This window comes from Schistocerca gregaria, chromosome 4 (assembly GCF_023897955.1).
Source record: "Schistocerca gregaria isolate iqSchGreg1 chromosome 4, iqSchGreg1.2, whole genome shotgun sequence".
NCBI lineage: Eukaryota > Metazoa > Arthropoda > Insecta > Orthoptera > Acrididae > Schistocerca > Schistocerca gregaria.
In genome coordinates this window covers 275,209,748-275,453,540 of record NC_064923.1, presented here as the reverse complement: position 1 = coordinate 275,453,540, position 243,793 = coordinate 275,209,748, and the positions used below count along the sequence as shown (strand labels likewise).

At 39.8% G+C, this 243,793-nt stretch overlaps 2 protein-coding genes across 8 annotated transcripts; one reads left to right on the top strand and one right to left on the bottom strand.

Annotated features, from left to right (window-relative positions):
• Positions 1 to 361: 361 nt before the first annotated feature.
• Positions 362 to 54,895, bottom strand: LOC126266943 (uncharacterized). Of its 3 annotated transcripts, none has more exons than XM_049971645.1 (4): positions 54,809 to 54,895; positions 26,510 to 26,815; positions 25,380 to 25,736; positions 362 to 429 (listed from the first exon to the last, which is right to left on the bottom strand). In XM_049971645.1, exons 2-4 carry the CDS (start codon positions 26,813 to 26,815, stop codon positions 397 to 399), a joined length of 696 nt encoding a protein of 231 aa, XP_049827602.1. In that variant the 5' UTR covers positions 54,809 to 54,895; the 3' UTR covers positions 362 to 396. The 3 variants fall into 3 exon arrangements, with proteins under 3 accessions (XP_049827602.1, XP_049827599.1, XP_049827600.1); XM_049971642.1 differs by lacking the exon at positions 54,809 to 54,895 and adding an exon at positions 54,493 to 54,798; XM_049971643.1 differs by lacking the exon at positions 54,809 to 54,895 and adding an exon at positions 54,333 to 54,499.
• Positions 54,896 to 54,964: 69 nt separating this feature from the next.
• Positions 54,965 to 191,432, top strand: LOC126266942 (uro-adherence factor A). Of its 5 annotated transcripts, none has more exons than XM_049971637.1 (7): positions 54,965 to 55,077; positions 76,841 to 77,992; positions 104,134 to 105,413; positions 158,827 to 159,047; positions 181,155 to 181,309; positions 190,327 to 190,407; positions 191,153 to 191,432. In XM_049971637.1, the coding sequence occupies exons 2-7, from the start codon at positions 76,916 to 76,918 to the stop codon at positions 191,243 to 191,245; spliced, it is 2,907 nt and encodes a 968-aa protein (XP_049827594.1). In that variant the 5' UTR covers positions 54,965 to 55,077; positions 76,841 to 76,915; the 3' UTR covers positions 191,246 to 191,432. The 5 variants fall into 5 exon arrangements, with proteins under 5 accessions (XP_049827594.1, XP_049827595.1, XP_049827598.1 ...); XM_049971638.1 differs by having other exon boundaries at positions 54,983 to 55,351; XM_049971639.1 differs by lacking the exon at positions 54,965 to 55,077 and adding an exon at positions 55,709 to 56,108.
• The last annotated feature ends 52,361 nt before the right edge of the window (positions 191,433 to 243,793 follow it).

The window sequence follows — 243,793 nt, the reverse complement described above, 5'->3', positions numbered from 1 at the left end:
GTTACTTCAGTACAAGAATGGGAGGAGCAAACTTATTACTCTCAACACCAACAGAGTAGCACAAACAACATGGTAATCATCGTAATGTTAAAAACATTACTACTTTCAGGTAGCTGTTGGAATATTGCTTTCACAACATACTTTTATGTAGCTGATTTATTAAGTATCTATTGTTTAATATTATTTATGCTACACTAATCTTTGTAACGAACAAATGGTGCAGTGCTCTCAAACTTTTTCTTCTACGGGGTGGGGGAATTAAAACTTAAGTTTCAATTTGTCTATGAAAACAGTCACTGCTCTATTGTGCAAGGTCACGTAGACTGCAGATCTATCTTATTTTTTTAATCATTCTTTACAACTGTTACACCTTCTTTGTCATCATCTTCTAGAAGCTCAACGAATGCTGCCTGGAGCAAACACTTTCACCTGCAAAAGAAAGAGAATACAGTTTAACACTATGTTTAAAAAAGAAGTGTTAGGTAATGGTAAGCTCTTTGTTAGTCTTTCCTTGTCTCAGTGCTTTTGCCACATGTAAGTGGACAACAAAAAGGAAAGGAAATATTCTTTACTTTAGACAGATATTCGTAAATTTACAGAAAATAAAAAGTTATATAAAAACTTTAATGATCAGAAGAGAATGTATATACACCATGGACTTATACCCAACATCAATGTGCCAAGGAGATAACTTGGTGATATTAGTATGTGTAAGCAGTCACTTTCCACATAGTTACCATGAGAGAACTAGTTTCACCCCAACTTGGGAATATTCAATGACACTGGAGTTGGAAAATGAGGAGAAACAACTGCATAAGTCCTTCAGAGATATTTAAAGGTATCCTTTCATTAAGAAAGAACTAATAGGTCTGAAGGCCAGGATAGTGTCTTGCAACAGCACTAAGAATGTTGTCCCCTGAAAGTAAGTTAAGCTTTTGTTACCATTTTCACTGCCCTTCTCTGTATGCACGTATCTCCTTTTCTAATCTTAACTGATATGTCCCCTATATTTAAGCAGTATTCAAGATTGGCTTGTATAAGTATTTTGTTCACAGTGATTTTCATTGAGACTCATTAACCTTGCAGTCAAAGGTTACCACACTCTAAGACGGTTTCACAAAGCCAGGCTGGAATAATGGCAATATTGTGAAAGGGGTGGATTGCTACTGACTATGTAGAGGAGATGTTTAGTCACCGACAGATACAACAGAAGAACTGTTATACATTTGAACTTTCAGACAAACGGCTATTTTTAAAGCAGATAACACACACACACACACACACACACACACACACACACACACACACACTGTGTTTTCTACTTTATAAGACCTTTTTCCTGAGAACTCATGAATAGAGTTTCATGACTGATACTTTTGGAATCCTCACTTATTTTCATGGATAAGACTATTTTGCTCCAGGCAGGTCACAATGTTTGAACTCGGGATATGTTGACGGTTTCTGCTAAAAATGTGAATGATATAGAACATTAGTTCTGCGGATCAATTCGGTTTCTCTCTCTTTTTTTGATGAGTGTGACATTTGTTCTTTTCAAAAGTGGGAAGCATAGTAAATTATGATGATATAATCAAGAGTGAAGCTAACTTACTTGCAAATTCTATATACAGGGTGTTTCAAAAATGACCGGTATATTTGAAACGGCAATACAAACTAAACGAGCAGCGATAGAAATACACCGTTTGTTGCAATATGCTTGGGACAACAGTACATTTTCAGGCAGACAAACTTTCGAAATTACAGTAGTTACAATTGTCAACAACAGATGGCGCTGCAGTCTTGGAAACTCTATAGTATGATATTTTCCACATATCCACCATGCGTAGCAATAATATGGCGTAGTCTCTGAATGAAATTACCCGAACCCTTTGACAATGTGTCTGGCGGAATGGCTTCACATGCAGATGAGATGTACTGCTTCAGCTGTTCAATTGTTTCTGGATTCTGGCGGTACACCTGGTCTTTCAAGTGTCCCCACAGAAAGAAGTCACAGGGGTTCATGTCTGGCGAATAGGGAGGCCAATCCACGCCGCCTCCTGTATGTTTCGGATAGCCCAAAGCAATCACACGATCATCGAAATATTCATTCAGGAAATTAAAGACGTCGGCCATGCAATGTGGCCAGGCACCATCTTGCATAAACCACGAGGTGTTCGCAGTGTCGTCTAAGGCAGTTTGTACCACCACAAATTCACGAAGAATGTCCAGATAGCGTGATGCAGTAATCGTTTCGGATCTGAAAAATGGGCCAATGATTCCTTTGGAAGAAATGGCGGCCCAGACCAGTACTTTTTGAGGATGCAGGGACGATGGGACTGCAACATGGGGCTTTTCGGTTCCCCATATGCGCCAGTTCTGTTTATTGACGAAGCCATCCAGGTAAAAATAAGCTTCGTCAGTAAACCAAATGCTGCCCACATGCATATCGCCGTCATCAATCCTGTGCACTATATCATTAGCGAATGTCTCTCGTGCAGCAATGGTAGCGGCGCTGAGGGGTTGCCGCATTTGAATTTTGTATGCATAGAGGTGTAAACTCTGGCGCAAGAGACGATACGTGGACGTTGGCGTCATTTGGACCGCAGCTGCAACACGGCGAACGGAAACCCGAGGCCACTGTTGGATCACCTGCTGCACTAGCTGCGCGTTGCCCTCTGTGGTTGCCGTACGCGGTCGCCCTACCTTTCCCAGCACGTTCATCCGCCACGTTCCCAGTCCGTTGAAATTTTTCAAACAGATCCTTTATTGTATCGCTTTTCGGTCCTTTGGTTACATTAAACCTCCGTTGAAAACTTCGTCTTGTTGCAACAACACTGTGTTCTAGGCGGTGGAATTCCAACACCAGAAAAATCCTCTGTTCTAAGGAATAAACCATGTTGTCCACAGCACACTTGCACGTTGTGAACAGCACACGCTTACAGCAGAAAGACGACGTACAGAATGGCGCACCCACAGACTGCGTTGTCTTCTATATCTTTCACATCACTTGCAGCACCATCTGTTGTTGAAAATTGTAACTACTGTAATTTCAAAAGTTTGTCTGTCGGAAAATGTACTGTTGTCCCAAGCATATTGCAACAAACGGTGTATTTCTATCGCTGCTCGTTTAGTTTTTATTGCCGTTTCAAATATACTGGTCATTTCTGAGACACCCTGTAGATTCTGAGAGTGATTCGATAAGACCAGGGAATCTTATTAAATTTTAACTATTTAATCATCTTTACTATGCCACTCATCCACACTAAAAGCACAGCTATTTAATGATGGCAATATTGCTTAGCTTAATTTTTCTTAATGAAGAAACATCTACAGACAGAATCCAACATTTCTGCTTTTGTTTTACTACTTTTTATTTTGGTTCCTGTCTCATTCACAAGTGTTTAGACACTGACGTTTGTGCCACCTACAGCCTTAACTTATGTCTAAAATTTCTTACAGTTTTGAGATAGGTACTATGATACAGTGCAAAGGTACAGAAGGTTATAATCTAACATGGGTCACACATAATGAAAAATGTGGCAGCACATACTACTTTCATCTTGTCACCTAAATTCATGGCAGATCAGCTGGCATGAATGAAATACACTTTGTTATAATGTTGCTTAGTACTCTCACTCCAGATAATACATAATCTAGCGGTGACTGCATGTCACATACATTCATCTGTGGTGTCACTTCCCTAAATTGTCAGGTATCCTAGTACTCAGCAAAACGAAATAACCTTCCTACACTTCTGTAGGTTAATACAGGAGTGCTGTGTCGCCTAAACTTGTGTATCTACTAAGTTCATACCGTCGATAATCAGTAAGTGCATTTCAAATCCAGTTACTGAGTCTGAGCACATTAATTTTATAGTACAATTGTTGAGAATCTGCTAACCCATCCCCCCTTTCCCTGCCAATACTGCATGTAATTTAGCATTAATTTTCCATTATAATGTAGAAGATAATTGTCCAAGGCTTTTGTCTCCCACTTTCTCCTGTATAACTCGAAGAATCCAAGTCAGAAGGGGCTCCAGGATTCACTTATGTATATCTCAACATTTGTAACAGACAGTGTAATCTGTTGTGCTTTTGTTTTCCACATAGTTTGTCTTTGCTTCCCTGCAGATTTCTTTCTCCTATTTAATGGAATCAACTTTGTGACTGTACTTTTCCTTGTGATTGTTGAAACTTTCCAAGTGTAAAGAGTATAATATGGAATTTCGGAATTGCAGTCAACATGTCATGTTGTCAACTTCTTGCCATCATATTTCGGCTGACAAACATTCAGTCATCTTCCAGTGAGAGATTGCTAGTTCACAATGCTAATTTATACCCAAAAATGGTGCAGAGGTGCAAGTACAAAGGTGTTTTTCTTTGTTTCTAACGGTCTTCTTCCTTCAGATGCTTAAACTTCACTGGTCATTGCAACTACAATGACTAAAGAAGATAGTTTCACAAATTGATATCTACAGGTGCATCTATTCGTTTTTTAATTATGGTTTGAATCAGTTTGGATGAATCTTTTTTTCCAGTAGTGTTCCTGTGCACTCCTGCAAAAGATGCTGCAAATGCATGGGTCTGAGGAGACTTGTACACAGTTTAGGCCTCGGCATGTGGTGTGTATTTAGTTTCTGATTTTTTTTCTCTTTCATGAAAATTGAACCTTTCCTGCTCGACACATGGTGTTTACCTGCAGTCATAGCACGTAAGATGAAGTACATGTTGTTCCTTCAGCATGAGTACTCATATTACTTGGCATTTACTTCTCATACTAGTATGGCCATACTTTTGAGCCAAAAAATTTAGCTTTAATATAATATGGCAAAATGAGTGAGTCTAATTTCAATGAAGGTCCAGTAATTTTTTTCTAAAGCATCATTTACCCCTTCATCTGTCCACTACTCCTGGTGCTTTGCAATCTCAATATGAGTAATATCACAGAACATCACCATATCTTTATAACAGTTATAAGGGTGTGATATAGTTCCATTTCAATGTAGTACTCCCCAACTTATTTGATTTTAGGAGGTTGATAACATATTGTTAAGATTTCCTCCAATTCACTACTTTTGAAACTTTTATGGTTTTAACTTTTGACAAAAACTGGTCAGGGGAGCTAACCTTCTGAGCTCTCTACTAACTATATGTATCTAACACACAGTTCCTCACCTAAGGTGCTAAGGTCTATTTTCCTCGTTATGGATGCCACCTAGTTCCTACGAGCAGCTAGGGAAAGCTTGGGAAATGAATATTGATTCATGACAAGATTTTCATTCCTGTGAAAGTGCAGTGAAACTAAGGGTTGGTAGATGGCTCAGACATTGTCCGTTAATTACTATTTCACAACAGCCATATATGCCATTGGGTAGGTTTCTTTTATTGAGATATTTACCTTTCTCATAGTCTGGCAAATACAACATGCCCCTGACTCACAATATTCAATCATTACACTCGGGCATGCCCAGGGCTTATAGTTAGAGAGAAATGGTGGCACTCAGCAGGTTTTGGTTCAGGAAGCCAGCTTTCCCCAAACTCATGCCCAGCCCAGAGCAACATAAGTCCTTGCAGTGTTTACCATGGGGAACAACATACAGAGCATGTGTGACTTACGTTATATGCTTGGTTATTCATTGCAATAGTTTTGTCAATGATATCGTAATCTTAGAAGCTTCTGGAAAGGACATATATCCAGAGCAAACTTTAGTTAAAGATACATAAAAAAGTAAAACCCCAGTCTTACTTAAAATTAAGAGAGAAATTACAACCAATATAAAAAATGGAAACATTACTCTAAATTGCGCAAATGAATTTTCCTGTTAAGGAAATCCAATGACTAAGAAAAAATCAGTGAAATAGATATTATTTTCAGTCCAGTGTGCATAAAAGATAGAAATCTCTCAAAAGTGTTTTACATTGTAAATGTGGGACTCATCTTCTGGGTGTGCATCCAGGACAGCAAGGTTATCAGCCAAAATAGTGGATGAAGAAATGGGATGAACACTTGACGGATGATGGAACAGTGTACCCACTATGAAAACTTTAAGAAATAAGCCAGAAAGCAATTAGAAACAATAAAGATGTAGCTCTTCAGATGCATAACATAAAAATTCAGAGCAGAAAAAAATCTAATGAGCAAATCCTTTAAGAAATTTATCATATTCGGGGTGCTGCACATAATATCAGAGAATGAAGGTAAACCCTCACTGTACATTTAACTTTATATAATCATTTCTTAAGAAACGCATTTATGAGGTAGAGATCACAAGCAAAAATTAAAGGTTTAAATACAGAACCTCAAAACACAATAGTATAATTGTTATAATCAATTCACTGGTGGCAATGAAATGAAGGAAATAGTCAGACACAGAGAAGTGTCAGCAACAACAATGCATTGAAGCTGGCATATGATAAAGATGCATGAAAAAGAAGCAGATTTGCCTAGATTCAGATCTGAGAATGGATAATGAAATCTTTTTTGTTAATTGTTTTCGTACTGTAACTATGTAGTTCTTAATTAAACAAGATTAATTTCTCACTCTATTTTTATTTGCCCCATTTCATATACTATTTCCTAGATCTTGGGAGCTTGCATAAAGACAGAAATAGTTTCACTGCATTACATCAAGCAATATTTTAGATTATACTTCTTTGACAAAAACTGGACTGTTTGCAAAAGTGCAATTTTTTTAAAAGCTTCACATTTTGTAACTGTAATGTTTGTATCAAACAAACATGGACACTATTTCCATTTACTTTTAATACTACTGTGTGATGCAAGTAAATTGGAACTTTTGAAAATTTGGTTGCAAGAGGGGAGATGACTGTATCACTCCAGTAATTCCTACAGCAAGTCAGCTTCCCCTACCACACAATTAACAGTTCAGCTGGCATACTGTTGCCACCTTATGTGCCGGCAAGACTATGGCTATCCACTCAGTTCACATTATGTTTTATTCACACAACAGATCATTGCAGATTATGAGAAACATTATGTTTTATCTAGAAATAATTTCTTTGCAACTGACTCAAAGCAAACAATTAACCACATTCTCAACAATTTTCACACGCACCTGCCTATCAGAACTTGTAAAAATATGAAAAAAGGGCCATATTGAAAGGAAGTACTACAAGTAATATAAGCCACATATGTATTTGAAAGAAAACTGTGGAAAATCCAGGAAAGATGGTTACTACTCACCATACAGCGGAGATGCTGAAAATGAGCTTTCAGCCAACAAGGTCTTTAGTTGAAAGCTCATTTTCTGACAGTTTTTTGTTGTTGTTCCTATCTGTGACTCAGTGTCTCCATTATATGGTGAGTGAAAATGATCCGTTTCATAATATTGTTAAAAGGAAGTTACGTGGTTCACCTACAAGGTCAGCAATTTCCAGGTATCACATTACAGAAAGTTACTTACTTACGACAAAATTCAGAGTTTGAAGCACTCGTGAAAAGCAGTGAAGTTCACATAATACTATGAACAGAAAGCTGGTTGAAACCTGCAATTGACAACAGTGAGATTTCTGGGGAAAATTTAAGTGTATATCCAAAGGATGGGCAAATGGGGAATGGGTGTGGTGTATTTGCCACAGTAGACAAGAGACTCAGATCCACAGAGATAGGAATTGAAGCTGCATGTGATATTGTTTGGGCAAGACTAAGTATCAGGAGCAGGCATAAAATGATACTTGGAGCCTTCTATCACCCACCAGACTCATCTCTTGACATAACCGAAAACTTCAGAGGAAACCAAAGTTCACTTATGTGTAAGTTCCCCAATCATACTGTAAGCATCCAACAATTAGCCCTTTCATGGGCAAAATTATTAAGCAATTTTTTTTAATGAATGGAAAGCAGATAGTAGTTAACAGATAGGTATATTTATCATACAGAATATCAAATTTGCTCCAACTGCGAAAGTGAGGTCACACAACTAGGTGGAAAGTAATCTTCCCACTGCCCTTCCTTGGAGTTAAATGACAAAACCAACTTTTTCAATATATGTCATATTTATGTGATTAATTTACTTCTTTTGTTACAATGATTGTTCACAATTACTTGCCATGAAATTTTCTGAAACATGGGTCTATGCAAAGTGGTATTTGACAATATGTATACACACAATGAGTGCGCTTTTCTGCAGCTTTGGTACTACAATGATGGCACCTCCTGTAGGTTTCTCCTAAAATGGGTTGATGCTCCCCTACAGCCACATGATGAACATCTTCAGGTACTTTACCCCTTTTTTCCAGAAAGACAGGTTTTTGTCCACGCCTTTTTTGGGATGAGAAGCCAGCAATCAATTGTCTGGCTAGATGGATCCTGTATGTGAGCTGATCATACTGTACACTTTCTCTTTTACTTATTTTCCACAGGATAAAACTATTCACTATAATAACGTCCACCAGGAAATAAAATATTCTGTGCCACCATTTTACAGCACATCTGCCAATAGCAAAACTTTCTCATAATTGATCAAACTTATCGACACCACCCATCATTTTGTTATATTATGCCACAACTTCAGGACAAGAAATCTCTGTGCTAGTACCATGCTTGTTCTTCTTCTTCACTGCGGCTGTTTCCCTTGTGTCATGAACTGAGGACAGGAAAGTGACTGGATGGTTATCCATCTATTTTACTACAGAAATGTCTCCTTTTGTTTCAAACTGGAATTCTCCTTGTTCCAATTTTACATTTTCTTCATAAATTTGGGTAAATCTTTCCTGTTGGTCTTCACTGTTCCACATCCATACACACCCTTCTTCAAAAGTGTTGACATCAATTTCACGGTGGTGAAGAATCTGTCAAAGGCAGCTACATTATTTTTATTATTTATTTCCTTTGTTAGATCAATGTCAAGTCACTATCTGCCTTACACTTGCCTGCGTAAACATCAAAGTTCATTGTACAACCAGTGAGTGAATCTGACAAACACCACACTTTGTAGCCTCGTTTCACTGGCTTCATTGGCATATACTATTTCATAGATGATTGTCCTTTGAAAGAAATCATCAATTCATCCACTGACATAAATGATGAGGGCTCATAATTATCTTACACCTCTGCAAAAGCTTTTCAATCAATGGTCATAATTTATGCATTTTATCATATTCTGGATGATTTCTTGGCTTTGCAGTTTTGTTGTTATTACAGTGAACATTCTCAAGAATCTTTTTAAATATTTCATTTGTCATTACATTAGCAATTAGCTCAACTTGCGCGGCCTCCACATTCATCCGACCTAAAGCCGTGCGATTTTTTCCTTTGGGGCTTCATCAAGGATCGTGTGTACTTGCCTCTGCTGTCAGCAGACCTCCCTGAATTGTGAAACCGGATTGAAGCAGCTGTTGCTACAATCACTGAAGACACACTTATCAACATTTGGGATGAACTCGGCTATAGACTTGATGTGTGACGTGTGACAAATGGTGCTCACATTGAACATTTATAAGGTTCTTGGTAAAACTGTTTGAGTTGCTCTTTAATTTTACCTATCATTTATTTTAAGTTTAGTAAGTTTAATGTAATAAAATTATAAAGTGTTAAAACCCTAATATTCATTTATAAACACTCAGTACATATGTTCAGTAACAATGAGGAACACTTTCAGCACAGGGCAGGAGCATACAGAGGAACTATGGTTCAAGTTTAAAAGAATATTGACCATGCACTGGATAGATATGTAATCAGTAGATCAGTTCATAATGGAAGGGAACCTGCATGTGCACTAAAAGGAAACTTCTAAAGAACCTGAGATTACTGCATAATAGATGTAAAATGGAGCATAGAGCTATAGATATAGAGAAGCTGAATGAAACACATTTGGCTGTCAAGAGAGCAATACTTGATGCCTTCAGTGACTACTGTAGCAGACTACTGTCAAGCAATCTTTCAGAAAACCCAAAGAAATGTATGTAAAGGCACCAAAGTTAGTATCCAGTCCCTAGCGAATGAAACAGGAACTGAATTTGTGGGTAGCAAAGCAAAAGCTGGAACTCCATTTTCAAATGCTCTTTAGAAAGGAAAACCCAGGAGAACTGCCCAAATTCAATCTCCGAACAAATGACTGAGATAAGTATTAGTGTCAGTGGTGCTGAGAAATAGCAGAAATTATCAAAACAGAAGAAAGCTCCAGAGCCTGATGGAGTCCTTGTCAGATTCTATACCAAATTTGAAGCTGAGTTAGCTCCTCTTCTAACTATAAACTATCATAGACCCCTCAAACAAAAAACTATGCCCAGTTCTTGGGGAAAAAAAACACAAGAAAGGTAGTAGAAGTGATCCACAAAACTACTATCCAATATCCTTAACACTGATTTGTTGTAGAATCTTAGAACACATTCTAAGCTCAAACATAATGACCAAAATGCCAACCAGCATAGATTCAAAAAAAAAAAAAAACGATCGCATTAAACCCAACTCTCACTTTTCTCACATGACACACTGTAGCTGTGGACCAAGGCAGACAGGTACAAGCAGTATTTCTCGAGTTCTGAAAAGCATTTGACCCAGAACCACACCTATGATTACTGTCAAAAGTATGATCGTATGTGGTATCAACTGAAATTTGTGACTGGATTGAGGACTTTTTGGTAGGGAAGATGCTGCATGTTATCTCGGATGGAGGGACCTTGGCAGATGTAGAAGTAACTTCAGATGTGCTCTGAGGAATTGTGTTGGGACACTTGTTGTTCATGTTGTATATTAATGATCTTGCAGACAATATTAATAGTAACCCCAGACTTTTTGCAGCAGTCGTAGATAAAGCAGGTCGCAGAATTCAGTATATTGGTAGAATACTGGAGAAGTACAATCAGGCTACAAAGGAGATTGCTTACAAATCACTCGTTCGTTTAGTTTTAAATATCGCTCAAGTGTGTGGGACCAGTGCCAGATAGGACTAACAGGGCGTATCGAATGTGTACATGAATGGTCACAAGCTTGTTTAATCCATGGAAGAGTAGAGATACTGAAGGACTCTCGAAGATAGACATTAACCCTACCACAAGAAAGTATTAAGAACTGGCTTTAAATGACGACTCTAGGAATATGCTACAATCCTATGCATATCACTCATATAGGGATTGTGAGGATAAGATTATAATAATTATTGCATGCACAGAGGTACTCAATCATTCTTCCCCCACTCCATACATGAATTGATGAGGAAGAAACCCTAAGAACTGGTATAGTGGGATGTACCCTCTGCCATGCACTCCACAGTGGTTTGCAGAGTATAAATGTAGAAGGAACATATTCATGATAATTGTTATATGCAACGTGTCAGCAAGCATAGAAAACACACACACACACACACACACACACACACACACACACAGACACACACACACACACACACACACACACACACACACTGAACAGGAAGAAACCATGAGAACTGGTACTGTGGCTTGATTTGATTTGATTTTTTATTGGCACTAATTTTATCATACAGCACAAATTGTACAATTGATATTGGACAGGTCAAAGATAAGTTACAATAATACATAGTATTAGCAAAATAGTAGGCAAATTAAAAATAGGTACCTATTACAATTAATTTTGTTACGTGTTCAGAAATTCTCTGACAGAATAGAAACAGTGCTTTATTAGAAATGTCTTTAGTTTAGCTTAAATATTGGATGAGTAGCATTTTTTATTTCCTCTGGTATCTTATTGTGTAGTATTACACCAATGTTAATTATGCTACTCTGACAGGTGGTTGTTCTGTGATATTTTTGATGTATATTTTATTTCCCTCTGGTACTCTATTTGTGTACATTTTTGTTCTGTAGCAGTTTGTGTTTTCAGGAGTTAGTCCCTAATGAACAAGATAGTTTTATAAATGAATAAACTTGGAACATTTTAGAACATCAAGCCCAGTAAAATGTGATTTACAGGACTGAATCTTTTCAAGGCAACAAATTATTCTTAGAGCTCTTTTTTGAATTCTAAAAACCTTTACAATGTGAGTTGAGTATCCTCAGAAAATGATCCCATATCGGACTAGTGAGTGGAATTGTGCATAGTATGCCTGCAGTACTGTTGTTCTGCTTGTTGTACCCTTTAAACTTCTTAGGCCATAGCACACAGATGATAGTTTTCTAGACAGGTTATTTATATGTGTGTCCCACTTTAAGTCTTGCTGAACCCATAGACCCAAAAATTTTGTGACACACATTTTCTAGGGGATCATTTTTTAATTGTGCTCGAAGAGACATTTGATTAGTTGGAGAAATTAAATGAAAATCAGCACACTCAGTTTTTGCAGTATTTATAAGGAGTTTGTTTTTTGTGAACCAATCAGAAAGTCTTTTCATAGAACTTTCTGCTGTGGACTGGAAAGTTTCTGGACTGGATACAGTGAGCAATATGCTGGTGTAATAGGAAAACAGGATAGTTTTTGTGGGACTCATATATTCAACTAAGTTGTCCACATAAATAAAGAAGAGTAGTGGACCTAAGATTGAGCCCTGTGGTACACCATATTTTACTGGTAATTTGCTAGAAAGAAAGGAGATATTTCTTGTTTTATTCATTTTGTTGAATTCAACTGAAGTGATACTTTCTGCCTGCAGTTTTTTAGGTAAGAACACAACCACCTATGTGCTACACCTCTTACTCCACGTCTTTCTAATTTTTCGAGCAGAATGTTATGGCCAAGGATGTCAAAGGCTTCTGATAGATCTAGAAAAACACCTGCAGCTAATTTCTGTTGATCAAGAGATTTTAAAATGCAGTCTAAGAATTCGAAAATTGCTGCCTGCGTAGATTTAGACTTTCTAAAACCATGTTGTTGTACTGAAGAGGCGCATATTTATTTACGAAACTTAAAAGCTTGTCATAAAAGAGTTTTTCTAGAATTTTTGAGAAGGAACTTAACTGTGACACGGATTGGTAGTTTCATATTTTTTCAGAACAACCTTTTTTAGCAGTAGTGAAGCTTTTGCTATTTTAAAAATATCTGGAAATACTCCATTTTTTAAAGAGAGGTTGAAAATTTTTTCCAAGGGGTGTGCTATGTGGTGAGCACATGCTTTTAATATGAAATTAGGTACTTCTTCAAGACCAATTGGCATTTTATTGCCTAATGATTTAATTTCACTTATAATTTCATTGAGGTTTGTTTCATAAACATAAATAGAAGCAGACGAGATCACTGACTTGCAGGAAAAAATTGGGACTGGTCGTTGACACTGTATTCGAATGAGGTCTTCAGCTAGTGAAGTGAAGTATTCATTGAATTTTCCCACAACTCAATTTGGGTCTGTGACTTTTGAGCCTTCTAGTGTTAAACGATACATTCTTTTTCTTTGGCACTAAACCACAAGTTTCTTTCTTCATAACTCTCCATGTGGATCTCATTTTGTTAGATGAGTTTCTTATCAAATTGTCATTCCACATAATTTTTGCCTCTTTGACTACTCTACTACAGATTCTTTTGTACGCTTTTGAATAATCTGCGAATTCTTTATATTTCTTACAACAGTACTGCAGAAATCTTTCTCTCACTGGAAATTTGGGATGTACCCTCTGCCATGCACTCCACAGTGGTTTGCAGCATATAGATGTAGAAGGACCATATTCATGATAAATGTTATATGCAACATGTCAGCAAGCATAGAACACAAACACACACACACACACACCTATACTATGTTGGCAGAGTGAGCAGTGCCAGTGCTGCATTTTGCAGATGGTTGGTGTTAAGTCAGGTGGAGTGAGTAGAGCGAGAGGGATTCAGGATGGGCAGCTAGCAACTCTGAGGGTGAAAGGCAGTTTGTTGGCTAGGAATGTGGGAGGGATGGGTGGCAGGTACGTGGGCCAAGCAGGTGATGCATGGTTTCCGGGGCCAGTGCGATATAACACATGCTGGAGTTGATGTGCGGATGTGAACTGGGAGGGGTGAGAGGATGGAGGAAGGGGAACCTGTTGGTTGGAGGGTGTGGGTACAGTAGGTTACCAGAGGCTGAGGTCAGAATGATTACGGGAGCAAACGATGTGTTGCAAGGATAGCTCCCATTTGTGTAGTTCTGAGAAACTGGCGGTGGAAGGAAGATCCAGATCACCGGGGTTGTGAAGTCACTACTGAAACTGAGTATATTATGCCCAGCTGCATACCGTGCCACCAGGTAGTCAACTTTGTCCTTGACAACAATTTGGCAATGCACATTTGTCCGGTGGACATCTGATTGAGTAGCCATGCCAATACAAAAAACTGTGCAGTGTTTGTGGCAGTGTTGGTAAATGACATAGCTGGCTGCTTTCAGAGATGTCCCAGCCTCTGGTGAAGTAGGACTGGAGCAGCAAGTGCAGGCTGCCTGGATTGGACAAGTCTTGTACATTGTTCTCTCACAAGGATATGATCCCTGTGGCAAAGACCTGGGAGTGGGAGTAGTATAGAGATGGTGTAGGTTGGGTAGGTGACTGCCTTTGTGGGAGAGGGGAAAGGATCTTGGGTAGAATGTCCACCATTTCAGGGCATGATGAGAAATAATCAATGCTAGGATGAAGAATATAGTTTAGTTATTCTAGTCCAGGGTAATACTGGCTGACAAGGGATGCACACCTTTGTACCTTATTATTGAGGTAGTGGGTCAATTGGGGGTGTGTAGGATATGGCATGGGAAATCTTTTTGTGGACTAGATTTGGGGGGATAATGTCTGTCTGTGAAGGCCTTTGTGGGCAAGGAAGTTCTCGTTACCATACATGCATCATCTATGGGTGGCTAGGCTGTATGTGAATGATTTTTTGGCGAAAAAGGAATGGTAGTTGTCGAAATGCAGGTGCTGTTGGCAGTTAGATGGGTTTAATGTGGACAGAGGTGTGCACAGAGCCATGAGAGAGGTTGAGGTCAAGGTAGATGTCAATGCATAGGAAGATTAACACATTTGATTGAGGATGACCAGTTGAAGCAAATGGGATGGAAGGTACTGATGATGTGAAGTAATGAGGATAGGGTGTCTTGACCATGACCCCAGGTCATGATGACATCATCGATGTATCTGAACTAAACTAGCAGTTGGGAGCTTCGGGAAGCTAGGAAGGTTTCCTCTAGATGGCCCATGGCTTTGCTGTGGATCTGTTTGTATAACTTCCCGTCAAAGGAGTTGTGAGTCAGGATATAGTTAGTAAGGTGCATATGGAACAAGGTGGTGGGTTTGGAGTGCGAAGGACATTGCCCAGCCACCCATGGATGATGTATCTGCAGACAGACACTAACCCCCAAAACTAGTCCACAAAGTGATTTCCTGTGCCACATCCTCACACACCCCCAATCCTCCCACCATCTCCACGAATCAGCTGCAAAGGAGTGCTCTCCTTGTCACCCAGTATCACCCTGGACTGGAACAACTGAACCACATCCTTCTTCTGGGCTTTGATTATCTCCCATCATGCCCCGAAATAATGGACATCCTACCCAAGATACATCACTCACAACACAACCTTCACAATATGCCAGTCTGTCCATAAACCACTCTCAATCCCAACCCCTTGCCACAGGGACCAATCACTGAGGTAGACCAAGATGCAAGACCTGCCCAATCCAGTTACCCAGCACTTACTATTCCAGTCCTATCTTACTCCATCAGTGGCTGGGCCACCTGTGAAGACAGACATGTCATATACCAATTCTGCAGCAAACACTGCACAGCTTTTTATAGTGGTATCACTACCAACCAGCATGAATAGCCACCACCAAACTGTTGCCACGAACAAAGTTGACCACCCTGTGACACAAAACACAGCTCTGCAGAACATAATTACAATTGCTGATTCACAACCTGGGCCACTTGGATCAATCCCTCCATCACCAACTTCTCTGAACTATGCAGAGTTGCAACACATCCTCTGCTCCCGTAATCATCCTGGCCTCAATCTCCAGTATCTGCCTGCCCCCACTCCCTCCAACCAATAGTTTCTCCTCCCTCCATCCTGCCACCCCCTCAAATTTATGTCACCATGTCACCTTCAGCATGCACCACTCCCTGCTGGCTCCAACAACCACGCAACACATGCTTAGCCCATGTACCTGCCACACCTCTGCCTGCTTTTCCAGCTAGCAAACTAGCTTCCTCCCTTTGAAGTGCTAGCCACCTACCCTCAATCCCTCTCCCTGCCTCCAACCTCTCTCCCCCTCTACCCACTCTACATGGCACAACCCCAACAACAACAACATAGTCCACCTGCCAAAATGCAGCACTGGAACTGTTCATCCAGACCAACACCAAGTGGCATAGGTGTGTGTGTGTGTGTTGTTTCCCCCCCCCCCCCCCCCAGTGAGTAGTCTCCCTTAATGCCAGTTACATACTGGCCATTTAAAAGCTTTTCTGCAAAAATTACTAATTATTTGTGCTCAAGAATTCCTCTATGGCAGACGAGTTGTTAATGAGAAAAATCTAATTTACATCTGAAAGTGCTTCTGATATCTTAACAGATACCTGTGATACATTTTATTTTTATGAGCAGATTATCAACGAGTTTTGTAGCTGCTTATTTTCCTCTTTTCAAGCCAAAGTTAGATTCATTACTGGATAATTCCGATCATTCTTCATTCTAAATTTGTACTTGTGAACATCTCTGTTACTTTCAAACTCTAATGAAGTCTTCATAACAAATTTCATAAGTGAATCTAATAGATCACACATCTGATCTTACATATAGTCTTTCATTATGGATGAAGGCACACATGACACTGATGTAATATTCTACAATATTTATTATTTGCTTTTACACACTGGTTTTTGGGTGTTATATATAATCACATCTGTTATACTTACCTGCTTAATCTCAATTGTATATCTTACCTATTTGTGATAATGGACCTGTTAAAAAACATCATTATTTTGTCCAGTTTGTTTACAGTCAGTTTGAGTGTCACCTATTTTAATTGCAGTGCAGATAAATGAGTAGCCACATACTGCACTTACTTAAATCTTGCAATACTGTTCAAGTGCAGCAACCTAACAATGACTTAATTATTCACAAAAGTACACATGTGGCAAACATATATAATTAACACTGTCACTGAGTAAAACTCTTAAGGCACTGTCCTACAAATCTAACAGTAATATCAGTAAAAACATGATAAACACGTCCTGGCAGATTAAAACTGTGTGCCCGACTGAGACTCGAACTCGGGACCTTTGCCTTTCGCGGGAAAGTGCTCTACCATCTGAGCTACCGAAGCACGACTCACACCCGGTCCTCACAGCTTTACTTCTGCCAGTATCTCGTCTCCTACCTTCCAAACTTTACAGAAGCTCTCCTGCGTACCTTGCAGGACTAGCACTCCTGAAAGAAAGGATACTGCGGAGACATGGCTTAGCCACAGCCTGGGGGATGTTTCCAGAATGAGATTTTCTTCTTCTGTAAAGTTTGGAAGGTAGGAGACGAGATACTGGCAGAAGTAAAGCTGTGAGCACCGGGTGTGAATCGTGCTTCGGTAGCTCAGATGGTAGAGTACTTGCCCGCGAAAGCAAAGGTCCCAAGTTCGAGTCTTGGTCGGGCAAACGGTTTTAATCTGCCAGGAAGTTTCATATCATCGCACACTCCGCTGCAGATCGAAAATCACATTATGATAAACACAGTAATTATCGTTCAGAAACAATACAGTTCATAGTTTGACCCTATTGTAACAGTTCACACTAGCCATTACTGAATTTTAACACTATCAATGAAAATAATTATGAGTTCATATTTTATCATTAAAAACAGTAATCTCCTGGAAAGCGAAATTTAGACAAGACTCAGTACATTTATCGACTTGTAATCCATATTAAATCGTCTGCAATACATTACATTGTATTTCTGAGCATAGATCTTCTTCATTTCAAAACTCACCGCAGGCTGAACTAAAATGGGTTTCCAAAATTCCTCTTTTATAAGTTTACAATAATTAAAACTGAAGCTGTCTATTGTTGCTTGCTTGATTTTCACAAATTACAATTAAGATATACATTTCTGAGTAACTGAATAGATGATGGAGATCCATTTCAACAAGAACTTCCAGATACAGTAATAATTCCTGTATAATTGTGCCGGCTACTTTGCCCAAATGTGCTATTCTATTTCTGTAATAATGTTTTGACTAAAGGTCTTAGTTACTTCGAAATTAAATGAATGCAGGCAATTCTGTTGTAAATTTGTCACTAAGTACTTCATTTACTTCTACAGTATTTTCAGCTATTTTATCAGGAAGCCAAGAATCTTGAATATGTTTCAAATGAACAATGATAATGAGATCTGAAACCACTGATATTTCATAATAAGCATGGTTTTCACACATGTTCAACTTCTTTTCTATGCAGAACAATTGTTGTATTTTGTTACATATTTCATTATTTAATATGTAATCTATTTTATCTATGTTCAACAGTTTTTCATACAATTTTCAATGTAATAATTCCTCTTGCCTTAGTCCTAAATCAAACATTAACAACTGACAACTTTGGAAACATACTGTGATACCCTGTACATGTACTAGTTCAAAATCTTTGATCCTACAAAAATTTCGCAAACACAGATATTTATCTTTGTATATGATGATGGTGTAACAGTAAAAGACTGTTTCAAAGAAAATAATAACTGTTGTAAAATATTACAAAAGCTTGGTGTGTTGTCATTCATAATGTTTAAAACATTCAGGACAGTCAATCAATTCAATTGTTTTTTCACATTTTTATGTAAATTTTGCCATTGTTTTCATTGGGGTATAGGGTTATAGCAACACTGAAAGGGGGGGGGGGGGGCGAGGAGGAGGCAGGGAGTGGTATTTCAGGAGGCATGATCACGATATACACAAGTTTTAAATCAGAGTACCAGTCAGTGTACTTACACAAATAATCAGCCACACCCATCCTGTTGGTGAGCACTCTATGCAACAGAACATTAATAGCTATGATATTTGTTTCATGTGGATCGCTCCAATTAGGGTCAGAGTGTATTAAGTCCAAGGCCAGGCCTCTAAGTATTTGATCACCACATTGATGGATGTAGTCCCTGAGCCAGACAAGGCTCCTACTTTACCCTGGATGGTTGTTTTTGTTAACGTAAGATTTCATAAGCTGTTTATCACCAAGCCTCCTGCTGTTGCCCCAGCATCTGGGGATGCCAGCTGCACCAATATGTGGTGTGCAGATCATGGTAGTCACAGCTGCAGTCATAGGCATGTGCATCCACACAGTCATGTGTACATGTGACACTGGCTCCTGTATTCCTCCCCTTGACAGCCGGTTCCACTCCAAACCAACTGTCAACTGCCGTGAATCTACACTTCGGGTAACAACGCCTGCCGCTGCTTCTGCACGACAGACAGCACAGCCACACATCTTTGTAGGATCATCAGCTGCTCCCGCACTTGGACTTGTGTCTTGATGGCCCACAAGCTCAAAGTCTCATGGTGCAGTGTCACTGATCATCCATGGTACCTCCTGGCTCATTACCACTTACAATGATCATGATCCTTGCCATAGTGGGCACTCATTACACAGCATCAAGTTTTTTATGCAGTTGTAGTAAAGTGTGGAATGCTGTCCTCTGAAGCTGTACTGAGTTTAGTTCAAGGCTAATAAACAAACAGTTGTTATTGCAATGTGTGAATTTAGAGTCTAGCAGTCACACCCCTCAGCTAAGATTACTTCATTGTCACTTTGCAACACCCTTAATGTTACAATTAAACATCCTGCAGGTTAAAATTATGTGCCAATCAGACCTGCACATTTATGTCCTGGGACACAATTATATTTTGTCATGAAGTTTCAAGCCACCTGCCTGATCTTTATGCACATTTATCTATCTTTCTCTTTTCCTCGGTGTTCTTTGTTATCTATCAGTCAATAAAAGGGATACATTAGGCCTATTCCAAATTTCCTTTTTGTTATTATATGCAATATTTTTACCTATTTCCTCTCTCTTCACCTCTTTCCTTGCCATTAGTATTGTATGAGCACATATCAAAATTAAAGGTAAAAAAAGATGATTGTGTTCAGTGATCAACTTGCATCTCAGGTACAGTGTGCATACATGTACACAGATCCTCTGTAAATCACACTTAAGTACCTGGCAGAGGGTTCATCGAACCACCTTCACAATAATTCTCTATTATTCCACTCTCGAACAAAGTGTGGAACAAACAAACACCTTTATCTTTCCATACGAGGTCTCATTTCCTTTATTTTATTATGTTGATCATTTTTCCCTATATCAGCTAGCATCATGAAAATATTTCTGCATTTGGAGTAAAAAGTTGGTGATTTAAATTTAGTGAGAAGATCACGCTGTAATCAGAATTGCCTACGAGTAAATAATGTCACATCAAATCCTGTATCACGTCCATGACACACTCTCCCCCTTTTCTCAATAATACAAAATGTGCTGCCCTTCTCAAAGTACTCCTTTAACTCTATCAGCTAAGGATCCCATACCGCACAGCAGTACTCCAAAAGAGGACGGCCAAGCATAGTGTAGGCAGTCCCCTTAGTAGTAGATATGTTGCATCTTCCAAGCATTCTGCCAATAAAATGCAGTCTCTCGTTCACCTTATAATGGGACATTTTCCTTTAGCATTACTTTTCCTCAACAGTAGTTGTCAATAACAGTATTATTTTTTGAATTTTGGGCAAGTCATTATTATTCAGTTTCTTTTCTGAAAACTTTCATATAATTTTATACACAGTATGTTATATTTCAAGCTAAAATTTACGAAAAGGAATTACTTTATAAAATATTTTAGTCTCAATGATATAATCGATATGTACTAGTTCTAAATGTGCAGTTAAAATTATTTATTTAGAATTATGAATTACTGGCACACTTAAAATTTCTGTTATTAATTAAACAATCCTGTACTGTTTACTATATTTATTTCTGGATTCATTTGTTGTTATTGTTGTTGTCTTCAGTCCTGAGACTGGTTTGATGCAACTCTCCATGCTACTCTATCCTGTGCAAGCTTCATCATCTCCCAGTACTTACTGCAACCTACATCCTTCTGAGTCTGCTTAGCGTAGTCATCTCTTGGTCTCCCTCTACGATTTTTACCCTGCAAGCTGCCCTCCAATGCTAAATTTGTGATCCCTTGATGCCTCAGAACATGTCCTACCAACCAGTCCCTTCTTCTTGTCAAGTTGTGCCACAAACTCCTCTTCTCCCCAATTCAATTCGATACCTCCTACCCACCTAATTTTCAGCATTCTTCTGTAGCACCACATTTCGAAAGCTTCTGTTCCCTTCTTGTCCAAACTATTTATCGTCCATGTTTCACATCCATATATGGCTACACTCCATACAAATACTTCCTGACACTTAAACCTATACTTGATGTTAACAAATTTCTCTTCTTCAGAAACGCTTTCCTTGCCATTGCCAGTCTACATTTTATATCCTCACTACTTCGACCACCATCAGTTATTTTTCTTCCTAAATAGCAAAACTCGTTTACTACTTTAAGCATCTCATTTCCAAATCTAACTCCCTCAGCATCACCCGATTTAATTCGACTACATTCCATTATCCCCTTTTGGCTTTTGTCGATGTTCATCTTATATTCTCCTTTCAAGACACTGTCCATCCCATTCAACTGCTCTTCAAGTCCTTTGCTGTCTCTGACAGAATTACAATGTCATTGGTGAACCTCGAAGTTTTTACTTATTCTCCATGGACTTAAATACCTATTCCAAATTTTTCTTTTGTTTCCTTTACTGCTTGCTCAATATACAGATTGAATAACATCGGGGAGAGGCTACAACCCTGTCCCATCCCCTTCCCAACCGCTGCTTCCCTTTCACGCCCCTCAACTTGTATAACTGCCATCTGGTTTCTGCACAAATTGTAAATAGCCTTTCGCTCCCTGTACTTTACCCCTGCCACTTTTAGAATTTGAAAGAGAGTACTGCAGTCAACATTGCCAAAAGCTTTCTCTAAGTCTACAAATGCTAGAAACGTAGGTTTGCCATTCCTTAATCTATTTTCTAAGATATGTCGTAGGGTCAGTATTGCCTCATGTGATCCAACATTTCTGCAGAATCCAAACTGATCTTCGCCGAGGTCAGCTTCTACCAGTTTTTCCATTCGTCTGTAAAGAATTCGCGTTAGTATTTTGCAGCTGTGACTTATTAAACTGATAGTTCGATAATTTTCACATCTGTCAACATCTGCTTTCTTTGGGATTGGAATTATTATATTCTTCTTGAAGTCTGAGGGTATCTCGCCTGTCTCATACATCTTGCTCACCAGATGGTATAGTTTTGTCAGGACTGGCTCTCCCAGGCTGTCAGTAGTTCCAATGGAATGTTGTCTGCTCCTGGAGCCTTGTTTCGACTCAGGTCTTTCAGTGATCTGTCAAACTCTTCACGCAGTATCGTATCTCCCATTTAATCTTCATCTACATCCACTTCCATTTCCATATTATTGTCCTCAAGTACATCGCCCTTGTATAGACCCTCTATATACTCCTTCCACCTTTCAGCTTCCCCTTCTTTGCTGAGAACTGGGTTTCCATCTGAGCTCTTGATATTCATACAAGTGGCTCTCTTTTCTCCAAAGGTCTCTAATTTTCCTGTAGGCAGTGTCTATCTTATCCCTAGTGAGATAAGCCTCTACAATCTTACATTTGTCCTCTATCCATCCCTGCTTAGCCATTTTGCACTTCCTGTCGATCTCATTTTTGAGACGTTTGTGTTCCCTTTTTCCTGCTTCATTTACTTCTACTGTATTTCTTTCCCTCATTCCTGTCAATTGTTCCCTTATGCTCTCCCTGAAACTCTGTACAACCTCTGGTTTAGTCAGTTTATCCAGGTCCCAACTCCTTGAATTCCCACCTTTTTGCAGTTTCTTCAGTTTTAATCTACAGTTAATAATCAATAGATTGTGGTCAGAGTCCACATCTGCCCTTGGAAATGTCTTACAATTTAAAACCTGGTTCCTAAATCTCTGTCTTACCATTATATAATCTATCTGATACCTTCTAGTATCTCCAGGATTTTCCATGTGTACAACCTTCTTTTATGATTCTTGAACCAAGTGTTAGCTTTGATTAAGTTATGCTCTGTGCAAAATTCTACCAGACGGCTCCCTCTTTCATTTCTCTCCCCCAATCCATATTCACCCACTATGTTTCCTTCTCTCCCTTTCCTACTCTCCAATTCCAGTCACCCATGACTATTAAATTTTCGTCTACCTTCACTACCCGAATAATTTCTTTTATCTCATCATATATTTCATCAATTTCTTCATCATCGGCAGACCTAGTTGGCATATAAACTTGTACTACTGTAGTAGGCATGGGCTTTGTGTCTATCTTCGCCACAATAATGCGTTCACTATGCTGTTTGTAGTAGCTTACCCACACTCCTACTTTTTTATTCATTATTAAACCTACTCCTGCATTACCCCTATTTGATTTTGTGTTTATAAGCCTGTACTCACCTGATCAGAAGTCTTGTTCCTCCTGCCACCGAACTTCACTAATTCCCACTATATCTAACTTTAACCTATCCATTTCCCTTTTTAAATTTTCTAACCTACCTGCCCGATTAAGGGATCTGACATTCAACGCTCCGATCCGTAGAATGCCTGTTTTCTTTCTACTGATAACGACGTCCTCTTGAGTAGTCCCCGCCCGAGGATCCGAATGGGGGACTATTTTACCTCCGGAATATCTTACCCAAGAGGACGCCATCATCATTTAACCATACAGTAAAGCTGCATGCCCACATGAAAAATTACGGCTGTAGTTTCCCCTTGCTTTCAGCCGTTTGCAGTACCAGTACAGCAAGGCCGTTTTGGTTAGTGTCGCAAGGCCAGATCAGTCAATCATCCAGACTGTCGCCCCTGCAACTACTGAAAAGGCTGCTACCCCTCTTCAGGAACCACAAGTTTGTCTGGACTCTCAACAGATACCCCTCCGTTGTGGTTGCACCTACGGTACGGCCATCTGTATTGCTGAGGCACGCAAGCCTCACCACCAACGGCAAGGTACATGGTTCATGGGGGTAGGTGGATTCATTTATGAAATAATAATCAAAATTAATGGTGTTAGAGAAACTAGTAGAAATTTATTTATTAAAAAAGTTTGTAAACCCTTTGGAATATGGTTATTTCCACAGTGTGTGAGAGTCGTAAGCAAGCCTCTGATGCGATTGGACGTATTTTTGTGCGAACAATGTAATTTTAGCTTCGTTAATAAGAAAAATCAAAATACTGTATGATATACTAAAATGTTAAACAATATATTTACATGAAAAAAAATGCTGCAACAACAATCTTCTGATTTATTTAGTTCACACCAATTATGAGGACCTTATGTGAGATTTTTTAGCTTCAAGAATCAGACCCCTAGACAAGAACAAATGGAGCCACCTCAACATGACAAGCTAAGTAAACTAGAAAGTTTATTGTAATCTTTGCTCCCCTCATTACTTAATATGGACAATAGATGGAAGTAGAAAGGAGGGGGGAGATTACAACCTTCCCACAACATTTTCTATGTATTCTTTCCAATTTAAGTTGTTCATAATTGTAGTTCCTAGGTATTTAGTTGAATTTAAGGCCTTCAGATTTGACTGATTTATCGTGTAACCAAAGTTTAACGAACTCCTTTTAGGACTCATGTAGATAGCGCACACTTTTAATTATTTCTCTTTTTCGCTCTGTGAGATACTGAGTTAAAAGTCCCATGAAAATAAACTTGCACATTGTAAATAAATCAGGGTCTGTAAATTTTCCCTTATTTTCAGTGTATAATATAAGATACCACATTCATAAACAGTGATCACACTCCAACACATAAAAATTGGCTGTTCAGAAAGTGATGCTCAACCCCCCCCCCCACATACACACACACTGTGGCTCTGTAATTCTAACCATGGCATACTTTCCTTAAATATCATGTTCCTTTCGCTGTGGCACAACGATGTATAGCTTGTCCACGATAAGTTGACAATTCCTGTGGTGGCTATTGAGAACAGTAGGTGGAATGCATTACCCCCACATTAGGATGACTGAGGGGAGAGAAGTGGTGAGTAGAAGGCAGTGTCAGCTGTTTCCCACAGGACTGGCAACATTACCCATAACAATACCTACAGTACTACTTTGTGTCTAGGGGAAGCGTAATGTTGGTAGTACTCTGAGACATATGAATATCTTTCAAACAGTGACAATTTTCTCTGCTTTTGGCAGCATCAGTAAAATCATCATGTTAGTGTGGACAAGCTGTACATTAACATCATTGTGTTAAGTAAACAGAGTACAACATATTTTACAGACTGAAGATATCTAAACAATCACAAAAACCTCCATAAACGAAATCTGTTAAATGCTGGAATTAACACGTAAGTGAGTTTCATAAAAATTCAACACTGTAATATCATACCTGCCTATCCGTAAGTCTGAAGTGGAATGTCTGTGGTGTATTATTTGGTCGTTGTAGATGTCGTATAATTAATGTTCCTGAAACATCAGCACTCACACCAGTACTTAGAGGCAATACTGAAACTGCTGTATCTGATGAATGAATCAGGGCAGCTGCTAGAAGAGATGTCAGTGTGTCTGCACCTGCAGTGTGTGTGAGAACTGCCATGGATGCCAATTTTAGAGAACGAAGACGGCTCAAGAAACTTATTACTTGCTTCAAATCCCAGCCGATATCAAGCAGCACACTTACATCATCCAATATTAGGCTCAAGTGAGATATACCAGAAACTTGTGCTGCTGAAATGACCTTAATTATCTGTGAAGAAAAATACATAACTTCAGAACTAACTAAAAAAAATTATGATATGTTACCAATATCAATACCAATGTAAACAGAGTACCAGTGATGTTAAAAAGCAAAATCAATTTGAATGAAACTGATTTAAGGGTCCTATTTCTTAATTCTGTAATTTCTTGACTTAATGCTTATACATCTTCAGCTGTAACACAATTGCTGTAGTTAAAATGCTGCAAGTAAATAATGAGAATTTTCAGGATGCCAATGCAATACTGAAGTGCAATTGTCTGCTACCCACTGTTCAATATATAAAAAAAAAAATATTAACTGTCTCTGTGTTACTGTTATTAGATTTTTCTTCTTCTGGTGAAGAATAATTACTCCCATGCACTCTAGAATGTAAAAAGCCTAGAAGGGAAGAAGGACACACAATGAAACAAAATAACAGTTCCATGGGTTGAGAGGGTATTAATGTTATTTCAGTAATTACAAAATAGAGTCAGATTTACAAAGAATTTAGCATTTTGCATCCACAATATCTGGAAACTAAAAAAATTTCTACTATTTCCTCAAAAATTGTGTGTGTTGTTGTATTTCTCTCATCCTCCATTCTTCTTAATTGTTTATGAAGTACCTAGTCTGAAATGTACTTTTGACACATCTTAAATGATGATGATGATGATGATGATGATGATGGTGGTGGTGGTGGTGGTAATAATAATAAATAATGACAGAAAACATTGTATCCCTAGTAAAATGAATATATAGGAACAATATGATGTATATGATACCTGTGAGAAAAGGTCATCAGGAGAGCAACCTGAAATGCAGCCCAGCTGTGATAGGGCATCAACGAAATATAAAGCCGCATGTGTTTCTGGTTTGGGGACACCAAGACGTGCCAACACGTTACGGTGGTGCACTGGGGTATGCATCAAGCACACAAGGCAAACAGCACGATCTCCTGACAGCAAGTCTCGTGCAGCCAGACAGTCCAGTACTGTGCATCCTGATCCATCAGAGCCATGTTTCTCTACTACAGCTGTTAAACATTCAGAAACTTCTGGGCCTAGTACTGCACAGACGTCAGCTGACATCTGCAAAGAATGAATACATTTGTCCATAAATCCTCCAAAAATGTGAATGAATTATATTTATAAGAGATTAATAATATGTAACAATAATAGTCATAAAAAGCACTTTCTCACAAATGAACTTCTTAAGGTAGTTACACATTATTTATGTCTTTGGTCTCTGAAATTCTCCTTTTAAGACTCTTACCTGTCAGGTAACTCAGCCAGTGTTAGAACACACAACATGGCAATGAGGCCAAAAATGTTCAAACCACTTACAACAAATCTGTAGTAACAAAATGGTTGTGTTAGACCAAGAGGCATTTTTTTGCTGCCTGGAGCAGCATAACACAAACTTTTAATGATGGTGTCAATGAGAGTGAATATAAGTTGCCTTTCACAGCTATTGTCATTGGGTAAGAATATTGCGAAGGAAGAGTCCAAGCAACAACATGCCACCTGGGAACATCCCAGTAATAAGCAATTGGGGTCCAATAGGGGCCAGTTCTGGGACCTGTCCTACGTCTGCTGTGTGTAAATAACCTGGCTGATAAAATACATGATGAAACCACAGTAATCTTTGTAGATGTCACTGATATTCTAATTAAATCACACAATGAGGAAAATCTGCAGGAGACTGCAAAATTGGTTGTGGATAGTTTAGTGCAGTGGTTCAGGACCAATAGGCTCATCATACATTCTGAAAAAACTATGATATTTAACTTTCACACCACATAAAACCACCATCCTGCAAATCCTGTCTTCACCATTCAAGGAAAAAATGTCTTAATTGTGAGGCCTACAAAATTTTAGGCCTACATATTAAAGAGGATTTGAAAAGGGAGACACGTCTCAACAATCTAAATAAAAAAAACTGAATACACTTAACATGTAATGTTAGAAGTCTCACTGTAAATACAAACTGTTCATGGTAGTATACAGTCGCTACTGATGTATGGAATAATTTTTGGGGGGAATTCCTCAATTCATAAAAAAATTTAAAATACAGAAAAAGAATGTCTGAGTGATAAAGAAAGCTAAATGCAAGGATTCATTAGACCCTATTTCAAAAGTCTTAAAATACTGTCTCTGCCTTGTTTGTATATATATGAAATAGTAGTTTTTAGAAAGGAAGCACCTTAAGAAAAGAAAAATCTTTAAATATCTTTGAGTTACACACACATGAAATTAAGCAGAAGCTTACCTACACACAAACACAGTAAGTAAGAACTTATACAAAAGAGTACTGCACCATGCAGGAATTATGTTATATATACCACATGCCTTCTTACTTAAAACACATACTCTTTTCTGGAGTTTAAATACTCAGTCTACATGAGATTTGGAAGCCTCGCCCCACAATGCACGACCATATGCCAGAAATGAATGTATTAAAGCAGAATACATCATCCTCATTGTTTAGGTACTGACATATGGAGCTATCCTTCTTAAAACATATAGGCTAGATGATATCCTTGCACATACAATGTTAATTTGTTGTATCCATAGTTTGGAAGGTAGGAGACGAGGTACTGGCAGAAGTAAAGCTGTGAGTACTGGGCGTGAGTCGTGCTTCGGTAGCTCAGTTGGTAGAGCACTTGCCTGCGAAAGGCAAAGCTCCCGAGTTCGAGTCTCGGTCGGGCACACAGTTTTAATCTGCCAGTAAGTTTCATATCAGCGCACACTCCGCTGCAGAGTGAAAATCTCATTCTGTATCCATAGTAGTTTGTTATCTATGTATATACCTAGGAATTTACACTCACTGCAGATTTTCCCTAGAATATTACTATCTTGAGAATCAATACAAGTTTGCAAATCACCAACATTGAAGGGGATTGTATTTGTTTTTTGTAAGTTGACTTTTAGAGTGTCATTTTCAAACTTTTCCTTTGCAATATCTATAAATTTTTTTACCTCTATGCTGAGATTAAGAATATCATTTCCCCAACAAAGGCCCGAAGTGTCATCTGCATACATTGTAATGAAGGTATCGCTTTTTACTATCTTTGGAAAGTCATTGACGTAACATATAAAAAGGAAGGAAACACTTATTGATCCCTGAGGCACACCAAATTTAATATTCTTGACCCTTGATGTATAACTTTTTAATGTTTCTCCATTATTGTGTGAGACTGAGGTACAGTGTCTCCAGATTTTATTTATTTATTTATTTTATTTTTTTTAAATATGGTATGATGAGGTGCAATACTTTTCCACTTCTGCCATCTATGACCAGTTTTGACAGAAGTACCTTATGATCAACCCTATCAAAAGACTTTGATAGGTCTAGGAAAACTCCAGCTACTTGCATGCCTTCATAAATTTTGCCAAGAACTCTCAGCATAAATTGAATTGATGCAGTCATGGTGCTACGGCCACATCTTTTGCAGATGATGCAATTATCTATGAGGAAATTTAATCAGGGAAAAGCTGTAGCCCTATCTGAAAAGCATTGGAGGCAGAGAGGTGCGGAGATATATGTGGCGCCAGATAAACAACCAGAAGTTCCAAAATATCCTTATTATGACTCCCTGCTGTGGTTCAATACAGGCAATTGCAGCAATGCTGATGCATTCAGCATCTTCTAGTGTGTGTCATCCAGCAATGCTAACAAACTGTGGCTTTGGCTGAGCAGTGGTGCGTGATGCAGCTGCCTCTGTCAGTGATGACTCTGGTTATGGTGGCCATGGCTAGCTATGGCTGCGAGTGTTTTGGTGAAACAGCTCTGTCCAGCAGGTGGTGGGCAGGTAACACAATTGCCATAACCCACTGCTCTGTGTGGATGACTGGCAAACTCTTTCCCAGGGCCACTGCTGGCCTGATGTGATGGTCCGTGGTTTCTGTCGCAGAGTCGAACTGGGGTCCATGATCAGCATTCCGGATGGCACCTCAAGTGTCACAGCCCCACGGTTCTCTACATCAACATCTAAGTGATTACTCTGCTATTCACAATAAAGTGCCTGGCAGAGGGTTCAATGAACCACCTTCATGCTGTCTCTCTACCGTTCCACTCTCGAAAGGCACGTGGAAAAAACGAGCACTTAAAATTTTTCTGTGTGTGCCCTGATTTCTCTTATTTTATCGTGATGATCATTTCTCCCTATGTAGGTGGGTGCCAACAGAATGTTTTCACAATCGGAGGAGAAAACTGGTTATTGAAATTTGATCAGAAGATCCCGTCACAACGAAAAACGCCTTTGTTTTAATGATTGCCACTCCGATCCACATACACTCCTGGAAATTGAAATAAGAACACCGTGAATTCATTGTCCCAGGAAGGGAAAACTTTATTGACACATTCCCGGGGTCAGATACATCACATGATCACACTGACAGAACCACAGGCACATAGACACAGGCAACAGAGCACGCATAATGTCGGCACTAGTACAGTGTATATCCACCTTTCGCAGCAACGCAGGCTGCTATTCTCCCATGGAGACGATCGTAGAGATGCTGGATGTAGTCCTGTGGAACGGCTTGCCATGCCATTTCCACCTGGCGCCTCAGTTGGACCAGCGTTCGCGCTGGACGTGCAGACCGCGTGAGAAGACGCTTCATCCAGTCCCAAACATACTCAATGGGAGACAGATCCGGAGATCTTGCTGGCCAGGGTAGTTGACTTACACCTTCTAGAGCACGTTGGGTGGCACGGGATAAATGCGGACGTGCATTGTCCTGTTGGAACAGCAAGTTCCCTTGCCGGTCTAGGAATGGTAGAATGATGGGTTCGATGACGATTTGGATTTACCGTGCACTATTCAGTGTCCCCTTGACGATCACCAGAGGTGTACGGCCAGTGTAGGAGATCGCTCCCCACACCATGATGCCAGGTGTTGGCCCTGTGTGCCTCGGTCGTATGCAGTCCTGATTGTGGCGCTCACCTGCACGGTGCCAAACACGCATACGACCATCATTGGCACCAAGGCAGAAGCGACTCTCATCGCTGAAGACGACACGTCTCCATTCGTCCCTCCATTCACGCCTGTCGCGACACCACTGGAGGCGGGCTGCACGATGTTGGGGCGTGAGCGGAAGACGGCCTAACGGTGTGTGGGACCGTAGCCCAGCTTCAAGGAGATGGTTGCGAATGGTCCTCGCCGATACCCCAGGAGCAACAGTGTCCCTAATTTGCTGGGAAGTGGCGGTGCGGTCCCCTACGGCACTGCGTAGGATCCTACGATCTTGGCGTGCATCCGTGCGTCGCTGCGGTCCGGTCCCAGGTCGACGGGCACGTGCACCTTCCGCCGACCACTGGCGACAACATCGATGTACTGTGGAGACCTCACGCCCCACGTGTTGAGCAATTCGGCGGTACGTCCACCCGGCCTCCCGCATGCCCACTATACGCCCTCGCTCAAAGTCCGTCAACTGCACATACGGTTCACGTCCACACTGTCGCGGCATGCTACCAGTGTTAAAGACTGCGATGGAACTCCGTATGCCACGGCAAACTGGCTGACACTGACGGCGGCGGTGCACAAATGCTGCGCAGCTAGCGCCATTCGACGGCCAACACCGCGGTTCCTGGTGTGTCTGCTGTGCCGTGCGTGTGATCATTGCTTGTACAGTCCTCTCACAGTGTCCGGAGCAAGTATGGTGGGTCTGACACACTGGTGTCAATGTGTTCTTTTTTCCATTTCCAGGAGTGTACAATGTCTGTGACACTATCTCCACTATTTCGCAATAATACAAAATGAGCTGCCCTTCTTTGTACTTTTTCGATGTCATCCGTCAGTCCCACCTGATGCGGATCCCACACCGCACAGCAATACTCCAGAATAGGGTGGACAAGCGTAGTGTAAGCAGTCTCTTTACCTGTTGCACTTTCTAAATGTTCTGCCGATGAATCGCAGTCTTTGGTTTGCTCTACACACAATATTATCTATGTGATCATTCCAATTTAGGTTATTTGTAATTGTAACCCCTAAGTATTTAGTTGGATTTACGGCCCTCAGATTTGTGTGACTTAGCACATAATCGAAAGTTAGCTGATTTCTTTTAGTACTCACGTGAATAAATTCATACTTTTCTTTATTCAGGGTCAATTGCGCATTTTTCACCATACAGATATCTTATCTAAATCATTTTGCAAGTCGTTTTGATCATATGATGACTTAACAGGATGGTAAATGACAGCATCATCTGCAAACAATCTAAGATGGCTACTCAGATTGTCTCCTATGTCATTAATATACAGCTCTGGTCCATCTTTTCCCAAGATTAATCATTACATTCTCTTGAGCACTACTTCACCCAAGCTCCTTCAGTTCATTTTAGCTTAACTTACAATTTTAGTTCACTTTACTGCCACCGAGCCTCTCGGAATCCAATCATTCTGGATCCATACTTCACTCCGTTTACATGCAGACAAGGGCTAAGCTTAGTAGAGTTGAGTGTCACTGCAGTACCTGATGTAATTATGGTTTATGTTGTTTCTCTTTGGTACTGGTTCTCCCTGTATTGATCTACATGCTGTCAATGTCTCCACAGAGACTTATCCTTCCCGCTTGTTAATGAGTTTGTCTATGGATTGAATTAACTCAGGTCCTAAGGTCTAGTTCAGCATTGTCGGATTCACAGCTGGTAACATGTCCATAGGTTTCTCTTACCAATACAATTGAGGCTGTGAAAGGCTCAGATGGGTTATTCACAAAATTGTAGCTGATAGAGGGAAATTTGGGCTCACCATTTCACATATGTCCCATTTATCTACAATCCTCTTCCATCTAGCTCTTACTTTTCACAGCTATGAGCTTCCCCTGTTTGAAACAAGTGGCTACTACTTTGATGACAATCAGTAGCATGGTTATGGTCCACACTATCTTGTCTCCTGACAGACCTAACCCTCCCCCTACAGTCCCCTGCTGCCCCGAAGCATTTCATCTCGCCTGCACTATACCTTATGCTATACTTATTTCTAACAAATACAAAACATAAATCTACTAGTTTATTTAGTAAATACAGTAGTGGTCACTTATAAGTTGTTGCTTTCTATTTTTATATGACTGGTTTCAATATAGTACAAAGATCATCATCAGAGCTACATTCCTCAGTGGTAGTAGGAATTGATGGCATGGAGCAGGCCTGTCCAAGCTAGCATGGAGAACACACCAGCACAGATGGGACTGCTCCCTGCCAGCAATTCCTACTATCACCAAGAAATGTAGATCTGATGATGAATTCTGCAGTATATCGAAACGAGTTATCTAAAAATAAAAAGTAACAACTTATATGCAGCAACAGCTGTGGTTAATAAATAAATTATAATATTATTAGATCACTGTTTTCCTGGAACAATGTTCCAAAATATTTTAAAAATTATAAATCTGTTCTTATCTCCTAGGCCTTAATGCATATGGACTACTACTTATTGGTTCATCTAAACCTTCTCACTTGCTCTTCTGCACCTTCTTTTTCACTTTTCCCATCTGGTCCAAATCCATAATTCATGGAATAACTTCAGGACCCCCTCAAAATAGTTTCAAATGTCTCACGTGTACAATTGTCATCCTCACTGGCAATTGAATCTTCATGTTCACTGGCAACATCGTTTCCACAGCTTGATATGTCCCCCGACACTTTGAAAATGTTGTTTTGTCTTCCCCTCTGGAGTATAATAAATCGATAACATTACCTACTGGCCAACCTTGTATTGCACTATTTTCGCTGTATGGCTCACTGCTTCTTTTTGCTTTTCTAGCACCTTGGTATTAGCCTTGGGCACTCTGTTCCATATGTTCCATATGTCCTCTCTTACCTTTCTTGTTTCTAACATGATGAATGGTGATGGTATCTTATGACCATATACTACTTCATATGGTGACTATTCATTGTGTGCTATTCAGAGTTGTATGCTGTGACCACATACCTTAAATAAACATCTCAATTGGAATGTGTGTGTTCACTTAATATCCTAGCATCTTCCGTATAGGTCTATGCACTCTTTCTGTTCTTCCACAAGCTTATACTATTCCTCTAACAAATCCATCATAAAGCTGGTTCCCTGTTCCTTCACTATAGTCTCAGGTATGCCAAAATTCAGTATTCAATTGTTTATAAGTGTTTGCACCATTGTTGCTGCCTATAGGTTGGGCATCACAACCATTTCCACTCATCACAAAAAGGGTCTATAATTGTGAGTATGTACTTATTCCCTGAAAGTGTTTTACTGAAAGGACCTAAAACATCAGTCTCAAGCAAATGAAATGGTGCTAATGCTTCAGGTAACCCCTGGAATGGTACTCTCATCCAACACAAATCTGCTCTCTATGTGCACTGTTGCAGTTCCATACATATTGGCCCATGCTTGACTTTCTATTCTTCCACAACTATCTATCCACTACTCTCCTTTTGGTAGACCTACATCTCCTATGACTTGTTAACATGTGTCTCCTGTAATACTCTATTCCTCAACTTAGCTAACACAATTACTTTCCTACTTAATACATCTGCATGCCCATGTTTTTTTCCCTTCTTTAGGTTTGACCTCAAAATCAAACTCACTCAATCATACTGCCCATCGAGTCAACCTAGTACAACTTACTTCAACCCCAGCAACTATTTCAATGCTGCATTATCCGTTATCACTCAAATTTGAAGTAGGTCATTCCATAGAAGAGGCTCAATCTTATTCCCATTGTGTTGTAATTCTTCTCTGCTGTCTTCATTTGCCTTGAAGAATTGCATACCAGGGCCCTCTACAATCTATTCCTTGAGACAACACACAACCAAGTGCAAAGTTGGACATGTCACACAACAGAATGATTCCTTATTGAAATTTTGAAACACCAAGATCAGACTAAATGTCAAGGCTTCTTTCAGTTTCTTAAAAGCACATTGACAATTCTTTGACCAAACAAAGTTTGAACCTTTCTTTAGCCATTGTGTCAACTGTCTGGCAACACCTGCAAATCCTTTTACAAATCTGCTCTAATAATTCGCGACTCCAAGAAACGATTGTACTTACTTCGCCAATTCAGATACAGAAAATGTATGTATGGCTTTAACCAAACTCGGGTCTGTCCTGACTCCATCCTTAATAATTATGTGACCAAGGTATGCCACCTCTTCCAACACAAAATTACATTTCTCTGTAATTAAGGTTATATTCACAGCTCTCAATCTCAGGAACACTTCCCTTAGGCATTGTATGTACTGCTCCTTATCACTAACAAAAATTATTATATCATCAAGATACACCATTATCTGACAGTTTCAGGGCTCTGAAAACCAACTGATAACCTTTGAAGTGCCGCAAGAGGGTTCTTCAATCCAAAAGGCATCCTCCTGAATTGATAATGTTCCAAGGGTGAAGAAAAGGTTTTTTGGTCAGTACTCCAGTGTGACTTCTAGCTGACTGTAGACACTCCTTGCGTCCACAGTTGACAAATACTTGCACTGGTCTAAAGAGTCTATGGTTTCCGTAATGTTCGGCAAAGGGTAAGCAGCTGTTCCAGTCCTGGCATTCAGGTGTTGATAATCTCTCAATTCCAACAGTCATTCTCCTTTAGGCACTTCACTTTCCAGTGCAATGAAGTTTAAATGGTGTTTTGCGACAATATATGTTCGTCACCCTTTGTGCGCCACTATTCCTCCTCCAGGATATCTACATTAGTAATAAACAACCCCTTTGTTAACCTTAAACCCTTGGCACTAAGATTATCCACAAACACAGGTACCATTTTTCATTATTTACCTCCTGCATGCGTACAACACTTCTTTTCACTAAGCAACCCATCTGATCCAATACTTCATTCACTTCCATCGGTTCTACCACACACAACATCCCTACCAATAAGTTAGACTCAAAATTAACCCAAACTGATTTCCTAGTATACTTAGGTACACAACTGTTTGAAATGAATCTTAGTGTGATTGCTTGTGGTTTAAATGGTTTGTCATACTCAACAGACTCACCTCACGATAATGCTGCAGTGGTAGAAGCCCCTCCCAACTGAAACATATTTCCATCAAGCTCCACCTTGTGTTGCTTAAGACAGATTTTAGCACAATGCTGACGCAAGAAATCCAATGCCAGAATCGTGCCACGGCCCTCACTCATGTGGCATAGTCTCTACTCATTATCTGAACAGAACTGTACCCAAGCAAAAATCTATGCCCACAAATCCCAACGATGTGACATGTCTATCCCCTACTCCACACAGTCTATACTGTGGTGGGCTTCGTTGCTTATGTTCCACCAGATCTCCACTGTCAACCAACATGTGTCCATGTGTCCTAGAAATATCCTGCAGTTCTCCTTCCATACTATTCCTCTGACAACACAATTCACCTGTAGCATCTAATTTTAAGGGGGACGCACATACGTGAACCTCGGGTTCCCACTGACATTTAATGTCTGCCTCTTTCCCGGTGCCCTAACTCTGAAATTACCATTACCATTATGCTGACCTCTACCTCCTTTTCAACTGTTCTGCGGCTTGCGATACTGCTTCTGTACACGCTGCATCTATCCACATCTAAAACACTTTATATTGGCAGAAAACACTGTCTGTCTGGCCTGCAATCTGGCTGACACATCAAACTCTTCACATTCTACTACCAATCTGATACCTGTATGTAAATCAATCAGAACCCGTCTGTACAGTCCTACACGTTGCGCAACCCTCTTAAAAATGCTCCAAGTGCCCTCCATTCAGCCTCCCGTGAAACCACTTCATTTTCCTCGGCGTTCTGCCCCTACTCATATGTGCAGCCATTAATCTTTCTTATTCTATCTGAAAATTCTTCAACTGATGCTTCTTTGTTACCATGCCCAACTGTTCCCTAAAATGTCTGTTTTGGTTTGTATATTTTTGGACCAACCCCTTTCTACACTCTTGAAATGTTCCAGGTCCTTCCCGAGCCTCCATATAACCAGTATAAGCTTTTGCTTCTCCAGTTAATTTTAATTTTGCTATCGTCACAAGTTCTGTGTCACACCTCCCCTCCATCTCTGCCACATTCGTAAGATCCTCCACAAATGCTTGCACATCCCTAGTCGATTTACCTGAGAAGGAAGCAACTAAACTTGCAGATGCCAAATCTATATTTCACTGTGGTGACTGTGCTTTTACCAGACTATGTAACTCTCTATTAACTACTGTCAATTGTGATACATTTTCCAATATTATATCAACTTCCTCCGATTCTGATATTATCTGCATTCCTGATTCTGCCAAATGTTTGCCCTTATTGGAACTCATTTTGAAACACAAATAATTGCAAGAGACACAAATTAAAATACATTAACTTAATTGTCACTTTTAATCATGAACCAATTTGATTCTCGGCACTGTCTAGTCACATGACCATAACAATTACATGTGAAACACATTACTCACACTGGTTCTGTACAAGGTGCTTAATGATCTTACAAGTTACATTGTATACATCTGATACGTACTACACAATTGTGCCCCCCTCCCCCAATTACCTGTAAAGTGCAACAAATCTACTGGCCCCTTCCTTTTAACAAAATTCACCACACAAAGAGCACAGCAGTCAAGCTTCTTTTCCGACCAAGTCACTGTAATGACAACAATTAAACTTCTTGACCCACTGTACTATAGGCTGTATGTTCAGATGCGCTGAAAAGGTGATGTCAATATTCTGACACCAGTTGTAATAGAAGGTGCCAAGAGGGGTAGGGGGATGCCGTTGAGTGCTAAACAAACAGCAAGACGTTCCACAATGTCTTTTTATGGCTGCCCACTGTGTTTCAGTGCAGGCACTGGCAGTATGGCTGTGAAATCCAACAGCTTCCTGTGTGTTCATTCACCAATGCTGACAGGGGTGGCACTGGCTGAGCAGTGGTGTGTGACGCAACTGCCTCTGTTGTCAGCAATGACTCTGGCCCCAGCAAGCTAAGGCCATGACTAGCGTCATCAGCATGGTCCAGCAGGCAGTGGGTGGGTGACATAACAGCTGTGACCCACTGCTCTGTGTTGATGGCCTGTAAACCGTTTCCCCAAACCGGTGCTGGTTCAATGCAGCAGCAGCTCTAGCCCCCACGGTTTCAGAGCAGATTGCCCTCTTGTGATGTACAGATATTGTATTAGTGTGTGTGTGTGTGTGTGTGTGTGTGTGTGTGTGTGTGTGCGCGCGCGCGCGCGCAATACCATTATTAACTCATGATGCCTGACATACCTCTTGTATTAAACACTGAAAATTCCTAACAATGGAAGGAAGGTAGGAAGAATAGAAGTAACATGCTCCAAATGTATGAAACTGTCATTAATACTTTGAGTTTATTAAGTGCACTATTGAATCAATTTAGCTTCCACACTGTCATATTCCTGATGCAAGATTCTTAATTTGTAAAAAGAGAAAATCTACACGAGTTCTCTGTTTTGTATTTTTAATTTGATTTCTTCACATTTTAAGTACAGTTTCTTAGTACATTTTACATTGTCAAAACCCATCATTATATAGGAATAATAAATTGTTGAACAAAAAAGAGAAGCAATGAAGTGATTGACAATCAGCTTGTCCCTAGTTCGTGCAGTAATTTCTTCACAAATTCTAGCTTGGAAGTCTAAGCACATTTCCAGTTAATTTTGAGACATTTCTTTTAACAAACCTACACCTGTTTTCCTTCACTACACTGAGGTGCACATATATGGATGGTGGTAGTACTGCATGCACAAGGCATAAAATGGCAGTGCACTGGCAGAGCTGTCATTTGTACTCCGGTGATTCACATGAAAAGGTTTCCGATGTGAATATTGCTGCATGACAGAAATTAACAGACTCTGAATGAGGAATGGTACCTGAAGCTAGATATGTGGGACATTCTGTTTCAGTTATCATTAGGGAATTCAATATTCCCTGGTAAACAGTGTCTAGGGTGTGCCGAGAAGATCAAATTTCAGACATTGCCTCTCACCAGGAACAACACACTTAACAACCGAGAGCAGCGTTGTTTGTACAGAGCTGTCAGTGCTAACAGACAAGCAACAATTTGTGAAATAGCCGCAGAATCAATTTGGGACATACGACTAATATATCCGATAGCACAGTGCAGAATAATATGGCATTAATGGGCTATGGCAGCAGATGACCAGTGTGAGTGCCTTTGCTAATAGCATATCACTGCCGGACCTCATCTGGGCCCATGACCATATTGGTTGGACTAAATGATGGAAAACCATGGTCTGGTCAGATGAGTCCTGATTTCAGTTGGTAAGAGCTGATGGTAGTGTTCAAATGTGGCACAGACCCAGAAAGCCATTAATCCAAGTTGCGAACAATGCACTGTGCAAGCTGGTGAAGGCTCCATAATGGTGTGGGCTGTGTTTACAGGAAATGGACTGGGCCCCTGGCCCGATCATTGATTGGCAATTGTTGTGTTTGGCTACTTGGAGACTGTATGAAACCATTCATGAACAAACAAACGATGTGCCATGTCACTGGGCCACAATTGTTCGCGACTGATCTGAAGAACATTCACGACAATTTGAGCAAATGATCTGGCCATCCAGATCGCCTTTCATGAAACCTATAAAACATTTATGGGACACAATTGAGATGTCAATTCATGCACAAAAACCTGCATCAGCAATACTTTCACATTTATGAATGACTACAGAGGCAGCATAGCTCAGTATTTTTGCTGGGAACTTCCAACAGCTTTTTGAGTCCATGTCACACTGAGCTGCTGCACTACATCCAGCAAAAGGAGGTACAACATGATACCAGGAGATATCCCATGACTTTCGTCATTTCAGTGTATAATGGCTAAAACTGAGCAAAGTCTGTATTGCTAGCAACTTTGCATCAATGAAGTATTAACCATTCATAATCTTGGAATAACTGTATGAGGAGAAATACTGATCACTCATCACAGTCATAATGACAAAATCCTATTTGAAGCAGCAGTTACCCACTATTGACAGGAAAATGTTTAGTGTTGTAAAGTAAATCAACTGCATAAATCGGCAGAATTAGGAATTTTCCAGAAGAAAACATGTCAATATGCACCTGCTGTGGTTAATTAAGGGAGAATAAATGAAGACAGCAATAAATTAACTTGGCTGTGACAGAATTTGACTACCAGATCTTCCGACTATGAGTTTTATGGCTTATGTCCGTCACATCATTTGGTAAGTGGAAAGTTAAGTTGCAAATGCCCAGAATTGATTGAACACAATGCACTCAGCTGTGAAAGAGTCACAAAAGCCTTCTACATATCTATGAATAGTAAAATAAGTTATCCTAACACGGTTTACTGGTAACAGAGAAATAATCTGAGGCAGAGCCCTAGCTCACTCTTGGTGCAGCTGAGGCAAGAACCAATCAACCGTACCCTTGATGAAGGAACCATTATAAGCTTTGTTAGTCATGATGTCAGAAAACCACAGGATACCTGAATCAAGGTGGTAAAGTTACAATTTTGGTCTTGTACCTGCTGATAATCCAATGATTATTTTACTGTTGTGCTATGAATAAGCTGTGTCTTTCTTCTGTTATAGTTGCTAGACGTAAAGTCACTTCTTCTGTACCAGTACTTCAATCATCTACTTATTTTTAAGGCCTGTAAAATTGTTGCACTAGTTTGAGATTTACTAATTTCTAACATCAAGTCAAATGTAGAAAAAAATTCAAGGCATCACACACAGGGTGAACCACTACTACAGCAGCTCAAGGGTTGCACCTAAAAAAGTTACTTAGAGGAGAACTGTCACTGGAAACTGATGCAAGATAGTGAAAGCAATTTTTTTTATCAAACCAACAATGCTTCAACCCACCTTGATAGCTTAAGTTTAACACTATATTGTCAAAAATGGACAAATTAAAAATATATTGTAGTGTTATGACTATAATCTTTATCATATAAAAACCATAAGGTATGTAGCATCCTTGACTAGTAATCAAAAACCTAACAGCCATGACCATTAATAAATGTAAGGTATAATTTAAAAGTCACCATAGCCAGTTTTAAATTTAAAATTCTTATTTCAGCTCTTTTTTGTTGAGGACTATTTTCTGGTCATGCAGTCATGTGTTGCCACGGTGCATGTTACAGAGAGACACAATCAGCACATATGGAGCACAAATGCACCTTACACCACAATGTATTCTGAAGTGAAATCCACTAACATGTATCTGTGTCAGGAATGATGTAATAAGCACCAAATAATTTTGAGGGCACCACACACTGTTACATAGACTCACAATTTATGATTCAACAAAAAAGTCTACACAAGCATCTGAATATGAATGTTTAAATCCCAATCGAGTTGCACTGGCTTTTATTAAAAAGCTTTGTACATTACTTACGACTGGTTGTTATTTTTAAATTATAATGCTTATACTACTTGTAAGATAACCTGTTTTCACATATTTCCTTATTTCTTCATTTTCAGCTGTAGCAATGGTCACCTGGTATAAACTACTTTAAGCTACCTGCAAGAACCACTGCCTCAAACTGTCTGCAATCAGAACACACAAAGATGAAAGGCAAATGATCTATGAGACCACACATATTTTACATGAACTGTATTGCAGTTTTGGCCAGTATTTTATGACTCTCCCTCAAAACAAATGCTAAATCCAAACACCTTGTCATTATTAACTTTGAAGATACTGCTGCTATTACTTAAGGAATGAAGAACAACACATGCACATTATTTCAACAGGAAAACTTGGAGGACACAAGTCTCACTGTACTATTGTGAAGATTATACCAGTTCTGATATGATGGGATATTAAAAGTATTTATACAAATAGTGAAATGAGCTTCACTCAAACCAACAAGAAACATGTCACTGGTTATGAAGCTCTCCATGCATGTGATGTATTCTCATCGTTTCATGTCTTGTTACGTGCCCTGCTATGCACCAGAGCTGCTTGTCTTCGGGAAATATAGTAACTTTAGTTTCCCCTTGCTTTCAGCCATTTGCGGTACCAACATAGCACAGTCATTTTTGTTAATGTTACACTGCCAGATCAGACAATATGACAGACTGCAACTACTGAAAAGGCTGCTGCCCCACTTCAGGAACCATATTTTAGTCTGGTCTCTATACAGACACCTGTCCAATATAACAGAACCTGTGGAACCATATTGCTGAGGCATGCAGCCACCTCATCTCAGCAAGTTCCATGGCTAATGAAGAATTACAAATGAAATGAAACTAGTAGTAATGTAAGGAAGATAGCTGGACTGGACGCACAAATCTTTGTGTTCTTTACACAGTTGAAATTTCAAGGCTGAGGCAGCCACTGTTTTTGTGCAGCATGGGGCCAAAGTTGAAGAAAAATCAATCCCAATGATTTTCAAACAAAGTATACTGAGTGCCCTTTAGAAATTCCACAGAGAAGTTACATGTTATCAATTGTACTGAATTACAGCATTTACTTGCAAGTATTCTGGAAGTTATTAAAATGTAAACAGGTCTACAAAAGATTCTGCATCAGTTCTGTACAACCATATTGTTAAATTTTATCACCTTCTAAATTTCTACTTTTTATTTTATTTCTATAGAAAGGGCAAGTGTTTTTGCACAAGAAAACGTTTGTTTTGTTTTAAAGCCCCTCTGCTCATTCCAATGGCACATATTGCCAAGGTTGATGTGACTGTGCAGTTTGCTGGAAAACTCTTACATATCCTCCATACAGACCCAGTAGTTTTTACAGGCCTGAAGAAAAACACTTGCTTCGGACTGAAGAGGTACATGCCTCTGTATAATCATCATTCCATGAAGGCATTGACCGTCTTGTCTCATGGTTGGATAAATGCTTTAACAATTATGGCAATTACTTTTTAAATTATAACCAGTTTGCTATTTTTTTCATCCATCTCATTTTCATCTGACTTCCCCTTATATTCCATGTCACGACAGAAAACGTGGGGTATGGATCCTTAATGGCTTTACATACCTACTGCATGCTGCTGCGACCTCACTCAGATTATGCCTGCATGTTGTATGGCATGATCTCCAAGCAGCTGCTGCAGACACTCAACACAAAGTTCTGCAGCTGCATAGGAGCTCTTGGATCCACCCCGATGAAAACAATGGCAGCACTCTTTTAGTACATTGATAATAACTCAGCAGAAAATTTATTCTGAAATGCCTACAAAGCTTTTGGGATGTGTTGAGAAACAAAATCTTCGACCATACAGTGCAATGCTACATCATTTCTGGATAAATACAAGGACGAGTCAAATGAAAACCTTAAATTTTTTTTCCCCGCCATGAACCATGGACCTTGCCATTGGTGGGGAGGCTTGCGTGCCTCAGCGATATAGGTAGCCGTACCGTAGGTGCAACCACAACGGAGGGATGTCTGTTGAGAGGCCAGACAAACACTTGGTTCCTGAGGAGGGGCAGCAGCCTTTTCAGTAGTTGCAGGGGCAACAGTCTGGATAATTGACTGATCTGGCCTTGTAACACTAACCAAAACAGCCTCGCTGTGCTGGTACCCGCAAACGGTTGAAAGCAAGGGGAAACTACGGCCGTAATTTTTCCTGAGGGCATGCAGCTTTACTGTATGATTAAATGATGATGGCGTCTTCTTGCGTAAAATATTCCGGAGGTAAAATAGTCCCCCATTCGGATCTCCGGGCGGGGACTACTCTGCAGGATGTCGTTATCAGGAGAAAGAAAACTGGCGTTCTATGGATCGGAGTGTGGAATGTCAGATCCCTTAATCAGGCAGGTAGGTTAGAAAATTTAGAAAGGGAAATGGATAGGTTAAAGTTGGATATAGTGGGAATTAGTGAAGTTCGTTGGCAGGAGTAACAAGACTTTAGGTAAGGTGAACACAGGGTTATAAATACAAAATCAAATAAGGGTAATGCAGGAGTAGGTTTAACAATGAATAAAAACATAGGAGTGCAGGTAAGCTACTACAAACAGCATAGTGAATGCATTATTGTGGCCAAGATAGACACAAAGTCCATGCCTACTACAGTAGTACAAGTTTATATGCCAACTAGCTCTGCAGATGATGAAGAAATTCACGAAATGTACGATGAGATAAAAGAAATTATTCAGGTAGTGAAGGTAGATGAAAATTTAATAGTCATGGGTGACTGGAATTCGGTTGTAGGAAAAGGGAGAGAAGGAAACGTAGTGGGTGAATATGGATTGGGGCTAAGAGGAAGCCGCCTGGCAGAATTTTGCACGGAGCACAACTTAATCATAGCTAACACTTGCTTCAAGAATCATAAAAGAAGGTTGTATACATGGAAGAAGCTTGGAGATACTGACAGATTTCAGATAGAATATATAATGGTAAGACAGAGATTTAGGAACCAGGTTTTAAATTTTAAGACATTTCCAGGGGCAGATGTGGACCCTGACCACAATCTACTGGTTATTAACTGTAGATTAAAACTGAAGAAACTGCAAAAAGGTGGGAATTTAAGGAGATGGGACCTGGATAAACTGACTAAACCAGAGGTTGTACAGAGTTTCAGGGAGAGCGTAAGGGAACAAATGGCAGGAATGGGGGAAAGAAATACAGTAGAAGAAGAATGGGTAGCTTTGAGGGATGAAATAGTGAAGGCAGCAGAGGATCAAGTAGGTAAAAAGACGAGGGCTGGTAGAAATCCTTGGGTAACAGAAGAAATATTGAATTTAATTGATGGAAGGAGAAAATATAAAAATGCAGTAAATGAAGCAGGCAAAAAGGAATACAAACGTCTCAAAAATGAGATCGACAGGAAGTGCAAAATGGCTAAGGAGGGATGGCTAGAGGACAAATGTAAGATTGTAGAGGCTTATCTCACTAGGGGTAAGATAGATACAGCCTACAGGAAAATTAAAGAGACCTTTGGAGAAAAGAGAACCACTTGTATGAATATTAAGAGCTCAGGTGGAACCCAGTTCTAAGCAAAGAAGGGAAAGCAGAAAGGTGGAAGGAGTATATAGAGGGTCTATACAGTCTATACCAGGGCGATGTACTTGAGGACAATATTATGGAAATGGAAGAGGATGTAGATGAAGACGAAATGGGAGATACGATACTGTGTGAAAAGTTTGACAGAGCACTGAAAGACCTGAGCCACAAAAAGGTCCTGAGAGTAGACAACATTCCATTAGAACTACTAACAGCCTTGGGAGAGCCAGTCCTGACAAAACTCTACTATCTGGTGAGCAAGATGTATGAGACAGGTGAAATACCCTCAGACTTCAAGAAGAATATAACAATTCCAATCCCAAAGAAAGCAGGTGTTGATAGGTGTGAAAATTACCGAACTATCAGTTTAATAAGTCACGGCTGCCAAATACTAATGCGAATTCTTTACAGACGAATGGAAAAACTAGTAGAAGCCGACCTAGGGGAAGATTGGTTAGGATTCTGTAGAAATATTGGAACACGTGAGGCAATACTGACCTTACGACTTATCTTATAAGCTAGATTAAGGAAAGGCAAACCTACGTTTCTAGCATTTGTAGACTTTGAAAGCTTTTGACAGTGTTGACTGGAATACTCTCCTTCAAATTCTGAAGGTGGAAGGGTAAAAAAAAGGGAGTGAAAGGCTATTTACAATTTGTATAGAAACCAAATGGCAGTTATAAGAGTCGAGGGACATGAAAGGGAAGCAGTGGTTGGGAAGGGAGTGAGACAGGGTTGTAGCCTATCCCCGATGTTATTCAATCTGTATATTTAGCAAGCACTGAAGGAAACAAAAGAAAAATTCAGAGTAGGTATTAAAATCCATTGATAAGAAATAAAAAGTTTGAGGTTCGCTGATGATATTGTAATTCTGTCAGAGACAGCAAAGGACTTGGAAGAGCAGTTGAACGGAATGGATAGTGTCTTGAAAGAAGGATATAAAATGAACATCAACAAAAGCAAAATGAGGATAATGGAATGTAGTCGAATTAAGTCTGGTGATGCTGAGGGTATTAGATTAGGAAATGAGACACTTGAAGCAGTAAAGATGTTGTGCTATTTGGTGAGCAAAATAACTGATGATGGTCGAAGTAGAGAGGATATAAAATGTAGCCTGGCAAGGGGAAGGAAAGAGAAATTTGTTAACATCCAGTATAGATTTAAGTGTCAGGAAGTCGTTTCTGAAAATACTTGTATGGAATGTAGCCATATATGGAAGTGAAACATGGATGATAAATAGTTTAGACAAGAAGAGAATAGAAGCTTTCGAAATGTGGTGCTACAGAAGAATGCTGATGATTAGATGGGTAGATCACATAATTAATGAGGAGGTGTTTAATAGGATTGGGGAGAAGAGAAGTTTGTGGCACAACTTAACTAGAAGAAGGGATCGGTTGGTAGGACATGTTCTGAGGCATCAAGGGATCACCAATTTAGTATTGGAGGGCACTGTAGAGGGTAAAAATAGTAGAGGGAGACCAAGAGATGAATACACCAAGAAGATTCAGAAGGAAGTAGGTTGCAGTAGGTACTGGGAGATGAAGAAGCTTGCACTGGATAGGGTAGCATGGAGAGCTGCGTCAAACCAGTCTCAGGACTGAAGACCACAACAACAACAAATATTTTTTTTAAATATTATTTATTGTGCAGAATGGTACAAAGCTGTATCACTTTTCTACATAATCTCCGCCATGCTCAAGGCAAGTCCTCCAGCGCTTACAAAGTGCATAAATTCCTTTAGAAAAAAATTCTTTTGGTAGTCCGCACAAACACTCATGCAACGTGTGGCGTACCTCTTCATCAGAACGGACTCATGACTAATCTGTAAACCTGCTGTAATGTCATTCAGTGTCACTCAGCAATTTTCCTTCACTATGGCTTCAACTGCTGCAATGTTCTGTGGAGTCACAACTTGTTCTGCCTGACCTGGACGAGGAGCATCTACGCTGAAGTCACACCATTTGCAAACTTCCTACTCCATTCGTAGACTTGCTGCTGTGACAGACATGCATCACTGTACTGACCCTTCATTCGTCGATGAATTTGAATAGGTTTCACACCTTCACAGCGCAAAAACCGAATAACAGAATGCTGTTCTTCCCTGATACAAGTTGCAAGTGGGCTGGCCATCTTTATACTGGTACTGCGACGGTATGTGTGCATCTGCACTATGCTGCCACCTACAGGCCATTCTGCATGCTGTTTGTAGCACACTTACCAACTTACAGGATAACGGCGCGAAATTTCGATTTGTTATTACAAATTTAAGGTTTTCATTTGACTCACTCTCGTAAATCAACACCATTACCTGTGGAGCCATTTACATCACTAAGCAACTATCATCACCTCAATCAAAGAACGCAATTGCTATTCTACTGCTAACAAGAATGCAAACTTATAAACCAGGTACTAGACATACACAGTCATCTGGATTACTCTGAGAACCCAGTAATAACAGGATACTAAAGATAACAAGAATAAACTATTTCATTGTCCGAAAGAGGCAACCATTTACACTCCTAAACTCCTAGCCATCGACAGAGCATTAAGTTATGGCGTGACCATCTTGTCATCTTCAGTGACTAGCTCTCCATGACGAAAAAACTTATTTAATTTGTAAGACAGAGGAAGGTGTTACCTTCCATAATGACCATAACGAAAAAACTTATTTTATTGGTAAGACAGAGGAAGGTGTTACCTTCCATAATGAACAGCTGCTTCTGTATTGGAGCTGTACTGAACCGGTAAGGGAGTCACATTAGCGTGGATCAAATGGCCATGCTGGGACTGTGGAGAATGAAAAAGCCAATCAACTGGCTAAGGACACGATGGTGACTAATACACAAGAGCAATGCATTCCTGCAGATCTCATTGTTGTGGTTACAAGCTAGACCAAAAGTGAATGCAATGAGACATGGGAGACTGAAGCTCTACACTAGAGCACCTGATACAGGTGAATCCATCCATATTTACTAGACACACAGTGATATGTTGCAAAAGGGGGTTCATGAACTGCAACTTACTGCACAGGGATGGCAAGAAGATCACTGTCAGGTCGAAATTCAAGCACAGCTGCCATGGAAAACATCTTTATAGGCTCTACCTCATACCATTGCCATATTGTGAGTATGGGAGGTCTACGACAATAATCACATCTTCTTTGACTGCCCTGAATACACAAGAGAATCCGACTGGTTGATTACACAGCTGGTCCACCTGCCTCAACCTCTTCCTTGTCATGTGTAAATCCTTTTGTTTATGAATAGTTTATATTTTTATAAGTTATTAGCAGCATTTGTTAAGTTGTTTGTGTTGGTTGAGTGTGTGCTTTCTTTCACTTTCGGGCTGTTTGAAACCTGATTGTTAATACACGTCTATATCTACACACACTCTCCACAAGCCACGATATAGTGCTCGGAGGAGAGTGGAGAGCACCCCTACTGGTTATTTCCTTTCCTGTTCCACTCGCAATTAAAGCAAGGAAAATGGTCTATCTAATGCCTTCTTAAGAGCCCTAATTTCTCTCATCTTATCTTCATGGTACTTACATGCAATGTATGTTGGAAGCACTAGAATCATTCTGCAGTCAGCTTCAAATGCTGGTCCTCTAAATTTCCTCAATAGTATGTCACGAAAAGAACATAATCTTCCTTCCAGAGAAGTCAATTCACAAAATATCTCTGTAATAATCACCTGTTGACTGAACTTATCGATAACATATCTGACCTGGTGGGGGATCCCAAATGCTCAAGCAGTACTCATGAACTGGTCACACTAGCATCCTGTAAGAAGTCTACTTTATAGATGAGCTACATTTTACAAAAATTCTCCCAATAAAGCGAAGCTGACCATTCGCCTTCCCTACTATCGCTCTTGCATGGTTGTTCATTTCAAATCTCTTTACAACATCATGCCTGGAAATTTAATCACCATAACTGTGTCAAGCAGCACATTAACAAAACCGTATTTAAAAATTATGAGATTGTTTTCCCAATTCAGCTGCAGTAACTTACATTTTTCTACATTTAGAGCAAGATGCCATTCATCAACCAACTACAAATATTTCCTAAGTCATTCTGTATCCTCCTACAGCCACTCAACTATGACGCACCACAGCATCATCAGTAAACAGCCAGAGATTGCTGCTCACAGAGTCCATCAGATCATTTTGTATATAGATGTATTTATTTCAATATTATCTAAGACAACACAAATTTGGACTGGCTGTATGGGTACAACGGAAGGGGGGGGGGGAGGGGGGGGGGGACCGACTCATATGTCCTCTTCTCTAAAACATTATTTAAGCATTACCATCCTTGTGGTTAATTGTGGAATAAACAAATAAAAGGTTTTAAAATTTTGAGACAGAACTGATGGACAGTATTTACCTTCAGGAGACACAATTTCAGTACTGCTGACAGGCACACATGAAAGTACATACACTTTCCTAGCTTTCAGAAGTAATAGTTCCTTCCTTGGTATGGAGACAGCGGTGGGGGGCAGGGGTACAGGTTGGGGAAGGTTAAAAAATGGGTCCCCTAATACTGGGTTCTGAGTGACCTGCCCTTCCTTTTTAATCTTCTTTAATCTTGGAAACTGTCAGCAAATGCTGCTTGTGGAATCACATGAAGCACCATGGTACATGCTGTTGAATATCTGCATCACCTGTGAATGCTCATGAAGAGCAGTGCTTACATTGTCTTCACCTATCTTCAACTCTTGTGATGTTATTCTCAAAGACAGCTGTCAATCATCTGCAAGCATATGCCACACTCATTTGAAGAAATCTGTGACTAAGTATGATGAACCGAACACGGTCGTCCTTGACACCATCATTTCTGCCTCAAAAGTGTTTAAACCTTTCAAAGACACAATTTTTACTCACTTCTTCAACACCTTACACATGCACTAATATTCCATGAGTCTCCATTGCCTTTTTCCCTAATTTAAAGCAAAACTTATTAACGTGTTGCTACATTTTGCAATGCCACAAGTGCAATGGCAGATGCTTGTGGACAATCGATGGCTGTCTTTAAGAATGAGAACAGATGGGTTGAAGATAAGCAAAGACAGTGTAAGCACTACTGGTCATGAACATTCGCAAGCATTGCCAATATTCTATAACACGTGACCATGCTGCTTTGAGCAATTCTACAAGAAGTGTTTGCTGACACTTTCCAACAGATTTACAACTAATGTCTGAAGTATGTAGCAGCTAAGAGTTATTACAACTGAAGAGTGAACAGGAATACAACTGAAGATTGAACATTTACTTTTGGAATACTGAGGGCCATGAAGAAATATTATGTGAACAAAATACACAGTAATAATAAAATAAGCTCTTTCATTCTTAACCCTTCAGCCATGGGCAATAGAGATGTGTGCATTCAGTACTGTCATCTGCAGACAGATTTGGAGGTGGGGGGGGGGGGGGGGGGGGCGCAATTATTGTGTCAGGCGTAATTTCTGCGCTTTTGCACAGTAATGGGGCAAAACTGTATGAGAAATTGGAGCAGAGGCCAGAGCCCACAATCGCAATGAGGCTGAAGCTAGAGAGCAGATCAGCCATGAGTGCCGAAATCAGGCCACAAGTCATGGACAACAGCCGCAGCCGGTCATCACTCCTGCTTGATCAGCATCTCTGAATGGCAGCAAGACTTTCGTGACACTGTCCTGGGTGTCAATGCTCTGGGCCAGCCTTCCAAAACCCACTTTGGTTCAACTGATTTCCACATCATCGACAATTACGTCAGACCCCAATCATTGCCCTGTTCCAGATGGTTCACTGTGGCCCACAAACACAGCCCTTCCATCAATTCAGAGCCAGGAACAAGCATTTAAATACTGGCCCAGCTGAGTACAACATATTTGGCCACAACAGTGCCACACCTGGCACCTTCTGCGTCAGCTGGTATTCCTCGCTGTGAACTCTGCCGCCACTGGTCTGCGAAGGACGGACCCCTGCCTGTCTGCCAAGTCCGAGCAGGCAATACCGTGCCATCTGCCTACCCCTGTTGATCATTGTCTAGACTTTGACTCTGGGCACTGCCACTGAAATGATTCAACCTTCCGCATTTAGAGAAGATATGGTGGCCGCCCGTGACTGTAGTACGGCCACTTCCTGCTGCCATTGGCTTCCTTGCATACCAGTCTTGCCCTTTACATTGGTGTTAGATGGACTGTTGAAGATGGACATGAAGACAGTCAACTTGGAAGAGAGGAGCTTTCCGAAGGGAAAAGGGAAGTCGATAGACACGAGACAGAGATCTTGAGAATATGGGACAGCAAGATATGTAAATAACGGCACAAAACTTTTTACTTTCACTCATGGGATACCCCATACCTTTTGGTTTGACCTTTCCCTACTTTTTTCCATAATGTCAGTGTTGGATACTGTTTGGTAAAGAACCGAGGACTAAACCGTTAACTCCAGTAATAAGTACCCAGTGCAATTTACCTGAGCACTCCGCCCCATGCACAGAGTCTCACATCCTGTAGTAGGTTGGATTTGTCATAAAAAAGGGCAATATGCCAGCCAGTGCAGAGTGTCCTTGCCTGAGGCTTGGAAAATCTTGGGTACCACATTTAAGGTGAAGTCAGAAGAGACATAAGAATCATCGCAGTAAATACATAATTGTATACAATAAATGTTTAGAATGAGAAAGGATGGTAGGAATAACATGTATACTAGTATTTAAGAATAGGCATAATGTAGGATTCTAGATCATGGCTAATTAGGAGATGTAATCGGGAGAATGTGACGCCCAAGGAAAGCAGTTACCAGGTACCACTTCGTTTTTTGATATAAGTTTAAGCCGTGATACAGTGCTGATGGATTAGAACTAGATTAACAAGTCACAACAGTATTGTTTGCTTAGGTTTCACTGTCTTCACATCATACGGCAGTCTCAAAACAGCCAAGGTGCTAAGATACCACACGGACGCGAGACATATCATTGGCCGTGACATCATCAGTTAAAGCACTCCTGCTCCCTTGAAAAGCAATGTTTAGAATAGCGGCAAAACCACTAGCAATAGCCCACCAAGTGAAAGCAGTGACATAGCGGGAAAATCTGTCAGATGTTGTAAGAGATGTGCATGTAAAAGAATTAAAGGTTTTTTTTTTTTTTTCCTATGACACAGGTGGGGTTGATATAGTGCCTGAGGCTGGGAAAATATTAAGTCTGGGTACATCACAGGTGCACCTGTTATACCAGCTGTAGCTGGGTCAGTGGTATCGGAGAGCTCTTGACGCAAGGCCACTGGATTACTTGTTTTCTCTCAGAATGAGAGGTATTGGTTTGTGAAGTTATTTAGGTTTATTGTGATGTATGGAAAAGTTAGAATTATAAATATCACCTAAGTATATTGATGTATTTTGAGAATGTAAGTTCAGATAGATTAGTGAACTAATGTAGCCAATGTGCAAATGAGAGCAAATGGGCTCAGTGGTTGCTAGTGAAGGCAAATAATGTGCAATGTGCCACCATGAGCAGAGACTACAAATACGAAATGTAAAAGTGTAATTTATCTAGTCTTTTCACTTCAGTAAAATTCGAGGGTGAAGTTTCTTTGCAAAGGGGAGGAGATTGTACCAGGACAAAACTATGGGACAACTAGGAGCAGAAATCAGAGCCCAGAACTGCAACGAGGCCGCAGCCAGACAACAGGTGCTGGTCACTGAACTGCGTGATCAGCTCCCTTGTCATCGGAACACGAGTGCCGAAATCAGGCCACAAGCCATGGAAATCGGCAACAGCCGGCTGTCACACCTGCTTCATTAGTGTTCCTCAGCACCAGCAAGACTTCCGTGACATTGTCCCGAGAGTCAATGCCCTGGGTCAGCCTTCAAGAAGCTACTCCGGCTTGACTGACTTCCGGGTCATTGACAATTATGCCAGACCCCACTCATTGTCCTGTTCCAGATGGTTTGCCATGACCAAATGCAGCCTTTCCGCGAATTCACTGCCAGGGACCAGCATTTAAATGCTGGCCCAGCCAAGTACAACTTTTGGGCATAGCAAGGCCACACCCGGCAACTGCTGTGTCAGCTAGGATTCCTTGCTGTGAACTCTGCCACCATTGGTCCATGAAGGAAGGGCCTCTGCCTATCTGCCTGGGCAGGCAACAGCATGCCATCCACCTGCCCTTAATCCTTATTGTTGGTCCAGATTTTGACTCCGGGCACTGCCATTGTCGTGCCACTGGAACAACATGACCTTCCACATTAGAGAAGACCTAGTGGCTGCACGTGACTGTAGCGAGATCGCATCTTGCTATCCCAACTTGCCTCGGACCCCGAGATACCAGTGCAGCACTCTGTCTCCCGAGCAGCATGTGCACACTGCCGGCCATATGTCAACACTCACAGCTACAACATGGGAATGTTATGACGGAACTCTGGACCACACCAGAGAATGGAGCACAATCAGAAGAACACCTAAACTGTACGAGTTAGTGAAGACCTAATAAAGAGTACTATCTTTACCAGGACCCACTGCTGCTGCTACCCACATCCCCCATCTTCAACAGAGAACCCAGCCTTCACCCAGCCAGCCTCTCTTTCACCTTTATATTGGTGTACCTATCGCCTTTACACCACATCGGACATCACAGTATTCCTTCCAAATACTTTGCTGTTGCTCTGGAATATCATAGGCTGCTATTTTCCCATCAAATCTTTTTCTGTTGTTCTGAAATATTGGAAAATTGCCTGCAGTCAGAGGGTTAAGCAAATCTATTTGGTGCATTGTGCTAGTTGATAATTTATCTCCAGAGGCAGAAAATGTTCTGTTACTAGCACAGTTTTGTCACATAAGAACTTTTTTACATTATTTGAAAACCCCTTCTCATTACTACTGCTTACAATTATTGATGCACTTGCTCATATCTTCTTTAGGTCTAATTATTTTGCTAACTGGAATTGGTGTACTTCCCTGGCATATGTGACACTTTCTATGTCACATTACTAATCTTGTAAATCATATTCCTAAGCATCACTAATTCAGTGAAACAAATTTCATAGCCTTGAGCAAAGGTACACCTAATTTGAGACAATTAGTCCATTGTTGGCATAAAGTTTTATTCATTGTGAGTGAATTGTCTTCCATTCTGAAAGCCACTGTCACAACTATATTTCCATGTAAAGTTTTCTGTTATGTGCATATTGATATAATTATTCATTGCTACTGATTAAATACCAGTAGCCGATAAAAAAATGTTATCCTAGTAAAGTGGGAGTAATTGATTTAAAAAAATGAGCCATCATCACACCTGGCACACACATCGCTTTTCCAAACTTTACAATCCAAGTCTCACCTTCCTGGACCTCAGACGTTCAAACTATGAGCAAACTATTTTACCTGTTTCACCATTTCCCAGCTTCTGTAACTAAAGGGTATTTCAGCACATAAATCCTACCGTTTGTCAATGTTCCAAGCCAAGTGCACGATGTATATTTACTGACTATAAACGGAAAAATCTTGCATAATGGGCTCATATATTTATGATACTCCAGTTGATTCTGCAGACTGATGTACGGGGAACTGAAATTATTAATATTTCTAAGCGTGATTCATTTGTAACACATGTACCGGGACGAAGCATCTGAAAATTATTTTTCGAGGTTATTTCTGTAGATTGTTGGTCGTTGATATTATTGAAAGTCTACGATAAATTATTTCGTGCTTACTTTTAAGTTTCTGCGAGAATATTTACATTTTCACACTCTGTATTCTTCCTTTTACTTTGTAACACGCAGTTATTAAGTACTTTAAAAATGACAATCTGATGTATTCATTTGCTCACGGTTCATAACATTAGCTGAATAATACATCAACACAATACATTACCTTAGATGTTTTTTCTTATTTTTTCCTTTTTATTGGCTTCTATCATACAAACTTTTTAGCCGCTACAAGTAAATGTACTGACGACACAAATAACAAGACAACAGTAATTCTTCGTCGTACATACTATTCATATGTTTTCAGATCAAAATTATTGTAATCAGACTGCAAAATACAGTTGACTGCTAAAAATTTATTTATTAATTAAGTTCTTTAGTTAAGTTCAATTTATTTCAGATTTTTGTCTTCTTTCGCTAGAAACCAAGATATGGCATCGTCTGTTTATATTAATTGAAACGTATACCGAATGAAAACTTACTATCTTTGATTTGCATTCCCTAATTAATATCTCTGCACAAAGTAGTTAGTGAATTGTGACTGTATTGTAAGGTGGCTGTTCTAATCTCCTTGCTGTACTGTCAAGGAAAACAAAAGCAATGCAATCTTGTCACGTTTTGCCTACATTTCAAAGATTCGTTTAATTCGGAGATATAACTGTCAGGTGGTACTTTAACAAGATTCATTGAACATTAAAGCAGCGGAGACTTGTCTTTCTCAGCCAGTGAGCGCAAGGCATCTGCTTGAAAGGTTATTGCTATTCCTAACGTCCTGTTCCACAAAGGCAATATACGCGTTGTTTAGTTTGTTTAAACGCGTAGATAGGTCTAAAATAGCAGTCTAAAGCTTAACACAGATATCACGTATTTTTAACTGAGGACGTTGGACAGAGGCAAATATCGTTTTATGGATCCGTGCCAGCAGTTTGATGTATGGAGGAAAAAAATTCCCATTTTTACAATTGCGAAGGCATTATAATTTCCTTACTGTGTAGCAACAAGACAGAACGAATGTGCAACACCAGGTGCTTTTGTTTACTAAATCTTTGTCTGTTGACATTGCCGTATAGTTATCGCGAAAGTTTTACATTTGAGTCAAGTTCATTTCTGCTATCGTTAGAAAGAGTATTTCATTGTCCTGTGTGGTAAATATATGTATATGTATGATTTGTACACTCTCCTCCCTTTCTCCCCCACCTCCATATGATGTCGCGAGAAGTACATTATAATATATTTTCAACGTGATATAACTTACAGACTCTGCAATCATGTTTGGCACTAATAAATTACTCTTGTCTTGGTCACCAGTATTTGTGTTTTACTCCTTGTGATGCGTTTTACTCTCAGCATCATCAGCTCTGTGATACAAAATATTACGTGAGAAAAGATTGAAAACGATTTTGTGTACGACACAGTATGCAAAACGTAATGTAAGACTAGGTGGGAAACAGTTGCCTGTACATGATGCAATGAGTTCAGTTACACATCTTAATGGATACTCAGTATCAAGTCAGTTATAAATTTTCTTTCTTAACATGAGTGCTCAAGGTGGTTCATACAATTAGGCATATCACAAATTAAACATCTTTTCCCAAAGATGGCATTAGAGACATCTGCACCAGACCACAGAATGTGTGTGACTTGTGAACACTTAATTACACTCAATTTGTGGGTCATTGTTATGTATTCTACAGTATTTAAATAGTGGATCAAATTTTTCAAGAGGTACATAGATATCTACATATGAATCTTTATGGATTATGTAGCTTTCATTGATATCAGGTATTTAAAAATACAGTGTTCCCCTTAAGACATCAAGATATACAAATTTACCTATTTTCATTAAAAAAAGGAACCTTTATTAAATCAGTCTATATTGTTAGCCAACTAGTGAGGCAACAGGAACCTTTATGATGGTAACCTGTAAAGATGATGTTTTTTTCTTTAATTGTACCATTGTCAGTGCTAAACATAAATTATCATGTAGTGACATGCCAACTTTTACTTTGTTCTATAGGAGAGGCATATTTTCGTAATGTTCTATCCAATAGACTTTTTGTATTACTGTTGATTACCATGATTTTATTGCAGTGCACATATTCATTACAAGTGCTTGTTCATTTTATTTATTCATCAACAGGCCATTTAGTACAATAGCATTGAACATGTCAGATACATTACAGAAGTAATATATGTGTATATGAAACATTAACAAAGTAAGATGGTATATGGAGAACCCAAGTCAGGATGGCTGGCAGAGAAATAAACCCCGCCTCCTGAATGCAAGCCATCTACTTTAAGACTGGTGTAACCACCTCACTCGATAAATCATTGGTAGGGGACTCACAAATACAAAGTCTACATTGTGATTGCAACAAGCACAAGAAGTAAAACGGTGAACAAAACATTTTGAAAATAAAAGCAATGCTTAAAAAATGAAAACACGTTAAACAACTCTGCTGAAAAGTACAACATGCACACCGAGCGAGGTGGCGCAGTGGTTAGCAGACTGGACTCGCATTTGGGAGGACGACAGTTCAATCCCGTCTCCAGCCATCCTCATTTAGGTTTTCTGTGATTTCCCTAAATCGTTTCAGGCAAATGCCGGGATGGTTCCTTTGCAAGGGCACAGCCGATTTCCATCCCAATCCTTCCCTAACCCGAGTTTGAGCTCCGTCTCTCATGACCTCGTTGTTGACGGGACGTTAAACACTAACCACCACCACCACCACCACCTACAACATGCACAATAAGTAAATCAGTGATATAGCTAAATCATGAAAGATCAATATAAACACCCCTGAAAAAATAAAAACACATTTTACAGTGCCATTGAAAAGTATAATGCATGAACACATGGAAACCTGCCAACACTATATCGATAGCAACTGTGCTAGCATCACATCCCTTCTCTGAGGGCATGTATTACACTGCATCTGAAATGGGAGAGACAGCAAACAAACAACAGAAACAATCTTTGCAATGAAAACACAGCATAGGTGGTACATCAGTTAATAGAATCAAAAGAACTCCACAAATGAGGGTGTAGTATTCCTGTAAGCTAACATATTCGTTTACGTTGTTGAAACACCTCTCAATAAGAAATGATTGTAACAGTGCTCTGCCCGCATCTCATGGTCGTGCGGTAGCGTTCTCGCTTCCCACGCCCGGGTTCGATTCCCGGCGGGTTCAGGGATTTTCTCTGCCTCGTGATGGCTGGGTGTTGTGTGATGTCTTTAGGTTAGTTAGGTTTAAGTAGTTCTAAGTTCTAGGGGCTGATGAACATAGATGTTATGTCCCATAGTGCTCAGAGCCGTTTGAACCATTTTTAACACTGCTCTAAAAGCCACTTCTGTCTCCAACCTCTTTATGTATATCGGCAGTGCATTTTAAAGAATTCCATTAAAGTGGTTCACATGTATTTCAGTTCAATCTATTCTAACTTGTACTATATGGAGGGATCCAAAGCTGTGTGTGTTATAACTGCAGTAATTGTGGTAAATGTGTCCAATTGTTGGAAGAAAGAAGAGGTTGCACCCATTTACAATAAGGTTAATAACCACAAAACTACAAGGGACATATTCTGATCTCAAACATAATGAGGAGGTATCTCAGACAGAGCAACTTCCTCCGTGCCATCCATCATGGATTCCGAAAGCATCGATGATGTGAATCTCAACTCACACCTTTCTTGTACAAAAGCTTTATACTAAGGCAGTCAGATAGATGCAGAATTTCTTGATTTCTGAAAAGCATTTGACTCGCTACCATATCTATGCTTATTGTCAAAAGTATGATCATATGGTGTATCATGTGAAATTTATGACATGACAGGATTTTTTGCTAGGTAGGGAACAGCAGGTTATCTCAGAAGGAGAGTCATTGCCAGTTGTACAAGTAACTATTGGTGTTCCCCAAGGAAGTGCGTTGAGACCCTCATTGTTTGTATTGTATATTAATGACCTTGCAGACAATATTAATAATAAACATGACTTTTTGCAGATGATGCTGTTATTTATAATGAAGTGCTGTCCAAAAGAAGCAGCATAAGTATTGAGTCAGATCTTGCTAAGATTTCAAAGGGGTGCAAAGATTGTTAACTTGCTTTAAATGTTCAGAAATCTAAAACTGTGCTCTTCACAAACAAAAAAAACTTAGTATCCTATGACTATAATATCAATAAGTCAGTGTTGGAATCGGCCAACTCACAAATACCTGGGTATAACACTTTGTAGGTATATTATATGGAATGATCACTTAGACTAATTCATGGGTATAGTAGGTGGTAGACTTTGGTTTATTGGTAGAATACTGGGGAAATGCCTTACAAATAACTGGTGCGACCCATTCTAGAATGTTGCACAAGTGTGTAGGACCTGTACCAGATAGGATTATTCTGGGATACTGAATGTATATAAGTTTATTTAACCCATGGAAGAGTGTCACAGAGATGCTGAAGAAACTGCAGGAAGATTCTTGATGACAGATGTAATCTATCTCGAGAAAGCATGGACACAAAATTTCAAGAATCTTATTTAATTGATGACTGTAGGTATATACTACAACCTCTATGTATTGTTCTCAAAGGGACCATGAGGACAAGATTACAATAATTATGCCACATTTGCAGAGGCATTTAGTAATAATGCTGCCTGCGCTCCATATGTGACTGGAAAGGAAACAAACTCTAATAACTTGTGCAATGGGATGTACACTCTGCCATGCATTTCACAGTGGCTTGCAGGTCAGAGAGTCTAGCTCTTGTCCTCAAGACACATTTGTACATGTACAAGGAGTGTATACAGTAATCAAACATGACATTTTAAATAAGGGCTCACAGTAAACCCTAGCAGAGCTATTTGACAAGAATTGAATACCCCTTTTCTGTAATGTAAAAATTTGATTTAATCGACTGTTAATCTAACTCCAGGAAACCATTCCATAAGCCACAAAGGACTATGAATAACTATAATAAGCAGTTCTAGCACCATCTGAAAAGCAAACTTTAGAAATAATTCTCAGAGCAGAATATGCAGAACTGAGTAGCTGGAAGAGTTTAGTTACACGGTTTTTCCAGTTTAAGTCTTGGTCAACGTACATTCCAAAACATATTTTGCATCGTACCCTATTAACTCATTTCTTCCCAGTACCAGATGGTGATCTTGGTTTTGACTGATCTATCCAAATAATATAATTATAGTTCATTTTCTTTATATTAAGGCGTAAAATGAAGACTGCAGTAACTTGAGGACTTGACCAGTTGTATTGGAAAGAGATTCCTTAACATCACTTACTACTGCACTAGTATCATCTGCAAACACAATGATCATGGTTGCAGTTTCTGAGGTGTGTGTCATTTATATAAATAAGGAACAGAAGGGGGCCAATCCACTAACCTCCTGGAGTACGCCTATTTTGACTTTCCTTGCATGAGATAATAATCTGATTTTGTGATTAGCATGAGCCGATGTGAGCTCCACAACCTATGATCTATTTTTCAAATATGGTTGATACTACTTGTTTTCTATTCTACATCTACATACATACTCCCCAATGCACCATACGGTGCGTGGTGGAGGGTACCTCGTACCACAACTAGCATCTTCTCTCCCTGTTCCCCTCCCAAACAGAACGAGGGAAAAGTGACTGCCTATATGCCTTTTATTTCCATTACTTCCAATACGTACAAAAGAAGTTCATGGCAAACCATACCAAAAGCTTTCAAATGATGTAAATTAACTCCAACAACACTATTGTTGTTATCTATACTTGTAACCAATTCATCAGTGTAATCATGTATCACTGTTAGTGTACTTCTACCTCTTCGAAAGCCATGCTGATTATTATTCAGTAGGCTGTAGACATCTAAGTACTGGGCAATTCATTGTTTCAAAAATCTGGCAGTTGCTTTACAGAATACTGAGAGGAGTTGGTGATTTTCAACTTTATGTCTATTCCCACTCTTGAATAAAGGTAGGCCTATCACTTTTGATATTTTTAATCTTTGGGGCAGCCCTCTGTCAGTGAATGATAAATTCAGAATGTGAGCGAACGGCTTTGATTTGTGAAGCAGTACAGATTATAAGTGACACTAGCACATCTACACCTGCTGATATTATGCATTTGAGGCTTTTAATCACCTCCACTGCTTCATGTTCATTATTTGGAACTAAGTACATGCTGTATGCTGAAGGGCACAACCAAAGTTTATCCTGATTTGTGAAATCTAAACCAAGTTTTTGAGAAGCATTTATAAAGTAATCATTTATGTAATTTGGCAAGTCTTTTTTGCCAATATTGACATCATCGGTATTTGTAATTGTTATTTCCCATTCTTCATATATCTTCCCTGGTTCACTTTTTACAATGTCCCACGCAGATTTTGATTTGTTGCCCAACATTCTTATGATGTCATCATGTCTATGTAGTGTTGCCTTTGCAATTACCTGTCAGTATATTTTCTCTCAAGTCTTTAAATGTTCCATAAACTGTTGGATGTGTTCAATTGAGAACTAAGCATTTTTAAAGTCCTTCAGGAAATCTTAATCCCTGACACAGTCCCGGAACTAGATTTAGTGATCTGACATGAATGGACTGTAATCAATATTTTAGGCAAACACATTTAAAAATTGGACATGAGCATCGAGGAGAAAGCACTATTGGTACGTGAGTGTGAAAGCACTTCTAACCCAGATTCGTTACTGAGACTACCAACAAAACTAGCAAAATTTTCCACAGAACATCAAAATGCTATGAAAAGGATATCTTGATATTGACCATAAAGATGTCATATAGAGTTACAGATTAGTATGACTAAAAGACTGTTACATAGAAGCTTTCAGCCAAATCCTTCTTCAGAAAACAAAAACATGCACACATTCACATGAACAAGCATACCACACACACACATGACTGTTCTCTCTGGCCACTCCATCCATAAATATTGTGTGTAATAGTCTTTTTTTGTGCCTATCTGCAATTCAATATATCATCTTTATGGAGAATGCAATCTATCCTTTTCATAATGTTAAAGAAGTATGTTCCTTTCTTTCACTGGTGTAGCTGGAATTTTAAGGATGATGGCATTATAATTGGATAGTCCTAAGTCAGTATTAATAGTTTCTAGATCTGTGTTGTTCACATTTGAAAGTATATTGTCTATAAGACTTTCTGTTTTTGAAAGCATAATGTATCTGGACAGATAGAAACATGTACTCACCAAATGGTAACAGGAGAACACACATGTAAAGATATTGAAATTTGCAAGCTTTTGGAGCCAGTGGCTTCTCCTCCTGGCAAAAGGGCTATATGAGAAGGAAGAGGGGTGAAGGAAAAGAACTGATGAGGTGTAGAAAATGGAGAGAGTTTGGATAAGTTGCCCAGAATCCCATGTCAGGGGAGACTTAGCAGATGGAATGAGAAGGAAAGACTTTTGGGTGACTTTTCCAAACTGTCCTCATTTCCTGCACCTCAGCAGTTCTTTTCCTTCATCTCTCATCCTTCCCCCTTAACCCTTGTGCCAGAAGAAGGAACCACTGGCTCTGAAAGCTTGCAAATTCCAATATTTTTATATGTGTTTTCTCTTATTGCCACCTCGTGGGTAAGTTTCGTTATCTATCCAGTTACATTATATTTTCAAAAATTAACTATTTTGATATATTTTTCCATTCTATTTGTTGTTCTTTTGGGGTTATGTTAAAGCACAACAGTGATGGTCATCACTAAACTACAAATGACATATAAGTTACTCAGTATTTTCTGATCTGTAAAAATTGTGTTATGATAATCTGTTCAATTTTTAGTCTGGTATAGATGTTGCCTCTGATGCCATCTTGTGGCAAAAGACATTAATTTTGTAACATGCTAGATGGTGTGAGCCAATTTGGTCGCCGTTTGCAGTTGACTAGATACTATGTAGCAGCTGAAGTATATAACAGAACTCAGTGCTTCATGTACAGACAATTGTTCCTCCAACTAATTTTAGGTGGTATTTTGCATATTGCGTCATTGTACAGAAAACTGTTTTCCATATTTTTTCATGCAATATTTTACACCACAGATCTGATGATACTAAGAGCAAAACTTATCAAAAGAAGTAGAAAAATAAAAAGAATTATTGTCAACAAAGACAAGAGTAATTTATTAGAGAAGGAAAGTTGCTACTCACCATATAGCATAGATATTGAGTCGCGATAGGCACAACAAATGATTCACACAGTTATAACTTTCAGCCATTAAGGACTTTGTCAGCAATAGACACACATGCACACACACACTCACACAAACGCAACTTGCACACATGTCTGCAGTCTGAGACTGCCTGTGTGTATGTGTATCTATTGCTGACAAAGGCCTTAATGGATATAATTGTTTGAATCTTTTTGTTGTGCCTATCACGACTCAGCATCTCCGCTATATGTGGAGTAGCAACTTTACTTCTGTAATATTGTTACATTCCATCCTGGGTTTTCCACTGTAGTCTTGCAGCAGCATGACATTAAAATGTATGGCATATGTTGTTGAAATCAGTATGATTTATTTTTGAAAATAATCAAACATTTTACTTGATATGTCAATATGTAACAAGATATTGTTAAACAGAAATAATTACTGGACATTTAGTTTGAAAAAAAGCCCCTGTTACTCTTCCTATACTACTCTTACTATCTAATACTTGAGCATTTTAACTTTACATAGATCACTGTTGGGTGTATACATACTGGTAAAAGCAAGTCTATCTGATGCAAATGTTAAGAGTTAGGCAGAATTTATTTTCCTCCGTAATTTAGCCACTTTGACTTATTTTGTTGGACAAATAATACTACACGCCTACTCCTTTTAATGTTTCATTCTCCTAACCTAATTCCTTCAGCATCAACTGATTCAATCTGATTACATTCCATTGCCCTTGTTTTACTTTTGTTGTTGTTCATCTTATAACCACTTTCAAGACATTATTCATCTCTTTCAGGTGCTGTTCCAAGTATTTTGCCATCTCCTTGGTAAACCTCAAAAATTTTATTCATTCTCCCTGAATCTTAATTCCCACTTCCAAAATTTCTCCTTTGTTTTCCTTACTGTGTGTTCAACGTACAGAGTAAGACTGGGGATAGGATACAACCATATCTTATTCCATTCTCAATTACTGCTTCCATTTCATGTCCTTCAACCCTTAAAACTGCAATCTGGGTTCTGTACACGTTGTAAATGACCTTTCACACCCCGTAATTTATCCCTGCTATGTCCAAAAGTGTAATTCATTCAACATTGTCAATAACTTTCCTTTCTTTAAATCGATAAATGCTACAAGCATAGATTTGCATTTCCTTAACACATCTTCTGAAGTAAGTCATAGGGCCAGTATTGCCTGGTCTTTTTCTCAAATTCTCCAGAATCCACCGAGCGAGGTGGCGCAGTGGTTAGCACACTGGACTCGCATTCGGGAGGACGACGGTTCAATCCCGTCTCCGGCCATCCTGATGTAGGTTTTCCGTGATTTCCCTAAATCATTTCAGGCAAATGCCGGGATGGTTCCTTTGAAAGGGCACGGCCGATTTCCTTCCCCATCCTTCCCTAACCCGAGCTTGCGCTCCGTCTCTAATGACCTCGTTGTCGACGCGACGTTAAACAACACTAACCTAACCTCTCCAGAATCCAAACAGATCTGTCCTGAGGTACGCTTCTACTAGTGTCCCTGTTCTTCTGTAAATAATCTGTGTCACAATTTTACAACTGTGGGCATACTAAAGTAATAGTTTGGTAGCATTCACACCTGTCAGCACATGCTTTCTTTGGAATTGAAATTATTACACTCTGAAGCTCAAGGGCATTTTCCCTGTCTTGTGTATCTTGTACATCAGGTGCAATATTTTTGTCATGGCTGGCTCTCCGAAGTATCTCAGTAATTCTGAGGGAATGTCATCTACTCCAGCTCCAGGGGCCTTGCTTCAATTTGGGTCATTCAGTATTCTAGCAGTACTATTATCTCATCTTTATTTACTTTCTCTTCCCTTTCTATATTAGTTTTTAAGTTCATTTCTCTTGTATAACCATTCTATTTATTACTTTCACTTGTCACCTTTCCCTTCTTTACTTATTTCTGGCTTACCATCAGCACTTCTGATATTCGTATAGCTACTTCTCCTTTCCACAAAGGTCTCTTTTTAATTTTCATGTTGGCAGCATCTCTTTCCCGTAGTCACACATGCTTAGACGACTGTACTACTTTCCTCTAGCAGTTCCTGTTTTGCCATTTTTCACTTTCTGTTACACACATTTTTTAGATGTATGTATTCCCTTTTGGATGCTTCATTTTCAGCATTTCTGTATGCTCTGCTTTTGTCAGTTACAGTAAATACCTTGTGTTTTATCAGATGATTTCTAGTGGACATTATCTTTTTGCCTATTTAATCCTCCACTGCCTTATCTGTTCATTTCTGAAAGCTACTTATTCCTCTTCTATTGTATTTCTGTCACCTGAAATAGCCAGTCATTGCCTAACGCTCCCTTTGAAACTCTTAACAATCTCTGGTTACTTCAATTTATCCAAGTCCCATATCCCAATTTTTTTACATTTCTCTCCTTAATTTCCTACATTTATGCAATTTCTTCAGTTTTAATCTCTAGTTCATAACCGGTAAATTGACCAGATACCACATCTACCCCTAGAAATGTTTTGCAGTTAAAAATGTGTTTTCAGAGTCTCTGCCATGCCATTATATAATCTATCTGAAACCTTCCATCATCTCCAGACCTCTTCATCATATACAACCTTTCACGATTCTTAAATTAAGTGTTACCAGTCACAATTAAATTTTTGTCTAATTTGATCATTTGAAGAATTTCTTTTATCTCATCATAAAATGTTTCAGTCCTTCATATTCTGCTGAGTTAGCATGTATATATATTTGTAGGTCTACTGTTGTCATAGGTGTTGCCTTTGTGTCTAAAATGAATCCGATGATACAAGGTATGTAGTGGACCCCCTTGCACTTTTTGTGCTTTATGTAGGGTATATGTACTTAATATGCATCAAAACACTAGTTGGCAACTCGAATGTACGAGGTTTGGAACTTAAAAATAGTGGCAACTATTTATTAACAACTGATACAAAAGAGTTACATGTTTGCCCTTCAAAGTAATCACCAACATTGTGCAAAACCTGCTGCCAGCGATGTAGAAGGTGTAGTATACCATTAGCAGAGCCTGTTCTGTTGATGGTGCGAATGGAGTGGTCTACTGCCTGTCGAATCCCTGGAACAGCTCTGAAGCGAATGCCACGAAGTAGTTCCTTCATCTTCAGAATAACATCTAAGTCACAAGGGCTTAAGTCTGGGGAGTATGGTGGATGGTACATTACTACCCAGTCCCATCGACCGAACAGAGCAGCCACAGCTTGCACTGCATGCGCCCGCGCATTGTCGTGAAAAATGATGTGTGGGTTGTGCAGAAAGTGGCACCGCTTCTTTCACAAGGCTGGTCACAGTGATGCTCCAAAAATGAACAGTAATGCTGCACATTGATGGTCTGTCACGGAGGAAAGTAATTCATTAGGATAACACCACCACAGTCGTATATGAGAATCACCATAACTTTCGATCGCTCCATTTGCACCATCAACAGAACAGGCTCTGCTAACGGTATACTACACCTTCCACATTGCTGGCAATGAGTTCTACACAACACTGGTGACTACTTTGAAGAACAGTAACAGGTGCAAACATGTAACTCTTTTGTATCGGTTGTGAATAAATAGTTGCCACTATTTAAGTTCCAACCCTCCTATGTTATTTGAAAATTTATCATGCAGCTTCAGTTATTATGATGAAAAGTGCATTAAATATGGCACAAATGTGAAAATTGTGCTACACTTAAGATCAGTTGCTACCACAACTTTTATTTGGCATTCACATTTGTTGATTTTGCAATCAAATTATTGCCTTTGAGCCTAACCTAGACCTCGGACTAGACTACTGATCAATTTGTCACCATAGCCAAAATTTCTGAAGGGAGGGTTAATATCACACTTTAGCTAAATATGATACATTCTGAAACCATTGTTTTTTTTTCTATCAGCTACAGCATAAAAAAATATACATAATAAGATTATTTCATTCATAAATGTGTTCCTTGAATTCCATCATGAAGGATATGGAATGAGTCAAGTTGTACATTTACAGGTAGAAGCAGCCATGTCGGTTACATGTGTAATGTAGGTCTATATAGTCAACAAGTTATGATTAGTGCTAATCTGCTTGTACTGCTCCTCTTCTGTTACTAAGAGGCCACTGTTTTCATGTACTACTTCACATGCAGCATATATGTAACTGATTTCTCAGAGCACATACCAACCGCCTATAGATCTACTGGAAAAATTAAAAATTTGATGTGAAATTTAATTTATATCCCCCTGCTGAAATATCCTGAAAATAATAGTCTTGCTGATAATGTTATCTTTAACTGTGTTTTGGAATATTTGTGAGTTTACAATTTCTTGCTTAATGTTGAAGGGTAACCTGTATAGGCTTTTATTTACTTATTCATCTATTTGTGTATTTACTGCTTATTTAGTCTGACTAGATTAGTGCCTTAAGGCCCTATTTTACATCTGACCAGGAGCAACACATACAAAAAATTTTACAAAACCTTGGAAATAATAATAGATAGTACTGATGACGATGATAATAATGACATTAATAATAGGAGGTGGTGGTGGTGGTGGTGGTGGTAGTAGTAGTAGTAGTAGTAGTAGTAGTAGTAGTGGTGGTAGTGGTAGTGTAGTAGTAAAGGACATTTAAAGTGATATAGACTAGCTTAGCACATTTGAAGCCATGTTAAGTATTATCAGAAGCGAAGTGGGTAAAGGAACAGGAGAAGATTGAAATGACAGTGACCATGGTTGTTAGGAAAGAACAGAATATAAACAGAGAACTCTGCAAAAAAGGGATAAGGAAAAGTTCTGGGGGAGGGGGACTGAAAAGAATGTAGCGGAGAAGGCTATTGTGATAGAAGATGGTCCATTAGCATGGTCTTTTGAAGTTTGGAAGGAATTTAATTTCTCTAATGTTCTGAGGAAGATTGTTCCAAAGCCAGATTTCTAATACAGGGAATGATTTAGAAAACATGGCAGTGCTATGTGATGGTACAGAAACAATTTTACTTTCTTGAGAATGAGTATTTCTGCTGTGCTGTCCAGATAGTGGAGTTAAGGGTTGAAGACAAATAAGAGGGAGCACAGTGGTTGAGAAGACAATAGAGCAAACATAGAATATAATAATTCTACCACTTATTGGCATGTAGCTGTGATAACGGCTCGTAGACTGGTGTGATGTGGTCAGAGAAATATATGCCACATATGTATCATACACAGGCATCATCAACAGTTCTGGCTTGCATGAGCTTTTATATAAAAGTACTTGGAGAATGGCATCACCATAGTCAAGTATGGGAAGTATTAGTGTCTCTATGAGCTTCTTTTTAAGCTTGAAAGAAATAATTTTTTATATTTCTTTAGAAAGTAAAGCAACACTGACTCCTTGTTGTAGATTGCAGTTGGATGTTCAGTCCAGTGTAAATGATGGTCCAGAATTATCCCCAAATTCCTTGCAGAAGGAGAAAAAATTATTTTGGGATTAATGGCTTTTGCACCTAAATACAAATCTCCACTCTGGATCCTTAGCCAGCTCCCATAACCTGTACAGAAATTAGTTTCATTTCTAGTATTATGGTCTTGAATTGCACAGTTCGTCCTGAATTTGCTCTTGTTACGAACCGCAAGTACTATTAGGTAGTCTGTATGTTGGCATATAAGTGTATCAAACCTAAGGTCCGCAAAGAGACTTCTGCAACATGGTATAAACTTGACTTAATGTTGAATATAGAGCTCGTACATGTGCTGCTCAATCACATAGATCAGATCCCACAATATGTCTTTCAGGCAACTGTTCAACTTCATCAGGTGGTTACTATTGGAAAGTAGCACATGCGAATAACTATTGTGAGGTGGTCTTCTATGCCAACTCTTCCTGGAAGTCAAGCACAGGCAGTTGGGCAGCTTCCATATGGATGATGGTAGTGTGTTCATGGCCTACCACATGTACTCTGGATCATTGGTGGTGCTGCAGCTGGGTAATACTGGCTGGGAATAAAATCAAAATTCGTAGCTAGGTGGGTCCTGCATTATGCTTCTGAGGGGCTCTTGTTTTCCTATATATCCAGGCTCTAGTTTGTTGGAAATGCAAGTTTCAGCATGTATAAGCATATTTGAATGTTGATACTGTTATAAATACTGTCACTTTGTAAACAGACTCACAAGTTCAAATATGAAAGCAGGGTTGTCAATGAAGTACACCACTGAAAGCATGTTTATTGTGAACACCATTGTATAGCCAGAACAGAGCTGAATTCTTGGAGAACATTGCTACTTATACAGACATCAAATATCTCAGAATATACAAATATTACAAACACTAGAAATTTTGAGAACCTTCCAGAAGTGATTAATACCAAATAACAAACAACTGCTGATACTCAGGTTTGAACTGGTGACCTGCAGCCTGCCAGTTAGCATTGCTCCATCTCCTGGAGAAACAGTGACCCACTGTTTCAGAAGTTTTTATTGGCACCAACTGCAGCACCTTGGATGTAGGTGTTGCCAACGGTCCTCTGTGTGGCAGCTTTGGTGGAGTTTAAATTTTAGTCATGTCATCACATCATTTTTCACTATGATGAGCATTAGAAATAGCCACTCCTGTTGAAGCTTCTTGATCACTGAGGAGATCTTTAGTTTCCATGAATGAGAAACTGCTGTCATTGATTTGCATCTCTGGACTGTAGTAAGGCTTCATATGAGGAACATGTATGATGTCTCTGCACTTTTATCTTCTTGACGAAGGGCCATAATACTCAACTTTATAAGTGATGTCCGACAAGTGACAAAGTAACAACTTTTCCAATTGTCCCACTTTGTGCATATGTGTAAAACCAATTCCAAGTCTCCAGGACTATATGCCACTGCTTGGTGCTTTGTGTTGTAGTGCCCTCGGTCTTTCTCCTAGGTGCCCAAAATGCATATAAGCACCAGCTGCCTTGCATCTTTGGTCCTGGTGATGATGAGGTTCACTTAATCATTCTGAGTGTCATTCGGTTGAAACGGGAATGTGGTATCCATTGTTGTTTCAGTGTCATGACCATGGAGCAGAAAGAATGGTATGAAGCCTGTAGTGTCTTGCTTCACTGTGTAGTATGTGAAGTTATAACAAACAGTATTGTATGCCAGTCTCTCTGGTCATCATCAACATACAATGAGAGCTTATTGCCAACATCTTATTAAAGTTCTCATTTGAGCCTCTACAGTTTCATGAAGTTCTGATAGGTGGGAGCACTATAAGTACCCTTCAAAATGGTGCCTTTAATGGAGATGGGTTCCAAGCAGAAAGCTGTCATTGAGTTTCTTTTGGTAGAAACCAGAGCATTGCTTGCGGAAGTCTGTGGAGACCTGCCAGTGAACAATAGTGTGGTGAGTTGTTGGCCAACAAGGTTATGCAGACCTGTCCGATCTCCCATGTGCCAGCCGGCTGCACACAGCTATGACTCCTGCAATATTGGAATGTGCAGGAACTTCCATTTGAGGTGACTGACTGCAGGTCACAGTCAAACACCTCACTGCTCAACTGGATGTCTCTGTTGGTAGTGCTGACAGATCTGTCTACCAGTTGGAGTACTTAAAGGTGTGTGACCACTGGCTTCCTCAATGCATAACATAAGATCATAAAGAGCTACAAAGGACCATCTGCAAAGGACTTCTTGTGCTTTACGAGGGTGATCATGAGGTTTTTTAGTCGAACATTGTCACATGATGAAGCATCAGTTCATCACTTCAAAGCAGAAACAAAACTGCAATCCTTGTAGTGGTGTTCCAACACCTCTCCTCCAAAGAAAAAGTTCAGAGCCACTCCCTCATATGTTAAAATCATGGCAACTGTCTTCTGAGATTCTGAAGGAGTTATTCTGTTTGATGTTCTCCCTAATGGTGCAATATCAACTCTGAAGTATACTGTGCTAACCTCAGGAAATTTAAGAAATTATTTCAGCATGTTTGTTGCCACAAAAATGCAAACAAACTTCTCCTTGTCCATGACAGTGCAAGGCCTCACTCAAGTCTGTGCACGTGAGAGCAGCTCACAAAACTTCATTGGGCTGTTCTTCCTCATCCACTAAACAGCCCAGATCTCACACCATCCAACCTCCATTTGTTTGGTTCAGTGAAGGACACTCCATGAGGAGCAGTACATGGATGATTGGGAGGTTTTTGAAGCAGCAAGACATTGGCTGTCATCAACCAATAGAGGGGTAACATGTGGGCACATAGGCCCTCCCATTAAGGCAGCACTAGGCTGTCACATTGAATGGAGATTAAGTTAAGAAATAGAGTTTGGTAGCTAAAAGATGGGGAATAATATGGTGTCTTGGAATCCTGAATGAAACCAACCTGCTTTCAGAAAAAGAAGGTTCTGCATTATTAATGGAATGCTTCTTGTACAGTACTCCTTCCAAGCAGTCTTGGATGTCATAAATGTGCAGAAATGGGTAGAAATCTTCTTCCTCCATTATTGTCCAATATCCGTCTGCAACACCCTGCACAAGTGCTGGCTGATTGGTGGATGATTTCCACTGTTGAGATGGTGTTTTAGCACTTGGTTTGACTTTTCTCCACACCTGATTTGAAAGAATTCGAAAATTGGTGCACAACACCTATCACTCACTGGTGCTGTTCCTCAGTCAGGCCAGGTCCTATTGACAGCTTGGTAGCAATTTCCTCCAATTGCAAAATCACTTAGACACTACATCTGTTGGTGCAATAAGTGGCAATTGACTCTTAAATTTAGTGTGAGGTCATCCACATGAGTACTGAAAGAAATATGTTAAATGTTTTTTACATAATAAATCATACAAATCTAAAGGCTGTCAATTCAACTAAATACCTAGGAATGAAAATTATGAACAACTTAAACTGAAACAATCACACAGATAATGTTGTGGGGAAGGCAAATCAAAGTCTGCATTGTTTTGGCTGAACACTTAGAAGGTGCAACAGGTGTACTAAAGAAACTGCCTATACTGTGCTTGTCTGTCCTGTGCTGAAGTATTGTTATGCTATATGGGATTCTTACCAGATAGCACTGAAGGAGGACATCAAAAAGTCCAAAGAATGACGGCTAATTTTGTGTTACTGCAAAATAGGGGAGAGAGTGTCGCAGGTATGTAGTTGTAGTGACAATCATTAAAACAAAGGCATCTTTTGTTGATGTGAGTTCTTTTCACAAAATTTTGTTCACCAGCTTTTACCACTGAATGCAAAAATATTTTATTGGTGCCAACCTACATAGGGAGAAATGATCATCTTAATAAAATAAGAAGTATCAGAGCTCCTACAGAAAGATTTAAGTGTTCATATTTACTAAGCACTGAAAAGAGTGGAGCAGTAGAGAAATAGTATGAACTCTCTGTCATTCACTGAAGTGTGAATTGCAGAGTAGAACATGTTGGCATTCTAGTTCCTAAACACTCCACCAGACAGCACTCCTATTTGCCCCCTCCCATACACTGCTATCCCTTCCCCTTCCCCGCCCTCTCTAGCTTGCTGCTTCCGTTCCACATGATAGTTGCATTCTGGTCCGAACTGCCAGGGTTGGCGGTCATGTGTGCACAAGGTGTGCTTGCTTATGTGAACAAATGATGCATGTCTCTCTTTTTTGTCTGATGAAGGTTATGACTGAAAGCTTATGTGCCAGTGTCTTTTAATTGTGCTTGTCTTCAACTTAACTTGTTATCTTTATGGCAAGTAGCAGTCTATCTTTTCTTATATTGTTGATATTCCAACCTGCTGTTTCCATTGTTTTATCTTGTAAACTGACTCATTCTACATCATTTTGATAAAAGAATGATTCAGATGATCTGTGGAACATGTAAATAATTAACCAGGATGTGATATTAGGGCAATATAGACCAAATGAGCTACTTGCTATGGGCATAGCAAAAATAATACTGTGAAGGAAGTAGTGCATCAAGACTTACTGTTTTAGGGATTTGAATTCGGGGACAAACGTCCCAATCTACAAGATATGTGTGTCAGAATTGCAGCTGAAAGATAAATATAATGGACTGGGATCACTACTTGTCTCCCAGCATGTGGTTAAAACATATTTCTCTCTGAATTGGCAATTGCTACAGAACATCAGGTAGTCATTTTCAACCCATTTAGTAACGAATTCTCTGGAAGCAATAGCATCAAGTGTATACTTGGAGCAGGTTTGCATGCCATAAACTTGCTGATTCATATCAGCACAGTACCTCAGTTCCAGTGTTCATAGGCACCAACAGTGAATTGTGGAGGTCTGTATATGTTATATGGTAAGGCATATCATGTTATGCCTATAGGTGAGTGATATGTTGTTGTTGTTGTTGTTGTTGTTGTTGTTGTGGTCTTCAGTCCTGAGACTGGTTTGATGCAGCTCTCCATGCCACTCTATCCTGTGCAAGCATCTTCATCTCCCAGTTCCTACTGCAACCTACATCCTTCTGAATCGGCTTAGTGTATTCATCTCTTGGTCTCCCTCTACGATTTTTACCCTCCACACTGCCCTCCAGTACTAAATTGGTGATCCCTTGATGCCTCAGAACATGTCCTACCAACTGATTCCTTCTTCTCGTCAAGTTGTGCCACAAACTTCTCTTCTCCCCAATCCTATTCAATACCTCCTCGTTAGTTATGTGATCTACCTATCTAATCTTCAGTTCTGTAGCACCACATTTCGAAACTTCTATTCTCTTCTTGTCCAAACTATTTATTGTCCATGTTTCACTTCCATACATGGTTACACTCCATACAAATACTTTCAGAAATGACTTCCTGACACTTAAATCTATACTCGGTGTTAACAAATTTCTCTTCTTCAGAAACGCTTTCCTTGCCATTGCCAGTCTACATTTTATATCCTCTCTACTTCGACCATCATCAGTTATTTTGCTCCCCAAATAGCAAAACTCCTTTACTACTTTAAGTGTCTCATTTCCTAATCTAATTCCCTCAGCATCACCCGACTTAATTCGACTACATTCCATTATCCTCGTTTTGCTTTTGTTGATGTTCATCTTATATCCTCCTTTCAAGACACTGTCCATTCCGTTCAACTGCTCTTCCAAGTCCTTTGCTGTCTCCGACAGAATTACAATGTCATCGGCGAACCTCAAAGTTTTTATTTCCTCTCCCTGGATTTTAATACCTACTCCGAATTTTTCTTTTCTTTCCTTTACTGCTTGCTCAATATACAGATTGAATAACATCGGGGAGAGGCTACAACCCTGCCTTACTCCCTTCCCAACAACCGATTCCTTTTCATGTCCCTCGACTCTTATAACTACCATCTGGTTTCTGTACAAATTGTAAATAGCCTTTCGCTCCCTGTATTGTACCCCTGCCACCTTTAGTATTTGAAAGAGAGTATTCCAGTCAACATTGTCAAAAGCTTTCTCTAAGTCTACATATGCTAGGAACGTAGGTTTGCCTTTCCTTAATCTTTCTTCTAAGATAAGTCGTAAGGTCAGTATTGCCTCACGTGTTCCAATATTTCTACGGAATCCAAACTGATCTTCCCCGAGGTCGGCTTCTACTAGTTTTTCCATTTGCATTATATTTGCTGCGGACTAACTATGTAAAATTTTTTGGGAGGACTGCATACAAATGGTGGTGGTAACTAGTGATGGGTCTGTGATGTCCGTTAGGGTCTTTTAATTAAAGAGAAGTGGGACCATCATTTGAGTTGATTAGTGTTGTCAGATGTAACAGCTACAATGAGCTGCTGGACAACCAAGTTATGCAATTTGCTCTCTATTTTAATGAAAAACAAAACAGTACTAGATGCTGCCCACTCCACTCCAATCCACTCTCATGTTCCAACACAAACAATCCATGGATTTTAACCTCATTGAAAATCTTTCGTATTGTATGGAATATTGTGAGTGTGCCAAACGCCTGGGTCAACATTGAGGTTTAGCTATCTTGCATTAGTTGTGACTGAAAATAATGTTTGGACATAATGTTTATTAAATCCAGTATCATTCCAGTTGATATAACAATGAACTGTTACGTGGCCCAAGATTGTGGAAGGGCCACATCTTGTTAGGACGAAAATTAGTACTTTGTTGAGATTATAGCACACACAATTTCACCTGTGCTGATGACCTTACACTTTCTTCCCAAAGTGAGACCTTTGAACAAGAGGAACAAAATCTGATGCTGTTTTGAAGGAGTTAGATAAATACCACTGTAAGAACCAGTTAAAACCAAATCCCAGAAAAGCACAAGTGTGCACATTCCATCTGAGGAACAGATAGAACCACAGGAAACTTCTAGTGACATGGAGAAGAGTGCAGCTGGGGCAAGGTTTCCAGCTCAAGTACCTTGGTGTCATTCTAATCATGCCTTGACTTTCAGGCAGTTCATTGGAAAATCTAGTTGCTGATTTCACTGAAGAATGTCCCTGTGGAAAGCTCTGAATAGGCTCAGAACAGGGATTGCAAGTTCAAAGGATAGTTTGCAGAAATGAGGTTATTCCATGACATTAACCTTTTGTGACTGTGGAATTGAACAAAAGTGCAGCATTTATACCAGTGTATTTTACATCCTGCAAGATGTATCATTGACAACCTGAAGCTGTAGTGATTGCCAAATACTGTACTAAAGTTGCTTAGATTGTTATCTTTATTTCTTTTGTTTCAAAATTCATGTAATGTCTCTTAAAATTCCAACTTAGAATTAGTTTATAAGTGAATGTGACTGTGTTCAACAAACAATACCAACCTTTTCTAATTTAAATGAGTACCACAGTGACTTAAACATCATATATTTTATCTGGTGCACCAACAGTTATGAAACTAATTTTTCTTTCCTTGACGTTGACCACCTTCTTTCATCTGTTCATATAGTGACGTGCTTTCTGACCTTTTCCTGAAAACTCCTGAACTTCCTAATCTTGTTTCAAAAAGTGGGCCTGTATAGAATTTCTGCTTTCATAGCATTAATTTCTGCTAAGCCCTTTTTTACTTCCCCAAAACTACTGATTTGTGTTTTGGAATTTTTGTCAAAATGTTTAGATATTATTTTAGTCAGTCTTTCCAGATTTATTCGAGCCAGGTGACCATAAAATAAAATTCTACTTTTTCTCAAAGCATCTGATACTTTTACCATTTGGGTGTAGATTTCTTCATTACTTTTTCGCGACCACATACTCCCAACTTTTTTTGGACTGAGTATTTACTGTAATACCTTCCTTTCCCTTTTCTCCAACTCTTCAGACTTTACACTGTTGCTAAAGTCTTAAATTCCAGTGCATAAAGGGACTCTGGCCTCATGACAGTATTGCAGTGTTGGATTTTTGTTTTTACTTACAGTAATTTTATTACTGTAAATGTCCTTCATGAATTGATAAGCTACTTCCACTTTCTGGGCTCTGTTTTTCTCCCCCTCCTTTGTATAGACTATGTGGCCACATTAATTCTCCTAATTACATATATTTATTCATTTATTGACTCTTTCATGTCTTGTGCCGAGGAATTTTGGAGTATTTTTAATGTGTGTTATCTAATCATCTTCTAAAAATAAATTTATTATCGAGCCTTTCCTACCATCTATTTCAACACAGTCATTTACTCAGGTGCTGTACCAATAATTTTTAAGATATTACTAACACATCTGCAGAGTCTAGACAGTTGAGTTTGACATTCAAGTTCTTATATCCCATTCTGATTTCTTAACGTCTAAAATTCCTTCCCTTATCGTCTTTTCCAAAATACAGTTGAAGAACATTGGCGTGAGGCCTTACATCTACTGCATTTTTCTCGGTGGTCAGGAAAGCAGTTCCCATAGTTTGTTAGTGCCCAAAATTTCCTCATATCTATTCTATGAGACAGCTAAAATTGTATTTTACATCTCATTATGTGAGAAACATTACAATTTTATACATTGTGATTCCCAGTATGAAAGTCTTAGAAAAAAGTAAGTCTGTTAGTCTTCATTCATAATTAGCTTCCAAATTTTGTAAATGTTTATGTTTGTTGCTAGTAGATATATTCACACTTTCAGTTCCTTCCATTTTGTACTGGCCACTTTCTAATATTAACTTGCAGTTAATTTGATGAACTAGTGGACACAAAGCAATATAGCACAATATTAATGTAAAATTTTCTTATATATACAAATACAAATAAATGTCTTAAATTTAGATGTAGTTGTACATATAATAAACGCATATTGTTGATTGTCCCACAGGAAATACAGCAGTGTATTGCCAGCAATAACTTAAATTTGTTTATTTTAAGAATAGTTCTATTTGTTTCATTGTAGTTCATCACATTTAGAGACAGTAAGTTATTGTTTTAAATATCAAACAACCTTTTATTGTTGCACAGTACTTATTAAATAATGTTTAATATGGCATTTTTCAATTTTTTCACAGATATATCGTCACATCCAGATATACATTAGTTTTACTTTGGTTCTGTTTTGTAACTGAGGGTAATGTGAATGCAACATGAGTTCTCCAAAGAAAGGAAATGCAAGACATTTATCCAAAACAACTGAACTGTCTGGTCCTGTACAGAAGAGAACTCAGATTGAAAATCCCGACAGCCCAAAGAAAGAGAAGGACAGTATACATACACAGATAAAAAATTCATTGAAGTCACCAGACAATATTTCTGATATAGAGCATAACCACAAATTGCCCATTAAAACAGAAAAATCATGTCTTCAGACATCTTCCTGCATTGTGTCAAAGGAAACATCACACCAGAACGAACCTGATTCATCTATTTCATCTTGTGAACATGTGGAAAGTACTCAGTCTGAGCTCTCTGGCATAAGCTATACAAAGAAAACAATAAGACAAAAAAAACAATATAGCCAAGAATCCCTCAAAGAACATACTATCAAAAATCTCTCAAAAGGAAAAGAGGGAAATACTGGCCAGTTGAACAGTCACTTACCTTATGACACCAAAAATGCTGAAGAGAATAACTGTAAAGTTCAAATGACAACAGAAATGTATGAAACATCTGAGTCATTGCCAATAAACACCACTGCTGATCCCTCCACTGGTAGTTCTGTAGACAAGAAGGAGAGAAGGAAGATAGTGAAGAAACTTGCCAAAGATGAAAAAAGAAAGCAACGTGAGCTTGAATACAAAAAGAATCTTCAGTACCCAAAGGGTCAAAGGATTCAGGTTATTGATCACAACACATTCCACAAAATTTTGAATGATTCTGGATCTTTGCAAAGTGAAAATAAGAGATCATTGCTCAATTCTGAAGAATTTCCAGCATTAAATGTATTGAAACGTAATGACAGATTTCCTGCAATGACTTGCCAAAATTCTTCAATGCAGTCTGAAAGTGAAAAATCAAGGGTGCAAGATAAGGCTACTAACAACATGGGAAAGTGTACGAAAATATCAGAGACTCACCCTGTTGTTAATGAAGAAATGATAAACAAGGTGGGAAAGAAATTTTGTGTTCCAAGTAAACTAAATCCCAAAGGTTCCCTGAAGAAAATAGGAAAGTTACCAAAGAAACGCGATCCCATACAAATTGACATTCTACAGTGTATAAAGGTGAGTTCTAGGATTTAAGCATTTGATTTTATTTTCAATTAATTTTCAGTGTATGAATTCAGAACATATTATTCAGGTATACTTCACCGAAGTATTTATTTGAGAATATTACATTCGTTTTATTCTCTCACATAGAAAAGAATTTTTTTAAAAGGCGTATGTATGAAATACGACAGTTATCCTACTATAGCTTGTATCATATCTTCAGGACTGGTGTTTGTTTGTTTTATAAACATGTGCAGATCACACTGAAGCATGACTACATTACAGTATTTGACATTTTGTGTACTTTTAACAGTTAAAATAAATTATATTTTGTTGTCACCTTTGATTCACCCACATTATCTGAATTCACCGAGGCTGGTTTGTTACACATTAGAGTCTGCTTGTATGTCCCCAGTTCAGTGTACTGTTTTCAATGCCAGATATTTGGGCACACTGTCCCAGCATGCAGAGGGAAGCCAACCTGTGGTGGAAGAAATGGTTTAGATACTCATGATCCATGCTCGTCAGGCGTTAATTGCTTATGCATATAGCCAGTCTGGTCAAAGGAATTTACTGTCTATGTACAGGAACAGAAAATTCAGGAATTTTAGATCAGAAGCCAGTTACCATACATGGAGACTAAAAAGATTTACAAGACTATGCAACCTTCAATGTTTGCAGCCTCATTCTTTACCCTCATAAGCAACCAGTCGCAAACTCTGGTGCCTCAAAGCACATCTACCATCGTGCAGCAACCAGCTGTCAGGTCTGATTCCTCGACACTAACTGCCAGTGTAAATGCCAGCACATCCACCTGTGCTCGTAGCTGCGCTTGTCAGGTCACTGCTGCAATTATTAGCTTTGCTCTAAAAACTAAAATCTTGTTGCAAGATATCTACATCGGCATTACCACACTGCCCTCCCAAAGGGAAACCAATGTCCAGTAACAGCTGATCTAAAAAGCGCAATGTCAAACCCTCTAACTGTAGTGCTTCGGTAACATCTGATGGGGAAGGCTGTTCAATGTACCTAGATATATGTGGATGACCTGCCAAGCCTAACTATTCCTCCTCTAGCATTTTGAACTCCCCTCCTAGACTGCAGGATTTAACGGTGCATAAATCCAGTGGTTAAAATGGCTCCCATCCTTCGATGGAATGTTGACAGTTGTAGGTCACATTCAGAGAAGCTATACTGAGGTGACAGAAGTCATGGAATAGCAATATGCACATACACAGATAATGGTAGTATCGAGTGCACATGCTATAAAAGGGCAGTGGGTTGGTGAAGCTGTCATTTATACTCAGGTGATTCATGTGAAAAGGTTTCTGACATGATTATGGCCTCACAATAGGAATTAACAGACTTTGAACATGGAATGGTTGGTAGTTGGAGTTAGATGCAAGGGACATTTCATTTTGGAAATCATTAGTGAATTCAGTACTCCACAATCCACAATGTCAAAAGTGTGCCGAGAAAACTGCATTTCAGGCATTACCTCTCACCACAGACAATGCAGTGGCTGAGATGGTCTTCACTTAACGACTGAGATCAGCGGCCTTTGCATAGATGTGTCATTGTTAACAGGCAAGCAGCACTGCATGAAATAACTGCAGAAATCGATGTGTGATGTATGATGAACTTATTCATTAGGAGAGTGTGGCAAAATTGGGCACCAGCAGGCTATGGCAGCAGACTCCAGATGTGAGTGCCTTTCCTGACAGCACAACATCACCTGTATTGCCTCTCCTGGGCTTGTGACCATAATGGTTGGACTCTACATGAGTGGGAAATCATGGCCTAGTCAGATGAGTGTCAATTTCATTTGGTAAGAGCTGATGGCTTGGTTCGATTGTGGCACAGACCCCACATAGCCATAGACCCAAATTGTCAACAAGACACTGTACAAGCTGGTGGTGACTCAATAATGGTGTGGGCTGTGTTTACATGCAATTGACTGGGTTCTGTGGTCCAACTGAACTGATCATTGACTGGAAATGGTTATGTTCAGCTACTTGGAGACCATTTGCAACCATTCATGGAAGTCATTTTTCCAAACAATGATGGAATTTTTATGGATGACAATGTGCTATGTCACTGGGACACAGTTGTTTGCGATTGGTTGAAGAACTTTCTGGACAATTCAAGTGAATGATTTGGGTATCCAGATTGTCAGACATGAATCCCATCGAACATTTATGACACAAAATTGAGCAGGCAGTTCGTGTACAAAACCCTGCACCAGCAACATTCGCAATTGTGCACAGCTATAGAGCGGCATGTCTTCATTTTTACGCAGGAGACTTCCAACAACTTGTTCAGTCCATACAATGTTGAGTTACTACACAACGCCAGGCAAAAGGTGGTCCGACACAATATTAGTAGGTATCCAATGACTTTTCTCATCTCAGTGTATGACTTCTGGTAGAAGAGAAGTCTATGTGAATACGCCTCCAGGAGACATACTTCAAGGCCACAGATATTCCATTGCTGGTAGTATTTAACCTTCACGGGAAGGATGTCCTAAATTGTGAGTAAGGAAAGGGTGATATAGCTGCGTTCATTGACAAAGCTTACAACTACTTGCCCATCACCCTCACCGCAGAGGTATAAGGTGTTGCAGTAGCAGTTTATGCAACATCTCAGCTAATAGAATGCTATGTGTAAATTTCACTGCAGGAACCCTTTGATGGTGTGACACTTACTGATCTCATGTGATAACTCCCCTGCCCATCCTTGTTAATTGGTGTCATGAGTGCACACCATGTGCTCTTGGGCTCTTCTACCGTTTACCCCAGAGGTTGCACAGCTGAGAGGCTATTGGTGTCAGAGGTTATCAGTATATGTAATATTGGAGAAATGACATACTTCTGCGTAACTGCTCACTTACTCTCTGCTAAAGAGCTTACCCAGTGCTCTCCTGCCCATGCAGATACCATTATGTGGGAAATGGCCAACGATTGATGCTCAAGTAACCAATTTCTCATTGGCTTCACCTAGCTTCATATAAAATGCCTGAACAGCGGCCATCTAAAAAGGATGTTCATCAGAGCAAACTGGCCTCTGTACTGCTGAGTATTCCAACTCTGTGACAGCACCCAGGAGTTGGTGGACCACATCATCAATGTGATGCACCATGCTGCTGATTTCTCCATTCCTTTATCTTCTACCCAGCCTAGAAGGAATGTCAGATGGCAATTCGAGACAGATGTGCTGTGTTACATTGGCTCAGAAGCAGACCAAGTGGAGACAATCTCACAGCATTTTGGTAAGCTCATTGTGTCATCACAGAATGGAAACGAAATGTATGGAGAGAATTTTGAACATCCCTCAACATTCCACATTAGCAAGAAAGGTATTGGAGTCAGTTTGGAAGACATCAGGGACTAGAAGTCCAGGCTGAGTATCTGCCATATTGAACAATGATGTCTTCCAAGCAGCACTAAGGAAAATAGTGTTCAGACAATGGCAAAACAGCTTTGGGATTTGTCCTCCATCTACTACATCAATTATTGATTCCACCAACATAGGGAACACATGAAGAAACACAGACTAGACTTTTTGTCTAACAACTCAGTGTCATATAACTGCCTTTTCTTCTTGTGGGAACTACGGGTGTGTGCTGATTGCTGTGCTTGACACTGATCCAGAAGCCAAAAGGATCCAATGTGGGATCCAAAGGCATTCAGCCATGGAGGCAAAAGTAGTCGTCCTATGCCTCTTCAACAAAATATGGGTTGAAGGCTACTATCAGGATCCATTGTGGTGGGCGATTCTGATACCACTTCTCAAACCAGGGAAGGGCAGGTTGTCTCTAGATAACTACAGGAATGCTGTGGTGCTCACTAGCTCTACAGGAAAGATCCTTGAGCAGATGATAAACTAACACCTATTGTGCATTCTCAAAATCAAGGGATTTCTCAGTTTTTTACAGTCTGTAGTTTGAAAATACCGGTTCACACTTGACAATCTCCTCCAATTAGAGTGTGTAATACAGGTGTCATTCCTATCCAAAGAGAAGTTTATTGGTATCTTCTTCAATCTGGAGAAAGCATATAATACCAGCTGTAAACGCAGTATCGTTGGCCAGCTGCATAACTTGGTATTTCGTGGGTGTCTCACCATCTTGTTGCAGTCCTTCCTCATTCAGTGATTTTTCCGGTACTGAGCTGGTGCTACATACTCCGACCAATTCCCTCAACAGAACGGTGTTCCTGAGGCTTGCATTCTGAATGCCACCCTTTTCATTGTTGCAATCAGTACTATCTCGTCCACAATAAGGAGCCAAGTCAAATATTCCTTATTTGTGGACGACCTTGCAATATTCTGCTCTTTCTCCAGTTTCACAAATACTGCTCATCAGTTAAAGCTGGGGTTGATATAACTGGTTTTAAATTCTCTACAGAAAAAAACTGTTAGTGTTTATTTTAATTGTTGATGCCAATCCTTTACTTGCCCAGAACGCTGGCTGTGGGACACTGTCTTCGATTTTAAGACCTTGTTGCAGTTCTTGGGCCTCATCTTTGATCAGAGGTTAACATGGCTGCCACACCTCCATGGTATGACATGTAGGTGTCTGAAGACACTAAACATCTTAGAATGTCTTGGCAGTAATAATTACGGAGCAGATTGGTCCAGTTTGTTGGCATTCTATAGAACCTTCACCTGCTCATGGCTTGTCTATGGCAGCATAATCTATGGCTCAGTTAAACCTTCATATTTAAAGATAATGGGTCATGTATACCATGCAGGCATTAGACAGGCTACAGGAGCCTACCAAACAAGTCTCATATCTAGGCTCTGTGCAGAAGCTGGTGAGTTGTCTCTTACCGTCTGGTGAGAACTACTAATGGTGCAACAAGTATACAAAGTGAGGACTATCTTGAGCAACTTGGTGTAGCAGGTGCATCAGTTCTTAAATAGGGATGGAATAAATACCTTTGTGAGTGATTGATGGGCCCACTCTTAATTTGGATATGATGGATTACAACAAATCACAACTCCAGCTACAGTTATAAAAAGTATTTTTAACAGATTTTTTTGCAGTGTCACAAGCACATGTTGGTTTTTATCAATGGTTCCAAGCAAGGGGACAATTTGGGTGTTCTGTTATCTTCTCAGATTTTATCATTAAAATCAGCCAACCAAGTCACTTCTCAGTGTGCTATATAGAACTATGGGCATTCAAGAAGGCACCGGAAACCAATGAGACTTCTTTGCAGAGGACACTATCCATCTCCTGCACAGGCAGAAGAAAGAGCTGGCCTTCTCCTGGATTCCTGGACACATGAGAATTGAGGGGAATAGGGAAACTGTCAGAGCAGTGAAAGCTATCTGGTAGGAAAATACCACTGTTCACCTTACTGTCCACCTACTGGCTGTAATGCTATCCGCCTAAGGCTGTGATGTCACAGGTGACAAAGAAAGTGTTGGCTAATTAAGAAAGATAGTGACCAGAAGGTGCCAATAACAAGCTGCGTTGGTCAAACCATCTATTTAACCATTGTGCACTTCCTTTTGATCTCTGAGAAGAGTGGAAATAGTCCTGGCTCACCTTCATATCAGACACTGCCCAATGTTGGGTACTTATTTCTTGCAGCATGAGGATACATAGGAATGCAGTGTGGTCTACTTAGGAACTTCCCCTCAGTTTTAGATGGTCATGAAACACTATTAGGAAAATTGTTGGTGTTATTTGTGGCATCAGGACTCCTGCCCAATTTAAGTCTAAAAAGCTTTTCAAGTTTTTTAGGGTGGCTGGCTCACTGTATTAGTTTCACTATCAGTCAGCCATCTGGATGCCATTCACTCTTTTATTAATACTATTAACATATGACAAGGGTATGAATAGATACACATATACATCTACATGAATACTCTGCAAATCACACTTATGTGCCTGGCAGAGGGTTCATTGAACCACCTTCACAATGATTCTCTATTATTCCACTCTCAAACAGTGTGTAGAAAAAATGAACACTTATATCTTTCCTTGTGAGCTGTGATTGCCCTTCTTTTATTATGATGATAGCTTCTCCCTATGTAGGTTGGTGTCAACAAAATATTTTCGCATTTGGAGGGGAAAGTTGGTGACTGCAACGAAAAATGCCTTTGTTTCAATGATGTCATTCCCAAATCTTGTATCATGTCTGTGATACTCTTTCCCCTTTTTCATGATAATACAAAATGTGATACTCTTCATTGAACTTTCTCGATGTACTCCATTAATCCTGTCTGATAAGGATCCCAGATTGCGCAACAGTACTCCGAAAGAGGACAGACAAACATAGTGTAACCGGTCTCTTTAGTAGATCTGTTACATTTTCTAAGTGTTCTGTCAATAAAATGCAGTCTTTGGTTAGCCTTTCCCACAACATTTTCTACATATTCTTTCCAATTTAAATTGTTCATAATCATAATTCCTAGGTATTTAGTCGAATTTACAGTGTTTAGACTCATTTATCATGTAACTGAAGTTACTTGCAACTTACATGACTTCAATTCTCATATATTCACTGTCTCCCATCATCACATGCCTGAATAATAACAGCCTGCCCTTAATCATTTGTCAGCAGACTCTATGCTAGCCAAAGAATCAACCTTCAGATCACCATGTATGTCACATCTGACATGGTAGAATTTCAGTCCTCCTATCTTGTTTCGCAGTTTGCTGGTAATTTATGCTTAAAATTTGATCCCATTTGTGTATCATAGATTGATATAAGACCTGTTCCCTCAATGAATGCACCTGATTTACATCTACATCTATGCTCTGCATTCCACTGTGAAGTACATGGCAGAACTACTTATTAGGGTTACTTCCCATTCTAGTCATGTATTAAGTCCTGGAAGAATGATTGTTTAAATTCATTGGTAAATGCTGTATTTAGTCTAATCTTGTATTCACTGTTCCTATAGGAGTAATTCATATGGGAAGTGGTAGATTCCAAGATTCCTTGCTTATAGTTGTGTCTTGAAACTTGGTAAGTAGGTTTTCATGGGATGATTACATCACCAGTTCAGGTTTTTCAGTATCTTCATGATGCTCTCCCAGGGATCAAATGAACCTCTGACCATTCTTGCTGACCTTGTTTATGTATGTTAAATATTCCCTGTTAGTCCTATTTTGCGAACTTCCCAAACATTCGAACACTATTCTCAGATGGGTTGCATGAATTTATTGTAAGCAATATCCTTTGTTAACTGATTACATTTTCCCAACATCTACCAATGAACCGAAGTCTGCCATACCTATGACAGAGATCTTTTCATTTCATGTCCCTACAAAGTGTTACACCAGCTACTTGTATGAGTTGCCTAATTCCAGTTTTGACTCACTGATATTGTAGTCATAGGAAACTACAACTTTTCCTTTAGTGCAGTACACAATTTGAAGTATCTGAACATTTAAAGTAATCCAAATCTGACTGATTATTTGTGCAGCTTTTTTCAGGTATTTCCTCATTATAGCCAAGTGCATCAAGTCAAGAACAAGTCAAGAAATACTGCGTCTACTTGATGGTCTGATCTGCAGGATGTCATGAAAAAAACGCAATTTAAGTTTATCATGACTGATGATTTTTCAATCCATGCTGGTTGGCATGTTGGTTATGAACTGTAGATTAAAACCGAAGAAACTGCAAAAAGGTGGGAATTTAAGGAGATGGGACCTGGATAAACTGACTAAACCAGAGGTTGTGCACAGTTTCAGGGAGAACATAAGGGAACAATTGACAGGAATGGGGGAAAGAAGTACAGTAGAAGAAGAATGGGTAGCTCTGAGGGATGAAGTAGTGAAGGCAGCAGAGGATCAAGTAGGTTAAAAGATGAGGGCTAGTAGAAATCCTTGGGTGACAGAAGAAATATTGAATTTAATTGATGAAAGGAGAAAATATAAAACTGCATTAAATGAAGCAGGCAAAAAGGAATACAAAAGTCTCAAAATGAGATCGACAGGAAGTGCAAAATGGCTAAGCAGGGATGGTTAGAGGACGAATGTAAGGATGTAGAGGCTTATCTCATGAGGGGTAAGATAGATACTGCCTACAAGAAAATTAAAGAGACCTTTGGAGAGAAGAGAACCACTTGTATGAATATCAGGAGCTCAGATTAAACCTAGTTCTCAGCAAAGAAGGGACAGCAGAAAGGTGGAAGGAGTATATAGAGTGTCCATACAAGGGTGATGTACTTGAGGACAATATTATGGAAATGGAAGTGGATGTAGATGAAGATGAAATGGGAGATACGATACTGCGTGAAGAGTTTGACAGATCACTGAAAGACCTGAGTCGAAACAAGGCTCCAGGAGCAGACAACATTCCATTGGAACTACTGACAGCCTGGGTGAGCCAGTCCTGACAAAACTCTACCATCTGGTGAGCAAGATGTATGAGACAGGTGAAATACCCTCAGACTTAAAGAAGATATAATAATTCCAATCCCAAAGAAAGCAGGTGTTCACAGATGTTAAAATTACCGACCTATCAGTTTAATAAGTCACAGCTGCAAAATACTAACACGAATTCTTTACAGACGAATGGAAAAAGTGGTAGAAGACGATCTCGGGAAAGATCAGTTTGGATTCTGTAGAAATATTGGAACACGTGAGGCAATACTAACCTTACGACTTATCTTAGAAGAAAGATTAAGGAAAGGCAAATCTTTGTTTTTAGTATTTGTAGACATAGAGAAAGCTTTTGACAATGTTGACTGGAATACTCTCTTTCAAATTCTAAAGGTGGCAGGGGTAAAATACAGGGAGCGAATGGCTATTTACAATTTGTACAGAAACCAGATGGCAGCTATAAGAGTCGAGGGGCATGAAAGGGAAGCAGTGGTTGGGAAGGGAGTGAGACAGGGTTGTAGCCTCTCCCCGATGTTATTCAATCTGTATATTGAGCAAGCAGTAAAGGACACAAAAGGAAAATTTGGAGTAGGTATTAAAATCCAGGGAGAAGAAATAAAAACTTTGAGGTTCGCCAATGACATTGTAATTCTGTCGGAGACAGCAAAGGACTTGGAAGAGCAGTTGAACGGAATGGACAGTGTCTTGAAAGGAGGATATAAGATGAACATCATCAAAAGCAAACCGAGGATAATGGAATGTAGTTGAATTAAGTCAGGTGATGCTGAGGGAATTAGATTAGGAAATGAGACACTTAAAATAGTAAAGGAGTTTTTCTATAGGATTTAAGTGTCAGGAAGTTGTTTCTGAAAGTATTTACATGAAGTGTAGCCATGTATGGAAGTGAAACATGGACGATAAATAGTTTGTACAAGAAGAGAATAGAGGCTTTCGAAATGTGGTGCTAAAGAAGAATGCTGAAGATTAGATGGGTAGATCACATAACTAATGCGGAGGTATTGAATGGAATTTGGGGAGAAGAGGAGTTTGTGGTACAACTTGACAAGAAGAAGGGACCAGTTGGTAGGACATGTTCTGAGGCATCAAGGGATCACAAATTTAGCATTGGAGGGCAGCGCGGAGAGTAAAAATTGTAGAGGGAGACCAAGAGATGAATACACTAAGCAGATTCAGAAGGATGTGGGTTGCAGTGAGTACTGGGAGATGATGAAGCTTGCACAGGATAGGGTAGCATGGAGAGCTGCATCAAACTAGTCTCAGGACTGAAGACCACAACAATGACGACTGATGAATTTTGAATCCATGCTGCTTGGCATAGATGAGATCATTCTGTTTGAGGTCCTGTTAATGTTTTAATTTAGAATATGTTCCAAGATTCTGCTGCAAATTAATATCAAGGACTTTGGATGGTATTTATGTGAATTGTGTCTGCTACCCTTGTAACATTCCATATATACACATTTTTTTATTCCTTGCTACAATATTAAGTTCAAGTAAATGATTTTTGAACATGTTTGTTGTATCTGGTCAGCAAAGAACTTCCATGCTGCCACCCAGCTTTGTTCCAGGGAATTCAATATTCCAAAGACTTATGTGTGTGCAGTGGAGGGTAGGATAATGGGCCAGAAGGCATAGAGTCCACAACCCGCTGTTGCCATCCAGAAACAAGAATATGATTATACCAGCCAGTCTTTGCATTTTATCCATTTTAGACTGACATGTTTTTACTTCCACCAGACTTGAGCTATTGCAATTTACATTCTTATTTTAAAAGAATCTTAAAAAGTTTAATGGCTGGTGCAGTGCTGGTAGTATCATTTCAAGAATGTATTCTGTTTTGTACTCAGCTTTGTGTCATTTCCTTTACAATGTGAACTGAACTGAAAATACTCTAATTTTGTTTTCAGTAATTTAGTGCAGTGTGCAATTATTTATCACTGCATTAATCTGAGACAGTTACTTGAGCATTGTTTTGTCATGTAGTTCTCTTCGGTGGTTTACAGTGCTGGGAGTAGTGGAACATTATTGAAAGCAAACAGATGCATATTCCAAGGCACTAGCTATTTTTTTTGCATCGGTAAATTAATTTTTTCAGGGGATTTTTACTTTAAGCCACTTAAGGCGGTGGTTCACCCAGGACAGATTACAACAACAGAAATTGTGTGAACTTCAATGACATGGATTCATTCAACAATTTTTTTTTAGGAATGGTAGCCATCACAGCATTATTGTAGTGGGTGTGACCTGTGCTTTTTCTAATTAGCAACCACATTTTATGTTTGTGGGCTTTATGGTGTATTTTAGTTAAAAGAGGAGCAACAATTCTGCTAAATCTGTATAGAATCTTACAGGAATTCGTTCAGGCCATGGAGCTACGTTCTATTTCAGCAGTTTCAGCTGTTTCTGAGTGCTGCTGTCACTAATACCATTACCATTCAGCTGTGTGGTGGTGCGCAAGATTGAACTGGGGCAGTACCTCTGGATGTTCCTTTCTAAAGTTACATTTGAAAATGGAGTTCAGTATTTATGCTGTAGCTTTGCTATTCTCAGTTTCAGTTCCTACATCAAACATGAGCATCTGGACATGAACTCAGGTGCCACAGATAGCCCCTACATCTGACCATAATTTCTTTTGTTTTTTTTTAAAGGTCTTTTGATAAGTTCTGCTATAGTAGTCCTTGAAGGCTTCACAAATTTCCCTTTTGACAGCCAAGTGTTTTTCATTTTGCATTTTTTATGTGTAGGTTTATGCTGTGTTTTACACTTATTATGCAAAAGTTGTTGCTTCCCTACAGTGTGTAGACTATAGTGTATAACCCCCCCCCCCCCCCCCCCCCCCAACAAAAATTGTTCTGCTAGGTAAATATGAAGAGTGGAATTTGTTTCAAAAATTAATTTCAGTGCCATTCTGTCCTCAGTACTCTGTTGCATATTGCTAGACATATTTCAAGTGTTAAATCATGGAGAAAATGTTTCAAGCATTCATAACTAGACGGTGCACGGTCTTTGTCCCAAGCAGTGTTTCCGTTGGAAGTTTCTAATGTCATTCCAATGCATAAAATTGACTTCTTTTGTTTTTAGAAATTCTGCTGAAACATTGTCATCAATGCAGTCAAGTAAGATCTCCAAATGTGGTACAATCAAAATGACTCATACCCATCAGCCTCAAATAACTATTAAACATTCTTATACTCAAAACAGAGGAACGGAAGAATGCCAGTGTGCTCAAAAGAAGAAAGACCATGGCAGACCTATGTTATGCCATTCTTCATATAAAAGATTAGCCACATTTCAGAAATATCTGTTGGTGATGATACCATTTCTTCCTCAACAGCTCAGGGAATTTTACAGTAAACTTTCCAACATCTGATTGCAGGAACGGATGTGTGTAAGAAACAGAAGTCAATACGGAGAGATTTTTCCATGAATTTAATTTAGCAAGTAAGTGCTGTGCACCATCTCACAACCAGAGGTGACCAGCATCAGAAATTATAAATTGTGAAAGTTAATAACCAATGAGTGAGTTAGCATTAAGTCTTCCCCTTTGTTTTTTGACAAATGAGAGACCAGGATTCCATGCAGAATTTAAACAAAAACCTCCACCTCTGTTCTTAAGGTTACTTTATAAATTAATAACAGCATCCCCATAGCTGGAAATGCATGCCAGAATTGCCATGTTGTTATATATCCTAGGATGATCAGTGCCAAGACAATGTTCTGCAATAGCAGATTTATTTGGCTGTTGTAAGTGTGGACGACACTTATACTCAGTACACCACTCCTCTGCAGTCCTTATAGTCTGACCAATATATGACATGTCACAACTGCAAGGAATACAGTAGACACCCATCTTATGCAAACCAAGATCATCCTTTACGGAATCTAAAAGGACCTTAATCTTAGATGATGATCAAAACATACATTTCACATATTTCTGTAAAATATGAATATTCCTGTTAGAAATACTCCCTGCATAAGGCAAAGAAGCCATAGACTTTGGTGCCACCTCAGTAGTACTGTCACTCGCCTGGTGCACAGCTGGTCACTAGTGCGATGCTCATTTGATCTGCCTTCCACTGTAATCATTCTGATGAAAGGTGATCTCAAGGTGAGCTAACTCAACTGACAAACTCTCAGGGTCTGAGATAATTAGTGTCCTGTGAACCCAGGTACAAAGTACACCACCGTGCTGAGGGAGGTGGTGACAGCTCTCAAGCTGTAGATGCAAGTTGGTGTGAGTAGGTATCTTATATATGGCAGGTTCCAATGTACCAGCAACCTTCCTCCTGACCCTTGCATTAATGAAGGGAAGGGAACTGTCCTCTTCACCTCCATCGTGAAACAAGTATTCAGGTGGATTGAATTCAATTGTTTTACCTCAGTCTTCCATAAACAAATTGGCTATAACAGGTAACAAATGGCTTCCAATTGTAACTCCATCTGTTTGCTCATGGTACTGAATACATTGGGAGAACCTCAGGTCTCACATTGTTTACCTCTGTGGAAGTAAATGTCTTGTTGCTTGCAAATGTTGGATAAACCCCGCAGCAGTAGAGTAAGATGGCAATGTGAATTATAGTTTTTCTGGAGGTGTCATGATCAAACTATTGTTCCAGTGTTTGCCAGTCATGCATCATATTAATTCTCCTGCCATCAATAGCGTCAAACTATGCACTGGCCGAGCTCTTGTTTGTGAAAGGATCCATTACACTTGTTGACAGTTGGATTTTTTCCCCCAAGGAATTCATTCAGCTAAATTTAATAACTGCTTCAAAAATTTCAGCTTTTTCTTGAGATTTGCTGGATGTTGCTTCATGATTGCAGTCTGATTGGGAATTAGGAGCTGTAGCTGCCTGGTGCTTTGTGAAGTTTGAATGTTTCTATGGCTCGGAGTCTAATACTGTATATCAACTATCTGTGATAAATCTCATGGAGATGGCATTTGACACACAGCTATATCCATGCTAGGGAAAGGTGTAAATTTTACACCAGCATCCAAGCTGTGGTCTGTGGTTTGTTTTATTAGTTCTGTTGAACAGGCTATTTTAAACTACCTCCTGATGCAGCAGAGAAGGCTAGGTGTGAGACATGCCGTGTGTTGACAGGGGCATATCCATCCGAGAGTAATATAATAGCAACTGAAAAGGCTGTTTTACATTGACTTACCGTTGATTTGGATATTTTTATTTTACCTGTGGGCAAAGGCAACACTGCAGTTGTTTTGGACAAGCAGGATTTCGTTCAGAAGAAGCAGTGCTTACTGTCCGATTCAGCATATCACAGGATTGTAGCTGACCCCACTAAAAGTGTGGAGAGAAAAACTAACAACCTTCTGAAGAAAAGTCTTTTTGTAACAGTAGAGTATCAAGACTCTTAATTCTTATTGTGCTGTTTTCCCTAGTTTATCTGGCCTTCTGAAGATCCACAAGGAAGTTGTTCTTCATGGGCTGACTGTGAGTAATATTAGTGCTCAGATATATCACGTAGCAAAACACCTTGCTACTCTCATGAGCCCGCTATTAGGTCAGTCTGAGCATTACATTAAGAACTTGGCAAATTTCTTACATCGATTATAGGGAATGCGTATGAATGACCCTGATGTGGTCTCTCTCTCTTCACTCATGTTCTTCTTTCTGATTCATTACATTTAATTGAGCCTAGGTGTGGTGTTGTACTAATGAACTTATTTCAGCATGTGTTGACTTCCACTTACTACCAGTATTATGAACAGATAGATGGAGTTGTGGTGGGAAGCCTATTGTCACGTATTATTCCCAATTTTTTTATGGAAGACTTTGAGGAACATGCCTTGACATTGACAGCTTCAAAAACTGCGTGTTCTTCAGATATGTAGATGAGACTTTTGTTTTTTGGTCTCATTGCAGTTAGAATTTGAATGACTTTTTAGAACACTTGAGTTAAATACACCTGGATATTTGTTGCATGATGGAGGTGGAAAAGAATGATTCCTTTCCTTTCCTTGATGTGGTGGTCAGGAGGAAGGTTGATGGTACGTTTGGACCTGCCATTTATAGGAAGCCTACTCGGACTGACTTGTATCTACGGGATGATAGTTGTCACCATCTGGCTCAGGCTGATTGTTTTCACCATCTGGCTCAACCTGAAAAAGTATTTTGTTTCTTGGTTCACAGGCCCCACATTATCCCAGACCCTGAGAGCTTGAAAGCTGGGTTACCCCTGCTTGAGTCACTTTTCGTAAGAATGATTGTAGTGAAAGACAGATCAGACATGTATTGTGTTATCGACCAACTATGCACAGTATGAGTGATAGTAACACCAAGGTGGCACAAAAATCTATGGCTTTTTTTGCCTTATGCAGGGGCATTTCTAACAGGAATATTCAGATTTTGCAACAATATGATGTGAAATGTATTTTTCGACCACTATCAAAGATTAAGGTCCTTTTAGGTTCTGTAAGGATAATCTTGATTTGCATAAGACGGGTGTTTACTGTATTTCTTGCAGTTGTGGCATGTTCCATATAATGGTCAGGCTATAAGAACTGTAGGAGACTTGTGTACTCAGCACAAGTTTTGCACCACACTTACAACAGCTGAGTGAATCTACTATTGCAGAACATTGTCTTGGCTCTGGTCATCGTATGGAAACATTAAATTATTAAGTAACACTTATGAACAGTGTAGGAAAAGAGAAATTTCTGCTTACCGTAAAGAAGACACATTAAGTTGCAGACAGGCACATTTAAAAGGCACTTATATAAAACTTATGGCCAAACTTTCATCAGTAAAAGAGAGAAAAACACCATTCATACACACAAACAAGCACACCTCATGCACACAACTGCCAACTCCAGCATCTCATGTTGGATTCTTTATGAAAGTATCTTTTAATTGTGCCTGTCTGCAACTTAATATGTCTTCTTCACGGTAATCTGTCATTTTTCTACCGTGTTGATATTCCTGCTGGAGTTTTTATTGTTTTAGTAACCATATGTATAAAGAAGAAGATATTTGTTTAAATTCTGTGTGGAATTCTGCTCTCTCCCTTGTCAATAAACAACACAGAGCCATTGGTTATTAATTTTCAGCATAGATAATTTCTGATGCCAGTCATCTTTGGCTGTGTGATGATGATAAAGTATACAGTGTGTGTGTGTTATATATATATATATATATATATATATATATATATATATATATATATATATATATATATATATCTTTGGAATTGCTCTACAAAGTGAGGTTTTAAATTCCTGGCACAGCTCTTACTTGCTGAACTTTTGTCTTGAAGTGACAGAGTGTGCATCTGTATAAATATTTGCAGCTATTGACTATATCCTCTGGCTGCATTCCCATAATTTATTTGTACATTTTTACTGTTTAAAATATTTTTGCTTTTTTTCTGTGATTGTATTATAAGAAAAAAGTAGTAATAAGTTTCCTTTAGTTTACGTCTATGGTCACAATCTTTTTGTCTAACAGATCTGATGATGGTCATTACAGACCAAAACTGGTAATCTGTTACACAAAAAGATTGTGACCATAGATGTAAATTAAAGGAAACTTATTACATATACTGGTCACTGTGTTTTTTCGCGATGATGTTGCAACTTGTGAAAAAAGTAGTACTTGTGTATTAATGGCACTTGGAATAAAAACTTTCTTTTTGGCACTTAGAACTAATCAGTTTGCTGGTATGGCATTTAGAATCTTCTTAATAAATTATTTATTTTCTAATTTGTCTAATTTTTTGCAGTGCTGATGTGGGCTGCATAATTTTGTGATATCAGAATAGTTTCTCAATTTTTGGAATAAAATAAGTTATGTAGAAAAAATTCATTGATTTTCTCCCCTACTGACAAATGTGAGATTTGGTGTTTAGAGCATTCACCACATTCACTCTTCATATGTGTGCAGAGTTTGGCCAAATTTCAGATTTGTTTGTTGCCATTAGATCTAATACATTTCCATTATGAAGAGGCTTCTGAACAATCTGTTCTATGCATACTTGTGAGAGCTGAGGTTTTCTCAAAAGTGTTTGGTTACATTTGAGGATGGAGGGGGCAGGCCATCCTTTATACTGAGTTTTGGCCAAACAGTCTCACTTGCAGCTTCAGATATTCTCACATACTCATTAACTATGTGCTTTTTATGCACTATGTTCTCTCTCTCGTTTTCACTGACTTTCAGGTTCTGTCTTCCAACAGCTCCCAGACGACCTTTTATTGCCCTTCACTAGCTTTAAGTAATATTCCTGAAGAATATTGAAATCAGAATATACAGAATATAGTTTTCATATAACAGCTCATCTCTTAAGTTTTTTTAATGCTTCATCTACTTTTGTGTATATCAACACATTTTAACTCTCTGTGATACAAGTGCCAAATACCTTTGCTTTTACTTCTTAAATTAAGTCAAACTAGTTCATTGGAAGTCATATTTGTTTTAAAGTTTCTGACATTTCTCAGATAAATATTCAATTAATTAAGCATCTTGGAAATATCGTTCTTGGTTAAATCATCATACTAATAACATTATTTTCAAAATAATGTTTCACTATAATGTTTATTGTTAATGAAGTGAGTTAAATGTATCAGTAGTGGAACATAAGATTGCTTTGCTCTGAGGACAACATTCTTGGAGTTTTTGAGTTTGCCATTTCAGTGGCCATTAAGTTACACACATGCATTGCCTTGTCGTGTGGCTGTTATTGTCTTGTCGTGTGGCTGTTATGTTCATGCTATGTCATCTCATTTTTGTATGTTTGTTGTCTATTGATCCTGTGGAAGAAACACTAGATAACCAATCATCCTGCCAGCTTCTTAAATACAGCTCCACGAATTAAATCCTGCTGCCAGGAATTGATTTTGAATTAAAAAGTTATGAAATTCTGTGCTGTGTAGAAAAACTTTTTAAAATGCTAAGGTATGCAGCCAGAAGACGTACTTTCATAGTACACATTCAGAATGCTTCCTACCAAGAACTATGTGACGTAACTAATGATGTTCTACATCAGCAGAGGGCACTTGATAACAATGTTGTTTGCCCTCAGTCCAGTTCTATTCACTAATCTCACACAGATTTAATAATTTGATTTTATACCTTTATAAGTACACTACTTATTTTGATGTTAACATTTTGATTCTTGAGAAACCGGTATAAAAGTGGGAAGAAGGCAAGAAGAATCTGCAATGTGTTTTGTTAGGCTTGTTCTTGAAAACAGAACTTTAATAGAATGAGATTTTCACTCTGCAGCAGAGTGTGCGCTGACATGAAACTTCCTGACAGATTAAAACTGTTTGCTGGACCGAGATTCAAATTCGGGACCTTTGCCTTTTGTGGGCAAGTGCTCTACCATCTGAGCTACCCAAGCTCGACTCACGCCCCATCCTCACAGCTTTACTTCTGCCAGTGTCTCAACTCCTACCTTCCAAACTTTACAGAAGCTCACCTGCGGATCTTACAGAACTAGAACTCCTGAAAGAAGGGATATTGTGGAGACATGGCTTAGCCACAGCCTAGGGGATGTTTTCAGAATGAGATTTTCACTCTGCAGCAGAGTGTGCACTGACATGAATCAACCAGGAAGTTTCATATCAGCACACACTCTGCTGCAGACTGAAAATCTCCTTCTGGAAACATCCCCCAGGCTGTGGCTAAGCCATGTCTCCGCAATATCCTTTCTTTCAGGAGTGCTAGTTCTGCAAGGTTTGCAGATGAGCTTCTGTAAAGTTTGGAAGGTAGGAGATGAGATACTGGCAGAAGTAAAGCTGTGAGAACGGGGCGTGAGTGGAGCTTGGGTAGCTCAGATGGTAGAGCACTTGCCCGCGAAAGGCAAGGTCCCGAGTTCGAGTCTCAGTCTGGCACACAGTTTTAATCTGCCAGGAAGTTTCAGATCTTTAATATTTGAGAAGTATCCTGTTCTGTTATACAGTGCTGCAGCTCTGGTGTTTTATGTTGCAGTTTGTTGTTTGTCTTTGTAATGCTCATGTCCTGATTTAACTAACCCAGTGCTGCTGCTAATTTCATATTCTGCGCTTTCTATTGTGTCCTGTCCATATAATATGACATATGTTTCTTCTCACCATCCTAGCATTAACGGTAACAAATATTCACGGACCACAGACTGCATTCTATATGAGTTTCCTGGATGCTAAATAAATTTGTTGTCGATCAACAAAAGTAAATTATGTTCCTTATCTTTGGAAATCTTCACTGTTCCAGTTCCAAAAGTGTTTGTGACATTCTCTCTCCACAAATCATAATTATTTGTCTATTTTTCCTTTGTCTCTCCCATAATTCTCCAATCATTCTTTATTTGGGAGAGACCTAGTGATGTTGTGGATCAAGGTAGGGTTTGGCAAGCATGTAGGCAAACAGTAGAAACTCTCACCATGTATGGGCAGACATTATTCACTGAAATGTGAGCCCAGAATGCCTTGCCATGAAGAGCAACAAAACGGGGCATTGAATATCATTGACATACCACTGTGGTGTATTTTGAGGATGACAACCAAAAGGGTCCTGCTATGAAAAGAAATGACACCCAGACCATCACTCACATTTGTCAGGCTTTATGATGGCTGACAGTCAGGTTGGTATCCCTTTACTGTCCGTGGCAATCAATGAGATTCCAGGTGAAAGACACATCTGTAGATGGCCTGGAGCCCAAAGGCATACCAAACTGACTGTGGCCCACTGTACAGCCCAACAACCAGGAGTGATTTTCTGGGGTGCCATTTCTTTTCATAGCAGAACCCCTTCGGTTGTCATCTGCGGCATCCTTAAAATGCAGTGGCATGTCGACAATACTCAACACCCTGTGTTGTCTTTTATGGCAAACCGTCCTGGGTTTACATTTCAGCAAAATAATGCCTGCTACACACAGTGAGAATTTGTACTGCTCGTCTTTGTGCTTGCCAAACCCTGCATTGGCCAGCAAGTTCACCATATATCCCACCACTTAAGAACTTTTGGAGCATTAAGGGCAGGGTCCTCCAACCATCTTAGGATTCTTGTGATCTAACCCACCAGTTGTACAGAATTTGACTGGATATCCTTCAGGAGGACATCCAACAACTCTATCAATGCCAAGCTGAATAACTGCTTGCGTAAAGGCCAGAGATTGACCAACATATTATTGACTTCCTCAATTTGTGAAGCTCTCTCTCTTGAATAAATCATCCATTTTTTTTAAAATAGTAATCATTTATTTGTCTGTACATGTACATCACATCTACCAAGTTCCACCCCATTCAGATAATTCCTTTGTGATGCACCACCATTTTCTTTTTCCCTTAGAATTATTTATGACTTATTAACTGATCTCTCAATCATTTTCAAATTTTGAACTTTTATGTCTTTCATCTGTGTTTTTTACTGATTTCACTGTGTCCTTTGGCAGTGTTTAATTTATAAGGGATTGTGAGTGACTTTTCCACCCAATTCTTTGAAATTCCTATTTTCTTGAACCTCCTCTTTTATTGGATATTTAAGACTCTGGTTTCTGTTATCCTTTCTTCAATTGTATTTATGTACTGTCTTTTGGCAAAGATCACTGCACAGCTTTTTATGTCAGTATGGCTGTCTACCAGAATGAATGGCCACTGCAGGTGGCCAAGAACATAATAGACCATTCTCCCTGTGGTGTCAGAGGCTTGAATAGACTTGCAGCCCTTCCTTGTCTGTTGTAAGAGGTGACTGATAGGAGTCCTTTTTTATTGGGACAAGATTTTTATCTTGATCTTGTGACTGTTCTTCGGACCTTCGAAGGTTTTTCACTTTTTAACCCCTTTTCCGTCACCATTTTTGGCTTTTTAAATTCTGGTCGTGGTTTTGGATTTGACCTCCACTTTCCAAATTTTACCAAAGCGTGGTATATTAACTCTCCACTGTGTGCTGTTATCTTTTGAACTTACCTATCAAGTGGATCTACCTCTGTACCCAAAATCCAGCACGGTAGCCTGTCCATCATGGTGGGGTTGTCATTTACATTCTCGGTGGTAGTCCCCTAGCAGTGTAGGGATCACACTGCTTCATTCCTGAGCTGTAACCTCCCTGTGTCAGCCAAGGTGCCTGTTCACTTTGGGGTACAGCTACTGTGCCAGGTGGCTTTTGCCTTGGCGGGGTGGTGCCCATGGGGAGTCTCTGATAGGAATGAGTGTCATCGGGCTGTGGATGATTCGCAATGAAACAGGAGCAAACTTCATGGAGGCCATGCCAGCATGGCCATCCTTCAGTCAAGAACAATGATTTTAATGCAGAAGTTTACAGTGCAACGGCATTTCTGTCATTGAGCGTTCCTGAAGATGAGAGCCAGGCAAGGAGAAATGGAAGTGGGCAGCTTGTCGATTTCTTTGTTTGTTCCTGCACTAATGGCAGCTCTTCTACTACAACTAGATGAATGCGTTTCATTGAAAATATTGAAGATCGGTTTGGGGAGGTTGAGCCACTAGAGAAGATAAGAAATGGATCTTTGCTGATCAAAACATTGCATGCTAACCAGTCATGGCCACTTCAGGCTGGTGTCAAGTTAGGAGAAATACCAGTCACTATTTCTCCTCATAACAGGCTCAGTAGAATTCCAGTTGTTATCTTCTATCGGGGCCTAACACTACAAACTGATGAAGAGCTAGTGTGGCATGGAGTCAATTTTGTTTGCTGCAAATAGAAGGGACTCAAGGATAATAGAATGGACACTGCAGCTTTTATCCTAGCCTTCAGTGGCATTATTTTACCTCAAAGAATTAAGGTCATGGTTTATAGGCATTATATCAGGCCTTATTTTCCTCCCCTGATCATATGCTTTAAGTGCCAGAGGTTCAGAATCATGTCCTCCCACCATCCTAATGACGCTATCTGTAAGGCGTGCCAACAGGCATCCCATGAGGGCAGTCTTTGTGACCAATCCCGTCAGTATGTCAACTGTTTGGAACCACACTCTCCTTGTTCACTGCAATGCTAAGTGTTCAAGAGGGAGAAGAATTCAAGAGTATAAAACACTCGACTGCCTGTCTTACCAAGCTGCAAGGAAAAAGTTTGAAAGACTTCATCCAACTAAGATGGTCCACAATTTTGCAACTGTCATGTCACAGTCCACACCCTATGTGATGACAAGGACTCACACGACACCTTCTCGCCCTGGTCGTATTCCAGGGCCTGCCCTACAGTTGAGAGAGGGAATGTGAGCTCCCTCATCCCCTGCACCTATAGTACTGGTAGTTCCCACACCATTGGTGCGGCCAGTGATGCCTAGTCATCCTCTGGCCTTAGAACAAGGGCCAGCAGCCAGCAAGAAAAGTACAGTCCTCTTTGCTCGTGGAAGATAAAATGGGGAAATCTTCACAGAAATTGATGTTTGAGAAGGATAAGTAGAAAGATAGACTGCTTTCTGAGGCTTCAGATGTTTCATTCCCCAGCCGTATAGCAGTCGAGCCTATGCACACGAACAACGCATTCAGGTGGACCATAACCTGGTAGTGAAGTAATCACACCCATCGTTTCCATTCGCCACTTTCCCAGACCTGACTCCAACAGACCATCAGTGGCACTGTAATGGTTGCTGTTGCCATTTGGTCAAACTCTTTCATTCAGTGACTACTTACTTCATAATTGGCATAGCGCTTCAGGAAATACAGTTTCTGGTAACAAACCTCCCTGCTCGGAAAAACTACGAGCCTTACTGCACCAGTTGCATTAATGTCAAGAAAGCATCTGGTGTGGTCTGGTATTTTCAGTGAGTAGGTGCCCCTTACCACTGCATTGGAGGCCTGACCACTAGAGTCTACCTATCAGTTTAGATGACAATATGTAATGTTTATCTACCCCCAGACAGACCTCTCCATGATCACGAGCTGTTCAAGTTAATGGCACAGCTCCCTGCCCCCTTCCTCTTATTGGGGGACTTCAGTGTTCATAATCGACTGTGGGGCAGTGACACTGTGTCTCATAGAGGCCGAGTACTGGAACACCTCCTTTCAGAAATGGTCATCTACATTGGTACAGGATACTATTGGTAATATTATTCATGCTGCAGCAGTGATGATATGCTACTCCTTAAGCTCATCCTGATGATCTCTGGTGCCATGGAATTCTGAACATATAGTCATAGCTGATAGGAATGCTGCAGGGCTCATCAACGGCACAAGCACCATCCCCCGATGGATAATTTAATGGCATTCAAGAGACTGTGGGGGAAGCTCAGTTTTTAATAAAGAAGAGGAAGCAGGAATGTTGGGAGCAATATGTCTCAACTGTGTGATCCCGTACCCTATTGTCTCAAGTACGGACTAAACTTAACCGCATTTATGGCCATCCATCACCCTCCCCAGTTCCTGGCATCCTTGTCAGTGATAACACCTGCATTGATCCTGTGGTAATTGCCAAATGTTTTATGGCACACTTCACTGAAGTGTCCACTTGCAGTAATTATCATGCTCATTTCCTGACCCAGAAACACCTTATTGAGCCCGGCCCACTATCTTTTCATGCACACAGCCGTCTGTCATATAATGTCCCTTTTAGTGAATGGGAGCCTTGCAACACTTCGGAAGAGTAACGAAATATCATCCCTGAAACCAACAAAATCCACAACCAAATGCTCAAAAATCTTCATGCCAACAGAACGAAATATGTCCTCAGTCTTTTTAAGTGCATCTGATGGGAGGGAGTATTTTCTTCGCAATTGCAGGAAGGTATTATTATTCCTGTACTGAAACTGAGAAGGGGCCCATATATTTTAACTAACTACCAGTCAATCTCTCTGATGAAAGGGCTGTGTATACTATTCAAATGAATGGCCAACTGCTGTTATGTTGATGCCTTGGAGTTGGAGGGCATATATCATGACTCCAACGTGGCTTTCAGGCTTTTTGGTCCACCTCACATCACTTGGTTCATTCGGAAACTGTAGTATGCAATGCTTTTGTGCATTGCCAACAACTGATAGCTGTGTTCTTTGATCTACAGAAGGCATACGATATAATCTGGCGACTTTACATCCTATCTATGCTGTATGAGTGGGGCTTCTAGGGCAGTTTATCCATTTTTATCCAGAATTTCCTATCTCTCTGACATTTTCGAACTGGGAAGGTTTGACTCTCAACAACCGATATGTACGGGAAACTGGAGTCCTTCAGGGTTCGGTTCTGAAAATAACGCGGTTCAGTATTGTCATCAACGGTATTGTAAATGCAGTGGGCCCCACAGTTTCCCCTTCACTGTATGTGGCCGCTGAGCATCAACTTCTGGACCCTGTATCACGGCTATCAATTTTCTCATGCAAAATCACAAGTTATTCATTTTTGTTGACTCTGGACTGTGCACCCGTACCAAGAAATTTATCTACGGATGTGTTGCCTATGGTTCAGTAGCACTGGACCCTGTTCACTATACTGGTGTGTGGTTGGCAACAGGGGCCTTCGATATGAGCTCTGTTGACACCCACCTGACGGATGATGGTGTCCCACCACTGCGGGTAAGGACGACAACAGCTTTGGGTCAGATGCCTGCCCACCCATGTCACTCAACTCCGTTTCAAAAGCAGCAGTTCAGACTGTTTGCATGTTGTCCAAAACTGTGTAGACCATTTGGGATCTGGCTTGATATTCTACTGAAGGACCTCCAACAGCCTCCATTACTATGTGTTCCTAGAGCTCCCTCTTGACACCCCTACCCCTACCCCCATCCACCGTCCCATGGTCTGTGCCCGGTCCTGTGCTATGGATAGACCTCTTTTGAAACTCCCAGAAGGATCCTGACCCTGCCCTTCTCTGACACCTGTTTCTTTCGATCCTCCATGATTATTCTAATTTGCTATGCATCTACACAGATGGATCGAAAGTCAGCTATAGGGTCGGTTACACCTTTGCACATGCAGTGAGGCACAAGAAGCACTTTCTGCCAAGTGCCTGCAGTGCGTACACTACAGAATTGTTTGCCATATCTCAGGCAATGTGGTACATCAAATCCCAGGCAGCGACAAATCTTCTGATCTCTAGTGATTCCATCAGTTGCTTAAAACGCATAACCCTGTGTTGTCCCAAAAATATTTTGGTCACCAATACCCAGGACCTACTGGTTTACCACTACAGCTCTGGAAAGACAGTGATTTTCATCTGGACACTGAGCCACATAGGCATTCCAGGAAATGAACTCACTGACTGTCTAGCTAAAGATACACCTACAGGAGACCAACTTAATGTAAGGATGCAAGGCACTGACTTAAGATTACAACTTCGATGCAATATTTTGAGGCTTTGAGAATTGGAATGGCAGGGTACTGTGACCCAAAACAAGTTGAGAGCGATTAAAGGGTCCACTAAGGTGTGACGTACATCTTTCCAGGCCTCTCTGGAAGATGCCATAGTGTTGTTCTGACTATGCATTGACCACAGGAGACTCACCCACTAGTTCCTTCTGCATGGGGCAGATTCTCCTCGCTGCAGCTGCAGTAGTCTTCTGACAATAGCGTATGTTCTTGTTGAGTGCACCCCGCTGGCTAATATGTGGCTTGCTCTCAGCTTGCGTACTTCACCATCTCAGATGCTTGCAGATGACAAGATGGCCATTACCAAATGTTACATATCCTGAGGGAGAGCAGATTTTGCGCTAAGCTGTAATACTCCTCCACTTCCAGTGTTAGGGCTGGCTGTAGGGAGCCACCTCCTGTGATGGGTAACCCTCTCACCTCATGTGATTGCAGGTTACTTTCTTCCCTTTAGATCCTCTTGTGCAAGATGCTGCCTTGGTTATCTCTATTTTCTTTTACCTATCAGGTTACAGCTACTGTTATGCCCTTTTAAACTCTTTGCCTTACTTTTATAGCCAAGTCCTCATTTTTTTCACTTTTTACCTTCTTACATATTTCTCTCAAGATAAGAATGGTCTGATGACTCTATAGTTTAATCCCTTTAAACACATAATAATAATAATAATAATAATAATAATAATAATAATAATAATATCAATAACAGACCACCCAGTGGCACAACATGAACACAATGTGCTGATGAGCACAACATGCTGGATTTAAATGGCTGTTTCATGAACTGGGCCATTTAGGTCCTTCCCTCCACCACCAGCATTTTTGAACTACACAGATGACAGTTACCCTTGCAACTTCTCCTTCATTCTTGGAACATCCTGGCCTCAGTCTCCATTAGCTGACTGTCTCAACACCCTCCATGCAACAACTTCTCCTTTATCTGTCCATCGCCCTCTCCCAATTCACCTTTCCACATCACCTCCATCTTGCATTGCTTCCCCCTGGCACTGACACCCATGCATCACATGCCTAGTCCATGCACATACCGTCTCTCTCTCTCTCACTCGTTCCTAGCCAGCAAACCAGCTACTTCCATTCAAGCCGCTAGATATCCGTGTCCATCCTCTCTTCCTACCACTTGCATGCCCATTCCACCCCCACCCCCCCTCCTCTCTCTCTCTCTCTCTCTCTCTCTCTCTCTCTCACGTGCACATGATGTGTGTATGTGTGTGCAGGCACATGAGGACCTATGCGAACTCTAGCTCGAGGAGGGATTACTCTGAAAGCTAGCAGGTTTTCTGCTTTTGTTGTATTTGTCTGTCAATGAACAATGTAATATCTTTCTTGATTTAGTTCATTCCTAGGTACTGCCCTGATAACTTTAACAAACCTTGTTTGAAAACAAAATTTGTTATATAATTCTTCACAGGCATAAATTCTGATCCTTCAGGCATATTGCTTCTGAATTACAAGCTGTACTTTTAGTATTATGAAATTCAACAATAATATGATAATGCAATATTTTGTAATGTTATTATTTCAGATGGTAAAATCGAAAGATGCTGTGGTAGAACCAAGGAAAAAAGTGACTGCTTTGGAGAGGAAGAATGATAATTCATTGCTTGGTGGCAATGAATTGGATTCGTCAAATCCTCAACGTAGTCGGGGGAAAAAGAGAGAAAAACCAAAAAAGAAGAGGCCAACAAGACTGAAACTTGTTATTCTTCATGAACGTGAGCTGAAAAATCAGCTGAAGAAGTTACAGGAATCAGATTTACTTCAAGCAGAGAAACTGTTTTTTGGCACAGAAAAAACGATAAATTTACTAACAACAGAGGGCGAAAAGTTAAAACAAGTGGAACGTATTACCAATGTGTCAGACAATGAATCAAAAAAATTATTAGGAACAGGGAGCATAAAGCTGGGACATGTGGAACCTGCTGCTAATGTGCCAGACAATGGAATTGGTAAAACAGTGCCAGGATCCATGTGTTTACCAACAGCAGGGGGTCTAAAGTTAGAACAGTTAGAACATCATAGTAAGATGCCAGACAATGAAGCCGTTGTAACAGTTCCAGGAACAAGGAATTTACAAACAGGGTGCAAAAAATTAGAAAAGCTGGAATGTGTTACTAATATGTCAGACAGTGAAGTTGTTGAAACTGTGCCAGGGTTCATGAATCTGTTATCAGAAGAGGGCATAAAATTAGAAAAGATAGAACCAGTTACTGATGTGCCAGACAATGGAATTATTGAAGCAATGTCGGGAGAAACAGATATGTCAAAAGAAGGCAGATATAAGTGTGAGGCACCATCCTCTGATAGCAGGACTGCAGCAGCAAGTACGAATCAGTTTTCGAATGCTGAAGATGACAGTCAGACCTACACGCCAAGCAGTCTACACATAAACAACAATCAGCCATACGCAAATGAAAGAGGAAGAGTTCCTGATCTTATGCCATCTTTATTGTACTCTGCAACAGATATTCTGAAGAAAGAAAAGCAAGAGTTCATTAGTTTAGTGAAGGAAAGTAGTTGCATTGTAAATTTGAAGCAAGGCCAGCATTCTGCAGCCACTGCTGGTGATGACATTAAACCTACCCACATTTCATCAAATGCCATAAAATGTGAAATTATACTTAGCTCACCAAATGAGCATTGTACAGGTAGTGTGGAAAATGTCAGTTTTATGGATTCAAATACATCTAACAACCTACATCAGATCAAATGCATAAAGTTTCCCAAAGGTGGAGATTGTGATAGTCCCTCACACCATGAAAAAACAATACAGAAGACTGAAATTCACAGCAGAAAATTCAGGCCGTAAGTATATAATTACTTTTGTCTTCATACAGTATATGACGTGTACAGCTGACATTTTTGATTTGACATCACTTATAAGTGAAACTGGATTTATAAGGTAAACTGCATTTCTTCTCAAAAATATATTATAACACTGAAAAGATTTTTGTGATTTACCAAGTCAGGCAGACTTATAGTTGAGAGGAATAGGATTCTAATCCTAATCTGATTATCCTGATTTAGGTTTTCTGTGGTTTCAACAACTTTTGTAACTGTAGCATTCTGTTACCCAGCATTAAACTCTTCTTCAGAGTTGCCTAAATTAATTTGTGAACTTCTGCTAAGCTAGTTACATCCTGACATTAATTAATTAAAACACTACACCCCTCATGAGCTACTGAACACCACTTAATCCTGCTTTCAACCAAATTTGGTGTGTCAGCGGCCTGCATTCTTGTGATTCTCAGTTGAGAAACTGCACTATATCTCACTGAACTGATTCTATTCCAGAGATTGTCCCTATGTATGGGCAGCAGTGAATACATGCTACATGCTTCAAATAGGCATTCATACTGGTGCCCACTGAAGTCTTGCATACATGCAGAACCACTTGTGATAATGTGGCCCAGTTACATCCAGATCATGGAGAGTATTAAGAGACTGCACATTGAGTTATTACTTGTAGAAAGAGTTACCAAACTCCTGAAATGCAAATATCTTGGTGTAGTATCCATTGCTGTGAAGTTCATCATATCGACAATTAAATTAAAGGCATGGTAACATGTAATAACTTCATGCATATAAATACTTATATCTTCAGGAGGAATGGGGAAACAAAGGGATTGATGAAGTGCAAGATAGAACATAATGCACAAAAGTTCTCTGGAAAAAATATCTGCATTTTCATTGACATATGGCTTTTCAGTGTTACCGGATTGTGTGACAACAGTAGTAACTGACGTCAAAGTAGGACTACACATCTCATACTCTGTGGTGTGTTACAAGTGCATGGAATGGGGGTGCACCACAGTCCATGCTAAAGGTCAAATAATGTGTGCAGCTGCACATTTGACAGGAATGACAAGCTCCTCACCTGACATCTATGGCAGTTGCTCAGGTAGTCAGGTGAATAGACCCATATGATTGCTGAAGTGAAAAAGATGTAAAATGTCCCTTATACAATTAATAATAAATGCAATCGGTTTGTCTGTGTGTGTGTGTGTGTGTGTGTGTGTGTGTGTGTGTGTGTGTTACAGTGTAATCAGCTGCGAATGTGAAGTTCAGTTTCACTTGTAATTAGATTCAATCATGTTGTTAAAAAGTTTATTTTTGATCAGCATGTTCCAGTTAGCAATTTTTTTACCATTGATACTACTCTTCCTCCACAGCCACACTATCTAAAATATAATATTGTCTTTATTCAGCAGTGTATCAAAGTGATTATTTACAGTAATTTAAGTGTATATTCTTCTGCCAACAGGAAACAAAAAGTGAAGGGAAAATGTATGTTGGGTTAAATTGTGTCAGAGTAGTTGTAAAATGCTGGGACATTGTGTATATGGATGCAAACCAACTGTAACAGGAATGGGAAAGTGCAAGGGTGACTAAGGTCCAGAATGTTTTGAAAAGGGTTGATGGTGAGCTTCAGAAGTCAGCATCTTTTATCCTGACATACAATCTGCTGAAATCGCTTGAGTATATTGCAGTTGGCTTTCTCCCTATTAAGGATAAACCTATATCCCAAATTCTGTGCACTGCTTCAAGTGTCAGCACTTCAGTCACACCACTTTGTGTTGTAATGGTTTTGCTACATGTGAAAAATGTTGTGCCATGGCCCATGAGCTGGGTTTTCAATGCACTGCCTCAGCCATGTGCTTTAATTTCTCCCATGTCCATGTGGTTTGGAACAGGGACTGACTTGTCTTCACTGAAGAAAAGGAAGATTCAGGAAATAAAAGGCACCCAACATATCTCATACTTTGACACAAAGAAGGAATTTAAGGCCACTCGGCCACCAAGTTTTGTGATGTCTTTTACCATGGTGCCATAGCAGATTGTGAGAAGGTTAGTGCTAGCACTCAGACTGTGACAGTGCAGTAGTGCACATCTACCTGCACCTGTAAATGCAGCTGTCAGCCTGCACTGCTGCCCTGCAGCTCAGCCTTCCTATTGCTAAAACACTGGAAGTTGCCAAATGTAATGTCAACCTAGATAGCAAAGCCTCATGGCAGACATCAGAAGAGATCCAGCAGAGTGTTTCTGTTACACAGGCCCCACCACCATCCTCAAAATCCAAACTGGGAATGAAGACTAACTGGCCAAAGTAATCTGCTCTAAATCCATTGGACCATGCAACCACATTCCTGTTTGATAGACTGACATGACCATACTATCGTCAGTATGGACATTGACATTTGGGACTGAGGGAACCAGTGAGTCCCTCAAGTGACACTCCCCACCCCCATCTACCACTGTGGTGTCCCCACCATGGCAGAAATACAAGGGGAAAAATAGAAGACGACCTCGACATTAAAATGTCTTCTATACTGCAGTGGAACTTGAATGGTTTCAGGACATATGGAGAGTACTTACTTCTATTAACTCAGGTAGACCAATGTCTCTCTGTCTTTAAGACACACATTTTAAATTCTCTGGGCTATGTGGTTACATTCTTAACAAAAAAGACGACCACAGTAGAGAGAGAGCTGAAGGAGGAGTGACTATTTTCATCAATGAGGTCTATCAATCCTCCATTCTCTCCCTCACAACCAGCCTGAAAGCTGTCACCGTACCAGTACATGTAGGTCATCAGTTGATGATATGTTTACAGTATCTGTCCCCATATGCGGTGCTCGATTAAGAGACTCTCCATGACGACCTTACTCAGCTCCCCCGCCCCTGTGTTGTGATTTGAATGCAGATAATATGCTTTGTGGCTCTGCAACAACATGCCCCCAGGGGCAGAGTGATTGAGAGCCTTCTCTCATCCTCACGTGCATCTTCATCAAACATGGTGTTGAAAATGCACTTCTGCACTGTTTCAGATTCATTCAATGCCATTTATCTCCTAGTAAACTCCACAGCCCTTGCACATACAACTCAATGGGAAGTTTTTGATGACCTACACTCAATTGACGACTTCTCAATCTTATTCACTGGCCAGACAAAGTGATGCCCAAAGGACATCTGTCACAGCGGATGCTTCATAGGGCAGACTGGACACTTTACAGCCAACTTGCTGTGTTTGAACACCATGACAGTGTCCAGGAATAACTGGATCATATTATCCAAATGGTCCACCACACCACTGAAGCATCCTTTCCACAGTCTACAGACCAGCTGAAAAGGCAAGCCGTTCATTGGTGGAGCAATGCTTGGTGCACTCCAATCAGGTCCAGGCAGGTGGCTCTGTGTCATTTCAAGTGCCGTCCAATTGGGAAGAACCTCACAACCTTCAGGGTGAAACATTGCTGCCTTATTAGGGAGAACAAGAAGATATTGTGGCAACAGTTCCTGATCACCATAAACCATTCTACTAAAATAACAGCTGTATGGGATGTCAACAGGAGGATTTCTGTGGGAGAGGAGAGTGGTGCCCAGTGGCTGCCGTAACGGGGAATGGAAGTCTCCAAATCACTCTGTGACATATTGCTATGACTGTGGTGGCACATATTCCCCCCAGTTACCACCACCACCACCACCACCACCAGTCAGGATACAGCTTTCTGGCACCATAGAGTTGCTGCTGAGAGGGGCAATTGAAGATTTCTGGTTCACCACTGATGAAGAATATAGCTGATCCATTTCCATGTGGAAGCTGGATTCTGCACTGTTTGTGGCTCATGACATGGCCTTGGTTATGACAGTATCCATTGTAGTATGCTATGGCACCTCACAGAGAGAAGCAAAGATATTCTCTATGCCATTGTAATGTCATTTGTGCGCCAGGTCATTTTCCTGACTCTTGGCAAAGGGACAATTTTAATTCCTCTTTCAAAACCTGGGAAAGACTGCATGTGCCCAAGTAGTTAAGCAGTGTTGCCCTCACTAGCTGCATTGGGAAGACCTTGTAGTGGATGATCAATTGCTGTCTTGTCTGGATCTTAGAATCCAGGCCATACCTTAATCGCTTTCACCTACATCTACATCTGTACTGTGCAAACTACTGTGAGGTGCATGGTGTTAGGTACATCCCATTATCCCAATTACTAGGATTTTTTCCCCATCCCATTCACATATGAAGTGCGGGAATAATGACTGTATGCCCCTGTGCATGTAATTATTCTAATCTTGTCCTCATGATCCGTATGTGAGTGATATGTATGGGATTGTAGTATATTCCCAGAGGCATTATTTAAAGCCTGTTCTTGAAACTTTGGTAGTAGACTTTCTCAGGATAGTTTACATCTTTTTTCAAGAGTATGACAGTTCAGTTTCTTCAATATCTCTGTGGCACTCTCCAATGGATCAAACCAACCTGTGACCATTTACGCTGCCCTTCTCTGTACAAGTTTAATACCCTCTCTTAGTCCTATTTGGTACGGGTCTCACACACTTGAGCAATATTCCAGAATTGGTTGGATGAGTGATTTGTAAGCAATCTCCTTTGTAGACTGATTGTACTTCCCCAGTATTCTACCAATAAACCGAGTACAATATGAGTTGACCAATTCCAATGGTGACTCATTGATATTATTGACACAGGATACTATACTTTTTTGTTTTGTGAAGTGCACAATTTCACAGTTATGAACATTTAAAGTAAATTGCCAATCTTTGTACCACTTTGATATGTTATCAGAATCTGGCTGAATGTTTATGCAGCTTCTTTCAGATAGTACTTCTTTATAGATAACTATTTCATCTGCAAAAAGTCTGAGGTTACTATTAACATTTTTTGCAAGGTCTCTAATATACAACATGAATAGCAAGGGGCCCAACACACTTCCCTGGGGGCACAACTGAAGTTACTTGTCTATCTGACAATGACTCTCCATCCAAGATAGCATGTTGTGTTCACTCTACCAAAATGGAGAAGGTCATCCTGTTCAAGAGCCCTCATTGAGCTCAGAGTATCTCCTAATATTTTACAACAAATCAACATCAAGGATATTGGACAGTTGTTTTGTGGATCACTTCTGCTACACTTCTTGTAGATTAATGTGACCTGTTCTTTCTTCCAAGAAATGGGCACAGATATTTATGACAGATAATAGTTATAAGTAACTCAGTCACAAATTTCAGTATAATCTGGCAGGGCCCTGGAGCTTTGTTTATGTTTTAATGATGTCAACTGTTTCTCAACACTACTGTCACCAATACTTATTTCATTCATCTTTTCAGTGGTATGAGCTTTAAATCGGAGCAATTATCCAAGGTTTTTCTTTGTAAAGGGACATTTGAAAATGGAATTAAGCATTTCAGCTTTTGCTTTGTTACCCTCAATTTCAGTTCCTGTTTCATTTTCTATTGAGTGGATACTAACTTTGGTGCCGCCAACAGTCTTTACATACAACCAGAACTTCTTTGGGTTTTGTGAAACATCATGTGACAATATTCTGTTGCAATTGTCATTGAAGACATCATGCATTGCTCTCTTGAAAGCCAAACATGTTTCATTCTGCATCTCTCTACCAATAGCCCTATGCTTTATTTTGCAACTATCGTGCAGTAACCTCTGTTTCTTTAGAAATGTCTTTATGGTGATTGTATACCATGAAGGTTCCCTACCATTATGAACTGTTCTACTGGGTACATATCTGTCCGGGTGCATGGTCAGCTATTCTTTTAAACTGGAGCCCCAGAGTTCATCTACATGATCCTGCCCCATGCTGAAAGATTCAAGTTCCTCTTTGAGATATGACACTACTGATTTTTTTGTTTAGTTTACTGAACATTTATATTTTTCTGCTTGTTTTATCTGTCCTTTGTACTTTGGTAATCATTGTTGCCACATCCGCATCTTGGCCACTGATTCCAATTTCAGAGTGGGTATTATCAAAAAGGTCAGGTCTATTTGTTGCCATTAGATACAATATATTTTCATTACGAGCAGGGTTCCTAACTATCTGTTCTAGTTTAGTAATGTTTCGCAGGATATCCTTCCACATCCACCACTAACAAAACTGTAATTATCACAATTAATTGTTGGATAATTAAGGTCTCCATCAATGATAAAGGGTGATTGGGGAACTTAAGCGAGCTGAGGTTTCTGTAAAATTTTTGGTTACATCAGGAGATGAGTCTGGTGGGCAATAGAAGGATCTAATTATCATTTTATGCCCACCCCTGATACTGAGTCTTGCCCAAACAATCTCACATGAGGCTTCATTTTCTGTCAGTGGATTTGAGTTTCTTATCTACTGTGACAAATACGCCACCTCCATTTCCAATTTGCATATCCTTTCGATATACACTAAAATTTCCTCCAAAAATCTCTCTGCTGTCAGTTTCAGATTTTTACTAGCTTTCTCCTTTTCATTAGCACTTCAAACTCTGGCATTTTGTTGAGAATGTTTCTGCAGTTTGCCATTAGGATTTTAATACCCTCATCCGTGGGAGGCATTCCTTTTGATCGTACACTGATACTTCCATGTTCCCCACAGCTATCATTATCTGGATTGGATGGAGAGTCACACCAAATCTAAAAACCCTTGGGTGCACCCCCACACACAGTCAGCTATTTGAATAGTAGCCTCTGATATGTAGTGCACATATGACCCATTTAGAGGGCCCCCACAGTTCTCAACCCTATGATGCAAGTCCAGGAAGTTGCAGCCTAGCTTGCCACAGAACCTTTGAAGTCTCTGGTTCAGTCCTTCCACTTGACTTGGAACAAAAGGGACACAATCAGTTCGTGGGATAATGCTGCAGATTGTGAGCTTCATTGAAACTCCATGCACAAGGCTGGTCTTCTCAACTTTCTCTGCCATTCACTGGAATGACACAAATATGACCTGGGAGCTCAGATGATAGGCATCATTGATTCCCACATGCACAACTATCTGCAGTTGGTTGCATCTTGGTCCCTCAGTGGTTGCACCTGGTGTCCTTTCCTGTCCCTTGCAGCTATTTCCCTAAGGGATCCCATTATTTGCCATACGTCTGAACTCCCCACAATTTATAGATCCCTACCCATTTCATTTTGTCTCCTCTTGACACCAAACAAAACAGTGTGGGGTCAGGAAGTATCACTCCACCTTTGATAACCTGGCCTTCCTGGAGGTGGCCATACAAAAGATTTCCCTGTGCTGGCATCACCTTTTGGGTATATTTTTTGTCACTGAGAGAGTCTACGATACTACTTGGAGGCATCTGATCCTTGGTCAGCTCTGTGAATGTTTTTTTTTTTTTATGTCTTCTCATTTTTATTTGATCCTTCTTCTTACCACACTATTTTCAATATCAAGTCATTGACGTCCTCTCTGGTTTGAGCAGGAGAAAGATGTCCCTCACAGTAGTGTTTTAAGTGTGGCTGTCAGTGACATTGCTATTAATAGTATTATGTCAAACTTAATTGCTGTGTCCAGTTTTTCTTCTTCATAGATGACTTCTCCATCTATTGTTCCTCTTCATTGCTTGCAACGACAACACATCAGTCGCAACTAACTCTTCGACAGTTGTAAGAATGATCAGGGAAGAGAGGTTTTAAGTTTTCAACCAAAAAGTCTGTGTGCATTTTTCTTAACCATTCCCATTCTCTTTTAAACTTCCCTGAGTTGAGGACAAGGGACACTGTTTTTACTTTTAAAGCAAAGTGAGAGTTTGGGCCTCTTATTTTACTGTAAACTTCATGGTTGCCGCACCTTAAGGATCTGAAAAGATGGTCCCTTGAATCAATGAGTATTTTCAAAATGTCTTAGGCACAATTCATGGGAGGCAGAAAGGACTTTTCTGCTTCAATTTGATGGAGCCTTTGTGCGATCTTGACCTGATTATGGGTGCACGATGTATAGGTTTGCAAGACCATATTATTTAAAGGTGTTTGATATGGTGCACCATGCAGCGATTGGCTGGACGCTGGAGTGTAGCAAACATGTCCCATACTGAGCCCTTGCACTGAGGCTGCTGAGCCAACACTTCGCCTTAGGTGACAGTTGGTCATTGTGTGCCAGGCATATAAAATGCTGTACATGCCATACATACCTGCATACTATACTGTTACTCCATCTCGAATTGAAAGGCTTTTTTGTAATCAACATTGAGTGATGAGACCCAAAGGGATTTTCATGAAGGACTGCCTTTTAGAGATGGGTGTTGCTGATTTTAACATTTTACAGCAAGGTTGGAGCTGATCTCCACCTTGGCTCCTACAGACTCTTTGTTTTACATTTGCTGAATTTTAAGAAAGATTGCGTTCTCAGATTTACCTTCCAATTTATGTTCTTTAACATTTTAGACAGAAATCAGAGTTTTACAATTGTGTATACAGATGGCTCCCAACGAAGGGACTCCCTTGGCTGTTTCACTGTCTTCCCAAATGTGTTCAGGATTCGCCTTCCCCTTACCCACACTGTATTTTCTGGAGAGCTCCATGTGATCCTGAGTGCATTGGAACAGATGAGGCATCTTCAGGGCAAAAAAATTCTCATCTGCTCTGATTCACTTAGTACCCTACAGTCATTGCGACACATGTACCCAGCAGAGAAATTGGTGCAGCTCGTATACAACTGACTACTTTCTACACCAGTGGGGGACAGAGTGTCATTCTGCAGGGTACCAGGGCATGTGGGAATTTGGGGAAATAAACAGACCAATAGAGCCACCAAGCAGGTTTGCAGGAGTATACCGTTACAGTATGTGCCGTTTCCTTGCAAGCTGTCACATTTGTGGGTCACAAATTCATGCAGTTGTGCAAGGAGGATTGACTGATAGTGACAGACAGTAAGCAGCAGTTGGTGAAGCCAACTATCCAGCCCTGGCGATACTCATGCGGGTTGCTCTGATGAGATGAGGTGATCCTGACCTGCCTCCATATTGGGCATTGTCCCCTCACACATTGCTGTTTACTCCAGTGAGAGAATGCCTGTCGGTGATGTCGGTGGCTTATAAGTCAGTGTATGCCACATTTTAACTGAGTACTTTTTATTTTGTGCAAGGCAGCAGATGTAAATTTGAGTGCAATCTGCCCTCTATTTTATATGATGAAACAATTGTGGTGTAGCTGTTAAAATTTTGTGGCATGTCTGGACTCTGGCATAAGCTTTTAGGCTGGAGATTTTAGTGTGTTGTAGAGTGGCTGGTTCAAAAACTTTTCTTCTAGCGATCAGCCAGCCACATGTGTCTGCTGTCTTCTTTTAATGCTTTGCACTGCTTTTTCCCGTCTGCTGTCTTCTTTTAATGCTTTGCACTGCTTTTTCCCTTTTTTGCCATGCATTAGATTTAGCAATGTGATGTGTGTGTTTTCAAGTTTTACAGGTCTTTCTTTATGTTTTAATTCACAGTTCTCATTTTTATCATTTTCTGATATTCTTCCACACTTATTTCATTGTTTTATTATGGGCATTAAAGACCTCAATAAACTGAAAAGTGAGTGCTGCTTGTGATGATGGAAGTCACCATTCCTGGAGGAAAACTACAACGGCCGTACAGGATGACTAATACTCAATTTCCCCTGTAGCAGTGTAGAACAGTGTGCAGAGATTTACATAGGATCCCTCCATATGTTTTTCTTGTGTTTGTTATTAGCAGCTCATAACTGTATTTAGTAGTGTTTACATATTTTGTGGAAAATAAAAACCCCCAACCTTCCCCTCCCGCTCCCCAGAAGTGTCTGCACACTGCATTGCCAGTGATTCTAAAGGTGAATAGTGGAAGAGTCAGTATAACTTCATGAAATTCTGTGTAGTTATTTTTGTGAGGAAGTGCGGTAGAGAGAATAGGGCATTGCCTGCTCACTCTTCATTTTACAGACCTAGGGAACTCTATGACAAGCATTCAGCAACCTACCTTTCTTTCCTTACACTTCTAACCTCTACCCATACCTTTCCAGCCTGTTACACCTTGGGAACACAATTTATCCTTTAACATTGCTCTGCTGCTTTTAGCTGCAGTACACAAAAGCAATATTTGTTCTTAACGCACTTCATTTAACAATAATACCAATTTAATACCATTAAAATACTGTTTTTGATAATCTGTGTTTTTTCCTCCCCTGCAACACAGAAACTATTAGTCCCAGAGGGAAAACTAATAGAACGATTTTTGTAGGAAATTTAATGTATTTTAATTTTGTACTGGAAATATTTTCACTAGACACTGCAACTTTACACACTTTCCTGCCCCATGCTTGCACCCCACTGGTCTGGAGTTTAAGTGTTTCATTCTTGACTCCCCCTATCGCTGTATGAAGATGAAGGTGTAGTTGGTTCTACATGAGTGTCCACTTACAGCTCAATGCTACGAGGTCATGCTGAAAAGTAATGCCTCCAAATTTTTGATGTGAGTACTCTTACAGCTTTTCAAATAGAACAAATGTTTATAATATTCTGTACCTTTACTCTTCATGGCTACATATTTGCAGCCCTCTGCCATTAGAAGGCTCTGAATTGTAGTGTGGAACATGGCGGCGTGTAACATAACTATGCAGGTGCCTGAGAAAGTTCACTGTAATTGAGTTTCGAATTTGAAGAGTTTGTCCAAATATGGAGCACCCTCTCCATTTAGAATGACTATGCTGACCACACGCAAGTATCTCGGCATCTGCAATGATCCAAGGTGTTGAGTTCTCTGTCATCAGTTGCCATCCACACAGTCAATCCTGACTTTGCACCATCCGATTTTCATCTATTTCCAAAACTTGAACACATTTGAGGACTTCACTTTGATAGTAATGAAACGATGCAGGCTGAAGTTTGGTAGCCACATCAACAAACTCAAACATTCTGTATTGACGGTATCATCAAACTGGTCTCTCATTGGGATAAATGAGTTCATCGCCAGGGTGAACATGTTGAGAAAGAAATATGTAAACCTGAAGAATAAAGATGTAGACTGTTAATAACATTTGTTTTATTTAAAAAGCTTTAAGAGTTTGCATAAAATGTTCAGAGGTATTACTTTTCAGCATATGCTCATATATAGATAGTGTTTGCAGAGGATGACACATGGTCAGTTAGTAGTGAGTTGTCCACAAGGCCTGATCTTGTAATTTTTTTTTTTTTTAATTTTTTTTTTATCGCTCCCTCCCCACACGTACCTCCTATATTTGCAATAAATTTGGATTTAGCCTTAGCAGAATAATAGAAGGAAAATTCAATGTGGGATTGATGCATGCATTAAAACACGAAGCATTCATGTACATGAAGCTGCAAAAGTGAGTTAGTTATACTTATAACTGTTGCTGATTGCATATCAGCTTCTGCAGCGAGAGCACAACTGGGAGTGAAACAATCAAGCTACTGTGTTCCGCCAACCTAAGTAAGATGCATTCAACCAATAAGAGAAAACTGTGTGTTAACAACAATTATATATTAAGAAAACAGAGCTGAAACAAGTGGACCACGAGAACATTTGACCTCAGATGAGTATGACCTTGCCATATTATAAGTAGTGAGGTTTGCTTGGGTGGACTGTCAAGCCCTGTGAGCTATACATTCTTGTTTCAGTTCTCCAACTTGAAAAACAGAAAGGGGAGATAAGAACTTCACTGATAAATGACTTCTATACTGCAGTGGAACATGAACAGGATCATAATGTGTGTGGAGGAAATGAAATGGTCTATCTTGTGACTATAGAGGGGACTTTTAAACATGAAAATACTCCTGTGTTCAGTTAATACAGTCCTTAAAAGTAAATGAGTTCAGTGAGTACGAGGCTAGTGGCTTATTACCAATGTTGTGCAACTCGTATGTCAAAGAAGCGCTGAAGTAAGTGGAAGAGGAATAATAGTAGCAGGGGAACAGAAGGTTCATAGAGGGCATAGCATATCTGACTAAATACAAAGAAAACACAAGAGACCTATTGAAAAGAATGTCTCAAAAATAAATAGAGAAAAAACAAAAGTCATGAAGAGTAGTAGAAAGAATAATAACAAGATGCTATTAGTAATAAGCATCCCTGATGTAAGAGAAACAACTGAAAGATTTGAAGGTAAATAAATCACCAAGTCTGGATGGAATCCCAGTGTGATTTTACAAATAGTAAAGGCATTGGCCCCTTGACTAGCTTGCATTTATTATGAATCTCTTGCCCAGTGCAAGTCCCAAGTGACTGGAAAAGGCACAGGTGACCCCTGCACAAAAGAACGGCAAAAGAACAAACCCACAAAATTACATACCAATATCCCTATTCTGTTTGCTGCAGAATCCTTGAACATATTCTCAGTTCTACTATAATAAACTTTCTTGAGACTAGTAAGCTTATAGAATGAGATTTTCACTCTGCAGCAGAGTGTGCACTGATATGAAACTTTCTGGCACATTAAAACTGTGTGCCAGACCAAGAGTCAAGCTCTGGACCTTTGCCTTTCACGGGCAAGTGCTCTACCACTGAGCTACCCAAGCACGATTCACGCCCTGTTCTCACAGCTTCACTTCTGCCAGTATCTTATCTCCTACCTTCCAAACTTCACAGAAGCTCTCCTGAAGCTCTCATTCTGGAAACATCCCCCAGGCTGTGGCTAAGCCATGTCTCCGCAATATCCTTTCTTATAGGAGTGCTAGTTAGGAGACGAGGTACTGACAGAAGTAAAGTGGTGAGGGTGGGGCGTGAGTTGAGCTTGGGTAGATCAGTGGTAGAGCACTAGCTTGTGAAAGGCAAAGATCCCGAGTTTGAGTCTCGGTCCGGCCCACAGTTTTAATCTGCCAGATGGTTTCACAGTAACCTCATGTTCACGAATCAGCATGGTTTTAGAAGGCATCGCTTGTCGGAAACTCAGCTTTCCCATTTCTCGCATGATACATTGCAATCTATGGATGAATGGTAACAGGCAGATTCCATATTTCTAGATTTCTGGAAAGCATTTGACACGGGGCCCCACTGCAGGCTGTTAATGAAGGTACGAGCATATGGAATACGTTCACAGATATGTTAGTGGCTCGAAGACTTATCAAGTAATAGAACCCAGTACGTTTGTTGTCTTCAACAGCGAGTGTTTGCAGCTCGTTGTCTCACGGTCGTGTTCTCGCTTCCCGAGCACAGGGTCCTAGGTTCGATTCCCGGCGGGGTCAGGGATTTTCACCTGCCTCGAGATGACTGGGTGTTTGTGTTGTCCTCATCCTTTCATCATCATTCATGAAAGTGGCGATATTGGGCTGAGAAAAGGTTGGGAATTTGTACAGGCGCTGATAACCACGCAGTTGAGTGCTCCACAAGCCAATAATCATCATCGTCATCATCATCATCATCATTGATAGCGAGTGTTCATCAGAGACAAGGGTATCATCAGGATTGACCCAGGGAAGCGTGATAGGACCACTGTCATCATCTATATACATAAATAATTTGGCAGATAAGGTGGGAAGCAATTTGTTGTTGTTTTGTGGGCAGCAATTTGTGGTTGTTTCATGATGTTACACGGTGTATGGTAAAGTGTTGAAGTTGAGTGACTGTAGGAAGATATAAGATGACATACAAAATTTTCAGTTGGTATAATGAATGATAGTTAGCTCTAAATGTGGAAAAATGTAAGTTAATGCAGATGAGTAGGAAGAACAAGCCTGTAATGTTTGGCTACAGTATGGGCGTAAAATTGCAAAGCGAAATGAGATGGAACGAGCGTGTGAGAACTGTGGTAGGGAAGGTGATGGTTGACTTCAGTTTCTTGGGAGAATTTTAGGAAAGGGTGCCTCATATTGGATTGAAAGAAGACATCGAAGCATTTCAGAGGCAGGCTGATGGATTTGTTAACTGGTAGGTTTGAACAACATGTAAGGCGATGCTTCAGAAACTCAAATGGGAAGCCCTGGAGGGATGGTCACATTCTTTTCGAGAAACACTGTTGAGAAAATTTAGAGAACTGGCATTTGAAGCTGACTGCTGAACGATTGTATTGCTGCTAACATACATTGTGCGTAAGAAGCACGAAGTTAAGATATGAGAAATTAGGGGTCATACGGAGGCATATATATGGTCATTTTTTCTTTACTCTGTTTGTGAGTGGAACAGGAAAGGAAATTAGTAGTAGTGGAACAGGGTACCCTCCATGACGCACAGTGTGGTGGCGTACAGCGTATCTGTGTAGATGTAGATGCTTTACATCAAAATTGAGGATGGCACATTAGTGGAAGAAGTAAAAGATTATTATGCCTACGAAGCAAGTTTACACAGGATGGCTGTAACAAGGAAGATATCCAAAGTAGATTGGTGTTGCAAAGAGAAAAGAGCTCTAGTGATATAGATATGGAACTCAGCAAGAAATTCCTGAAAGTGTACACCCCAACCACGGATAGTATGGAAATGAAACATGTATCATCAGAAATTAGGAGAAAAGAAAACTGGAATATTTTGAAATGTGATGTTATCAAAGAATGTTAAAAATTAAATGGACAGCTTGTAACATTCCTCTTACTATGATACAACAAACCTCCAAATTTCAGATTCCAATACTGTGTCTTCAGTATTCGGATTTGTGTCATTTTGATGCATATCATAAGAGTAAATGTTCAGTTAAATAATTTCCTAATCTGTAACTCGACTCATTGTATGCTGACTCCATAGTGTTCTTCATGGGTGATAAATGGTGACTCAGTTTAGAATTATGAACAAACTGCAGTTATCTTTAAAAAATCATTGTGGATCATGCAGGTAGTATCAGTAGTTAAAACATGCTGCCACATTTTTCTTTTAAGTTGCCTATTATGTATTTTTGACTTCAAAATAAGCTTCTAAATCAAAATAAATTTTGTCTTAACAATAATTATGTTACAAATTCTTTACAGAAAAATAAACACTCAACTGCCTATTACCAGGTACTAACTCGAACTGTGAACTCAGATTCCATTATGCCAATCATGACATGAACATAAATATTGGCTAAATGATGCTTTCTTCAAAATTAATTGTTACAGTGTAATTTATTTTACAGTTAATTGTTATAAGCAAAACATTATTGATAAATAAATTACTAATTACTTTTCTATACATTTTACACAAAAATATAAAAGTTGAAGAAAATATTAAACGAGTTGTGTTGTAAGTTTTATAAAATGTCATTTTTGAGTTACTAGTTATCATAATTATTTAATCCTTAACAAATAAATACATACTTGAAAATGAATTTACATTCATTTTCATTTTTCTACTGTAATTGTTAGTATCCAACAGTATCAGAAGGTTTTGGATTTCCCTTCTGTAGTTTTTGATACCTAATGATATCATTTTGAATTCACAGTGCCCGACAGCAATCGGAAGTTGATGAATGACTTTATAAATGTACCAGGTGGTTATAATGAAAGTGCAACTGCTTACAGAGATCCAGTGTGGACTGTAATTATTGTATGACAGTGAAACTTGGTATTTATTGTAATGTATTAATGCGTAACTAATTAACATGGGAAAAACTCAGTTCTAATTTCGGCCAGTAGGTGTGAGTACCAGAAAGAAGTATAGAAATATTTCCATATGTAGTGGATTAGGGACAGGACATGGGCAGAAAAGGTCAAACAAGTGAGAAAGGCATAATGTTGATTTTATTATTAACCATCGCTTTTGCAGATTGTTCAATATGAGCACTGGGGTTTCGACAGGGTGCTGTATGGTGCCAGATTTGCACCTTGTAGCCAATATTGGAACTAATTTTTTTTCCCACATACAAATGTTCTGCATTGACACATTAACATATTGTTTAGTTTTGCTGCCGTATGATAATTACGGCCCACACTGGGCCTCTGTGAGTAGCTGCAATATAATTATAACCACCCAGTATAACGCTGAGGTAAGAAAAGTCATGGGATACCACCTAACTTCATGTCAGGCCTCCTTTTGCCCAGAGTAGTGCAGCATTTCTACACGGCATGGACTCAACAAGTCATTGGGAGTCCCCTGCAGAAATATTGAGCCATGCCACCTCTATAGCCATCCATAATTGCGAAAGTGTTGCTGGTGCTGAATTTTTATGCACAAACTGATCTTCCAGTTATGTCCCATAAATGTTTGATGAGATTCAAGTTGTGTGATCTGTGTGGCCATATAATTCACTCAAATTGTCCATAATGTTCTTCAAACAAGTCACAAACAATTGTGGCCCAGTGACATTCCATTGTTGTTTGGGAACATGAAGTTCATGAATGCCTGCGAATAGTCTCCAAGCAGCTGAACATAACTATTTCCAGTCATTGATCTGGTTCATTTGGACCAGAGGACCCAGTCCATTCCATGTAATCACAGCTCATACCATTATGGAGCCAACAGAGCTTTTACAGTGCCTTATTGACAACTTGGGTCCATGGCTTCATGGGGTCTGCATTACACTCAAACCCTGCCATCAGCTCTTACCGACTGAAATTGAGACTCATCTAACCAGGCCACAGTTTTCCAGTCCTCTATTGTCCAACCAATATGGTCATGAGTCCACGAGAGGTGCTGCAGGCAATGTCATGCTGTTAACAAAGGTACTTGCATCGGTCATCTGCTGCTGTAGCCCTTTAATGCCAGATTTCATTGCACTGACCTAACAGATACATTCATCGTACATCCCACATTGATTTGTGTGTTCATTCATGCAGTGTTGCTTGTCCCTTAGCACGGACAACTCTACACAAGCACCACTGCTCTCAGCCATTAAGTGAAGCCTGTCAGCTAATGTGTTATCCATGATGTGAGGTAATGCTTGAAATTTGCTATTCGTAGCACACTCTTGACACTGTGGCTCTTGGAATATTGAATTACCTAACGATTCCCGAAGTGAAATGTCCCATGCATCTAGCTCCAACTACCATTCCAGTTTTGAAATTTGTTAATTCGCATCATGTGGCCATAATCACATCAGAAATCTTTTCACGTGAATTACCTTAGTACAAATGACGGCTCCACCAATGCACTGCCCATTTATACCTTGAGCACTTGATACTACTGTCATTGGCATATGTGCATATTGCTATTCCATGACTTTTGTCACCTCAGTGTGTACACAAGGCCGTTCAGAAAGTAAATGTACTGTCACCATAACAGGCTGCAGTCTTTTTTTTTTTCTTAAGTGTTGGCAAGACTGAGTGGTAGAGGAGGATCTCCTGATTTGAGCGACCATCGCACGAACGTGGTAATACATAAACTCACATTGTAGTTCCATTTGTGTGAAAGATGTTGGTAAGAAATCCCACCAAGTGTAAGCCATGTGCTGTGATCCATTTCCTATTTTCAGAAGGAATAACACCTACAGAAATTTTTTCACAAATCAAAATAGTTTATGGTGCAAGTGTTATGAACAGAATGACTATATTTAAGTGATTTAGTAAGTTTAGTGAAGGCAGAACAAATGTTCATGATAAACAGAGGAGTGGAAGACTGATGAGTTGGTGGAAAATATCAAGGAAACTGTTCATGAAGACCACCATTTGACAGCAGTGAAATTTCTGCATTGTGTCCAAACCCCCCCCCCCCCCCCCCAAAAAAAAAAAAAAAAACAAACTCTCATATACAGTCACAAAAACAATGGAATACTTGAAACTGTGCACAAGATGGTTCCCAAAGCACCTGATAGAGTAATACAAGAAAAATCAGGCTAGTAGTGCCTGCGAGTTTCTTGAGCAACTTCTATTGGAAAATGAGGATTTTCTGAGCTTTCTTGTGACTGGAAACAAAACATAGTTGTTCATTACATGACAAAAAAAGCAGTCATCACAGTGGCATCAGACCAGTTCCCCATCTGCTAAAAAAATCAGAATTTCAGGCAAAAAAATCATGACCTCAGTATTTTGGGACTGAAAAGCCATAATTTTAGTTGAATTTTCACCTTGAGGGAGACCATCAATGGTAATGATATTGCAAAACTCTAAAAAAACTCAAAAGGAACATTTAAAAAGGGTGGAGGGGTGGGGGTTGTGGGGAAATGCTGATGAGAAGAAAGTGCTTGTTGCATGACAGCTCCCATCCTCACACAGCTTTAGCCACCAAGGCAGTCTTGGACTCATTTGTTGGGGTGTTTTGAACCCCCATCTCCCACCCCCACCCTCTGCATTCTCCTAACTTGGTGCCATCAGATTATCATCTTTTCACCTCACTTAAGGCACATGTGAGTGGAGTTAAATTGTCAAACTATGAGCAGGCGCTGAAAGAGGTTCTGAAGTGGGGGAAGGAACTGATGGGAAAGTTCTTTGAGCAGGACATTTAAAAAAAAAAAAAAAAAAAAAACTGTGTCACAGATCACCACATGCATTGATTGGGATGGTGATTATGTGGAAAAATAGTCAACAAGCATATGAACAATATCCTGTAATTTTTTTCAGGTACACTTTTTCTAACAAAATATAAAAATCTAGTACACTTACTTTCTGGCTTTGCCTTGTATATAACTTGATTAAATTGTGAGATACAGTATCAAGTGAAAAATACGAAAAAAAAGGTGGGAATGGAGTCCTGTACAGAACACTTTCAAGAAGAAAGATCAATGCACAATATTGTGATATTGTGATGTGATGCTACAATGTCCAGTAATAGTTACCTTGGCACTGGAAGGAGTTATAGATAGGAAAAACAGTGGAGGTATAACAAGGATCGAATTTACAAAACAGATTACAAAGAATATTATAGATTTTTTTTCCATCTCAGCTTTCTTACTGATTTGATGTGGCCCACCATGACATACTCTCCTGTGGCAACCACTTAATCTCAGAGTAGTGCTTATATCCAACATCAGTTTCCAATCTTTCCTCTTCCCAAAAATTTTTTTCCTCTGTCTCTCCCTCTAATACAATGGAAGTTATTCCCTGATGTCTCATTGCATGTCTTATCAACCTCTCCATTCTTATAGTCAGTGTTTTCTGTGTACCTCTTTCCTTGTCAGCATTGTTGAGAAGCTCCTCATTTCTTATAATTTTAGTCCACTGAACTTTTTGCATCCTTCTGTAACACCATGTCTTAAAACACTACAACTATCTTCTTTTTTTGATTTTTCCACAGACCATGACTCACTTCCATACAATGCTGTGCTCCAGTCATACATTCTCAGAAGTGTCTTTGCCATGCCTTTTATTAGTTGTGAAACTTTGTTGGCTTCTGTCAAATTTGGGTTAACACTGTGACAGTGCCAGAACCTTCTGTGTATATGACTGTGCCGTCAGCTCCTGGTGCTGGGCTCCGTTCTGCTATGTAGACCTGCTGCTGGTTATCAACAAAGGTTTTCTTAATTTTCACTTGACATTTGTCACAAGTCTTGAGCTTTTCCTCACTGTTCTCAAACTGTTGCTGGGCTGTACCACCCAAGTAAAAGAAGGTACCGGGAAAAAAAAAATCACCCCACCTTTTGTATTTAGTAATATGCTCAAGTGTCTTAAGCTATTTGTTCAGATCCTGGCCAGCATCTCTTCCTTAAAAAGAAAGAAAAGGTATATACCTGATATTCACCCGATTTGCCTATTCTTTTGTAACCATTGGTACTTTGACAGTGTGGATTGTAGGAGTAATGTACTGTTTGTACATCTCTATGTGACAGCTTTTGCTTAGTGTTACTGGAGCCACAGTGATGGTTTTGTAGATACCTGGAGTCTCCACAAAACTATATCATGTAGAATGCAGAACGAAGTACCTGTTATGAGAGGATGGTCATTAACAACAACTAACACTTCATACTGAAAGCACATTTATTAAACACATACGAAGTACATGCAGAGCTTATTTGGCCCCCTCGGAAGATTATGGTCCTATTCCTGTATACATAGAACTTTCTAGGAAATTACAGTATTCCAAAGTAATGTGTCTCAGGACACTCTAGAAATCACAAAATTAAATGATAAATAAATTCAGAAAGCAGCCTACCAGCCAGCGACTAAAACAACTGCAATATGATGAATGACACACAGCAGAAACAAGGCGAATTGCCAGTGACCTTATATAATTTTTTACCTTTAAAATGTTGGCACAGATATGATGTGGAAGAGTCTCTGTCATCATTGGAAATATAGAATTTTGTAAAAGTAGGCAGCAATTGTGATGTTGCTAACAAACCATCATGCTGTTATGGTGAAAGTATTGGCAGCTGTTGCTGCTGAAGAATTACCATTATTGCACTGTGTGTTATAGTTACTGTTGGTGGTGGTGTCACTACGGTTGTGCTGGGGGAAATGTTCACTGCATTCATGTTACTAGATAAGCCGCATGCAGCTCCTGCCATGTGACAATTGGTGAGTGCCTCAGGGAAATCAACCATTATACTGAATGTGGGTTCCTGAGCTTAGGGCTGGTGAGCACTGTACACTCATAAAATGCCTCAGTGACCATCCTGCAGCCTGCCAGTGGAATCTTGTGGAGTGGAGAGAATAGGGATCTAGAGCAAAAAATGCAGTTCAGTGATGATACAAACCTAGATGTACTGCATGCTGATGGTGTTGATAGCTGTTTATGTGAAACAATTGCTGACATTTAACCTAAGGGGCACCAGCTACACCTCAGTTGTGTTGAGCTAGTCTAAATAATGCATAGTTCTATCTGAATCAACCTTTATTTCCCCTCCTACTCAGGGAAACATGGACAAAAAATAAGAGGGCAACAGCTGCAAAAACCACTGCAGAACTGAATGTCACACTTGTAAATCCCGTAGGCACCAAAATAACATGAAGAGAGCTCCATAAGCGGGGAACTGCAGGATGAGCTTGAATTCCAAAACCACTCATCAGTTATGCAAATGCTAGTAACAGGAAAATATGGTGCTGAAGCTGTGAAACTTTCCCTAAGGAGCAATAAAAGAAAGTTGCTTTGTCAGATGATTGTTGTTTCCAACTCCTGGCTGAGTTTACATCCCAGAAGTTAAATCCTAAATGTGCTTGATTCAGAGTCTAATATTTTCAAACATGCTCAACCATTCTAATGTAAATGACAATTTTCTAAACTTTTGAGTGTGAAGCTAATAGCAAAAGTCATTGGCTGTTATTAATAGCTGTCCTTATATCTTTGTTAAATGGGCATTTATCAATTGCGTACTTTAGTCTCACTGATACTTTATGCATTGAGAATTATTAGTTTGTTACCAATTCTATGTCATTCAGTTGCTTTGATTGGACAGGCAGTGTGCTGTTTACAATAATATTACCACAACAGAATGAATACAACATTGCAGTTTAAATTGTGATACTAAAATGTTACTATAAAACATAAGAACTAAAACATAAGAACTAGATCACTATGTTTACAGTAATAAGACAATCTATTCTATAACATTGTGTAGATAAATACCAGAGTTAGTGCTGTCTTCACTGCACTAAGTTGCAGTACTTTTTGACACTGATGTTTCACCAAAGAAGTATTATTCTTCAATACTGTCAAGAGTTGCGTTTTTAATGAACATAAAATTTTAGTTCTAAATTGCTCCATATGTAATGACTGAGTAGCCTTAGGTCAACCATTAAATAATGTTAGTGCCACTTGGGAAGCTGCTCTTTGAATTGTTAATCGATATTTTTATTTATTTATTTATTTATTTACATGTCAAGTTCCTTAGTACCAAACTGAGGAGTCAATCTCCAAGGTCATGGAACATGTCAGTACCTGAAATTACAACATAAAGGTAATAACAGATAAAAATAAAATGTTTATGAACCCAAAACATGTCAAGCCATATGTGGAATCAAATGCAGTCAACAATATAACATAACAGAATATCTTGGCCTGTCCATACTGTTTTCATTGAGAGTGCTGTGTTGAACTTCATTTTACTTTTTTTGTAGGTCACATGATTTATCTTTGTGTGAATGAGGCGGCTGAAAATATTTAGGGTGAAAACAGTGAGAACTCCTTATGTGCAAAAATTGGTTTACAGTTGTCAGGTTTTTTGTTTAAGGTATTGATCCTCATTGCTTTCTTTTGCAATAAAAGCATATTCTTGGAACAGGTAAGAATGGCTCTGCAGTAACAGCCCATAGCTGATATGGCTTTGAAACATTGTGCATTACACTGTTAGTAGATACTATTCTGATATTCCTCTTCTTAGTATCCTCAAGTCAATGAAAAACACTAGAAGCTTGACTGTTGCTGTGTCACCCAGTGATCCAGTATCGCTGATGGTGAATATCATCCTGTGTGTTCTGTCTTCATTATTTTTGTGTTCTTGATAAGCCAGGCCTTGGCCTTGCTGAATAAGACTTCGTCTTATTGAACATCCTGAACAACATTCTCGCCTTTTTTGGGATAAAGTTGTATGAAATTATAAACAATTGAGGCCCTATTAAAGAACTCTGGGGCTCACTGTGTTGTAATTTCATTTCACCTTAGTATGTTGCTTTCACTGATAAAATCTGTTGTCTGTCGTTCAGGTAGTATTCAAGAGTTTGCAGAATACCATATGATTCTACCTAGCTGATCAGGGCAATAAGTGGGATACAACTGAATGCCTTACTAAGATGACAGAATAGCAACGCTAATAGACTCCTTGTCTACAGAACCCAGACATATATTTGTAACTAAGTCATGACATGTTGCATATCATAAGAAGTTATTTCCTTCAAAACAACCTAAAAGCTGATCTTTCATTACCTACTCTATCATTAGCTAGCACTGATATTATATATATGGACCTGTAGCTCAGTATTTCATGTGGATATCTTTTTTGCAAACTATGGTAGTAGTGTGTAGGTCATTTTCAGGAAGTCTGAAAATTCTCTGACATGAAAGTTTTTTTTATTGTTATTACTGTCGCGGTTGTGCAAGTTCATAGATTATAGTTTTTAATATGGTACAGGACATGGCATAAATGTCAGTGCTTCCAGATTGTAGATCTTGTATTATTTATATTATGTATTTTGGATACACTTTCTCACGCAATACCATGCTACAATTATTTCCCATTTTCACATCAACTGCAGGATCTGTTCCAAAGTTGGATTTTACAACTTGTTCTTTGGGTACAGATTTAAATCTATACACTCGCAATCTGGAGGTGAAGTACTGCACACTGTCTAGGCCATACCAAGTTGTCAACAGGAGAAGTTTTAAGTCCGAAGTGTTAAACCAATCGAAACAACACACAAGCTAGAAATGTCAACAGCACATATAACATGTCAAGAGAGCAAACAAACAGCCATCTATTATCAGCTCATCCAGCTTCTAAACTAGCAGATATACAAATGTGCCAAGTAGGCACCTTGTCACCTCTGACACCAAAGAAGCTTAACAACAAAGTGTGCAGGCACACCCTGTTGGTGGCTGCTGTAGCCAATTCAATGGCTGCCAGCTTCATTGGTTTGCACTGTATGTTGCCATGGCACTATTGGCAAGTGCAGATACCAAATCCCTCCCCTCATTAATGGGCATGTAAGGGTGAAAGTTATCAAGACTGTGTCTTAAAAGTTTAGGGAGGGGGGAGAGAGAGAGAGAGAGAGAGAGAGAGAGAGAGAGAGAGATGCCAGAAGTCCAGTCAGCAGTTCCATATGGACATCAGTATCCTCATCTGTGGCTGCCCCCCTTCTGGTCCGGGGGTTAGAATAGGCCCAAGGTATTCCTGCCTGTCATAAGAGGTGACTGAAATGAGTCTCGCACATTTCAGCCGTATGTGTGTTGGTCCCCTGTGATGGTTCTGAAGAGCAAGCCCATTGGGGATGGACGCCTTACATGGTGCATAGTGTCCATCATGCACTGAGACCTCTCACATCCTTAATTAATGGGGATCTACACTTCCGCTTATTCTCCAGCTGTTGGGCGAGGTCACCCTCCTGGGTACATTTTGCTCCATCCTCTGTGCAGTATCACTTTCTGCGCTGTCGGCGATAATGGACTTCTTAGCTCGTTTGCGCCTGATATCCAGCATGGTAGCATGTCCATTGTGGTGGGGCCACCATGGACCCTGTTGGCTGTAGCCCCCTGACCACACAGGGATTTCTATATTGATGCCTGCACCGTTAACTCCCACGTATGCCAAGGAGAAGATGCCCGTCACCCTGGGGCATTGGGCTCCCAGAAATGACCATCCTACCAGATGGCCTTTTCTGTGGCTGGGTGCCATCCGTGGGGAGGGCTCCTGCTTGGAGTGGGTGCCGTCAGGGTGGATGACATGCCATGAAGCATAGTACGTCATCTCTTGCTGGTGGTCAATCACCAGCAGTCTCTAAGCAGTCAAGATCTAGCTTCAGTGCTAAGAAATATGACCCCAAATCGTTCCCCCTCCCTGGCCACACCATAAGAGGAACGCCAGGCTAAGGATGGCATCAAAGCTTTTTCACCCTGGTACCTCGTATGTATGAGAGCTGATGGGGAATTTTCTTATCAATGAAACCTCAGGGTTTTTTTTTTTTTTTTTAAAAAAAAAAGCATTTAGAGGACAAATTTCGGAAAGTGGAGAGCTTTTCCAAAATGCGGTCAGGGTTGGTCTTGATTAAAACAGCATCTTCTGCCCAGTCACAGGCATTGTTCGCCTGTGACAAGCGGGGGGATGTTTCTGTTTGCATCACAGCCCATAAAAGCTTAAATATGGTGCAGGGTATCATATTATGTAGGGACCTTCTTTTGCAGTCTGACAATGAGCAGTTTGTCAATTTAGAGTGGCAACGTATCCATTCTGTCTGGTGCATCCACCGTGTCCGAGGGATAATTAGGTTGCCACCAGTGCTTTCATCGTGGGCTTCGAGGGTGACATATTATCGGAGAAGGTCAAGGTGATGGTCTACTGCTGTGACATAAAGCCATATATCCCTCCCCCGGTGCGCTGCTTTAAGTGCTGGAAGTTCGGCCATATACAGGGTGTTTCAAAAATGACCGGTATATTTGAAACGGCAATAAAAACTAAATGAGTAGCGATAGAAATAAACCATTTGTTGCAATATGCTTGGGACAACAGTACATTTTCAGGCAGACCAACTTTCGAACTTACAGTACTTACAATTGTCAACAACAGATGGCGCTGCGGTCTGGGAAACTCCATAGTACGATATTTTCTACATATCCACCATGCGTAGCAATAATATGGCGTAGTCTCTGAATGAAATTACCCGAAACCTTTGACAACGTGTCTGGCGGAATGGCTTCACATGCAGATGAGATGTACTGCTTCAGCTGTTCAATTGTTTCTAGATTCTGGCGGTACACCTGGTCTTTCAAGTGTCCCCACAGAAAGAAGTCACAGGGGTTCATGTATGGCGAATAGGGAGGCCAATCCACGCCGCCTCCTGTATGTTTTGGATAGCCCAAAGCAATCACACGATCATCGAAATATTCATTCAGGAAATTAAAGACGTCGGCCATGCGATGTGGCCGGGCACCATCTTGCATAAACCACGAGGTGTTCGCAGTGTCGTCTAAGACAGCTTGTACCGCCACAAATTCACGAAGAATGTCCAGATAGTGTGATGCAGTAATCGTTTCGGATCTGAAAAATGGGCCAATGATTCCTTTGGAAGAAATGGCGGCCCAGACTAGTACTTTTTGAGGATGCAGGGTCGATGGGACCTGCAACATGGGGCTTTTCGGTTCCCCATATGCGCCAGTTCTGTTTATTGACGAAGCCATCCAGGTAAAAATAAGCTTCGTCAGTAAACCAAATGCTGCCCACATGCATATCGCCGTCATCAATCCTGTGCACTATATCGTTAGCGAATGTCTCTTGTGCAGCAATGGTAGCGGTGCTGAGGGGTGCCACGTTTGAATTTTGTATGGATAGAGGTGTAAACTCTGGCGCATGAGACGATAAATGGACATTGGCGTCATTTGGACCGCAGCTGCAACACGGCGAACGGAAAACCGAGGCCGCTGTTGGATCACCTACTGCACTAGCTGTGCGTTGCCCTCTGTGGTTGCCGTACGTGGTCGCCCTACCTTTCCAGCACGTTCATCCGTCACGTTCCCAGTCCGTTGAAATTTTTCAAACAGATCCTTTATTATATCGCTTTTCGGTCCTTTGGTTACATTAAACCTCCGTTGAAAACTTCGTCTTGTTGCAACAACACTGTGTTCTAGGCGGTGGAATTCCAACACCAGAAAAATCCTCTGTTCTAAGGAATAAACCATGTTGTCCACAGCACACTTGCACATTGTGAACAGCACACGCTTACAGCAGAAAGACAACGTACAGAATGGCGCACCCACAGACTGCGTAGTCTTCTATATCTTTCACATCACTTGCAGCACCATCTGTTGTTGAAAATTGTAACTACTGTAATTTCGAAAGATTGTCCACCTGAAAATGTACTGTTGTCCCAAGCATATTGCAACAAACGGTGTATTTCTATCGCTGCTCGTTTAGTTTATATTGCTGTTTCAAATATACCGGTCATTTTTGAAACACCCTGTATCTTCCCAATGTACTTCCAGCATCACCTGTCGGGATTGTGGACGTCCTTTTCACATCCCAATACTCCCTGTACCCTGCCTCCCATCTGTGACAACTGCTGAGAGCACTATTCGCCTTGCTTGCCAGACTGCAGGATTCTCTAGAAAGAAAGAAAAATAATCGAAGTACAAGATCCTGGACCGACTGACCTACACTGAGGCTAAGAGAAAATATGAGAGGCTACATCCTGTGCGTATGACCTCAACCTACACCGCTGCTATGACAACGGTTCTACCATCTTCCGTTCCGTCACGTACAATTGTCTGTCAGATTCCATCTGCCCCCTTGATGATTGGGGCACTTCCCTCCCTGTTGCTCCTGCACAACGTATTTCAGGAGCAACACCCCCCCCCCCCCCCCCAAAAACTGTCAGGAACATCAGTCCCCACTTCTCAGCCAGAGAAGTGTAAGCCTTCTTCGGCTCTTCTTGCCAGGAAGGGATCTGTTGGGTCACTTTCTTCCCAGGTTCATAACAGTGGCGAAGCTGACACTCACCAGTGGCTGAAGCAACCACAGATAGCTGGTCGTAGGGCTTCACGGTCCTCCTCAGTCCCTGAGATTGAATCAGTGAAGCCCTACCAACTGGACAAACGTAAGGATCACTGAGAGAAACCTATAAAGAAAAAGATCCCCAAGAACCAAGGCACTGCGGGGACACCCACACCTACAGGCTCTGTGTATGAGGATGAGGTGGAGATTATGGCATCCACTGAGGATCCAGATCTCACTGGGCCCTCAGACACAATAGATGTCAATCGCGCAGGTACTCATCTGGTAGCAGCAGATGAGCCTGAGGCATAGACTGCCTCGTTGAGTGTTTCATGCTTCTCCAGTCTCATGAAACATGTAATGCTCCAGTGGAATTGTGGTGGTTTTTTCCACCACATTGCTGAGCTATGGCAACTGTTAAGCTCTACACCTGCTTTCTGCATTGCCGTCCAGGAAACGTGGTTCCTGGCAATGCAGACCCCAACCCTCCGCGGCTATAAGGTATATTACAGGAGCCGTAGTGACTATAATAGGTGGAGTTTACATGTATGCCCTGATCTCAGTATGTAGTAAACCTGTGCCCCTTAAAACGCATCTTGGAGCTGTGGCTGACAGTATAAGGATGACGCAGGAAACAACTGTCTGCAATGTATATCTTCCTCCAGATGGTGCAGTACCCTGAACGTATTGGCTACACTGATTGATCAACTCGCTAAACCTTTCCAACTTTTGGGAGATTATAATGCGCATAACCCCTTGTGGGGTGGCGTCATGCTTACTGGCCAAGGTAGGGAGGTTGAAAATTTACTGTCACATCTTGACCTGTACCTCTTAAATACAGGTGCCCCCACACATTTCAGTGTGGCAAATGGCACACATTCAGCCATTAATCTCTCGGTTTGCAGCCCTAGCCTTCTCCCATCTATCCACTGGAGAGTACCTGTGTGGCAGTGACCACTTCCCTATCTTCCTGTAATTCCCCGGCATCACGCCCAAGGATGCCTACCCAGATGGGCTTTAAACAAGGCAGACTGGGAAACTTTCACCTCTGCTGTCACCGTTGAATCTCCCCCACCTGGTGCCATTGATGTTGTCATTGAGCAGGTCATAGAACAATCGTTTCTTCAGTGGAAAATGCAATCCCTCTTTCTTTAGGGTGCCCCCGGCGAAAGACAGTCCCTTGGTGGTCACCGGAAGTCACTGAGGCAATTAAAGAGTGTCAGCAAGCTCTACAGCAACAGAAGTGGCATCCTTGCCTAGAGCACCTAATATACTTTAAGCGGTGCCGTGCCCGCATTCGCCAGCTTATAAAATGATGGAAACAGGATTGTTGGGAGAGGTATGTGTCAACCATTGGGTGTCATACGTCACCTTATCAAGTCTGGACGAATTTCAGACATCTTTTTGGCACCAGACCCCAACAGGTGTCCCTGGCATTAACATCAGTGGCTTGTTATCTACCGACACTATGTTCGAGCCTCTGCGTCAGAGAACTACCCCGGCCTTTCTCATCCTCAAATGGTGGATGGAAAGGAAAGTTCTCTTGTTCACTACATGCCACAGTAAACCCTATAACGCCCCATTCACAGAATGGAAGCTCCTCAGTGTCCTTGCACATTGCCCCAACACAGCTCCTGGGCCAGGTCGGATCCACAGTCAGATGATTAAACCTCTTTCGTCTGACTACAAGTGACATCTCCTCGTCATCATCAACCGGATCCGGTGCGATGACATCTTTCCATTGCAATGGCAGGAGGGCTCCATCATTCCAGTGCTCAAACCCAGTCAAAACCCACTTGACGTGGATAGCTACTGGCCCATCAGCTTCACTAACTTTCTTTGTAAGCTGCTGGAACATATGGTGTGTCGGCAGTTGGGTTGGGTCCTGGAGTCACATGGCCTACTGGCTCCATGTCAGGATGGCTTGCACCAGGGTCGCTTTACAACTAATAATCTTGTGTTCCTCGAGTCTGCCATCCGAGCAGTCTTTTTCCAGATACCAACATCTGGTTTCCGTCTTTTTTGACAAAGCGTATGACATGTCCTCGTGACATCATATCCTTGCCACATTGTATGAGTGGGGTCTCTGAGGCCCGCTCCTGATTTTTATCCAAAACTTCCAGTTGCTCCGTACTTTCTGTGTCCAAATTGGTGCCTCCCATAGCTCCCCCTGTATTCAGGAGAATGGCGTTCCACAGAGCTCCATATTCAGTGTCTCTCTCTATTTTTAGTAGCTGTTAATGGTCTATCAGCAACTGTAGGGCCTTCGGTGTCACCTTCTCTGTATGCGAATGACTTCTGCATTATGTACTGCTACTCCAGTATTGGTGTTGCTGAGCGGCCTCTACAGGGAGCTGTTCACAAGGTGCAGTCATGGGCTCTAGCCTACAGCTTCCAGTTTTCAGTCGCGAAGTCTTGTGTCATGCACATCTGTCGGCATCGCACCGTTCATCCAGTACCAGAACATTACCGTAATGATGATCCGCTGTCACTAGTGGAGACATATCAATTCTTAGGACTGGTTTTCGAAGCCCGATTCACTTGGCTACCTCACCTTTGGCAGCAACTCAGTGCCCCGCATTGCCTGAGCAACACCAACCGGGGTGCAGATCACTCTACACTGCTGCAGCTGTGCAGAGCCCTTGTGCAATCCTGTCTTGACTATGGGAGTAAGGTTTACAATTCAGTGGTGCCCTCAGAGTTGTGTTTTGTGTTTAGTCGACCTAGTGCACCACTATGGTGTCTGCCTAATGATGGGAGCTTTTAGAATGAGTCCGTGTTGTAGTTGGCAGGAGAGCCAACACCGTGTTACTAAAGGAGGCCGAAATGCACGCGTTTTAGCTCATGCAGGCTGGCGTGAGGTCTGGAACATGACAAGGGAATTAGAATTGAGAAAGACGGTCGTAGCTGGTGGAATACTTAACTTGAATTCATTAATGATGAACGTCGCTCTTGACCGTACACTTTTCACAATATCAATAGTACTGATAATGGTGCCTTGCTAGGTCGTAGCAAATAACGTAGCTGAAGGCTATGCTAACTTTCGTCTTGGCAAATGAGATTGTATTTAGTCAGTGAACCATCGCTAGCAAAGTCGGCTGTACAACTGGGGCGAGTGCTAGGAAGTCTCTCTAGACCTGCCGTGTGGCGGCGCTCAGTCTGCAATCACTGATAGTGGCGACACGTGGGTCCAATGTATACTAACGGACCACGGCCGATTTAAAGGCTACCACCTAGCAAGTGTGGTGTCTGGCGCTGACACCACAGGCCGGTGACCAGTGTCCTGGTGGAGGCCGGAGTCCCTCCATTGAAGGTTAGGCATGCACAAATGCTCACCAGTTACATTGCATACATTCATAGTTCTCCTGCGTATCCGAATTACAGTCTTCTTTTCCCAACCACGGCGCTTCATCTCCCATATTGCTGGCCCAGGTCAGGGCTTATGATTGCAGTTTGCGTCTGGTCCCTTCTGTCTGAACTGGAGTCCTTCCTGTTACCACCTCTCTTTGAGGTCCAGTCACGTACATCTCCATGGTGTACACTTAGGAAGCAGATTCTTCTGGACCTTTTGCATGACCCTAAGGACCCTGCAGCTCTCCACTATCACTTCCTCTCGATTCTCTACGTCTACCGGGGCCATGAAGTGCTTTACACCAAGGGCTTGATGGCTGATGGTCACATAGGCTTTGCGTATGTTCATGCAGGACATATTGAACAACACTCCTTTCCAGATGGCTGCAGTGTTTCCACTACAGAGCTGGCGGCCATATCTCATGCTCTTGAGCACATCTGCTCATGCTCTGGCTAGTCATTTCTCCTGTGTACTGACTCCTTGAGCAGCGTACAGGCTATTGACCAGTGCTGCTCTTGCCATCCTTTGGTAGTGTCCATCCAGGAGTCCATCTACGCCCTGGAATGGTCCCGCCATTCAGTGGTGTTTGTGTGTTCCCCTGGACATGTTGGAATCCCAGGCAGTGAACTTGTGGACAGGCTGGCCAAACAGGCTATGCGGAAACCACTTCTGGAGATGGGCATCTCCAAAACCAATCTGCATTCTGTTGTACACCACAGGGTTTTTCAGCTTTGGGAGACGGAATGACATAACGGTACACACAACAAACTGTTTGTCATTACGGAGACTATGAATGTGTGGAAGTCTTCCATGCAGTCCTTTCGCAGGGAGTCAGTCGTCCTCTGCCGGCTCCGCATTGGCCATACATGGCTAACACATGGTCACCTCCTCCACGCTAGGACGCAACTCGGTGTTGCTGTGGCTCACAAATGATGGTTGTGCACCTCTTGCTGGACTGCCCAGTTTTAGCCGCTCCGCGGCGGACTTTTAATTTTCCCAGCACCCCACCTTTGGTGTTGAGCGACAATACTTCAACAGCAGCTTTAGTTTTATGTTTGATTCGTGAGGGTGGGTTTTATCATTTGATGTAAGTTTTAGCACATGTCCTTTGTCACTCTGTGTCCTCCACGCTAGTGCCTTTAGGGTGGAGGTTTTAATGTGTTGCAGAGTGCTAGCTTCTCCTTTTTATTCTCATGGTCAGCCAGTCATGGTAATATGCTCTCTTGTTTTCATCTCTTCTATGTGTTTCTTGCATTTCTCTATGGTTTTCTTGTCCGATTTTGTCCATTTCGGTTTTTGTTGCCCTTCTGTCATTCTTGTAGTTTTCTCCTTTCTTCCATCTGTGTTTTGTATGTCTCGATTACTTTACTCCCAGCCTTGTGGAATTATTTTAATCAGAACGAGGGACTGATGGCCTAGCAGTTTGGTCCCTACACCCCTCCCCCACCCCCCCCCCCCCCCCCACCCCCCCACACCTCCCTTTTTTAAACAACCAACTCCAGGGTCAAGAGTGGCTCTGAATACACTACTGGCTATTAAATACCAATAAGAAATGCAGATCATAAACGGGTATTTATTGGACAAATATATTATACTAGAATTGACATGTGATTACATTTTCACACAATTGGGATGCATAGATCCTGAGAAATCAGTACCCACAACAACCACCTCTGGCCATAATAACGGCCTTGATATGCCTGGGCATTGAGTCAAACAGAGCTTGGATGGCGTGTACAGGTACAGCTGCCCATGCAACTTCAACACAATACCACAGTTCATCAAGAATAGTGACTGGCATATTGTGACGAGCCAGTTGCTAGGCCACCATTGACCAGATGTTTTCAGATGGTGAGAGATCTGGAGAATGTGCTGGCCATGGCAGCAGTTGAACATTTTCTGTATCCAGAAAGGCCCGTACAGGACCTGCAACATGCGGTCGTGCATTATTCTGCTGAAATGTAAGGTTTTGCAGGGATCGAATGAAGGATAAAGCCACGGGTCGTAACACATCTGAAATGTAACGTCCACTGTTCAAAGTGCCGTCAATACAAACGAGAGGTGACAGAGACGTGTAACCAATGGCACCCCATACCATCATGCCAGGTGATATGCCAGTATGGCGATGACGAATACATGCTTCCAATGTGCGTTCACCACTATGTCGCCATACACGGATGCGACAATCATGATGCTGTAGACAGAACCTGGATTCATCCGAAAAAATGATTTGCCATTCATACAACCAGGTTCATCGTTGAGTACACCATCGCAGGCGCTCTTGTCTGTGATGCAGTGTCAAGGGTAACCGCAGCCATGGTCTCCGAGCTGATACTCCATGCTGCTGCAAACGTTGTTGAACTGTTGGTGCAGATGGTTGTCATGCAAACGTCCCCATCTTTTGACTCAGGGATCGAGACATGGCTGCACGATCCGTTACAGCCATGCGGATAAGATGCCTGTCATCTCGACTGCTAGTGATACGAGGCCGTTGGGATCCAGCAAGACATTCCGTATTACCCTTCTGAACCCCCTGATTCCATATTCTGCTAACAGTCATTGGATCTTGACCAATGTGAGCAGCAATGTCGTGATACGATAAACCGCAATCACAATAGGCTACAATCCGACCTTTTTCAAAGTTGAAAACGTGATGGTATGCATTTCTCACACATCACAACAACATTTCACCAGGGAATGCCGGTCAACAGCTGTTTGTGTATGAGAAATCGGTTGGAAACTTTCCTTATGTCAGCATGTTGTAGGTGTCACCACCAGCGCCAACCTTGTGTGAATGCTCTGAAAAGCTAATCACTTGCATATCACAAATCTTCTTCCTGTAGTTAAATTTCGCATCTGTAGCATGTCATCTTCGTGGTGTAGCAATTTTAATGGCCAGTAGTGTACAACTACTCTTCTTCATCATGTTTAACAGGCTGGTAAGGTAGTATTGGAGGAGTGGCTCAACCTCCATTTGTTGCTTTACCCGCACTGTGGAAGCTCAACACTGTGTGATCTTAAGTAATAATCAAGGTGCAGGGAGACAATTCTGTGCCATAGATGCTGAGGAGAAAATACGGACTTCATCGTTACTGGTTCTAGGCTCCTGAGGTGGTGGCTCGCTATGCTTACATTGAACTCGTAATTGGCTCCTATGTCTCTTACACCTATAGTATCTGATTGCTACCTCAAAAAGTTACAGACCCTTGTGTTGGACTATCACCCCTTCTGTCCACCCTGATTGACATCCACATGTGTGGACCCAAACTAAGATACCCTTCCGGAAACAGGGTGTAAAACCTGACTGCTGGGGCCAGGGAAGCGGAGGGGAGTAGGTCACAAGAGCTCCAACGATGTATGGGACAGTTGTCCTTGCAAAAGCTCTGCCAGACTACACCCATTTACTGGGCTGGTGGGTTACATTGTCAAGAAGTGCAAAAGACTATCATCTACTGGCATAGTTTGCACCACCTTCCTCATTTGGGTCTTGAATGACAAGACCATATGCTCCACCATGGAGTTGGAGCTGGACAGAAGGGAGCGGAGGTCAGTGCTGGACGCTATTGTGGTGACAGAAGGCCTGAAACTCTGAGTGAGTGTTCTTTTGTCAGTTTCCTCTTCACTGTGTGGCATCAATTTTCACACACACACACACACACACACACACACACACACACACACCTAAAACTCTGACACTGTAAGCTAGAGACCATTATCAGGTACCAGCATGCCTGGCACCCCCTCTATTGCAAATAATCATGAGCTCCTTGATAAATGATCTCACTGTTGTGCTACATAGGGGAACTTGGAGAGGGTATCCTGAAATCCACATGTACTGTGGTGATTGAGGCCATCAATACCATCTGGGTTGGGGCCACTTGGTTCTACAAACAGGCATGACACAGCCTCACTGCACATTCGATATGGGTGCTTATCGCAGTCCAGTATACTTGGTGTCAAGCTAATGTTTTCATGTTAGACATCCCCCAGTGAGAAGAATGCACCAAATGGAGGATGTGTTGATGGAATGAAAGCAGAACTACAATGTGGCACTGATCATCCTTAGTTGTAAGTAACAATACTCCCTGATGCATGTTGAACTGCTGTTTCGTAGTGCAATAAGATCAAAAATTGTGATGGGCATTCTTAAGAAGTTGTGCAGTACATCCTGCTTAAACTGGTGAAACAATGCTGTGCAACACTAGGTCATGAGTTGTGCTTACTGCTACTTCTTTGGTGGTATGGGAAACTTTTGCACTGTTGTTTCTAAATTATTGTCAGTTGCAAAACAAACTGTTTCTTCACATTAAATTCCACATCGGGACCCATGGGCAACCTGGTCAATGCGTAAGCATGAGCATGTTGTGCGGTGGACCAAAAATGCATATCATAAACACATTTGCAGAGAAATGATCTCCAGTTCTGTAGTCTCTCCACTGTCTTGCAAAGGAGTTTGGAAACCAATGGCTTATGATCCATGACCAATTAAATTTAGAGCAATACAAGAAAACATGAAATTTTTGAACATCATACATGATAACCAGCCCCTCTTTCTCTATCTGGGAGTAGTTATTTTGGGTGGATGATGGGGTCTTAAATGTGAAAGCAGTTGGCTTTTCTGATCCTTCTGGATTTCTATGGGACATTATAGTGGCAATCCTATACTGTGATGTGTCAGTTGCCAGAGTTAAGTTTTTCTTTGGATCAAAGATAGCAAGCAAAGGGCAGTGGCTAAACAATGTTTTAGCCACAAAACAGCCTGCTGACAAGTGTCTGATCAAACAAATTTCAAAACTTTTCTTACAAACCTGATTGAGATAGTGTGTGCGACCTCCAGTGCATTTGGTATGAATTTGTTGCAATAGTTGACCTTGCCAAGGAACGACTACAGCTCCTGCAAGTTTCAAGGGGTGGGCAACTTATCAATTGCTATGAGTGGTGTAATGACCTCCTTACATAAGACATGAGTTTGCCAAAAAGATAGCAGGACAAACATGGGACTCAGTATACTCAAAGGTAGATGCAAATGAAAAATTCAAAAATTGCATGACATTGTTTAAATTAAATTTTGAAGAAACATTTCCTAAAGTATTACGTCCATTATCAACAGCAGGAAAAAACAAGTGGGTCACAAAAGGCATCAAAAAATCGCCTGAAACACTAAAGAACCTGAGCTCCATTAAACACAGCCAAACTAATCCTGCTTTCTCACTCTTTTATAAAATATATAGGAAAACCTATAGGAAAATATTGCTTGCAGCAAAGAGAGCTCATAACTCCAAACTGGTGCTCTCTGCTGAAAACAAAAATAAGGCAGTATGGAAGATTGTGAAGCAGGAAACTGGAACCAGGAAAATGAGTCTGTCAAACTTGAAAATCAAAGATGAAGGGATTCTAATAAAAGACCCAGCATCTTTGGCAAACTATATAAATGATTATTTTAGTAGCATAGGAATAAAATTACAGGAAAATTTTCTAACAGCCTCTCAGGTCAAAAAGCCAAATAATGGTGTATCACACTCAACACAGAAAGAAGTCTATAAAGCAGTCAGCAAACTGAAAAACAAAAACTCAGCTGGTCTGGATGAAGTGCCCATTTTTGTAATTAAGGACTGTATCAAGAACATACTTCCACCTTTAGTTGATATTATAAAACAATCTTTCGAGCAGGGCTACTTTCCAGACTATTTAAAATATGCGAAATTACTACCTCTCTTCAAAAACCGTGATGCAGGAAAAATTGAAAATTATAGGCCAATTTCTCTACTGTCATGCTTTGCAAAAATATTAGAAACTATTATGAAAAATAGGCTAATGAATTATTTAAATAAATACAACTTACTGTCTGTTGGCCAGTTTGGATTTCGGTCAGGGAAAAGCACAGAATCAGCAACAGCATACCTCACAAAACACATTCTAGAAGCATTAGATAAAGGGAACTACACAACAGGTATATTTCTTGATCTAACTAAAGCATTTGATACAGTAGACCACAACATCTTGTTAAAAAAGTTAGATGAACTGGGAATAAGGGGACTTGTGAAAAAGTGGTTCCGGTCAAATCTAAAAAATAGAAGACAGGTGACTGAAATCTCACATATTTCAAGTTGCTCAAACTATATTGTAAATATAGGTGTCCCACAGGGTAGTGTCCTTGGCCCAATACTATTTCTCATTTACATAAATGACTTCCCACAGAGCATCAAGCATGGACAAGCAATATTGTTTGCAGATGACTCAAATGTTCTAATCAGGGACAAATCACCAGATGCACTGAAAGAAAAAGCCGAACAAACACTAAACAGAGTACGTGAGTGGGCATCCAATAATAAACTAACACTAAATTAAAAGAAAAAAAAAAACATGCTGTTAACCACACTATAACAACTTTAAGTTAAACAATGAAACTATAGAATATGTAGACTACACAAAATTGCTTGGTATGCATGTTGACAGTCAGTTAAAGTGGGAAGAACATATTAAAATACTTAGTAACAGAATCGCTACAGCATGCTATGCTCTTAGAATTCTGACTGCAGTGTGTGATACTACATGTGTCAGATCTGTATATTTTTCTTATATCCACTTTGTTATTACCTATGGAATAATATTTTGGGGAGTCAACAGCAAAAATATTCACATAGTTTTCAAATTACAGAAAAGAGCAATTCATGTGATAACCAAGAGTGGCAGTAGGGCTCACTGCCTCGAACATTTCCAAAAGCTGGAAATCCTAACTGTCCCCTCTTAATACATTTTTCAAAGTAATACGTATGTAAAAAAAAAATTTGACTGCTATATGAAAAATTCTTTAGTACACAGCTATGAAACTAGAAACCAATACAATCTGCATCTAGAGAGGAAAAATAAAGTTAAAACTCAGCAGAGCTTGTTGTACAATGCCGTTAAATTATATAATAAATTTCCCCAAAAAATAAAAGATATTGACGCAATTGGACAGTTCAAAACAAAACTAAATTTTTTTTAATTAAATAAAAAGTATTACACAGTAACGGACTATCTGGATTAAAACATGTAGTGTAATTAAAGTAGCCTGCATTGTAATACATGAGGAAATAATTATAATATGAACTCCAGAATTGTACAGTACTATAAGAAAATAACAAATTACATAAGGATATAAAACTAATTTAAGATACCTCAAAAATGTGTAAATACTAATTTTACGTGTATAATTGTAGATATATTGTATTGTATATGATTTTGCTGATGAAATCCACACAATGTAAATTGTTACATGGATTAATAAAGAAATCAATCAAAAAAAGTCAAACCCTAAGTACTTGACACTGGGTGCAAAAACACACACTTTTCCAACTTACATTGCAGACCATTGTCTTTTGTAAATTTTGCGAACATTTGTCCCTTTTGGCACCAGTGACATTTAAATCATACAGATAAGTTGCACATGTCGGGATATGGCAAACTCTCTGCTTGATAAAATGCTGATAAATTTTTGGGGATGACACAACACGAAAAGGCAATTTGGTAAAATTGTAGAGGCCGAATGGCACATTAATAATGAGCAACTGCTACAAACAGGCATCAAGGGACAACAGCAGATAGGCATCATTCAAATCATTCTTCAAAAAATAGTGTCCACCAGTCAGTCTTGTCAATAACTCTTTGGTGTGAGGAATTGGATAAACTTCCACCTCCCTCTGGGTGTTGATTGTGGCTTTAAAATCACTGCACAACTGTATTGCCCCATTGGACTTTTTAACCACCACTAATGGTATTGCATAAGAAGGTGAAATAACCCCTAATTCCTATGGTCTGCTTTAACTGCATCTCTCATATCAAATGGCAAAGGGTGAACTTAATGAAACTTAGGGGGTCTCAGATACATTAAGCTGAATATGAGCTAGAAAATCCCTTGCTTTGCCCGATGTTGACTCAAACAACTGTTGTTAGGACTGCCAAAGTGACTCAGGGTCATGAAAAGAAATGGCTGTGACACTCAATTAATGTCATCAATGGCTTGGAAAGCGAAGCCTGTAAAAGTGTCCTGTCCAAAAATATTTGATGCCAAAATATAATCAAACACTAATAACATTACCTGGTGCTCCACATTCTTATATTTTCCCACCACAACTAGCTGACTCGTGAATGGAATTCATTGGTGACTGTATGAGACCAGTGTTTTGTTAACTGCTTGTAGCAGGGAGCTACCCAGCTAATGATATGTTGCTAAATTGATCGAGGCCATAGCCTCACTGTCAAGCTGAAACCCAGTCAAGTGTCCCAAAATAGATAATTGCAGCACAAGCTAATGAGCATGTGGCAGATATAAGAGCTGGGCAGAGAAAGCACATTAATAGACAACTGTTCAACATTGCAAACATTACACTGCGAAGCACAGACAGCAGTGATGTGACTCGTGCTGTTGCACTTGAAACAAACTTTATTTAAATGTGGATATTTCTGCCACTTATGTTGATTGTGGCAAGCGGGGCAAGCCCTGCAATCTAAGGAACTTTCCATTGCCAAGGGTGGATAGCCATTACTGTCTGCTGTACTGGACCAGGAATTGTGACAACCACTGCACCTTTTGTGTGAAGGCTGATCCAACAGTGGGTAAAACTGATTCCTAGTACCTGCCTTATTAAGTTGCTCAACAGACTGGTGGCAAGACTACTTTTTGATAACTGAGAGTACCTGGGGGCATTGGACTCTAGGGAATGAGATCGTTACCTGACAGTGTGCTGTGGGGAGAACTGCAGTTCATTCTGCTACTTGATGCTCATTGACAAAGGTTTCCTGGGCTGCTGCAGACTGTTCACATGGCCATGCTAAATGTGCCACATCAACTAGAGAGGTATTAGATGACTCTTAAGGCTTTCATTTAAAACAACTTAACTGGAGCTAATCACTTAGTTATATCACAAATAATGAAACCGCATATGATAAGTCACAAAAACTACAATCAAACTTAAACAGCCAGAAAAACCTGGTAACCCCGCTATTCTTTCCACATACAACTTGTTAAAGTGCTTTCATCATTGATTTAACTTGAGGCGCACTACCACAACATACGATTTATGCTCAAAATGTGCAGTTGGCACTGTACAAAACTCACCAAAGTGGGGTCCAGGCATAGACAAAGCTTTCACACCAAACTGTAAAGAGAGAAACTAGTAGAAACGAAGAGTGTATTCATTGATCACTCAACATTGCTCTGTCGAAAGGCTCCTCTTGTTGCTTGCCGTTAAACAAATTGTCGTTCATCGGTGCACATCAACAACAGGAAAATTTGGGGAACACTATAAGAAATCCACGACACCAATCTGCAAGATGCGAACTTGGAGATCAAGTTGACAATATACCAATTAATGGTGAACACACACACGCGGCCTCAGGCAGATTCAAATCGTCAAACGGTGAGCATTGCTCTACCAGCAGGCAATCTTGCTGGTGAAACCTTGTGGGCAGCAAAATACAATAGCAAACAACCGGCACATACTAGCAACCAAGGGTCTAGTCTGCATGAGGCCGCTACAAATACGAACGGCGACAGTTTCACAGACCAATGGTGACAGTTTAAACCACCACGTCCTCCTTAAAGGGGGGGGGGGGGGGGGGGGGTACAATACATAAGGAACAAGCAATCTGCAATCTTACCACAAGAAGCCGGGAACTCAATAATACAAATGGCAGAACATCCTGCCTCCAGGAACATCGCCTCACTGCCCTTCTGGATGAGTCGCAACCAAATCCGTGACGAGGCCTGGCTTCCCACGTTATGACAGCTGACTGTATGATACAATCCCACTCGCAAAAAGTGGCCGTCTACGCGGACCAACTCCCCGTACCCTAGTATGTCCTCTCTCTCTCTCTGAAAGCTGCCAGCGATTGCATGCTAAGCACTGTGACCCCCCCTGGCGAGGCGGCAGCGGAAGGAGAGCACGGATCAGTACCTTTTGACACAGTTGCTCTTGAGATGCCATCACTCACAAAAGCTCAGTATGCTGCAGCAGCTGCTTCTGCCATAATTTTGTAAACCAGTCATCCGTGATGATGCAGCACAATTGATACATGAGTGACACAGACTTGTCATCACTTTTACACATTACCATGCTGCATGTATTTCCAAATTTCACAGCAACTCCAGGCCCTGTTCCAATGTCAGGTTTAACAACTTGTTCCAGGAGTAAGAGTGTATACTTTTAAACTCGGAAACTGTAGAGAAAAACCACACACTGTCTGGGCCGTACCAAATTTTCAACAGTGAGAGTTCAAACATCAAAAGAAATAAGCCATCTGAAACCATACAGATGCCAGAAACTTCAACAGCACACATAGTATATCAAGAGAGCAAACCCAGAGGGAGATGCCTCTAAACAAGCAACCAGCTACATGTGGTAAATATCAGCAAGTATGGCTTCTAAACTAAAATATGCACGAGTGCACTGAGTCAGGGGCCACCTTGCCTTGTCACCTTGGACACCAGAGGCTCTTTCCAATACACAGGGCACAGATGCGCCCTGTTGGTAGCCACTGAAACCAGTTTTCTACCTGCCAGCATCATTGGTTCCGCGTCCTTCATGCCATGGAATTATCAGCAGACATGGATTCCAAATCAAGAATTTCACCTACTATGCTTAGCACTATGCATACAAAATATTCATTAAATTCATATGGACTGCAAGAATTAGAACAAGATCTGGGCTTTTACCTGTTTTCATTAACCAGATCTCATGCTGCCTTGCAATGATTGTGTGTGTCTTCAATAAATTTGGCATCGCTCTCCTTGTGTGCCTCCTGTTCTTTTCTGTACATCCTTTTTACCTGTAAATAATTACAGTGTTGTCTATGTTAAATGCTAATATCTTTAGCTGCTTTGACTTTAATAGTTATACTACATATTTTATTTAACTTATCTAGGGGTACACCACCTGTTTACTTTGATTGTTTTCTCTGTGTATTTTGATTTGGCATTTCAATATCTCTTGGATTTTAGTGTAAAACTTTAATCAAATTTCACTTTTAAGATTTGGAACATGGTACTGAATGTATCATTTCGTGCCAATTCTTCAAACATTTGGTGCCAATCTGCAGAAGACACTGTACTTTTCAAATCATGTCTTTTGTTGTGATAGTGCCACGACATTTAACAGTGCCGCCACGACAGTACGCACAAACGGCGATAGAGGCGCTCCGCAAATCAGATGAGCGCGGGAGCGCCACCTAGCTACGAACGGCACCGGCCGCATGTCACGGCACAGCAGTCGTATACGAGAGACTGAGTTGTAATCATGTGATCAGCTATTGTTTCTAAGAGAGAGTGTGAAAATCCACGCAATTATTGTGATTAAAGGTTATAACACTTTTTGGCGACGAGGATGGGATATTTTCACCGCGTTGTGGATTTGCGTGTTCGTGACGGGGCAGACATGGAACAGCTTATGCAAGCGCTCATTGAACAACAAACACAGCTGACGGCAGCGATTCAGGCGTTGTCAACGTCGCTTACTCATCGTCTGTCTTCCTCTTCTCCGCCCCCATTCCCTCCTTACGACGAGGCCGCTGAAGACTGGGAGAATTATGAGAAGCGTTTGCGGCAACACTTCTTGGCTTTCGGCGTTGTCGACGCTCCTATGTGTAAGTCGTTATTTCTATCTTGGATTTCCCCTTGGGTCTATCAGCTGCTATCTCAGTTAGCCCCTCTGCGGGAACCAGCCTCCCTGTCCTTCCAAGAAATGTGTGACTTATTGTCTGCCTATTATCGAACAAACACCCACGTCGTTGCCGCCCGCGTGGCGTTCTACCGGTGTCGTAAACAGCCCCATCAATCTTACCGGGCTTGGGCGGCGGAACTACATGGCCTGAGTAGGAAATGTCAGTTTGTCACGGACACTCATCACGAGTCTTATGCGGATTCAATGGTTAGGGATGCTATTCTACGGCTTGCTCCTGATAAAGAAGTTCGGCAACGTGCCCTACAACTGCCAAACCCGTCGTTGTCGGAAGTTCTAAGCATCGCTCAATCCTTTGAAGTGTCTCACGCTGCTGGCGCGCAAATAGACGCGTGGTGTGATGTAGGCGCTGTACAGTCAACTCTCGACAAGGACAATTTGCCTGTTGCACAGGAGAACGAAGATGTGGCGGCGGTTCACTCGCGTAAACAACGTCGCGTTGGGCCGCAACGCTCGCAGCGAAACCAGCAACCACAGAAGCCGGTTCGTTCCGCGCTTCCTTCTTGCCCCCGTTGTTTCGTACAGCACGACAGGGCAGCGTGTCCAAAACGTTGGGCCACGTGTAATTCATGTAGGAAAAAAGGCCACATTGCTTCTGTGTGTCAGTCCCATAAAGTTCCTGTCGACGAGGACGAGGCGTCGGACATGGATGTTCACTGTGTGCTTTCTCAAACAAATAAGTTGTTTGTTACTGTTCGTGTTCTGAATAAAGACATCCGCATGCAAGTGGACACTGGCTCTGCAGTAACTCTCATTAATTCTCGCACGTATTTGGCGTTGGGCTCCCCTCCTTTGTCTCCAGTTACGCGCAATCTGAGGACTTATAATCAGCAGAAAATTCCTATCATGGGCCAGTTTGATGCTTCCACTGCCTACAAGTCTGTTGTTCGGCCCCTCACGTTTTATGTGGTGGATCATGCGGGCACTGAAAACCTGTTCGGTTATGATGCTTTCCAGTTGTTTGGGTTCTCCATTGATGATGATGTGCACCTCATATCTGAGGACATTCCGTATCAACAGCTTGATGGATTGTGTTGTGAATTTTCGTCCGTGTTCTCTGCTGGTCTGGGTTGTGCCAAGGATTTTGCAGCCCACATTACTCTTAAACCTACGGCTCGCCCTAAGTTTTTCCGGGCACGCCCTATTCCAGTGGCGTTGCGTGCACCTGTCAAGGCTGAGCTAGACAGGTTAACAGCTTCAGGGATTCTCCTTCCGGTTACCTCCAGCGAATGGGCATCGCCGATCGTGGTGGTTTCTAAACCAAACGGGAGTCTGTGATTGTGTGGTGACTTTAAAGCCACTGTCAACGCTCAGAGCGTCATTGACACTTATCCTCTTCCTCGTCCTGAGGAGTTGTTTACCAAGCTCGCTGGGGGCCAGTTCTTTTCCAAACTTGACTTATCGGAGGCGTACCATCAGTTGCCGTTGGACGCTCCTTCCAAGGAATTTCTCGTTATCAACACTCCTTGTGGGTTGTATCAGTACCAGCGATTACCATTTGGCGTCGCTAGCGCACCGGCCATTTTTAGCGGTTTTTGGAACAGCTCACGGCTTCCGTTCCCGGCTGCATAAACTATCTGGATGACATTGTTGTCATGGGAGCCTCCACTGCGGAGCACCTTCGTAATTTACGTTCACTGTTTCGGGTTTTGCATTCGGCTGGGTTGAGGTGCAATCTGGACAAGTCACAGTTCTTCCAACCCTCCATTGAGTATCTTGGTTTCCAGTTGTCCCGTGAGGGCATACGCCCTCTCCGTGAGCACGTTGCGGCCATTAATGCTCTACCCCGGCCGTCTACGGTCAAAGAACTTCAGGCGTTTCTAGGCAAGATTGCTTATTATCACAAATTCATTCCATCCGCAGCAGCGGTAGCTTATCCTCTGCATCAGCTGTTACGCAAAAACGTCCCCTTCTGTTGGTCCGACGGGTGTGAGCAGGCTTCTGTCCGCCTGAAGGCTCATTTGCAGTCGGCGCCTTGTCTTGCCACATTCCGTCCGGGTCAGCACTTGGTTCTGGCGACTGACGCGTCACAGTATGGCCTAGGGGCTGTTCTCGCCCATCGGTATGAGGATGGGTCGGAACGACCCATTGCCTATGCTTCCAAGACCCTCAACGAGGCGCAACGGCGTTACTCTCAAATCGAAAAGGAGGCGCTCGCTATCATTTATGCTCTAAAAAAGTTCAGCGTTTTTTTGTATGGTTCTAAGTTTCACCTTATCACCGACCACAAACCGCTGGTCTCTCTGTTCAGCCCCTCGGCGTCACTTCCGGATAAGGCAGCTCACCGCCTGCAACGTTGGGCCTTATACTTGTCTCGTTTTCATTATGAGATTCACTATCGCCCCACGGCCCAGCACGCAAACGCGGATGCATTGTCGCGATTGCCGATGGGCCCCGACCCTGTTTTCGATCGCGATGAACTCCTCTGTTTCCACATTGATGAGGAAGAACGTCGTGCAGTCGAGGGCTTTCCACTTACAGGTTCGCAGGTCGCGTCAGCTACTGCGCGGGACCCGGTCCTGCGTCGGGTGATCGGTTTTGTTCAACGAGGTTGGCCAGACAGGACCGGGGGCCGGGCATCGGATCCCCTTCGCAACTACCATGCCTTGCGCCTTCGTCTGTCTGTTCGTGATGGTGTTGTTCTTCTGGCCACGGATGGCGCATCTCCACGGGTCGTGGTGCCAGCCTCTCTTCGCAAAGATGTTCTCAAACTGTTGCACGGAGGCCATTGGGGTATTTCTCGGACTAAGTCCCTGGCCCGCAGGCACGTTTATTGGCCCGGCATTGATTCGGACATCGCCCATATGGTTGCTGCATGTGGCCAGTGTGCTCAACAACTGGCGGCACCTCGTACAATGCCCTCTCCGTGGCCTGATCCAGCTCAGCCATGGGAACGGGTGCACGCCGACTTTGCTGGCCCCTTCCTCGGTACTTATTGGCTACTGTTGATTGACGCCTTCTCGAAGTTTCCATTTGTTGTTAGATGTCCGTCGCCCACCACTGCGGCGACGACGCTGGCTTTGTCCAAAATCTTTGCGCTAGACGGTCTTCCATCCACGATCGTCACGGACAATGGCCCTCAGTTCTCTTCGCAGGCCTTCCGTGATTTTTGTACTGGACAAGGGATTCATCATGTTACCGCACCTCCCTTCCATCCGCAATCGAATGGGGAGGTCGAGCGCCTTGTCCGCACTTTCAAATGCCAGATGAAAAAATTCCTTAGTTTATTTTTCCACAGATGACGCCCTGCTGCAATTTCTGAGTTCTTATCGCTTCACGCCTCTGGGTGATCGCAGCCCTGCTGAACTCTTGCATGGCCGCCAACCGCGCACTCTACTGCACCTGCTTCACCCTGTCAGGCCTTGTACTGTGTCCCCTAGTGCGGGAAAATACTCGGTGGGCGCCGACGTGTGGGCACGAGGGTATGGATCTCGCCCTAAATGGATTCCAGGGGTGGTCAAGGCTCTTCGCGGCCGCCGGCTTTGTGAAATCCGTACGGGCGACGGCACGGTTGTTCGCCATTATGACCAGATGCGCCCACGAGTGGTGGCCACGCCTGTGCCACCGCCCCATCCTTCGCCTCCACCAGCTCGAGACGCCAGTCCTGTTGCTGCTGCCGATCTACCGTCCGTGTTGATGCAGCCGCCGTCGCTGCCGCTTCCAAGTACTCCGGAACCAGCCCCAGTCGCGACGCCGCCTTCTCCGGGACCCATCTCGCTGGAGCACACTCCCAGGTCAATGACACCTATGGATGCTGCTCCGGAGTTTTCACCCATCATCTCATCCAGGAGGCACGTTCCTCGCACGAGCTTCCGTCCTGGACATTTTCGACCATACTCCCGTGTCTCTGCGCGGGATCTCCTCGGGGCCTCACAAGAGGCCATGGATGTCTCTGCGCTGTCCATGTCTCCAAGGAAGTGAGTGTTTACTTTTTTCAAGGGGGGAAAAGTGTTGTGATAGTGCCACGACATTTAACAGTGCCGCCACGACAGTACGCACAAACGGCGATAGAGGCGCTCCGCAAATCAGATGAGCGCGGGAGCGCCACCTAGCTACGAACGGCACCGGCCGCATGTCACGGCACAGCAGTCGTATACGAGAGACTGAGTTGTAATCATGTGATCAGCTATTGTTTCTAAGAGAGAGTGTGAAAATCCACGCAATTATTGTGATTAAAGGTTATAACATCTTTGTAATGATCCAATTTCTGGACCAGTTTGAATGCCAGCTGGCAATTTGTAGTGTACTTACTGCAGATTGCATTTCAGACCTTTATATTGTAATTTTTAGAGTAACATGGAGATTTTTCAAGTTAGTTGATGCAACAAAGGATGTTTCCTGTTAGCTGCTCCAAAAATCACTGGAATAAAGTAGGGGCACTTGGTATTCCAAAAACTAATCGTAAGGAGATATATCACATGAGGATATATCCACAACCGACACCTGTTAGAACTCTTCGTCCAGCAGAAGTTGTAGGTATATGTCAGCCAATATATGTTGGAAAAATATTTTCTACATGTCAATTGTGCTATTAAACTCATCTGTCCACAGAATGGGTTAAGAGTCGATTTGTGACTGAGCATTGATCATCATTTTAAAATCAATGCATAGGTGTAATTTGCCTTTCAGTTTCTGTATGATAACCAAGGGTGTTTCCCATTGGTTGGAGGAAATGAGTTTGATTATACTTATCTCTGTCAAGTTATATAACTTCTTTAACTTGGTCACGGAGTGCTATTGGCATTGGATGTGCTCAGTGGCATTGAGGCTGCACCAAAGGCTTGAATGTGACAGATGTTGCGAATTTTTTTTGCAAGACTGGCAAAAAAAGTCCTTACATTCATTGCACATTGCATCCATGTTCTGAAAAGCCACTTGTTGAGATACTAAATTTACCTCGTCGGTGATAGTGAAACTAAAAGCATTGAATGTATTGCAACCAAAGAGATTTTCTGCTGTACTGCTGTTCACTACAAGGAAGGTTAGCTGCTGTACCACATTTTTGTATTTAGTTTCTGCAGTGAATTGTCCATTGATGGTGTCCTACTGCATTGACTGAAAGTGAGTTAAACAGTTTGTCAGGCACTGCTGAGTGTACCATATTAATGTCCATCTTTGTTCCCTTCATTGCCATGAGCAAGATGTGGTAGATTTACGCACTGCTGAGATGTTGATATGTGCCCAACCTTGCTATATTTATTACAAACTGGCCATTGATGGGACAATCTTCCTGTGTACACTTTTTGAAACATGCAGGCCAGGGAGGAAGCGGATGTCATGTGGGCTGTTTTCCTGTAACATTGGTTGCCACATTAGGGCTTGTTTGTCATACTGCCTTACTGTTGCAATGTAAGCCTCACCAGAGGACAGTGACAATAACCACCAGCTATAAGATGTATCAACTGCAGCAATATCCGTCCAATTTTCAAGCGCTGCTTCCTTGCTGCTCATGATACCTTGAAAGCTTGTGCCCAAGATAAGACATGTTCTAGTGATGTATATCAAATTGTAGGTCCTGTTGTTGCACCTCTTTGTTGGGAGCTGATTGGATAATTGCATCTTTCACCATTACATTTGCATATGCTTCACCATTCTTAGTTCTGATAAATCTTCATTTCCTGCAAAGTCCTTGCAGTTCTGCAACCTAAGCTCTATAGGATTGATTTGGGCATTTTTTGAACTAGTAGTGCTACACAATAATGAGATGGCATGCAACAGTTAACACTTTTTTTATTGACAAAGTACAAGACTTACACAGGTGATTGATATACACAAAGTCCAAGTAGTAGTGATCCAAGAACAAAGTCCAATGGCAAGTCTAGGTAAACCTTTGAGCATAAGTACTGTGATGAGTCATACCAGGGTTGACAATGAAGAGTGATTTGTGGAAGCAGGAGCGGTAGCACATATAGTCACCCGAGGTTCTAGGGGTTGAAACAGCATACGCAGAAAGTGTCATAAGCTTGCAATAGCAGCAACTTTGCTGCACTAAGCAGTGTATTGCTTGGTCAGCAGGTAGCGAGTCTCTGTAGCCAGCACATGGTGCCAGTGCGTCAGGGGAGAAGAGCCTTGTGTGGAGCAGCTGTTGATCTCTGAGGAGCTGGGGGCCTTAACATATCCTGTGGCCCAAATGTGGTGATAATGTGGGAGCATTACCACATTGTCCTAAGGCACTGCACATTTGCACTGGCTGTAACTAAGCTTGTGTTGTTTCAGTGGTGACATTTCCTTTCCTACTCAAATATTCTAGGTCCTGGGGGAACTGAGTATCCTCCAAAATAAAAAAAGAATCTAATCACATATTCTTAGGCCATACATTATTGTTCATTATTTTATTTTTTAAGTCAAAATCAACACCAATGTTTGAAGCTACTATTTAATCCCTTCATTTCCATTTTTTGAACTGTAGAACTGTTGTGGCTTGTGAAAGGGTTTGAAAGAAGTTAGTTACAGTTTTAGTTTTGACAACACCTCTTTGGTTGTGGCCAGTTCCGTTTTGTGTTTCACTACCATTGAATTTTTCTGCCTTCCTGGTTGTTGTTCACTTCCTGCCAATCTGTACTTATGCCTTTTGTAGAGTTTATGCCCACAGCATGTTTACATCTGTATTTTGTTTGTTTTCAATGCTAGATTTTGTTTCACTAACACCCTTATTGCTTACACTTGAGGTACATAGTGATGCAGCAATATTTGGATCTTCCTCAACGTTATTTGATGTTGAAAAAATATCACCTGATGGTTTCACAGGTCTTTAACCACTGTTTTGATTGGTGATACTGGCAGGTGCTACTTCTCTTAAGTGCTTCAGTCTTGCATTTGGATTATTGCCTCAGATTAGCGTGTTTACCTGTTCAGTTTTGGTCATAATATGTTACATTTCTGGCCGAGTAAAACAGTTATCTGAAAGGAACGAGCTTATAATATATTACTGAAGCCAAATGTCAAGGAAGAGATGGTAATCTTAATGTAGTTTATTAAATAAATATTTTTAAAATGAAAATTTTTAATGCTTATACTGCAATTTTCCTATTACATTACTATAAATAATTTCAGTCACTATCTATAAGGGCCTCCCCCCATGAACCATGGGCCTTGCTGTTGGTGGGGAGGGTTGCTTGCCTCAGCGATACAGATAGCCGTACCGTAGTTGCAACCACAATGGAATGTATCTGTTGAGAGGCCAGACAAATGTGTGGTTCCTGAAGAGGGGCAGCAGCCTTTTCAGTAGTTGCAAGGGCAACAGTTTGGATGATTGACTGATCTGGCCCTGTAACACTAACCAAAACGGCCTTGCTGTGCTGGTAATGTGAATGGCTGAAATCAAGGGGAAACTACGGCCGTAATTTTTCCTGAGGGCATGCAGCTTTACTGTATGGTTAAATGATGATGGCGTCCTCTTGGGTAAAATATTCCAGAGGTAAAATAGCCCCCCATTCGGATCTTCGAGTGGGGACTACTCAGGAGGATGTCATTATCAGGAGAAAGAAAACTGGCGTTCTACGGATCGGAGCGTGGAATGTCAGATCCCTTAATAGGGCAGGTAGGTTAGAAATTTTTAAAAAGGGAAATGAATAGGTTGAAGTTAGATAGAGTGGGAATTAGTGAAGTTTGGTGGCAGGAGGAACAAGACTTTTGGTCCGGTGACTACAGGGTTATAAACACAAAATCAAATAGGCGTAATGCAGGAGTAAGTTTAATAATGAATAGGAAAATAGGAATGCAGGTAAGCTACTACAAACAGCATAGTGAACGCATTATTGTGGCAAAGATAGATACGAAGCCCACGCCTACAACAGTAGTACAAGTTTATATGCCAACTAGCTCTGCAGATGATGAAGTAATTGAAGAAATGTATGATGAAATAAAAGAAATTATTCAGATAGTGAAGGGTGATGAAAATTTAATAGTCATGGGTCACTGGAATTCAGTAGTAGGAAAATGGAGAGAAGGAAACGTAATAGGTGAATAAGGATTGGTGCTAAGAAATGAAAGAGGAAGCCGTCTGGTAGAATTTTGCACGGAGCACAACTTAATCATAGCTAACACTTGGTTCAAGAATCATAAAAGATGGCTGCATACATGAAAGAAGCCTCGAGATACTAGAAGGTATCAGATAGATTATATAATAGTAAGACAGAGACTTAGGAACCAGGTTTTAAATTGTAAGACATTTCCAGAGGCAGATGTGGACTCTGACCACAATCTATTGGTTATGACCTGTGGATTAAAACTGAAGAAACTGCAAAAAGTTGGGAACTTAAGGAGATGGGACCTGGATAAACTGAAAGAACCAAAGGTTGTACAGAGTTTCATGGAGAGCATAAGGGAACAATTGACAGGAATGGGGGAAAGAAATACAGTAGAAGAGGAATGAGTAGCTTTGAGGGATGAAGTAGTGAAGGCAGCAGAGGATCAAGTAGGTAAAAAAGACTAGGGCTAGTAGAAATCATTGGGTAACAGAAGAAATATTGAATTTAATTGACGAAAGGAGAAAATATAAAAACCCAGTAAATGAAGCAGGCAAAAAGGAATATAAATGTCTAAAAAATGAGATCAACAGGAAGTGCAAAACAACTAAGCAGGGATGGATAGAGAACAAATGTAAGGATGTAGAGGCTTATTTCACTAGGGGTAGGATAGATACTGCCTACTGGAAAATTAGAGAGACCTTTGGAGAAAAGAGAACCACTTGCATGAACATCAAGAGCTCAAATTGAAACCCAGTTCTAAGCAAAGAAGGGAAAGCTGAAAGGTGGAAGGAGTATGTAGAGGGTCTATACAAGGGTGATGTAATTGAGGACAATATTATGGAAATGGAAGAGGATGTAGATGAAGATGAAAGGGGAGATATGATACTGCATGAAGAGTTTGACAGAGCACTGAAAGACCTCAGTCGAAACAAGGCCCCCGGAGCAGACAACATTCCATTAGAACTACTGATGGCCTTGGGAGAGCCAGTCCTGACAAAACTCTACCACCTGGTGAGCAAGATGTATGAAACAGACGAAATACCCTCAGTCTTCAAGAAGAATATAATAATTCCAATCCCAAAGAAAGAAGGTGTTGACAGATGTGAAAATTACTGAACTATCAGTTTAATAAGTCATAGCTGCACAATACTAATGCGAATTCTTTACAGACAAATGGAAAAACTAGTAGAAGTCGACCTCAGGGAAGATAAAGAAATGTTGGAACACGTGAGGCAATACTGACCCTATGACTTATCTTAGAAGCTAGATTAAGGAAGGGCAAACCTACGTTTCTAGCATTTGTAGACCCTTGGAGTCATTGTGCTCCATGACAATGCAAGGCCCCAAATGGCCAACACAGTCACAGCACTCCTGCAGAAATTCAAATGGCAGGTTCTTGGCCACCCTCCATACAGTCCGGACTTCTCTCCCTGTGAATACACCATTTGTAGTCCCCTTAAAAAATATCAATTGGAATGGCTAACAAGGCTTTGCAGTGCACATTCACAACTTTGTTACATCTGAAGATGGCTGTAGATAGCTACTAAAACTAGTTATAATACCTTAATTGTAATAGTAGAATTGACGTATAGGTATTAAAAGATATTTCCTTTAAAAAAAATTTATTTCATAAACTACTTTTTAATATATTACTTGCAATGTTAACAACCCTATCAAAATTTTTACTTTTAGTACTGTGTTTGATTGATGTGACATGTTCTTCAAATTTAAGAATGAAATGGAAATTATGTATTATCATTCAAGTGACTGTCAAATTATAATATGCAAATTTGTACTTAATGAGGAAGTGTTAAAAAATAAATACATAATGGAACATAATTAATACAGGATGGACATGGGCTAAGTGATCAAGGAATAAACTCCATGGTACTTGAGGGAACTTCAGAGGGTGAAAACAGTAGTGAAGGTCAGAGAGTGGGATACTTCCAGCAAATAATTGACAACATAGGGTGCAAGTACTACTCTGAAATAAAGAGGTCAGCACAGGAGAGGAATTCATGGCAGGCTGCAGGCTGCATCAAATCGGTCAGAAGAATGCTGGGGTGGCAGGGGGGGGGGGGGGGGGGGGGGGGGAAATCACGCAGTTTGATTTGTAGTAATGTACATCTTATTTTTGTACTAAGAAATTATGAACAATTTTTCTTACTTCCTTCTTAGTATACTTCATGTTCCACCTTCTGGTTATGAATTTCCATATACTCACAGCATGCACCCTGTAGATTAATATCTGGAACACTGAAGAAATAATTGTCTCACTGTGTCATATATATGGAACTCACATCTTGCAGCTTTTGTCCTGAAGGACTAAGGAAGTGGTTATTGTGCCTATTGACAACAACAGAAAGGTGTGGCATTGTTTCACAGTGCTGTTGGTCACTAACTGCCACAAGCTTCTTACAGTGTGTTGGAGAATGGAATTGTTACTGTAGAGTTATGTGCAACTTGTTTAATGATCGGTTGTCTAAATTTTGTGAGACAGGTGCTTGGAATAGAACTCAGCATTGAAGCAAATTTTCTTCCATTTTCAGGAAATCTATATGGATGTTACCTTGTATAGTCCAGTACATTCAGTTGCTGTAATTTCAGTTCTTAAATATATTTGATGTTCAAGGGCATTCACATCTAAAATAATCTAGCCTTCAAACATAAGGTGGGGATACATTTTTTAGGCTTCAACATAATTTTATTTTAAACTTGAGTATTGTACACAGTTCCTGCTTTGAAATGAGTAGTTTGTCATCATCTCCTCATTGGTATATTAAAAACAAAGATTCCAAGACTTACCAAGCGGGAAAGCGCCGACAGACAGGCACATGAACAAAACACACAAACACACACACAGAATTACGAGCTTTCGCAACTGGCAGTTGCTTCATCAGGAAAGAGGGAAGGAGAGGGAAAAATGAAAGGATGTGGGTTTTAAGGGAGAGGGTAAGGAGTCATTCCAATCCCGGGAGCGGAAAGACTTCCCTTAGGGGAAAAAAAGGACAGGTGTACACTCGCACACACACACATATCCATCCGCACATACACAGACACAAGCAGACATCCTTTTATTTTTCCCTCTCCTTCCCTCTTTCCTGACGAAGCAACTGCCAGTTGCAAAAGCTCGTAATTCTGTGTGTGTGTTTGTGTGTTTTGTTCATGTGCCTGTCTGCCGGCGCTTTCCCGCTTGGTAAGTCTTGGAATCTTTGTTTTTAATATATTTTTCCCATGGGGAAGTTTCTTTCTATTTTATTTATCTCCTCATTGGTATTTACTTATGCACATTAATAAGGGTACTTCTAGTTATCGTGCAACAAATGAGTTTCCACTTCTTTTTTAAGACTCTCATGATTTAATTTTACTTGTTCTGTTCAGTTCACACACAGATACTCCATTTCTTTGCAGTTACTAACTAATAATGCACAGATGTTATTTTATAGTGTCTAAAAACATTAGCTCATAATGAAAGTTAGGAGTGTGTATTATTTTGTTGCAGGTACTGTGACCACTTCATAACACCTGAGATTAACAGTTCTGTCACCACTTTGCTTCAAGATGTAGTTAAATTTCATGATCGCCAATTTGAAAGGGATCCTGTAAAGGCTAATGCTAGACGCAGGCATGTCAGTGGTCTCCGTGAGGTTCTCAAATACCTGAATCTTAAAAGGTTGAAGCTGATCATAATAGCACCAGATATGGAACTCATTGAGGGCAAAGGTGAGATGCCGGCAATAGCTAAGCAAATAGTAGTTGAGAGGTTTGTTTATTTAGTAGATTACCCAGCACCATCCATATACTAATTTATCCCCCCAGTCTCCTATCAGTGCCCATTTACAAAATGTTCGTGTTTGTATGAATATGAATACAGGATGGAATAACTTTTCAGTACGTAAAGATACATGAAAATGATTTCTTGTATGTTTAGTTCCTTTTAGATCATTCCGCAAGGTCTTGTTTCTTTCTAAACATTGTCCTAAGTTTCTACAGAGTTTTATTCATTTTGTTTAACTGAACTAGTACTTGAACATCATAAGGACTGTCATCATTCAGTCTAGTGACCTCAAACACATTGACACTAATATTGTTCAATGTTTTCTACTTTTATGTTTCGTCCCTGTCCCCCACTCACACCGAACTCTGGGATACTAGGGGTGTCTAATCCTGACAGTATTTTGTCCAGACAATAAATCCTGTGTGTGCAAAGTTTGATTGTAAAAAAACAAGTTATGGTTAAGATCTTTTGCCCATTCTAACCAAGCACCATTTACGAAGTTCTGAGTTTACTGACAATATTATATTGAGCAAAACACAGGAGTATATATCTTGTTAAAAAAGTCACAAAGGTACTATTAATAGCAGTAACTATGAAAATGAATTGCCATAAGGAAAGCATTAGTTGTTGTAGTCAGAACTAACGCTTTTCTGATACAGTACTTACACCATATAAAAATGGTGATGTGCCAACAATAGGATAAGCCTTCAACAGCTAGAGCATAGCCAGTTTGGTAGGAGAAATTCAGCATGAGGAGTAGGAGCTGGAGTAGGAGGAGATCCCTTTCAAAGGAACCATCTAGTCATTTGCATGAAGCAGTTTAAGGAAATTGTGAAAAATCTAAAACTGGGTTTAAACTGTCATCATCCTGAATGCGAATCCATTGTACTAACCACTATGCCACCACACTCAGTGAAATTCAGCAGAAGATGAAGAATGTGGACACTGACAGTAGGTGTAGGACTTTTTATTAGGGAGGACACAGCATGTTGTCTTGGATGGAGAGTCATCGTCAGATGAAGAAGTAACTTCAGGTGTGTCCGAGGGGAGTGTTTTGGGACCCTTGCTTTTCATGTTGTATCTTAATAACCTTGCAGACAATATTAATTGTAAAAACAGACTTTTTGCAGATAATGTATGTATCTATAATGAAATACTATCTGAGAGAAGCTGCATACATATTCAGTCAGATCTTAATAAGATTTCAATATGGTGCAGAGATTGGCAACCTGCTCTAAATGTCCAGAAATGTAAAATTGTGTACCTCATGAAAATTAAAAAATATATTATCCTAAGACTATAATATCAGTGAGTCACTATTGAAATTGGACAGCTCATACAAATACCTGAGTGTAACACTTTGTAGGGATGTGAAATGCTGTGATCACACAGATTCAGTCATGGGTAAAGCATGTGGTAGACTGATTTATTGGTAGAATACTTGGAAAGTGCAATCAGGCTACTAAAGAGATTTCTTACAAATTACTCGTGCAACCCATCGTAGAATATTCCTCAAATATGTAGGACCCATATCAGATAGGACTAATAGGGGATATTGAATGTATAGAGAGAAGGGTAGCATGAATGGTCAAAGGTTTGTTTAATCATGAGGAGAGTCTCAGAGAGATATTGAAGGAACTGAAATGGTACACTCTTGAAGACAGATGTAAACTATCCTGAGAAAGTCTATTAACAAATTTTTCAAGAAAAGGCTTTAAATGATTGCTCTGGGGATATACTACAATACACTACATATCACACACACAGTAATCGTGAGGATAAGATTAGAATAAGTACTGCATGCACAGAAGCATTCAATCAATCATTCTTCCACCACTCCATATGTGAATAGAACAGGAGGAAACCCCAATAACTGGTACAATGGAAGTACACTCTGCCATGCACCTCACAGTGATTTGTAGAGTATAGATGTACAAAGGAAGAGAAAGCTAAAAAGAAACTGGCAAAGAAATTATTTGGCACTGTATGCAATGCAATGAGTTGCATGTATTGATGATCTTGATGAAGGTGTAGAAGTATGTATTAGCCTTTTTTATTCAGAATGTTTTGGAAGACTCCGACCAAAATTCTTACATTAAAAATTGATCTTCAAGTTTCTTTAGTATTCAATACATCAACAGTAAATGTTTTTTGTTATGCTGCAACAAATTTCCCCATACCTCATGTCAGTTACAATTTTGAATAATATGTACTTCATCTTGTTGATCATCTGACAATAATGTCTTGCAAAGGCCTCTCATTTGCTAACATAAATTCTAACGTAATAAATGTAAATACGAAGGTAATTGTGATGTTCTTTCTTCCTCCAGTTTGTTGTTACTTTCTTTGTAGAGTTGTTTTATTTACTTTGTGGGTCTCTCCTGTACATTTTGTAGATGACTGCTTTCGTGCTACACTGAAAATTTAATATGCAAGTGCAAGAACAATGTTTCATTGCATGACGGAGATAATGTGATATCATTTAAATATTGTGTGTCTTATATTGGTACACATTATAAAATATTTTAAGTTGAGCATCAAAATGTTCTGCAGAATAATTTGGCATGTGTGGCCCTTTCAAATAATCGTGTCATTAAAGTATTCATAAATTGGAAGACCACTCTATCTGTGTGTTTGTTTTGGACAGTTCATCATCAGATTGCCATGATGAGGTGACTTTCATGCTCAACAAAAAAGAAGCAGAACTATACATGCAACCATGTTAGATGGGTATCTGTGAAGAGCACAAACTAACATACAGCTCTTGAAGAGGGGCGGCAGCCCTCTGTCAGTCACTTATGCAAGTGGATTTTCCGCTTTGTAACCCATATTTTGGTTTGAATGATTTCCAGATTGTCCCTGCTCCATTTATATACTTTCCTTACTGTGTAATGTGCCTGCCACACAAACAGGTGATATTCAGTCTTGAGGAAGGCAGGGATCATAATGTTTCTGCTCCTCTGTGTGCTTACATTCTTGGTGGCACTAGAAGGTGCCAGATAGGTCATGTAATGATTGTTGTTGTTGTGGTCTTCAGTCCAGAGACTGGTTTGATGCAGCTCTCCATGCTACTCTGTCCTGTGCAAGCTTCTTCATCTCCCAGTACCTACTGCAACCTACATCCTTCTGAATCTGCTTAGTGTATTCATCTCTTGGTCTCCCTCTACGATTTTTACCCTCCACCCTGCCCTCCAATACTAAATTGGTGATCCCTTGATGCCTCAGAACATGTCCTACCAACCGATCCCTTCTTCTGGTCAAGTTATGCCACAAACTTCTCTTCTCCCCAATCCTGTTCAGTACTTCCTCATTAGTTATGTGATCTACCCATCTAATCTTCAGCATTCTTCTGTAGCACCACATTTTGAAAGCTTCTATTCTCTTCTTGTCCAAACTATTTATCGTCCATGTTTCACTTCCATACATGGCTACACTCCATACAAATACTTTCAGAAATGACTTCCTGACACTTAAATCTATACTCGATGTTAACAAATTTCTCTTCTTCAGAAATGCTTTCCTCGCCGTTGCCAGTCTACATTTTATATCCTCTCTACTTCGACCATCATCAGTTATTTTGCTACCCAAATAGCAAAACTCCTTTACTACTTTAAGTGTCTCATTTCCTAATCTAATTCCCTCAGCATCACCCAACTTAATTTGACTACATTCAATTATCCTCATTTTGCTTTTGTTCATGTTCGTCTTATATCCTCCTTTCAAGATGCTATCCATTCCATTCAACTGCTCTTCCAAGTCCTTTGCTGTCTCTGACAGAATTACAATGTCATCGGTGAACCTCAAAGTTTTTATTTCTTCTCCATGGATTTTAATACCTACTCCGAATTTTTATTTTGTTTCCTTTACTGCTTGCTCAATATACAGATTGAATAACATCGGGGAGAGGCTACAACCCTGTCTTACTCCCTTCCCAACAACTGTTTCCCCTTCATGTCGCTTGACTCTTATAACTGCCATCTGGTTTCTGTACAAATTGTAAATAGCCTTTCCCTCCCTGTATTGTACCCCTGCCACCTTTAGAATTTGAAAGAGAGTATTCCAGTCAACATTGTCAAAAGCTTTCTCTAAGTCTACAAATGCTAGAAACGTAGGTGTGCCTTTCCTTAATTAATATTTCTTCTAAGATAAGTCGTAAGGTCAGTATTGCCTCATGTGTTCCAGTATTTCTACGGAATCCAAACTGATCTTCCCCGAGGTTGGCTCCTGCTAGTTTTTCCATTTGTCTATAAGGAATTCCCTTTAGTATTTTGCAGCTGTGGCTTATTAAACTGATTGTTCGGTAATTTTCACATCTGTCAACACCTTCTTTCTTTGGGATTGGAATTATTATATTCTTCTTGAAGTCTGAGGGTATTTCGCCTGTTTCATACATCTTGCACTCACCAGATGGTAGAGTTTTGTCAGGACTGGCTCTCCCAAGGCCATCAGTAGTTCCAATGGAATGTTGTCTACTCCGGGGGTCTTTCAGTGCTCTGTCAAACTCTTCACGCAGTATCGTATCTCCCATTTCATCTTCATCTACATCCTCTCCCATTTCCATAATATTGTCCTCAAGAACATCGCCCTTGTATAGACCCTCTATATACTCCTTCCACCTTTCTGCTTTCCCTTCCTTGCTTAGAACTGGGTTTCCATCTGAGCTCTTGATGTTCATACAAGTGGTTCCCTTATCTCCAAAAGTCTCTTTAATTTTCCTGTACGCAGTATCTATCTTACCCTAGTGAAATAAGCCTCTACATCCTTACATTTGTCCTCTAGCCATCCCTGCTTAGCTGTTTTGCACTTCGTGTCGATCTCATTTTTCATACGTTTGTAATCCTGTTTGCATGCTTCATTTACTGCATTTTTATATTTTCTCCTTTCATCAATTAAATTCAATATTTCTTCTGTTACCCAATGATTTCTACTAGCCCTCGTCTTTTTACCTACTTGATCCTCTGCTGCCTTCACTACTTCATCCCTCAATGCTACCCATTCTTCTTCTACTGCATTTCTTTCCTCAATTCCTGTCAATTGTTCCCTTATGCTCTCCCTGAAACTCTGTACAACCTCTGGTTCTTTCGGTTTATCCAGGTCCCGTCTCATTAAATTCCCACCTTTTTGCAGTTTCTTCAGTTTTATTCTACAGGTCATAACCAATAGATTGTGGTCAGAGTCCACATCTGCCCCTGGAAATGTCTTACAATTTAAAACCTGGTTCCTAAATCTCTGTCTTACCATTATATAATCTATCTGATACCTGCCAGTATCTCCAGGCTTCTTCCATGTATACAGCCTTCTTTTATGATTCTTGAACCAAGTATTAGCTATGATTAAGTTGTGCTCCGTGCAAAATTCTACCAGGTGGCTTCCTCTTTCATTTCTTAGCCCCAATCCATATTCACCTAGTACGTTTCCTTCTCTCCCTTTTCCTACTACCGAATTCCAGTCACCCATGACTATTAAATTTTTGTCTCCCTTCACTATCTGAATAATTTCTTTTATTTCATCATACATTTCTTCATTTTCTTCGTCATTTGCAGAGCTCGTTGGCATATAAACTTGTACTATTGTGGTAGGCATGGGCTTCGTGTCTATCTTGGCCACTATAATACGTTCACTATGCTGTTTGTAGTAGCTTACCCACACTCCTATTTTCCTATTCATTATTAAACCTACTCCTGCAGTACCCCTAACTGATTTTGTGTTTATAACGCTGTAGTCACCTGACCAGAAGTCTTGTTCCTCCTGCCACCGAGCTTCACTAATTCCCACTATATCTAACTTTAACCTATCCATTTCTGTTTTTAAATTTTCTAACCTACCTGCCCTATTAAGGGATCTGACATTCCACGCTCCAATCCGTAGAACACCTGTTTTCTTTCTCCTGATAACGACATCCTCTTGAGTCATCCCCGCCCGGAGATCCGAATGGGGGACTATTTTACCTCCGGAATATTTTACCCAAGAGGACACCCATAATCATTTAACCATATAGTAAAGCTGCATGCGCTCGGGAAAAATTACGGCCATAGTTTCCCCTTGCTTTCAGCCGTTTGCAGTTCCAGCACAGCAAGGCCGTTTTGGTTATTGTTACATGGCCAGATCAGTCAATCACCCAGTCTGTTGCCCTTGCAACTACTGAAAAGGCTGCTGCCTCTCTTCAGGAACCACACGTTTTTCTGGCCTCTCAACAGATACCCCTCCGTTGTGGTTGCACCTACGGTACGGCTATCTGTATCGCTGAGGCACGCAAGCCTTCCCTCCAACGGCAAGGTCCATGGTTCATGGGGGGATGTAATGATTAGACAGGAATATTTTAACATGGAACACAATTCCAGGAGCAGATGTGCTCACTGATCATAATTTATCAGTTTTAAAACACAGATTACAAATGAAAAAATTGCAGACAGTTAGGTTATTGAGGTGAAAGTACTTGATAGTTTTACAGGGAGCATTAGATGAAAAAAAGGGGAATTATCCAACAGATGATGAATGGGCCACCTCAACAGATCAAATAGTGAAAGGCAACAAAGGAATTTTAGTGATGAAAACTGGTGGAAATTTCTGAATAACACCTGAGATATGAAATTAAATTAATGAAAAGAGAAAATGCAAGTGTGGCAGACAGCTAAAGAAAGTTCCTGGTGGAAAAACAGAAATGTTTTGAAGAGAACTGCAAAGTTGAAAAAGTGTGAATTACTGTAAGAAAAATAGATTCCACTTAAAGAAAAACTAGCTCACTACTTGGTGTTGTCCAATTACTTATTTTTATGTCATTCAGTTACCACCCCACAACTGCCAGTATGTGTGAAATGTCAGTGGACTGTTGCCAGCCAGCCGATGACCTCAAAACCCTTTGTATATAACACTAATATCAGTCCTTTTTTTTTGTCAGTTTTCATGTCACCCCCTTCCCATCTCTACTGAATCCCTAGGAGTGAAATGCTGCGAGCAGAACTGTTGGCAATCAGTCTAGCTACCCCAAAAACTATAAATATTATTTTGTGAAGGACAGAGTTTTGTGAAGGAAAGAGAATTTCAGTGAAGATGAGAAGTGTTGTGATTCTGCAAGACAAATTTGACAGGGTGTCGAAAGACATAATTCAGAAGACAATTTGCCCAGAAATATTGAGATCCATAACAAAACTATTCCATTTGCTGTATATGAGATAGTCAACATACGTTTAGGATGAGGGTTCTCAAACATTTCCTCTGATAGTATACTTTGAGAATCCTGGTACTCTGATGGGACATATTGTTTATTTTGAAAGTTAATAAAGGTAGAGTTATTTATTGCACCACCTTCTATGATTCAGTATTTTTATTGTAATTGTTGATTATCTTAATTAAACTGGCTTGATTTCCTTCTGTTTCTATATGTAGCAAGTATACACAATAATTTGTATCAATTTTATTTCATTCTCTTGATTTATTCGTGTAAAATGACTTCTTATTTACATTTAGCATATTTTCTTAGGGAACCAGGAGGAAGTGCATATGTCGTCTGATATATTTTTCTTTTTTCTTCTGAACTGTGAGTGTTAATTCTTGGATGAAACACTGATTATTAATTTTATGACATAACACTGATAGTTTTTAGTGTTTGTATAGACATAGTTACTTGATCTGAATCCACTGTTGCCATTTCCATTTATATTCGGTAGATCCTCCAGGTGCCTTTATCACCACTTTGCATTGTGTAGGCACTGAGAGATTTAACTTTTTAATGTATCTTTCACTCAGTTCATGAAACCACACACACACACACACACAAGACAACACAACACAACACAACACAACACAACACATGAGTCTCCAGCAGTTCCTGACTACCCTGTGACTTCTGTTTAGTGACCGCATTTTCAAAAGCTTCCCACAGTTCTTATTAGGATTGCGTTTGAGGCTATTTCCAGGCCATTCTAATGTTTGAACTCATTTTATCTAAAGAAAGTTTTTACCTGAAATACATAAATGTGTAACAATTGAGTTGGAACGTCTTTGCTTCACACTTGATACAAACATTGATCACTGGACTTACCTTGATAGCTCTATGACAAGGAGGAGAATCATCCTGAAAAATACAATTGGAAACATCTCCAAACTGTAAATGTAAGCTTCTGTGGCCATTGTTACAGTCAATAAAATTCTTCTGTGTTTGAGGCCACATTGTCATCTGTAAAATTCCGATATTTCGGCGACTGTTGCAAGGTGCCTTCTTCAGGGTGTATTTCCAACCGCAGTTAGCAATACACCCTGAGCAAAGGTGCCTTGCAACAGTCGCTGAAACGTTGGAATTTTACAGATGACAATCTGGCCTCAAACCCAGAAGAATTTTATTGACCATCTCCAAACTGGTCTCTTATTGCAGTCATAAGCTTCCTTTCCAGAATGCTGATGTACACATTTGAACTGACTGTGTCATTTATGATAACCAGTTGACCTACTCTGTAAGTAGAAATGCATCACCATATGATCTGTCTTGCCAACTCTTCAATGCATTAACACTTTGCTGTTGGAGTCGTGCAGATTGTACTTAGAATCATCATCATATAGACTCTACGTCTCTGACATCCGTGTCACATGTGCTTTCGCCCATTTTAGCAGTTGTTGTCGAATTGTTTTTGTCAATAAAGGCTCCTTTCTAGGTCTAATGGTTGCTGAGATGTCACAAATTTCTTTGCAGTCTCACTTTACCTCAGTTGATGAAAGGCGATGATCCATGCGAGAAATTCTTTTCAATATGCTATCGTATGTGACAGTGCTTTACCTGCAATTCATTCTATGTGATTATTTAATTTTACATCCCCAAAAATTGTTCTGCCCAGGTATTTGTATGACTTGACTGAATCCAATTACGATACATGATATTGTAATCCTAAGATACTACTTTCTCCACTGTAAGTGCACAGTTTTACATTTTGGAACAATTAAAGCAAGTTACCAATCTTTCTAATTCTTTGAAATATTATCAGGATTTGAATGACTATTTGTGCCACATTTTTTATAGTATGTCATGATTATGCAACATGAACATAATGGTCCTGATACACCTCCCTGTGGTAACATATGAAGTTCGTTGTACTTCTGTGCGATTATCTACAGAAGAACATAATGACAGGTAGGGCCCAACATGGGGAAAGATCGTGTTGAGTTCAGGAGAAAAGAAGAAACTATGAGGCAATAGTGACCTACAACTTTTCTTAAAAGTTAGGTCAAAGAAAAACAAACACGCATTATAGAATTTGTGGATTTAGAAAAAGTTTTCAACAATGTTGACTGGAATAAACTCTTTGAACTTGTAATGGGATTGTATGTAAATTTAATACAGGGAGTGAAAGGTCATCTACAAATTAGTATAAAAAGCAGATGCAATTATAGAAGGCAGATGCAATTATAAAGAGTTGAAGAACACAATAGTAAGGCTATGACTGAGAAAGAAGTGAACCAGGTTGTATTTTGTCCCCCATGTTATTCACTCTGTACATAGAGCAAGCAGAAAGTACAAACAAGAATAAAGTTGGCAAGCAGAATAGATAGTATCATGAAATCATTTTACGGGATTAACATTAATAAAAGTAAATGAAGGGTAATGGAATGTAGTTGAATTAGATCATGCCCTGCTGAGAGAACTAGATTAGGAAAGGAGACTCAAAAAGTTGCTTAAATATTTTGCTATTGCAACAGCAAAATAACTTAACAGTAGCAGGAGTAAAGAAGATATAAAGTGTAGAATGGGAATAAACAGGAAATTTTTACTAAAAATGTTAAGTATGTTAACATCAAATATAAATTTCTATGTTAGGAACTCTTCTTTTAATGTATTTGTCATGAACGTAAAATTATATAGAAGTGAAACTGGATGATAAACAGTGAAGATAAGAAGATAACAGAAGCTTCTGAAATGTGATTACAGGAAAATGCAGAAGATGAGATGTGTAAATCGAATAATTAAAGACTACCTACTGCTTCAAATTGGAGAGAAAAGATCTTTATGACAAAACTAGACTAAATGAAAACACCAGATGATTTGAGCTAGCTATGAACACTTATGCAAGACATGTATATAATACTGTATTGTTTTATCATGTCAGTGCATCTAGTGCTCAGTTAGGAAGGGTGTGACCAAATACATTATGTGTTTTTCACACGCTCTGATATATTTGTCATTTTCATAGCCACTGGTGTCTTCAATCCCTCTCCTCACATATCAGCTACCTATCTTCTTTCCATAACTGCATTACTACATTGAATGCATTCAGTATCTTGGCAGTAGCTGTGCATAACACAATATCTTTCTCGGCGTCATCCTCCATCTCAGCTGTATGAATCCGAAACAAACCACCTGGTAACATGCATCTTAACTAAAACTACTCTGCATAGCTTCCTATCATCATATCCTACTCATTTTTCTTCTGTCCAGCAGTGAACCAGTATCTTTGAACATTGTCAACATTATCCATGTTTTTCTAATCACTACCCGTCTATGTTTTCTTCCTTCCATTTCACCTGCTCACCTTATCCCATTATTTCTTGCTCTTCCTCTGACCAATCAACTTCTCAACATCAGATTTCTTTGAGGTGTAATTAAATTTGACAAAAACATAATTAGGAAATTGCTTAACACAATATTAATAAGACTGACATTTCTCAAAATCCTGTCATCGTCATCATCATCATCATCATCATCATCATGTGTTGCTAATATACTATACATATTGTAATACAGTAGTTATGCAGACATGAAGAGGCTTGCCCAGAATAGACTAGCAAGGAGTGCAGCATCAAACCGCCTTTCAATGCATAAAATAAATAAAAGAAGGAGTAGGGCATAGGATACTTCATGAGGTGTCAAGAAATAGTTAAATTGGGGTTAAATTGACCTGGTAAAAATAGCATACAAATGTTAGCTTGGTTCCTGCTTTCATGGGGTATGATAGCCCCAATTGAACAGCTCTGTTAGGAGGGTCAATATGGAGCTAGATCAGCTGCTTCGGGCAGCTACTTTGTCAGGCATAGGTTTGGTTCCTGTTGATGGCATTGGTAGGTGGGATTTTACAGGACATGGCCTGCATCTCTATAGGAAAGGGAAAAGTAAATTGGCTGGGATGATAGCAGAATATTTAAGGGGGGGGGGTCACTGAAACTCATGGGAGTGCTTCTTTTTAGGCTAAGATCAGTGTCCAATCATCCAACATTGATTGAAGTTAAGCTTAATGAGAAACTCAGACAGGTTAGTAGAGATGTTAAAATATTACAAGATTCTCAAAACAGAACAGTGAAAAATAAGTAAGTATGTCACAAGGTTTTCATAAAAGCACAGTGAAAAATAATGTTAGTATATTGCATCAGAATATCAGATGATTAAAAAAAAAGTAGATGGGCTTCTTCCTTGTTTAGAAGATTTACAAACTGAGGGTGGAATAGATGTAATATGCCTCTTTGAACATCATATAGTCACAGGTAAGGAAATGGTAAATGTAGGTTGATGTAAGCTTTCAGCACATGTAAGTAGAGACACTATGGAGAGAGAAGTTACCATATATGTTAAAATCTGTCATAGTGTGAAAAATTTGGGACCCAAAAATTTTGTGTAGAACAAAATATAGAAGCATGTGTGTGTGAGCTTAAACAAAATAATGATACTTTTATAACTGTTACTGTGTATAAATCCCCATTGGGAAATTTTCAACTATTTTTGAGAAACTTGGATTCTTTATTGTGCTATCTGTCAGACAGAGGGAAGAAAATTATTGTTTGTGGGGGGGTTTCTGTGTAGATTTTCTAAAAGAGTCAGAAAGCTTGACCTTGATGAATTACTTGCTTGTTTCAATTGGACATCAGTTATTGATTTTCCTACTCATGTGGTACAGGAAAGCAGCACACTGATAAGTAATGTTTTTATACACCAAGATAAATTTAATCAAATAAAAACTTTTCGTGTTAAGAATGGTCTGTCTGATTTTAGGGAAATCTTGCAACAGTTAGACTGGGCTGAGGTGTACAGGGAACCTGACGCTAATTTAAAATTTAACTTATTTCATGATACCTTTGTTGAGTATATTTGGAAACAGTTTCCCTAAGAAAACAATGAAATGTGATTGTAAGGAACCATCTAAAAATCCACGGCTTACTAAAGGGATAAAAATATCTGAAAACGGAAATGTGTCTTATAGCTAGGAGGAGTAATGATCCAGAAACAGTGAAATAGTTTAAAAACTAGTGCACTATATTAAGAAAAGTTATTAAAAAGTCCACAAGTAAGTGCATTATGTCTGAGATTAGCACATCTGATAATAAAATTAAAACAATTTGAAAAATTCTTAAGAGGGAAACAGGGCAACTGAGAGCACAGGAAGACTATTGCTGTCAGACTCAATGAAAAGTTTGTTAAAAGAAAGTCAGAAGTAGAGAACATTTTTAACAATCATTTTCAAGTGTTTTAGAGAAAGTAAGATCCAACTATTCATTAGAAAATGCAAGGCAATATATGGAAGAGGCAATACCTATGCAATTTGATGAAACCCACTTCCCCTACTGAAATTAGGAAAATAATAAATTTACTTAAAAGTAAAAGCTCACATGGAATTGAAGGCATTTCCAACAGAGTGCTAAAAGCTTGTTCCCGACATATACACTATATGATCGAAAGTATCCAGATGCCTGGCTGAAAATGACTTAAAAGTTCGTGATGCCTCCACTGGTAATGCTGGAATTCAATATGGTGTTGGCCCACCCTTAGCCTTGGTGACAGCTTCCACTCTCGCAGGCATACGTTCAATCAGTTGCTGAAAGATTTCTTGGGGAATGGCAGCCCATTCTTAACGGGGTGCTGCACTGAAGACAGGTATCAATGTTGGTTGGTGAGGCCTGGCACAAAGTTGACGTTCCAAAACATTTCAAAGGTGCTCTGTAAGATTCAAGTCAGGACTCTGTGCAGGCCTGTCCATTACAGGGATGTTATTGTCGTGTAACTACTCCGCCACAGGCCGTGCGTTATGAACAGGTGCTCGACCATTTTGAAAGGCGCAGTCACCATCCCTGAATTGCTCTTCAACAGTGGGAAGCAAGAAGGTGCTTACAACATCTATGTAGGCCTGTGCTGTGATAGTACCATGCAAAAGAACAGGAGGGTGCGAACCTCCTCCATAAAAAACACTGCCACACCATAACACCACCGCCTTCAAATTTTACTGTTGGTACGAACATGCTGGCAGATGACATTCACCAGGCATTTGCCATACTCACACCCTGCCAACAGATAACCACATTGTGTACCATGATTTGTCAGTCCACACAACATTTTTCCACTGTTCAGTCATCCATTGTTTACACTCCTTACACCAAGTGAGGCATTGTTTGGCATTTACCAGCATGATGTGTGGCTTATGAGCAGCCACTTGACCATGAAATCAAGTTTTCTCACCTCCCACCTAACTGTCATAGTACTTGCAGTTTGGAATTCTTGTGCAATGGTCTGGATAGATGCCCGCCTACTACACATTACAACCCTCTTCAACTGTTAGCGTTCTCTGTCAGTCAACAGACAAGGTCAGCCTGTACGCTTTTGTGCTGTTCATGTCCTTTCACATTTCCACTTCAGTATCACATTGGGAACAGTGAACCTAGGGATGTTTAGGAGCATGGAGAGGTAGGACGCCAGTGACTCCCAATTGCCTGACTATGTTCAAAGTCCGCAAGTTCTGCGGAGCGACCCATACTGCTCTCTCACGATATCTAATGACTACTGAGGTATGGGGTACCTGGCAGTAGGTGGCAGCTCAATGCATGTAATATTAAAAATGTATGTTTTTGGAGGTGTCAGGATATTCACACAGTGTAAGTAGGATCCTCAGCCACATATGTAATAGATCCCTGAAACAGGGGATTTTTCCAGATAGACTGAAATACGGTATTGTTAAACTATTGCATAAAAAAGGGGATAGGTTTAATGCTAACAACTACCACCCAATCTAACATCTGACAGCTTTATCCAAAATTCTTGAAAAAGTAATGTATTCAAGAGTAGCATCACATATTTGTAAAAATGAAGTACTAACAAATGTCAGTTTGGTTTTCAGAAAGGCTTTTCAACAGAAAATGCTATGTATGCTTTCACTGACCAAATATTAAATGCAATGAATAACTGAGCATCACCTATTGGGATATTTTGTGATTTCTCAAAGGCTTTTGATTGTATGAATCATGAAATTCTTCTAGATAAGTTTAAGTATTGTGGTATGAGTGGTCAAGGCACAGATGGTTTTGTTCATATTTAACTGGAAGATTGCAGAAGGTTGCAATTAACAGTATAGATAGTTTGCAAATATCAGCAGAGTCCTCTCACTGGGGAGGTATCAAGAATAGTGTCCCACAGGGACATTTGATATTTTCTGTGACCTATCTAAGGCATTTGACTGTGTGAATCACAATATTTTTCTAGATAAACTGATGTTTATGGAATTGATAATGTCTCATCTAGCCAAAAGAATCCAGAAAGTTGTACTTAGTAATTCAAGCATTATAACTGTGGGAGCTGCTTCTGACTGGGGAGAAAACATGTATAGGATGTTGTTGTTGTTGTTGTTGTTGTTGTCTTCAGTCCTGAGACTGGTTTGATGCAGCTCTCCATGCTACCCTATCATGTGCACGTTTCTTCATCTCCCACCTACTGCAACCTACATCCTTCTGAATCTGCTTAATGTATTCATCTCTTGGTCTCCCTTACGATTTTTACCCTCCACGCTCCCCTCCAATGCAAATTTGTGATCCCTTGATGCCTCAGAACATGTCCTACCAACCGGTCCCTTCTTCTCGTCAAGTTGTGCCACAGACTCCTCTTCTCCCCAATTCTATTCAATACCTCCTAATTAGTTATGTGATCTACCCATCTAATCTTCAGCATTCTTCTGTAGCACCACATTTCAAAAGCTTCTATTCTCTTCTTGTCCAAACTATTTATCATCCATGTTTCACTTCCATACATGGCTACACTCCATACAAATACTTTCAGAAACAACTTCCTGACAACAACTTCCTGACACTTAAATCTATACTCGATGTTGACAATGTACAGGATGTAACGATGTATAGGATACCCCAAGGTTAAATCCTAGGTCTGCCATTGTTCCCCATATATGTAAACAATCTTCCTCTAATATACAAGAAGTAGAAATGGTTCTGGCTGCAGATAACATTAGTATTGTAATCAGTCCAAGCATACATACAGCAACAGAAAAAATGGTCAACAATGTTCTTAAAAGTGTCCTTGACTGATTTTTTGCTAGTGGTCTCATTCTCAGTTTTAAAAAGACACAACATCTAGAGGTACTATAGCAGTGGAAGGTTTAACACATGATGAGAAAATAATAAATAGTGTGGAAATTCAAAAATTGTAGGTGCCCATGTTGATGATAATTTAAATTGGAAAAAGCACATTTTGAAACTCCTAAAACAACCTAGTCCAGCCCCATTGCACTTAAGAATCACTGTAAATCTTGATAAGAGACAAATCAGTAGGTTAACGTAATTTGCTTATTTTCCTTCAGTAATTTCATATGGAATAATGTTCTGAGGTAACTCATCTTTATAAAAGAAAGTCATCATTGCTTAAAAATGTGCTGTGAGAATAATATGTGGCGCTCACCCATGACCCTCTTGTAGACATCTTTTTAGGAATAGGGCATTTTGACTACTGCTTCATGATATATTTTTATTCCATCATGAAGTTTGTTGTAAATATCCACTGCAGTTCAAATGGACCAATGATGTGCATAATTAGTACCAGAAGAAAAAATGACATTCATTATGCCATTAAGGTTGTCTTTAGCTCAAAAATGGGTACACAATGCTGCAAATAAAATTTTTGATCACTTACCTAGCGATATAAAATGTCTGACAAAAAGCTGAAACAGTTTCTGCTTGACAACTCTTCCTATTCTGTAGAGGAATTTCTATTATTGTAATGTGTCAAAGTTGATGGTTAGGAATTAGTAACTCCAATTTGTATATTAAAAACATAAATAAATAATTAAATAATTTAAAGGATGGGCTAGTGGGAAATAGAGATGATGTATTCGTGCAGCAGATAAAAAACTCAAATCCATCAAGGTAGACATTGAAGCTACATGTGAGATTGTTTGAGCAAGACTCAATATCAGGGGTGGGCATGAACTTACTTGATCTACAGACTCACCCCTAGATGTAACTGAAGCCCTTAGAGGAAATCTGAGCTTACTGGTACATATGTTCCCCAATCATGTTGTCTTCAGTGCAGAAAATTTTGGTGATCCAACAATTGATTAGGATAGTTAAATTTTCTAAGTGGTGCATGTAATAAGACTTCCTTTGAAACAATACTACATACATTCCCTCAAAACTACTTAGAACAGATAGATTAGGTGTCCACTTATAATGGAAATGTGTTAGATATAATGCCACTAAATAGCCCTGATATCTTACATGATGTTCATATTGAAAATAGTATCTATGGTCATGAAGTAGTTGCAACAACAGTGATGATCAAAGCACAAACAGCAACTGTAATAAATAGGAAGATTTACAGGTTCAACTAAATAAAGACACAGTAGTGTCGTACCTCAAGGAGAAACTTGAAGATGTTAACACACCTTTCAGTGGTTGTTTATATAGTGCCACAACAGTTGCTCACAATATGAGTACGTTTTTCATACACTTTATCTGTACACATTTCTTTTGCTAACTTGGTCCTCAATATATTTCTAATGATACATAAGATCAGAGTATGTTATCACATTTTTTACAATATGCATCTGTTAGTATAAAAAGTTCATATTAACATTACAGAAAGCACACTGAATCAATACATCAAATGGTCAGCCATCTGCAAGAAAATATTTTGAAAATGGTTTGTCCATAATACTGATCTGTTGAAAGAATAAAAAAGTCTTTCATTTGTAATTTGTGTACACTACCATGTAAATAATTTGTAAAGTGACATTGAAGTAGATGTATATGGATTTGTCACACTAGAGGGCATACTTGTATGATCTTGTTTTGACCCGTTCCAGGTGGACAAGATATTTTAATAAGATATATATGTATTTTAAATGTCTGCTACAGTTTTATTGAAAATATTGGTGTTTCATTGAAACATATTTATGGAAAAGACAATTCTGTTGGTACATAACCATTTAAAAACTACTTGTCATTCCATCCAACAGTCTGGTTAGCATTAACAGCATTAATATTATTTTGCACTGTTTTTTGGCAATATATTTTTGACTCTGTAATTCTGTGTTTTATTTAATTTAAATTTCTGTATGAGCTATTGTCTTCCACTGTACGAACAACTACTCTGTATTATAAATATATTCAATAAAGAGAGCACTGATAACATTCACTGCAAACATGGAGCTTAACTGCGTAGGTTTTTGTTAACAGATGACTCAGTTTGGCATGTCCTTTACTATGAACACTGATGTTTGAAGTTATATTTTGTGCAATATTGTTAACACTTTTGTGGCCACTTGATGATAAACAGCCTGTTTGCTTCTGCCTCAGGTTCTGCGGCTGATGTTCGTCTGAAGATTTTTCAAACATGATTATTGGTCCACTGGACTTTAGTTTTAGTGTGTATTTTACTGTGCAAAACTTCATGTTCTCCATTGAAAACTGATAGTTGAGGTTTAACATTGTGTGTTTTATTTTAGCACTTCAAGATGGTCACTCTGTGATTGAAATCAATATGCAAAATAAAAAATGGTTTTAAATCTATACAACCAGTACTGGAGTTTCCCTTGTTTGCAATACTAATAAAAACACGAGTGTAAAAATTTGTGAAGATATGAAATGGAATGGTCACATGCGTTCATTTGTAAATAGAGTAGGTGGTAGACTTCTTTTCTTCGGTAGGATTTTGAGATACTGATTGAAGTGCAGAGGAGACTTGAATATTGCTCAAATGTATAGGACCCATACCAAAATGAGTAACAGATGATATTGAAGGAAAATTAAACCCTTGCTGGCTAGTGCTAAAATTTAAGAGAAGAAATGTGTAATTTTGCGGACAGACATGTATGTAATTAAAAGTGACACATTGTCCTAGCGTTCGTAACTAGTAGTTCCTTCCTTGGGAAGAAGAGAAAGACAGGTTAAATAACGTTATTAAAAAAAAGGCAAGTCACTAAAACCCCAGAATGAGAGGATCCACCCCCATCCCCCCAACCCCTGCCCTGTAGTGAATGAGTATATTAACATTTATCATAATTTGTTGTTAAGGTACTTACAGAAGTAGCCTCCAGTGGCAGCTTATTAATATAGAACTTGTTCCACTTCCAGAAAGCTCTCCTTCATGTAGGTATTTGTGGAACATGATGTGTGAATGAATGAATGAAAATGTAAGTACATTTCTCCGTGATCTACCCTTCTAATCTTCAGCATTCTTCTGTAGCACCACATTTTGAAAGCTTCTATTCTCTTCTTGTCCAAACTATTTATCGTCCATGTTTCACTTCCATACATGGCTACACTCCATACAAATACTTTCAGAAACGACTTCCTGACACTTAAATCTATACTCGGTGTTAACAAATTTCTCTTCTTCAGAAACGCTTTCCTTGCCATTGCCAGTCTACATTTTATATCCTCTCTACTTTGACCATCATCAGTTATTTTGCTCCCCAAATAGCAAAACTCCTTTACTACTTTAAGTGTCTCATTTCCTAATCTAGTTCCCTCAGCATCACCTGACTTAATTTGACTACAATCCATTATCCTCGTTTTGATTTTGTTGATGTTCATCTTATATCCTCCTTTCAAGACACTGTCCATTCCATTCAACTGCTCTTCCAAGTCCTTTGTTGTCTCTGACAGAATTACAATGTCATCGGCGAACCTCAAAGTTTTTATTTCTTCTCCATGGATTTTAATACCTACTCCAAATTTTTATTTTGTTTCCTTTACTGCTTGCTCAATATACAGATTGAATAACATCGGGGACAGGCTACAACCCTGTCTCACTCCCTTCCCAATCGCTGCTTACCTTTCATGCCCCTCACCTCTTATAACTGCCATCTGGTTTCTGTACAAATTGTAAATAGCCTTTCGCTCCCTGTATTTTACCCCTACCATCTTTAGAATTTGAAAGAGAGTATTCCAGTCAACATTGTTGAAAGTTTTCTCTAAGTCTACAAATGCAAGAAATGTATGTTTGCCTTTCCTTAATCTATTTTCTAAGATAAGTCGTAGGGTCAGTATTGCCTCACATGTTCCAACATTTCTGTGGAATCCAAACCGATCTTCCCCGAGGTTGGCTTCTAGCAGTTTTTACATTCGTCTGTAAAGAATTCGCGTTAGTATTTTGCAGCTGTGACTTATTAAACTGATAGTTCTGTAATTTTCACATCTGTCAACACCTTCTTTCTTTGGGATTGCGATTATTATATTTTTCTTGAAGGCTAAGGGTATTTCACCATTTCATACATCTTGCTCACCAGATGGTAGAGTTTTGTCTGGACTGGCTCTCCCAGGGCCGTCAGTAGTTCCAATGGAATGTTGTCTACTCCCGGGGCCTTGTTTTGACTCAGGTCTTTCAGTGCTCTGTCAAACTCTTCATGCAGTATCGTGTCTCCCATTTCATCTTCATCTGCATCCTCTCCCATTTCCATAATATTGTCCTCAAGAACATCGCCCTTGTATAGACCCTCTATATACTCCTTCCACCTTTCTGCTTTCCCTTCATTGCTTAGAACTGGGTTTCCATCTGATCTCTTGATATTCATACAAGTGGCTCTCTTTTCTCCAAAGGTCTCTTTAATTTTCCTGTAGGCAGTATCTATCTTACCCCTAGTGACATAAGCCTCTACATCCTTACATTTGTCCTCTAGTTATTCCTGCTTAGCCATTTTGCACTTCCTGTCAACCTCATTTTTGAGACGTTTGTATTCCTTTTTGCCTGCTTCATTTACTGCATTTTTATATTTTCTCCTTTCATCAGTTAAATTCAATATTTCATCTGTTACCCAAGGATTTCTACTAGCCCTCGTCTTTTTACCTAATTGATCCTCTGCTGCCTTCACTACTTCATCCCTCAGAGCTACCCATTCTTCTTCTACTGTATTTCTTTCCCCCATTGCTGTCAATTGTTCCCTTATGCTCTCCCTGAAACTCTGTACAACCTCTGGTTCTTTCAGTTTATCCAGGTCCTGTCTCCTTAAATTCCCACCTTTCGCAATTTCTTCAGTTTTAATCTACAGTTCATAACCAATAGATTGTGGTCAGAATCACATCTGCCCCTGGAAATGTCTTACAATTTAAAACCTGGTTCCTAATCTCTGTCTTACCATTATATAATCTATCTGATACCTTCTAGTATCTCCAGGATTTTTCCAGGTATACAACCTCCTTTTTTGATTCTTGAACCAAGTGTTAGCTATGATTAAGCTATGCTCTGTGCAAAATTCTACCAGACTGCTTCCTCTTTCATTTCTCTCACCCAATCCATATTCACCCACTATATTTCCTTCTCTCCCTTTTCCTACTCTAGAATTCCAGTCACCCATGACTATTAAAATTTTTGTCTCCCTTCACTACCTGAATAATTTCTTTTATCTCATCATACATTTTATCAATTTCTTCATCATCTGCAGAGCCAGTTGGCATATAAACTTGTACTATTGTAGTAGGCATGGGCTTCGTGTCTATCTTGGCCACTATAATGCGTTCACTATGCTGTTTGTTGTAGCTTACCCGCACTCCTATTGTTTTATTCATTATTAAACCTACTCCTGCATTACCCCTATTTGATTTTGTGTTTATAACCCTGTATTCACCTGACCAAAAGTCTTGTTCCTCCTGTCACCAAACTTCGCTAATTCCCACTCTATCTAACTTCAACCTATCCATTTCCCTTTTTAAATTTTCTAACCTACCTGCCCGATTAAGGGATCTGACATTCCACGCCCCGATCCGTAGAACACCAGTTTTCTTTCTCCTGATAACGACGTCCTCTTGAGTAGTACCCGCCCGGAGATCCGAATGGGGGACTATTTTAGCTCCGGAAAATTTTACCCAAGGGGACACCATCATCATTTAACCATACAGTAAAGCTGCATGCCCTCGGGAAAAATTACGGCCGTAGTTTCCCCTTGCTTTCAGCCATTCACAATACCAGCACAGCAAGGCCGTTTTGGTTAGTGTTGCAAGGCCAGATCAGTCAATCATCCAGACTGTTGCCCCTGCATCTACTGAAAAGGCTGCTGCCCCTCTTCAGGAACCACACATTTGTCTGGCCTCTCAACAGATACCCTTCCATTGTGGTTCATGGGGGTAGGACTTCTGTAACAACCTGTCTAATGTACACTTTCTGGTCACACATGATCTAGTACAGCAGATTTGAGTACTGGTGATGGAAGAAATTTTCAGCAGCAGTATATAGCCAGCAAGGGAAATAGATGTGTGGTGTTTTGTTAATGTCTTTGATTAAATTACAAATGTTTCCATGGGGTCTCGTGGAGAAAGAGCATTTGGCAGTGTAGCTGTGAGTCACGCTTTGGTTGGAAATACTAAGGTTGGAGGTCCACTTAGCACTGTGTGCTGTCTGTCTGTTTATTCCATTTCTAATGACCTCTTTAAACTCTAATCTCTCTTCTCTTTTCTCTGCCTCATTGTAAGGAAAATGAACAAATTATAACACTCCTTGTATACTTCATATTTCATTAATAAAAATTATTAGTGTGTGTGGAGAAAAAAAAAATCTCTTTGTCTAGACCGCATAACGTATCCCTTCGGCACTCCAGGCTGTAAAGCCATATAAGTTTACTTTGCCTTATCATTAAATACATTCATTATCATCAGATTCTCTCTCTCTCTCTCTCTCTCTCTCTCTCTCTCTCTCTCTCTCTCTCTCTCTCTCTCTCTCTCTCTCTCTCTCTCCCCCCCTCTCCCTCTCTCTCTCTCTCTCTCTGTGTGTGTGTGTGTGTGTGTGTGTGTGTGTGTGTGTGTGTGTGTATAAAAATACTTTGAACTTTCTATTTACTATTACCTGTATATTTTTTTATTTTTTATTTATTTAGGGGGAATATGTGATATTGTGGAACAGCTTAAGGAAGGTGCACGGAAACAGGAGATACCATATGTGTTTGCCCTACAAAGGAGGTCACTTGGGAAAATCACATTCAAAAAAGTCCCTGTGAGTTGCATTGGTATCATTAACTATGATGGAACTGAGGTAAAGAAGAATTTTCAGAAAGTATTTTTTCATTTTGATTTTGTATATTTATTATGAATAGGTATCGCTTACTTTAAACTTTTATTTTTTATCTATATCAGCAATAACTTTTGTGTATAACAAATTTATCAGTTACGCTTCATGTTTTTTAGTATTGCTTCTCTCTGTCATGCACTTCACAGCACTTTGCAGAGCATAGATGTATATGTATTTGTCTTTTGTGATTTCTGTCTGCTTGAAGCTTTTTAGCAATTTTCAACTAGTTTTTGTTTATTTCCCAAGTCTATTATCCATACTATCAAAGGAGACAAGAAAGTATGAAAATGAAAGTTCACAATACAGACAGTGTGACTTTGGCTTTCTCTTTATTTTTGCCATTATGAATTCATTTACAGTTGTTCTAAAGGAATTATTAAGTTTCAATATGATATCAAATTTTAGGAGTAGGTGTGTCATTTGTAATTATTATTTATTTTGATGGCTGTGTACATTCACCGACTCAGTGCCTAAGAAACGAGAAACAAAACTGCATGCTAAGCAACATGATACTTATTAATTTTATATCTTTTCAAGAATGTGTAGTGGCCTACAAATCTAAAGTAATTATTTATCCATTTTATATTTCACTCTGTCTGTCTTTATTTTGTTATTTCTCATGAGAAAGAAGATTTTGCTTAGGGTTTATGAGAGATATTCCGTGGCAGTATTACTTTTCTGGGAAATGAAGGAACATACCAGAACCACCTCTTTTTGCTGTTGACATTACATTATTTGTCTTTTGTGCAGATAAACTTCAACAAATAAACAGTGACGTAATAGTGTAAGTTTGAAAATCAATATGAAAGAGGAGACAGTGGAAAAAGATGTTAAAGGAGATACAGTACTTTTTTTAATGCTTTGCACAAACTTAGGATGAACAAATCACCTGGTACTAATAAAATGCCAGTGGAATTCCAAAGGACAGAACAAGATCTCAAATGAAATGTTTATAATTGGGGAAAGAACATAATTATTGCAATCCCAAAGAAAGGAGGAGCAGATATATGTGAAAATTGTCATCTGATCAACATAGTATCAAATGCATCCAAGGGTGCCCATACCTTGTGACAATTGGGGGGGGGAGGGGGGGGGGGCTATTACCTCCCACCTCTCAGGGAAAGGAAAAAATAAAGGGCTTACTGCAAAAATGCATTAACTGTATTTTACGAAGTATTGAGAGAACTGAACTTTTAGTTTCTTTTTCAAACCACAAATAATTCTGTCATCACAGGGATTGTTCCACAGCAGTAATTAATTAATGATGATTTTTTTATAAAAGCACGATGCACAACTGGCTAGTTAATGGATTTTTTAAATAATCAACGGAAAGAACAAATATTGCTGTGTTTATGTGGTTTTGGCAGATATCATTCAAATTATTTATCGACTTGAGAACAGTTATATTAAAAACACACCACTAAAGAACTGGAACCAGTATAACCAGTCATTTTTATTGCTTCATTAAATTATTATAAAGCACTTTATACACCTGCGTCACTACTATCACTTGTCTTATATATCAGGTTCAGGAACTTTGCTGGTGGCTGCAGTTGAAGCAGAGAGAGACTTATACCAGTGTGAAATCGCTCAGGAATGTACCTCTTTTTGCATAACTGTGTCAGGCATTTCTTTTTCTTTCCACTTATTGGAAGAATCTTAGGATGAAGATCTTGTAAGTCAATATTTTTCATATTTAAATATGGATGTGTGTACTTCCTTATAATGTTCTGAATGACTGTATCTGTACTCTTTATCACACCTGGCTGTGGTTTTTGGCAGCAAAAACATTTCACTTTTAGCCAGTTAACTTTATTTCCCAAACTGTCAGTACTTCTGTTTTTAATGATAGATGCAGGAAGTTTAGATAAATCCTTGGATTCTGCATGTTTCAACTCATGTACTGCATAAGGTGAACCTTTCTTGTGACTGCAGCCTGACACATAGCACTCAAATGATAACAACAAAACCAGTGGTTGTATTTAAATACTGCTGATTGTGTTATCATTACTCAAGTGCATGAAGGTTTTGTCTACTTTACATTTTTCTTCATCAGCAGATTTTGCTTGATTGCATTCATTTTTCCTTGCAATATGCTCATTATACTACGTCGCCAACACTTTGTTTTCTTCATATCTCTTTGCTTTCTCACCCATTTTGACATTGATTCTTTTTAGCTTTGTAGAAGACAAGACTGTAGTTTTGACAAAATATTTTTCTATGAGTTATTTCACTGACTGGTTTGAAATCTTTGCATTCTTCCTTCTACAGACTGTAAATTTTAGGTATATTTAGTTTGGGGTCTTAGTACAGTCATTTTGTGGATTTCCTTGAATAATGAGACTCCAATGTATGAAAATTTTCTATGGCTGCGTCTTTCTGGACTTGTGCTGTATGACGACGGTTCAATCCCGACTCCGGCCATCCTGATTTAGGTTTTCCGTGATTTCCCTAAATCGCTTCAGGCAAATGCCAGGATGGTTCCTTTGAAAGGGCACGGCCGATTTCCTTCCCCATACTTCACTCACACGAGCATGCGCTCCATCTCTAATGACCTCGTTGTCGACGGGACGTTAAACACTAATCTCCTCCTCCTCTGTGCTGTAGGGTTGAGAACTGCAAGGTTCCCCTAAATAGGAGTGCACTACACATCAGAGGCTGCTGTGGAGGGGTGCACATAAGGTTTTTTTTTTAGATTAGGTGACTATCCATCCAATCCAGATAATGTTAGCTGTAGGAAACCCAGAAGTATCGGTGTAAGATCGAAAGAAATACCCCCCCAGGTGAGAGTATTAAAATCGTAATGGTAGACTGCTGAAGCTGTCCCAGTGAACTGCCAGAGTTTGAAGTGCTCATGAAAAGCAGTGAAGCTCACATAATACTTTGTACAGAAAGCTGTTTGAAACCTGAAATTGACAGAAGCAAGATTTTTGGGTAAAATTTAAATGTATATTGAAAGGATAGGCAAATGGAAAATGGTGGTGGTGTATTTGTTGCAAAAGACAAGAAACTCCAGTCCACCAAGGTAGAAATTGAAGCTGCATGTGAGATTGTTTGGGCAAGACTCAGTGTCCGGGGTGGGCACAAAATGATTATAAGATCCTTCTATTGTCCATCAGATTTATCTCCTGATGTAACCGAAAACTTTAGAGAAAACCTCATTTCACATGTACTTAAGTTCTCCAGTTATACTGTAGTCATTGGTGGAGACTTTAATTATCCAACAATTAATTGAGAAAATTTCAATTTCTACAGTGGTGGGCATGATAAGACATTCTATGAAACTTTACTGAATGCCTTCTCTGAAAACTACCTATAACAGATAGTTAGAAACCCCACTCATGGTGAAAATATATTGGATCTAATGGCAACAAACAGACGTGAGCTCTTTGAGGATATTACCTTCAAAACTGAGATCAGTGAACATGATGTGGCGGTGGCAACAATTATTACAAAAATATAAAGGACAGCTAAAACAATCTTAAAGATAGTATATGTTCAGTAAACTAGATAAAAAAATCAATGGTGCCATATCTCAATGAGGAACCTGGAACTTTCAGCACAGGACAGGAGCATGTAGAGGAACTCAGGCTCCAGGTTAAAAGAATAGCCGACCAGTCACTGGATAGATACGTAGCCAGTAGAACATTTCATAATGTTAGGGAACCTCCATGGTATACAGTCACTGTAAAGAAACTTGTAAGGAAACAGAGATTACTGCATAATAGGTGTAAAACAAAGCATAGAGCTGTAGAGCGAGAGATGCTGAATGAAACAAATTGGCTGTCAAGAGAGCAATGTGTGAAGCCTTAAGTAACTACTGTAGCAGAATATTGTCAAGTGATCTTGCACAGAACCTCAAGAAATTCTGGTCATATACTCCATTCTCAAATGTTCCTTTGCAAAGGACAACCCAGGATTATTGCCCCAATTTAATCCTCTTACCACTGAAAAGGTGAGTGAAATAAGTATTAGTGTCAGTGGTGTTGAGAAACAGCTGAAATCGTTAAAACTGAACAAAGCTTCAGGCCTTGAAGGAATCCCTGTCAAATTCAATACTGAATTTGTGGCTGAGTTAGCTACTCTTCTAACTACAATCTATCATAGATCCCTTGAAAAAAATACCCTGTGCCCAGTTCTTGGAAAAAAGCACAGGTCACACCTGTCTACAGGAAGGGTAGTAGAAGTGATCCACAAAACTACTGTCCAGTATCCTTGACACTGATTTGTTGTAGAATCTTAGAACATATTCTGAGTTAGAACAGAATGAGCTTCTCAGTGCCTACCAGCATGGATTTCAAAAACACCAATCATGTGAGACCCAATTCAACTTTTTATCACATGACATACTGAAAGCTTTGGATCAAGACAACCTGGTAGATGCAGCATTTCTTGATTTCTGGAAAGTATTTGACGCAGTACCGCACCTACACTTATAGACAAAAATATGATCATAAGGGCTGTCATGTGAAATCTGTGACTGCATTGAGAACTTTTTGGCTGGGAGGACACAGCATATTATCTTAGATGGAGTGTCATCGCCAGGTGTGCGCCAATGAAGTGTGTTGGGGCCCTTGCTGTTCTTGTTGTGTACTCTTTACTTTGCAGACAATATTATAATAACCTCGAACTCTAATGAAGTACTATCTAAAAGGAGCTGCATAAATACTCAATCAGATCTTGATAAGATTTCAAAGTGGTGCACAGACTGGCAGTTTGCTTTAAATGTTTGTACATGTAAAACTGTACACTTCACAAAATGTAAAAACATAGTATCTTATGACTATAATATCAAGGAGTCACTGTTGGAATTGCCCAGCTCATACAAATACCTGTTTGTAACACTTTGTAGGTCTGTAACATGAAATGATCACATGGGCTCAGTTGTGTGTAAAGCAGGTTGTAGACTTAAGTTCATTGGTAGAATATGGAGAAAGTGTAATCAGAGTGCTTACAAATCACTCATGTCACTGGTTCTATAATATTGTTCAAGTGTGTGGCACCCATACCAAATAGGACTAGAAGAGGTCATTGAACATATAAAGAAAAGGGCAACCTGCATTGTCACTGGATTGTTTGATCTGTCTAAGAGTGTCATGGAGAAACTGAAGAAATTGAACTGGCAGACTCTTGAAGATTGATGTCTAGTGTCCCAAGAAAGACTACTACCAAAGTTCCAAGAACTGGCTTTAAATAATGGCTCTTAGAATATACTACAACCCCCTACGAATCACTCACATAGGGATAGTGAGGATAAGATTAGAATAATTACTGCATGCACAGAGGCATTCAAACAATTATTCTTCTGGTGCTCCTGACGTGAATGGAACAGGGAGAAACCCTAATAAGGAGAAATCCTAATAACTGGTACAATGGGACGTACCCTCAGCCATGCACCTCACAATGGTTTGCAGAATATAGATGTAAATGTATATGTGGAACCTGGTTTGTAGCCAGGATCCTTGCTGGAGCAATCAGAGTAAAAATCAATCTCTTCTGCACTGTGCTTGACCATTTCACTAAAAGCACCCCCCCCCCCCTCCCTCCCTTCTGGGCTTACCTTACACAGATTCTGCTTACGATTATTTTGTATCGTCGTCTGTGTGAGGACTTCGCCGTATGTTCTGCTTGAATCATGTGCTCTTCTTCCAATTGATGCACTTGATATACAAATTCATTTTCTTAAAATAAAAATATGAAATAAAATTATTTCATGCACTTTGAAATATCAGTGCTTTGTAAGAATTAAGTTCATGTTTAGAGTGTCATAATATTGCGTACCTGTTTTTTCGTCTTCTGTGGGTGCCTTTTCTTGACCAATGGCACAAGCAGTGCACTTCTTGAAAACATTTTTTTAGAATTAAACTCAGCGTAGTCAACCGGCATGATGCTACTGCACTCACAGCAGCTTCTGCTACAATGGGCGTTTATCTATTCTTGCATCTCAGTAATTGACTATAATACAGATGTCACATTTTGAGGTAAGGTGATATTGTTAGAGGCCAACATTGAATCACCAGCATTGTTGACAGTGTTGAGAATAATACTACATACAGACTTACCAGACTCCTCCAACAAATTTATCTTCAATGTGTTTCATATAATCGACAATAATATTCATGTCACACAGTTCACATAATGTAATATAATTGTACACCAACATCAGATCACTTTTCTGGTAGCTGAAGCTAAGAAACATAAGCATACCACAAGGTATTTGTAAAATTTGTCTCCAATGCATCATATACCTCTTTCTGCTGGAATTCATTAAGTGAACTTGATGGATTATTGTTGTTTAAATAATTTCACCCAGACCATTGACAAAGTGTAGGAAGAATCATTTAAGTACACCTGAATGATGCACTATGAGTTAACAGATATCAGCCGCATATGTTTTAACTTCTTAGAGTGAGAACTGCACTTAATTGGTTTCTCCAGATGGAAGATATTGATTTTCTGATGCCGAATGCATACATAACTCAAAAGTGACAAAATCAGCACTTAATGGGTTTTTGCAGTATTCACACAAATTTTAGAGTAATCAGAGGTTTCTCTTTCAAGAAAATGATTTAAAAGTCAGAATTATGCAGGGTTTTACAGGATCAGAATTGGAACGGTTTTTATTTCTACTTACAAGTCACCACATGTCTTCCAAAATGTTAGCCCCCCCCTCCCCTTGCTTCCACAAACTATCACCCCTGCATGCATCAGTAATATTCACAAGAGGATATTACCGAAGAATGAAAGGGAAAATCTGAAATTAAATTAGGAGATGGCCAATTTTGCTTTAGAAGAAACAAGAGCAATTTTAATGCTAAGGTTAATAATAGACGGCAAATTTAGGAAAAATAAGAAATAAACATTGCATTCATGGGTTTCAAGAAAGCCTTTTATAAGGGAAAGTGGAACAGAATGTTTTCCATTATTAGGTAGTGTTGTGTCAACTGGAGTTATAGAACAGTAATCCCCCTTCTTTATGTGAAGCAGACTAATAATCAGCAAGACAAAAAATACAAGATATCAAAACATACAAGAGGTCAAAATTGGGAAAGGTGTAAGACAGGATTTCTCATTTTGACCACTGTTATTTCATTTGTATATTGATGAGTCACTGAGGAAAGTAAAGGACTGTTTTGATTTGTATGTTGTATGATGTGGACAAAAAATCCACATGATACCATTCATATACACTGAAAAATATACTGTTGTGACGAAAAACTTACAAAAATATGCACACTAACATAAAATATGTGACCTAATTGTATTGAAATGAGATAAAATTTCTGTTGTAATGATAATGCACTATTTATTTAAGAATAAAATGTTCATGAGAAGCAAGCTAAACTATGAAGTTTGATGTAACATGCTTTATAGTGACATTATTAGAACTTCATGAATCTGAGTTGCAATATATAGTGAGTAACCCTGTGCCTATTTTCAAATAAAGACAGTCCCCTACTGTCAGCCAGCAAAACTCTGTACTTAAAAAAGCTTTTTGAATAGTAATGGAAAATATCATTTGAATCAAAATCTAAATGATTAAGATCTTTCTTCTTGACAAAATCACTGAAATGGAACAGAATGCATGATAGATACCCTTCATTTTCTTCTGACACCTTTTCCATTTTCTCTGACAATTCTTTTACCACAAACAGCTTCTAATTTATTCACTTTTTTTTACTTGTTGTATCTGCTTTACCAGTGGTACTTCCCCAAAGTATTTAAGGCAGCAGGAATAAATCCAATATTTTGTTTTATGTCTGAAAGTTGCCTGAAATTTCAGCATTAGAAATTGATTCCTTTGAGAGCACTGAAGCTCGCCCAAAAATTAATGATGCTTTTCACAAAGTTGAAGTTTTGTTGGCGCCAGTGTAGGATCCCTATCTTGTCAAAATGTGAAATGACAGTAATGAAAGAAATGAAAGGAGCTAACAACTTAAATGCTGCAACACATGAAGAGGCTGTCAAAAGTGCCTCTTTTTCATACCCAATAAATCTGTCAACATAAATGAATTCATTATGAATCTCTTCTGTAACTGTCTGTAAGGTATTAGTTGAACAAGCCGCATGCACTATTTTAATGCATAATACTGTTAGTAAATTGCCATCTTTCCCATATAGCATGCAGCATACATTATGAAGAGTAGTACTTTGGCACAAGCCAAACATTAATCTGAAGTAGTTTAGGGAAATTGCAGAAGAATTAAATCTGAATGGTAAAACTACATATACTACTACTTTTTCATAAAGTACTTCTTCAGTTGTGTTTGCAAGGCTGAATGGACCATACTTCATCATTTCCCACCTAGCAGGAAGCACTTTAAACCGGGTCTTGTATATGGCAATCTGATATACTGACCAAGAAAGATGATAAGTGATGACATTTTGATAATAGAACATTTAATTGAATAATGCGGAACTGCCTAGTGTGCATTTCACTAAATCATAAAATCTGCTCTTCAGTAGTTGTCTGACACTTTTTTGGAAGGGCAAACCATTGCATTTTACTGAGGACACCAACCAGGTAACTTTATTACACTTAGTTCTTCAAAGTTATTCAGTTTCTGCTGTTTGTTTGATACAGTTGACTATGGCAGTGGGAAGCACAATACCTTTTATAATTCCCTGAAAGCCTCATTCCTACCAAGTCCCTCAGGTGTTTTGACAGCTGAAACAACTGCTGTTTGAAAGCAATTGACAGTTTTTTTTTATACTATGTCTGCTGGCACACTGTGCCAATGTGTTGTATATTTTGAGATCATTGTCATATAGAAAATCTATACAAAGCATCATTGTTTCTGTCTGCCCAAGCACTATCATTTTAGATATTATGAATTTACTCATCTGTAATAAAAAAAAGAGTTGAATAATGCATTCCATTTATCTCCAAACTATTCAACTTATATGTAGAGTGGATGGCTGCACTGTTCACTATTTGACATTATGTTTACCAATATACTGAATTTATATCTTTTTTACAGAAAAATTTTCATTCTTTGGTGGCAGCATTGCAGGTTGCAAGACTGCAATACCAAGAAGCATTAACAGATGTATGTTTCAAGGTTAGTAGCTTTTTCATCACTTGAATTACATTCAGTTTTAGAAAGCATTCAGTAGTACTTATTACAATATGTGAAATACAGTTGTACTCTAAAAATGAGTGTGTACAGGAATATCTCTCTCTCTCTTTCTTTGTGTGTGTGTGTGTGTGTGTGTGTGTGTGTGTGTGTGAGAGAGAGAGAGAGAGAGAGAGAGAGAGAGAGAGAGAGAGATATGTTTAATTAATCGTAAAAGAAAAGAGCCATAAAAATAGGCAGTTATGAATTTAACAATATAAATTGATATAAGGAGAACAGAACAGAATTACTGTGTGTTGGCTCACTTCAGTTGCCACTACTAAAATTTTAGCCGAACTTATATATAACAAAGCTAATGAAGAATCATGTATCCATCTCCTTTCTGGGTTATTTTTGAGACATTTTAAAATGTCCACAGATGACTAAATGAATAAAAGAGCATAAAGAATTAATGTGCTAAGGTCTTAATTCTATGAGTAAATATTACTTTGTTTTATTATTGTAAAATAGGAGAGATTTTGTTGGATTGTCTGCTTTCACAGTAACACACAGAAGTTATACTGTTCAGTATTTGAGGCTCAATCTGTACAGTGTGTTCTGATTTACTTTTACGGTGATTGCAATTATTTGACAGTCAGTGTTTTATGTGCAGAATTACTGACCACAGCTTTGTTAAGTTGCATTTCTTTAAAAAATAACTATTGTGAACATAATATTTCTATTATTACAGGATACACAGTCAGAGGAAGTGGATATAAACAAACAAGTGATTGAAGCTGCACTTTCAAGATTAACAGAAAATAGTTCAACATCATGTTTGTAACAGAGGCACTTATGTGCGGAAACAGATCAGGAAAGGGAGGAATAAGTATTTATATTCTGTATTGGGTGTACAAGTTTATATTACGGCATTGAAATAATGGAACATAATATTATTTTTTGTATATAAGATATGTGTGCCATACTGTATTAAATTCCTATCTTATAATTAAATTACTGTGCGGATACCAGCAATTCCCTTTCTTTACACCTGACCTGAAATATTTGTACACAAACTGAGAGAGACAGTTCTATGGCAAGGCAAGAGGAAGAGAGGGATAGGGGTGGGGAAAGAGTTAGAATTGCAACTGAAAAAGTGAGATATTTCTTCAAACCATCACTCATTGCTACTTTTGTTAAGTGAATAGTTACTGTTCTTTCTTCCCCTTTTCATTTCATAAGTAGTGCATGACAGATATTATTAACTTAAATAAGATGTTATACATGGACCAGAAATGTATTTCATTTGTTTTAGGTATTATGTTTAAATAACACAGTATCACTTTTGTTTAAACTTATCAGTCAGCATGCAGCATATATGCCCAATTGCAGCATATACTTTCCTTCATGTGCTTTCTGCATGTCACCTGTTTTTTTTTTCTGCATGTTCCCAGATGGTGGTAGCATGTTCTTGAAGAAAGCTGTTTATCACAGTTGTCATGTTCTGCAAGTAGTCGAGACACTCAATAACATTAGACACTGGAGAAGGTCCATTTAGTCAGCTAACATAGAGGTGGCTAACTGGAAGTTTGAATGACAGGGTGTATATGTGGACAAGAAAATAAATTCCCATGTTTACCGGTTAAAAATACACTTTTTCCATTTTAAGTGACAGTATACTTTTCCTTGGGACTGTAAAACATATCAATCCATTGGATCGTTATGGTTTTATGCACCGGCTTAGAAATTCCCAACACTTTACAAAACAATACTTAGGGGGGAAAAGCAAGATCTGTGATGTGCAGCAACCTGTAAGCTGCATATTTTCATATTAGGAAAGTATAAATTCGAATTCCACCAAACACCACATGTTACTTTCTGAAGCATTGAAACTGAGATTGCGATGCGCTTTTGTAAGAACATACAACATGATCTCGTCAGCTGATGACAGTGGATATTCAGATTGTAGGACATGTGATGTAGCCAGCCAATAGCAACACCACTGTTAAGCTTTGTGACCACACAAATAGGAAAAGTTAAAGGTTTAAATTAATACAAATAGTGTTCTACAAGAAAAGAAAAGCTTTCACATATAATATTTGTCTCTAAGATCACATATAATGTTGATCATTTTTTCACGTGTTACACTTTAAGATACATCACAAAAATGTGTCTGTAAAATTCCTAATAACAACATAAATGTCTGATCATTTGGGATCAAAATTCTCTAATGGTCATTCTCAAAGAGTTGATTTTTAAATGAGAGCCAAACACTACGTGATTCAAGAAATTCATCGTACATTCTCACACATAGTTCATCTTGCATAAAAGTAAACTTACTTTGAAAATAACGCTTTCCAAACCACCACTCACAATATTTTCCCACGACCTGTTAGAAATACTGTAGGTTAATTTCAACAATTGCCAGAGAGTGCTAGATAACAGGCATCACCATGCTTGCGCAGCTACGATGATGCAGGAAGACCGTATGTTCGTACATGTAAAATATTAAAAGATCTTGCATTATTTCATAAAAGAAACAAGGTATCAGAGGATACTGAAAGAGCATCAGAATTTAGTGAACCATACTAAAATGCATAATTCGGCTTAAAGTGCGCATTCATATGTTCAGACTTGGATGTAAATTTTCTTGGAGTATCAGTACTGTATTATCTCATGTTTGTTTCTTTAATATGGCATAATGCCATAAGTGCTAGAAGATGAAAACATGCACTTGAAATGCAGCAAACAGTTGAAAGCAGCCAGTAGTGTGGAATTAAACACTTCGTTTCAAATACATTGACTGCCTCATAAGAAAAGAATAATAAAAGCCAAATTTCTCCAAAAATAACTTCATTGTTCTGCAAGGTGATTAATGCTTGACTATCAGAAAGGTGGAAATAAAATAAAAAATCTGGAACTAATAACTTATTTTAGCCTTTCATAATTACGTGAATGTATTTTAATTCACTTGATAGCTCCCGGTCACAGAAATCCATTTTGTTTTCATTTGACATGAGGGCAATAAACGAAGAGGAAACAGCAAAATCACCAAATGTAAACACGGGTCACGTGGAGACTACCCACCTCCCCACCACAACTCAGACTGCTCTGTGTATCAGTCTCAGATCTAAGATATTTCTGAACCAGAGCAATACTCTCTCCAGCGTCTGAGGTAGGAGGCCAAAAATTAAATCGACTTTTCAAAAAGTGTTCACTTTGTAGCGCACATCTTTCTGAAAAGTCTGATACATAAAATGTGTCTTCAAGGAAATGTAAGACATGTTATTTGGTCTTAAGTATGCCATGCCTCTTCACACAGCATTCTTCTATCGCACGCCACTGTATTTCGCTCTGTCAAATTCAAACATGCATATTTTGCAATGGGTGCCATCAAACTATATTCAGGACAGTGGAAATTAAAATCTCCTGTGGTGCCTCTCCTGCTATGAGTCGGCTGGTTTGACATCCTTCCCCTCCTCTTCTTTTTTTTTTTTTTTTGCAGTTAATACTGGATGAAATTATTTGTAACTGAGAGAACAAGAACACTTCAGAAAATTTGCACTCTGTATTGCCTATTAGCTAATAATTTGCTGCTATTTTGTCCGACATAAAATTAAATATAGGCTACATAAAAGCAGTAATGACAAGAGACAAGTAAGACAGTACTCATTTCTTCAATCCTTGAGTCCTAGCATTGTTTTCTCTCTAATCTTGATACGACTTCACATGACATGCTTTCCATTCTGGGAAAGAACCTATTACCTCATTAAAGTTCATCAAATGTTTTGCTACATGAAAAACTTAAGTGTAGTTGTTTAATACTGAAAAACCTGTTAATACAAATAGTACCCAAAACTGGTGTGATTTTTCAAGCTGATTATGTGTATTTTGTCACTGCCCTCTAGATAAAATGAAATAGACATTTCTAATATTGCACCAGTTGTTATACACACCAAATAAATGAGACTTTTTTGGAACCAATGGTAATTTTTACGGCTCGACAGAATATAATCCACAAAGTACCAATATCAAATGCATATCAGGCCTACTATAAGCATACAGCTTTATGTTAGGAAATAATTTCACATTTAATTTATAAGCCCCAGCTTCTCAAGCATGAGATCGAAAAGTAGTAGTACAAAATTTTTATATAAATTCTTCCATAACTGTTTCTTCTTCTTCCTCGTTCTAACAAACAATCTTGCTATCACTAATTCTGTAACTATTACTGCCAGTGTCAAATCTTATTCTCCTGTTAACTTCACTAACACTGCCACAATCACCGGTTTAGTTATCCCGCATTTATTTTCCGTTTAGGCATTACTACCTGCTCATACAATACATTTCCTGCACTACTCCCAGAACAGAGCTTAAGCTAGCTGGGCACTGTACAATTGGCCCTTACTAGTGTAGTGTTCTGGCCAAACACTTTCTGTCGAAATTTCATTTTCTTGGATACATCGAGAAGATAACACGTAATCTTTCTTATCTGTTATTCCTGCTAGTCATTTATTTCCACTCTGCTAGTCTGAATATATGGCTTTTGCTAGTAATATAACAATACTGATCATTCACAAACTCATTCAAATACATAAACAAACAGCAATTGGCATTCACCTGTTCGGCTTTATTGTGCTCAGCTCATATATATAGCCCCTTCCCCTTTTATCTGAAGGAAAGTTTATTTGCCGGCCAGACTAGCCGAGTGGTTCTAGGCGCTCCAGTCTGGAACCGTGCGACCGCAACCATCGCAGGTTCGAATCCTGCCTCGGGCATGGATGTGTGTGATGTCCTTAGGTTAGTTAGGTTTAAGTACTTCTAAGTTCTAGGAGACTGATGACCTCAGATGTTAAGTCCCATAGTGCTCAGAGCCATTTGAAGCAAAGTTTATTTCTAGATGTGATGGGGATTCCTCTGGCAGTGACATCATGTACACTATGCATGCATTCAGAAATAAACTTATGATTCCTTCAGAAATCAACTTAGACTGCATTCAAAAACCAACAGGGATGCGTTTCAAAATCATATGAATAATGATGGTCCAAAGTGCGCTGGACGCTATGCACTTCATGAAACAAAGTTTTTTTTTTCCATCAAGAACATGAATTTGGTGCCTCCCCCCCCCCCCCCCCCCCCTTCTGAAATTACAACCCGGGACAGATACACTGGTTTGCCCCCACCCCACAGATCTGGGACTGTTGCACATGTGTGATTCTGGCAGTCAGTAAAATTTTTCCAGGTAGCATCTGGCTGCTTGCTGCTACTGCTTATACAGCCAACAGCCACACTTCTGTAGCAAGAATCGAGAGAAGGTACTTACTCACATGCGACTCAACTGCGCATGTGCATGAGCCCACCCACTACTGCTCAAACGAATCTAATGTAAACAGTTGTGACGTCATAGTCATCAGAGGCAATTTGTTGCTCTGAAGCATTGTATAGTCTTCCTAATGCCTTTGACACATTTTGCTGTTGGCAGACGCTTTTATGAGCACTGTGTTTCATTGTTGTATTTGGTGTATTTGCTTTGTAACTTAATTTTTATTTTCTTTCTTTTTCTCTCGTTAATGTTTTATTGCTGCAGTATTATTCTGCAGTACTGGGATACAGTAATATCCTTTGTTAGAATATTGGTTCTACCAGCCAAAATTTCAAAAATCTAACTGAATACTTAAACAATGAAAAATCACTGGAATTCCAAAAAATTCCTGGGTTTTTCGCGCTTTTCTCCCAGATGAAAAAATTCCCGGGTTTTTCCTGGATCTCCCAGTTATCCCGGGTTGTATACACCCTGAATGAGTTATGGAACTTGGGTGGGAAATAATTGAACAAAGACACGACTTGAATAACTACAATCTTTAATTGCTTGTCTTAGCAAGTACTGGATAATGACTTCAATGAAAGTACAATACTCCTGATTGAAAAATCCCATGGAGGGAGGAACATGGCAAATTATGAGCGTGAACAGAGCCAGACCAAATACCACAGATCCAGGCCCTGAACCTGACCTACACAGACATCTGTCCTGGACTGCTGTCTGTACTGAACTCTCTTGTGGCCTACGCTGCTCCCTTCTTTTAATCTGTGCAGCAGACTGCGTCGCCCCTTCCATGTTGGTGCTTCTCTACACAACCGTGCGGGGCTTCATGTGACCATATATGGTCACTGTCGATGCATTGCAGCTCTCCTTTGGGCTCATGTGATAGCTCATGAGACTACGTAACATTTCTGGCCAACGCCCTTCCTGTTGCATTTCCTTTGTAGTCCAAATACTTCTTAGAAAACTTATTTTTTCGGGCTGCTGTTCTGTTGTCTTTCAGGTGTTGCTGCTGCTGCTTTTTTTATACATCTCTCTCCCATGGGGGAAATTTGGGGATGCTGTCCTTGGCAACTATAAATTTTTATGCGAGGTTTTTCACAAATTTTATTCAATTAGTGGAAAACACACACATTTAGTTTACAGTGACGTTCAAAAGACACACACAATTGCTTTACAGTTGCCCATGACAGAAATACAAATCAATTTATATTTTCCTGTTAGAAAAACAGTTACATTTTTACATTTCACACTTAATATCATTGTTATATATTGTAATACCTGGAATCTGGAATAAGATACGTTTTATTTTGCAATATAAGACATTTCATATTACCTACCAATTCTATTTTCTGGTAGGATGGGTACATATACTAGTTTACAATCAACGTTACAATGAATTACACTTGATACATTGATGTATGCATACAACATAATTACAGTTTCAGTACTTGAAATAAAAAACACTTCACACAAGTTTTTATTTTCACTCTTCCTGCCAGTGTTATCATTCTTCAGCGTTTGTCCATTTATATCTTAACATTTTGATAAACACCAATTCCAACTTCACTTCTAACATTGTAGGGTGAGGGAAAAATTTTATTTAATAATCTTTGCCATTTACAAGAGCCTGAAAACTGTTTTTGCAGTCAGCTAAAAAGTGATGGAGAACATACTGACGATAATTTTGAGTCTACAAATACACATTATTTTTGTGCTCACTGAAAGAAAATGTTCCTACTTTCTATTTAATCAACGAGATCAGGAACTATGACTATAAATAAAAGTTTTGAATTCTCATTGATAGATATATTCAGTACAGATTCACACACACAGTATATAATATCTCTAATGATAATAATAATATCACTATTGGAAACACCACTGTTAACATTTCAGAGGTACCCTCTACAGGAAGTTCCAAATAGATTGGTCCATCACCCTGACCTGTAATCACCAAAAGTTAATTCCTCACCTTAAAAGTGTTAAATAATCTCACCACTAACCATGCAGTTTTGTCAGTATTACAGGTGGCACCCAAACAGCTACTTATGTGAAATATAAGCAATCCAGGATGGTGTTTTTACCAAAACAACATTTGGTAGCTGCCTGGCTGTGATGTCATCTGAGACACCACACACACCAGCATTTGACTGTCGCAGACAGATTGATATCTAGGAGCAAAGTTCCTCCTCCAAGTGTCTCATTGGCTGTATTTATATATGGGTGCAGCAGGCCACCAAAAGGGACATCTGCTATAACCGCTATAGGCATAGAAGGCAGCAACTAAATGGCCCCCTTCTCGGACACATGTTAATTAATATCTCTGTCATTTAATAATTTACAATCTTCTTAATTTTTATATAATTGGAGTTAAGTTGGCTTTAGTTGCTGAAAATATTTTAGCTCGACTACGTTTAAATGTTTCCGGCTAGAATTTTTATAACGGAATCAATAATAAACATGACCTCTGAACCGCCTCTTAAGATTAATCATAATGATTATTATTTACAATAAAGTCTTGAAATTTGATACAACTTTATTATTTCATCAATGTAAATCAAGTGCTGTATTTAGAACTTTCTATAACAAATACAAATCATACTTGATCTATTTTTAATAGGGACGATATCATTCCAAATCTAGTTTTAGTACATAACTTGAAAACTAATGGAGCCACATAGTTAATGTTTTGATATCACTGAGGCTACATACAAGTTATCATTTTTCTGAGTCTAATATTTAGTGCCTTCAGTTTTTGATAAAAATGCCAATTTTGACAAAATATTGCACTGATCAAGTTGAGACTCGTAACTTTTGATTGTGACATGCATTTGCACATTCTGAACGATTTTTGGGTTTCTAGCTTCATTATTTAGTACCACTTTTTTTTCTTACAATAATATATTTAGAAAACTTGTTTATCTGATCATTCTGAGATTTAACAGTTTTAACATAAATATACTGAAGCATACCCTTACATTCTTTGGAATATTTTTATTTTATTTTTAATTTCAGTATTAGAATATGGTGCAATATTTTGTATGTTGCACACAGGCACTAGTAATAGTGAACAGAGGCAAGTCCCATCACACACGCTCGCCTCTGTATCTCTTTCAATGTTACAGTGCATGTTTTGCCACAAGGTTTGTAGCAGGCACTAGAGATCTTTCAAAAATAATCTCATCACTGTCTCTAGATCTGCTTCTCATAGGACATTGATTTACAATAATGTTTTTAACATATATTTTTGTACAACAATATTTACCCATTGTTTTGCACATAAAACAATCTCGGCAGCATTTACAATATCTGCATAGACAACGTGATATTACTACAATTATTAACCCAGAGCTCATGAAACCTCAGAAAAAGAGATGACTTAATGAGAAGTTGCTGAAGGCACTTCTCTCCTGGCACAGCTTAAGTTCACATATATTCTTCCTCTCATTATTCAGTATGCAGCAATCTATTTCCATGCTTAAGTTCAGCACAATATCATTACTGGGGACATTAGTTTGTATTTTATATTCAGACTTTATCACCATCTGAGCCATATACCAATGACATTTACCCCAAAAATTTTATCTTCCCTGTGCTTCGGAGCACGATATCTGTGGGACTTCCATCATGACAGATGATTGTAATACCTTCACCTTCCAGTGCAACAAACAGCCATTCATTATGACGTAATTGTGTCCACAGACTTTCATGTAACACTATTAGCTTCTGCATACAATCCTTTGGAACATCTTGCATTTTAGCCTCACACTTCTCATGACCACATGTAGACAAAAGTATAAATTCCTGCTTGCATACTCTGAACCTCTGATCTACCATCTTACACTGTAACTTCTCTTTATTTAACATACTAACATTTCATATCATCAATTAGCTCTTTCTCTGGGGCAATATATGTAAATAAATGTCTCATTCCAGCCACTTCTGATGGTGGTGGTAGTATTTTGTAAGATTATACACATTGTTCTCTACTAGCAGGACATCTAACATGTAAGTTGTTTCCAGCAACGAAAACATCCAGATCAATGATTCGATTAATTGGTATCCTCTGTCTGTCTCAAGGTCGACAGGGAACTGCTAGCCTTTGATGTCATCTTTTATAGTTCTATATACTTTACTGTCTGAACTGGATTGATCAGGTGCAGTTCCAGAATATATTTCTGAGCGTTGACAGTCGCTGATATTAACATATCGTATTCTTGTCCTAGCTCACTGGAAATGCCCATCAGTTGTATCACCTGTTTGTTAATGGTGATCAAAATTATGACTCTGTAAATGTTTTTCAATATTGTTCTCAAATTCTACTATGTATCAGCTTAACTGCTTCATTCTACACATGATAATTTCTTCATTTTTCACTATGGAGTTTACCGTTTCATTAAAACTAGTCAAGGTTGCTTTATCTATTGTCACTTGTTCCTTTGAAAGTTGGAGTAGCTGTTTCTGTTCTCCTTCTAAGACGTCTTTGCCTTGAAGTAAATGGCATCACCTTCATATAGTGTTCTGAACAGAATCTTACTAATCTCCCCCACAAAGTTTAAAATTCCTCTATTCTTTATACAATATTCATGCTGTGCCAATTGCCTCATCAGACCCAATGTCTTTTCTACACTGAAGAGCCAAAGAAACTGGTACACCCACCTAATATTGTGTAGGGCCCCCATGAGCATGCGGAAGTGCCGCAGCACAATGTGGCATGGACTCAACTAACATCTGAAGTAGTGCTGGAGGGAACTGACACCATGAATCCTGCAGGGCTGTCCACAAATCCATAAGAGTATGAACAGCACATTGCAAGGTATCCCAGATATGCTCAATAATGTCCATGTTTGGGGAGTTTGGTAGCCAGCAGAAGTGTTTAAACTCAGAAGAGGGTTCTTGAAGCCACTCTGTATCAATTCTGGATGTGTGGGGTGTCGCAATGCCCTGCTGGAGTTGCCCACGTCCATGGGAATGCACAAAGGACAAGAATGGATGCAAGTGATCAGACAGGATACTTATGTATGTGTCACCTGTCAGAGTCGTATTGAGATGTATCAGGGGTCCCATATCACTCCAGCTGCACAGGCCCAACACCATTACAGAATCTCCAGCAGCTTGAACAAACCCCTGCTCACATGCAGGGTCGATGGTTTTATGAGGTTGTCTCCATACCCGAACACGTTCATCTTCTCGATACAATTCGAAATGAGACTCGTCCGACCAGGCAACATCTTTCCAGTCATCAACAGTCCAATGTTGATGTTGATGGGCCCACACAAAGCGTAAATGTTTGTGTTGTGCAATCATCAAGGACACTCCAGCTTCAAAAGGCCATATCAATTATGTTTCAGTGAATGGTTTGTACGCCAACACTTTGTTGATGGCCCAGCATTGAAATCTGCAGCAATTTGTGGAAGGGTTGCACTTCTGTCATGTTGATCAATTCTCTTCAATTGTCATTGGTCCTGTTCTTGCAGGACCGTTTTCAGCTGCACCAATGTTGGAAATTTGATGTTTTACCAGATTCCTGATATTCACAGTACATTTGTGAAATGGTTGTATGAGAAAACTCCCACTACATTGCTACCTCGTAGACGCTGTGTCCCATTACTCATGCACTGACTATAACACCACTTTCAAGCTCACTTAACTCTTGATAACAAGCCATTGTGGCAGCAATAACTGATCTAACAACTGCACCAGACCCTAGTTGTCTTATATAGGTGCTGCCGACTGCAGTGCCATATTCTGCCTGTTTACATAACTCTGTATTTGAATATATGCCTATACCAGTTTCTGTGGTGCTTCAGTTTATTTTTCCTACACTTGAGTGGCACATATGTTCTGCTCTTCTGCATTCATACTACAAAACTTCAAATAGAAAAACTCCTTCAGTCTGCTGGCATGAACAATAAAACGTTTATTTTGTTTCACACAGATTACAACATTAGGCCCCTTTGTTCATACCACCATATACGGACCTTGCCTTGATGTATTTAACTTGATCTGCCTCGTCATATGCTCTCGTCAAGCAACAGAACCTTGTCCCCACAACGGAATTCCTTTGGATTCTAGGTCCTATCATAATATTCTTAATTTTTTTATCTTACATTGCACATTATTTGTTCTTGCACATTGGTGCATTTTCTTGCATACACTCCTTTAGCTCTGCCATATAATTGTCAAAATTATACTTCATTTGAGCTGGATCTTTCTGTAGTATCCCTTGAATGTTACATGTTCTTCCAAAGAACAGTCCATGTGGCATATAACCTGTTGCACTATACAATCTTGTGTTATATAAAAAAACCTGTGAATGGAACCCAACTATCCCAGTCTGTCTGTGCTCTGTTTAAATAGTGTCACAACATCTTCATTCATGCAAACTCTCTAATGCTCCATTTGTTTGAGGGTGGTAACTTGCTGTCTGCATCTTCTTGGTACATAGTAGTATACATACTCTTTTCATAGTCTCACTCAGAATTATTTCCCTTGTCACTTAACAAGAATTTTGAACATAGCTTCACAACAGTAACGGTTCCACGTAATAAAATTATAACCAGCCAACCAGTTGCAATGGATAAAGAAATTCTTTACCTAGGTTTCAACAAATATAAATTTGTCTTCTTCAGACGGTAGCCTAAGGAAAATGAACATCATAGCTTACATTAGAAAAGTATGAAACTTAAGCCAAGAATAAATTTTAACACAAATTAGAGAACTCTTGGGAAATATGATAACGACGACTGATACTTACAATTTTACATTAGTAAGGACTAATGTACCATCGCCGTTTATACAATTGTCGGTGTAGATCCATTTGTCAAAAATAAAAGATAGCCCTAGAATTAGGGTTTGTCACGTAAATACAAAATAGTTCATGGATCTTGCAGAGCTCACAACCGACTGAGTGTAATCGGTGAGCGTAGTTACTCTGAAACTAGGGCAAGTGGCGCTCATGCCGAGAAACATGTGCCAATTGGCGTACAAAGACAGCGTGTAAATTATCAGTATTAATAATGTCCTTAGGTAAAGTGACAATAAAAAAGAATGAAATTTACACTCCTGTTATAACAGTATGGGAGCATTGGTACAAATAATGTAGTTATACATCAAAAAAGTAGGTGGCGCTTACACCGAGAAACTTACGCCCAGTGGCATATACAGCCAAAATAAAAAGTTACATTACTATATTAGTGAAGCCCACAAATGGTATATATGTCAGAACCTTAAAACTGACAATAATGGCTGTTGTCAAGAAAGAATTATGGACACTGGTACACGATCCTGTTAATACACATGCACAGGGAAAACCAAAATTTTTTAGAGCCAGGCAAAATCACATAAGAGCCGATGTAGTAGCAACATACATTGTAAGAAAACCACCGTTACATGAGGGGTAGTGAACTTGAAGCATTGAAGGTGCATCATAGCTTCCTGAGAAAATAAACCACTAAGGTTACCAGCATTAATGTTATACCATAAACAGTACCGGTTTAAAGCCTTCGAAAAATTGTCTACAAGCGAGGTTCAGCTGGCTGTTCAGTCCTTGAGCTCAAAATGTTTGAAAATATGTAACTCTTCCCACAGATCTAATCTACGTCCTTTGACTCCTCTGTGTAGGATAACAGTGTTCTAACTGTTTAGGTGTATGAGTGGCTATCAGGAGGTGTTCAGCAAAAGTAGAACTGTGTATATTCGCTCCTTTTTTACCTAATATGTGTTCTTTATATCTTGTTTTCACAGCTCTGCCTGTCTGAACAATGTAGTATGAAGGACAGTTATTACAGGTTAGTTTGTAAATGCCTGAATTGGAAAACCAATCGCCGGCAATCTCTATTGAATGTACAAGATTTCTCTTTAAACTGTTATCTGTAGAGAATGAGATGTTTTATCCTATACGATATATTACCCAAGAAAGGAATAGAAATAAATTTTTTAGCTTCTTTGCTGTCAGTGGGGAGGTTATTGTTCAAAGTCGAACAGTTTTGGGATGTTTTCTTACTGAACATGTAATAAATCATATTCTGATTGTACCCATTATTAACTGCAATCGCTTTGATAACACTCAATGCTTTTTGTTGATTGGCAGGTGATAAAGGCGTAGTTAGCATACGGTGAATGGCAGAATGAAAAAACGCCAGTTTATGAGTTTTTGGATGAGTTGAGTCAGCAGGGATGACATTATCTGAATACATGTCTTTACGGAAGATGTTGAAATTGAAGGAACTATTCTGTATAGAAATTGTTAAATCAAGAAAGTTAAGTTCACCTTTTTCATTCTGAAAGTCTTTTGTGAAGGAAATTTTTTTATGTAAGCCATTGAAAGGATTGAAGAGAAGCTCTAACTCATGATCAGTACCGTCAAAAGCAATGATAATGTCATCAACATAATGTGCATAATAACGGATTTTGTGGTGTAATTCTGAACTTGAATTGAAGATCGTTATTTCCAGAGCGTTGATAAAAACATCTGCCAAAATACCAGCGAGGGGACTACCCATTGCTAAACCATCTTGTTGTACATAGATTTTCCCATTGAACATGAAATAATTGTATTTCAAAACGACTTTAAGCAAACTAATCTGTTTGGCAATCTGAATTTCACTTAGTTTTTTATGTTTTAGTAGATTCTTTTTTACTAGGGCTATGGTTACATCGACAGGGACATTTGTATAAAGGCTAACGATGTCAAAGGAAACCAGTCTAGTGTCAGGTGTACATCTTATAGTTTGAATATTGTTGATCAATTCCTTGCTGTTTTTAAGCGAAAAATATATTTTCAAAAGTGAAATTAAAGATGCTTTCACATTTGAAAATAATTTTGTAGCCCTGTCAAAACAGAGTTCATTAACTTCTGAAATGTAGTAGGATCTGTTTTAAGACCCATGGGCATTCGTTTGTATTCATAATGCCCTTATGGCATACTGAAAGCCATCTTTTTTCGATCCTGTTTATCTAATGAGACTTGATAATAGACCTTCACTAGGTTGAGGGTCAAGAAGTACTTTACCTTTCCTAGACCATCAATAATTTTGTCTATTCTTGGAAATGGAAACAATGAATTTAGGGAGCTCTCATTAAGCCACCTATAGTGCACTACTATTCTCCACTTTTGCTTTCCATTGGCATCCGCCTTTTTTGGGATTGAAGTCAAGGGAAAATTCCAGCCACTTTTACTTGGTACTCTAATGCTATCCTCTAACATCTTTTCAATTTCCTGCTGGAGCACTTCCTTTTGTGTTTGCAGTATTCTGTAGGGTCGTGAACATATCACCCTATCTTCTGCTTCTGACAGCAGTTTACTTTCATGCCTGATACTATCCATCTCCAGGCAAATTGATAACATTGCTGTACATGATGCATAACTCTATTAGTGCTGCCTTTTCTTCCACATTCAAATGACTCATGCAGATGTTCTTCTTAAGTACACTTATTCTTGATTTAAGCTTTGTCTTATTTTTATGGACACGGTTCACACTGAATGATTGCATTAACAATGCCTACTCTGGAACTGCTTCTGCTACCACCCATACTCTACATTTACTAATGCCTCAGATAAATACATGTCCTTGGTGATTTCCTGATTTGGAATGATAGCCTCTGTCATTCTATTTGCCTATATTTTTATTCGAAATGTCTGTCCCTCCCTGGGTCTTATTCTTAATGGTGAAACAATTTGTTTGCACTCTTTCTGCTTCTCTTCATCATTATGTGTGGCCAGTCTCTGTTGCATTCCAACAGTTAATGAGTTTCTCTCACTACTTGCTCTCACCTTTCCACATGTTTCTCACTTTGTGCTTAAGTGTCTCTTGCAAGAGCCTTCGATTTACATTGAATGTGCTATGCGGAGCTCATCCTGTGACTCTGTCTTGCTTTCCTTACACACCTTTCACTCCAACTCTGAAGTTTCTCTAAAAGAGCCTCTCTTTCTTGTACCTGCACAACCATACTAGCAAGTTTCTGACTTTTAATACCAATCTGTACTGTGTGGAGCTCACACTATTGCTCCATCTTCATTCTGTTCCATTCCTTGTGGATCCATAATTGATTGCAACTCCAGCTTCTTTGAAAAAGTCTCTGCCCACCAGCCTGCCAGACAGAAGATCCACATTTTCCCTGATTATGTGGAAACAATGCCTCACTTGCATTCTGTTTCTCATGCATAATTTGAGAGTTGCAGTTCTCTCTGATCTTACAACTGTATTTGCGATTCCTCGAATCCTAATACATTTGGCTGGTTTATACTTTCTCAAAGTACTTCTCCTAACTAGGCTTATCTACGCACCACTATCCATGATAAACCTCAGACAATTAGTAATGTCATCCTGCAGCTCCAATTGTATAAACCCATTTTTACTTTTGCAGTCAACTGTTAATGTCTCTCCAGGTAAGACTGCTTTCTTGCATCGTTACTTAGTTTTCCTGGCTTTTATTTCTTATGTGCATTCTGTGCATGGCAAATGCTTTCTTGTCTGTCTCTCTTGTATGAGCATTTTGTTTACATTTAAAACATGTTATGGACTTCAGATGCGCACATGGGCCTTTCTTTATGACTTGGCAAATTACATTGTGAGCACCTCACTGCTTGTGATTGGTCCATTTCGCTGCCATTTCTTGGTGCAATTGGCCCCACCTTTCTTATTCTTTTATCTGCATGACACTATTGTGCCATATGGCGTGGCTTTGCATATGTGAAACGTTTGGTGGGTTTCTTCATAGTTCACGGCGCTGCAGCGCCACCTTGGATGATCACCTTTTCTCAGACAGAGGCTATTGTGCTCTCCTCTGTCAGACCTATCTCTATAGCCTCTGCTAACGTTAGCTGCTCACTGTGTGCATGCACTGCTGTCTTTATCGTGTCACCGTAAGTCCCTTGAATAAACACTGGTTGGCTCGATTTCCAAATGAGAGCAAGGCTGCCGTCTAATGCCAATTCTCGTATGGTACTTCTGATTGCTTTCCTGAAATGGTGCTGCATGGAATCCAGTCTCATGCTCCTCTGAGGTATATACTTTCCCCACATTCTTGCTGACTTGCAAACAGCTGACATGTGTGGAAGTCAAGTGTCCTTTTACTTGCATAGTTGGTACTAATACAGCTCATGAAGTGGCACTTAGATCTCTGACTAATAACTTACTACTGGCTGTGCCCATTAATTTAGTTTTACCAAATTTCAAAAAGGCCTCATACTTCTCTGGGTCTGTAAGTTAAAATGCAGGCTCACAATTGTGAATGAACTCAGTTAGAGTGTTCTAAGTGCATTCAAATGATTGGGGTATTAATTTTAGCACCTCTGACAAACTAACAAATTGCCTGCTTTGTGACTCAGGTGCATCAGTGCCTACACCAGAACCATTATCTACATCTTGTGACATGCCTTCTAGTCTTTTAACTCACTGCTGGAATCTCATTGCTGCCATTGCTTTTGTGTGCCATCTGCTGTGAAGCACTGCTGTCCGTCACTGGTGCCACCACTACTGCTGCTGTCTGTCTTCCACTGTCTCACAACACTGTTTGTGATCTGGTACATCTGTCTGCACTGTAGCCATTGCTGGCTGTTCTCACACCATGTGTTACCTTGCCTGTCGTTGCTGATGCCAGTGCACCTCCTCTGTGGTGTCTGTGACTCCACACTGTCCTGCACGGCCTCTGTGCACCATCCAGTGACCCCTTGCTGCCCATTGTGGCTGCCGGCTGGCCTTGCACCATCATCCGCATCCTTGTGCTGCTGTTGACCAACCATGACCACTTTCCGGGATATCCTCCTCAACTCCAGGTGCTGTCCATCAATTGCTCCTGTGGTTGCACCGCCCCTGGCCACCTTCCAGGATGTCCTCCTTGTCCCCAGGCATTGGCTGTTGTTGGGCTAGTCCCAGGCCCTTCTTTCTTCAGACACCTTCTCCTCAAAACTGAGAGATGAACTCTCTTTCCTTTGTGTCCTGGCACCTGGTTCTGCCACTGGCCTCCGTACATGTTATTCACATAATGCGAAGGGAGTTTTGAAAGCCATTCCATTGTGAAGTCGGGCTGAGCAGGTTTGATATTTCAAAGAGAGGTGACCTATTCCTATAACTTGTGGCATGATAACTGCACACTAATCCACGACCAAGCCCACTCCTGGCAGCAGAAAAAAATATCTCTATGTCATGTCCAGTGAGCAGTCTAGATGCTCAATGACACTGGAGACTGGAGAAGATCCGTCCAATCAGCTAACATGGAGAAAGAGTAATGGATCTCGGTTGGGGAATAATCGAACAAAGACACATGACCTGATTAACTACAATCTTTAATTGATCATCTGGGCCAGAACTGGATAGTGACTTGAATGATAGTACACTACTCCTGACTGCAAAATCCTGTGGAGGGAGGTACATCGTTAAGTATGAATGTGAACAGAGCTAAAGTGAATACTAGAAGTCCAGGCCCCAGCTTGACCTACACAGACGTTTCTCCAAACTGCTGTCTGTGCCAAACTCTCTTGCAGGCTATGCCGACCCCAACTTTTATCAGTGTCGCAGGCTGCATCGCCTCTTCCACGTTGGAGCTTTTGGACCGCACTCCAGGGCCTCGTGTGACCATATACAATCACCACCAATGCATTGCCATGCCTCGTGGCTCTCCATGTGAGCTAACATGATGCTTCATGAGTCTATATAACATTTCTCGCCAATGCCCAAACCAGTGCCCTTCCTGTGGTGTCTCCTTTGTACTCCCAAGTACTTTCTAGAAACTTATTTGTTCTGGCTGCTGTTCTGTTGTCTTTCAGGCATTGCTTGACACAGTGTCAACATGTCTTTGAGAAATAAAGTTACTTACTGGTTGTTTCTGGTGCTTTCAGACTAGATTGTTTTTTTTTTTTTTTTTTTTTTTTTTTTTTTAATTTTTATGTATATAAAAGAACTCTGTGTCTACATTTGGTAGTGACCTATACTTTCCCATCCTAGTGACAATGTTTTCATAATCTCGGGTGTTTGACATTGAATTTTTTAAATATTACTCATATTTCTATTGTTTCCCACATAAACTATATTCAGACATCCTAACATTTGAAAGAATCCCATCTTTTTTATTTTTTATTAACTGAAGGGGTTACGTAGAAGAGTGCATAATTATGTATCTGAACCTTTGAAATGTTAAAGGAAAGGACCAAATACAGAAAACAATGTGTTTTGCTGCTCCCACAGAAGATCGGTCCATGTTTTCTACCATATCCTTAAATGTCTACTCAGGCTAGTCACATGTTGAGAGGATCTCAGGAGTAAAATGTAATGTTCGGTTTGTGCTTGACATTTACAAATACTTAATGTGCACTTTAGTACATCAGTCTGTTGTATCTAGTTCCACTGTAGCTACTAACATTATTTGCTTTAAGTGCAGTGGTGACAAAAGGCTGATAGCAACAGTTAGCACAGTTCAAGTTGCTGTGTGAGAAGTATTGTTACAACTCAATTAGAAAACTGAATGAAAGTAGTGTCATCTAAATTGTCTGAAATATCCAAGAGATGCACAACCTGCAAACCAGGATAAGAATGTTAATGACATCAGAGTTCAACAGAAGGCCATAGAGGAAAAAATGGAACAGACCTTTAGTAGTTAACATCAAAAAATTTTAAATTTTGAAAACAGTGTGATAACTAATGTAAATGTTTTAGATCAAAAAATTTCAGTAGTTCAGGAAAATTGCATTCACAGTCTGTATTCAAATAATGGTATTGCGTGGTCCAACATTCCAATCAAAAGTTTTCCATGAGACATTTTACACCCAGTTGATTTTCTTCACCACTGTAGAGATAGTTTTGTGTCGGGCATGAGTGACGACCAAAAGATTAAATTTGTTCCATGAAGGCGAAGCTCTGTCATGGGTAAATCTAAATTTAAGTCAGTGTGAAACACATTAAAGTTTTGAAAAAAGTTTTTTAAGTAAATTTTGGTCAGAAGCTGAATGAGAGAGAATTGAAAGTGAATTTCTGAATGGTCCAAATTATAGGAATAGGGATGGTACCCCGAAATAGTTCTGTAAGAATCAACTGAAGAAATTAACACACCTTGACAAACCATTTGACAAAATGACATTGACTGATGCACTAAAAAGGAGATTACAAGAAAGGTTGCTGTGGGATTTAGTACACGGACTTGATGATTGCCTTGAACAATTTTTACGATATGTTGACAGGCTGGATATGGCAGTAGAAAGAAGCATGTACTACAACAATCGTAATGATGGAGATAACAATGGTAATAACTACAGAAACAGAGATAGTGGTAACTTCTATCAGGGTCAAAATGGTAATATAGACAGAAACTTTGAACATCAGCAGAATAGGAAGCATGGGGAGAACCATGGTCAATTTAATAGGAGGAACGATCATAGAGATAACCATTCGGGAAATGTAGGTCCACAGTTTTGGGGCGAGGATATACGACAAGTACACGACCCCCAATTTACACTTACAATTACAGTATTAATAATGTGGCACAGGTATTTCAAGTTGAACAGAAGGAACATCAGATTTCTCAAGTATGCTTTGATCAAAAGTTTTGGAATACTATGTTTAATTATAGTGATGTAAGTACTAATCACAAACTAGAATGTGAGAGTAATGAGAATTTTGATGTTGTGTGTACCTATGATTTTTTCTCTTGGTCCGAAAACAGTGTTACTGATGTATGGAAAACAAGTGACGGCTGCATTGTATCTGAGTTAGGTGGTATTTTTTATGTAGATGTGAATGAGAGTTGTGAAATAACTGAGGTTGGTAAGTCTGACACTGGTAGCTTATTGCAAATGAATGTAGGTGAGGTGTGTGAATTTGATGGTGATGAGACTTGTGTTGTTAACAATGTTATTGGTGAAGTAATTTTTGAAGAATATGATGATGATAATGAGTATCAGGATTTTGTGGAGTTTAAGAATAATGAAGTTTCAGTGTTATCTGCGGATGCAGATAAGGTAAGTGATGTTTGTGATGATGTAAGAGAGAGTCATAGAATACCAACTCTGTCAAAGCAGTTTTTCATTAATGTCATGCAGAGGAATGATTCAAACTGTAAAGGTGAGTTATCTGTAAGCCTAGAGAATAAAGGTGAAAACTTTTTGAAATTTGTCTGGAACAAAGTTGATGGTAACATAAATAAATGTGCATTTTGGAATAAGTTAGCTGTGGTTAGTCAAAATTTGTATACAAATTGGTAGAATGAAGTGAAAGAAGATCTAAATAGTAAATGTAATTTTGACTGTAATATATTTTGTGTTCCTTCTGTAATAAGTGATGTTTGTGGTGCTATGGAACCCATTCAGTGTGTTCAATCTTTATCTGACAACACGTGTAATCAATGTAATGCTATGATATCATTAAAGTTGATAAAACCTTGCAAAAACAGTGTGGATGTAGCATTTAATGAAATTGAAAATGATCTCTTACATGAAGTGTCTAATAACAGAGATGATAATTCAGATTTTGGATGCCCTTACATTAACATTAAGATTGATCAGTGGGAAGAGAACTGTTTGATTGATGCAGGTAGCCCAATTTGTAGTATACCTGAAAAATTTAGAGACAGGATCAAGTATAGGAAGAATTTTGTTGAAATGTCCATCGCACATGTAAAAGATAAGATGAGCTAGTGGTAAGCAAAGCAAGTATGTAAAATGTCAAGCACTGTTAACGTTTAGTATAGAGGACAAGACCTTTGAACATGAATGCATAATGCTACCTAGTCTGGAAGAAAATGTACCTATGTTAGTAGATACATAAGATTATATAGCTGTGTTTTGTTTGTCTGGAATTTAGTCTGTAAGATGATCTGATTTTTAAAGTTCTGTATTGACTGAGTTAAAATCTATCATATACTATATAATTATTTGTGCTTCAGAATTTGATACATATATACCAAGGGACTAAATGAGTAGATCTTTTGCAATTTTGACAAGGAACAATGTTCATAATTTGTACTGCAATAATGAGGAATATTATCTGAGCATTTCTGTGTGTAATACCTTATTAGTCCATTCTTTTTATTGCATTTAACTCTGATTATTAATGTTTCATATGTGAAAACTTTTTAATCTCAACTGACATAAACTTCATATAACTGACATTGAAAAATGACTAAGGAGAGCATATCTCATGTGATGTGAAGGAGGTGCTGAACAGCATATTCTGTACCCAAAACTATGTTTCATGATATGATGTGAATGCTACACATGAAGTTACCTATCTGTTGGTTCATATGATGAGAACTCTAGGGAGGAAGCTGAAAGATGTGGGCAGATCCACTCCCAACCAACTTGCAACTTACCAGTCAACTTGCAAGAGACTTACTCAAGCATCTGTTGACTGGAGCTGTGTTGTGACTGATATTTGTGAAGTTATAGCCAAGACTGCTAAGGACAGTGTTATTCAGCATAATTACATTTTTTAAAAAAAAATAGGGAATTGACTTCCCAGTGCATTATTAACTATAAATCAGTATGTATTTTTTTTATCAATTGTAACTATATGTTTTAGGCCTTTGTGTATGTAGGTTAATTTGTATGGACAGTTAGCAAATAGTGTGGAAGACATTTACTATTGTACACAATGTAACAAGGTGTATGCATGTCTGCTTTCATATACTGATTATGGTCCTCAAGCCACTGGATTACGTCATTTTCCAAAGCTAACTATGACTCTGTTTACTCTCTCTCTCTCTCTCTCTCTCTCTCTCTCTCTCTCTCTCACTGTGTGTGTGTGTGTGTGTGTGTGTGGGCGCGAGCGCGACGCACGCACGAGCGCACGAGAACTCCTGGTTTGTACCTGGTCTGGTCTGGATTCGTGGGTCGATCCCCACATCGTAAGCTTAGGCCCTAATATTTTTCAACTATTTTGTTCTTTCTGAATCAACATATCCTTAAATACTATGGTTTATGTGGCTGATTGATTTTGTACTATATTCCTACTCAAGGTAGGGTATATTCTTCTGGTCTATACCCATCGTTGTGTTTTTTGAGTCGGCTCACTCGTCGTACACTTAGGCTCTGAAATTTTTTCTCTTGTCTTTTGAAGGTTTGATTGCATGTATGTTAACATACAAATTGTGATACTAGTAATTTACATTGCCTCTGTATTTATTTCTATAGTTTAGTGTTGCAATGTTGTAGTTGAGACTTAGTACCATTTGTCTTGTAACAGTATGTTCCACAGATCTGAAAATCTGAATATCATATCCTGATATATATATAGATTATGAATTGTATAGTAGACATTTTTCCCATGTTTCTGTAAAACTTTTTGTGTCATATACTACTATACATTTAAATTCTATCTTTTAACATCATGTTGTACACTGTTTGGCAAACCTTATAGTCTGTCACAAAATATTGTTAACTCACTATTTCCAAATTTTGTGAGGGGGACACCCTCCTCTAACATTATTTATATATATTGAAATTACGAAATTTCCAGCATACTTAAAAGTCGTGTTATTAACTGCAAATCTAACATGAATTATTAAGTTTATTTCTGGACTCATTTATAAAATAATGATATAACTTAGTAAAGATTCTTCTTTTTTTCAAGAAACTATGTAAACTCTTGTTTTGTAAACTCTTTGGAATGTTGTGAGCACCGCAGAATGTAAGTAGTAGTGGGCATGCCTCTGATGGAAACACACATGTTTTTTTTAATTTTGTCTACAGCAATGTAAATTATGGCTGTATCAAAATGGAAATTGTGAACTCAGTGTGATATAGAAGAATGGGATAAAACAAAAGAAACTAATAGCAACAGATGTACTTCATCAGTTATTTAGTCATCTAGAACCCAGTAAGTCAAAATTTCAGCCACAACAATGGTACCCCTAGACACAAGAACTGGAGCCAGCAACAAGAGAAAATGAAGGTAAGTTAAAAGGTTTTCTTTCAAATGTCTTATGCCTCATGAAGCTTTCAGAACTTGTGCAGAGACAGAAAATTTTAATGGCAATATGCGGAAGGGTAAGATTACACAACGAACACTAAATCACAGCATTCTGAGGAATGGAAAGTCCTGAATGAAATATCCAGTGGAATATTTTAATGCAGAGCTTGGAGAGTTGTTTGTAACCGAGTGCTGTTCACATATGGGTGTCCAGGATGAAATGTAACAATATTATGAAAAGGAAAGTTGCTACTCATCGTATAGCGAAGATGCTGAGTCTTTGATAGGCACAACAAAAAGACTGTCGCAATATAAGCTTTCGGCCAACAAGGCCTTTGTCAAAAATAGAATTCTCTCTCTCTCTCTAACACACACATACACACACACACACACACACACACACACACACACACACACACACACAAACGTGACTGCAGCCTCTGGCAGTTGAAGTTACACAGCGAGCAACAGCAGCAGTGCAGGATGGGAGGGTCAACTGGATGGTGGTAAGGAGAAGGCTGGGGATGGGAGGGGAAGGGATAGCAGGGCACGGGTGGGGGACAGTGAAGTGCTGCTGGGGAGGGCACAAGGACAAGATGGAGAGACAGTAGGGCAGCTAGGAACAGTTGGAAGGTTAGACAGAGGGCAGGGGAGAGGTGGATGGGGAGGGAGGGGGTTAGTGGAAAAAGGAAAGAGGTAAAAATACAGGGTGTGTTCGTGGAGTGAGGGTTGTGTAGTGCTAGAATGGGAACAGAGAACGGACTGGATGGATGAGAAAAATGGCTAACAAAGGTTGAGGCCAGAAAGGTTACAGTAACATAGGATATATTGCAGGGAGAGCTTCCACCTACGCAGTGCAGAAAAGCTGGTGTTATTGGGAAAGATCCATAAGGCACAGGCTGTGAAGGATGTCATGTTGGGCAGTGTCCAAAGCAATAGGGTGGTCCATTTGTATCTTGGCCGCAGTTTATCGGTGGCCATTCATGCCGACAGATATGTTGGTCGTCATGCCCACAATGGCTGCAGCTTAGCTTGTAGATTACATGACTGGTTCCATAGATAGCCCTGCCTTTGATGGGATAAATGATGTTTATGACCGGACTGGAGTAGGTGGTGGTTGGAGGATGTATGAGACAGGTCTTGAATCTAGGTCTATTACATGTATGGGCCATGACTGTAGGGGTTTGAGGGATGTGTAGGGATGGACGAGTTTATTGTGTAGGTTCGGTGGACAGCAGAATACCCGTGTAGGATGGGTGGGAAGGATAGTGGGCAGGATATTTCTCATTTTAGCGCGGTAGGAGAGGTAGTCGAAACCATGCCAGAGAATGTAATTCAGTTGCTTCAGTGCTGGATGGTACTGAGTTATATACAAGTATATGACACAAAAAGTTTTACAGAAACATGAGAAAAATGTCTACTATACTAGTCATAATCTAGATATATGTAAGGATATGGTATTCAGATTTTCAGATCTGTGGAACATACTGTGGCCAGATGGTGAGAGTTTGGGAGGTTATGCGAGACTGGAAAGATAAGGTACTGGAGATTTGTTTTTGTACAAGGTTGGAAGATAATTATGGTCTGTAAGGACTGTAGCAAGACCCTCAGTATATTTTGAGAGGGACTGCTCATCACTGCAGATGTGACGACCACAGGTGGTTAGGCTGTAAGGAAGGGACTTCTTGGTATGCAATGGGTGGCAGCTGTCGAAGTGGAGGTACTGCAAGTGGTTAGTTGGGGTCATATGGACAGAGGTACTGATGTAGCCATCTTTGAGGTGGAGGTCAAGATCTAGGAAGGTGGTTTGTTGGGTGGAGTAGTACCAGATGAAGCAAATGGGAGAGAAGCTGTTGAGGTCCTGGAGGAATGTGGATTGGGTGTCCTCACCCATGATCCAGGTCACAATGATGTCACAAATTAATCTGAACCAGGTGAGGGTTTTATTATTCTGGGTGTTGAGGAAGGATTCCTGTTGATGGCCCATGCAAAGGTTGGCATAGGATGGTGCTATGCATGTGCACTTAGCCATACCCCTAGATTTGTTTGTACATAATGCCTTCAAAGGAGAAGTAATTGTGGGTGAGGATATAGTTGGTCATGGCAACTAGGAAGGAGGTCGTTGGTTTGGAATCTGTCAGATGCTGAGAAAGGTAGTGTAAAATAGCAGCAAGGCCAAAAGGCATTAGGGATGTTAGTGCAAAGAAAGGTGGCATCAATAGTGTTGAGCAGGGTATCATGTGGTAGAGGAACAGTAACTGTGTATAACTGTTGGAGGAAATAGTTGGTATCTTTTATATAGCAGGGTAGGTTCTGGGTAACAGGCTGAAAGTGTTGGTCTGTGAGAGCAGAGATTCCCTCGTGGGAGCACAGTAACTGGCCACAATGGGGCGTCCTGGGTGGTTGAGTTTATGGACTTTAGGAACCATGTAGAAGGTGGGAGTGCAGAGAGTGGTAGGGGTGAGCAGAGATATGAACTCCAGTGAGAGTTTCTGGGCTGGTCCTAAGGACTTGAGGAGAGACTGGAGATCCTGCTGTATTTTTGGAATGGGGACACTGTGGCAAGGTTTGTAGGTGGATGTATCTGACACCTGGCAGAGTCCTTACACCAGGGAAACCTTGCAGTTCAAAAGAACAATGGTGAAGTCTTTGTCCACAGGTAGGATAATAAGGTCAAGATCAGTTTTTAGATAGTGGACTGCAGTTCTTTCTGCAGATGTAAGGTTAATTTGCTTGTTGAGGGATCTGGGGAATAAAGGTGAGACAAGTTTTAAGCTTAAGAAATTGTGGAAATTTAACAAGGAGTTACTTGGAGGCAATGGGGATGGATCATTTGTTGATGGAGGAGTGAACTGAGTCAGGCATCGTTCAGCATTGGTCTTTGGTTGAGTCTGATTGGTAGAGTTGGTGGGGAAAAGTGTTTCAACTGTAGAGTCCGGGAGAAGGAGAGAAGGTCTTTAGCAAGTCTTGCATTTTGAATCTGGGAGTGGGGCAAAAGTGAGGCCTTTAGAAAGGACTGATATTTCTGTGGGGCTAAGGCTTCTGGAGGAAAGGTTCATGACTGTGTTTTGGGTCTGTTTAGGTTCTGGATTCTGTGTGGTGTTGCGAGTTTGTCAGCTATGAGGGAATGTGGGGGAGGTGTGTAGGTTGTTGTAGAGGTGGTGGACAGTGGCACTCCAAAGCAGAAGTAAGAAGCAAGCAGAGTGGAAACTTTTTGAGGTGTCATAGTTCCTGGAGGGCAAGAGCTTCAATGCGTGTTATGGGTTCCAGGAATTTGGGAATGCTTGGCAGGAACATTTTACAGATGGACAGAAGATATTGCAAGGAGATTCGAGCTTGGTTGATATGGATTTGCTGGACTATCTTGATGAGGGCTAAGGATTGGTAGAATCTGAACAGTTGGAGGTCATTGTAGAAGGAGGGGTGGCAGCCGGAGATGGGTAATTTGATGGTAAGGCCATTTGATCAGATTCTATGAGCCAAGCAGTCACTTTGGAGTACAACTATCCACTATCTCTACAACAGTCTGAAACCTCCCTGCATCCCCTCCCTGCGCCACCTCAAAAACCTCTCCACTCTGCTACTGCTCACTTCCTACTTCTGCTTTGGAGTACCACTGTCCACCACCTCCACATGTCCACAACATCCCCTCACAGCTAAGAAACCCTATCTCGCAGACCTACTACATTTACCCCACCCTCCAAAACTCCCTCCCACCACCACACAGAAATCAGAACCTAAACAGACCTCAAAGATGGCTACAGCAGTACCTTCCTCCAGAAGCCTTAGCCCCACAGAAATATCAGTCCTTTCCAAAGGCCTCACCTTTTGCTCAACTCCCAAATTCAGTCATTCAGGACTTGTTAACAACCTTCTCTCCTTCTCCCAGTCCCTAATGTCGAAACACTTTTTCCTCACCAACCGTACCAATCAGACTCAACCAAAAACCAATGTTGAACCCTGCCTGACTCAGTTCACTCCTCCATCCAACTGTGATCCACTCCCACTGCCCCCAAGTCAGTCTCTGTTAGTTTTCCAGAGTTTCTTAAGCTCAAACCATGCCTCGCCTTTTCCCCAGATCCCTCAACATGCAAACTAACCTTACATCTGCAGAAAGAACTGCAGTCCACTACCTGTGGACAAAGACTTCACCATCGTTCTTTTGAACTGCAAGGTTTCCCTGGTATAAGGACTCTGCCAGGTGTCAGATACATCCACCTACAAACCTTGCCACAGTGACCCCATTCCAAAAATACAGCAGGATCTCCAGTCTCTCCTCAAATCCTTAGGCCCAGCCCAGAACCTTTCTCTGGAGTCTATCTCTCGACTCACCCCTACCACTCCCTGCACTCCCACCTTCTACATGCTTCTTAAAATTCATAAATCCAACCACCCAGGATGCTCTATTGTGGCCAGTTACTGTGCCCCCACTGAGAGAATCTCTACTTTTGTAGACCAAAACCTTCAGCCTATTACCCAGAACCTACCTTCCTATGTAGAAGATACCAACCATTTCCTCCAACAAATCTCCACAGTTCCTGTCCCTTTACCATTTGGCACGCTGTTCATCACTATTGATGCCACCTCCCTTTACACTAACATCCCTAACGCCCTTGGCCTTGTCACTATTTTACACTCCCTTTCTCAGCATCTGACAGATTCCAAACCAATGACCTCCTTCCTAGTTTCCATGACCACCCACAGTTACTTCTTTTTTGAAGGCATTATGTACAAACAAATCTGGGGGTATGGCTAAGTGCACATGCATGGCACCATCCTATGCCAACCTATGCATGGGCCATCTACAAGAATCCTTCCTCAACACCCAGAATAATAAGCTCCTCATATGGTTCAGATTCATTCGTGACATCATTGCGACCTGGATCAAGGGTGAGAACACCCTATCCACATTCCTCCAGAACCTCAACAGCTTCCCTCCCATTTGCTTCATCTACTCCACCCAACAAACCACCTTCCTAGATCTTGACCTCCACCTCAAAGTTGGCTACATCAGTACCTCTGTCCATATGAACACTACTAATCACATGCAGTACCTCCACTTCGACAGCTGCCGCCCACTCCATACCAAGAAGTCCCTTCCTTACAGTCTAACCACCTGTGGTTGTCACATCTGCCGTGATGAGCGGACCCTCTCAAAATATATCAAGGGTCTCACTGAGGCCTATGTTGTTGTTGTCTTCAGTCCTGAGACTGGTTTGATGCACCTCTCCATGCTACTCTATGCTGTGCAAGCTTCTTCATCTCCCAGTACCTACTGCAGTCTACATCCTTCTGAATCTGCTTAGTGTATTCATCTCTTGGTCTCCCTCTATGATTTTTACCCTCCATGTGGCCCTCCAGAACAAAATTGGTGATCCCTCAATGTCTCAGAATATGTCCTACCAACCGATCCCGTCTTCTAGTCAAGTTGTGCCACAAGCAACTCTTCTCCCCAATTCTATTCAATACCTCCTCATTAGTTATGTGATCTACCCATCTATTCTTGAGCATTATTCTGTAGCACCACATTTCAAAAGCTTCTATTCTCTTCTTGTCTAAACTATTTATCGTCCATGTTTCACTTCCATACATGGCTACACTCCATACAAATACTTTCAGAAATGACTTCCTGACCTTTAAATCTATACTCGATGTTAACAAATTTTTCTTCTTCAGAAACGCTTTCCTTGCCATTGTCAGTCTACCTTTTATATCCTCTCTACTTCGACCATCATCAGTTATTATGCTACCCAAATAGCAAAACCGAGTGAGCTGGCGGAGTGGTTAGCACACTGGACTCGCATTCGGGAGGACGACGGTTCAATCCCGTCTCCGGCCATCCTGATTTAGGTTTTCCGTGATTTCCCTAAATTGTTTCAGGCAAATGCCGGGATGGTTCCTTTGAAAGGGCACGGCCGATTTCCTTCCCAATCCTTCCCTAACCCAAGCTTGCGCTCCATCTCTAATGACCTCGTTGTCGACGGGACGTTAAACACTAACCACCACCACCACCAAATAGCAAAACTCCTTTACTACTTTAAGTGTCTCATTTCCTAATCTAAGTCCCTCAGCATCACCCGACTTAATTCGACTACATTCCATTATCCTCATTTTGCTTTTGTTGATGTTCATCTTGTTGTTGTTGTTGTGGTCTTCAGTCCTGAGACTGGTTTGATGCAGCTCTCCATGCTACTCTATCTTGTAAAAGCTTCTTCATCTCCCAGTACCTACTGCAACCTACATCCTTCTGAATCTGCTTAGTGTAGACATCTCTTGGCCTCCCTCTACGATTTTTACCCTCTGTGCTGGCCTCCAATACTAAATTGGGGATCCCTTGATGCCTCAAAACATGTCCTACCAACCAATCCCTTCTTCTGGTCAAGTTGTGCCACAAACTTCTCTTCTCCCCAATCCTGTTCAATACTTCCTCATTAGTTATGTGATCTACCCATCTAATCTTCAGCATTCTTTTGTAGCACCACATTTCGAAAGCTTCTATTCTCTTCTTGTCCAAACTATTTATCGTCCATGTTTCACTTCCATACATGGCTACACTCCATACAAATACTTTCAGAAATGACTTCCTGACACTTAAATCTATACTCGATGTTAACAAATTTCTCTTCTTCAGAAATGCTTTCCTTGCCATTGCCAGTCTACATTTTATATCCTCTCTACTTCGACCATCATCAGTTATTTTGCTCCCCAAATAGCAAAACTCCTTTACTACTTTAAGTGTCTCATTTCCTAATCTAATTCCCTCAGCATCACCCTACTTTTTTCGACTACATTCCATTATCCTCGTTTTGCATTTGTTGATGTTCATCATATATCTTCCTTTCAAGACACTATCCATTCCTTTTAACTGCTCTTCCAAGTCCTTTGCTATCTCTGACAGAATTACGATGTTATCGGCGAACCTCAAAGTTTTTATTTCTTCTCCATGGATTTTAATACCAACTCCAAATTTTTCTTTTGTTTCCTTCACTGCTTGCTCAATATACAGATTGAATAACATCGGTGAGAGTCTACAACCCTGTCTCACCCCCTTCCCAACCACTGCTTCCCTTGCATGTCCCTCGACTCTTATAACTGCCATCTGGTTTCTGTACAAATTGTAAATAGCCTTTCGCTCCCTGTATTTTACCCCTTCTTCCTTCAGAATTTGAAAGAGAGTATTCCAATCAACATTGTCCAAATCTTTCTCTAAGTCTACAAATGCTAAAAATGTAGGTTTGCCCTTCCTTAATCTAGCTTCTTAGATAAGTCGTAGGGTCAGTATTGCCTCACGTGTTCCAACATTTCTACGGAATCCAAACTGATCTTCCCCGAGGTCGGCTTCTATTAGTTTTCCCATTCGTCTGTAAAGAATTCGCGTTAGTATTTTGCAGCTGTGACTTATTAAACAGATAGTTCGGTAATTTTCACATCTGTCAACACCTGCTTTCTTTGGGATTGGAATTATTATATTCTTCTTGAAATCTGAGAGTATTTCACCTGTCTCATACATCTTGCTCACCAGATGGTAGAGTTCTGTCAGGACTGGCTCTCCCAAGTCCGTCAGTAGTTCCAATGGAATGTTGTCTACTCTGGGGGCCTTGTTTCGACTCAGGTCTTTCAGTGCTCTTTCAAACTCTTCACGCAGTATCGTGTCTCTCATTTCATCTTCATCTGCATCCTCTCCGATTTCCATAATATTGTCCTCAAGTACATTGCCCTTGCATAGACCCTCTATATACTCCTTCCACCTTTCTGCTTTCCCTACTATGCTTAGAATTGGGTTTCCATCTGAACACTTGATGTACATACAAGTGGTTCTCTTATCTCCAAATGTCTCTTTAATTTTCCTGTAGGCAGTATCTACCTTACCCCTAGTGAGATAAGCCTCTACATCCTTACATTTGTCCTCTAGCCATCCCTACTTAGCCATTTTGCACTTCCTGTCGATCTCATTTTTGAGACGTCTGTATTCCTTTTTGCCTGCTTCATTTACTGCATTTTTATATTTTCTCCTTTCATCAGTTAAATTCAATATTTCATCTGTTACCCGAGGATTTCTACTAGCCCTCGTCTTTTTACCTACTTGATCCTCTGCTGCCTTCACTACTTCATCCCTCAAAGCTACCCATTCTTCTTCCACCGTATTTCTTTCCCCCATTCCTGTCAATTGCTCCCTTATGCTCTCCCTGACACTCTGTACAACCTCTGGTTCTTTTAGTTTATCCAGGTCCCATATCCTTAAATTCCCACCTTTTTGCAGTTTCTTTAGTTTTAATCTACAGGTCATAACCAATAGAATGAGGTCAGAGTCCACATCTGCCCCTGGAAATGTCTTACAATTTAAAACCTGGTTCCTAAATCTCTGTCTTACCATTATATAATCTATCTGAAACCTGTCAGTATCTCCAGGCTTCTTCCATGTATACAGCCTTCTTTTATGATTCTTGAACCAAGTGTTACCTATGATTAAGTTGTGCTCTGTGCAAAATTCTACCAGGCGGCTTCCTCTTTCATTTCTTAGCCCCAGCCCATATTCACCTACTACGTTTCCTTCTCTCCCTTTTGCTACTACCAAATTCCAGTCACCCATGACTATTAAATTTTCGTCACCCTTCACTATCTGAAAAATTTCTTTTATTTGATCATACATTTCTTCAATTTCTTCATCATCTGCAGAGCTAGTTGGCATATAAACTTGTACTACTGTTGTAGGCGTGGGCTTCGTATCTATCTTGGCTACAATAATGCGTTCACTATGCTGTTTGTAGTAGCTTACCCACATTCCTATCTTCCTATTCATTATTAAACCTACTCCTGCATTACCCATATTTGATTTTGTGTTTATAACCCTGTAGTCACCTGACCAAAAGTCTTGTTCCACCTGCCACCGAACTTCACTAATTCCCACTATATCTAACTTTAACCTATCCATTTCCCTTTTTAAATTTTCTAACCTACCTGCCCGATTAAGGGATCTGACATTCCACGCTCCAATTCGTAGACCCCAGTTTTCTTTCTCCTGATAACGACATCCTCTTGAGTAGTCCCCGCCTGGAGATCCGAATGGTGGACTATTTTACCTCTGGAACATTTTACCCAAGAGGACGCCATCATCATTTAATCATACAGTAAAGCTGCATGCCCTCGGGAAAAATTACGGCCGTAGTTTCCCCTTGCTTTCAGCCGTTCACAGTACCAGCACAGCAAGGCCGGTTTGGTTATTGTTACAAGGCCATATCAGTCAATCATCCAGACTGTTGCCCCTGCAACTACTGAAAAGGCTGCTGCCCCTCTTCAGGAACCACACGTTTGTCTGGCCTCTCAACAGATACCCCTACGTTGTGGTTGCACCTACGGTACGGCTATCTGTATCGCTGAGGCAAGCAACCCTCCCCACCAATGGCAAGGTCCATGGTTCATCTTATATCCTCCTTTCAAGACACTGTCCATTCCGTTCAACTGCTTTTCCAAGTCCTTTGCTGTCTCTGACAGAATTACAATGTCATTGGCAAACCTCAAAGTTATTACACTCCTGGAAATGGAAAAAAGAACACATTGACACCGGTGTGTCAGACCCACCATACTTGCTCCGGACACTGCGAGAGGGCTATACAAGCAATGATCACACGCACGGCACAGCGGACACACCAGGAACCACGGTGTTGGCCATCGAATGGTGCTAGCTGCGCAGCATTTGTGCACCGCCGCCGTCAGTGTCAGCCAGTTTGCCGTGGCATACGTAGCTCCATCGCAGTCTTTAACACTGGTAGCATGCCGCGACAGCGTGGACGTGAACCGTATGTGCAGTTGACAGACTTTGAGCGAGGGCGTATAGTGGGCATGCGGGAGGCCGGGTGGACGTACTGCCAAATTGTGAGGTCTCCACAGTACATCGATGTTGTCGCCAGTGGTCGGCGGAAGGTGCACGTGCCCGTCGACCTGGGACCGGACCGCAGCGACGCACGGATGCACGCCAAGACCGTAGGATCCTACGCAGTGCTGTAGGGGACCGCACCGCCACTTCCCAGCAAATTAGGGACACTGTTGCTCCTGCGGTATCGGCGAGGACCATTCGCAACCGTCTCCATGAAGCTGCTTCCCTTGCTTCCCACTGCTTCCCTTGCATGTCCCTCGACTCTTATAACTGCCATCTGGTTTCTGTACAAATTGTAAATAGCCTTTCGCTCCCTGTATTTTACCCCTTCTTCCTTCAGAATTTGAAAGAGAGTATTCCGATCAACATTGTCAAAATCTTTCTCTTATTCTACAAATGCTAAAAATGTAGGTTTGCCCTTCCTTAATCTAGCTTCTTAGATAAGTCGTAGGGTCAGTATTGCCTCATGTGTTCCAACATTTCTACGGAATCCAAACTGATCTTCCCCGAGGTCGGCTTCTATTAGTTTTCCCATTCATCTGTAAAGAATTCACGTTAGTATTTTGCAGCTCTGACTTATTAAACAGATAGTTCGGTAATTTTCACATCTGTCAACACCTGCTTTCTTTGGGATTGGAATTATTATATTCTTCTTGAAGTCTGAGGGTATTTCACCTGTCTCATACATCTTGCTCACCAGATGGTAGAGTTCTGTCAGGACTGGCTCTCCCAAGGCCGTCAGTAGTTCCAATGGAATGTTGTCTACTCTGGGGGCCTTGTTTCGACTCAGGTCTTTCAGTGCTCTGTCAAACTCTTCACGCAGTATCGTGTCTCTCATTTCATCTTCATCTGCATCCTCTCCGATTTCCATAATATTGTCCTCAAGTACATTGCCCCTGTATAGACCCTCTATATACTCCTTCTACCTTTCTGCTTTCCCTTCTTTGCTTAGAACTGGGTTTCCATCAAAGCTCTTGATATTCATGCAAGTGGTTCTCCTTTCTCCAAAGGTATCTTTAATTGTCCTGTAGGCAGTATTTATCTTATCCCTCATGAGATAAGCCTCTATATCCTTACATTTGTCGTCCAGCCATCCCTGCTTAGCCATTTTGCACTTCCTGTCGATATTATTTTTGAGACTTTTCTGTTCCTTTTTGCCTACTTCATTTACTGCATTTTTATATTTTCTCCTTTCATCAATTAAATACAATATTTACAAGCTGTAATTATCCTCTCAACCGTGTACAAAAACAAGTCTCCCTCAACGTCCCAAAGTCTCACTTTCCGGCCACAAAGTAACATTCCCCTTGTAGCTCAGTACCACCCAGGACTGGAGCAACTGAATTACATGCTCTGCCAGGGTTTCAACTACATCTCTTCATGCATTGAGATAAGAAATGTCCTGTCCACTATCCTTCCCACCTCTCCCACACTGGTATTCCACTGCCCACTGAACCTACACAATAGACCTAGATGCAAGACCTGTCCCATACATCCTCCCACCACCACTGACTCCAGTCCAGTCACAAACATCATCTGTCCCACCAATGGCAGGACTACGTGGAAACCAGTCGAGTAATCTATAAGCTAAACTGCAACCATTCTGCTACATTCAATGTGGGCATGGCAACAAACAAACTGTCTGTCCACAAGAATGGCCACCAACAAACTGTGGCTAAGAGAAACATGTGGACCACCCTGTTGCTGAGCAAACTGCCCAACACATCAGCCTTCGTTTCAATGACTGTTTCACAGCCTGTGCTATTTGGATCCTTCCCAACAACACCAGCTTTTCTGAACTGCGCAGGTGGGAACTCTCCCTACAGTATATCCCATGTTCCTGTAACACTCCTGGCCTCAACCTGTGCTAGACATTTTCTCACCCATCCAGCCCCTTCCCTGTTCCCATTCCAGCATTACACAGGTCTCACAACCCTCATTCCACCAACGCACCCTGTCTTTTTACTTCTCTTCGACTATCCCCCCTGCCCCCCCATCTCTCCCTTGCCCTCTGTCTAACCTTCCGACTGTACCTAGCTGCCCTACCCTCTCTCCGCTTCAACCTTGCGTACTCCCCAGCTGTGCTGCTTTGGCCCCCACACCTACTCTGAATGCGTCCCCCTCCCTGCCCCAACCTTCTCCTTATCCCCACACAGTTGCCGCTCCCATCATTTCATGCACTGCTGCTGCAGCTGTGTGTGTGTGTGTGTGTGTGTGTGTGTGTGTGTGTGTGTGTGTGTGACCTAATCTTGACAAAGGCCTTGTTGGCCGAAAGCTTATATTGTGACTTTCTTTTTGTTGTGCCTATCAGAGACTCAGCATCTCCGCTATATGGTGAGTAGCAACTTTCCTTTTCATTATATTGACACAAATGGGTGTGAATGATGAGGTGCATCATATGTGGATGATGTGGCTCTGAAAGCTAGCCATAAGCATCCATCCTGTGAAAAGCATTATTCATTCCAATTATTGATTTTCAGTGATTTCAAAAGGCTTTTGTATTGGGTAAATCTTTCATTAAATGAAGACCTGCATAGTAAGTAGAGCTACAATTGAAACAACCACAAGCAAAGTGCGATACTGTAGATCTGTAGATCTGAGAGAACTCTTGCATAGTATCCTCCAACAAAACAAATGAAGCCTTATAAATAAAAAGGATTAATATCTTATATCAACAAAGAAACTTGAAAGGCCAAGTGAAGTATTAACATATGTGTTATGCGTAGCTGTATCTTTTAAATATCACTGAAATTGGACTGCTAAGTCTAGATAGAAATAAGTTGGTATAATACTGTTGTAGAATCAGTGAAAGGTAAGAGGAGTGATCATACATACAAAAATCGGTGATAAATTTCAAAGCATACAGGTCTGTAATGTTGCACTGAACAATGCCATGACTGTAAGACGAAGCATACAAGCTTATTCTTGGTTAACATTCCACCCGCATAAATATCTTATCAAGCAGATAATACAGCATTAACAACATTACTCAGACTTACTTATGGACTCAATATTTGTGGTGAGTTTAATACTGATTGTTGGTCAGTATTGATTAGGAGCAGGAAGTTGTAGATGCCCAACAGTTACAATACCAAGTAGATTTTAAGATCATGGTGCAACAATCAGAGGCAACTTATTTTAGATCCAACTACCACCAGTAATTCAGATGTGAGACCAATAATAAATCATTCATGTAGAATAATGACCAGTGTTAGTAATGATGATACCAATCAGTGAGGCCTAATCACGAAAGGAACATAACTGAATATTAACTCAGTCATAATGTTTAGCTGACAAATTATGAGAATAGCACCAAAAAGAGATTTATAAAGCATATAAAAAAGTAATTTCCTCTGCAGAAAATTCTTACAGTAGGGCCTAATTTTAAACTCATTTTCCCCTAAAACATATGAAGATCAAATTATACAGAAATAGGGAAAAAAAGGATGGATAACATCTGGCATTTAACTATTCTGCACCAAAAAGTGAGAGCTCTACATTTTGAAATAAAGGGTACAGCCAGGGGTTTAAACTGTCAACCAAAAATACTAAAATTCTCAAGTTGATTGTAAAAAAATAAATCAGTACACATACAAAATAATAACTGATACTCTAAAAATGAAGCAAAATTTGTCTGAAGCGTTAGTAAATATGTTGTTGGTGTTGCCATTGTGGTCTTCAGTCCAAAGACAGGTTTGATGCAGCTCTCCTCACTACTCTATTCTGTGCAAACCTCTTCTTCTGCAATTTTTACCCTCTACACTTCCCGCCAATACTGAATTGATGATTCCCTGTTGTTTCACAATGTATCCTACAACCAATCCCTTCTTTTAGTCAAATTATGCCATAAACTTCCTTTCTCCCCATTCTCTTCAGCATCTCCTCATTAGCTATGTGATCTACCCATCTAATCTTTAGTATTCTTCTGTAGCACCACATTTCAAAAGCTTATATTCTATTACTGTCTGATCTGGTTATCATCCATGTTATAATTCTATATAAAGCTACATTCCAGACAAATGCGTTCAGAGAAGACTATCTAACATTTAAATTTGTAATTGAAGTTCACATATTTTTCTTCTTCAGTGATGCTTTTCTTATCATTGTCATTCTACACTTTATATCCTTCCTACTGTGGGCATCATAAGTTATTTTACTGCCCAAATAGCAAAACTCATCTACTACTTTTAGTGTCTCATTTTCTAATCTAATTCTTTCAGCATCACCTGATTTAATTTGACTTGGTTTCATTACCCTGGCCTTTGCTTTTGTTAATGTTAATCTTATATCTTCCTTTCAAGACACTATCCATTCCATTCAGCTGCACATTCAAGTTCTTTGCTGTCTCTGATGGAATTACAATTTCATCGTCAAACCTAAAAGTTTTATTTCTTCTCCCTATAATTTAATCCTCAGTCCAAACTTCTCCCTTTCCTTCACAGCTTGCTCAGACTACTGGTTGAATAACACTGGGGATAGATTGCAACACTGTCTCACTCCCTTCTCAACTACTGCTTTTCTTTCGTACTCCTCCTCTCTTATAATGCTGTCTAGTTACTGTATAAGTTGTATGTAATTTTTTTCTCCCTGTATTTTACCCCTGGTGTCTTAAGAATTTCAAAGATGTATTCCAATCAATGTTGTCAAAAGCTTTCTCCAAATCTATAAACATTGGTTTGCCTTTCTTTAACGTATCTCCTAAGATAATTCTTAGGGTTAGTACTGCCTTTCTTGTTCCAGCCTTTCTCCGAAATCCAAATTTGTCTTCCCCCAGCTTGGATTCTAACAGTTTTTCCATTCTTCTGTAAATAATTTGTGTCAATATTTTGCAGCCATGATTTATTACACTGATAGTTTGATAATGTTCACACCACCAGCAACTACTTTCTTTGTAAATGCAATTATTATGTTCTTATTGCTGTGTGAGGGTATTTCCCCTGTCTCATAAATCTTGCACACCAGGTGGAATAGTTCGGTCATGGCTGCCTCTTCCAAGTATATTTGCAGTTCTGAGAGAATGTAGTTTACTTGAGGGACTTGTTTCGGCTTAGATCTTCCAGTGCTCTGTGTAATATTTCTCACAGTACCATATCCCCCATCTCATCTTCATTACACCATATTCCCTTTCTAGAATGTTGCCATCAAGTTCATTTTCTGTGTATATGTTCCTCCCACCTTTCAGCCTTCCCTTCTTTGCTTAGTACTGGTTTTCCATTTAAGCTATTGATATTCATACAGCTACTTATCTTTTCTCCAAAGGCCTTTTTAATTTCCCTGTAGGCAGTATCTACCACTCCTCCAGATATACATGCTTCTGTGAACTTGCAGTTGTCCTCTAGCCAGTCTTGCTTAGCCATTTTTCAATTCCTGTTAGTCTCATTTTTTTAGACATTTGTATTCCCCTTCACCTGCTTCATTTGCTGCATTTTTATTTTTTCCTCCTTTAAACAGTTAAATTCAAAAACTCCTATGATATGTAAGGTTTTTTACTAGGCCTTGTGTTTTTACCTATTTGATTCTTTGCTGCCTTCATTAATTCATCTATGAAAGCTACGTATTAGTCTTCTATCATATTCCTTTTACCAATTTCAGTCAGTTGTTGCCCAGTGCTCCATTTGAAACTCCCAGTAACCTCTGGTCATTTCAACTTATTCATGTGCCATTTCTTCAATTGCCACTTTTTTGCAAAGTCGTCAGTTTTGATCTACACTTCAAAACGAATAAATTATGGTTAGAGTCCACACACGCCCCTGGAAATGTACCACAGTTTAAAATCTGAGTCCAGAATATCTATCTTATTGTTATACAATAATTTTGAAACCATCCCATGTTTCCAGTCTCTTCCGTATATACACCCTTCTTTCATGTTTAACCAAATGTTAATGATGATTAACTTAAGCTCTGTACAAAATTTTACCAGGCAGCTTCCTCTTCCATCCCCTCCCGCCCCCTTCCCAATTCATATTTTCCCACTCCTTTTCCTTTCTTCTTCTTCTTCTTCTTCTTCCTACTGCTATATTCCAGTCACCCATCTCAATTGTGTTTTCTACTTTTCATTTATTCCTCTTCCTACTGCTATATTCCAGTCACCCATCTCAATTAAGTTTTCTTTTACCTCAACTATGTGAACGATTTCTTTTATCTCATCATACATTCTTTCAGTCTCTTCACCTGTGAACCTAGTTCGCATAATCTTGTACAACTGTGTTGGATGTCGGCCTTGTGTCTATGATAATGTGTTCATTAGGCTGTGCTCACATATCAGTAGTCTTGTTATGATGAGTGATGGTGGGTAGGTAAGCTACTGTATGTGCAATAACACCAGCTACCCTCAAGGGTCTGCATGTCTGAGTAAATATAGCTCATCATGTGTGCTCCTATCCGTACAACACCAGTGTTGCTTTTCTGATGATGACTTCCTCCAGTGTACTCCCTGTCTAGAGATCCGAATGGGGGACTGCTTTATCTTTACAATATTTTGCCCAAGGGAATGTCGTCATCATTTACAGTAGAGCTGCAGGCCCTCAGGAAAAATAACAGCTGTAGTTTCCCCTCACTTTCACCTGTTCACAGCACCAGCACAGAAAGTGGCAAGGGCATATTTTTTCGTGTTACAACACCAGATCAGTCAATCATCCAGATTGTTACCCCTGCAACTACTGTAAAAGCTGCTGCCCCTCTTCAGGAAGCACATGTTTGTCTGGGTTCCTCACAGGTGATTGCACCTACAGTATTGGTATTTGTATCACCAAGGTATGCAAGCCACCCCACCTCGACAAAATCTGTGGTTAAACACAAAACAAATAAAAACAACAAAACAACTGCAACTGAATTGCCAATCAATAGCTGTGACAGAAATTGTGACACATTGAAATCAATGTCCACCAAATTTAATGATGACTTTCTAACAATGGCAACAGTCAAATGCAGATGTAATAAGTTTACTTAAGCATGGCAACAGTCAAATGCATATTTAATAAGTTTACTCAAGCAGAAACACTGTGAGAAAGTAGTTTCAAACATGCAATTCCTAGTTAGGTTATGAAAATCAACCTTCCTTGAGTTACTTTTACAGTCAGTTGAGAATAAAGGTGTTATTCCTGATAGAGCACTGTGTGGTAGTGACATTCGTGTTGAAGTAGCCTGGGATGAAGAGACACTTTTGTCCATGGTTGGGTTGTAGCAGTGGATCATGTCCAGGGCATAGGCCTTTGGTAGCTCAGGGATACAGCAACAGAAAGTCAAACATTTTATTGAGATTTCATCAGGCTACACTTATAGTGCTGTGGCGCAATGGCAACAACCCCCTTGGCACGAGACATAGATGGCTTGTGATGCACTGTGGTGGCCATCTGGCAGCCCAGTAGCCAGCCGTGACGTCTTCACCCAGGAATGCTGTTGCCCACAAGCCTCCTTAGCTGCACATGCCCCATTTATGCACAGAGCAGCTGCTCATGGAAGTCACCTGCAGTGCGGAAGTCTACCGCAATATTTACATTGAATGACAGCCTCTGGGAGTGGAGCTTGCCCCTGTGAATGAAAGTGTGTGGCATCTGGACGTCCACACTAGTTGTATGAGGGCTGGCAGCTGTACCAACCCAGTGACAATCTGCTACCTACCAGGGCAGCAGTTGGTCTGCTGCTGGAGTGAACCTGGAGGAGGCCCACCAATAGGAAGGTGCCAAGTCCTGGTAGGATGACATAGTACTAGAAGTACTTAGTACTGCCAGTGGCAGAGGCCCAGACTCGTACTGGCTGCTTGCTGACACATATTGCTCCAGTGCCTGGTGTAATTCTCTTATCGTAATAAGTGGTGTCAGACTGAAAATACCTCTCCTAAAATTGGCAGTTATTTATATTGGTTAGAATTCATTTTTTGTGGTGATGTACTGTACCAGCCATGTACAGAACAATAAATCTGTGGACTAATTGTGTAGAATCTACTTGCCCTGTCCTGTAAGAGCCCTCTCTTTTCACTGCATCAACAGCATTGTGTTGCTTGGGCTGGCCTGCCTCACAATGCATAAACAGCCCTGTTTCTGCAACCACCATGCCAAGACGTTGGTGCCCAACATCTTCTTCAGTTAATGCAGTTAAGCTGTTATTTTCCACATTAAACACCAAAATAAAAGTGATGGCACTATAATATATAAAAATTGAGACAAATAAATCACTTCTAATTAAAGACAAATTTTACCCCTGCAAGTCTTTTCTAAAAGTTTGGAGGCTCTGGCTTACAGTAGAATACTCTCTTTCCTTAACTGACTCTCAATTTGATTTCTGTAAAGCATTCATTGCTGAGAAGCCCCTATGTGATATTACAAATAAGGTCTTGCAGAGCTGAACTAGAGAAAACTCATCATTTTGGTATATTGTGAAGCATTTGATTATACAGAACAAAAAATTATACTTAGGAAACTAAAATGTTGTGGCTTGGATGGATCCTTGCATTCATAAGAGAACTAATGGTATCATATTTGGATTCTATATCACATAAGTATAACTAAGCTCAAAATGGGAAAATCACAAAACATGAAATCTTACAATATTTGGAATTGGGACAACTCCTGTTCTTGATGTACATAAATAACATGCCGAAGACTGAATTATTTAATTACTGTAATGTTTACTGATAACAAAAACTGATGTTGCATTTGTACCCCAGATAGTAGCTGGATATTCCGGCAATTGGTTAAATATATATTAATACTCATCCCTAAGAGAAACCCTATGTGTAAAATTGATCAGTTTTTCTGTTAGAAGATAGTTCAGCTTGTACTAGATTGAGAAGTATATCCCAATCTCCTGACTTGAAGACAAGAGTTTTGGCTTTTTGCCTGTTTGACTAAGTCTTCTCAATCATAATATTACAAGAATTTGTGGTTTAGTTTCATTTTATGGTACAGTTGCTGAAAAGGGTCATCCAATTTGTTTACTGATTGTAGTGGCAGTTATTCATTCTTTCGTTCATACATTCTTTCTTTCTTTATTTCTTGTATTCATTCAGTCGTTGTTTTCTTGGATCATATCAAGATGGATGAGTCATGATAAAAATTTAAAAAGAAAGAAAAAGACAGTAAATAAAAACCAGTAAACCATGGAAACTTAATCTGTTGACTGTATTAGCACTCAACTGCCATTATACCATTCAATGTTATTCATGCTTATGCCAGCTAAATTTAAAAAGATAAATTAGAAACAAAGCTGCTACTTTGAAAGATAAAAAAAGACTATTGCTTCTACAATTATATTAAATAACTGCTGATTATCTGCCATTAGTCACCCCCCTCTTCTTCTCCAGTGAACTACAGACCTTTACATGCTGGGGTGATTTACATATCTTCACGATACAGAAAGCCATATTGCAGGTGCAACCACAATGGAGGGATATCTGTTGAGAGGTCAGACCAACATGTGGTTCCTGAAGATGGGCAGCAGCCTCTTCAGTAAATGCGGGAGCAACAGCCTGGATGATTGGCTGATCTGGCCTTGTAACTGTGCTGGTACTGTTGACAACTGAAAGCAAGGGGAAACTACAGCCATCATCTTTCCTGAGGGCATGCACTTCTACTGTATGGTTAAATAAATGATAATGGCATCCTTGTAGGTAAAATATTTTGGAGGTAAAATAGTCCCCTATTCGGATCTGCAGGAGGGGGCTGCTCATGATGATGTCATCATAAGGGCCTGAGTGTGGATATTAGATCCCATAGTTGGGCAGGTGGGCCAGGAAATGAAAAAAGGGGTACTGACTTTTTTAAATTAGATATAGTGGGAATTAGTTAAGCTTGGTTGCAGAAGGAACAGGACTTCACGTCAGGAGAGTACAGGGTTATAAATACAAATCAAATAGAGGTAAGGCAGGAGTAGGTCTAATAATGAATAATGCAATGTGGGTGTGCAACTATAAACATTGTAGCCAAGATAGACACAAAGCCAAGCCCACCACAGTAGTACAAGTTTATATGACAAATAACTCTGCACATAATTAAGAGATTGAAAAAGTGTATGATTAGATACAATACATTATTCAGATAGTTAAGGGAGAGGAAAATTTAATTGGGATGGAGGAATGAAATCTGATAGTAGGAAAAGGAAGAGAAGGAAAAATAGTTGGTGGATATGGGCTGGGGCTGAAAGGAATGAAAGATGGAGACACCTGGTAGAATTTTACACAGAGCACAATTTCATCATAGCTAATATTTGTTTTAAGAATTATGAAAGAAGGGGGTCTACTTGGAAGAGAGTGGGGGACACTGGAAAGTTTAAGATCCATTAAATAGTGGTAAGACAGCGATTTTGAGATGAGATTTTAAACTGTAAGGCATTTCTAGGAGTAGACATGGACTCTGATTGTAATTTATTGGTCATGAAGTGTACATTAAAAATGAAGAAAATTTGCAAAAAAGGAAATTCAGGAGATTGGACTGGATAATTTGAAATAACCATTGGTTTTTTTTAGAGTTTCAGAGGGGGCTTAGGTAACAACAGGGAAAAGGAGTACAGTAGGTGACAACTGAGTAGCTTTAAGAGGTGAAGCAATTAAGGCAGCAGAGGATCAACTAGGTAAAAAGACATAGCCTGGCAGAAATCCTTGGATATCGTAGAAGATATTGAATTTAACTGCTGAAAGGAGAAATTATAAAAATGCAGCAAATGAACCAAGAAAAAGGGAATACAAAAGTCTAAAACATGAGATTGATAGGAAGTGCAAAATGGCTAAGCAGGAATGGATAGAGGACAAATATAAGGCTATAGAAGCATGGGAATAGATAAATACTGCCTATAGCATGGGGAAAGATAAATACTGCCTATAGGAAAATCAAAGACATCTTTGGAGAAAAGGGATGTAGCTGTATGAATATCAAGAGATCACATAGAAAACAAGTACTATGCAAAGAAGGTCAAGTTGAAAGATGAAAGGACTATATACAGTGGCTATACAAGGGAAATGAATTTTGAAGTCAGTATTATACAATGGAAACAGGGTGTAGTTGATATTGAGAAAGGAGACATGATACTGTGAGAAAAACTGGACAGAGCACTGAAAGTTATAAGTCGAAACAAGGCATCTAGAGTAAACCACATTCCATCTGAACTACTGATATCCTTGGGAGATTCTTCCATGACTAAACTATCCCAACTGAAGTGCAATATGTATCGGGCAGGGGAAATACCCTCACACATCAAGAAAAATGTAAGAATTTTCAGTTACAGAAAAAGCAGACCCTGAAAGGTGTGAATATTTTGCAAAACACTGACATGAATTATTTACATAAGAATGGAAAAACTGGTAGAAGCTGAACTTGGAAAAGTGCAGTTTGGATTCTGTAGGAACACATGAGCCAGTACTGACCCTATGACTTATCTTAGAAGTTGGGTTAAGGAAAGACAAATCTATGTTTATAGCTTCTATACATTTCCAGAAAGGTTGTGACAGTTTTAACTGGAATATGCTCTCTGAAAGTCTGCATGTAGTAGGGAGCAAATGGTTATATATGACTTGTACAGAAACCAGATGGCAGTTCGACAAGCATGAAAGGAAAGCAGTGGTTGAGAAGGGAGTGAGTCAGAGTTGTAGCCTATAGCCAACATTATTCAGTCTGTTCACTGAGGAAGCTGTGAAGGAAAGCAAGGAGAATTTTGAAAATAGAATTAAAGTTCAGGGAGAAGAAAAAAACTTGATTTGCTGATGACATTGTAATTCTGTAAAAGACAACAGAGGACTTGGAAGTACAGTTCAGTGGAATGGACAATGCCTTAAAAATAGGACAGAAGATGAACATTAACAAATTTGAAACATAAGTAATGGAATGTAATTGAATTAAATCAATCAGGCTGAGGAAATTAGATTAAGAAATTAGACATTAAAAGAAGTAGATGAGTTTTGCTACTTCTGTAGTAAAATAACATACAATGTCCAAAGTAAAGAAGAAATAAAATATAGTATGGCAGTGGTGAGAGAAGTGTTTCTGAAACAGAGAAATTTGTTCACACAATTGTAATTTTAAGTGCTAGGAAGCCATTTCTGAAGGCACTTGTCTGGAGGGTTGCTTTGAACAGAAGTGAAACATAGACAATAAGAAATTGAAATAAGAAGAGAATATAAGCTCTTGAAATGTGGTGCTACAGAATAATGCTGAAGATTAGATGGGTAGACTGTGTAACTAACAAGGAGGTACTGAATAGATTTGGGACAAAAGCTATTTCTGACATAACATGTGTAAAAATGGGAATGGCTGACAGGACACATTCTGAGACATTAAGGGATCAGCAATTTAGTATTGGAGGGTAGTGTGAACGATAAAATTTTGGAGTCAGACCAAGAGATGAATGAAGTAAGCAGGTTTGGAAGGATGCAGGTTGCCATAGTTATGCGGAGAGGAGGTTTGCTCAGGATAGGGCAACCTGGAGAGCTGCATCAAAGCAGTCTTTGGACTGAAGACCACAATGACAACAACAACAACATCTCCTATTGGTAGCTTAGTATTTACTTAATTACATTGGCAGTTTTCAAAGAAAATAGTTACCTACATCTGTAATTACAGAGCTCTGTTTACAGAGTGTCAGGTGATCTACCACTGAAATCTTCTCCAGCACTGAGAGTCTCATTGAATCAAGTTTGTTGAATTGTTGTAGAGTTGGTATTACAGGAAATATTCTAGTAATGTACATAGTCAATATTTCAAGTAAATGGCTTTTCCCACATTATTACCAAGATATCCAGTGTGAAGACTGCTTCTAGTCCCCACAAAAATTAACTTTTGCAACTTGGCACATTCACTGTACTAACTGTCAGTGTGGAAGTGACAGGGTATTCACACTACACATTCTCAGTCAAAGGCAGCATTGGCTTCAGTTTTTGCTATTTGTAAGTGCACTACAGTGTTAATAAGTCACACAAATAAAAAAATAAAAATGTTCCCTACGACACAGCCCATGTACAGAGATCCAAATTATGTAGACAATACTTGAAGAAAGATTGATTATGGCTGACACTCTTCAAAAACTGAAACTCAAGAGTCACATGGGTGTACAAATGTATGCATACTTATGTCAGAATTCTACAGATACAGTAACTGGATACAATGGTGTGCTGAAAACCAATGCCTTCAAATTTTTTATTTTGTTCACAACATTGGTTGGGTTATTACATGTCATGCGTATTACTGTGTTCACTCTCCCACTTTTGTGATGGAAGTTGCAACCCTCTGCCACTAGAGGACTCCGAATCATAGCATGTGACATGACGGCACTTAACACAACTATGTCAGTGTATGAGAGAAAGCATTCTGCAATCAGGTTTCTAACTGCAGAAAATTTGCCTCCAATTGAAATACATAGAAGAGTAAAACTGATGTACAGAGATGATTGTATCGGCACCACTAGTTTGCAACGGTGCATTGTTTGTGCTCGTAATGATGGAAATGGTGGTGTTAACCTCAGTGTGTGTGGCGCAGCTCAGAGTGTTTCCAAAGCTTAAAGAACACCTTTGAGGACTTCACTTTGATAGTGATGAAGAGGTGCAAGTAGAGGTAATATTGTGGCTCCACCAACAAAATGAAGCAGTCAACAGTACCCGTATCAACAAACAAGTCTCTCGTTGAGAGAAATATGTTTGTCTCATAGATGACTATGTAAGGTACTACATGTCGTGCGTATTACTTGGTTAACTCTCCCATGTGGTACAAGTAGAGGTAAGATTGTGGCTCCATCAACAAAGTTAAACATTCTGCAGTAACAGTATCAACAAAATGATTTCTTGTTGGGAGAAACAAGTCACAAGGGTGACTATGTCGAGAACCAAATATGTAGACATGAAGAACAAAGATGTAGGCCATTAATAAAATTTGTTTTATGTAATAATTTTAAGAGTTTCCACATAAGAAAATTGGAGGGATTACTTTTCAATATGCTGTTGTACATTGTTGCGGAGAGTATACTAGGCACACGCAGACTTTCTTACAACACTGAATAACTGCGAGTTCCTGCACTTATGCATAGATGTTGCCTCTTAAGATTTACAAGCTGGGGCTGATTATTTTAGGGTGGAGATTGGTCTTATAAAGTATAGTGTAAGAAAGTATTGTTATTTCAAAACTACATAATGGTTTGAAAAAATTTTAGGAAAATACAGAAAGCCATTGGACCATTTTATACATCTGTGTTGGGAATAACCTATTTACAAGTACAGGTGCCACCTTTAGATTTATTATCATGGATGCTAATTTCCACCAGTTCTTAATTAATGGTTAATTAATTAGTAAAAGCTGCCATATGATATGGAGAAATAGGATAGAAAAAGTATACATGTAGAATCTGGGGTCTACTAGGAATGAAGGTATAAATGGCCAAAGTAATTTTGGGTTTATTCTAATTTTTATTGCAATTATTTCTTAAATTAATTGTTCTGAACTGAAGTATGTTACTCCAAGGTCGGAATGCCAATCTTTGTAATGAGTGGTGTCAACAGTAGTAAAGTGAAGTTTTGATAGATTCGGGTACATAATATGTTTGTGCTTTGTAGACACTTGAGTGAATAGGAAAAAAAGTTATTAATGGGGGTGCAATAAGTGCAGATGGACGGTTCCAGATCAAGCTGTTTAAAAGGTATTACTAATATCAAACAGCTATACAACAAACTCTGCTACTTGTCTTGTAGCTAACAGTACTTTTCAACCATTGACTCTAGATACTCAGATAATTTGTAGAAACAGTGACAAATTATGTAAATTTTTAATTTCATTTTGAACTTGGTGGGTGGCACATGGGAGCTTGTTGAATACCTTTGCACCAGAACATATAACTGTTATTTGGATACTACACAATAAGGCAAGATGCCATGAAAATTGTTTTTGTGCATATCTCTGTAGGATATTTATGGGTCCATTATGACATTCCCAAGAAAGACAGAACTCAAAAAAATAATTTGACAATATAAGACTGTTAGAATGGTGGAAGTGCCTCCATTTTCTTACTTCACATGATATTCAATTACTGCCACATATGCAGTACAAAACTGAATTATTTCTGTGAGGAAGTCTGTGATTTCAATGTCTTTTGTAACATAATCATTGCCACGAGCCATAGCAGTTTGTGTGTCCATGACCATAATGTTTTATTGGTTTAATACGATTAAAACATGAAATAAGCACTCTTGAAGATCAAAGTTAGTCTGGATGCCCAGTAATAAACAAAAGTGTGGGAAAAGGAGTTTGTTATTGCTACACCTACTTGCTTAACCATTTACTGTTGGATGTGGGTCAGTAACCATCACTAAGATCTTATGTGAAAATCTTCACAGTAGAATCTGTGGATATCATATAATCTAAACTAAAATATGAAACATTAGTTTAGTGTGTCTATTTACACAATTCCAGAAAGTTATAAACATTCATCAGCATAATAACTAGGGACGAAACGTGCTAGTAACAATCTGACCCAGAGAAGAGATAGGACTCAAATATTTGGATCTTCCATGAAGACCCTCATGAAACAGAAGTTAAGATAGTGAAAGCTATGGCTAAAAGAATGCTATATGTTTCCTTTGTTACTAGTTCATATATTGCAAGAATCACACTCAAAGAAGATGCATCAGTAGTTTTAGATTGGAATTCTAGAGTATAGCTTCGCAAACTTTTCAAAAGGACCCATTGTAACTACATTGTGAGAAATTATCTGAGCTGAGCTTGTTGCAGACATAATTATCTACTGTGTTCCCCCATACTATTGACTCATACTGGACAAAGTAATAAGCTGTGGCATATCACAGTGAGGACAGGAGGCAGTGTTGTCGACAGATTGAGTAGCAGGCCCAGCATTAGTCAACTGGCACATTGCTTTCCACAACATGTCCTAAAAGTGATGCCTCTTAATTGTTACAGTCAGATGCTGTACTATAGCACCCCATAGCACCATGGTTTCTCACACACATTGATGTAGCAATGCTGTTGCCAAGTGATGTGATGATGGAATACATAGCTGCCTTCATAAATGATAAACACCAATTGGTGTTCCCCTGACAAGTTTATTGCATGCCAACAGAGATGACAGATGAGGCGAGGCCACTCATATTCTGCAAGAATTAACCCAGGTTGGCTTGGACTATGGCTGGCATGTCCACCATGTACAGGAGTGGGCAAAATACTGACCCTTGTGATGTACTGGTGAATATGCAGTGGTGTTTGTGAATCTCATCTCTTTTGACACAGAATAATTTCTTCCAACTAGGATTTCAGGAGACACACATATTGCATAAAAAGTCATCTGTACTTTGAGATATCATAGAAGCAAAATGTTCTAAGAGAAGATCAGTATTTGGCCAAAGTATTGAATTGCTTATTGATAAATAAAGTGATTCCTTTTCTCATGGAACAAAGTTTAACTTTGAGATATGATAGTTACCTAGTCAGTGTCTTGAGAGTTTTTGGCAAAGTTTGAGTCAGTTATGAAAGAGCATTTAAGAAAGTGTCGCAACATGGTGGGAAATGCCTGGATCATCATGTATGTTCAGAATGAATTTATTGAAATAGTTGGAGACTTGATACACCAAACTACTTTAACAGAGGTAAAAAGTATTAAATATGTTTCTGTTATGGTACACGTGACTCCTGATGAAGCCCAAAAAGAGAAAATGTTTTTATGCTGAGCTACGATGCCCTCAATGAAAAAAATCAATACAGAATTAGACAGCATTTTCTCAACTTTGGTCACTATGACCAGAAGACTGCTCAGTCATTCACTAGAATGATTTTCAATGATTTGAAATGTTATGACTTACAAGCTATCAGTTTATTGTGGGCAAGGTTATGACAACGGGAGCTACATTAGTGCCATCTATCAGAGATCCAAGCACACATATTAAAAGAAAATCTATTGGCAATACTGTCCTTGCAGTGATAACTCATTAAATCTTTATAATATCCATGCTGTGGAGAACTGCACAGATTTAATCACTTTTTTTGGAGTTGTTTCAAAAACATTTTTTTTTATTTTACCCCCCAAAGATAGAAGTTTTGAAAGAAAATGCTGGATTGTTCTTTACGGGCCATTTGAAACGAAATGCTCTGTGCAGATAGATGCTGCCCATTTGTGAAGCATTTTCCAAGGCTACAAAAGGTGGCTAAACTTGCTTTAAGCTTTGACTGTTGTGCATGTACTGAACTAAAGGGCATTCAGAAGCATTTGTAACTATCAGAACAAGATTTAGATCTGAACTCAGAGGCCAGTTTTAAACTAAACATTTTTAATGTTATTCAAGGTGCAATTACAGGAAACTTAACTGTAAGGTATGCTGCCATAGACAACATGATGGACACACTTCATTTCTTAAGGAACTACATAAACCTAAATGGTTCTATCCTATCAGAGTGGGTAGAAACAATGGCAACTTTGAACAATGTAGTAATTAATAAATTGATTTGAAGGAAGACATTTTGCATTTAAAAAAGTTTCATGCAGCTAATTTTGGGTTTGAGCCACTTCATCCACTACACCTTCTTGGTACACTTCGGAAGTGAAATTTTAATTACATATTTTCCAATATAGTGGTAGCTATGATCACAATGGAGTCAAAGTTAGCCCACTCATTAGAGTATATAGGTATTATAAAAGGGTTCACCTCTGCTTATAGAAAAGTTAAGAAGAAAGTATAATTTTGTAATGTACTGAAATCATGTAAACTGCAAACTTTAAAAAAGGTTCTTAAAGAATGCATTGTTTAATTTTTTGCAATAAAATTTTCTGAATTTATTAGAAACCTGGAGGTTAAAATAAAAAATTTGGGTGAGGGACATAAGAATGCTTACCTGGATTGCAAAAATCTTAGCTCATGCAAAACTCTGCTTGCCCTTTCCTTGTACAGAGACCAAGAGTGCTGCAAACAATGGATGAATGGCAACATGTAGAGTCCATATTCCAAGATTTCCTGAAAGCATTTGACACAGAGCCCCTGTAGACTCTTAAAGAAGGCTGACCTGTAGACTCTTAAAGGAGGCTGAGGATACGGAATAGGTTCCAGATATGTAAGTAGTAAAGACTTCATAAGTAATAGAACACAGTACATTGTCCCATATGACAGTGTTCATAAGAGACAAGGGTATCGTCAGGAAAGTGTGATCAGCAAACTCTTTATATACATAAATGATCTGATGGATAGAGTGAGCAGCAATCTGCAATTGTTTACTAATAATGCTGCAGCATATGGGAAAGTGTCATCATTGTATAACTGTAGGATACAGCATGACCTAGACAGAATTTCTGTTGTGTTTAATTGATGGCAGCTTGCTCTAAATATAGAAAAATGTTAGTTAATGCAGATTATTAGGGAAAACAACCCTGTATGTGTAAATGTTGATTTGGTGGTGTTCTGCTTGACTCAGTCATGACAGTTAAATATTAAGCATAACGCTGCAAAGTGACATGAAATACAACAAACATGTAAGGTTGGTAGAAGGGAAAATGAATGGTATACTTCGGTGTATTGGGAGAACTTTTGGAAAATATAGGACATCTCTAAAGGAGATGCACATAGAACACCGGTGCAACCCACTGTTGAGTACTACTCAATTGTTTGGGATCCCCACCAGGTTGGATTACAGTAAGACATTGAAGCAATTCAGTGGTGTGCTGCTGCATTTGTTACTGTCAAGTTCAGACAACATTTGAGTATTAAAGAAATGCTTCGTGAACTCAAATGGGAATCCCTGAAGGAAAACCAACATTCTTTTTGTGAAACTCTATTATGAAAGTTCAGAGAACCGGCATTTGTGGCTGACTGCAGAACGTTTCTACTGCCACCACCATACATTTTGCATAAGGACCATGAAGGCAAGACAATATAAACTGGGGGGGGGGGGGGGGGGGGGGGGGAGGGGGGGATGGTACAAGATACTGTCTGCCCTGCACCGAATGGCTTCTAGTGGAATATGTTGTAGATGCAGCTGTAGATCCACTCCAAAATCAAATATAAAAGGGATAGCCAAAGTTTTAATCATTGCCACAAAAAAATAAGATTACCTAATTAATGTTTGTTTCCAGTACAAAGTTTCACTCTGCAGTGGAGTTTGCAATGATTTGAAATTTGCTGTCAGATTAAAACTATGTGCCATACCGAGGCCTTTATCTTTTACAGGCAACTGCTCTATTGGTTGAGCTGTCGAAGCATGATACACAACCTGCTCTCACAGCGTTAATTCCACTTTACCTCATCTCCTACTTTCCAAACTTCACAGAAGTTGTCCTGCATAACTTGTGGAACTACCACTCCTGGAAGAAAGATATTGTAGAGACACAGCTTGGCCACAGCCTGGGGTATTTTTTGCAAAATAAATTTTCAATCCGCAGCAGAGGGCACACTGGTTTGAAACTTCCTGGCAGGTTAACACTGTGTGGCAGACCAGGAGTCAAACATGGGACCATTGCCTTTCACAGGCAAGTATCTACCAACTGAGCTATCAACCATGACTCACGACTAACCCTCACAGCTTTACTTCCACCAGCACCTCATCTCTTACCTTTCAAACTTGACAAAATTTCCCCCTCATACCATTTGAGCCTAGTAGACATGGCTCAGTTTTAATCTGCCAGGGAGCTTCAGTTATTTGTTTGTTTACAGATACATGTTTCTAGTCCTGGTACACACTGAAATGCCAGTGCTCCAGTACTACAGCCTGCTGCTAGAGGAGCCAAAACAAAATGATGCAGCACAGTGATAAAGTGGACTCTCATGGGGTGACTAGTTTGCTGATTTCTTCCCAATTCTTACATGGCATTAGAGTCCATCTCTACAGTGTTGCAATGTTAAACTCTAATTTTTGTTCCTTTCAGACTTACTTGCAACAGCTATTCACCAAAACACAGTGCCACCTGTGAGTTGACTCACACATCACATCATATCCCCAGCCCCGGATCTATGGGATCTATGATATTTCCAAACCATGGCAAAAACTTGCTCTTGTCATTTACTAACACTGTTGTCTCTGGTATTGCTATCTGTAGTCGTCATGCTAATAGCACAGATGTGAAATTTGTATCTTCATTATCACAAATATTTGGCTGTTTCTTTCAAATATGTTGCAATTTCTAAGAACACAGCTCTTTTAACCGAATAGATATCGGATTTCCCTTCAATACTGGCGTGAGAATGTTACAATTTCTCTCGCTTCCATACCTTTCATCTGCCTACTCTCTGTCACTGGGTGCATAGAACCAGCAGCTGACATACCCCCTTTCGATCCGTCATACGTCACGGTGCGCAGCGCAACACTGCAGCACGAAACACATAAGTACATAACT

What these genes read in the sequence shown, in the direction of transcription:
- LOC126266942 (XM_049971637.1), top strand. Translation starts at nt 76,916, where the DNA reads ATGAGTTCTCCAAAGAAAGGAAATGCAAGACATTTATCCAAAACAACT. An exon ending in ACATTCTACAGTGTATAAAG is followed by an intron (nt 77,993 to 104,133) that starts GTGAGTTCTAGG and finishes TTATTATTTCAG; the next exon opens with ATGGTAAAATCGAAAGATGC. An exon ending in TTAACTATGATGGAACTGAG is followed by an intron (nt 181,310 to 190,326) that starts GTAAAGAAGAAT and finishes TCTTTTTTACAG; the next exon opens with AAAAATTTTCATTCTTTGGT.
- LOC126266943 (XM_049971645.1), bottom strand. Translation starts at nt 26,815, where the DNA reads ATGTCAGCTGACGTCTGTGCAGTACTAGGCCCAGAAGTTTCTGAATGT. An exon ending in CTGATGACCTTTTCTCACAG is followed by an intron (nt 25,737 to 26,509) that starts GTATCATATACA and finishes TTTTCTTCACAG; the next exon opens with ATAATTAAGGTCATTTCAGC. An exon ending in TCAGACTTACGGATAGGCAG is followed by an intron (nt 430 to 25,379) that starts GTATGATATTAC and finishes TTTCTTTTGCAG; the next exon opens with GTGAAAGTGTTTGCTCCAGG.